This window comes from Phyllostomus hastatus, unplaced genomic scaffold (assembly GCF_019186645.2).
Source record: "Phyllostomus hastatus isolate PE091 unplaced genomic scaffold, TTU_PhHast_1.1 phas_scaffold_755, whole genome shotgun sequence".
NCBI classification, from domain to species: Eukaryota; Metazoa; Chordata; class Mammalia; order Chiroptera; family Phyllostomidae; genus Phyllostomus; species Phyllostomus hastatus.
In genome coordinates this window covers 13,345,639-13,591,254 of record NW_025334039.1, presented here as the reverse complement: position 1 = coordinate 13,591,254, position 245,616 = coordinate 13,345,639, and the positions used below count along the sequence as shown (strand labels likewise).

Here is a 245,616-nt window from a genome sequence, read left to right as displayed (position 1 = left end):
ACACAATATATAACTTATATATTGTAGCATCCAGCAAACGCGAGAACAAATATCGGAGACTTTCAGGGTATCAAAGATGTTACTTTATTGGCCAAGTTTAACCTGCGCAGGGGTGAACTCTCAAAGTATCCAGCGACACAGTGCCCACAAGGAGCTGCAAATCAGAGACGCGCCGAGCGCTTACAACTAAGTCCTTATATAGGGGTGGGCAAGCAAGCGTTATACAGAAGCAGACGTGGCAGTTAGCAATTCGCTTACAAAGACCGCACGTGGGAATTTCAAAGCAAGCATTCTTGTATAAGGCGGGAAGGTAGGATGTTTGTTCAGTAACCTAGTAATCTCCTGGCTCTAGTTAGCTAGGTTCCTATTTTCTCATGGTCTAAGTTTTTTCCCTACTCCTTACATTCCCCCGTTTTCTCTTGGGGTTTGTCAAACCCTTGACTCTTCATCATTAGGAATAATGGTATAGGGTTGAGATAAAACCATTAGCTTTACTACTTCTATTCTTTCATTAATAAAGGCTATGACTTTATTTAGAATACAAGGCCCTATAGTAACTAATAACAGAAGCAAAAGAAGGGGTCCTGCAAGTGCAGATAAAAGGGTGGTTAGCCATGGGGAAGTATTAAATATAGAGGCATACCAGTTGGGGTTTTCTTCTTCAGTCTCTCTCTTTGAGTCTTTTGGTTAAAGTCTTGATATTCTCCCTTATTACTCCTGAATGACTGGCGTAAAAACAGCATTTCTCTCCTAAGGCAGCACAAAGTCCTCCCTGCTTGAGGAATATGAGATCTAATCTTCGTCTGTTTTGGAGAGCTACTTCTGCTAGGGAGTTTACTTGACGCTCTAGATATATTACTTGATCTTGAAGGAGAGAGATGTCCTTGGTAAACATTTGGGATAATCTCCTTAGGCTTAGTTCTCCCTGTTTTATATTGGACACCATGTCATTTATTTGCTTTACTTTATGCTCTATAAGCTGTGAAGTATCATTTAGGTTAAAACAGCAAAGTCCTTTAAATTCCTCACATCCATGATTATGTCTGAAAAGAAGGTAGTCTGTAGCTGCATGATTTTCCAGTACTGCTTCTCTGACTTGTCCTAGTTCTTGACTAGTGGCACTAATAGCTTGAGAGGTGGCATTTAAGGCTTTCACCATAGTGCAGGCTAACCTGCTTATTTGTACATTAAATAAGTTACCGTGGTTGACATTATAAACACAATTAAGGACACATATTCAGCAGGCTAAAAGGTGCAAGTCACTGATACAATCAGGTGTAAGGGCGGACATCCCGTTGAACCCGGGTTAAGTGAGGCTTCTGAGGCATAAACACCGTTAGTCTTCCCAGAGAGCACGGTCCCCCAGAGCTGTTTGCTGAAACATAAGAATAAACTGTTATTTCACATATCAGAAACCATCCTATTGGCAGCTTAACATGGGCATAAGCATAAGATACATCAGTGGTGGTGGTGCAATTCATCTTCACACCTGCTGAGAGCACAAGACAGTTTTTAGTGCAGTTGACAAAAATTACATATTCCCTAGCTGGGGTTACATTAGCAACCTTCAATGAAAACATTTCCCTGTCTTTTATATTTACCACTGGTCCCCAATTATAAATGTCAGAGTAGGCCATTTTCTTTTCAATATGCTCAAACATAGTATAGTTTTTAAAGCTTTCCAAAGGGGCACAGACACCTATAAGACATGAAGTGAAAGTTTGTTTTACATAAGTTCTTCCTGCAAGGCAAAAGTCAGAAATATTCAGGACGTTTTTCTCCAAATATACCCAGATGTTTCATCTCATTTGAATGGAATAAGTTGTCCATAACAAGGGGTCAAACAGGAGGTAATGAAGAGAACATAAGTCACTGTTTTTCAAAGATGACTTTCAGATCTTCTTCCTGTGCTTTCTTTATTCTGGTGTGATGAATCTAAGGTTTTATTCCTGCTCACGCCCACTGCAGTTGGGGTAGTGAGGAGTATATCCCAAGGTCCAGTCCACTTTTCTTCTAGCTGATTTTCTGGGGATCCTGTCCTCCAAATCTTGAGCAGCACCTTATCTCCTGATTTGAACGAATGCAGTGGACCTATGGGAGAGAAGTCTCTAATACAGGCAAAGTTATTCATCACAGCTAAGGTCTGATTTAAATATTGCACATATTTTTTTTCTTACCTTCAGATTTTTATCTATATACATATCTTTCACCCTAATTGTGACCTGAAATGGTTTTCTGTACACAATTTTATAGGGACTCAACTGAATCCCACTTCGAGGAGCCACCTTTATCCTGAGCAGGGCAATAAGTAAAGCTTGATTCTAATGAAGATGAGTTTCTTGACACTTTGGCTATATTTTTCTTTAAGGTGTGGTTCATCTTTTCTACTTTCCCAGAAGCCTGGGGTCTCCATGCCGTGTGGAGTCTCCAATTAATTCCTAGGATTTTACTAACCTTCTGTGTGATTTCTTGAGTTGATACACACATTCACTCTCTTTCCATGAGACAATTCCAGCACCCTTGTCAATGCAGCCAGTTTAGCCTTCTGGGCAGAGGTTCCTGGCAGCAAGGCCTTGGCCTCCACTATTCCTTGAAGAGTCACAACGGCATATCCAGCTCCTCTGCTTCCTTTGTCCATATAACTGCTTCCATCTGTATAGAGAGTCCAGTCTGCTTCTTCTAAAGGGTGGTTCTTTAAATCAATTCTGCTAGAATACACTTCATCGGTTATTTCAGCACAGTCATGTATTAGTGCAGCCGAGTCAGGGTCTGGGAGAAAAAGGCAGGAATTACTTTACTTACAGTTTTGAGGGAGACATTGGGATTGTTGAGCAGAAAGGGCTTGGTACCTGCCCATTCTTTCAGCAGTCAGCCACATATTTCCCTTTTGCTCCAGCAGGCTCAACACTTGCTGCGACACATAACTGGCATAGGCTGCCTCAAGGCAAACTTTTTCAGTTTCCTCCAAGAGCCCGCAGGTGGTTGCCACTCTCAAGTAGGCTGGCCAACCCTGGACAGTGTGATTTAATATCCTTGACAATTATGCGATGGATTGCAAATGTCACTAAGCATTTGGGTGAGGAATCCTAGGGCAACACCCTGTTTTTCACACACACATCATTGAAAGGGCTCCAGTAGGCTTGAAAGCCCCAAGGCTGGTGCTGAAGCCAGGTGCACTTTCAGAGACTCAAAAGCCTGAGTGCGCTCCTTTGTCCACTCTAAAGGGCTATATTCTGGTCCCTTCAGAGCCTCACACAGTGGATTAGCAGTGAGCCCAAAGCTTGGAATTCAAATGCAGCAGTCACTTGCCATCCTCGGGAATCTCCTTAACTGTTTCTTAGTGTTGGGAGGCATCCTCTGTGGACTTTTGTTGCACGGCCTACACTCACTCAGACTTTCTGTTCAGGGATGCCCTTCCCATTCCCTCAAGGAGGCATTTTTTATAATGCTCTAAGAGAGAAAGGCCATCCCCTTAAGGGTCGCAGTTGGGCTCAGTTATAGGTATTGCCCTGGGAAGGCCCAGAGCCCCATCTGGATTTTCTTGGCTTAATCTCCGAGCCTTTTCATTTGCCTTATCCAACAACAGCCTCTGCTCATTCCCCTTACTGAAGCAAAGAATTCAATAAGGCTCCTATGTCTGCCCAATTGAGATGATAAGTGGCAAAAACTGACGCAATCAAATCAGTCATTTTAGCAGGGTTATGTCCATAAGAAGGGTTTGAGCTTTTCCAGTTTAACGGATCCAATGTACAAAACAGAGTACGTGTCAGATAACATCTAGCAGACTGGCCTTCTGGCCTTACTCTCACTAAAAAAAAGTCTCCAAAAAGGATATTGCCCTGCCCCGGTAGGGGCTTTTCCTCCACCGAATCTGGTTTCTTGACCGATTCAAGATAGTAATGCCAGTTCACTCACAGGAGTGGGTCCCCTGGGGCTGCAGGAACTCTGACCAGTCTGCAGCGATGGTCTTAGTACCTCAATCTTCCTGGCCCCTCTCCTCTGACCTTCTATCTTTCATATGTAAATTTTCTTTTCTCTGAGCTATTAACTGACTTTCCTCTTTTTTTTTTTTTTGCTTTTCAACTCTGCATGCATCTTTATCATGTAAACCGAAAAACTTCTAGGTAAGGCAATTTGTCCCACTTCCCTGATTTTGACAAAAGAACTTTAGTTACAGTATAATACAATAATTTAAAGACCCATTCAGTGACCAGCACTCTCCTGAGTCTAAATTAATTATACAGGACACAAACAGGACAGTACTACAACAAAACAGCATACACCTTCGATATACGATTATATGTCGAACAATTTACCAGAACCCACCCCAGTGGGCTGTTTTTCAGAACGGAGGGTTTCCCCCCCATATTACCAGACGGAACTCCACGGAGATCCAAACAGAATAGATGACTTAAGTCGTGACCCTGGATTTCAACCTGAACCAGAAAGCACAATGATTCAATCCAGTGTGATGCACGACGAGAGGTGCTGGGAGCAAGGGGTGAGAATCCCCAAGTGAAATCACTTGGCACCTGCTTGGGATTCTCTGACTCCAAGCCCCCAGGGCCCCTCAGTCCAGGCAGCCAATGGGACTCCCTGCCAAACACCCAAACTTACCAAAGAGTCCCAAAGTCTGTCCCGGCTCAGAGTCGCCAAAATATGTAACCGGGAAAGACACCAATGTTCAGGCTGCCTGTCACTACCAAATCCAATAAGCAATGACAGTGATTGAATCTTTTATGGGCACTTTATTCAGATGGCCGGCGATCCGAGAAGATGGCGGGTTCATACCCTAACAAACCATCTTGCTCTCTCCTTCCTTTCCAAGTACAGATTTTGCAGCCTCTCTTATAATACGGTCTCTCCTCTGATGTGAGGAGAGTCTGCAGAATCTGCTGACAATCATCCCAGGTCAGCTGGTGAGTCCTGAAAATAGTTTCTAGGAGGGAAATCAATCCCTGGGGTTTCTCAGAAAACGGGGGATTCTGGTGCTTCCAATTATACAAATCACTAGTGGAAAAGGGAACATAGATTAACCGTGGGGGTGCCCGCGGCGGGGCATCTGGTGCCGGGGGCGCTTCCCGGAGCGGCAAGATGGCGACGCCTCCCGCCAAAGGCATTGTGGCAGCGCCTCCCGCGCCCGTTCCATAGCGAGTTCCCCCTCGCGCATGTGGTGGGCTGGAAACTCCACCTATCTCCTGCAAGGAGGAATCAGGCTCCTCCTTCCAGGGATAAGGCGGGGGTGCATTCACAGGATCTAAATAGTCCTCCGGCGGCCCTGGTAAGACGGGGTACAGCCTCGACCATCCCGGGGGCCCGCCTGATGCAGTGACCGGGGTCTCAGTTCCCCTCCCCTTCGCCTTATTCCCCGCTGATGCTAGGCACACCGCCCGCCTCCCTCTCTGATTTCCACCCTGCCACTTCTTGATGTACCGAGGCCACTCGGTGGCAATGTCGACTCAGACATCTATATAGAGAAACTGATCTGGATGGGGAACCCTGTATACTGTGGCTCAAACAGCAAAGAGGGTGGGCAAGTCAAAAGTCCCCTCCGAGGGCCATCCAACATCAAAGGTGGGCCACTCGAGCTGGCTTAATGTTCTTAAAAATTCCGGATCCGGTGGGGGTCCTCCATACCCTCATGCTCGCCACTGGAAATCGGAAAAATTCCTTAATAGACAATCAAGTGGGGATCCTGGCACCAACTCCTGCTGGCCCATTCTAATAAGGTCCGGGATAAAGGAGAAGAAACAAACAACACAAACCAACAAGGCGACCGACAATGCAATATCCCTCACACACGAACTAGGCATATAATCCAGTAGCTGACATGTAATACAATACACAGACAAACAAGGGACAAAACACAGTCGCTCGACCGCCTGGCCTGCCTTCTCTCGAGGTGATGTCGATCTTGGCTAAGGTTGCCCGATCAGAGTCCGGGTTAGACTGCCAACCATTATGCCGTATGATCTGACACAGGATTCACAGGTTAGGGCCCTCTCATGCCCCGTAGGTCTCCCCATGGGGCTACAAACACATTCACTCACAAGCACATTCACTCACACAGTTACACACTCTAGTCACAGCGCCTATAAACTGAAACTAATTGCAGCGCAGCGCGGCACATAGGGAAGGGAACCTGACGTGACCGGTCACAACTTAATTTCCAAAACCAAATTCCAGGGGCGGCGTCCCGCCTCTGGAAGTCCCTGGGTAGGCTACCGGCAGTGTCCCGCCTACTACCTCAGGGTTATTTGCTCCAGAGCCCAGAAACTAGAAACCAGAAGAGGATCCTCAGTGAATACTTACTCAGCTTGAGCTGCCCGTCCAGTCTCCGAACCGAAACTCCACCAAGGGAGATCTCGCTGGGGCCTCCAAATGTAGCATCCAGCAAACTCGAGAACAAATATCGGAGACTTTCAGGGTATCAAAGATGTTACTTTATTGGCCAAGTTTAACCTGCGCAGGGGCGAACTCTCAAAGTGTCCAGCGACACAGTGCCCACAAGGAGCTGCAAATGAGAGACGCGCCAAGCGCTTACAACTAAGTCTTTACATAGGGGTGGGCAAGCAAGCGTTATACAGAAGCAGACGTGGCAGTTAGCAATTCGCTTACAAAGACCGCGCATGGGAATTTCAAAGCAAGCATTCTTGTATAAGGTGGGAATGCAGGATGTTTGTTCAGTAACCTAGTAATCTCCTGGCTCTAGCTAGCTAGTTTCCTATTTTCTCATGGTCTAAGTTTTTTCCCTACTCCTTACATATATCAAATAAGTCAAATAGGTTAGGAGTCATGGATGGAACGCTATCATGATTGTAGTGTGCTTTTAGAAAGATAAGGGAGAGGATGGCTTCCATACTTAGAATTAATTTCTAAACAGATGGGATCGCAGCATAATATACGGGCAATTTAAGCCTTCCTAACCTAGCAGCCTGAAGAATCCCTGATGAAAACAAGAAACAAAAGTAGCTATAGTCGCTTGTGGTGTGATCACTAAGTGTTCTGCTGAAGCTAAGCAGGGAGCTAGCTTTGCTTTGCACTGAATAAGCAACTGAGTTGAATTACCTCGTCAATCCTTCAACTCGCCTGCTTCCTTTCTGGTCTTCCTGAGAGACTAGGACTGGGAGACAGAGGACTACATTTCCCACAATCCCTTCAAAAGCAACTTGGGCTAAACTCCACCAAAATATGTTCTTCTATTCACAGATTTAGTTATGGAGAGGCCTTTGCACTTACCCTGAAAATTGGTAGCCTTGGTGCTACAGCATTGTGAACTTTAGGGGTGGTTTCCTGTGGTTTTTGAAACTTCATGATGAGGATTTTGTAAGATAAAATTTCCTGTAATAAATCATTTCCTGTTTTCAGTACCTAGAGGGCTTTCTGTTTGATATCTGATTTTAAAGCCTCCATCTCCTTAAATTCATTTAATCCTGGGTAGAATTGTAACAGGGTGCAGCCAAGAAGGGGGGACCCCAAATAGGGATTTGGAATGGGGTCCAGAATTCAGGGTGTTCAGGAAATATTAGGATGTCCTAACCTCCTTCCCCCACAGGTGTGGGCTGGGGGATGGAACACATGGAGCAGGGCCATTGAGGGCTGTTTTGCATAGCAACAGCTTTGCAGCTAACCTCTGGCATGGTCATTTAACATATCTATAACCTTTAACTGGTTGCATAGATATGTTAAATAGCTGTGGTCATGCTCTGAAACAGGGGAATGGAAGTAACTTCCACACCATGACATAACTGGGATGCAGGTCCCCACAGTTACAGTACCTGCATGGGAGCTTGGAGAAGATTGGCTCCATGACATGGGGCCACGCCTGCCCAGACTCATGATGGCAGCCCAGTAAAGCTGGAAGGAGCTGAGAGAGACTCAGCAGCCCTGCGGGAGAGGACCACGCAGCTTTAGCTGAGTGGGGACTCCCGCAGCCCTGTGAAAGGGAGAACCATGCGGCTTTGGCAGAGTGGAGACTCCCTCAGCCATTGTGCAGAGAGGACCATCAGGCTGGGGCAGTGGAGAGAGAACCTAGAGGCTTTGCCAGAGTAGGGACCCCCGCAGCTTTAAAAGGGAGAACCACCACACAGCTTTAGCAGAGATCCCAGGGGCCTACCAGCTGAGACAGATTACTGGGAAGAACTGGGGGTTGCCTGAGGCATGGACTTCTATTTCTTTTCCTGAGATACGGTACCCCAGTCTGGGCAAAGGGGGAAGGAAGGACTGTGTGTGTTAGTGGGTGTTTTAAGGGACTTTGGGATTTTGATGAAGACATTAGGTCACTACTTTAAGTCTGTAAAGCATTAAATAAACATTTCCTTTCCTTTTCACGAATCTCTGGCATTGAGAGAACTCTTTCCTCTGCCAGTGGACATAACAAACCTGGGGTGTTCCTTTCAGGTAATAGTATATTGCTCGGCCCCTTTGACCCCCCCTTTGGTCCCCTTGTTGTTTGGTAACAGAATGATATTTGGGGGAGTGGAACAATAAAACCATACGGTTGTATTTGTCTTCCAAAGTAATGAAACATGAAGAATAAAACATTTACAAGAAATTTCCTGGGCAAGTAGACAGAAAAAGTATTAGAAATTACATTCAGTCAGAAATAATCACAGACTTAGGAAACAAATAAGAAAGACATGCACAACCCCACAGATAAAGGAAACAAAAATTATTTAAAACTTTTAAAAACAACCAGGATATTAAAAAGAATTAATACAATTTAATGACATAAAAGAGAATAATGAAAATAAAATATAAAAGAAAAAAGAAGAAATGTGAACCCAAAAACAGCCAGAGAAAAGATACACAAACACACAGAGCGACACGCATCCCAAAGAAACAGATGCAGGCACAGAAAACCAATACCGCATGGCCAACTTGAGTATCATTTTAACAGACATCCTTACAGTTTTACAAAAATCAAGGTGAATTGGGATTTTAACAGGTTTTTTAAATTTTATTGTTCAATTCAGTTTACATTCAATATTATTTTATATTAGATTCAGGTGTGATGCGGACCCCAGCTCGTGGGACCCACGTCATTATGGGTGAAATGAGACATTCACACAGATTACCGAATCTGGTGGAGGAAAAGGGATGACAGGCTTTTCTCTCAAGGGGAGCAAAAGCCTCAGGCCTTACTCCAATGAGCTTGTATTGTCTTACTGGGCACATTACAAGAAGGTCCTCATTTACTATGCACAGGCTCACTTTAAGTGGTTACCTTTTATAGAAAACAAAGGAGCCAATGCTGCTAATCACATCACAGAAGAGGGATATTTGCAAATGAAAAGACAAAAGTAGTTGGACTGTTACACTCATCCTTGGAAGGTTTACCCTGGTTTTTAGGAAGTTGATTTGCAGTAAATGTCCTCAATTCAGGGTGAGAGAGTTTTAGCAAGAAGCAAGACTCATAGCGACCTAGGTACATTTCAGGCCTGATTCCCCATGGGAGAACCTATCCTTGGTCTATCCTGTGCATCTCCCAGTCCTGTGCATCTCCCAGTGGGAACTGGGCCCATGCCATGCAGAACAGTCTACTGCAAGGTGCACAGCATAGTGGTTAGACAATTATATACTTTACAAAGTGTTCCCCACACTATTTCCAGTACCCACCTGGCACCATACACAGTTATCACAATATTATTGACTATATTCCCTATGCTGTACTTTATAACCCCATGACTGTTTTGTAACTATCAATTTGTACTTCTTAATCTCTTTACCTTTTTCACTCAGTCCCCCAATGCCCCTCCCCTCAGGCAAGGATAAGTCTGTTCTCTATACCTATGAGTCTGTTTATGTTTTGTTTCCTTGTTTGTTTTGTCTTTTAAATTCCACATATAAGTGAAATCAAAGGGTATTTCTCTTTTGTGAGGGACTTATTTCACTTAGCATAATACCCATACATCCATCCATGCAGCCACAAATGGCAAAATTTCATTCCTTTCTATGACCAAATAATATTCCAATCTATATAGGTACCACGTCTTCTTTATTCACTCACCTTGTGATGGGCACTTGGGTTGCATCCATATCTTGGCTATTGTAAATATCTCTGCAATGTGCATATATTCTACCATATTAGTTTTTGGGTTTCTTTGAATAAACTCCACAAGAGGAATCATTAGTTCATAAGACAATTCCATTATTAAATTTTTGAGGACTTCCCATACTGTTTTTTATAGTGGCTGTGTGAACAATGCAGGAAAGGTCCCTTTTCTCCACATCCTCACCAACACTTGTAGTTTGTGGATTTATTCAGGATAGCCATTTTTACAACAGCAAGGTGATATCTGCTTGTGATTTTAATTTGCACTTCCTTGATAATTAGTGATGTTATCTTTTCATAGGCCTATTGGTGTTACAGAACAAACAAGGGGGGCCTGGGACGATATACTATTATTTAAAAGGCCCCCAGGTCTGTCATGTCTGCCGCCCGAGGAAAGACGTCTCTCAATGCCAGAGATTTGTGAAAAGGAAAGGAAATGTTTATTTAATGCTATACAAACTTAAAGTAGTGACCTAATGTCTTTATCAAAAATCCTAAAGTCCCTAGAAAACACCCACACACAGACACAGTCCTTCCTTCCTTCCTCCTTTGCCCAGTCCAGAGTACCATATCTCAGGAAAGGAAATAGAAGTCCATGGCTCAGGCAGTCCTCTGGTTCCTAGTTAGTACTCCATCTCGACTGGGAGACCTCCCTGGGTTCCCGGCACCCTCGGCTGAGTCGCCAGGATCTCTGCTAAAACCAGGTGGTGGTTCCCCTTCTAAAGCTGTGGGGGTCCCCGATCTGTCCAGGCCTCGTGGTTCTCCTTCTCAGGGCTGCAGGAGTCTCCACTCTGTCAAGACCGCGTGGTTCTCTCTCCTAAAGCAGCACGGTTCTCCTCCTCAAGGCTGTGCATGGCTCTCCTTCTCAGGGCTGCACATGGTTCTCCCTCTTAAAGCAGCATGGTTCTCATTCTTTCAGGGCTGCTCATGGCACTCCTCCCTAAAGCAGCATGGTTCTCCCTCCTCTCAATGGCCGAGGTCCTCCCCATTCTGCTAAAGCCGCATGGTTCTCTCCTCTCAGGGCTGCGCAGTTCTCCTGCCTAATGGCCGCCAAGTCTGGGTTTTAAATCCCTGCGGCCAATCTTCCTCTGCAGCCTCATTTCCGACTCCTCCCACACTCGGCTTCACATGCCAGAATTCATATCCTTCCAGCTTTACTGGGCTGCCATCATGAGTCTGGGCAGGTATGGCCCATGTCCTGGAGCCACTCTTCTCCGAGATCCCACGCAGGGGCTGTAGCTTGGGGGATCTGCCCCCAGTCACATCTTGGTAGGGAAGTTACTTCCATTCTCCTGGCAAGGCCACACCTATTTAACATATCTAAGCGACCAGCCAAAGGCTATAGATATATTAAATGACCACACCAGAGCTTAGTTGCAAGGCTGTTGCTATGCAAAACAGCTCTCAATGGCCCTGCTCCATTTGTCCCTTCCCACAACCCACACCCTGGGGCGGGGGTGGAGACATCTTAAAATCTCCTGGACACCTTAAGTTCTGGACCGCATTTCAAATGCCCATTTGGGGTCCCCCTTCTTGGCTGCCCCCTGTAACATTGGGAGAAATGTCTATTTGGGCCTTCTGACAAATTTTAAAGCAGATTGTCTTTTTGGTGTTAAGTGTTATGAGTTCCTTATAGATTTTGGATATTGACCCCTATTGGCTGTATCAATGGTGAATAACTTCTTCTATTATGTAGGATATCTTTTCATTTTTTGTTTTTTTATTTTTATTAAATTTATTTGAGTGACATTGGTTAATAAAATTATATATAGGCTTCAGGTGCACAATCCTATAGTACCATATATCATCTGCATATTGTATTGCTATTCACCACATCAAGCTTGTCTTTTCATTTTGTTGATGGTTTCCTTCACTGTGCAAACACTTTTTAGTTTCATGAAGTCCCATTTGCTTGTTTTTCCTTTTGTTTCCCCTGCTGGAGGAGACAGATTAGAAAAAAACATTGCTAAGAAAAATGTCTGACATTTATTGCCTATGTTTCCTTCTAGCAGTTTTACGGCTTCAAGTCTTACATTTTAAGTCCATTTTGTCAACACTTCTTTATCACAAATTACATTAGACAATGAAGGAACTTTTCCAGACTATTTCAATTTACTAATCAACACAGAAATCCCTGCTCTGATAGGCAGCACCAGACACTTTAACATTTCTATTCACAGGAGTTCGTTCCATCTCAAACCAACCTATTCTATGTCTGCAATCCAGATTATCTCTCCGTTCCTTTTCCTGCCCTTCACCTCTCCTCCCCTTTCCCTCCCCTCTACTCCTTCTATGTCTGAATCCTTCTCTTCCTCCTGCTTCCTTCCTACCACCCACCATCCTATCTCTCCAACTAGAGATATGCACTAGAGCAATCTAACATGTACAAAGTATATTCCTGCCAAGTAGAGATCAGTAAGGCCTCTGACGTTACCGTTAATCAGATATTACCAAAGATGCAGGATGTTTTTCTGTTCATCATTAGGCCCATTTGCAATTGTAACTGTTTTGATGTATAACAGGAAGTGAAATTTTGCTATATAAAAAATTAATAGTCACAACAGATGCATTTGCATTCAGGGAAAGGGAGTGGCTTGTGGGTAATAGTAGTAAAAGTTAATATTCTATGTGTGTATTTTATTATAGGAGGCCTGTCAGTGCCTAAAGATTGTAATTAAGCTTATACTCTTTACAGTAAGTCTACTATGTGTACAAGGTTCCTGTGAGTACCTACTAACTAGACTAATCTGTTTATATGCTGAAACTCTGTCATGTCCTTATACACCATTCAACTGTCCCTGCTAAACCAAAGCACCAAACTGCTAATAACAAAAATGAGCAAGTTCTGACTAGTGGAGTCAGCTTGTGCACAAAATTAACGCAAATACGAGAATCAGGTCACTGAAAGATGTCAAGGCAGTGACTGCTAGAAGAATCAACCTTTTCTCCGATTCCTGCCCATGAGTCAAGCATGCAGTCTCAAGTGAACAAATTTCTTCTACTTTGTTTTAGTTGCAGGAAGAATCTTTTACCGGCTTACTCTCCTCTTACTTTCCTATACCTGAAGCAAGAAGGTCAATTTCAGGGGACTTAAGGGAGGCATTTCAAAACTTGTGAAGAAGAGAAATGGAGAAAGGTCAGTGGAAAGAGGAAAGAGGGTGTACAATGTATGTGAATGTAATGGTGACAGCTGGGTTCAATTGGAAAGAGCAATTTCCTCAAGCAGAAAGGCAGGAGAGAACAGTAGTGGGATGTTAAAATTGGGCCACATTTGCTATTTACATCTAGTGCCAGGCTACATTCTTTCCTCATCCCCCTTTAACACTAAACTTCAGTAAATGATGACTACATAAAGTAAGCTTTTGATACCAATGTTTTGGAAGAGTAAGAAGCAGCAAAATGTCCACACATTAAATGGTAAAATAGGGCAAAAAGAAGAAACAATGAATAGAAAAAGGAAAGAAAAACAGAGGATTCAACACAAACACAATTTCAGGAAACAGTAGAAGTATAACAGCCCAAACACACTAAAGAACCATTAGAAATACTAGGGACAGTACCCAGAACTAATGACTCAAATCACTTTTTTTTATTATTATTCAAATAACGAAGAATTTGGACATGTTATATGTAGATGGTATATGTGTTCCCAGTAGATGTGTGAACTGCAATAATTTTCCCAGGAAGTTCTAAAGGTTAGCGAGTCTCACCATACTCTGCATAATATGTGATCCTATTCACCCTAACACAGCAGCTCAGAAATAAAGGACCTCGTTCCCTTCACCTTCCACTGATAGGCACACATTGGGATGGAATTTGGAGATAAATGTAGGTATTTTTGGCCTGTAAGGGTTTGTCCTTTGACTTTTCTGTACTCTTAGCTCAGATCTAGGGAGATACTTCATTTCTTCACCATAAGCAAACAACTCAGAGATAGTGGAATAGAGAGCAATTTTACAGAGAGAATATAACTGCTTATAAGAGAGCTATTTTCCAAGATGTTATGCACTGGTATCTTCTACGATGCAGGTTGAGAAGACTGTCCACATTCACCATGGCCATACTGAGGGAACAACATGGCCCCAGTCCTAAAGAGTGATCACTAACCCTGACCCTGATCCAGCCTCCAGCAGTCCTCTTACCCACCAAGAGACATGTTGTTTCTGATGCTTTTCTATAGCCAAAGGAAGTGAGAACAAGGAACCCAAAATTATTTTCCCAACTAAAACCTAACTATACTATGGGGTGACTTGAATTAATTTACATTTTACAAGATCACTGTACTTGAGGATATAAGACATTATCTTCATTTTAATTAACCATAAAGCACACACTAGGTGCTACACACAGTAACTCAACAATGATAAGATAGAATTGGGTTTGGAAGTAAGTTGAGGACTAAGAATCTTCACAGCCAAAGTTACAGAGTTAACAGAAAATCATTCTGTTACCAAGTGACTCTGTGTTTCCCTGTCCAATTATTCCTCTGAAAAGTGTTAAGATTTATTTTTATTAAGAAAATTCTGTCACATTTACATCTACTTCCATGAAATCAATTTCCAGAGTCTGTTGGAAAAGGAACTAAATTATATAAGAAAGCATGATGTAAGTAGGATAGAACATTCCTAGAATATTGAAGTGTTTTTAGTGTGAGGTCATCTTGGGAGCAGAGACACTTCAAATCCAGATCTGGACTCAGCATCTCCCTCAGTCTGACCACAAATCACTCACTTAGGGTTTCACCCAGGTGAGACAAATATATACTTGAGTTACAGTCGCTGGAGTGCCAATACTATAAAAGCAGCCATGTTAAGTCTCTATATAGTTGCAAAAATGTCTCAATAACACAAACTGGTCTTAAAGGACCAAAGTATCTATTATTGGACAATGTGCATGGAAATGGAACACAAGTCAGCATTATCTGATCAGGAACTAGACTGATATTTTCTGATCCTCCAGTACAGACCCAAAATGTGACAGGAGTTTCAACATAGGCATATCTGTTCAGAGGACATCCCACTGTCTCCAAGCTCAGCATCCTCACTTCCAACCTTGTCATCTTCTCTCAGGAGTTTCTCCTCTCCAAGATCTTCCTTCCTTAAGAAATGTGAAAACCAACTGTAATAGCAAATTCAGGGCCTGCTTATAACTGGGAGCCTAAAGAGAGCCCTTCAGAGGCATCAGAATCATGAGTTAGGTGGAAACCACATTCCTGAGGCCCCAGATGAGATCATATCTGTGCAACATAAAACATCAGGAGAAGCTTTTTTGATACAAACTGTTGTTTTCAGATCATTGCCTAGGAAATATTTATAATAGAGACCAAATACCTCTGTGAATAGCTATTTTTTCAGTCTGCACAAACAGCAGGGACATGAAATTGGAGGCAGAAATAATTGTGAACATCCTACCTTTCCCAATAAGATTGGGCTAAATCACAGGAATTGGTGACAGGAAGGTACAATTCCATTACCATCTCTTCCATGAGGACACTTAAGAAACAAATTCTGACTCCCAGATGTTCACAAGAATAAACCTAGGCTTTTCTGAAAGCCCTTAAATGGATATAGCAGCTTCAGACTCTATAATTTTTCTCTTCCTAAGGGACCCACCACCCTCACACAGGCTATGGCAGAAGTAGTTTTATTTGGCTTTCCAGCTCTGAAATTCTGTGGAGCAGGGCCAGCTCCATGGACATGCAACCTATGCAATAATGCAGGACCTTATGCTGTTGCCATCTCCCAAGTCTTAATAATTTTTGAACACAGAATCCCACATTTTCATTTTACATTGGGCCTTCAAAATTATGAAACTAATCCTGCCATGAGTCTTAAGGAAATATGAAGAAATTCTCGGAGACGGGAAGATGGTGGCTTTACTCTAGGCAGCGTTTTTCTCGGCTCCTGTGAAGAGGAGGAAACTCGCAGATCGGTGGAGAAACAGAGCAAGTGGGCTAGGTTACCGAATCACTTTTGAAAGCAGGACATCAAAAATTATTGTGATCACGGAAAAACCAGGTGGTAAGGAGATTTCTTCAGGACAAAAGGGGCCCAGGGATCAGCGCGGGGACTAGGGGCTGTCCCCAGGCCCAGTGCTCAGGGCTCCCGGGAGAGGGGAGTCACTGCTCCCACCCCCGAGTACGGGGGTGAACAACTCCAGGGGAGAACGTGTTGCTAGAAGGAACAGATTGGCCAGTTGGACTGGGAAAAAATCGCCCAGGGACTATGAACACCCGCCCAGAGACTTGGGAGAAGTGAAGACCTCTAGCCGACAGGACCAGGGGCAGCCTGGAAGAATGCCTGCACCCCTAGCCCGCACCCCTAGCCCAGAGGAAGTGCAGATCGGTGGAGAGCACAGAGTCCGAACGCGCTCGGTTCGCTCCCCATAGGGAGGCCTGAATCGTGCGCTCTGATCCCGGGAGGGACGTGGTGCTTGGTGCATTCCTAGAGTAGTGGCTCAGAAATTTCCAGCCAGCCCGACCAGGGGAGCCGGGAAAGGTGCCAACAGCTGGTCGGAGTGCGGTTCGGCGGTGACCACGGAGCTGGAAAGGGCTCGGCTTGCGCACCCTCGGGAAGACTGTCTCATGCTCGCTGTGAAACTGGAACGGGCGTGGCGAGGCGCTTAGGGCGATCCTAGACCCCAAATTTCAAAATTTGGGGGGAAGGGCGCGCCCTTTTACGATTCCCAGGGAGGGAGTGGTGAATCCCAAAAAGTCACGGGTGCCTCCTGAGATCATAGAGCTGGAATCCTGCAGGACCCCGGAGTCTGGAAGAACATGGAAGTGAGATCCAGAGAGCCAGTGTGCTCGGGAGAGCCCAGGGTACAGCAAGTCAGTATTCTGACAGACTTGCTGAGATTTGGGCTGGGAGAGAGAGAAGCATTTCGAAGGTCCCTCAGCCAGCTGAAGCCAGCAAGATCAGAAAAACTGGTCTGGCCAGTTGGAAACCAACAAGAGGTTTTTGTTTTGTTTTGTTTTGTTTTGTTTTGTTTGTTGTTGTTTTTTCTTTTCTTTTTTTCTTTTCTTTTTTTCTCTTTTTTTTTTTGTTTGGTTTTGTTTGGTCTTGTTTGGTTTGGTTTGGTTTTTGTGGCTGTTAGTTGATTGATTTTATCTTGTGTTTTATGTGACATTTTATTTTTCAATTCTTATTATTTTTATCTCACAATCCCTTATGTTTCTCTTCCATTCATCCTAATATTATTCTTTCCACTCCAAATTTATTTCTCCAGCACTACATCTTCTGCTTTTCTTTCCTTTTTCTTTTTTTTTATCTTGCAAGTTACTGAACATTTATTTGTATTATCTTTTTTCTCACTTTTCCAACATTTTTTATTTTAATATCATTTTGGTATTCTTTTTCTTTCTATATAATCTTCTTTGCTTGGCTAGTTATACTGTCATTTGATAGGTTCCCCCTGGTATCTCAGTCACAAGGTGTTGATAAGTTACTATCCTTCATCTGTGTTCCATTAATACACTTCTCAAGGTTCTATACTCTTTATTCTTGTTATCTAGACCTCATAAATTCTGCCACAAGACTGTCACTTTACTATCACTGTTAGTAAAACCTAGTCTGTACAATTGTAAATACTTCTCAATACCCCTACCTGATCTCAGCCCACTGTGCAATTTTCTGAACTATACTATTGTGGGGGTTGTCTCTATTCTTTTACACACTACTCCTATATACCAATCTTTCACTCAACCCTACCTTAGAATCTGACCTCCCACAGCCTTACAGCTTTCTAGATCCAACCAACAATCCTCTCGTCCCCAATAAAAGTCTTACCTTCTTTCCACCCTTTCTAAAACGTGGATAGTGGGGTGGAGGATCATGATTAACACTATAAGGAGCCAAAGGATAACCCATCTCTTCTCTACGGGCTGCTAATGTAAATATCATAGTGTACTGTCTTGCTGTCTTAAACCATTTTGACTTATTCCTCCAACTGATCACAAAAAAGAGTAGAGGGAAGCTGTGAACACCAAGATACACGAAGGAGATTGCACCACTGAATCTCACAAATATTCTACCTCAGAAGTTCACACCATAATTACAGGGAATCAGAACAGATCAAATTAACAAACAAGAAGAAAAAAGAAGAAACACACGAACAATGAGAAAACAAAGAAACAACCCCCAACTGAAGGGAAACGAGGAAGCCTCAGGAAAAAATGCTAAATGAAATAGAGGCAACTCAACTATCAGACAGTGAGTTCAAAACAATGATTACCAGGAAGTTCAATGAACTCACATTGACTTTTCAGAAATTAGAGGGAAACTACATCAATTTCACTGCAAACTATATAAACATGAAAAAGGAAATAGAAACTCTCAATAAAGGTCAAGAGGAAATGAAGAATACAATTTCTGAACTGAAGAACACAGTAGAAGGAATGAAAAGCAGGATCGATGAAGCAGAAGATCGGATTAGCGAGCTGGAGGACAAAAGTAGAAAACAACATCCAGATAGAGTAAGAAAAGGAAAAGAGGCTCAGAAAGAATGAAAAGGGATTAAGAGAAATGCAAGATAATATGAGACATAATAATATTCATATAATAGGGATACCAGAAGGAGAAGAAGAAGAACAAGGGATCAAAAACCTAGTTGAACAAGTAATGAAGGAGAACTTCCCTAATTTGATGAGAGAAAAAGTCATACAAATCCAGGAAACACAGAGAGTCCCAATCAAGAGGAACCCAAAGAGGCCCACCTCAAGACACATCATAATTAAAATGGCAACATTTCAAGACAAAGAGAGAATATTAAAGGCAGCAAGGGAAAAAAGAAAGTAACATACAAGGGAGCCCCAATAAGGCTAACAGCTGACTTCTCAATGGAAGCACTTCAAGCCAGAAGAGAATGGCAAGAAATACTCCAGGTAATGAGAACCAGAGGTCTGCAACCAAGGCTGCTATATCCAGCAAGGCTCTCAATCAAGATAGAAGGCCAAATGAGAAGCTTCCCAGACAAAAGAAGTCTAAAAGAATACGCCTCCACTAAACCAGCTCTGCAAGAGACCCTAAAGGGACTGCTTTAAGGAAAGGAAGGAAGAGAGAGAGAGAGAGAGAGAGAGAGAGAGAGAGAGAGAGAGAGAGAGAGGAACACACGTACATAAAAGAAAATGAATAAGTACCTATCAATAATAACCTTAAACGTAAATGGATTAAATGCTCCAATCAAAAGACACAGAATAGCTGAATGGATAAGATAAAATGACCCACATATCTGCTGTCTACAAGAGACCCACCTCAGGATAAAAGACCTACACAGGCTGAAAGTGAAGGGCTGGAAACAAATCTTCCAAGCAAATGGACAGGAAAGAAAAGCCGGGATAGCAATACTCATATCAGACAAAATAGACTTCCAAAAAAGGTCCATAAAGAGAGACCCAGAAGGTCACTTCATAATACTCAAGGGAAGAATCCATCAAGAAGATATAAATATTGTAAATATATATGTACCCAACATAGGAGCACCCAAATACATAAAGAAAATCTTAGAGGACTTCAAGAAGATATGGACAGCAACACAATTATAGTGGGAGATTTTAACACCCCACTATCAAAAATGGACAGATCTTCTAAACAAAATATCAACAAAGATATTGTGGCATTGAACAATACCCTTGATGAAATGGACTTTACTGATATATACAGAACCCTCCATCCAAAAGAAGCTACATATACATTCTTTTCAAATGTACACAGAATATTCTCAAAGATAGACCACATGATGGGACATAAAACAAGCCCCAAGAATTTCAAGAAAATTGAAATCATACCAAGAATTTTCTCAAACCACAAGGAACTGAAGCTAGAAACCAACCCTAAGGAAAAAACCCCAAAACACTCAAAATCATGGAGATTAAATAGCATGCTATTAAACAATGAATGGGTCAAGGGTGACATTAGGGAAGAAATCAAAAGGTTTCTGGAAACAAATGAAAACGAACTCACAACAACCCAAAACTTATGGGACACAGCCAAGGCAGTCCTGAGAGGGAAGTTCATAGCGATACAGGCCCACCTAAAAAGGTTAGAAACATTCCAAACAAACAACCTAACCCTACATCTACAAGAACTTGAGGAACAACAACAAAGGCAACCCAGAGCAAGCAGAAGGAAGGAAATAACCAAGATCAGAGCAGAATTAAATGACATAGAGACTAAAAGCACAATTCTAAGGATCAATGAATCTAAGAGCTGGTTCTTCAAAAAGATAAACAAAATCGACAAGCCCTTAAGCAGACTCATCAAGAAAAAAAAAGAGAGAAGACCCAAATAAACACAATCAGAAATGAAAGAGGAGAGATTACAACAGATACCACAGAAATACAAAGGATTGTAAGAAATTACTATGAAGAACTGTATGCCAAGAAATTTGAAAACCTAGATGAAATGGACAAATTTCTAGAAAAATATAATCTTCCAAAACTCAATGAAAAAAGAAGCAGAAAGCCTGAACAGACCAATAACAACAAAAGAAATTGAAACAGTAATCAAAAAACTCCCAACACACAAAAGCCCTGGACCAGATGGTTTCACAGGAGAATTCCACAAAGCATTTAAGGAAGAGCTAACCCCTATCCTTCACAGACTATTCCAAAAAATCCAAAAAGATGGGAGTCTCCCAAACTCTTTTTATGAGGCCAACATCATCCTAATTCCAAAACCAGATAAAGACACAACAAACAAAGAAAACTTCAGGCCAATATCACTGATGAACATTGACGCTAAAATGCTCAACAAAATACTGGCAAACGGCATCCAACAATACATTAAAAAGATCATACACCATGACCAAGTGGGATTCATTCCAGGGACGCAAGGATGGTTCAATATTCGCAAGTCAGTAAATGTAATACATCACATAAACAAAAGCAAAGACAAAAACCACATGATTATATCAATTGATGCAGAAAAAGCATTTGACAAGGTACACCACCCATTCATGATAAAAACACTTGGAAAAGTGGGAATAGAGGGAACATTCCTCAACATAATAAAGGCCATATATGAGAGACCTACAGCCAGCATCATACTCAATGGGCAAAATTAAAGTCTTTTCCACTAAGATCAGGAACAAGGCAAGGCTGTTCACTTTCACCACTTCTGTTCAATGTAGTGCTGGAAGTTTTAGCCACAGCAATCAGACAAGAAAAAGAAATAAAAGGCATCCAAATCGGAAAGGAGTAAACAAAACTGTCACTGTTTGCAGATGACATGATAGTATTCATGGAAAATCCTATAGACTCTACCAAAAAACTGCTTGACCTAATAAATGAATTTGGCAAAACAGCGGGATACAAAGTCAATATCCAGAAATCAAAGGCATTTCTGTACACCAACAATGAAACAGCAGAAGAAGAGATCAAGGAAAAAATTCCATTTGAAATAGCAAAAAGAAAAATAAAATATCTAGGAATAAACCTAACCAAAGAGGTAAAAGACCTGTATTCAGAAAACTATATAACACTCAGGAAAGAAATCAAGGAAGACACAGACAAATGGAAACATGTACCATGGTCATGGATTGGAAGAATTGATATCATCAAAATGTCCATACTACCCAAAGCAATTTACACATTCAATGCAATTCCTATTAAAGTACCAATGGTTTATTTCACAGACATAGAACAAACAGTTCAAAAATTTATATGGAATTATAAATGACCCCGAATAGCTGCTGCAATTTTGAGAAAGAAGAGTAAAGTAGGAGGGATCACAATACCCGACACTAAACTATACTACAACGCCACTGTAATCAAAACAGCCTGGTACTGGCATAAAAACAGGCACATGGACCAATGGAACAGAACAGAGAGCCCAGAAATAAGCCCAAGTCTCTATGGTCAATTAATATTTGACAAAGGAAGCAGCAACATAAAATGGAGTAAAAATAGCCTCTTCAACAAATGGTGTTGGGAGAACTGGACAGCCACGTGCAAAAAAATGAAACTTGAGCACCAACTTACACCATATACAAAAATAAATTCAAGGTGGATAAAAGACTTAAATATAAAACGTGACACCATTAAAGTCCTAGAGGAGAACATAGGTAGGAAAATCTCAGATATTTCATGAAGAAACTTTTTTATTGACTTGTCCCCTAGAACAAGGGACATAAAGCAAAGAATAAACAAATGGGACCTCATCAAAATTAAAAGCTTCTGCACAGCCAAAGAAAACAGTATCAAAATGAAAAGAGAACCAACTGTATGGGAAAACATATTTGCCAATGATACCTCAGACAAGGGTTTAATCTCCAAAAGATATAAAGAACTTACATGACTCCACTCTAAGAAGACAAGGAATCCAATTAAAAAGTGGCCAAAGGACTTGAACAGACACTTCTCCAAAGAGGACATACAGAAAATCCAAAGACACATGAAACGATGTTCAATATCGCTAGCTATCAGAGAGATGCAAATTAAAACCACAATGAGATACCACTTCACACCAGACAGAATGGCCATCATAAAATAGCATCAAAAATAGCCTCATCATCAAAGCAACAAACAACAAGTGTTGGAGAGGTTGTGGAGAAAAGGGATCCCTCGTGCACTGCTGGTGGGACTGCAGACTGGTACAACCACTATGGAAAGCAGTATGGAACTTCCTCAGAAAACTGAAAATGGATCTGCCTTTTGACCCTGCAATTCCACTGCTGGGACTCTATCCTAAGAATACTAAAACACCAATTCAAAAGAACCTTTGCACCCCGATGTTCATAGCAGCACAATTTACAATAGCTAGATGCTGGAAGCAACCTAGATGCCCATCAGTAAATGAATGGATCAAAAAACTGTGGTACATTTACACAATGGAATTCTATGCAGCAGAAAGAAAGAAGGAGCTCCTACCCTTTGCAACAGCATGGATGGAGCTGGAAAGCATTATGCTAAGCGAAACAAGCCAGGCAGTGAAAGACAAATACCATATGATCTCACCTTTAACGGGAATCTAAATAACAAAACAAAGAAACAGACAAAATGTAACCAAAGACACTGAAACAGAGGACAGGCTGACAGTGACCACAGGGGAGAGTAGAGGGAATTTAAGGGGACAGTGGGAAGGGTTTACAGGAACAAACTTAAAGGACACATGGTCATAAACTAAGGGGAGGGTGGTAATGGGAGGGAAGTGGGGAGGGGTGGGAGGGGGGGAATGGATTGGGAGTAAAAAGGAGAAAACTGTATTTGAACAATGATTAAAAATAAATAAATAAATAAATAAATAAATAAATAAAAAGAAATTCTCACCCTTTTACCATACCTGCCCCTGATGAAAACATATACTTATTTGTGTAATTTGGATATATTAGTAACCACAGGGTATCAAAATATAACCTAATAACAATGTTTTATAATTTTAACTATATTTCTCAATCTGCTACACCTTAAAATAACCCAAAAAATCTTTTGATAGTAAGTGATTGTTGTGATTGAAAAAAACAAGGTCTTAGCATCAAAAAATATGTGTGTGCTTGTAATATCATGAAGTCCAGTTATTCCCAATTTCCTTAAAGATAACTACTAACAACAGAAATGACTTGAGAAGGTAAGTGGTATAATTAAGAAATATGGGTCCACTCAAAAATTGTCTTTGTTGGAAGGATTGACAATAAAGGACTCAAAGATATCTCCCTAGGAAATAAGATATTGAACTTCATTTTTACTTGTCTCTGAGGGACTCTTCTCTGGGCTACACAATTTGTGGAGCTTGGTGCAAAATAAAACGGATGGGCAGGAGGGCTAGGATGGGAGTAAAGGGCAGAAAACTGTACTTGAACAACAATTAAAATAAAATTTTAAAAAAGAGTCTTTTCTTCAAAAACTATCAATAAGTTCAAGATGTGACAGGAGAGCAATAAAGCAAGTGTGAGGTCGGCTGCCCCTTAGTGTGGTGGCCTGTTGAAAAGGCATGGGTCTCATTCTCATGAAGGTGTCCCTGAGCATGTTCATCTCATCCATTTCACATAAATCAACCTCAGAAAGAATTTTGGGCACAGAAAACCCTTCATATTTGTACTTGCATTCTAGATCACCTGCCTCTGTCTTCTAATAGCAGTATCTTTCCCTGACAGAAAGCATGTAGGTAGAATGGACCTATCCCCCTAGAAATGAGGAAAAGATCACCCTGGATCTAACAGTGATTTTTGTGTGTGTGACCTTGAGAAAATCACATGTTATCTACTTTGTTACTTTACTTACGGAGTAGTGTTTGACTATCTAATTCTTATAATCCCTTCAAGTACCAAATTCCAGAGTCTATAATTAAAGGCACTCTGGATGATTGGTAGATACACCAGCCTCAAAATTTTATAATATTATCACCATAAAACACAAAAATGGTCACTATATCACAACATATTTCAGTAAGATGTTATCTCTCAGTTGTCACCAACCCTAAAGTTTTACAATTTTCAGAAGAAGGAATTAAGATAACAAATTACCAGGTATAAAGACAGTCATGGGGATGTAAAGTACATAGGGAATATAGTCAATAATATTATAATAAGTATGTATGGTGTCAGCTGGGTACTAGTGGTCTAAGGTTGCAATTTCCCAATGCTCTATTCCCTTCATTATCTTCTTCATGCCAGACTTGACCTCATGCCCATTCCCAAGACAGATTGGCCTGCATTGCTGGGACATGTCTATGTTCAAAACCAACTTTTTCTTTCCACTCATGGGCACACAGTAGCAGCTTGGCCACAGAATCATATGGTTAGGAAGAACCGTTCTAAAAATAGACACTAAAAGAGAAATCTGCACTTGAGAAAATTAGATAAGCCATCAGAACAGATTTGCAGACTTGAAATATTTGCTTTCTAAAGAGAAGATTCAGTGTTCCCTGGAGAATTAGAGAGATATGCTGATATCTGCAGAAAGCTATGATTCTGAGATGGGACACAGAATTTCATGTGCAGATGCTATGCCCACAGATTCTACAAATCACCCCAGATGATGGCTTATGGTCTACAGAATATGCAAGAGAGGGAGAGGGACATCCACCCATCTCCAGCTGTTTCTCCTCCTGTCTCGTGGTCATCATCAATGTCCTCACATGCAGCCTCATAGAGATATTTCCATGGAGGAAAATATTCTATGAATCAGAAACTCAATATCCATAGATACTTTTATATAGAACCACCTTTGAAGTCTCTGGAGGATGCTCTCAACTTATCAGACACTTATCCCTTCAAGAATATACCCAGAACTTCTGACCCAGTCCTGCCCCACACTAGGTGCTGAAGTTCCTGCTCTCCCACATGATACTGTCTTTTCTTGGTTCTCCTGATCCAAAGTCACTGAGGTTTAGAGTCCACAGAAGTAGAGGTATCATTTTCCAAAAATGTAATAAAGGCAAGATACAGATTCTGCATTCCTTATCACAATAGGCCACTTCTCATTCATTGCTCACAAGCTCTCCTCATCCTCATCTCCTTTTTAGAGAGTACTTTGACACTTTCTTTTCTTTCTGCACTGCTGAACTGACAGGCAAATGAGAAAGAGAAACAGGCAGGGTCCCAAGATAAATCTGAAGATAGCTGTCACAACTAAGATCCCAGCACCAGGAATTGAGCCTGAATGAGTCCATGAAGAAAACAAAGCCTCAGGATAGAAAAGGACGTAGGGGAATCATGTCCCTATCACCTGCTGGGTGCTCAGCATGGTGAAGTCACGACTTCAGGCAGAGTGGACAAGTTTGAGTGTCCACTGACAAATCCTGTCCCCTATCCTTTGTGGACCTCAGCCTCATCCTATAATACTCCCAAATTTACATAACAGAATTCTAAGTAGTATCAGGAAGTCTCACAACTGCCACAGACTGGAGGTTCAGAAGCATCATAACCAGCCCTCTTCCCAGGGACAGAGCTCATCCACATCAGAACAGGGAAAACGCTCAGAGGACTGCTGTTCAGGATGAGAATGTTCCCAAAGGGATCAGCACCCATATGCATGGCAACTTTTTCTCTTTCCCCAACTTTTCTGCCCCAACTCAACCTAGGAAAAGAAAAAAAAATCTGAGGAAGGACACTTTACCCTTTTCCAAAGGACCAAGGGTATCTCAGGGCACATCTAGTCCTGTCAGAAATGTGAGCACCACAAATAATCATGGACTATCAGTTCTGTCATATGGCACAGAAGGAAGGAAACACTGTACCTATTTAAAATGTAAGCAAATGTTCCCCATTGTCTGGACACCAAAGAAAAACAGAATTGTCAAACCATCACCAGGACATGGACACTGTCTGTATTCTTAGAAGGTCCTAGGTCTGCCTCCTCCAAAAGGGCCTGGAGAACTCCATCAATTCAGGCCATAGGCTCTCCTAGTGTAAGAACACTTATGGTTCATGGAAGCACTATTTTTAAAGTATATTTTATTGATTATGCTATTACAGTTTTCCTAATTTTCCCCCCTTATCTCCCCCCCACCTCAAATCTCCCAACCCTCCAGCATTTTCCCTTAGTTCATGCCTATGGGTTGTACATATAAGTTCTTTGAATTCTCTGTGTCCTATACCATTTTTGACCTCTGCCTGTCTATTTTATGCCTACCAATTATGCTTCTTATTCCCTGTACCTTTTCCCCCCTATTCCACCCATTTCTGCCCCACTGAAAACCTTCGATGTGATCTCCATTTCTATGATTCTGTTCCTGTTCTAGTTGTTTGCTTATTTTTTGTTTTACTTAGTGTTGTTTCTCTTTTTTTCTTTCCAGGTTCCTTTGTTGACAGTTGTGAGTTTGTTGTCATTTTACTATGCATAGTTTTTGATCTTCTTCAAATTTTTAGATAAATTTCTTTAACATTTCATATAATAATGACTTGGTGATGATGAACTCCTTTAACTTGACTCTTATCTGGGAAGCACTTTATCTGCCCTTCGATTCTAAAGGATAGCTTTGCTGGATAGAGTAAACTTGGATGTAGGTCCTTGACTTTCATGACTTCAAACACTTCTTTCCAGCCCCTTCTTGCCTGCAAGATTTCTTTTGAGAAATCAGCTGACAGTCTTATGGGAACTCCTTTGTAGGTAACTCTCTTTCCTTTCTTCTTGCTGCTTTTAAGATTCTCTCTTTATCTTTAATCTTTGGTAACTTAATGATGATGTGCCTTGCTGTGTTCCTCTTTGGGTCCAACTTCTTTGGGACTCTATGGGCTTTCCAGACTTCCTGGAAGTCTATTTCCTTTGCCAGATTGGAGAAGTTTTCCTTCATTATTTGTTCAAATAAGTTTTCAAATTCTTGCTCTTGTTCGCCTTCTGCCACCCCTATAATTCAGATATTGAAACCTTTCAAGTTGCCCCAGAGCTTCGCCAGGGCAGGGTAACCCTCCTTGCTGTGCTGCAACACTGTCTGTGGGGGAGGGGCCTGAGAGGGAACAATGCAACTCACCTGCTCGGCTCTAGCCCCACTTTCCAACTAACCTTCATGTGAGACTGGGAGTTTCTCCCACCATGGCAACCCTTGCTGTATAGTCCACAGTCAGCTCTGAATCTCAGTTTCCCATTCAGCCCACCCTGCCCATGCCGTCCACCACTTTACAGTGGGCTCTCTCCATCGGCCCATCTTATAGGTCTGGTTGGTCTGGTTAACCATTTCTTTAATTCCATGGTTGTCCAAGTTCCATAAATTTTGATTTTCTGGCACTTCTGGTTGTTTATTGATTTACATTGGTGGTTATCCTCCTTTTGGTTGTGCAAGGAAGCAAAAAGCTTCTACCTACACCTCCATCTTGGCCAGAACTCCATGGAAGCACTTTTTTAAAGAACATTTTTACATTCTTATGCTGTTTTCCATGGCTGCCATAAAAAATTGCCACAAACTGGGTGACACAAAACAGAAATTTATTCTCTCACAGCTCTGGAGGCTAGGAGTCCAAAATCAAGGTGTAGCAGAGCCATGGTCTCTCTGGAGGTTTTAGAGGAGAATCTTTCCTTGCCTCTTCCTACATTCTGGTGCTTGCTGGCGATCCTCAGTGTTCATTAGCTTAGAAACATGTCACTCTCATCTCTGCCTCCATCATCGCATGTCATTCTCCTTGGATATCTCATTTTCACATAGTATTCTTCTCTCTGTGTCTGTGTCTAAATGTCCCTTTTTCTATAAGAACAATAGATATTGGATTACTGACCACTCTAATCCAACAAGATCTCATCTTTATATCATTACATCTAAAAACACCTTTTTCCAAATAAGGTTACATTCTGAAGTTCTGAATGGACATAAATTTTGGAGGGGTACTAATCAACTCAGTAAATCCTACACCTTCAAAATTATCAAAACTGATTCTCCTTTACAGATTCCAATCCAAAGTTTCAGTCTGTCCACATACAAGAGCACCTCAGGCCAGCATTCTCTTTACCCCTGCAGTTTTCTCACACTGACTACAAGTGCTGATCTGTGGAAGGAGTCCCTGCCCCAACATGGCACCTCCACCAGTCAGGTGCTCTCACTCCCCAGACCAAACACAACTTCCCCAGGCAGCCAGGGCAGAGACATGCACATTGTGATAGAAAGTACAAAATACAGAAACCACACCTTCAGGTAGTCACAAATCTGTATGAGAACACCCTGGAAAGCATAATGAGATGTATAATTAAACAAATTGTGTTCCATCCTTTTTTGGATTCCCAATTGAACTAGTATGAGGTGTCTGTGATAACAATGACTCACACTTCCAGGTATCATATCACTCATTAGAGTTCTAGAAATGCAGAGTACTAAACCCTGAGCTGGACCCTCCAATGCTTCCTGTATCATGCCAAAATAAGGACCAAAAACAAACATTTTATATAGTCACTATTAGAGTGGTTTTCTATTTATCACACAACTGTTACGAGTTTAGTTTCTGACATAAAGATTTGAGAATAGAAAGATTATTGAGAAATACTCTCTTCAGGGACTAAAATAAGGCAGATTGGAGAGAGTGATAAGTTGAACTATGAAAGCAGTCTCATGATTTCAGGAATATCTGCTACTTCAAATGAAAAACCAGCAATGTGGAAAAAACTTCCAGTTAAGATGGGGGTGTAGGTAGAAATGCATTGCCTCCTCAGACAACCATAGAAAGAATTACAGCTAGATCTCAAAACAAAACACTCAGAACCATCTGGAAATCCAGCTATATGGAAGTTCAGCTACCAAGGATTTAAGAAGCCACATTCATCCAGATGGGTAGGAAGGGCAGAGTCATGAGGACAATAAGAGAGGTGGTGTGGCATGGAGAAGCAGTGGTAGCAGCAGAACATTGGGTCCCACATTCATGTATAGTGAATGAAAATTGGGAGAGATATCTGGGGAGTGAGGGATCCTAGTCCAGGCCAGACTGCAGAGACCAGGGTCCCAACACTGGGAAGATAAATCCCCATTACCTCTAGCTGTAAAACCCAGTTGAGTTTGGTGCAGTGAAAGTAAGCACTGGATTTTCACTGCTTAAAGGAAATGCACAGACTTAGAACAAATGCAAACCCACCCACTCTAAGTTTCATCACCAGAGGAGCCCCTGGAAGGGCACCAGTCACACATGGGAAATGGGTGAAGTAAGAGGGGGAAGGATGATTTTTGGGAAAAACTTCAGAAGCCAGGCAATGGCATTGTCCACTCTCTGAGTCCTCCCCTCTCACAGAGCCACAGCCATGAAGTGGGTTATTCTGCCTTGGCAATTACCTAAGGCTCTGCCCCACACATTTGCAGGTGCTTTATCTACATAGGCCATGCTACTAATACAGGGAGTAAAAGAAACTCTACCTAAAACACAGAAACAAATGCAAAGAGGTTGCAAAATTGAGGACACAAGGAAATATTGCCCAAATGAAAGAACAGAACAAAACCCCAGTAAAAGATCTAAGCAAAATGGAGATAGCCAACCTAACAGACGCAGAGTTGAAAACACTGGTGATCAGGATGCTCAGAGAATTCATTGAGTATGGCAAAAGCATAAAGGAAGAAATGGAGTTTATACTAGGTGCAATCAAGAAAAATCCACAGGGAACCAACAGTAAAAGAGAGAAGCTGGAACTTAAATCAACAATTTGGAACAGAAGTAAGAAATAAACATTCAACCAGAACAGAAAGAAGAAAACAGAATTCAAAAAAAAATGAGGGTAGGCTTAGGAACATCTGGGACATTCCTAAACATGCCAACATCCAAATCATAGGGTTGCTATGCTAGAAGGAGAAGAGGAAGAGCAAGAAATTGAAAGCTTATTTGAAAAAATAATGAAAGAAAACTTCCCTAATTTGGGGAAGGATATGGACATACAAGTCCAGGAAATACAGAGTACCAAACAAGTTGGGCTCAAACAGGACCACACCAAAAAACATCATAATTAAAATTCAAAATGTTAAAGATAAAGAGAGAATCATAAAAACAGCAAGAGAAAAGCAGATATTACTTACAAAAGAGTTCCCACAAAACTATCAGCTGATTTCTCAAAAGAAACCTTACAGACAAGAAAAAGCTGGCAGCAAGTATTCAAAGTGATGAAAAACAAGGACCTACAACCTAGATTATTCTATCCAACAAGCTATCATTTAGAATGGAAGGGCAGATAAAGTGCTTCCCAGACAAGGTAAAGCTAAAGGAGTTCATCATCACCAAACCATTATTACGTGAAATGTTAGAGGAACTTATTTAAGAAAAAGAAGATCAAAACCATGAACATTAAAAGGCTACCAATTCACAACTATCAACAACTGAGTGTAAAAAACAAAACAAACTAAGCAAACAACCAGATAGGAATGAATCATAGGTATGGAAATCATTTGGAGGGTTATCAACCAGGAGGGGGAAGGGGGAGAGTCGGGGATGTGATATAGAGATTAAGAAGCAATATTGGTAGGAACAAAATCAATAGGGAGATGTTAAGAATAAGATAGGGAATGGAGAAACCAAGGAACTTATATGAACAATTCATTGCTATGAACTAAGGAGACAATTGCTGGAGGGAAGAAGGGTACTGGGTAGAAGGTGGCAAAAGGAGAAAAATGAGACAACTGTAATAGTATAATCAAAATCATATACTTTGAAAAAGGCAAAGCTGATTTTTAAAAAGAAAAAGTAACAATGTAAAAGAAACAATAAACAAAAAAAATCAAGGACAGGTCATCAGCAAAAGATAACAAAAATTCTTCATTCCCAAACACAAAGTCCTGGAATTTTGCCATCTAGCTGATAAAGATTTTAATTGAAGAATTCAATAAATGAAATGAAAAATGAAATAGAGGGTATCTGCAACAGTGTCTGCAAATGAGCCAAAAAAGGTGACCTACAGGCCAGGAATTTTGAAAACCAAGTGAGTGAAGAACAAACATCAAAGAATTTATAAAATGATAAAAACGTATATGATGTATGAGATTCCATCAAAAGAACAAATATTGGTATAATTATGAATCCAGAAGGAGAAGAGAGAAAGCAGAAATTTTGCTTAAAAAATAATAGCTGAAAATTTCTCAAACCTGGGAAGATATTTAGACATCCAAGTTTACAAAGCTAATTGATGATCCTATTACCCCAGGGCAAAAAAAAAAAAACTTATTTAAAACATAGGATAATAAGATTGTCAAAACCAAAAACAAAGAGAATGCTGAAAGCACTAAGGAAGAAAATGGACTGTAACATAAAAAACCCTCTAAAGTCCAGGAAGAGTGGAATGACATGACAAAAGGTTGAAAGAAAAAAGTTTCCAGCCAAGATTACAGAAAAGTGACCCTCCACACATAAAGGAAAATAAAGTGTTTCTCAGGCAAACAAGCTGAGGGAGTTCATCAGCAGTAAATGAGGATGCCTTGAAAGAAATTCTGAGAGGAATTCTTCAAGTTGAAATGAAAAAAAAAAGAAACCAATCAGCAACATGAAAACATTTGACATTATATAACACACTGGTAAAGGTTAATGTACAGTTTAATTTAGAAAACTCTAGTTCTGTAATAGGATAGTTTTTAACCACTTAACTATAGTATACAGGTTAAAGAAAATTATTATTAAAAATAAGCATAGCTACTAATTTTTAACAAATACACAATTTAAAAAGAAGTAAATTGTGACATAAAAATTATAAAAAGAATATGAAAGGGTGCCACTCATAAAGGGAAAAATGGAGACAATTATACTTGAAAAACAATAAAGATGATAATAAAGAGCTCAGTTCATTAAGAAGATATAACAATCATAAATATATACACACCTAACATTAGAACAACTAAATGTATTAAGCAAATACTAACAGATCTGAAGGGGAAATAGACAGTAATACAATAATAATAGAAGAACTTAATTCTCCTTCAGCGATGGAAAGATTATCTAGACTGAATATCAACAAAAAAATATTGGACTTACACCATACATTAGGTCAGAGATTTTCAACCAATGTGTCACAAGAAGGTACAAGAATGAGTGTGCTGCAAGAGTTTTTAAAACATGGAATACCTGATTATTTAGCCATGGGCACTGACCTCTTTTCCCTTAGATTGTCAAAGTTAAAAATGACACCAGCCAACACAACAATAGCCATGTGCTGTTAATGAATCAAAATTATGCCTTTTTTATTTGTTTTTTATTTGTTGAACTGTTTCATTGTCATCATTAACATGGTAAATTTATAAATCCCAGAGGAAAAAAGAATCCTCCAAACCCTGAATTTTTAAACAACTATCATGAACCACATGGTGAACTAATAAGGAAGATCAAAACTCAGGAAACAAGAGGTAAACAAGATGACCATATAAGTTTTTTAAAGGCTTTTAAAATGGATTCATCATATTTATACTTTGCTTTAAATTATACATAAATAAATACACAGAGAGACATAAAGACTGATTCTCTCATATAACTGAATCATGTTGCTAGAGAAAGTTCATGTTAGTTGCTTACCACAAAGAGGAAAAATTTCTACAACCAAGACATGACATAGAACTTTGTGTATTTGTGTTCAAGTTTATTCACAATACTGATAAAATTTCATTACCCTTTTTGCCTTTTTATACCTATTTTGTTAGAGTCAAAAATATAATACATTTTTAGTGTACAGCAGAATGTTAATAATGAGTTTACATGTGCCATGAGATGAGAAAGGTTGAAAATTGTGACATTAGACCAAACACACCTGATAAACATTGTAGAACATTCTACCAAGAGCAGCAGAATGTTCATTCTTCTAAACTGTACACACAACATTCTCCAGAAAAGATCATATGATAGGACACAAAAAATTCTTGGCAAATTTTAAAAAATTGAAATCATACCATGAAGCTTTTTCAATCATAGTGATATAAAAGTAGAAGTCAACAAGAGTAAAGGTAGAAAATCTACAACTATGTAAAAATTAAACAACACACTCCTGAACAACAAATGGGTCAAAAAAATAAATCAAGAGGGAAATTTTGAACTCTCTAGAAACAAATGTAAATAAAAATACCACATACCAAAACCTATAGGATGCCATAAAAGCAGCTCTGACAGGAAAGTTTATAACAATAAATGTATGCATTAATGAAACAGAAAGATCTCAAACAACCTAACTTTAAATCTTAGTAACTAGGAAAAATAACAAAATATGCCCAAAGTTAGCAGAAGTAAGGAAATTTGAACAGAAATACATAACATAGAGACCAGGAAAACAATAGAATAGTCAAGAGACTATGAGCTGACTTTCCAAAAAGAAGAAACAAAATTAACAAAACTTTAGCTAGATTAACCAAGAAAAAAAAAGAAGACTTAAACAAAATCGTAAATGAAAAAGCAAACTTTATAACTGATATTACAAAAATATATGAGATCATAAGAGACCACTATGAAATATTATAAGCCAACAAATTGGAAAACATAAAAGAAATGAATTATTTTCTAGAAATACAACCTGAAAATATTGAATAAGGAAGAAATAAAAAATCTGAAGAGATTGAATTTGTAATGAAAATACTCATAGCCTTGAACAAGAGTGTGGTGATTGGTGGGGTGAGGAGGGTATAAGGGGACTAAATGGTAATCTAAAAATACAATAAAAATAAAATCAAAAAGATAAATAAAAATAAAAACAAAAAGCTAAATGAAAAAATAAGTAAAATAAAGAAATACAGGACAGGGAAAAAAAAAACCCTTTCAACACAGGACCATATAGTTTCACTGGCAAATTCTACTAAACATTTAAAGAAGAATAAATGCCAATCCTTCTCAAACTCTTCCAAAAAACTTGAAGAGGAAGGAACACTACCAAACTCATTTTATGAGCCCAGTGTTGCCCTAATACCAAAGCCAAATAAAGACACTGCATGAAAAATAAAAACAACAACTAAAGGCCAATATTTCTGGTGAATATAGATGCAAAACATCTCAACAAAACATTAGTAAACTGAATTTTAAAATACCTTTAAAATGGTTACGCATTCTAACATGGATGCAAGGATGGTTCAACATATGCATAAATAAATATGATATATCACATTAATAAAACAAAAGATAAAAATCATATGATCATCTCAACACATGCAGAAAACCATTTGACAAAACACAACAAATTTTCATGATTAAAACCCTCAACAAAATAGGTGTAGAATAACCTACTTCAACAAAATAAAGGTCATATACAAGAAACCCAGAGCTAACATTATACTCAATGGTAGAAAATGGAAAGCTTTTCCTGTATGATCAAGAACAAGACAAGTATGCTCATTCTCACCATTTCTATTCAACATAGTACTGAAAATCCTAACTAGAGCATTTAAGCAAAACATGAAATAAAAGACATCTAAATCAGAAAGAAAGCAGTAAAATTATAGTTACTTGCAGATGATATAATCTGATATACAGAAAACCCTAAAGAATCAAACAAAAAAAATATTGGAACTAATCAAAAAGTGCAGGATATAAAAGTCAACATAGAGATATTAATTGCATTTCTACATGCCAACATCTAAAAAAGAAATAAAACTATCAAATCAAAATAGCATAAAAAAGCAATCAAATAGGAATGAATTTACCAAGGAATTAAATATCTATACAATAAAAACTACAAGAATTTTGTAAAAAGAATTTCAAAACAACACAAGTGGAAAATATCTGATGTTCATGTATTAAAAGAATTAATATTATTAAAAAGTCTAGATCTGCTCCTGTACTGATATGCCAAAGATTTGGAGAAAACAGCCCAGGAGTTCCAGCCTCTATGGAGACATATGTAGAAATGCTTCACTTCCTCACACAACCAAAAGAAGGACAACAAGAAATTTAAAAACAAAAAATAACTAGAACTGCCAGATATTCAAACTTCACGGAAGTCTGACAACCAAGGAGTTAAAGAAATATTCATCCCAACTGATAGGAGGAGCAGAGACGGGCAGCCGAGGTGGAGAGGACTCATAGCTAGGGAGGTGGCTGGTGGACCAGTTGGTCTCACATTCATGGGCTGATAAGCTGGGAAGAACCATTGGGAAGCAAGACAGCTTGCAGAACCCAGGGTCTCAGCATGGGAAACTACAGGGTCAAAAGCTCTGGATGTAAAAATCTGCAGGAGTTGTGGCAGTGGGAGAAACTCTCAGGATCACAGGAGAGTCCTTGGGAGAGTCCCACAGGGTCCTAGAGTGTACACAAACCCACTCATGTGAGAATCAGCATCTGAAAGGCCACAATCCACTTCTGGGAAGTGAAGGAAGTGATTGAAAGTAGGGCTATAGCAAAGTCAGCAAGTGGCATTGTTCCCTCTCTGACCCCTTCCCCGTAGACAGTGCCACAATGGCAGCAAATAGGGTTGCCCCACCCTGGTCAATACCTAAGGATCTGCCCCTTACAACATAACAGGTGTGCCAAGACAAAGAAATATGGCCCAAATGAAAAAAAAACAGATCAAAACTCCAGAAAAAGAACTAAGTGACAAGGAAATAGCCAACATATCTGATGCAGAGTTCAAAACACTGGTAAGCAGGATGCTCACAGAAATGATTGAGCTCAGTTGCAAAGAGAAGGAGGAAATGGAGGTGAAATAAAGTGAAATAAAAGAAAATATACAGGAAAGCAAAAGTCAAGGTAAAGAAACTGGAACTCAAACCAAGGATTTAAAACAAAATGAAGAAATAAATATCCAACTGGAACAGAAAGAAGATATAAGAATAAAATAAATGAGAAGAGGCTGAGAAAGCTCTGGGACAACTTTAAACATTCCAACATCCAAATCATAGGGGTACCAGAAGGAGAACAGGAAGAGCAAGAAATTGAAAACTTTTTCAAACAAATAATGAAGGAAAACTTCTCCAATCTGGAAGAAGATGATAAAAAATATGAACAAGAAAATCACAGCAAACTGACAACTATCAACAACTGAACCTAAAAAACAAAAACAAAAACTAAGCGAACAATTAGAAGAGGAATAGAATCACAGAAATGGAGATCACATGAAGGATTATCAGTGGGGAGGGGGAGGGGAGGAATAGGGGGAAAAGGTATAGGAAGGTAAGAAGCATAATACATACACACAAAATAAACAGGGGAAGATTGAGAATAGTATAGGAAATGGAAAAGCCAAAGAACTTATATATATAACCAGTGGACATTAACTAAGTGATGGGGGAGTGCTGGAGAGTGGAGGCTGCAGGGAGGAGGGGGATGAAGGGAATAACCAAATTGGGACAACTATCCCAATAAATGGTAAAATCAACAAAATATACTGAAAAAAAAATGTCTATAGAACAGATGGTCCAAAGCCATCTGTAGAATCAACACAATCCCTATCAAAATCCCAATGGCATTTTTCCCATAAATAGAAAAAATCCCAAAATTCACATAGAACCATAAATGATGCAGAATAAACAAATCAATTATAAAAAAAGAACAAACCCAGATGCATTACACTTCCTGATTCCAAACTGTTATGTATTACAATGGTGTAGTAATTAAAACAGTAAGGTACTGACTAAAAATAGGCCCAGAGACCAATGGAACAGAATAGGCAGCCCAGAAATAAACCCTGACATATACACTCAACTAATATTTGACAAGGAAGCCAAGAACATTTAAAGAGGAAAGAATAGTCTCTTCCACAAATGTTGGCAATATTGGATAACCACAGGAAGAAAAATGAATTTGGACCCTTATTTTAAATAAACTCAAAATGAATTTAAAACTTTAACATAAGACCTCACACCATAAAACCCCTAGAAGAAAGTGTAGGGCAACCTCATTAACATTGGTCCTGGCAATAAATAATTTTTGGAGATAACACCAAAAGCACAGGCAACAAAAGCAAAATTCGACAAGTAGGATGACATTATGCTAAGTGGGCATTATGTTAAGTGAGATACATCAGACAGAGAAAGACAAATACTGTATAGTATCACTTATATGTGAAATACAAAACAAATTAAAAACAGAAAGTAGAATGGTAGTTACCAGGACCTAGATGAGTGAATTGGGGAGATATTTAAAGGTACAAACTTGCAAATAGTAGAAAAATAAATTTTGGAGGTCTAATACACAGCATAGTGATTATAGGTAACAATAATGTATTATAAACCTAAAGTTGCTAAGAAATTAGATCTTAATTTTACCACCACAAAAAAAGAAACAATAAGTACATGACATGATAGAGGTGTAAGCTAATGCAATGCTAGTAATTATTTTTGCAATACCTAAATGTATAAAATCAACACATTGTACACCTTAAATTTACATAATGTTAAATTTACATAATGTTCCTATTCATCTTAACAAAATATTATTTTTAAAATGATAACACTCATGCTTATGTTGTTGATAACAAGGGTGAGCTAAGAAATGTGTGTAAAATTTATTCCATTTTTAAGCATTGTCATGATAGACACCTTATTTGTTTATTCAAAGAGGTCTGAAAAGAATGTGAAAGTGGACTGGCTGGTTTATATGAAAATGAACAGAAGGGGATGCATAGGAACAGAGGTGTTGAAAAGAGGATCCAGGAGTACAAGGGCATGCACTTTCTAACTACTGAGACTGGATTTTCAGGTGCAAATAGCCACAATGTAAAATAGGGATTAACTTCGTAATCTATTTGTAATCTATATTACCACCTTGTCCAGGGAAACTAGAATTATTCCTAGGGGAAGTGTCTGCTCTGATTATGATAGTCATGGGGCAATAAATTCTCCATGATGTGAGAGAAGGAAAGACAGACTGTATACTTACTGCATCAAAAGCTCTGTATCTTTATGAGGCTTTTACTTAGAAACCAGAAATAAAATGAGAGGAAAGCCCATGATATGCAGCCAATAATCATGATGCCTTGATCTCTGTTTCACATTTTTTTCACTGACCTGAAAATTACTTAAATTAAATTTATAGGGGTGACATTGATTCGCAAAATCATACAGATTTCAAGTACAGAACTCAACGAGACATCATCTGCACACTGCATCATGCACCCATTGCCCTAAGAAAATCTCTTTCCATCCCCATTGCCCACCACCTTTGCCCACCTCCACCTATATCCAAAGAAACCTGAAACACCTGGGAATTTTTTATCTCTCTAATCCTAATTTTCTATGAACTTTACTTTTGGTTTTCACTGTTAGATGCTTCTTTTTTCTTTGCACCCACAACATGTGACATTGAGGATCTAGACCAAATTAAACAAAAATCATTTTTACTTGGTCCATGGGGTGGTAGAACTGTCCCAGAAACAGTGTGTCTTAACTGATCTCACCAGCTGTGCTGAAACATCCACTGTGCCAGACCTGTGGAGTGAAGAAAAGAAAGCCACACATATTTTTTAAGTATGATTTACTGTATCAGATTTGTGGGAGGGGGTGGGGTCAGAGTACCACCTGACATGAAAAAGCCTTGTATCTCATATAAGGAGATATGTAAGATTCAGCATCTCATTGGTATTTGAATTTCAGAAAGTTTCCTTTTATGTAGTCTCTAATGGCAGAGAAGATGTTAACTAGGGTTTCTATTGGCTGCTGGAAGATGGCGATGTCAAGCAATGGGACTATATAACCTCCTTCCTGCTTAAAGGACCCCTCATTAAGGATCAGGAGGGTTCCTTGTATGGTTTGAGAAAGTTAAGGCTATTACCTGTAGACATGAGGGTCAAAACACCCATGAATGGACACAGCTTTCTCCAAGGATTTGCTTTTTTCCTCTTCGGTGTCGTAGTGAGCGCTCAAGGTAAGCATAGCCTCACTTCCTAAAATCAGCAGTGATACTGGATTAGTTCTAACAGTCTGGGGGAGATGATCACTGGGATTATAAAGACAACACCTCCTTATTGATCATTTGGTTTTCACCAAATGTAATCTTTAGTGACAGTTGATATTGATTTTTCTCCTGTAGGGAAAGTTTTTCACGTTTAAATGGGAGATGTCTCAGAGATGTAAACTTTGTTCTCAGATTGACCTAAATCTGTGTTTCATACCTCTCCAGCACCTAAAGCTCAAATCACCTTCTGCAGTGGATTATGGCTGAGGGTCTATCCCAGGCTGGGTCTCTGATCTGTCCTTCCTCTATTCTATATTATGTCTCTCCCAACCAGTATTTTGGTATTTCTTCTCTTTCAGCCAATAGATTTTGTGTGTGAATATATGTACATGTTTGTTGGAGAGAGGGGGGGGCGGAGAGAGAGAGAAAGGGAGGGAGAGAGAGAGGGGGAGAGAAAGTGTGGAGGGAAGTTTGAAGAGCATGTGGAGGTTAAATATAAAAGCAAGAATATGTCTGCCCAGGGAAATCAACATTTTAGACAGGAGTTCATAGAACTCTCATTCTCTAAACCAGACTGTTGGACTTGGTGGTGGAAGTGGTAGTGGTGGCGATGATACATGTACATGTGTATATGATTAGGGCAGAGATGGAAACCTTCCTGCCTATAAAGAAAGCCCTTCCAATATGAACTATAATTACATCCCCTAGTAACCCTGCACCTGCATCTAAGCCTGACTTTGAGATTCTTTATCTTCCCCACAAATCCACAGCTCTGATGTTTTTCTGCTTTACTGTAGTTTTTCTCCAGCATTGGGTTCTTCGAAGAATTTTGTCTTGTCTGTGATGTTTTTCCTTCTTAACTTCTGGATCAATGGTCCTCAAACCCCCATGTTCAGCAGAGAAAAGTGATGCCAAATGTAGTTGTTCATGGGTGAATTAATATTAGCATTGAAGGCAGAAGGAATGGAGCCTCAGAGACTCCAGGATGTACCTCTCTTGGTCAATTTTGCCCTGCCCCACTGGGGTACATGAGCTTGTTCTGTGACATCCTAAAAGATCTGCTAACTGAGAAGAATCCTGTGCTTATCAACATCCTATGGTGAATTTTCTCTCTTGTAGTTCCCACAGATCCTACATGAAAACTGGCCCTCATTGGGCCCCTGACTCAAGATATCAGAGTGCAAACTCCTAAAAGAATAATCTAGCCACATACCAGGAGAGCCGGATCTTGTAGTTGTGGGTGTTGGTCTCTGGCTGCCTTTGCAATGCTCCTCACCTCTATCCCTCCCCTTAACCATGTTTCCTCTTTATTTCAAGCCCCTCCAGTCAGAAGTCTTTGTCTCTCCTCTTTGGGAAATTCTACTCCTCCCGACAGGAGCAGAAGTACTATTTCTCACTCCCTTGTTATATTTCTTGAAACTTCCAGTTCTTTGGGTTTTGGCTATATGCTAATAATGGTTAATTTTGATATTTTTATCTAAATTAAGGGCCCACCCCATTATAGTCATGAAAATTCTATCTTTAATTTAATTAGTGTGTCTTGCTTGAAGTCTACTTTTTTGTGATATTGATATAGCTATTTCACTTGACTAATGGTTAGCGATTACATAGTATATAAATATATATTCTCCATTATTTTACTTTCAACATTTTTCTTTTGCCCTCATATAAAAGATATCTTGCATATAGCATTCACCTGAATTTTGTTGTTTTAACTAGATTGGTTTTTGCTTGAGGTATCTAATCCATTTACATTAAATGCAATTAATGATATTATTTGGTTAGTGTGTGCCATTTGTTTTTAATTGACTCAACTGCTTTATATTCCTTTTTCTTTCCTTTTCCTTTTTTTTGCCTTCTTTATATTAACCACATTCGTTATTATTCCAGATTTTTCTCTTTTTCTTTGATTTTCAGCAACATTACTAGGCATGGGGCTTTTCATATCTTTCTTAGGGTTCTTTGAGCTTCTGGAATGTGTGTGTTATACTTTTCATCCACTTTTAAAATTCTCAACCCTTATCTCTCCAAGTATTACTGCTGTGGCACTCTTTGTCTCTGTCTCTCTGTCTGTGTCTCTCTATTCCTCATCTTCATCCTCCTTCTCTTCTCTCCTCTAAGTCACTAATTCTCTCTCAAGTTCTAGCTAAAATTCTTTTAACCTATCCATTTCATTCTTAATTCTAGACATTTTATTTCCAGTTGGTATTGTTACTTTGACTTATATATTTACAATTCTTTGTTTTATTTTTTCATCTTTTTTCCACTTTTTCCTTCTTCCCTCTTTTATCTTAAACACATAAATCATAAATTCCTTATCTGCTAACTTCAACATCTTTATCATGTGTGTTTCTGTCTCCTCTTTTTTCCACTATTAATTTGTCATATGATCTCCCTTCTTTACAGTCATGCAAGTACTGATTGAATGCTAAAAATTGTATATGAAAAAGATAAGTTATCCAGACATATTGTCTAACACCTGAAAGGATTCATCTTGTCTTCTACTAAGCAGGTGGAAGAGGGGTGCTGATCACCCAAATATCTAAGTACAACCTAGAACTGAGCTGAAACGAGTCTGGGTTACAGTTTCAGCAACATTCAGTCCACCTCTGATTTTTCCATATTTCTATGGCATGGGCTCCCAGGGATTTTAGTTGAGAGTTTGGATGTTTTGGTAGCTTAGCACTCAAGAGAATGAGGAAATATAAACTCTGCTTTCCAAAATTTTTGACGTAGTTCTTTGGCCTTCTGCCCTTCACAGCTTTTATACTGGGCAAATATTTGAGGAGAAACCCTGTTGCGTGCCCTGGCTGGCGTAGTTCAGTGGACTGAGCACGGGTTGCGAACCAAAGTGTCACAGGTTCGATTCCCAGTCAGGCCACATACCTGGGTTGCAGGCCACGGCCCCCAGCAACTGCACATTGATGTTTCTCTCTCTCTCTCTTTCTCCCTCCCTTCCCTCTCTAAAAATAAATAAATAAAATCTTAAAAAAAAGAAAACCTGTTGTGTGAGAGAGGCCTGCAAGTCTCCAATATTGTCACTCCAGCACCAGTTAACTCCCAAAGGTATGCTGGCTTCTTTGTCCCACAGGTGTCCTCTGTCTTACCTAAGTGCAGATTCTGTATTTTTAACCCATTCATTGAATTGAAGAATTCCCATAGGAAAAAAAATGTGGTAGACCCTTGGCTAACACTGAAATATTCTCCACTCTGGAATATCAGCATATATAGTCCATGTCACATCTACAAATATCTAATACGTTTTTTACATTTTTCAGTTTTTTTAGTTGTACCCAGTAGAACCCTTCTTTTTTCCCTTTATTTTATTTTTTTATTGTTGTTCTATTACATATGTCCCCATTTCCCCCCACCACACAAACCCTCACCTTCCATACTCAATCCCATCCCCCATTGTCTTTCTCCATGCATCTTTCATGCAGGTTCCTTGATGACCCTCCCTTTCTTTCCCCCATTACCCCTCATCTCCCCTCTGGTCTCTGTCAGTTTGTTATTTCAATGTCTGGGGTTATATTTTGCTTGCTTGTTTGTTTTGTTGGTTAGGTTTCATTTATAGTCAGGACCATTCTTATTTAAAATATATTTTATTGATTATGCTATTACAGCAGTCCCATTTTTTCTTTCCTTTATTCTCCTCTGCCCTGTACCTCCTTCCCACCATCATTCCCTCACCTTAGTTCATGTCCATGGGTCATACATATAAGTTCTTTGGCTTCTCCATTTCCCATACTATTTTTAACCTTCCCTTGTCTATTTGGTACCTACTATTTATGCTTCTTATTCTCTGTACATTTCCCCCCATTCTCCCCTCTCCACTTCTTCAGTGATAACCTTTCATGTGATCTCCATTTCTATGATTCTGATTCTGTTCTAGTTGTTCACTTAGTTTGTTTTTGTCTTTGTTTCTTTTAGGTTTGGTTGTTGATAGCTGTGAGTTTCTTGTCATTTTACTGTTTGTGTTTTTGATCTTCTTCTTCTTCATAGATAAGTCCCTTTAATGTTTCATGTAATAAGCACTTGGTGATGATGAACTCCTTTAACTTGACTTTATCTGGGAAGCCCTTTTTCTGCCCTTCCATTCTAAAGGATAGCTTTGCTGGGTAGAGTCATCTTGGATGTAGGCCCTTGCCTTTCATGACTTTGAATACTTCTTTCCAGCCCCTTCTTGCCTGCAAGGTTTCTTTTGAGAAATCAGCTGATAGTCTTATGGGCACTCCTTTGTAGGTAACTGTCTTCCTTCCTCTTGCTGCTTTTAAGATTCTCTCCTTCTCTTTAATCTTGGGGAATGTAATTATGATGTGTCTTGGTATGCACTTCCTTGGGTCCAACTTCCTTGGCTCTGAGCTTCCTGGACTTCCTGAAAGTCTATTTCCTTTGTCAGATTAAGGAAGTTCTCCTTCATCATGTTTTTGAATAAGTTTTCAATTTCCCGCTCTTTCTGTTCTCCTTCTGGCACCCCTATGATTCTGATGCTGGAACATTGAAAGTTGTCCTGGAGGTTCCTAAGTTTCTCCTCATTTTTTTGAATTCTTATTTCTTCATTCTGTTCTGGTTGAATGTTTCTTTCTTCCTTCTGCTCCAAGTCATTGATTTGAGTCCCGGTTTCCTTCCCAACACTGCTCGTTCCCTGTACATTTTCTCTTATTTCACTTTTCATAGCCATTACATTTTTCTGTATTTTGTGACCATACTCAACCATTTCTGTGAGGATTCCAATTACCAGTGTTTTGAACTCTGCATCTAATATGTTGTCTAACTCTTCATCCTTTAGTTGTATTTTTTCTGGAGCTTTTATCTGTTCTTTCATTTGGACCATAATTTTTTGTCTCCATGTATCTGTTACATAGTAACAGGTGGAGCTTTAGCTATTCTCCAGGGTGGGGCAACCCATGTTGTTGTGTTATGGGCCTGTATGTGGATGAGGGGTCCAAGAGGGAACAATGCCACTTGTTCAGCTTTTGGTTGGCTTTCAGTCACTTCTTTTGCTACCCATAAGCAAATTGGACACTTTTGATGCTGATTCCCAGGTAGGTGGGTTTATATACATCCTAGGACCCCGTAAGTCTCTCCAACAAGCTCTCCAGTGAATCTAGCAGTTTCTCCTGATGCTGTAGCACCCACCGGTTTTTTTCAGTCAGTGGTTTTGAGGCTTTATTTCCCCACATTGGAACCCTAGGTTATGCGGTCTGTCTCACTCCCCAGTTGTTCCTCCTGGTTTATCCACATGCAAATGTGGGGCCACCCAGTCCACCAGCCACTACCTTACCCGGTCCACCAGCTGCCACCTTGCCACAGGTCCTCTATACCCTAGCTGCCCATCTCCCCCACTCTTACTAGTCTGGATGAATATTTCTTCTTTAACTCCTTGGTTGTCAGACTTCCATACAGTTTGATTTTCTGGCAGTTCTAGTTATATCTTGTTTTTAAATTTGTTATGCTTTTTCTGGTTGTAGGAGGAGGCAAAACGTATCTATCTACACCTCCATCTTGGCCAGAAGTTGGTAGGACCATTCTTAATGGAAAAAAAATGTTCTAGGTTTTAGTGTCTACTCATCACTTACTTAAAGTAAATTGATAGACATTATTTAACTTCTCTTCACATCCCTTTTTCACATTTAAAAATTAGAGAATATAATAGAGTGGATCTGTCAAAATTGTCTGTTCAAGTACATTCAGAATAGGAATATAACCTGTTTCTGTTCTGTAGTCAAGTTAGAAATACATGATATGTTCCCCCAGACAGAGAACAAATAACTCCTGCTATTATTTTGAATAATAGCAACTCCTGACATGAAGATTAGATTTGTTTGAAGGAAAAGGCAACATTCTTTGATTGCCAGTGAAATGTCTGACCAATGTCAATATCATCTTATTATCTCTCAAGTAAGGTTGTCCAATCTAGCTAAAGAGAAGTACATACTTTTGAAACTAAGTATCCATATCTGGAGTCTGAAGCCTAGGAATCTTAAGTGAAGTATTCTAGGATAAACCATGGCCTGTGTACTGATCCATTTTTCAGCTCTGAATACTATATGCCAAGAAGGAAAACTCTGAATGGAATAGAATTAACGGCTGCTACCTGAGACATCTGATGAGCTTACCCCAGTTCCTCACTCCATTCTCTTTAATCTAATTCTTCTATTTTTCAGATTAATAGCACCCAAGTGTGCATGGTTTATAAAAGATGTATCTAGCTGATAGCCCATTAGAGTGAATTTGAACACATTTACCTCAGTGTAGAGATATTCTCATATTTCCTACATATCTTTCACAAGTGCTGTGCAGAATTCTACAAATCAGAAGGTTAACTCTCTTGGGATCCATGTAACACTTTTCTGAGACTACTCACCAGATTATTTTCTGCTTAATTTTTCTTGTTCTTTATGTGTGTGTTTATTTCTATTTTTCAACCCTATTACTCTCTGATCACTGCCGTAGGAAACCAGAGCCAGGTGTGACATACTGCAGCCCAGCTGCCCAGGTGAGGTTCTCCCACAGGACCAGAAAATCCTTCTTTTCCTGTGTAAATGTCCCTTTGGCCTCTCTCTCCTCAGACACAAGACAACTCCGTCTGGTGAATGGAGGCAGTAGCTGTGCTGGCAGAGTGGAGATCCTAGACCAAGGTTCCTGGAGCACCATCTGTTCTTACTTGTGGAACCTGGATAGTGCCCAGGTGGTGTGCAGACAGCTGGGCTGTGGTGAAGCCCTCGATGCCACAACCTCTTCTTACTTTGGGCCAGGATCAGGCAAGATCTGGAACATGGTTGTGGTCAGGTGCAATGGAGATGAGTCCCACCTGTGGAACTGCACTACCTTTAATGGGGCAGAGCATTTCTGCCAGCACAAGGACGACATAGGTGTCATCTGCTCAGGTCTGTACTGCACATTCTCCATTGGCTGGGGAGGAGATGGGGGCATTCAAGCATGGGATTCTGAGTCCTGGAGGGAGTGGGGGTGTTGCAGAAGGGGCAGAGGAAAAGGAAGCTTGTTTCCACAGTGCCTGTGCAGACAGCTTGGCTGTGGAGAACCCTTCAAGGCCACTTATCAGGGCAGGATTAGGATGGAACTGACTGGACAGTGTAAAGTGCACAGAAAAGGAGTCCCATGTATGCAAATGCCCTTGTCAGGGCTGGGGGCCATTTTACTGTAGTCATGGGGAGAATGCAGGAGCCACTTCCTCAGGTATGGTCAGTGCATTGTCCACCAGGTGAAAGAATGGCAAGTCCCAGAGAAACTGGTGTCTGATCACTGGGGCAATAGAGGATGATGGGCTACAGAATCTGAGACATCTACCTATAATCCCAAAGAGCACAAAACATCTCAGAACAATGGGCTTCATTTACTTTCCTCTTATTGTCTCAATTGCCAATCTTTCCTTCTTGAGTAACAAAATAGTTTATTCTAGTATTATCTCAATTGAAATTAATCTTCATGGTTTTTTTAAATGTTACCTTCATAAGAACAATTTTGGGAGGAATTTGAGCCAAGATGGAGGCATAGGTAGTGACACTGTGCTTCCTTGCACAATGAAAAGGAGGACAATAAATTTAAAAACAAAAAATAACTAGAACTGCCAGAAAATCTAACTCTATGGAAGTCTGACAACCAAGGAGTTAAAGAAGAAACATAAATCCAGGCCAGTAGGAAGGGTGGAGAGGACTCAAGGCAAGGCAGCAGCTGAAGGACCAGGTGAGGCTGCAGCTGGCAGACTGGGCAGGCCCACATTTCTGTGCAGATAAACCAGGAGTAACAACTGGTGAGTGAGACAGACTGCACAACCCATCATTCAAGAATGGGGTAATAAGTCTCAAAACCTCTGGCTGAAAAAAATCTGTGTGTGTTGCAGTGGCAGGAGAAACTCCCAGCCTCACAGGAAAGTTCATAGCAAAGACCCACGAGAACATAGAACATATACAAACCCACCCACCCAGGAATCAGCACCAAAAAGGCCCAATTTGTTTGTGGGTAATGGAGAAAGTGACTGAAAGCCAAGAACTGGGCAAACAGGCATTGTTCCCTCTGGGGCCAATCCCCCACATAACAGGCCACAACAAAGCAACAGTTTTCCTTGCCTTGGAGAATACCTAAGGCTTCTCCTGTTACTATACAACAGGTGCACCAACACAGACACACACAAAAAATATGGCCCAAACGAGAGGGCATATCAAAGCTCCAGAAAAAAATACAACTAAGCAATGAAGAGATTGTCAACCTCTCAGATGCATAGTTCAAAACACTGGTAATCAGAATGCTCACAGAAATGGTTGAGTATGGTAGCAAAATAGAAGAAAAATGAAAGCTACACAGAGTAAAATAAGAGCAAATGCACAGGGAACCAACACTGAAGGGAAGGAAGCCAGTACTCAAATCAATGACTTGGAGCAGAAGGAAGAAAGAAACATTCAACCAGAACAGAATGAAGAAATAAGAATTCAAAAAAATGAGGAGAAACTTAGGAACCTCCAGGACAACTTTCAATGTTCCAGCATCAGAATCATAGGGGGTGCCAGAAGGAGAACAGAAAGAGCGGGAAATTGAAAACTTATTCAAAAACATGATGAAGGAGAACTTCCTTAATCTGACAAAGGAAATAGACTTTCAGGAAGTCCAGGAAGCTCAGAGCCAAGGAAGTTGGACCCAAGGAAGTGCATACCAAGACACATCATAATTACATTCCCCAAGATTAAAGAGAAGGAGAGAATCTTAAAAGCAGCAAGAGGAAGGAAGACAGTTACCTACAAAGGAGTGCCCATAAGACTATCAGCTGATTTCTCAAAAGAAACCTTGCAGGCAAGAAGGGGCTGGAAAGAAGTATTCAAAGTCATGAAAGGCAAGGGCCTACATCCAAGATGACTCTACCCAGCAAAGCTATCCTTTAGAATGGAAGGGCAGAAAAAGGGCTTCCCAGATAAAGTCAAGTTAAAGGAGTTCATCATCACCAAGTGCTTATTACATGAAACATTAAAGGGACTTATCTATGAAGAAGAAGAAGATCAAAAACACAAACAGTAAAATGACAAGAAACTCACAGCTATCAACAACCAAACCTAAAAGAAACAAAGACAAAAACAAACTAAGTGAACAACTAGAACAGAATCAGAATCATAGAAATGGAGATCACATGAAAGGTTATCACTGAAGAAGTGGAGAGGGGAGAATGGGGGGAAATGTACAGAGAATAAGAAGCATAAATAGTAGGTACCAAATAGACAAGGGAAGGTTAAAAATAGTATGGGAAATGGAGAAGCCAAAGAACTTATATGTATGACCCATGGACATGAACTAAGTGAGGGGAATGCAGGTGGGAGTGGGGGTGCAGAGAAAAATGGGCTGCTGTAATAGCATAATCAATAAAGATATTTTTTAAAAGAACAATTTTGTAAGAGATTTTGTAAATCACTACACACATTCCCTTTGTATAGTGAGCTATCCTATTAGAGGGAAAGTCAAGAATAAGGATATACTTTGGTTGAATTATTTCTGTGTACATAATGTGAGACACTGTTTTGCACTAGATTACTAGTGGTCCAGAGGATATCATTTAACAAATCAGAAAGGAATTTATGGATTGTGCGAAATTGCAATTCTCCTCTGTAGTGTTTGTAGTCTTTGACCAGTAGAACCAAAGATATTTGGATGATACCCTTTGCGTCATAGGTTCTCCTTTCATTGTTACATGAAAGGATTCTTCATTTTTTCTTTCAAAACATCTGTATAAACTTAAACTTGGGAGGGACACTTGCAGTGGCAAGTCAAAGTATTAATTTGTGTCTTTTATGTAAGAATTATATAGTTTTTACCTGACAGCTCAGTCGTTTGGGAGTTTATTTGATAAGAATGGCAATAAGGGCACAAACAATTTTTGAAGGAGGTGGAAGAGGTTTACAGTAGCTGTGGGTGGTGAGGATGACAATGGTATCTTCCAAAGGACACATATGGGTTTCTCTGAACAGCACAAAGAGTCCAGGGGTGGTGTAGAGAAGGCTCTGTGTAACTTTATGTAAATTCTGTGTGGCTGGTTGTAGGGATTGAGAAGAATGAGGTGTAAGGTTGACTCAAGGGTGAGATAAGGAAAAGGTCAGGGTGATGGAAATGGGATCCCAGAGGTGAAATTTTAAGTGACTGGCCTAAGGACACAGGATATCTATATAGCAGGACACCAGACAATAAATCTGACCATAATTTTCATTCAGTTTTTGGGCAGGTTGATTAATACAAATATCCCTCTGAAGAGGCAGTTTCATTTTCTTTGTACTATCCCGGACTCTCATACACTTAGCAAAGGTCTTAATCCTGTTTACTCCTGTTTATCCTCCACTAGAATAAAAGCCCTGCAAACATAACATTCTCCTCCTATGAATACATTCTTTTGTTGTGATTTGCCTATCAAAGTTCCTGAAATGTGGCAAACCCTACAAAGATGTTTGTATTTTGAATAAAACAACATGAAATGGACTATCTTTTCAATATTGTTTTCAAATACCTTTTTCCTATCTAAACATCAGACCTGTGCAGGGAGTTTAGAGATGCCTCATTTGAAGCCTCTCTTCTCTCTCGCTTTTCATCATTTCCCAATCAGAGACTCCATTTTTTGCCTATTTCTGGGCCTCCAGTGTCCCAGAAATAGGCAACTCTCCTATTCTCCTTGCTCTTTGCTGCATCCTGATGGAAAATTTATGCCAACCACCTCTGGCTTTGTAGGGGAATACACAACCCAAGTTTGGTCTGAAGTAAGACACTTGGATCTTTGTGGGTCTCTGAGTGGCCAAATACCACAACCAATGGAGACACTTCCCACATCTCAGACAACAAGGTGCTCTGTTTCAGTCAGAATAGTAGGATCCTGGATTGAAGGATAAGGAGCTGGAAGGGTATAGGCATAGGTGAGACTGACCATCAAAAGACTTCAGAGTTGTTGGTGTGGATGCAGATGAGTCATAGCTACAGGCAGGACAGAGCAGACAGGATTGGTCAGAGGTGAAGTAATAAAAATGGGACCTAGGTGAAAGGCAAGATACTCAAACTTGCCATCCTTGCTCTCTTGCTTCTCTAGATAAAAAGAAAAACTAAAGCTATAACAATGAGAGGGAATGTTTCCTCTGGCCAAAGGAACCCTAAGCACAAGCTGAGGTATAGAAAATTGGGGATCTCCCAGACTCAGGCACAGGTGCAGAAAGAGTAGTTTCCTAAAGACGTGGCCACCTGAGATCCCTCCTGTAACTCAGGCTGACGTCTCTCCAGCAAATGAGCTAAATTTGGAAAATGGAGAGAAGAGTAGAGGTGAATCACCCAGGAAAATGTTCAATGATATATATGCTTAGCAGTGGGCCTGAAGGGAGATGAGATGTTGTACTAACCTGGGACGTGGAGCTGGCATTGAGAGCATAAGACAGGCACAGAAGAAGTGAAGTCTGGAGCCAACAGTATTCCCTAATTCTGCACCTTTGGGCAAGTCCCTCTTATGATAAAGCCTCCCCAGATTCTGTCTTCTCTGGCTAAAATAAGAACATAGTGCTTGAGGATCCCCAGTATTATTTGCAGCATTTAAAGCTTGTTGATCTTCAATCTTAGCCCTGAAGGAGTTCATATTTTGCTTGATATGGGACTGAGTGCCTCCCTCCTTTTTAATCAAAGTAAAGGTGTGTCCATATATCTTCATGTTTATGACTCAACATGTGAGCATAGTTCACTACAGTGCAAGACACAGATTTCAAATATTAGGGTTTTTTCTTACTTTCAACTTTTGTTATGTTGGTACTTTGGGGTTTCTGTAGTATTAGGTTTACCATATTAATTCTAAACTCAGTATCTCTTCATAAAAATTACTTGTCCCTTGTCATTTCTTCTGCTTAGGCAGGTTTTTGGATATATGTTCTGATATTTTTCAGGTCAGGTCAGGAAGACCAGTTTCCATTGAAAGGGTAAAGAGCTGGACAGGAGCTCTCAATGTAAGTCTAGCACCTACCCTGAAAATTTCACTTACTCTTTCTTCTCAGATAAGCAGTCAGAAGTTCAGTGAGAATCTCAGTGTCAGTCAGAGTCTTCCCTCATTCTCAGAAACTTAACTTACCATTCCATAAATATAGAAATAGCACATTAACAATTGGGGATTATCTGTGATGAGGCCCAACACTATTTTACTTCAGATAATGGCATCTATTGAAGTAATGAATTATTAAAACTTCACTTTTCACTAGCAATACTGGTCTTGCACAGATATTAAAATCTCCTTCCCAATCACAGACTAATGGGAGGATTTGTCACATCACAGAAGTGAACAACTTTAGTCAGTATGAAAATGTGGGTTCATGATAGGTGATATGCTGAAGAAATAAATGTATGTGAGTAGGGGAGTGCCCAAGTGAGTCTTTTTCACAATCAACTGTTTTTCAAAGGATATATATACATATCCTTTGATATATATAATATATATTATATATAAATGATATATAAATATTATATATATTTATGTTTTCTCTAAGTGCCTTATGGTTAGGTGGTAGATAGGAGGAGCACAGGAGGATAAAATGTATTAAAAACTTGGTCCACAAGTATTTTTCCCAAATATTTATATCTTTAAATTATTCTAAAGTTTTTGCAATTTGGAAGTCTCCAAATTATAGCTTGTTTGCTCTTTGCTTCCATCCTCTCCCTCTCCTTTTTCAGTGCATGCTGGCTTCTTACCTCAAGGATCCAAGTAGGAAGAGGGATATACAGTTAGCACATAGATAGGATTAACATACCTCAATTACTCTTGCTCTTTAGCATTTGCTAAGATTCCCATGTCTAGGAAGAAAAACCCAGTATGAAGTGATCAACAGACTTAGCTGTCTTACCTATTCCCCCTGAGAACTCACTCTCTCCCAGGTTCATTGGCAATCCTAGGGTTCAAGAAAGATGAGTAGGACCAGTTACTCCTTTTTACTCTATGACTCTTGGAGCTTTCTTAACATCCAAACTCATCTTTGGACAACTTCTTTCACACCAGGTCACCTAAGGAACTCAGAATTTTTGCCACCGAAACTTATGGAAGATATAAAGTGTGAAACCATAAAATTAAACTGGCTATATCTATAGCCAGTTTATACCCTTGAACTATAGTCTGTCTATGATTTGGCATGCACTTATGCCAACCCTCATCATTTACTCTATCCTCAGTCACTTCAAGATTGGCTTTTGGCTATGACTGGTGTGGCTCAATGGATTGGGCACCAGCCTCGTAGCCAAAGGGTGACTGATTCAATTCCTGGTCAGGTCACATGCCTGGGTTGCAGGCCAGGTCCCTAGTCAGGGACATGCTAGAGGCAACCACACTTAATGTTTCTCTCCCTCTTTTTCTCCCTCCCTTCCCCTCTGTCTAAAAATAAAATAAATAAAATCTTAAAAAAAAAGATTGGCTTTTGAGATAAAATTTCTCAGAATTCTAGCCCCAGAAATCTCAGGATATGATTCTAACCTTCTGCCTGATAGGCCTCTAACTGCGGAATCCCATGGACTTTTTTATACTATGGGTTAATTCAGTTATTCATACCTCTACACCCAAGTTTGAAACCCCACTACAGTGCAGTTTCCTTGGACTCTGTAATTGCTAAGCCACTAGGTAAGGAATTCTCATTTCTAACCAACTTCAAAGTGTTGGTTAGCATTTCTTCTGAGAAGCATTTCTTCTCAGAAACTTGTTTATAAAAATGCAATTCTGACAATGATTGTCACAATCCTTTCCCATGTCCCACCACCAGAAAAGTAAAACTTTCACACCATTGCCTATGACATGTTTCCAGTGCCAAGCCAAGATCATGGACACTTCATTTGGTTTGTTTTTTTTCTCTCAGGATTTGTGCATCTGGCTGGAGGGGATGGCCCCTGCTCAGGGCGAGTAGAAGTGTACTCTGGAAACAATAAGTTCGCAGTGTCTGATGTGAACTTTATGTGGCCCACTGCCCAGGTCATCTGTGCAGAGCTGGGGTGTGGCAAAGCAGTGTCTGTCCTGGTGGATGTGCCTTTCAGAGAGTCAGATGGACGGGTGTGGGCTGAAGAGTTCCAGTGTGAGGGGCAGGAGCCTGAGCTCAGGATCTGCCCCAGAGTGCCCTGTCCAGGAGGTGCTTGCCAGCACAGTGGGGCTGTTCAAGTTGTCTGTTCAGGTGAGATGCACAGCAGGACTTTAACCTCCCTGCATACTCTGTTGGGGTAAGAAAAACATGAGCTTTTGATAAAATCCTGTTTTCTCCTACCAGCATACACAGAAGTGCGGCTCATGAAAAATGGCACCTCTCAGTGTGAAGGACAAGTGGAGATGAATATTTCTGGAGAATGGAGAATGCTCTGTGCCTCTCACTGGAACATGGCCAATGCCAATGTTGTCTGTCGTCAACTCAGCTGTGGAGTTGCCATCTCTACCCCAAAAGGAGCCTACTTCATGGGAGGAGGTGGTCAGATCTGGAAAGCCCAATTTCACTGCTCAGGGACTGAGCCCTTCCTGTGGAATTGCCCTGTGACTGCCCTGGGCATTCCTGACTGTACCCCTGGGAACACAGCCTCTGTGATCTGTTCAGGTAAGAGAAAGAGAAGGGCTACCTGGTACTAAGAATGTTTCTTGAGTGAAATGTCCCTAAGAGCAGAAAGTGTGGAAAAGCTGCCTTCAAAGGTAACATATTTCAGAGAAATAAGAAATATGGATCTTCTAATTGTTCATTCATTTTTTTGGTCAAGGTAAGAAATGTTAAGAGGTGATATTTTTCAAATAAACATTTTATTTAAGTATGATCATAGAGAATGTATAAGTAATAAGTGTATCCCTCAGTCATGTACACCACCCCAGGTTAATGAAGAGAACATTAGAAGCACCCAGGAAGTCACCTTCCCCTCCCACCATTCACTTTGCCCTCTCTCCACTCCAAAAAGGAGCATATTCTAACTTCTAGTACCTTAAAATATTTTTGTCATTTTTTTGAACTTTATATAAAATCATGATATGTTTTTTGTGTGTCTAACTTCTTTGACTTCACATTATGTTTGGAGTTCATTTATATTATTGCTTAAGCAGCAGTTTATTCATTTTTGTTGCTATAAAGTATTCTATTGAATAATCACATGACCCTGTATTGATCAATTCAACTGATGGTAGATTTGACTTGTTTCTAATTCTTGACTATTACAAATATAATGTTATAAATTACCATAACACTGATTTTTGCTGCAGATATGTACATTTATTTTGTATGTTTGATCCTTGGACTTTTTTTTTTGGCTCTTAATGGCATGGTTCTTTGTTGAGCCAAGTTCTTTTAATGGGTATTACTTATCAACTTTTTCCTGTACATTTAGGGTTTCTTATATCCTTTTTAAGAGAATTTTGCCTACCTGAAGATCACAAAATATTCTTCTAGAGTATCTTATAGTAGCTTAGTAATTTTTCTTTTGCATATAATTGTACAATCCCCCGGGATGTCATATCTATGTATAGTGTGAGATAAGGGTCAAGTTTCATATTTTTTAATGGATATCCAATTGACTCAGAATCTTTTCCTGAAAAGACTCTTTTCCCTGCTGCAGTGGCACCTTTGTCATAGACTACATGTATGCCTGAGTCTTTCTCTAGACTCTGTTCTGCCCCACTGTATTATGTATCTATCCCTGCACTACTACCACATTTTCTTAGTTATTGTAACTCTATAGCAAGTCTAGCAAACTTTAAAGAAGTTACTTTATAATACCTCCTCTAACTTTGTGGCCTTTCTTATGTACTGTGTTAGTCATTCTCAGTCCTTTGCATACTCATACCCTATGAATTTTAAAATCAGCCTATCATTTTTTACCCTCCCAAAAAGTATGATGGCATTTTGATTGAGATTATATTTATTCTACATTCGAATTTGAAGACATTTAACCTTGAAAATATTGAGTCTCCAAACTTATTTACATGGTATATGTCTCCATTCATTTAGGCCTTTACTTTCTCTCAGAGGTTTTACACATCTTCCACTAGGTTTTCTCCTAGGCATTTTAGATTTCTGATGTTCTTAGTATTTCTTTTTTTAAATAGATTTTATTGATTATGCTATTACACTTGTCCCATTTTTTTCTCCCTTTTATTCCCCTCCACCATGTATCCCCACTACCACCATCATTCCCCCACCTTCGCTCAGGTCCATGGGTCATACATACAAGTTCTTTGGCTTCTCCATTTCCCATAATATCCTTAACCTCCCTGTATCTATTTTGTACCTACCATTTATGCTTCTTACTCCCTGGACCTTTTCTCCCATTCTCCCCTCTCCACCCTGATAACTCTGCATGTGATCTCCATTTCTATGATTCTGTTCCTCTTCTAGTTATTTGCTTAGTTTGTTTTTTAGGTTCATTTGTTGATAGTTGGGAGTTTGTTGTCATTTTACTGTTCAGTTTTTGATCTTCTTTTCCTTGGATAAGCCCCTTTAACATTGCATATAATAAGCACTTGGTGATGATGAACTCCTTTAACTTGACCTTATCTGGGAAGCACTTTATCTGCCCTTCCATTCTAAATGATAGCTTTGCTGGATAGAGTCATCTTGGATGTAGGTCCTTGCCTTTCATGACTTTGAATACTTCTTTCCAGCCCCTTCTTGCCTGCAAGGTCTCTTTTGAGAAATCAGCGGACAGTCTATAGGAACTCCTTTGTAGGTACCTTCTCTTTTAATCTTGCTGCTTTTAAGATTCTTTCCTCATCTTTAATCTTGAGGAGTATAATTATGATGTGTCTTGGTGTGCGCTTTCTTGGGCCAACTTCTTTGGGACTCGCTGAGCTTCCTGGACTTCCTGGAAGTCTATTTCCTCTATCGGATTAGGGAAGTTCTTCATTATGTTTCCAAATAAGCTTTGAATTTTTTGGTCTTCCTCTTCTCCTTCTGGAACCTTAATTATCCGGATGTTGAAATGTTTAAAGATGTCCCAGAGATTCCTAAGCCTCATTTTTTTGAATTCTTGTTTCTTCATTCTGTTGTGATTGAATGTTTCTTTCTTCCTTTTGCTCCAAACTGTTGATGAGTTCCAGTTTCCTTCTCTTCACTGTTGGTTCCCTGTACATTTTCATTTATTTCTTTTTTCATAGCCTTCTTTTTTTCCTCTATTTTGCAACCATACTCAAACATTTCTGTGAGCATCCTGAATACCAGTGTTTTGAACTCTGCATCTGATAGGTTTGCTATCTCTTCATTCGTTAGTTGTATTTTTTCTAGAGATTTGATCTATTCTTTCATTTGGGCCATATGTTTTTGTCTCAGCATGCCTGTTATGTAATAAGGGGCTGAGCCTTAGGTATTCACCAGGGCAGGGCAACCCACGTAGTTGTGTTGTGGTGCTATATGAGGGTGCATTGTGTATGTTCTAGGACGCTATGGTTCTCTCCAATGAACTCTCCTATGAGTCTGGGAGTTTCTCCTGCTGGCTCAGCCCCCACAGGTGTTTTCAATCAGACTTTTTGAGGCTTTATTTCCCCACAATGGGACCTTGGGTTGCAGGACCTGTCTCGCTCCCCATTTGTTCCTCCCAGTTTATCCACATGCAAATGCGGGACCAGCCACTCTGCCAGTTGCTGCTTCACCAGGCCATGTCCTTGAACTGCCACCTTGTCTCAAGTCCTCTCCAGCTAGGCTGTTGGTCTCCACCCCTCCTACTAGTCTGGATGAATGTTTCTTCTTTCACTTCTTGGTTCTTGGACTTCCATACAGTTCAATTTTCTGGCAGTTCTGGTTATTTTTTGTTTTTAAATTTGTTGCTGTCCTTCTTTTGGTTGTGCAAGAAGGCAAAGTGCATCTACCTATGCCTCCATCTTGGCCAGAAGTCACCTGCTGTTCTATTTCTTTTAGTGAAAGTGTCTTAGGAATGGATTCTGTCTGAATTTTTTTCACCTGCTATATTTCTATATTTTTGTTTTTGTCACTGACAGAAAAGTTGCAAAACTAATAATTCCCAGATAACTTTTACCCACATTCCACCAATGTTAGTATCTTACCATAGTTTTTCTCTCCCTCTCTTTTGCTTCCTGTCTCTCTCCTGTCCTATTCCCCCTAAATATGTAAAATCATTCTGAATTAGTAAATAAAATTGGTAGGTTACAGATATGTTATCCCTTCACCCTTAAAATAAGTTAAAGAATTCTCTTACATAACCACAGTACAATGATCAAATTTGAGAAATTAACATTGTTCTAATACTATCATCAAATCCATATGCTTTATTCAAATTTTGCTGACTGATCCAAAGTGTTGTTCACAGCTAACAGAAGATTTAAGTAATGTGCTGCATTCAGTTCTCATGTCCATTTAGTCTCCTTTAGTGTGGAGCACTTTATGAATCTTTCTATTTCATGACACTGGTCTTCTTAAAGAATACAGGCCAATTGTTATGCAGAACATATCTCAATTACAGCTGGAACAATACACAGGAGAATTAAATAAAGTAGAAGCACAGTAAATTAATATTATAGTTCATCTCACATAAATTGACTTTGACTTCTTTTCCTAAGTAAAAAATTGAAAAGACAACATCTGCGAAATCAATCACAAAATACCAATCTTCCCTAACTTGCAGTACAGCCAGAGCTGTTAATCTACTGATACTGCTGATGCTATAGTAATACTATAAGATTATGTTTAAGATATCTGTAATCCACAGTTAGTCTGCAGGATCCATCAGTTTTTCTCCTAGATCATATTAGACAGATCCTTAAATAAGGCCTAAATTCTTTTATTTTTATTTTTTTCAGTTACAGTTCTCCTGACTTTTTCCCAATTTCTAACCCATGCCCTGTCCCACTCCACTCCCACAGTCTATCCTCTGCCATTGCCCATGCCCATAAGTCCTCTATTCCTGTTCTTTTGCTTGCCCCTTCTCCTTCTTTCCCCTGTTTTCCCCCTCGCCACCCACTTTGGTCTCTATCAGTCTGTTATTTCCATGTCTCTGTTTCTCTTTGGCTCATTTGTTTGTTTCGTTGATTAGATTCCACATATATACATCACGTCATATGGTATTGGTCTTTCACCAACTTGCTTATTTCACTTAGCATAATGCTCTCCAGTTTCTTCCATGCTGTCACAAAGGGTAGGAAATCCGTCTTTGTTTCTGCTGTGTAGTATTCCATTGTGTAAATGTACAACAGTTTTTTGACCCACTCATTTACTAATGGTCATTTAGGCTGTTTCCAGCACTTGTCTATTGTAAATTGTGCTGCTATGAATATTGTGGTACAGAGGTTCTTTTGAATTGGTGATTCAGGATTTTTAGGGTAAAGTCCAAACAGTGGGATGGCTGGATCAAAAGCTACTTCCACCTTTAGGGTTTGTTTTGTTTTGTTTTGTTTTGAGGAAATTCCGTACTGTTTTTCACAGTGGCTGCAGCAGTCTGCATTCCCACCAATAGATGCCTTTTCATTCCCCCTAAGGCTGCCTTTTCTCCACAGCTTTGCCAGCACTTGTTGTTTGTTGACTTATTAATGATGGCCATTCAGACTGGTGTGAAGTGGTATCTCATTGTGCTTTTAATTTGCATCTCTCTAATGACTAGTGATGTTGAGTATGTTTTCACATGTCTGTGGGCCATTTGAATGTCCTCCTTAGAGAATCATCTATTCAGGTCCTTTGCCCATTTTTAAAATTATTTTATTGATGTTCAAGTACAGTCGCCTGCATTTACCCCCCACCACTCCCCGCCATCCCAGCCATGCCCACCTCCCTTGCCTGCTTCCATCTCCTACCCTTGGTTTTCTCCATGTGTCCTTTATAGTTATTCCTAAAAACCCTCTCCACCTCCGCCCCCTATTATTCCCTCCCACCTCCCCTCTGGTTAGTTTGTTCTTAATGTCAATGTCTCTGGTTATATTTTGCTTGTTAGTTTGTTTTGTTGATTAGAGTCCACTTAAAGGCAAGATCAAATGGTATTCGTCCCTCACTGCCTGCTTATTTCACTAAGCATAATTCCCTCCAATTCTATCTATGTTGTCGCAAAGGGTAGGAGCTCCTTCTTTCTTTCTGTTGCATAGTATTCCTTTGTGTAAATGCAGCATAGTTTTTTGATACATTCATTTACTGATGGGCACTTAGGTTGCTTCTAGCACTAGGCTATTGTAAATTGTGCTGCTATGAACATTGGGATGCATAGGTTCTTTTGGATTGGTGTTTCAGGGTTCTTAGGATATAATTCCAGAAGTGGAATTGCCAGGTCAAAAGGCAGTTCCACTTTTAGTTTTCTGAGGAAATTGCATACTGTTTTCCACAGTGGCTGCACCAGTCTGCATTCCCACCAACAGTGCACTAGGGTTCCCTTTTCTCCACATCCTCTCCAACACTTGTTGTTTGTTGATTTGTTTATGATGGTCATTCTGATCAGTGTGAAGTGGTATCTCATTGTGGTTTTAATTTGTATCTCTCTAATGACTAGTGTTGCTGAGCATCCTTTCATATGTCTCTGGGCCCTCAGTATGTTCTCCCTGGAAAAATGTCTGTTCAAGTCTTTGCCCATTTTTTAATTTTTTTTTGTCTTCTTGGAGTGGAGTCTTGTGAGTTCTTTATATATTTTGGAGATCAAACCCTTGTCCAAGGTATCATTGGCAAATATGTTTTCCCATATAGTTGGTTCTCTTTTCATTTTAATGCTGTTTTCTTTAGTAGTGCAGAAGCTTTTTAATTTGATGAGGCCCCATTTGTTTATTCTTTCCTTTGTGTCCCTTGTTCTAGCGGACATATCAGTGAAAATATTGCTGCGTGGAATGTCTGAGATTTTCCTGCCTATGTTTTCCTCTTGGAGTTTTATAGTGTCATGACTTCTATTTAAATATTTTATCCATCTTGAGTTTATTTTTGAGTATGGTGTAAGTTGGTGGTCAAGCATTTTTTTTTTTGCATATACTTGTCCAGATCTCCCAACACCATTTGTTGAAGAGGCTATTTTTACTCCATTTTATGCTTCTTCCCCCTTCATTGAATATTAATTGACCATAGACGCATGGGTTTATATCTATGCTTTTTATTCTGTTCCACTGTTCTTATGCCAGTACCAGATTATTTTGATTACAGTGGCCTTGTAATATAGTTTGATACCAGGTGTTGTGATCTCTCCTACTTTGTTTTTCTTTCTCAAACTCACTGCAGCTATTTGGAGTCATTTATGGTTCCATATAAATTTTTGAAACGTTTGTTCTATATCTGTGAAATATTCCATTGGTATTTTGTCAGGGATCGCATTGAATCTTTAGATTGCTTTGGGTAATATAGACATTTAAATTATGTTAATTCTTCCAACCCATGAATCATATATGGATTGGAAGAATTAACTGGTGCTATACTTCTGGTGCTATACTATTGATTGGTGCTATACTTCTCCAATGCTTTTTCCAAATCTATTGATATGATCATGTGATTTTTCTCTTTCCTCTTGTTTATGTGATGTATTACATTTATTGATTTGCAAATATTGTACCATCCTTGCATCCCTGGGATGAATCCCACTTGATCATGATTATAATCTTTTTAATGTATTGCTGGATGTGGTTTGCCAATATTTTGTCAAGGACTTTAAGGTTTATGTTCATCAGCAATGTTGGCCTGTAGTTTTCTTTGTTTGTTGTGTTTTTATCTGGTTTTCATATTAGGATGATGCTGGCTTCACAAAAAGAGTTTGGGAGTCTTCCATCTTCTTGGATTTTTTGGAATAGTCTGAGAAAGATAGGGGTTAGCTCTTCCTGATACATTTTGTAAAATTCTCTTGTGAAACCATCCAGTCCAGGGCTTTTGTGTGCCAGGAGTTTTTTTATTACTGTTTCAATTTCACCAGCTGTTATTGGTCTATTCAACCTTTCTCCTTCTTCTTCATTGAGTTTTGGGAGATTATTTTCTCTATAAATTTGTCTATATCACCCTGATTTTGAAATTTCTTGGGTCATTCTTAGTAATTTTTTATAATTTTTTGTATTTCTGTGGTATCAGTTGTAATTTCACCTCTTTCATTTCTGATTTTAGGATCCTGTCTCTTTTTTCTTGATGAATCTGGATAAAAGCTTGTCAATTTTGTTTCTCCTTTCAAAGAACCAGCTCCTGGATTTACCGATCCTTTGGATTGTTCTTTTAGTCTCTACGTCATTTAATTCTGCTCTTATTTTGGTTGTTTCCTTCTTTCTGCTTTCTCTGGGCTTTGTTTGTTATTGTTCCTCAAGTTCTTGTAGATACAGGATTAAGTGTTTTATTTTAATGTTTCTATCTTTTTTAGGTAGACCTGTATCACTGTGAACTTCTATCTCAGGACAGCCTTCACTGTGTCCCATAGATTTTGGACTGTTGTGAGTTTATTTTATTTGTTTCCAGAAACTTTTTGATTTCTCCCTTGATCTCATTCTTAACACATTCGTTGTTTAATAGTATGCTATTCAACCTCTTTGGTACTAGGACGATGCTGGCTTCATAAAAAGAGTTTGGGAGTCTTCTGTCTTCTTGGATTTTTTTTTGAATAGTCTAAGAAGGATAGGGGTTAGCTCTCCCTTATATGGATGTTTTTGTGAAATTCTCCTGTGAAACCATCCAGTTCAGGGCTTTTGTGTGCCAAGAGTTTTGGCATTCAAATTCATATAGATGAATTTGATTGTTTTTGAGTTTTTTCCTTGAGGTTGGTTTCTAGTTTCAGTTACTTGTGGTCAGAGAAAATGCTTTATATGATTTCAATTTTCTTCAATTAGTTGAGACTTGTTTTGTTTCCTGTTGTGTGGCCTATCTTTGAAAATGTTCCATGTGCATTTGAAAAGAATGTGTATTTTTGCTTCTTTGGGATGAAATGTTCTGTATATATATATCAGATAAGTCCATTTGATCTAGGGCATTGTTCAATGCCACAATACACTTGTTGATATTTTGTGCAATGCTTTCAAAGAGTACTAATATATTCTAGTTTTTTCTAAATTCATTTTCATGCATTGTTTGGCTTAAAAAAAGAAATTTTGTCATAGTCATAAGCAGAACACTCCACTAAAGAAAGTGAACTCTAATATTATAACATTACTCTGAACTCACAGCTTTCATCTCAGAATCCTATCCCTAGGTTATTAAGAAATTTAGAACTTCCAGCCAAAATGGAGGCATAGGTAGATACATTGTGCCTCCTTGCACAACTAAAAGAAGGGCAACAACTAATTTAAGAACAAAAAAATAACCAGAAATGCCAGAAAATTGAACTGCATGGAAGTCCAACATCCAAGAAGTTAAAGAAGAAACATTCATCCAGACCAGGAGGAGAGATGAAGATGGGCAGCTGGGGTGGAAAGGACTCATGGCAAGGCTGCAGCTGGCAGAGTGGGTTGGTGGCAATTGGCAGAGTGGGCAGTCCCACATTTGCTTGCTGAAAAACCTGGAGGAATAACTGCGGTGTGAGACAGACCACACAACCCAGCATTCCAGTGTGGGGAAATAAAACCTCAAAACCTCTGACTAAAAAACCTGTGGGGGTTGAGGCAGCAGGAGAAACTCCCAGACTCATAGGAGAGTTCACTGGAGAGACCAAGAGGGTCCTAGAACATACACAATACCAGCTACCTGAAATAAACACCAGAAGGGCCCAATTTGCTTGTGACTAGTGGAGGAAGTGACTGAAAGTCTGCTGAGAGCTAAGTAAGTGGCACTGTTCCCTCTGGAACCACTTCTCCACATATAGCACCACAACCCAGGGACCTGAGTTGCTCTGCCCCAGAAAATACCTAAGGCTCCACCCCTAACTACATAAGAGGTGCACTGAGACAAAAATATATATATAGTCCAAATGAAAGAACAGACAAAAGCTAGAAAAAAAATACAGCTAAGTGATGAAGAGATAGCCAACTTATCAGATGCAGAGTTCAAAACCCTGGTAATCAGGATACTCACAGAAATGGTTGAGTATGGTAGCAAAATAGAGGATGTAGTGAAGGTTATGAAAAGTGAACTAAAGGAAAATGTACAGGGAACCAACAGTGTTGGAAAGGAAAACAGAACTCAAATCAACAGTTTGGAGCAGACGGAAGAAAGAAACATTCAACCAGAACACAATGAAGAAATAAGAATTCAAAAAAATGAGGAGAGGCTTAGGAACCTCCAGGACAACTTTAAATGTTCCAACATCAGAATAATTGGGGTTCCAGAAGGAGAAGAGGAAGACCAAGAAGTTGAAAACTAATTTGAAAACATAATGAAGGAGAACTTCCTTAATCTGACAAAGGAAATAGACTTTCAGAAAGCCCAGGAAGCTCAGAGCCAAGGAAGTTGGACCCAAGGAAATGTATACCAAGGCACGTCATAATTACATTCCCCAAGATTAAAGAGAAGGAGAGAATCTTAAAAGCAGCAAGAGGAAGGAAGACAGTTACCTATAAAGGAGTGCCCATAAGACTATCAGCTGATTTCTCAAAAGAAACCTTGCAGGCAAGAAGGGCCTGGAAAGAAGTATTCAAAGTCATGAAAGGCAAGGACCTACATCCAAGATGACTCTACCCAGCAAAGCTATCGTTTAGAATGGAAGGGCAGATAAAGTGCTTCCCAGATAAGGTCAAGTTGAAGGAGTTCATCATCACCAAGGGCTTATTATATGAAATGTTAAAGGGACTTATCTAAGAAAAGGAAGAAGATAAAAATAAGAACAGTAAAATGACAGAAACTCACAACTATCAACAACCAAACCTAAAAAAAAAAAAAAAAAACCTAAGCAAGCAGCCTGAAAAAAAAACCTTTGCAACCTAAGCAAAACAACCTAAGTAAGGTGTTTAAGGAACAAGTAGAACAGGAACAGAATCACAGAAATAGAGATGAGGTGGAAGTTTACCAGCAGAGAGGGGGCAAAGGGATAATAGGGGGAAAGGTACAGGGAATAAGAAGTATAAATGGTAAGCACAAAATAGACAGGGAAGGTTAAGAATAGTATAGGAAATGGAGAAGCCAAAGAACTTACATGTATGTCTGATGGACATGAATTAAGGTGGGGGAATGATGGTAGCAGTGGGGATAGAGAGTGGAGGGGAATAAAAGGCAGAAAAAAATTGGACAACTGTAATAGAATAATCAATAAAATATATTTTTTAAAGAAAATAAATTTCCTGCTCTTCAACCATACTCTCTATCTAGGTAACAAGACCCAGGTGCTACCCCAGTGCAACTCTACATCTGAACCAGCAGGTTCTGCACCCTCAGAGGACTGCTCTAACTGCTCAGGTAAGAGCTCCCATAGGACCAGAAAACCCTTCTCTTTCCCTGAGTAATGTCCCATTGACCTGATTCTCTCTCTTCAGATAGCAGACAGCTCCGCCTGGTGGACGGGGGCAGTCGCTGTGCTGGAAGGGTGGAGATCCTACACCAGGGCTCCTGGGGCACCATCTGTGATGACAGCTGGGACCTGAATGATGCTCAGGTGGTGTGCAGACAGCTGGGCTGTGGGGAAGCCCTTGATGCCATGGTTTCTGCTCACTTTGGGGCAGGATCAGGCCAGATCTGGCTGGATGATGTGAACTGCACAGGAAAAGAGTCCCAACTATGGAAGTGCCCTTCCCGGGTCTTAGGACAGCATGACTGCTGGCACAAGGAGGACGCTGGGGTCATCTGCTCAGGTCAGTGCTACACATTGTCCATGGGCTGGGGAGGAAGTGGAGGCCCTTGAGAATGGGAGTCAAAGCCCTGATGGGTGTTGCTAAAAGGTCTAGGGGAGAAGGAATCATCCTTCCACAGGGCCTCTCTGTGTAGCAGGTAAGGGGATTGGTGCTTTCCTTTAGTCTTGCAGCAGTTGGGACCCTATCCTTCCTTCTCAGCAGTATCTCCTGACAAAGCCATTTTTTACAGAATTTCCATTGAAAGCAGGACTTACTCTTCAGTTGCTTATGGTAGTAAAATATTGAGATTTTTACTTCATTTATTGAAGCCATAATGAACTACCATATGATTTAAAACAACACAAATTTATTATTTTACAATTCTCTACATTAAAAGTCTAGCAAGGGTCTCACTGGGCTGACACCAAGGTGTCCACAGGGCTGCATTCCTTCTGGAGGCTCCAGGGAAGACTTCCTCTCCCTGTCTTTTCTACCTTACAAAGCTGGAGTGCATTCATTCCCAGACTCCATGTTCCCTTTTTTTTCTTCAAATAATGTTGCCTCTCTCTGACCGTTCTTCTTTAGCCACATTTCTCTCTGAACTGAAGTAGAGAAAGTTTATTTGTTTTTCAGGACAATGGATCTAAGAATGTGATTAGACTGAACTCACCTGTGTAACGTGGTATATCTCAGGTCAATCTCATCATCTCAAGGTTCTTATCTTAATAGTAACCACAGAGTCCATTTCCCATAAAAGGTAAAATTTCACAAGTTCCATGGGGCAGGATGTAGAAATCTTTGTAGGTCCATTGTTACACCTACTACACACTATACACACTCCCTTCCACATACTCTGACAGAAGTTTCGTCAGTGAGCAGGATTCGGCTTTCCCTGCAGAGGGCCCAGGCTGGTGTTCCTTTCTGTTCATGTTCCACTACATCTTTGTGGTATAGACAGACACAAAAGGACAAAGTGAAGGAAAAGGGACACAAATTTCAGTCTTGCCACTTAGTGGCAGTCTCCTCAGCAGAGTCACTGATGAGTGTTCACATCCTCTGGGAGAAAGAAGGCAGAGCTTTGAGTGGACTACTCACTGTGCCATGTTTCCACCTTTCACTTTTAGAGTTCCTGGCCCTGAGGATGGTGAGCAAGGACCAGGAGTGCGCCGGGTGGCTGGAAGTCTTCTACAATGGGACCTGGGGCAGTGTCTGCCGCAGCCCCATGGAAGCCATGACCTTGTCCACAATCTGCAGACACCTTGGCTGTGGGGACAGTGGGACCCTTGATGCTTCTGTTTATTATAGGGAAGGTTCTAGACCCCGGTGGGTGGATGGAATCCAGTGTCGGAACACTGATATGTCTCTCTGGCAGTGCCCTTCTGACCCTTGGAAATACAGTTCATGCAGTCCAAAGGAGGAAGCTTACATCACATGTGCAGGTATTTACTGTCTGTTTCTATGTGTCCGTCCCACACAGGTAGGATGCTGTTAGTGATATTGACATTTTCAAACCTAAGGGATGATTTTAAGATGAGTGTAGAAGATGAAGATGATTTAATCCACACGTTGCAATCTGGTTTCAAAGAAAAAAATGAGAAAACCTGTGCTCATATTTATGTGGAAAATATGTGGAAAATATCAAAGCAATTTATGTGGAAAATGTCAAAGAGATTGGCAAAAACATGTGGGGGCACCATTAATACTCTGATAACCTTTCTTAGGAATTGCTAACTAATCAGGGGTAATTAATAGATATGCCCGGCACCTTAAGGTAAGGGGCAGAGCAGAGAATCAATCCTGATTGCTTCACCCCTTAAACTCATGATATTTTACTCTGAAATGCATCCATACCACTTAGACTACTTCTCAAGTTAGTCTATTGGTTGATAGTAATTGAGTGCCTGTAGGTACAAATTTATACTTAAGAGGACAGAAAAAAGAAAAATTATAGTCATGGATCTCATAGAGCTTACAATCCAGTGCTGTCTCATGAGGCAGAAGTTTCAAGTGTCATGAAAAATGAGAAAGTGCTTGGATGTGTGTACTAGGAGCAAAAGAAGGAATCATATTTGGATGGACACCTACAGGATGAGTATAAGTTTCTCAAAGAAAGAAAGTGGACAGATTATTTTCATCATTGTAAATACTGAGATGGGAAAGGACATGGAATATCTGAGGTACTGAGAACATTTTATCATGGCCAGAGCAGAAACAGGGTGGAGGAGAGTGATACAGGATTCACAAAGGAAGAACCTGGAAAGACAAGCAAACCAAAGACCTCTCTTAGGTAGGACCCATGAAATAATCCTATCAAGAAAGTTTTTGTTTGTTTGTTTGTTTGTTTTGTTATTTACCTCTTGGCTGCCACATCATGGAGAACTGCTAGAAGGTCAGTGGCCTCATTGTCCATATTTTCTGCTTGAATTTGTCTCTTCTAAGAGGTCCTCAGTATATTGGTCTTTTTGGTTGAAACTTCATCTTCTGGGCCTGTCTTCTTTATTATTGTGTACTCTGTGCTCCCTGATTCCAATCTCCCAAAATCTTCTCCAGAGTTTTTTGGAATGTGGAGCCCATCATCTGCAAATTCTCTTATTCCCCCAATTCTCCCTTCACTTCTATGTTCAGCTCAAACCTGACTCTTCCTGGAAAACATTGATTTTCCTATCAATTAGAGACGGTGTGCTTCTCTTTCAACACACTTTTCTCTGCACTGAGACTTGGATTAGGTATGCTGCTTGCTCTTGGTTGCCATTTTCAACAATTCCTCTTCTGTGTTCCTTCTCAACATCACATTACATTGAAACTAACACCAGGAGGCAATACCACCTAACTACTTCTGTCTGTTGCTGTCATCATCCAACTTTCTGCTCAATGCTCCCCCACCTTCCTTGTCCACTAAAAACTGCAGCACCAGACTCATGAGTTTCTTCCTCTATGTCTTCTTACTCCTGGGACCATTAGTAGTTACTACAACATACTTAAATGCAACTAAGGCAACAATCCTGGCCTCTCAATTTGTTGAATTCCTAATTTCTAAGCACCTTTCCTTCCATCCAGACTCTCTAGTTATGCATATACTACCAACCATCAGTAACTGTACACCTTGAAACCTAAATTTCTTTATTCCATTCTCTTTCTTTGCTACTTATCCTATGGCTCATAAACTTTAATGATCCTCTTCCAATAATTTTCATCTTCATGGAGACACCCAATATTTCCACTACTGATTTTTCTTACTCTTCTTCTCTCCTCATATCTTTAAACTTTTCCTAGCCAGATTACATAATAAGATCCAACATTATAATAATTTTATTTTAATTGTACTAAACTCCCTTGCCTCCTCTTTGTCACTCTTAATTGACACACACACAAGGATCGTTGAAATCAACTACCTAACTACTCTTTGCCTGTACTAGGCTAATAAGGCAAGAAAAGAACATGCAGCATATTGCTAGTCTATTTTTTAATTCATGGACACAATCTCTAATGAGCATTCCACACTGCCCTGAAGTTCTACTGTACTCCTCCAATATGTGTGCTTGTTCTATCTTTAAAATTATGTCTTACATATGATGTGTTCTCCTCCCACTCTCAAAACCTGATTCCTACTACCCATTCTCAAAATCAGGATCTTGTATCTTACCTCACTGAGAAATTAGAACACAAACAACTCCTCATCTTCATTTCAACACATCTACCAACTTGTGGCCTGTGCACAGGCTCTCTTCTTGGCTCAAACATCAGTGGCCTTAGTCCTTATCTTAGGCCAGTTCTTATTCTCCAGCCATAGATTCTAATCACACTCATCTTGTCAAAGTCTTCAGATCTTCAATTATGCCTTCTTCATCAACACCATCAACTTCTCCCTGTTTCTTCATATGGCCTCAAGTGTCTCACATCATTAAAAATACCTGAATAAACAACATTCATCCTCTACCAGGATTCTCTCCCTAGCTACTACCTAAGCCCTTCTTTTTTTCTGCACCACAGCCATGTTTCCAAAGTATGGTCATTAATCACTCACTGTATCCACACTTTTGTGTCTCACACAATTCTTAACTATCCATTTAAGTTTTAGGCTCCACCATTCTTCAGAATCAGTAAGAAAATAAAATATAACAAACCTGATTGTCTTCATTATTCTTGACCTTTCAGCAGCTTTCAACAGGTTGACTTCTCTTTCCTTCTCAATTTTTTTTTCTTTTTGCCTTGTGATGATCCCTCTATCTCACTGATTGTTCTCTTTATTCTACCTCATTGATTGTTGATCTTATTCGTACAGAGTTGCACCTCCTGTGCTCAACCTCTATATTTTAGATTTTCTTAGGGCTCCATATCACACTCTTTCCTCTTCCTTAACTATACTCCCTTCCTAAGGTCCATGGCCTAAATGACTTCTATATACTGACAGCAAATGCCATAGCTGTTCTTTGCCATTAACTCCAAACTCATATTTTCCATTAGCTACCTGACATCTCCACTTGAATATTAATGGGCCACTCAAATTTATTCCAAAGTAGGATGGCTTTTGTCTTTCATTTAGTCTTTGTTGTATTTTTTCATTATTATTTAGTCCCTTATACTCCCAGTCCCCCATCATCACCACACTGTTGTCCATGTCCATGAGTCCTTTTTCCTGTGTGCTCAGTCCTCCACCCCTACCTCCCCCAACATAACCGTCAAAAAGCAGGATGTTTTATTCCACCTGCTCAATCCCTGTACCTAAATATTTCCTGCCTACTGTATTTCTCATTTCAGTTAATGTCACTACCATTACTTAAGCTCAATAGATAGGAGGGAATCTTCATTTCTTTCACTTCTTTTCCCCTTTACTCCAATGGAACAGCAAGTTCTGTTGGCTCTCTCTTCAAATATATACTTAATCCTTTTACTCTTTCTATTTTCATTATCATCTTCATCCAGAAAAAAAAGAAAATACCTCTTGCCTGGATGAACCAACATTTGCTAGTGGTCATCTAGGTTCACTCCTTCTCTTCCATAATATATTTTTTTCTCTGTCAGCCAGAGACAAGTTTTAAAATTTATTTTGCATATTTTTTATTTTCTTCTTTTCATTTCACTTCTTTTTTTTAAGCCACCACTTGCTTTCTATTGAGGTTAAGATGAAGCTCAGATTTCTTACACTGGTTGACAAAACTATACATGTTCTTTTCCCTACCCACCACTCAGTCCTCTCTTATCACTCAACCACTCAGTGGGGATGGATATTGACTCTTTTTGTATTCATGAAATAGGCAGCAAGAGGAAAGTACAGGAAGACAGGCTGGCTATCCTTTAATTGGCATTCTTGTACCAGATGATGTTGTTATTAATCTTATGACCTTGCACCAGCTGTTCTATCTGCCTTACTTGCCTGTCAACTTCTTATCATTCAGTTCTCACTTTAAATATTATTTCATTGGTGAGGCCCTCACATCAATTTCAATGATATTACCTCTCCCAAAATTCTTTAGGATATACTCCTGACATTCAGTGTGTATCCCTGAACACACTGATTACTTTTTTCAATATCTCTCCTGTATGATTTGAACTCCTCTGCCCAACCAACTTTACATTTCACAGCATAATTTATGGTTCTCATAGTAGTTTTTACTATATGAAGTCATCATTTATTCATTTTTCTGTTTATTATACATCTATCATATTAATTTGATAATTCCATGGAATCAAGGACTTTGACTGGCTTTTGTATTCATCAGAGTGTATCTAGTGCTGAACAATACCTGACATACAACAATCACTCAAAAAGAGTTTTTGAATAAGTTAATAACCTGCTTCTGTAGTCAACATTACAAAATTTTTAAGTATATTTTATTACTTAGGCCATTACAGTTGTCCCAATTATTTTATCCCCTTTATCCCCCTCTTCCCTGTACCCCCCACCCTCCAGCATTACCCCCCATTAGTTCATGTCCATGGGCTGTATACGTAAGTTCTTTGGCTTCTCTGTTTCCTGTACTATTCTTAACTCCCCCTGTCTATTTTATGTCTACCTATTATACTTCTTATCCCCTGTAACTTTTCCACCCATTCTCCCCCTCCCCCTCTTCATTGATAACCCTCCATGTGATCTCCATTTCTGTGATTCTGTTCCTGCTCCAGTTGTTTGCTTAGTTTTTGTTTTGATTTGTTTTGTTTTGTTTTGTTTTGACCAGATGATTAGGTTCAGTTGTTGATAGTTGTGAGTTTGTTGTCAATTTACAGTTCAGAGTTTTTTATCTTCTTCTATTTCTTTGATAAGTCCCTTTAACTGTTAATATAGTAAGGGCTTGGTAATTAAGAACTTCTTTAACTTTTTTTATTTTATTTTATTTTAATCATTGTTCAAGTACAGTTATCTCCCTTTTACTCCCATTCCACCCCACCCACCCAACCCTCCCCACTTCCCTCCCATTACCACCCTCCCCCTAGTTTTTGTCCATGTGTCCTTTAAATTTGTTCCTGTAAACCCTTCCCATTCTCCCCTGAAATTCCCTCTTCTCTCCCCTCTGGTCACTGTCAGTCTGTCCTGTATTTCAGTGTCTTTGGTTATATTTTGCTTGTTTCTTTTCTTTTGTTGTTTAGGTTCCTGTTAAAGGTGATACCATGTAATATTTGTCTTTCACTGCCTGGATTGTTTCGCTTAGCATAATGCTTTCCAGCTCCATCCATGCTGTTGCAAAGGGTAGGAGCTCCTTCTTTCTTTCTGCTGCATTGAATTCCATTGTGTAAATGTACCATAGTTTTTTGATCCATTCATTTACTGAAGGGCATCTAGGTTGCTTCCAGCACCTAGCTATTGTAAACTGTGCTGCTATGAACATCGGGGTGCAAAGGTTCTTTTGTGCTGGTGTTTTAGTGTTCTTAGGATATAGTCCCAGCAGTGGAATTGCAGGGTCAAAGGCAGATCCATTTTTAGTTTTCTGAGGAAGTTCCATACTGCTTTCCATAGTGGTTGTACCAGTCTGCAGCCCCACCAATAGTGCACTAGGGTCCCCTTTTCTCCACGATCTCTCCAACACTTGTTGTTTGTTGCTGTGTTTATGATAGCCATTCTGACTGGTGTGAAGTGGTATCTCATTGTGGTTTTAATTTGCATCTCTCTGATAGCTAGCCATATTGAACATTGTTTCATGTGTCTTTGGATGTTCTATATGTCCTCCTTGGAGAAGTATCTGTTCAAGTCCTTTGCCCATTTTTTAATTGAGTTGTTTCTCTTATTAGAGTGGAGTCATGTAAGTTCTTTATATATTTTGGAGATTAAACACTTGTCTGAGGTATCATTGGCAAATATGTTTTCCCATACAGTTGGTTCTCTTTTTATTTTGATACTGTTTTCTTTACCTGTGCAGAAGCTTTCTATTTTGATGAGGCCCCATTTGTTTATTCTTTCCTTTATGTCCCTTGCTCTAGGAGACATGTCAGTAAAAAAGTTTCTGCGTGAAATATCTGAGATTTTCTTACCTACATTCTCTTTTAGGACTCCAATGGTGTCACAGTTTATATTTAAGTCTTTTATACACCTTAAATTTATTTTTGTATAAGGTGTAAGTTGTTGCTTGAGTTTCATTTTTTGCATGTAGCTGTCCAGTTCTCCCAACACCATTTGTTGAAGAGGCTATTTTTATTCCATTTTATGTTGCTGCTTCCTTTGTCAAATATTAATTGACCAGAGACTTGGGTTTATTTCTGGGCTCTCTGTTCTGTTCCATTGGTCCATGTGCCTGTTTTTATGCCAGTACCAGGCCGTTTTGATTACAGTGGCCTTGTAGTATAGTTTAGTGTCAGGTATTGTGATCCCTCCTACTTTACTCTTCTTTCTCAAAATTGCAGCAGCTATTCAGGGTCATTTACGGTTCCATATAAATTTTTGAACTGTTTGTTCTATGTCTGTGAAATAAACCATTGGTACTTTAATAGGTATTGCATTGAATGTGTAAATTGCTTTGGGTAGTATGGAAATTTTGATGATATTAATTCTTCCAATCCATGAACACGGGTATATGTTTCCATTTGTTTGTGTCTTCTTTGATTTCTTTCCTCAGTGTTACGTAGTTTTCTAAATACAGGTCTTTTACCTCTTTGGTTAGGTTTATTCCTAGGTATTTTATTTTTCTTTTTGCTATTTCAAATGGAATTTTTTCCTTGATCTCTTCTTCTGCTGTTTCATTGTTGGTGTACAGAAACGCCTTTGATTTCTGTATATTGATTTGTATCCTGCTGTTTTGCCAAATTCATTTATTAGGTCAAGCAGTTTTTTGGTGGAGTCTATAGGATTTTCTATGTACACTATCACATCATCTGCAAACAGTGACAGTTTTGTTTATTCCTTTCCGATTTGGATGCCTTTTATTTCTTTTTCTTGTCTGATCGCTGTGGCTAAAACTTCCAGTACTATATTGAATAGAAGTGGTGAAAGTGGACAGCCTTGTCTTGTTCCTGATGTTAGTGGAAAAGACTTTAATTTTTGCCCATTGAGTATGATGTTGGCTGTAGGTCTCTCATATATGGCCTTTATTATGTTGAGAAATGCTCCCTCTATTCCCACTTTGCTGAGTATTTTTATCATAAATGGGTGCTGTACCTTATCAAATGCTTTTTCTGCATCTACTGATATGATTATGTGGTTTTTGTCTTTGCTTTTGTTTATGTGATGTATTACATTTATTGATTTGCAAATATTCTACCATCCTTGCATCCCTGGAATGAATCCCACTTGGTCATGGTGTATGATCTTTTTAATGTATTGTTGGATGCCGTTTGCCAGTATTTTGTTGAGCATTTTAGCGTCAATGTTCATCAGTGATATTGGCCTGAAGTTTTCTTTGTTTGTTGTGTCTTTATCTGGTTTTGGAATTAGGATGATGTTGGCCTCATAAAAAGAGTTTGGGAGACTCCCATCTTTTTTGGATTTTTTTGGGAATAGTCTGTGAAGGATAGGGGTTAGCTCTTCCTTAAATGCTTTGTGGAATTCTCCTGTGAAACCATCTGGTCCAGGGCTTTTGTGTGTTGGGAGTTTTTTGATTACTGCTTCAATTTCTTTTGTTGTTATTGGTTTGTTCAGGCTTTCTGCTTCTTTTCCATTGGGTTTTGGAAGATTATATTTTTCTAGAAATTTGTCCATTTCATCTAGGTTTTCAAATTTCTTGGCATACAGTTCTTCATAGTAATTTCCTACAATCCTTTGTATTTCTGTGGTATCTGTTGTAATCTCTCCCCTTTCATTTCTGATCATGTTTATTTGGGTCTTCTCTCTTTTTTTCTTGATGAGTCTGCTTAAAGGCTTGTCGATTTTGTTTATCTTTGCAAAAAACCAGCTCTTGGATTCATTGATCCTTAGAATTGTGCTTTTAGTCTCTATGTCATTTAATCCTGCTCTGATCTTGGTTATTTCCTTCCTTCTGCTTGCTCTGGGCTGTCTTTGTTGTTGTTCCTCAAGTTCTTGTAGACGTAGGGTTAGGTTGTTTGTTTGGAATGTTTCTAACCTTTTTAGGTTGGCCTGTATTGCTATGAACTTCCCTCTCAGGACTGCCTTAGCTGTGTCCCATAAGTTTTGGGTTGTTGTGAGTTCGTTTTCATTTGTTTCCAGAAACCTTTTGATTTCTTCCCTAATGTCATCCTTGACCCATTCATTGTTTAATAGCATGCTATTTAATCTCCATGATTTTGAGTGTTTGGGGGTTTTTTCCTTCAGGTTGGTTTCTAGTTTCAGTCCCTTGTGGTCTGAGAAAATGCTTGGTATGATTTCAATTTTCTTGAAATTCTTGAGGCTTGTTTTGTGTCCTATCATGTGGTCAATCTTTGAAAATGTTCCATGTACACTTGAAAAGAATGTATATGTAGCTTTTTTTGGATGGAGGGCTCTGTATATATCAGTAAAGTCCATTTCATAAGAGTATTGTTCAATGACACAATATCTTTGTTGATATTTTGTTTGGAAGATCTGTTTATTTTTGATAGTGTGGTGTTAATATCCCCCACTATAATTGTGTTGCTGTCCATATCTTTCTTGAAGTCCTCTAAGATTTTCTTTATGTATTTGGGTGCTCCTATGTTGGGTGCATATATATTTACAATATTTATGTCTTCTTGGTGGCTTCTTCCCTTGAGTATTATGAAGTGACCTTCTGGGTCTCTCTTTATGGACCTTTTTTGGAAGTCCATTTTGTCTGATATAAGCATTGCTACCCCAGCTTTTTTTTCTTGTCCATTTGCCTGGAAGATTTGTTTCCAGCCCTTCACTTTCAGCCTGTGCAAGTTTTTTATCCTGAGGTGGGTCTCTTGTAGGCAGCAGATATGTGGGACATTTATTCTTATCCATTCAGGTATTCTATGTCTTTTGATTGGAGCATTTAATCCTTTTACGTTTAAGGTTATTATTGATAGGTACTTATTCATTGTCTTTTATGTACGTGTGTTCCTCTCTCTCTCTCTCTTTTCCTTTCTTTCCTTAAAGCAGTCCCTTTAGCATCTCTTGCAGAGCTGGTTTAGTGGAGGTGTATTCTTTTAGACTTCTTTTGTCTGAGAAGCTTCTTATTTGGCCTTCTATCTTGATTGAGAGCCTTGCTGGGTAAAGTAGCCTTGGTTACAGACCTCTGGTTCTCATTACTTGGAATATTTCTTGCCATTCTCTTCTGGCTTGGAGTATTTCCATTGAGAAGCCAGCTGTTAGCCTTATTGGGGCTCCCTTGTATGTTACTTCCTGTTTTTCCCTTGCTGCCTTTAATATTCTCTCTTTGTCTTGAAATGTTGCCATTTTAATTATGATGTGTCTTGAGGTGGGCCTCTTTGGGTTTCTCTTGATTGGGACTCTCTGTGTTTCCTGGATGTGTGTGACTTTTTCTCTCATCAAATTAGGGAAGTTTTCCATCATTACTTTTTCAAATAGGTGTTCTATCCCTTGCTCTTCTTCTTCTCCTCCTCCTCTGGTATCCCTATTATACGGATATTACTACGTTTCATATTGTCTTGCATTTCTCTTAATCCCTCTTCATTCTTTCTGAGCCTCTTTTTCTTTTCTTGCTCTTTCTGGGTGTTTTCTTCTACTTTGTCCTCTAGCTCGCTGATCCAATCTTCTGCTTCATCGATCCTGCTTTTCATTCCTTTGACTGTGTTCTTCAGTTCAGAAATTGTATTCTTCATTTCCTCTTGGCCCTGTTGAGAGTTTCTATTCCTTTTTCATGTTGATGTAGTTTTCAGTGAGTTCATTGTAGCTTCCCTGTAGTTTCTGGTAGCTCATTGTGAGCTCATTGAGCTTCCTGACGATCATTGCTTTGAACTCAATATCTGATAGTTGAATTGCCTCTATTTCATTTAGCATTCTTTCTGAGTCTTCCTCCTTTCCTTTCATTTGGAGATTGTTTCTTTGTCTTCCCATTGTTTGTGAGACTCTTCTTGTTAGCCTCAGCTTCTTAAATTAATCTGTTCTGGCTCCCTGGGTTTGTGGTGTGAACTTCTTTAGTAGAAAAGCAGTGAGTTTCAGTGGTGCAGTTTCCTTGATCTCCCAAGCTCACTGGTCTTGGGCTGTCATTTAAGTTGGCTTTGTGTTTGCCTTTGGGTTTTGATTGTTGTTGAGTCTTTCTTTGGTGGTTCCTTCCCACCAGCTGGTTAAATGAGGGTCACTCTGTACACCACCTCCTGTATTTTGTTGTGCTTGTGAGAGCAGGTTGTGTTGAAGCTGGTCTTCAGTGTGTATAAGGTTTAAAGAATTCTCTCTTGCTCTCGTTCAGTTGTTTGTACTGGGTAGTTTCTCCACTATTTAGTTGTATATCCAGATAGGTCCTGGATTGAGGTTTGTGTGGTTACCACTGCCTCCTTCACCTTCTTCTGTTGTTATCTGTTAGTGGTTCCTTTGTTGTTGGGTTTCCTCTTCCAGTGGGTATCCTGGTGTTCACCGCTTCCACCTATTCTTTTTTGTCATCGGTTGGAGGGGAAAGGCAAAATGGTTTAAGACAGCAACAGAGAATTCTATGATATTTACAGTAGCACCAAGTAGGGAAGAGATAGGGGATCCTTTGACTATGTATAATGTTAACTGTGATCTTCCACCCAGCTAGCTGATTTTTAGAAAGGATGGAAAAAAGATAAGACTCAAGTTAGGGGAAAAAAGGATTGTGAGTTGGGTCTACAAAGCAGGGAGGTTGTGGGAGCTCAGATTCTGAGGTAAGGTGAGAGTAAAGGATAGTAAATAGGTGTAGTGTGTGAGAGAATAGAGTTAACCACTACAGTAATAGAGTTCAGGAAACTTTGAAATGGGCTAAGATCTGGGGGGGGGGGGGTTGTGAAGTAATACAATTGCATGGAACAGCAGTTATTCACAATAATATTATGGCAACAATCATATGACAGAATCTATGAGATCTAGGTAACAAGAATAGGGAGTACAGAACCTCAAGTAGTGTGCTAATGGGACACAGGTGAGTCAAAGGACAGTAGATTAGCAATACAGTATGGAAAAAGATATCAGGGGAAAGCTGTCAGGTCATACAATATATCCAGCCTAGCAAAGCAGACTATACAAAAATAAGAGGAATACAAAAAATACGATTTAAAAAGATGTAGGAATACTGGAAGAAGAAGAAGAATACAAATATGCAATAACTTGCAGGTTCTCTGTAATAGCAGAGTGAAATTTGTCTCACTGTCCCAGCTGTTGTGTTGCCCCTTCTTTGGGTTCAACTTTGGTCTTTTCACAGATCCAGGATTTTGTCTCATTTGTAGGTATTTAGAAAAAAATTTGAAAAGTAAAAATAGAAAAGGCAGACGAAGGAAGGAAGAAGAGATAAAATTGGAGGAAAGGAAGGAGGAAGGAATAAAACAAGAAATCAGGAAAGAGGAAAAAGAAATCGAGAATAAAAACAATAAAAATTTAAAAATTAAAAATTATTTTAAAAAATAGAACCAAATTAAAAAGTCTCTTGGTTTCAAAGTGGCCAAACCGGTTTTTCTGTTCTTGCTGGCTGCGGCAGGCTGAGGGATGATTGGTATGGCTTTTCTTCCTCGGTCAGTGGAGCTCGCATTGGCTCTCACTGTCTGGGAAGCTAAGGTGGCTCCTCAGCTTTGCGCCCTGGGTGTAGGAATCAGGTCTTTCCCCAGGGTTACTGCTGTGGACTGGGGTGCGGGGATGGTCTCCCTACACGAGCGCCCGCTCGCGCCCACGGCTGGGTGGCAGGGAGGCTGGACCAACTGATCACTTTAGGAGAATTCCCCAAACAGTGTCTGTCTATTCATTCCTTCCTCTTGAGAAATTCCTCCTGTTCAAGCCTGCCTCTCCGCACAATGGCCTGGCTTCTCCCGCAGCCAAACTTTCCAGCCAGACCCGTGACTGTGGGGGTCAGGGCCTGCTGAGCAACCCAGCCTCTCTAGTCTCCACAGCCTCCAAAGGTGCTCACAGCCCTTGTGTGTTTGCTAGCACCTGGATTCCTCCCAGTGCCACTCAGACCTTGTTTGGCTGGAGAGGGGGCAGTTGTCCTGGCTCTCTCCCAAGGTCTCTGTGGCAAACGCAGCAGTGGGCCCTGGGCCTGGGACTGCAGCCCCCGGACCACACACTGGTCCCTAGGACCCTACTTTGTTGCAGCACTCTTCTTAGGGTCCGGTTTTTGGGTTCCACCACAATCCTTGGTCCCCTATTTTCACTTATGCTGAAGTATGTTGGTTGCTTGCTTCTCTACTCCATAGATCGGTCAGAATTTTCTCCCCTGAGCAGTGGGAAGCCAAATCTGCTACTTTCTACTCCGACGTCATCTTAGCCCCCAAAAATCAAGAACTTCTTTAACTTGACCTTATATGGGAAGCACTTCATCTGCCCTTCCATTCTAAATGATAGCTTTGCTGAATAGAGCAATCTTGGATGTAGTTCCTTGCTGTTCATGACTTCAAATATTTCTTTCCAGCACCTTCTTGCCTGTAAGATTTCTTTTGAGAAATCAGCTGATAGTCTTATGGGAACTCCTTTGTAGGTAACTCTCCTTTCCTCTTGGGGCTTTTGAGATTCTCTCCTTATCTTTCTCTTGGGTAACTTAATTATGTTGTGTCTTGATATATTTTTCCTTGGGTCTACTTTCTTTGGGACTCTCTGAGCTTCCTGGACTTCCTAAAAGTCCATTTCCTTTGCCAGATTGAGAAAATTTTCCCACATTATTTGTTAAAATAAGTTTTCAATATCTTGCTCTTCCTCTTCTCCTTCTGGCACCCCTATGATTCAGATGTTGGAACACTTAAAGTTGTCCCAGAGGTTCCTAAGCCTCTCCTCATTTTTTTGCATTCTTGTTTCTTCATTCTGTTCCCATTGAATGCTTATTTCTTCCTTTTGTTCCAAGTCATTGATTTGAGTCCTGGTGCCCTTCCCTTCACTTTTGGTTCCCTGTATATTTTCCTTCATTTCACTTTGTTATAGACTCCATTTCTTCCTTCACTTTTCAAATGAGTTCAATCAATTCTGTGAGCATCCTGATTGCCAGTGTTTTGAACTCTGCATCCGATAGCTTCTCTGTCTCTTCATTGCTTAGCTCTTTTTGTATAATTTTGACCTGTTCATTCATTTAGGCCATATGTCTTTGTCTCAGTGTACCTGCTGTGTTGTAATGGGGGGTGTCTTAAGTATTCACCAGGGTGGGGCAACCCTCTTTGCTGCATTGTGGCACTGTTTGTAGGAGATGGGTCAGAGAGGGAACAATGCCACTTGCTCACTTGCTCATCTCTAGCCCCATTTCCAACCAACTTTCTTGTGAGACTAGGAGTTTCTCCCACCTTCACAACCCCCACAGGATTCTACAAACAGAGGTTTTGAGTCTTTAGTTTTCCAGCCAGCCAGCTCCCACCTTGCCTGTATGGTCCGCTGCCTTGCAACAGGTTCTCTCTGCCCATCTGCCCATCTCCACCCCTCCTTCTGTTATGGATGAATGTTTCTTCAAATTCTTGGTTTATGGAGTTCCACCCCCAGTCAAGGCACATCTGAGAATCAACAAATGAATGCATAAATAAGTGGAACAACAAACTGATATTTCTCTCTCTTTCTCTCATCAATAAATATAAATAAATAAATAAATAAATAATAGAAAGCATTCTTTCAGTACAAGATAAACAGAGGATTATTGTATGGGAATATCTATGCATAATGGTGACTTAAAATAGCTTGTGGGAGTCAAAGCTGACTGCTAGAAATATGGCAGTGCCTTTTCTTAATATGGGAAACACAGAACTTTGTGGGAAAAAACCTACAGATTTTGAGTATGTTAAATTCAAAGTGAATAAGTCCACTCAGGTGGAGATAGATGTCATTAGGCAATTTGAGTTTACAAAGAAAATTTGGGTGGGAGATACAAAGTTGTCATAGAGATGCCTACATCAGAGTGGATGAAATCATAGGAAAATAAACATTCCTAGAACAGAATCCAAAGAACATTAATACTTCAAAAATGGGCAGAGAATTCTATGAACTGGAGCTGACAGAGAAATAGATCTGAGAAAATATTGCATTTGGAAGCCAGATTAAAAAAAAATGTTTCAAGGGAAAGGGAATACTCGTATGTGTTAAATACTACAGTGACACTAAGTAAATGAGAACTGAGCTGTACCCATTAAAGTCCTTGTATGTCATTGATTGTCTTAACTAGACCTTTTTTGAGCGTGGAGTGTTGGGAAGAGGGTAGAAACAAGGAATAAAAATATCAAAAGCGTAAGGTGATGGTGCAAATACATGCAATACTCTTGAGAAACTGTGAAGGGCAGAAAGTTGGAAGTAAGGTGCTGGAATATTGTATCCAATGCTGGAAATAAATTTATTTTAATTACCAAAGTGATTAATGTATTGATCCATAGTAGGATGAACTGCCTTTAGAAGTGATGCTAGCACATTTCACTGTCTAGGTGCACATGTGCCATTTGTAAAAACAGCTGGAAATGTCACGGAGATTCTGTAATTAGGTTAATTAGCAGAAATTCCAGAGTGGATGTAGCCTGGTTATTGGCCTCACACTCTGGAGGACTTCCCATGGAAGAGGTAGGGGACACACCATGAGCTGCTACAGGGGGTGGGGCCCTGACAAGATGGATGGAGGTTATCAGGAGGCAGGTTTTGGTTTATTCCAAGCACAAGTATCATAAGAGACTCTTGCCACTCTGATGGTCCCCCAGGGAATGAACACTGTTATACATAAAAGAACACTGGAGGCAAGCAGATTGGCCTGCCAGCCTTTCCTTATATCCCCTTTTGCTTGTCTCTGTCCCTTCACTGAATCAGCTGCACTTGCTTCTATTGGGCTTGTACCAGGCTTGGCACAAGGGAATTTGTGTACTTTCCACTAGTTTGTTTTAAGATTAGAAAAAGGCCAACTCCTTTCTCTTTCACTTAAATCACAAAAACATTGCTTATTTACTGTAAGCAGGGAAGACATATAAAATGTAAAAGGAGAAATGAATCATATCCTATGACTACTTGTTCATTTATATTGTCTGGATATAAACAGTATTAATGAACTAATAAGTACCATTTTCTAAATTCATCCATTTTCACTAAAGCATTTCCATGCTCGTACCCATAAAAGGATTTTTGTGGATGGTATCTTATTATTGGTTTTTACAAAACTGAGATTCAGTCATACATGTTATTATTAAATTGGTTTTTTAATAATGTATTTTATAGTATTTTTCTATTACCATTTATTCCCATTATACCTTCTTCTTCATCCACCCCCCTCCTCTCCACTGCAATCACCACACTGTCCTCCAGGTGGATATAACTCATTTAAATAATGGCAAATATTTCATTCACAAAAGTTGGTATTACAGTTTATATAACCACTTGCTTATTTATTGGTAGTCCACTTATCTTCAATTTTCTCCTATACAAGTAATTTTTTGATAAATATTTTCATCATGTATCTCTACATACTAGTGAGTTTATTACTATAAGATTACTCCCAATGTTTATATTATTAGATCAGGAGGAAAGCAGCAGCACATACACACAAATATTAGGATATGGTCAAATTATTTTCTCAGGTTAATCATTTTCAATTTTCTTCTTCATATCTGGATAGAAGATGCTGACATTTTTCCAGAACCTGACTCTTAAGCCAAATCACATAGACTTTCCAAAATTAATACGCTTACAAAGCCCACAAGTCTCATTCTACTTGAAGTCTGAATAAGGGTAACAGATGCTTTGCTTTGCTTTCTTTTTCCTCCTTCTCCCTATTTCCCTCCCTCTCTTCTTTCCATCTCTTCCTCCCTTCTTTTACATTTTCACAGTGTTTTCTCTCCCCTAAACATTATTTCCTGACCCTTCGTTTGCTCCCCTCCACCACACTACACCTCATTCAGGTATACTTTGGACAATATGATGGGAGTTGCCAGAAATCCACAGCAGGGAGAAATAGATATTTTATAGGCAGAGACTCACTCCCTTCCTTGCCTCTCTTTCTTCATCTTTATGATCTTACTCTTCTGAAAGACTGAAGAAATATTAAACTATAAGTCCTTATACCAATAATAATTTTCTACAATCAAACCCAACAACTGAGGGTTAGTGATGTTTTGAATCCTGAAGTACCACCCAAGAGAGGTCCTGCCATCATTTTCAGAGATGTTTTCTGCATAGGGCAGGAGGTTTGATAGGATGAGATGGAAAGGTAAGACCAAACTGACATTTTATGGCAAGAACTGTATATACTTCTGTTTACTTGTGTTGTTTTGAATTGTGTCCATTTATTTTGTTTCAATTTTTCCATGTATTTTTGCTCTGTGTCTGCTTAATAAAGTTCTTCTTAGTATATTTATTTGAGTTTCATAGACACATTTTTGTCTCCCTGACTAGCTAGTAAACTATCTTTCTCTAAATTCTAATTGTTCTAGTCCTTTTAAAAAGTGTGTCCTGTCCCTGTAGTCTCTTTTTTGCTTGTCCATTTTTCACACTGAAAAAATTAAAAGGAAAGTTAAAAGTGTGTTGCATAATTTTCCTTTTAAAAGTGTAAGTGCAATATTGGATACAAATTATTTCTGTAATCTAGGACTTACTTGTTTTTAACATTCACTATTTATTACCACATGTTGTTAATATTAATTTATATTTCCTTTATTATTGTACTGATTAGCAAGATTTAAGAGATTTATATTTCACTGGATCTTATGCAGTGATTCATTCAATAACTGTTGATCAAGCTCCTAACATAGCATTTATAGAAGATTCTCAATGTTTACTTGTTGAATGAATGTGTACAATGTGCCAGGCAGTGTCCTAATAGCAGAAACACAGATGTGAATAAGAAATGCAAGGTTTTTCCTCTAGGGGAACTTTCATTGGGGTGGGGGTGTGGGGTATGTTTGTATTTGGATTTGTAGTGGAATGTGGAGAGTGATAAACAAGTAAACAGATAAAGTAATTTCAGCTAGTGATAGAGGCTAGGGTCCAATGAATGACTCAGTAACTCAGGCCAATAGATTATCTATAAGTCCTGTGCTTTCTCAATTTTCATTGAACTGAGCCTAGGGCACCAAATAATCTTGTTGTGGGGCAAGACCATGTCCACCTTTCCCTGATCCAGTGCTTCCCCATTGTCTGCTTCTGCAGGAATGAAACCCAAGAGCTGTCCTTCTGCTGGGCCCTGCACAGGTACATGAGTCAATAACAACTCCCCTGTGGGCTTCTTCCTTTCCACCAGGGGAGGTAACATTAGGTCCTGCTGCCTTGTCAGACAGGGACAAGCTCCGACTCAGGAATGGAGACACTGAGTGCTCAGGACGAGTGGAGGTTTGGCACAATGGCTCCTGGGGCACAGTGTGTGATGACTCCTGGAGCCTGGCAGAGGCCGAGGTGGTGTGTCAGCAGCTGGGCTGTGGCTCTGCCCTGGAAGCCCTACAGGAGGCAGCTTTTGGCCCAGGAAAAGGGCACATCTGGCTGGATGAGGTGCACTGCAGGGGCAAGGAGTCCTCCCTGTGGGCCTGTGCTGCACAGCCCTGGGGGCAGAGTGACTGCAAGCACAAGGAGGACGCTGGAGTAAAGTGCTCTGGTAAGTGGTGGAGAGTGGATTGGATTCCAGTTTAGCTGGAGCAGGGGCACAGCAATGAGCTGGGCTGAGATGAGATGGGAAATTGGTATTCAGAAAGAACCTAGGGGCTGAAGCCCTGGATTAGGAAAGGGGGAACTGGGAGGACACAATATTGATATTATGCTAACCAAAGGGAGATTGAAGGGCTTATGTGAGAAAAGTGAATTACCGTGCATTCTGGCCAATTCCTGTGCTCCAAACTCCTGTTTTTCTCTCTAGGTAAAAGAACAACATTGCCAACCACTACAGCAGGTACAGTGCCACCATCCATGGGTGTGAGACCATGGTCAAATTCTTGGGACATATTCTATAGAACCTCTGACAGAATTAGCCAACTCAGAAAAGAAACATCCCAAGGAGTAACTAGGTACTGGGGAGTTATCAGGTATTTTCCTTGGACAAACTTCCCCTTCCTTGGTTCACTGTGCCAGAAGTTTCTCATGACTTCAGGCCATAGGAGGCTGGTTCTAAGGATTTCTTCACCTGCCCATGATTGTAGCTCCTCAGCAGCCGACACCTATGCCAAGATGGTTTGGTGTTTTAGTCTGGTGAAGGCCAAGAGAAGGGGCTGAAGCTGTGCCCTGGCCCTCAAAGATTCTTGTACTTCCAGTGCTCCCTGATAACCCCCAGCATTCCCATGGATGATGCTGGAGTGGAGTTGAATTTATCTTAGGACATGGGCTGAGAGAGTGCCCACCAGGGTGGCAGTCAATCCCATTATGTTGGAAGCTGGTACTTCACTGTCCTGAGCTCTCTGGAAATGTTGGTGTAAGTGAGACTAACTGTACATATGCCCTGCTCCAAATCCTCTTGGCTTTGTTCTTTTAGGGACCAGATCTGTCCCAAGGCCTGTCCCTGGTGTCTTTTCCCTGCCTTGGATCCTTTGCCTCATCCTGGGGGCCCTTCTCTTCCTGGTCCTCATCATCCTAGTGATTCAGCTGCACAGATGGAGAATGGAGCACAGAGGTGAGCTGCATGGGGTACTGTGTAACATGGAAAGTGTATTCAGGCAGGAAATGGGGCAGGGGTGCCAAGGGGAAACTGGGAAAGGTATCTGTTCTTACTCTATTAGTTTGCAAAATCCTTCTGCCCCTCATTACCCACTAAGGACTGAATATACAGACAATCTAGAGAGTGGGGTATGAGCACTCCGAAGTCATGGCTTTTTATATGAGGCCGGTAAGAGTAGGAGCTGACCTTTGGATACAGGATTAGACAAAGGAAAAAAGTGCAGGCATGGTGCTTGGGCATAAGACTACACAGGAGCCCTGAAAACCGTGAGGGTTTTTCCAGTGTGAGTGGAAATACAATGAAGGATCATCCTGTTGGTTCAGCACTGTCAGGGGGCAATCTCTGACCTGCTGGTGGTTTGCTCAGCCTTATCCAGCTTTGAAGACGCTTTTGACCAGGCTGTGTATGAGGAGATTGACTATCTTGTAACACCAAAGAAAGAGGATCTACTGAGCAGCTCAGGTGAGTGTCCCTGCCTTGTCCTCCTGGAACCTCTACTTCTCAGCCATCCACTGGCTTGGAGCCTGGTTTTCTCAACATATGCAGACCCCACATATACCCCAGGCTCACAGAGGCATGAGGAGTCTGTCCACAGTCCCTGGAGCTTCAAGCCTTCCCTTGACACCACAAAACCATTCTAACCCATCATTTCTTCTGGCCTTACTGTGCAACCTCTGGACACAGAAAGGATTGTTCTGTTTGTTTTCATGATGTTTTTCTCCACTTTAGAGTTCCTGTCAGATGACTCAGTAACAAAACTGCCATATTATACCAGGGATGGTGAGTAAAATAGTGACTATAAATCTGTTCTAGGTAGGAGAGGTAGATCTGTCCTGGCTGGGCACTGGGGGCAAGGGAACTTCCCCCACAGATGACAGCCAGGGGGAATAGTCTCCCTTTGACTGAGATGAGAGGGTTCCTTTGTCTTACTGGGCTCCAGTCTCCCTCTTCTCTGGCAGCTCTGCAATGCCCCATTATGGGGTTAGGCTCTCAGTGTCCACAACCACCCTCATTCAGTCACAAGAGCACAAATTATTTTTAAAAATAACATCTGGAAAGTATAACCTGATATAATATTTTAGTAACAGTCTCCAGTTTCAGAGTTCCTTTGATAAATTTTTACTTTTAATCAAGAAATACTGACATATTTGGATCATTTTCTGGTTTCCTGGCACACAGAAATGAATTAAATGGTCTTGGAAAGACCCGTTAAAGCATGGTGTGAATGGTGCCTCTGTTTAGAAACCATCAGAATCTCTGGGTCAGAAAGGACTGTAGGTATTGTCTAAACCAACCCATTTACTGTGGTTTTACCTGATCCCTTTGCCCATAGAAGCCTCAGCTGAGAGGACTGATGCCTTTGCTGAGGGTTACGATGATGCAGAAGAGCTACCAGTGCCCAAGGCTCCTTCTGCCTCTCAGATGGGTGAGCAGGAAGCACTCCCAGAGGAGAATGGAGTGAGAGCTTTTCAGACAGGTGAGTGGAATTAATTCATCTCTGTCGTATTTTGTCTCTGACCTAGACAGGATGAATTTGAACTTCTCAATGCCCATTCTTCTTGTAGGTTCAAAATTTGGATGACCTCATATGTTTGATAGTATCACTTAGACCATGTGCCTTTCTCTAACTTTCATGTTCCTTGGGAGGGAGGAAGCACTGTGTAATCTTGGTAGCTGTTTTTCCATAACATCATCTCTTTTTTTTTTTCTTTCATTTTTTTATTGTTTTCCAGGTACAGTTGTCTCCATTTTCCCCACACCACTCTCCACCTTACGGAACCTGAACTCCCACCCTCAAACCTAACCCCCTTTGGCTTTGTCCATGGGTCCTTTATATATGTTCCTTAATGACCCTTCCTCTTCTTTACCCCGTTACCCTCCTCTCCTCTTCCCTCTGGTTGTTTTCAGCTTGTTCTTTATTTTAATGTTTCTGGTTATATTTTCCTTGTTTGTCTGTTATGTTGATTAGGTTTCAGGTGTAGGTGACATCATATGGCATTTGTCTCTCACCCCTTGCCTTATATCACTTAGCATAATGATCTCCAATTTCATCCATGCTGTCGTGAAGGGAATGATGGCCATCATAAGCAGTACAACAAACAACAAGTGCAGGTGAGGATGTAGAGAAAAAGGGAACCCTAGTACACACTTTTGTGGGAAGGCAGACTGGTGCAACCATTGTGGCAAACAGTATGGAATTTCCTCAAAAAACTAAAAATGGAACTGCTTTTGACCTGGCAATTCCACTGATAGGATTATACCCTAAGAATCCTGAAACACTAATTCAAAAGAACCTATGCACCCCAATGTTGATAACAGCACAGTTTACAATAGCCAAGTGCTAGAAGCAACCTAAGTGCCCATTAGTAAATGAGTGGATCAAAACACTGGTACACTTACACAATGGAATACTACACAGCAGAAAGAAGGAGCTCCTACCCTCTGTTATTTTAAATATTTTATTGTTTATGCTGTTACAATTGTCCTAATTTTCCCTCTTTACCCTTCCCCACCCAGTCCACCCTCATCCCCACAGTCAATTCCCACCCCATTGTCCATGTCCATGGTTTATTCTTATATGTTCATTGACTAATTCCTTCACCTCCTTTCAACCAGTCCCCTTTTCCTTCCTCCTCTCTCACAGGTGTTGGTCTGTTGCATGATTTCTATGCCTCTGTCTCTATTTTTCTCACCAGTTTCTGTTTTTCATTAGATTCCACTTATAAGTAAGATCTTATGGTATTTGTCTTTCATTGACTAGCTTATTTCACTTCTGGAGCATAATAGTCTCCAGATCCATCCATGCAAAAGATAAGAATTTATTCTCTTTTACTGCTGCATAGTATTCCATTATTTAAATGTACCTCTTGCACAAGCTCAAACTAGAGCCTGAACCCGCACCCCAGGAATCTAACTCATGACCTTTTGGTTTGCACTATGCTGCCCAACCAACTGAGCCTCAATGGCCAAGAAAGTTATCAAATCCTTTTAAATTCAGACTTCCCTCTCCATCACTTCCTCTTAATTTTTCAGGAAATCCTCATTTCTTGTCCAACTATTTATAAAGCCTTCTAAGCAAATTACATCAACTCATCTCTCTTTATTGGAAATTGATGGAGGACAAATTAGCACTCTCCCACAAACCTGCATCTAAGTGGGCAAGAAAGCAAGGAAGATGAGACTTAGAGGAGGTCCAGAAAGAATATACACAGAAGAACCTGGAACTTTTAGTTATATGAGTTTTACAGATTTAAAGATATAGTATAGTCATCAATACCTATGTGAGGTGTAATACATATGACTGCAGTAGCACCAGGCATGGGAGTAATAGAAACACACTGTTGCAAAGTTCTTACATTTTACCTGACTTAGTACAGTTTTTCCTCTAATCAGAATGTGATAAGATAATGCTACATGTTCTATTTTCTAGAGGAACCACTAAAAATTGATGTAAAGTTATATAGCTAAAAAGCCGGTAGAGGAATTAAACCAGAATATTACATATGTTCATTTAACTAAAAAGAAAGTAGGAAAGAAGAACAAAAGAGAGAGTAAATAGAAAATAGAGCCCTGGCTGGTGTAGCTCAGTGGATTGAGTGTGGGCTGCGAACCAAAGCATCACAGGTTTGATTCCCAGTCAGGGCACAGGCCTGGGTTGCAGGCCATGGCCCCCAGCAACCACACATTGATGTTTCTCTCTCTTTCTCTCTTTCTCCCTCCCTTCCCTCTCTAAAAATAAATAAATAAAATCTTTAAAAAAATACAGATCAAAATGGTGTTGCTACACCCACCCAGAAGCACTTGTACCCAGCATTGTACCCAGAAGCACTTCTTGAATTAATACGCTATTCTGTGCTCTGGTTCCAGGGAGGACTATTGCCTGATCTCCTGTGATACAAGAGGAATCCATATTTTTAGGGGCCTGCTCTATGGAATTTACATATTTCTGGCAAAATTAATCATGTCATATAGGAAAGACCCAGTGATCAGGAATTTATAATCCTACAAACTTGTGGCAGCTGTAATTCTCCAAAGCCTTACCAGCTACCATTGTATAAAAATCCCTTAAAACCAGGTTCAGTTTGGGTTGACAATGCTTAGGGCAAAACCTGGGTTGATCACACCTTGAGGTTCAGGCAGATCCACTGTATCTGAAAGGTGATTTCATGGTCTTGAGGACTCAGGAGATAACAAGAATAAAGGTGTGTTCTCCTGGATTGATCAACCTCTCTAAAACTGCATGCACAACCTACTTCTCTTCCCTGGCACCAAATCAGATCAGCTCATCTCTGGTATCTCCTCCTTACTGAGATCCTCTGTAGCATACTGGGGCTCTTCTTTTTCTGGCCCTTACCATCCTGGGGATTCAGCTACACAGAGAGCAGAGCCCCATAATGGGCTGTAGGGAGGTTAAGTGATCTGGAAAGTAGTGGGAAGGGTACTGAACTGGTGAGTTGTGATATCAAGAAAAGTGCATAAATATTGATCTTCATCTTATTATCTGCCAAAACTCTACCTTCTCTTCAACAAACTTCAGAATTTGAAAGAATTGAATCCTTTGTCCTGGAATGAATGTAAAACTGCTCAATAATTTAGGTTTCCTTTTAAAAATTTATAACCTCCTATGTGAATAGTGCCTGTGGAATTCAGCATAGGATTAAAATCAGGGTTGGGAAACCTAGCTCTGTCCCAAAGGGGCACAGGGCTAAGAAGGGGCCCTAGTAGCCCACAAGGGATTTGCCAAGAATGAGCATTTCAGAGTGCTAGAAGCTTTGTCTCTTGGTAAAAGGAACATCTGCAGGGCAGTCTCTACACTAATGCCACATTCCCCAGCCTTATCTGCTGTTGAAGATGCTCCCAATGAGGTCGTGTACCAGGAGATTGATTACGCCATAAAACTAGAGAAGGAGGACTTGTCAGACAGCTCAGGTGGGTTCCATGCCTTCCTCTCTGTTCACGAGCTGGCCATGGGTTATCTGCAGCAAGCACAGACCCAACCACCAACTCAACTTCACACAATCAACCTCCTCCTAATCCAGGAGCTGAAAGCCCTCTCTCTACAAGCCTGAAGTCTCAAGGTTTTTTCTAAACAATGACACTGGGTCTCCTAAGGAAAAAGTTTTTCCATTTGTCTGTATGTTTTTCTCCCTATCAAGAAACCTGTCTGATGACTCAGTGACTAAGCTGCTGTATTATACAGGGGACAAGGAGGGGAATGGAGACTCTGACTCTACTCCAGATAGTAGGTCTTCCCTCAGATGATAAGGATGAAGAGGAAGAATCTTTCTGAGGAGAATTCCATCATCTCTTACGATTAGTATGGAAAGGATCCCTTCTTTCCAATTCACAATTTTTCCTCCATCTGTCTACTCTGTGACCACAGAAAGAAAAGATCAGACTGAGTTCTCTGTATTCACAGCTACTCCTACTCAGTTACAAACACACACCTAGTGAATTATGGATTCAAAGGCCATTTATTAAAACACCTAAAACTGATCACCTTAAAAATTCTGTATCAGCCCTGGCTGGCCTAGCTCAGTGGATTGAGCATGGGCTGCGAACCAGGCATCGCAGGTTCAATTCTCAGTCAGGGCACATGCCTGGGTTGCAAGCCACAGCCCCCAGCAACCACACAGTGATGTTTCTCTCTCTCTCTCACTCTCGCTCTTTCTCTCTCTCTCCTCTCTAAAAATAAACAAAAATAAAATCTTTAAAAAATATATAAACAGAAATCTTTAAAAAAAAATTCTGTATCAAGAGTGAGTACTGGGAAGTATGGTTGGATCCTGAGATAGTATAATGTTTAGATCATTTAGTGGATTATGTGTATACTGAGATAAAAACTGATTTCAATAAACCCTGAAATACTTTGGAGTGCTTAGTACCTATACTTAACAAGTGCCACAAGCTCTTATTTATAAGAGACATAAGAGAGAAGTGTTCTCCTGGATATTTTCCAGATAATAATGTTGAGCAGCTCTTGGGATGAAGCATGCCCAGGAGACTTCCTGGGGATTAAATCCTGAAGTCAACTGAACTCTAGAGGGGATTAAAATACAAACCTCCTATGACTGGGACAGGAAGGATCTCCTATCTCTGAGTGACCTGTATCCAGGCTTCCCTCTCCCTGCCAGTTCTGTGTCTCCCACAGCTTCAGAAGACACGTGGACAGCTTGGGTTCTCTTGGTCCAAATTCATTCTCCATTATTCACTGATATGTGCATATTACATGTTACAACTCTGTACCATATGCTTGAAAATAGTACCTGAGATTCATAGCAAAATAACTTTTGTTTATGTTTTGTTGTATCAGTGACCATGTTAGAAAAATATTATTGACCTTGATATTTTGGGATATTTAAAAGATTTAAATTATGTCAGAGAATATTGAGATCAAATATATACCTTTGAGACAACCATGGAATATGGTATCTATATTTATTAGCTATTAGAATCCTGCATTAGAAGGGACTTAGGGCATCACCTTGTCCAACCATATTTTGATATTTCACCTACATCCTTATCTGTTTTCAGAGCCTCCAGGACAACATGTCAATGCCATAGGAAATGGTTATGATGATGTTGAGAAATTACCTATTTCTGAAATTCCTTCTTCCCCTGGCATGAGGGACAATTGTTTTTTCCCAAAAGAGCGAGGTGATGTCTGGTATTCCCAAAGAGGTGAGTGGACAGCTTGGTCTCCAGTAGCCTCACTTCCTTGTGATGGACAAGTTGAGTCTGGACCTATCGACAGTCAGTTTTTCTTTATTTGGATACTTAGATAAGATCAGCTCTTCTTTATCTCAGTATATTGTAGCCATTTCATCTCTTCTGAGAGGAGAAACAAAGTGTGTGCATGTCTGCCATCAATTAATGTAAACATCTCTACAAGTAGCAGAGGCTTTGCTCCCATTTTATATCTCCAGCTGAAATATATGTTCTGACAATAATTATAGGTGCTCCTTCAGATTGTGAGAAGGAATCTGGAAAGTTTTTTAATATCAATGTAAATTAAATTTCTGAACTATAAAAATTTGTTTTGGGAGAACCATGTAACCAAATGTTTTAAGTTGGCATTGCCCACTATTAACGCAAAATATGCAGAGCCCTAAATTAGACTCATAACATCTCCTCCCTGAAAGGAAACTAAGATACAATTTTCTCTCAATGTTTCAATTGACAAAAACCTTCATTCCCTAGGACTACGCTTTCTGTTATGTGAGCATGTGACCCTGGGCACAGGGGGATCTGACTGAGCTGCTCCGTTTCAGCATCTGACAGAGGACCCAGACTGTTCTCATGAAACTTTTAGGCAGGTTTGGTCTGTTATTGAAGTGTTGAGGCAAGGTCATCTGAGGTGCTCTTGAGAGGTCATCTCCTGCCTTCACTTCTTAAGAAATCAGGTCACTGATGTGGAAGAGAGCATTCATGTCTTTTTCCTCTCCTTGTCATTATTCATTCACCTCCTTCCAAACTGTGGAGATCAAGACAATACTACACAGAGAAGCAGAATCAGTCTAAAGGAGCTCTATCTAGCCTTTCACACAAATTTGGTAGCCACTTTGTACTGGTCTCCTTCCTCCAGAGGACTCTGTCTTGTATTTTTGTCACCACTGAAATCTGAATTTTCCTTATTGTTTCAGGCATCTCTCTACAGTCTCCTGGTGAAGCTGTCAATATTTCACTGGAAGAGAAAGGGTCCACTTTGGTCCTGAGACAAGAAGACCCTGGATATGATGATGTTGAGCTTAGCACCATGTAGCACCATTCTGGGAGCAAGTAATTCTTCAAAGAATCCTCTGTAACATTGTTTTTCAATAAATGAGAGCCCTATCTCCTTCCTTACTGCAGAGCTTTTACCTGTACCTATGCTGAAAGGAAATTATTCATAATAAATACTCTGAGCTTCATAGACAAATGCTATTCTTTAATTATTTAGGTATTTTCACCCATCTCATCATGGAAAATTCAGTCTACAAACATTCTTCTTTCCTCAAGTGAAATTTTGTTGAACAGTCAGTGTTGTCACCTCTCCTCAGACTATGGACTCACCTTCCTTTAGGATCAGAGAGGGTCACACCTTCCTTGACCAGCATAAAACTCCGAAAACTGGCCCTGAACTGGGTGTTTACTCTTAGGAAGATAAACTCAGAAACATGTAACTGAATATTCCAAAACATTTCACCTCTCTCTGAAATCCTAAAGGGAGGTTCAAAGTGAAGGTTGCTAGGTAGAAGGGAAATGGTGGAAATTCTTCTAATTTAGCTCAAATTTTTATAGAATATTAATGACAAACATCTACTACTACACAGCAATATCTTTTACTCTAACTGCCTTTTTTATTGTCTAGTTATATCCCAACATCCTAAAGCTACACCACCTCCAACAAACTGTGTCTTTTCACAAGATACAGTCTGTGTTCATAAACCTATCATTTTCTCTCCTTTTTTAACTCTATCTCTTTTTCATTCTCTTCTCTCACTGTATTTGTGCAGACACCAAACAATTCTAACCTCCCTGATTACAAGAGCTTTTTAAGTGGCTCCATTTACTTTCAACTCTTTGTATCCCAAATGATTGTTATATATTACTTGAGCTTCATCAAAAGAAAGAGAGGAGAGTAGAAGGACAGGCAAGCCAAAAAGATGTAATTTTCTTGCCTAAAAAGCACTACTGCAGCCCTGGCTGGCGTATCTCAGTGGATTGAGATACTGTGCTTCTCATTCACATGCTGTGAACCAAAGCATCACAGGTTTGATTCCCAGTCAGGGCACATGCCTGGATTGCAGGACACGGCCCCCAGCAACAGCACATTGATGTTTCTCTCTCTCTCTCTCTTTCTCCCTCCCTCACCTCTATAAAAATAAATAAATAAAATCTTTTAAAAAAAACCCACATTAAGTTTAAAAAAAAAGCACTACTGCTTTATAATCAGCTATACCAAGTTTCCAAAATTAAGTTATTTGCATGCCAGCATAATGAATATTCCCATACCTACATTTTAACTCTATTACTATATAACCAAGATCTTCTTTACATTTACTATCTTGAGATAAATATTTTGTTCAATAGTAGAATATATATTATTACCAAAAATATCTATGAAATAATAGAAATTTTTCTGAACTTCACAAACTATATGTACATTTACTTTTCAAAAACTTCCCATGTGCTACCTTAAATCGAAATCTGGGAAACAGCACACTGCATTAGAAAACTCAAAACCCATAGCCCATGAAGCTCTCCACATTTGGAACTCTCTCTCTCTCTTTAGCATCATTAGCTCATTCCTTACAGTTGTTTTAGGAACAAGCAATACTGAACTGCTCAGCATTCCCTAAACCATCGGGTTCTGTTGAAACTCTGTGTTTTACTTGTGTTTCTTCTTCCTAAATTGACCTTTTTCACACTACTTTCTTTGTCTTTTTCTCTTTCATCTGTCCCCATTTTAAATAAGTTGTCATTTTTTACTCATTTCAGTTCAATAAGTGGAACTGGGTTAGTGTAATCATCAAATACTTAATGAGATAAAGTCCTACTGGAGAATATTTACATATTCTGAATGAATTTTGCATTTCAGAGAATATATTTCTTTGTTATCACTACCACTTTTACTAGGTTCATGTCTTTAATGAATGTTATCTGACTCTTGTTACCACAATTCCTTTTTCCAGAAATGGTAAATCTAGGGTTGATTCTGTCTCTGTGCCACATTATTCAAACACGAGGGACAAACAGAAGCAACATTCACTCTAGCTAACCAACAATAAGCTTTTATAATTTCTGGCTGCATTCAATCATCAAATGAGCACTATGACAAATTTGATAACTGATGATCCCAGTTTTTTTCCACATCACTTTCACCTTTTTGTATATCCTGCTAGAAAAGTTTGACTGGGTCTCTCTAAGTGGTAATAATTGCTTGGACACAATCTGAGTTTTAATCCCTCAGTAATTGTTTCAACTAAACTATATTAAATAAATTTCTCAGTTAAAGAAGACTCAGCTCCCATTGAGAGGAAATAAGATTGAAAGAGAAGTAAGGCCTTTCTACTAAGTAAGAATCAGACTGATTAGCAGCATAAAGCAAAGAGAAACCATGTCTTTGAGATGCTAAAGATCCTCTTGCTCTAAAGAGAGTCTGGGAGAAAGACTTTGCATCAACCTTTGTGTGAGGACAACTGTCCTGTCACTATCTCCTCTGATCTAGTGCATATCAACCCTCTAGTCCCAGTGTCAGCTCTGGGCCAGAGTCAGGTAGATGGATCTGAAACAGTTGGGGAACATATTTTTTCTACTTAAATATAAACCCAAGAATACAATTTACAAATCCAAATTAGAGTAAAAGAAATAAAGTGAAGATCTGCAGGGTAACATTCTTGCACTTCCACCCTCTAGCCATCAAGAAAAGAACCACACAGAGATAAATGCTTAGCACATTTCACAACAGGCTGTGAAGATTATGGGATGTGACCAGAGTAAGAAGAGCAGAGGGACTGCAGAGAATTAAGCCTGTTAAGTGGAGAGTTAATTTTGGTTTCTGAATCATTACAAAGGTGGTAGTTATTTGTGGGTGTTCAAAAGTTAAGATAAAAAGCTCATATCCATTGAAAAATGTAAAAGATTGTGTAAATCACATAGGAAAGCTACTCATCACTATGGAAGTAGTGAATGTGGAAGAAACAAGCACAGAAGTGAAAAAATGATTATGTACATCCATAGGTATAAACAACACAGAAGTTCAGTATTATACTTTACTACAAAGCAATCTCCTCTATTATTAAGGACAAAGTATGAGTTTATGCTTACATGGAAGTAGTAAAAATTAAACTTGAAAAATTATATAAAATAGTATAAAAGCCTAACATGACCAAAATCAAGATGTAGAACTAGTCAATCACCATGAAAGAACTCCTTTATGCTGCTTCTTTGTATTCACATTCACCTCCCACCCCACCTCAGTCCTCTACCTACCACCATCTCTACAGTTTTGTCATTTTCTAACGCTATATAAATAAAATTGTTACAGAACACAACAAGGGGAGCCTGAGACAATATACTACTATTGAAAGAAGGCCCCAGGTCCGTTTTGTCCGCCGCCATAGGAAAGATGTCTCTCAATGCCAGAGATTTGTGAAAAGGAAAGGAAATGTTTATTTAATGCTATACAAACTTAAAGTAATGACCTAATGTCTTTATCAAAAATCCTAAAGTCCCTTAAAGCACCCACAAGCAGACACAGTCCTTCCTTCCTTCCCCCTTTGCCCAGTACAGAGTACCGTATCTCAGGAAAGGAAAACGAAGTCCATGGCTCAGACAGTCCTCTGGTTCTTCGTTAGTCCTCCATCTCGACTGGGAGACCTCCCTGGGTTCCCGGCACCCTCGGCTGAGTCGCCAGGATCTCTGCTAAAACCAGGTGGTGGTTCCCCTTCTAAAGCTGTGGGGGTCCCCACTCTGTCCAGGCCTCGTGGTTCTCCCTCTCAGGGCTGCGGGAAGGGGAGAGTCCCCACTCTGTCCGGGCCGCGTGGTTCTCTCTCCTAAAGCAGCACGGTTCTTCCTCCTCTCAATGGCCGTGATCCTCTCTGCACCTCCACAGCCACATGGTTCTCCTTCTCAAAGCAGCATGGTTCTCCTCCTCAGGGCTGCGGGAAGGGGAGAGTCCCCACTCTGCCAAAGCCGCGGGGTTCTCTCTCCTAATGGCCGCCAAGTCTGGGTTTTAAATCCCCGCGGCCAATCTTCCTCTGCAGCCTCATTTCCGATTCCTCCCACACTCGGCTTCACTTGCCAGAATAGTATCCTTCCAGGTTTACTGAGCTGCCATCATGAGTCTGGGCAGGTGTGACCCCATGTCCTGGAGCCAATCTTCTCCGAGCTCCCACGCAGGTGCTGTAGCTTGAGGGATCTGCCCCCAGTCACGTCTTGGTGGGGAAGTTACTTCCATTCCCCTGGCTCAGAGATGATCACAGCTATTTAACATATCTAAGCGACCAGCCAAAGGCTATAGATATGTTAAATGACCACGCCAGAGGGTAGCTGCAAGGCTGTTGCTATGCAAAACAGCTCTCAATGGTCCTGCTCCATTTGTCCCTTCCCCCAACCCACACCCTGGGTGGGGGCGGGGGGTGGAGACATCTTAAAATCTCCTGGACGCCTTAAGTTTTGGACCCCATTTCAAATGCCCATTTGGGGTCACCCCTCTTGGCTGTACCCTGTAACAAAATCATGTTAAGTTTTGACTGTAATGTCCTGCAACTTTTTTCACTAAGCAAAATACTGTTTAAACCTATTTGATTGTTGCATGTATAAGTAATTCATTCTTTTTTATTGGAGAAAAGTATCCCATTGTCCAGATGTATCATACCTTGTTCAATCACTGACCTACTGAAGACATTTGGGCTATTTCCAATATTTTGTTATTACCAATAAAACTGATAAGAACATTCATTTACAGGTTGTTTGTGAAAATACATTTTTATTTATCTGGGATGAGTGTCCAAGAATGCAATGGCTGCATCAGATGGTAAGTTCATGTTAGGTTGAAGACACTGCCAAAGTGACACTGGACCCTACAGGACACCTACTACATCAGGCCACACTACCAAGACATTGAGTCAAAGCAGCTCTACCTAATACATAGAAACAAACACAGGGAGGGGAGACTAAAAAAATGAGGAGACAAAGAAATATGGCCCAAATGAAAGAGCAGAAAAGAACTCCAGAAAAAGACTGAACACAATGGAGTTAAACAATCTATCAGATGCAGTATTCAAAACACTGCTTATAAGGATGCTTAAGGAACTCATTGGGTACTTCAACACCATAAAAAAGATCCCAACAGAAATGAAGGATATGCTAATTGAGATAAAGAACAATTTACATGGAATCAACAGTGTAAATGTGGCTATCACTTCCAATACTATGTTGACTAGAAGTGGTGAAAGTGGACATCCTTGTCTTATTCCTGATTTTAGTGAGAAAGCTTTTAGTTTATCCCCATTGAGTATGATGTTGGCTTAGTTTTCTCATATATGGCCTTTATTGTGTCCTTGAAGTATGCTCCCTCTACTCCCACTTGGCTGAGTGTTTTTATCATAAGTGTGTTCTGTATCTTATTAAGTGCTTTTTCTGCATCTATTGATGTGATCATGTGATTTTTGTCTGTCCTTTTGTTTATGACATGTATTATGTTTATTGATTTGTGAATGTTGTACCATCCTTGCATCCCTGAGATGAATCCCACTTGATCATGGTTTTTAGTGTATTGCTGGATTCAGTTTGCCAATATTTCATTGAGGATTTTAGTATCTGTGTTCATCAGTGATATTGGCCTGTAGTTTTCTTTCTTTGTTGTGTCCTTATCTGGTTTTGGGATTAGGATGATGCTGGCTTTATAAAAAGAGTTGGTTGTCTTCCCTCTTCTTGGGTTTTTTGGAATAGTCTGAGAAGGATAAGAGTTAGCTTTTCCTGAGATGTCTTTCATTCCTTCTGTGAAACTGTCCAGTCCAGGGCTTTTGGGTCCTGTGAGTTTTTTGGTTACTGCTTCAATTTCACCAGCTGTTTTCAGTCCACTCAAACATTCTGCTTCTTCTTGATTCAATTTTGGAAGACTATGTGTTTCTAGAAGTTTGTCCATTTCATACAGGTTTTCAAATTTCTTGGTATACAGTTGTTCTTAGTAATTTCTTATAATCCTTTCTATTTAGTGTTATCAGTTGTAATATCTCCTTTCATTTCTGATTTTATTTATTTGGGCCCTCTTTTTTTCTTGATGAGTCTCCTTAAATAAAGACTTATCAATTCTGTTTATCTTTTCAAAGAACCAGCTCCTGGATTTATTGATCCTTTGGATTGCTCTTTTAGTCTCTGTGTCATTTAATCCTGCTCTGATCTTGATTATTTCCTTCCTTCTACACTCTCTGGGCTTTGTTTGTTGTTGTTCCTCCAGTTCTTGCAGCTGTAAAGTTAGATTGTTTACTTGAAATGTTTATCTTTTTCAGGTAGGCCTTTATCACTATCGACTTCCCTCTCAGGACTGCCTTTGCTGTGTCCCAGAGGTTTTGAACTATTGTGTGTTTGTTTTCATTTGTTTCTAGAAAATTTTTTATTTCCTCCTTGATCTCATTATTAACCCATTCATTGTTTAATAGCATGCTATTACCTTGTTTTGAATGCCTCCCCTGCTTTGCCTCCTGAGTACCACTACATGGGCCACTCACCACGGCTGGGATTTCTCAGCTGCCAAAGCCATGCATTGCTCTGGGAAGTGGGAGAGGATGGCCTCGCTCTCCTTTTCATATAAATCTCTTAGAGGAATACTAAGGGGTTATTACATTGCATCACCAATGCCTTACAAGGTTCTTCATGAAAATAGTTCTTTCCACTTTTATTCATAGACCTCCCCCTCCCTAAGACCCAGATATTGCTAATTGTCCCTTTAGTATCCAATCTTCAGATACTAAAGCTTTCACACTGAGCCAGGCTTGTCTACTTGACATGTCCCAGAGCACCTCTTAACAAGCTTTGCCAGCAGACTCCCTGAAAACCCCCTTCATACACAAATCCCAGTGGTAGGCATGCTGGGTTCAAGGTGGAGGAGGGCTGGTGGTAGGAATGCTCAGAACTGCACTGTAGCTTTTCAGAAGCTGAGCTAGGATTCTGCCTCCAAAACCTTTGCTCTTTCCACTCTACTATTTGGCATCTGGTTAAAAAACATCACTTTTCTTTAATGATTTAAATAGAAACACAGATTCCTCATAATAAATTTATCTTGTTATAGTCAATGTATTTTTTGCATTGGATTCTTATTTTAGATATTATCCTATTATGAAATATAAAGAGGAAATTAGAAAGGACAGAATATAAACTTTCTGTGTTTTATATACTATAAAATATCTTCCAGAATATGTCTGAATATCAAGCATAACACTAGGTATATGATACAGTCCGTAAGCTATAGTTATTGTTATCGGCATGGTCTGCTCATTTGCTATTTAGAACATGAAAATTCTGCTTATAAATCCAGACACTAAGGTCAAACAGTTTTACCAGGACCACATAAACAGATTTTGGGTTCCAAATTGTGTGATTACAAAGCCCACATTTGTCCAACTTAAACTCGGCTTTGTTATTGCTCCCTCTGTTCCACCCACAAAATTCTGTTCTCAGAGGTTCTGAAATCTCCCTTTCATTATCCCGCCTCCTCACTCATCTCCCCACCAGCACGAGACACACTTCAGTTTCCATGGTATTGTTTTCCCATTGCAATTATAAAATACACTTTGGAATTATTTACTAGACCCTGGTGCCAAATATGACACAATGAGTGCTTGTATATAAGTCAGTAACTATTAATTACTTTAAACAATGCTTTTCTGCTTGATGTAACAATTTCAAACCCACAAATTCAACATTTGTCAGGAGACAGAAAAGACTCAGCTCATGCCTGTGGGTGAAAAGTACCATAAGTGAAATCAAAAGAGCTGTGCAGTTTTGGTCTGTGAATGTGAAGCTAAAACACAGATGAAAGAATTTGGTGAAAGTGTCTCAATGTAATTACTTGTATACTTCTCTAGCATTACCCACTAATTATTCATTGCACAGGAAGAAAAGAATGCTTATTTTTTTTAATGTTGTGGACACAGTTATAAATGAACAGATATGCCATCTACATTGTACAATGACTGCATGCTTATAAAACAAGTCACATTGTAAAACATTATGCATAGTGAAACATAGTGGGAAAATCCATAAAGTGATGTAAACTTTAGAGTTCAAATGTTTGTATTTTCACCAGGAAGGCAATTAATTTCTAAGGTCACTTCTTGAGAACATTAGTTTAGAAAATACCCAGGAGACTCAAGTCTGTCTTAAAGTGTTGTCTCCAGTCAACTAACCCAAAATGCCAAGAAGCTCTGTTCTTTTTCATGTATTTAATGGATCTTGTTCAGCTATAATTTATTAGAGTTTAATATGTACCAGGCTTTGTGGTAAGGCTTGTATTCATTATCTCATTTATTCTTCCCCACAATGTTAAAAGATAAATATTATTATCACCATTATGCAAATAAAAAAAAAACTTGACAATGGATTCATGTAAATATTAATAATGGATATGTTTCTTTTAAAGTTACATCTTCAGGGCCTATTTATATCATTCACATAGTTCTTAAGCCAGACTTCTCAAGGTCCTAAGACTTAGAGTTATTCCATTGTTTGTACCTACAGTAACATTTTGAGGACACTTCATCCATTTCTCTATAACATAGGAGATAGATTCATCTCCTTAAAGTGTTGTTCAAGGAAAATGGACAAAAGCTTAGAAAGTTCAAAACCACTACTAGAGAGAAAGGAAAAGAAGTTCACTCTAAAGTCCTGGAAAGGTAAAATCCGGGAGGAGAGTCGTTCAGAGAGTCCACGCTGGGCACCTGCTATGGATAAAAAAGATGAATTACAGTGACAGGGATTTGAGTTTTCTTAAAGATTTTACTTATTTATCGTTAGAGAGAGAGGAAGGGAGAAAGAAAGAGAGAGAAATATCAATGTGTGGTTGCCTCTCATGTGCCCCCTACTGGGTGCCTGGCCCACAACCCAAGCATGTACCCTGACTGGGAGTCAAACTGGTGACTCTTTGGTCCACAGTCCTGCACTCAACCCACTGAGCTTCACCAGCCAGGGCAAGGCTTATAATTCTCTATGTGTTTATCAACCTCACTAAAGAAGGGGTTGAATGAGAAGGCAATGAAAAAGGTGGTCATTGCAAGAAGAATGTACAGCCAGAAGCCCATATTTAGGAGCTAATAGGTGTCTGACTCAAACTCACACATGAAGATGAAAATAGGGATAAAAGAATTCTCTGTTCAAGCTCTGTCACCTCCTAAGTGATCAGGTTGATAAAGTCACAGTTTCAGAAACAGTAGAAGTGATGAATGTCTCAGTGCGGGATTAACCAAGCCCCTTCCTACATGTACCATACAGGACACACTGAGTAAACTCAGATAACTTCATCATAAGCCTCAATGACCTTAATTCCCAGCATATTTGAACTTGACCAGGAAGAAGAAAGACTCATACTCAAATACTCAGAGTAAGTGTTCCTGCACTGGAATCACACCTGCATACAAAGGAAACAGCCTGTTTCCTCAGACTCCTTAGCTTTAAAGCCAGCTTTATTTAGAGAAAAAGACACCTAAGTTGAAGGATAAAGAAAGGTCAAATGTTCCTGAGGAGGAAGCCCAGATCATTCCCTAGAAGGTCCAGAATTTTTTGTCTTGGTGTGTTTTTTCATATCAGGCACATATGTATCCCATTGACTGTGTGTCCCACTTTCATGTGTCAGAGGAGGGAATGGTTTATTTTCTGAGATAAAAGTGATGCTCTCTTCTGAACTAAACAATAGCAGGCACTGGGATTGCTCCTACTATCACCAGAATGTGCTCTCTTGGTCCTCAGCAGCAGCTTTGGAAACCCTGGGGAAACAGCCAAGGGATCAGGTCCTAGCATATTCAGTACCAGAACGCAGCCTTGTTCACGAATGGAATTCTCTCTGAAGCAACATCTCTGCATTCCTAACCTACCACACAAACCCATCTGACATGTTGCCAAGGAGCACCTCACAGCAGAAGTTGTCTAATGCTTCAAGTCAGATTCCCCAGGGACGCCCAGCCCACTGCCACAGGGAATACTCTGTCCTACCACCACTCCCCAGTGCACACAATGATCCTAGTTCCTGGTCTGAACTCAGCCTTCTCTAAGGTGACCAATGCAGACCCAATGGCAAGATGCTAATGTGTATTCATGGCCTTTGCCAGCTCCCAAGACTTGTTGTATGCCATCTCCAGAGGCCTTCATGACTAATCTCTCTCTGCTGTAAAAAAGTGTTTCCCCCAGGGCCCACAAGCTCCCCATTTCTCACCTAAAACCAGGGAGTAATCACTGATACCATGGCACGACCGAAGACAAAAATCGTGCCCAGTGCAGGACTGCACAGGAAACATGCAGCCTAAACACTGTCCTATGCGAGTTTCTCATCCAACTGAAGAAATAAAATCCCAGATAGAAAAGACAAGCATGACTATGGGCTGGAATAATTGAGGAACTGTTTATGGAACATTAAAGAGAAATAAGAGCAATTAAACAAATGAAAAGGAAATGATCGGATGAAAGTCGTGGTTACTTTCTGGTTTCAGGGGATGAAAACAGGAACCAACGTCCTCATGTGTATTTATGGGCTTCATGTTGCGCACACTCTCAGAAACTGAAAATTTCTCAACATAATTTTAAAACTAATGATTGAGATAAAAATCCATGTTTCGAAACTGAAATGCAAAATGATCATTGATATTTTCCTTATTGTCACTAATAATCACGAGAAGAACAGTATCTGCTCTGTGTTACTTTGAATTCTTTCCACAGAAAGACCTTGATTGCTTATGGCAAGTGGGTGGGGCCCAAAGACACTCAGTGACTCCTGCACATCTTTTTCATCCAGAAAAGCCCTTTCCTGCTCATGAAGAACTTTGTTCAATACTTTTATTATTTTTCATATAAGGCCTGTTTGTGTCTTCAGAACACATAAATATCAGGGGATGAAATGCCATTTTCATAATCAGGAGTGAGATACTTTAAAAACAATGTGAATATTTGCCTTTCCATTTAAAACCAAGGTTTGACTCAGGATGGTGATCATGCAATACACAGATGATGTATTATAGAATTGTACACCAAAGACCTACATAATTGTGTTAATCATTGTCACCCTAATAAAATCAATAAAAAACAAATAAAAAAGCAATGTTTGAAACATAAGATTAATTTAATGATCCAAATGATTAATATAAATTTAAAGGGGGAAAATGTGAAGGGCTATTGACATAAAAATGTTATATGAAGATTATATGGAAAGATACTAATAGTTCAATGGAACCATTATTTATTTGATATTTAGCATTATTTTATCAAGGAGTGGCAATTGAAGGGTTTGTGGAAGTTTTTTCCCATGGCATCATTAGCATAAGAGATAACTGATTTTGAGTTCAGAAATTAACCATGACAAATTGTTTATACAAATATAAGGGAAGTAACCACCCATCATCCATGAAGAAAACTGTTAGGTCATAGGGATTGGTTAACAGTGGAAATTTTTTTAAAAAATTATGTTTCACCACCTGGCTTATTTCACTTAATATAATGCTCTCCAAATCTATCCATGCTGTTGCAAAGGATAAGAGCTCCTTCTTTCTTTCTGCTGTGTAGTATTCCATTGTGTAAATGTACCACAGTTTTTTCATCCACTCACTTACTGGAGGGCATTTAGGTTGCTTCCAACACTTGGCTGTTATAGATTGTGCTACTATGAACATTGGGGTGCATAGGTTCTTTTGAATTGGTGTTTCAGGATTCTTAGGGCATAATTCCAGCAGCCAAAGAGGGTAGGTTCAAGGGTGGGAGGCAGGGATGGATGGGGGCACTGGTGTGGTGAAAAAGGAGACAACTATATTTGAACAACAGCTAATTAATTAATTCTTCAGGCATATCAGTAGCCAGGAAGCATCTTTCAAGAGCAATGGTTTCCTGGGAAGGAAATTAAGACAAGAATGTCACTGCCCTACACACAATATATAACTTACATATCAAATAAGTCAAATAAGCTAGGGGTCATGGATGGAAAGTTATCATTATTGTAGTGTGCTTTTAGAAAGATAAGGGAGAGGATGGCTTCCATACTTAGAATTAATTTCTAAACATATGGGATCCCTGCATAATATATGGGCTATTTAAGCCTTCCTAACCTAGCAGCCTGAAGAATCCCTGATCAAACTATAAACAAAAGTAGCTATGTAACTGGAAAAGACACCGGCATTCGGGCTACCTGTCACTACCAAACCCAATAAGCAATAACAGCAATTGAATCTTTTATAGGCACTTTATTCAGATGGCTGGCAATCCGAGAAGATGGTGGGTTCATGCCCTAACAAACTATTTTCCCCTTTCTTTCCTGGCTAGATCTTTTATAAGGGGGGTTGGGGAAGACAAAAAAGAAGTCAGTGAGAGAGTGTCCTTGAAGTTCCCAGCTGTATATCCTGGCAATTAGCTGTCTCCAAGTGGGAGGCTAGTCGCCTGCTTCTTCTGGATACAGATGTCTCCAAGTGGTAATGTCTAGTCAGCAACCCAGGAGGTCAGCCACTTTTTCTCAGGCGCCAGATGGGCCTTATCTGTAGTTTCTGAAACAAAGAGCTTAACATACGCATTACTTGCTAGATTTATGGCTATTTACCTTAAGCTAAAACTTTCTAAGCCTTAAGCCCCCTATCAGCTAGAGTCGCTTGTGGTGTGATCACTAAGTGTTCTGCTGAAGCTGAGCAGAGAGCTAGCTTTGCTTTGCACTGAATAAGCAACTCAGTTGAATTACCTCTTCAATTCTTCAACTCTCTTGCCTCCTTTCTGATCTTCCTGAGAGAGTAGGACTGGGAGACCGAGGACTACATTTCCCACAATCCCTTCAAAAGCAACCTGGGCTAAACTCCACCAAAATAGGTTCTTTATTCATAGATTTCATTTTGGAAGGGTCTTTGCACTTACTCTGAAAATTGCTAGCCTTGGTGTTGCAGCATTGTGAACTTTAGCAGTGGTTTCCTGTGGTTTTTGAAACTTCATGAGGAGGATTTTGTAAGATAAAATTTCCTGTAATAAATCATTTCCTGTTTTCAGTACCCAGAGGGCTTTCTGTTTGATATCTGATTTTAAAGCCTCCATCTCCTTAAATTCATTTAATCCTGGGTAGAATTGTAACAGGGTGCAGCCAAGAGGGGGGACCCCAAATAGGGATTTGGAATGGGGTCCAGAACTCAGGGTGTTCAGGAAATATTAGGATGTCCTAACCCCCACCCCACCCCACAGGTGTGGGTTGGGGGAATGGACAAACAGAGAAGGGCCATTGAGAACTGTTTTGCATAGCAACAGCTTTGCAGCTAACCTCTGGCATGGTCATTTAACATATCTATAACCTTTAACTTGTTGCATAGATATGTTAAATAGCTGTGGCCCTGCTCTGAGCCAGGGGAATGGAAGTAACTTCCCCACCAAGATGTAACTGGGAAGCAGGTCCCCCGAGTTACAGCACCTGTGTGGGAGCTTGGAGAATATTGGCTCCATGACATGGGGCCACACCTGCCCAGACTCATGATGGCAGCCCAGTGAAGCTGGAAGAAGATGAGAGAAACTCAGCAGCACTGGGAGAGAGGACCACGCAGCTTTAGCTGAGTGAGGACTCCTGCAGCCCTGTGAAATGGAAAACCATGTGGCTTTGGCAGAGTGGAGACTCCCGTAGTCATTATGCAGAGAGGACCATGGGGCTGGGGCAGTGGAGAGAGAAACTCAAGGCTTTGCCAGAGTGGGGACCCCCACAGCTTTAGAAGGGGGAACCACCACCCAGCTTTAGCAGAGATCCCAGTGACATAGCTGATGGTGCCGGGAACCGAGGGAGGCCTATCAGCCAAGACAGATTACTGGGAAGAACTGGGGGCTGCTTGAGCCACAGGCTTCTATTTCTTTTCCTGAGATAGGGTATCCCAGACTGGGCAAAGGGGGAAGGAAAGACTGTGTGTGTTTGTGGGTGTTTTAAGGGACTTTGGGATTTTGATGAAGACGTTAGTTCACTACTTTAAGTCTGTACAGCATTAAATAAACATTTCCTTTCCTTTTCACGAATCTATGGCATTGAGAGACCTCTTTCCTCTGGCGGTGGACATAACGAACCTGGGGGGTTCCTTTCGATTAATAGTGTTACAGAACACAACAAGCGGGACCTGGGACAATACACTATTATTTAAAAGGCCCCCAGGTCCGTCATGTCCGCCACCCGAGGAAAGATGTCTCTCAATGCCAGAGATTCGTGAAAAGGAAAGGAAATGTTTATTTAATGCTATACAGACTTCAAGTAGTGACCTAATGTGTTCATCAAAAATCCTAAAGTCCCTTAAAACACCCACAAACAGACACAGTCCTTCCTTCCTTCCCCCTTTGCCCAGTCCAGAGTACCGGAGTCCTCAGGAAAGGAAACAGAAGTCCATGGCTCAGGCAGTCCTCTGGTTCTTAGTTAGTCCTCCATCTCGACTGGGAGACCTCCCTGGGTTCCCGGCACCCTCGGCTGAGTCGCCGGGATCTCTGCTAAAACCAGGTGGTGGTTCCCCTTCTAAAGCTGGGGGGGGTCCCCACTCTGTCCAGGCCTTGTGGTTCTCTCTCCTAATGGCCATGATCCTCTCTGCACCTCCACAGCCACATGGTTCTCTCCCCGCAGGGCTGCGCATGGTTCACCTCCTCAGGGCTGCGCATGGCTCTCCTTCTCAAAGCAGCATGGTTCTCTTCTTCCAATGGCTGAGGTTCTCCCCATTCTGCTAAAGCCACATGGTTCTCTCTTCAATGGCCACCACATCTGGGTTTTAAATCCCCGCGGCCAATCTTCCTCTGCAGCCTCATTTCCGACTCCTCCCACACTCAGCTTCACATGCCAGAATTCATATCCTTCCAGCTTTACTGGGCTGCCATCTTGAGTCTGGGCAGGTGTGGCCCCATGTCCTGGAGCCAATCTTCTCTGAGCTCCCACGCAGGTGCTGTAGCTTGGGGGATCTGGCCCCCAGGCACGTCTTGGTGGGGGAAGTTACTTCCATTCCCCTGGCTCAGAGATGATCACAGCTATTTAACATATCTAAGCGACCATCCTAAGGCTATAGATATGTTAAATGACCACGCCAGAGGGTAGCTGCAAGGCTGTTGCTATGCAAAACAGATCTCAATGGCCTTGCTCCATTTGTCCCTTCCCCCAACCCACACCCTGGGTGGGGGGATAGAGACATCTTAAAATCTCCTGGACACCTTAAGTTCTGGACCCAATTTCAAATGCCAATTTGGGGTCCCCCCTCTTGGCTGCACCCTGTAACAATAGTATATTGCCTCGGCCCCTTTGGCCCCCTCTTTGGTCCCCTTGTTGTTCGGTAACAGAATGATATTTGGGGGAGTGGCACAATAAAACCATACAGTTGTATTTGTCTTCCAAAGCAGTGAAACATGAAGAATAAAACATTTACAAGAAATTTTCTGGGCAAGTAAACAGAAAAAGGAGAAAAAGTATTAGAAATTACATTCAGTCAGAAATAATCACAGACTTAGGAAACAAATAAGAAAGATATGCACAACCCCACAGATAAAGGAAACAAAAATTATTTAAAACTTTTTAAAACAATAAAGATGTTAAAAAGAATTAATACAATTTAATGACATATAAAAGAGAATAATCAAAATAAAATATAAAATAAAAAAGAAGAAATGTGCACCCAAAAACAGCCAGAGAAAAGATATACAAACATACAGAGTGACACGCATCCCAAAGAAACAGATGCAAGCACAGAAGACCAATATCACATGGCCAACTTGAGTATCATTTTAACAGACATCCTTACAGTTTTATAAAAATCAAGGTGAATTTGGATTTTAACAGATTTTTTAAACTTTATTGTTCAATTCACAATTTACATTCAATATTATTTTATATTAGTTTCAGGTATGATGCAAAACACAGCTCGGGGACCCACGTCATTATGGGTGAAATGAGACATGCACACAGATTACCGAATCTGGTGGAGGAAAAGGGATGGTAGGCTTTTCTCTCAAAGGGAGCAAAAGCCTCAGCCCTTGCTCCAATGAGCTTGTATTGTCTTACTGGGCACATTACAAGAAGGTCCTCATTAACTATGCACAGGCTCACTTTAAGTGGTTACCTTTTATAGAAAACAAAGGAGCCAAGGCTGCTAATCACATCACAGAAGAGGGATATTTGCATATGAAAAGGCAAAAGTAGCTGGACTGTTACACTCATCCTTGGAAGGTTTACCCTGGTTTTTAGGAAGTTGCTTTGCAGTAAATGTCCTCAATTCAGGGTGAGGGAGTTTTAGCAAGAAGCAAGACTCATAGTGGCCTAGGTACATTGCAGGCCTGATTCCCCATGAGAGAACCCATCCGTGGGCGTGGGTCTTGTGCATCTCCCAGTGGGAGCTGGGCCCATGCCACGCAGAACAGTCTACTGCAAGGTGCACAGCATAGTGGTTAGACAATTATATACTTTACAAAGTGTTCTCCCCACTATTTCCAGTACCCACCTGGATACATAGTTATCACAATATTATTGACTATATTCCCTATGTTGTACTTTATAACCCCGTGACTGTTTTGTAACTATCAATTTGTACTTCTTAATCTCTTTACCTTTTTCACCCAGTCCCCCAATCCCCCTCCCCTCAGGCAAGGATAAGTCTGTTCTCTATACCTCTGAGTCTGTTTATGTTTTGTTTCCTTGTTTGTTTTGTCTTTTAAATTCCACATATAAGTGAAATCAAAGGGTATTTCTCTTTTCTGAGGGATTTATTTCACTTAGCATAATACCCATACATCTATCCATGCTGCCACAAATGGTAAAATTTCATTCCTTTCTATGACTGAATAATATTCAAATCTATATAGGTACCACGTCTTCTTTATTCACTCACCTCTTCATGGGCACTTGGGTTGCATCCTTATCTTGGCTATTGTAAATATCTCTGCAATGCGCATATATTCTACCATATTAGAGTTTTGGGTTTCTTTGAATAAATCCCCACAAGAGGAATCACTAGGTCATAAGGCAATTCCATTATTAAATTTTTGAGAACTTTCCATACTGTTTTTTATAGTGGATGTGTGAACAATGCAGGAAAGTTCCCTTTTCTCCACATCCTCACCAACACTTGTAGTTTGTGGATTTATTCATGATAGCCATTTTTACAAGAGCAAGGTGATATCTGATTGTGCACTTCCTTGATGATTAGTGATGTTATCTTTTCATAGGCCTATTGGCCATCTATATGGCCTCTTGGGAGAAATGTCTATTTGGGCCTTCTGCCCAATTTTATCAGATTGTCTTTTTGGTGTTAAGTGTTATAAGTTCCTTATAAATTTTGGATCTTGACCCCTTATTGGCTGTATCGATGGTGAATAACTTCTTCTATTATGTAGGATATTTTTTCATTTTTGTGTTTTTTTTATTTTTATTAAATTTATTTGGGTGACATTGGTTAATAAAATTATATATAGGCTTCAGGTGCACAATCCTATAGTACAATATATCATCTGCATATTGTATTGTTGTTCACCACATCAAGCTTGTCTTTTCATTTTGTTGATGGATTCCTTCACTGTGCAAACACTTTTTAGTCTGATGTAGTCCCATTTGCTTGTTTTTCCTTTTGTTTCCCTTGCTGGAGGAGATAGATCAGAAAAAAACATTGCTAAGAAAAATGTCTGACATTTATTGCCTATGTTTCCTTCTAGCAGTTTTATGGCTTCAAGTCTTATATTTTAAGTCCATTTTGTCAACAGTTCTTTATCACAAATTACATTAGACAATGAAGGAACTTTTCCAGACTATTTCAATTTACCATTCAACACAGAAATCCCTGCTCTGATAGGGAGCACCAGACACTTTAACATTTCTATTCACAGGAGTTCCTTCCATCTCAAACCAACCTATTCTATGTCTCCAATCCAGATTATCCTTCCATTCCTTTTCCTGCCCTTCACCTCTCCTTCCCTTTCCTTTCTCTCTACTCCTTCTCTGTCTGAACCCTTCTCCTCCTCCTTCTTTCTTCCTTCCACCCATCATCCTATCTCTCCAACTAGGGGTATCCATTTGGATGCATTATGACCCAATATGACTAAGACATTGCACTTTGTTAAGAGAGGCAAACACCAAGAAAAAACAAGTAAACAGGTATACCTTGTAGGTAAAGATGAGGGAGAATTATGTGCAGGAACTTAAATGAAAAAAAAACCTGATGTGGGAGAGAAGAGATAAAAAATTACTTTCACTTGATAGTAAAGAAGCACTATTGACAAGGGGCCACAAGCTTTGGGTGAAAAAGAGAATCGATGGTGATTCCTTCCACATGCATCTATCTCCATGAAACCATATTCCACCCTAAAATAAGAGAGGAGCATGGCACTTCTATCAGAAAACATTGCAGAAGTTAGGGAGTGGAGGGACTGAGCAAAAAAGAAAAAGGACTCATGGACGTGGACAACTGTGCCGATCACAGGGGGAAAAGGAGTATAAAGGGGCTACATGGTAATGGGGAAAATGCCATGAAAAATTTTTTAAAAGGAAAGGAAAACAATGCCAACCAGACAGAAGCTTTTAGAATGTTCAGATGACTTTGCTGTGTGAACACCTTGGGTGGAGACAGGAAAGGCTCACCTGTGCTCCTGGGTTAAGTCATTTTTCAGACACATAGAGACCATGAGCTTTTTGCCTCCCTTGTAAGGAAATCATTCCTTAAATTATATACATGTCTAGCCACTGTGCTATATATTTGAAAATAATATGAAATTATATTAAATGTCAACTGTAATTGAAAAATAAGTGAATGTGATTGTGTGTAAGAAGCTATAAGTTACACAAAAAATGTCTGGTAATAAAACTTTTCTGAGAGTCAAAATGTTTATCATCTTTATTTTCAGTATAAACATGGATAACCAGGGTCTCAAAGCCCTTTCCTATCTGGGTTATGATGTCACAGGTGATTGTTTACAGCCTCAGCCACTCTCAAACTGATGGCCCAGGGGTACAGGTCTCAGAATCCCTGGGCTCCCCTGCTACCCTCACAAAGAGTGAGGCATCTTTTCCTATTCCCTCTCCCTTTCCTTCCAAAACTTCTCTCTCTGGTGACTCAAGGGGACAGCCTGAAATAAGAAGAAAATTGTTTGATTATACCTGTGACACAGCAGAATGACAATATCCATTTTAGACAGCAGAAACAATGGAAAAGAGACAAATAGTAACAATTTCTGTACATCATTAAACACTCAGACAATTGCATCAGAGCAGGACTATATGACTCTTGACTTACAGTCTTGGAAATACTTGTCATAAGAGATTACTATTTCTTAACATGAATATGCAAGAAATGTTTTAAGCTCCAAAATAGTCATTTTTCAGTGACAGATCAATCTTTTATTTGTGAATTTGTCTTAATTCCCAAAGTATCTATGCAAGAAAAAGGACTCATGGACATGGACAAAAGTGTGGTTATCACAGGGGGAAGAAGGGTATAAGGGGGTTAAATGGTAATTGAAAAATGCAATGAAAATTTTTAAAAATGAAAAGTCACCTGGAAAGAAGGTTTTAGAATGTTCAAATGATTTTGCTGTGTGGACAACTTGGTTGGAGATAGGAAAGGCTCACCTGTGGTCCTGGGTTAAGCCATTTTTTAGACACATGGGGACCATGAGCTTTTTTCCTCCCTTGTAAAAGTGACTACACATGTTGCTTTAGTAGAGTGAGATCTCATAACTCCTTCCCCTAGGATTTCACCTGGAAGTAAGACACTTGAGGTCTGAATTGACTAAAAGTAACTGAGTTTACAGTAATATTATAATAACTGTGTATGGTACCAGGTGGATGCTTAATTTATCAGGTGAATCACTCCTTAAGTTACATGGATATCCAGCTACTGTGTTGTATACTTCAGGTTCTAAGGGCAAACAGGGATCTTAAGAGCAGTAGCAGAGGTGAAGTGTAGCATGAATTGGGGAAGTGGAGACACATTTACAAATGACTGAGAGTTACAGTGACTTTGTTTGAAATTCAGGGCAATTCACTTAACTCTTCCAACCACAATAATAGATTATTCTCATTTTAAATTACATATTCTTATTTCTATAATGGCACTGCTGAGCTACACATTCTGGTTGTTTGCAATAGAACCATATAACACTTTATTTCATCTGCTTCAAAGCAATATAATAACCACCTTTTGGAGACCTGGCATTTCTCTTTTATGTGAGGGGAACCTGGTCAGACCATCTATACCATATATTCACAAAGAGGTGAGGATGTTGTGGGCACAGAGAACCCAAGCATCCAGCATGTCCTGTCCTTATAATGTTAAAATGGAGCCATGGTATAACACAAAGGAGGGAGGAGCAACCTTAACTAGAGAGCAAGTCCCCTCACATACACAGTCTTCAGGAATTATGGTCAACACATGGTCAGAATATTTCCCAGAAACATGGACTGTCATTCTCCCCAGGTTGTTTGTATGATGATCTCATCTCTACTAAGTCCTTCTGCCCTTATCCTTCTCACAAAGGAAACATTTTAGCAAATACCTGGAGAAGAGTCACCTTATTTGTCATTGTCTAGCATGAAAAACTGGTAGTTTATTCACTGAGTCACTTGAGAGGGAACCTTGATTGGAAGAGAACCATCACAGGCATAGATGAAGAAAGAGAAACTTTTCTAGCAAAGGAGACCCTAGATTATAACCTTGTTTATCATGGAGTTAATGAGGAATCCACAAACTTCTGCATGAAAAATGTTCTCCTTGGATGACTCAGCAATCTTAGGCCAAACAGAACAGGAGGAGGCTGTCTCACTGAGACCAGATTTGAGTATGAGGCTCTTAACTATTTTGCACATGGACCATGGGAGTAAATAAAGCTGCCAGCTTATGGCCATATGAGCCAGGGGTGAAGGGGAAAGAATAAGCACCTGGCCTTCCCAGATGGTCCATTTGTACCTCATTTTCTTTATTCTTATGCACAGCATTACACAGAAAATACCTGCTTCTGATCAAGACTAACACAAAGCATACTGAGTCAAAGACAGTCATCTGGAAATTCCTTCATATATTTCCAGATTCTACTGGGTTCACTTTATCATTATACCTGGGCATCATGTCAGCTCAGGCAGGGCCTCAGATACTTCCTCATGCTCCACAGCTAAACCAGAAATGAGCTTCTTAATCCAGTTCTGACCTGTGCTCCTGGGTACTTCTTTCATATATAAGATTTTGGTTTCCAAGACTACTTAACCCTCAATCAATTCATTAGAAATCAGAAAAGAGAGACATTGTTCTCATGTTCTCCACATTATAATGTACACTACTATCTCCTCCCTCCACATACCCGTTCTCTCATTCTGGGATCACTGTGCCCTAAGGCCCATTAATGGTACTTAAATTTCCTTATATGTTGGTCTATCTTAAGTAGAAAGTGAGAGACCATGACAAAAAGAAAAAATACACAGGGCATAGCAAAGAGGGCAGAGGGTCAAGGCACACCATTTGGGAATAAAATGAACCCTGATTCAATCTCTGCCATAGAGACCTAAGACAGGATGTGGAATTCTCTGCCCCAACTCTTGTATCACCTAGGTGAGCAGAGTGATGATGTCACAGCTTCAGGCACAATAGGAGTGATGATTCTCTGGGCAGGGATTCACCAAACCTCATTGCATGTATGTTATACAGGAGCAAATAAACTCAGGGAGCTTCACGTCTACCACAGCTCTATGGAACCCAAAATACTAACCCAGCAGGCCAGACCAGTAAGAGGGCAGATTACCACACAGATGTTTAGAATGTGCGTCTCACTGCATCATGATTACATCGATTCACAAAATAGTAGAACTATTTCCCTAGTGTTCCCAGCTCGAGAGCCAGTCTTATTAAACAAGATATCTAAGTTGAAGGACCAGAAAAGGACAGATTTTCATGAAGAAAGATTTCAGATCCTTTCCTGGAAAATCTTTAAAACCTTGTCTTTGAAGTGCTTATTCATGTCAGGAATGTATATCAAGGATCATGGAATATCTTCCCTGTCACAGGTGTCAATGGGAAGGGAACAGCTTCTTCTTTAAGGCGGGGGTTATGTTGTTTTCTGAGCTAAACAGAACTTTAGGCAGTGAAGTTGCTTTGGATAACACTACTGTCTGAATAACACCTTATACTACACAAACCCATCTAAAATTTTTCAAAGAATCTAGATCAATAGATTCTCCCCCATTCACAACACCACCTGACAGCAGAAGTTGTCTAATGCTCCAAGTCACTTTCCCTAGAGATTCCCAGCCCACTGCCACAGCAAACACTCTGTCCCTCCACCAAATCCTGGTCTAACTCAACCTTCTCTTAGGTGACTAGAGCAGACCCTATGACAAGATGTTAATGCACAACCATAACCTTTGTCAGTTCCCAGTATTTGTTGCACATCATCTCCAGAGTACACTTTACTCTTCTGTCCTCCATGGAGAAGTTGTCTCATTCCATATTTGGGTTCCCAGCATGGGGGAGAGGTGACAGCAGAAATGTGAAAATGCCTTTCCTGTCCTCTTCACTATGTCTTTTCCTATTTCTGGGCTCCAGTCACGTGCTGTAACCCCTCACCTGCAATCCTTTGCTATTTTGAACCTATTTTCATCTGCAGATCATTGTTCAAATTAATATTACTGGCAGGGGACAAACACTAGAAATTTCTGTACTGTCATCTTTCTCAGAAGCATAAACCACACATTTTTCATGTAGAAAATTCTTACATTTTCTTGAATAGGAATTCAGTTCCCAAAATAGGGCTGCAAAATTTATGTGTTTCAGTATATATTATATATCTAGTATATCATTACATAGAAACTGTCTTTTTTGAATATTTTTTATTTTGGAAATATTATAGCTTTACAGCAAGTCACACAGATGATATGTTTGGTTGTTTACAGTTTTTGGCTATTACAAATAAAACTGATATGAGCAACCATATACAGATTTCTGTGTAGACATAAGTTTTTATTTCTCAACCATAAATGGCCAGGGGTAGTTGGGCAATATGGTAAATGTACATTTAATTTTTTTTAATCACAAAACAAGCCTCAGTCATTTCAGATGACTGAATTATTTCAGATATATTATCTAACTAAAGTGGAAAAATTATAATGAGAATTATAAAATCTTTTGAAATGAACAAAAATAATGTAAATATACAAAATTTGTGGGAAGACTAAATAAGTAAACTGTGGAAGGAAATGTATATACATAATTACATTGTCTTACCTCACAACAAATTGGACCTAAAGAAAGTAAAAAGTGAAAAGACTAATGGAGACAAAATTAGTAAAGTTAAAACAGAAAATGTACCTACAATAGAGTAAATCATTAAAGCCACCTAGTTCTTGGTAAAGATTAAGGAAACTGCAAAGCCTCCAGCAAGACTGCTGCAGGATATAAGAAAACAAAAATTGCTAATATCAGGAATGAAAGAAGTTACATGACTACGAGTTTTGCAGATGTTAAAATGATGAAGATATAATAAACATTATATCAGTTTAAATGAAGTGGGTAATTCCTTTAAAAAAATTACAAAAATTATCACAGGAAGAATTAGATGAGCTGAATTGTTTTATATGTACTTTAAAAACATCCCCATGAAGTAAACTCCAGGCTCACATGGCTTCAGCTACTATGTATCCCAAGTACTTGAATAAGGAATAAAAGTACTTTTAAACAAACATTTGCATGGCATAGACCATGTTTCATGAAGCCAGCATTACCCTAATACAAAGACTGAGAAAATTTTTATGAGAAAAGCAAACCCTCTCATGAGCATGATGTAAAAGGTCAAGCAAAATATTCTCTCACTGAGTCCAGTTGCCCAGTAGTATTCATGGGTGTAATATATCATGACCAAGTACACTTTTATTCCAGGAATGCAAGGGTGACTTAACATTTGAAAATTCAATCAATGTCTCATACTCTCACTCAGTTTGACTGTGAACCTAAAACTGCTCTACAAAATGAAGTCTATTAAAAAAAATTCTTCAAAAAAATGAGCAAATTGAGATTCCAATGCTATATGAAACAGCTTTCTCAAATGTTTGGTTTCTGCATCACTTTACATGCTTAAAAATTATGGAGAAAAGCCCAAAAGCTTTATTAGTGTAGTTTATATCTGTCAATATTTACAGTAAAAATGTTAAATTAAATGTTTAGACTTAACTAAAGTAAACTTTTAAACATGTATTTATTAATTCATTTAGAAATAATAGTAGTCCCAATTACATGTTGACATAAATGGCACATTTTAACTTTAAAAACAACTATACTTTTCAACACAAAACTTATGAATGATATTGGTTTACATTTTGACAAATTTCTGTATTGTCAGGTCTAATAAAAGACAGCTAAATTCTCATATCTTCCTCTCCATTCGGTCTGATATGATCTCACACATCATTTATCCTCCCAAAAACTCCTTTGGACACTTGCATTGTAAAAGAATGTATCTCTAGTAGAATGAACATAAAAGGCCCAAAAATTGCATGCCAGTAGGTGTAGAAATTTATAAACCACTTTAAAAGTGGCTTGTTGAGGCCCACAAAATATGTACATACTACAGTTATAGCCCATAACCCAGCACTTCCTCTTCTGAGTGTATTCCTAAGAAAAGTTTTCATCAATTTTTTGGGTAATATTTGGCTGACATGAATATCTTTATATGTGTTCTGGTAGAGAGAATCACTGTTTTGCTTCCCTATTCTTTCTAACATCAGCTCTACTCATAATAGCCAAAAACTAGAACCAATTCAATGTGTAATACAAATAGAACAAATAAATGAATTGCTATAGTCTTGCATTAGGGTATTAGATAACAATTTAAAAGAAATACTGACATGTAGCAACATACTGGAATCTGGCAGACATAATATATTGTAAAAGAAGCCAGGTGAGGAAGGATTCTCACTGTCTAAACCACTCAAAAATAGGCAGAACTAATGTAGGATAATAAGAGGCCAATGTAGGGATAGGGGAGGCAGGCATGAGAGAGCCTTCAGTGCAGAAAATATTTTTTATCTACTATCTATGTAACACTGCTTGAGTTACACACTTAATACTGTGAAATGTACTCTATGTAAGTTTATAACTGTATAAAAAGATAAAATTAGAATTGTACTAACCTTTTTAAGTGAGCCAAGACTTTTCCCTCCTATTATCTGAGGCTTCTATTTTATTTTTTGTATAAAATAGGAATTATTGCTTAAGAGTTTGATGAAACTTACCAATGAAACCATCTTGGCCTTTGTTTTAATGAGAAGACTGATCTTTGATAACACTTAAATTCCATTATACTCTTTCTTGAATTCAATTTCACTGTTTCTTCTTATGTTAACAGCAGTATTATATTTTTTTTAAAAATTGTGGCTTACATAACATATTTCTCTCTCACTTTAGAATGATATTTTGCTCTACATACAATTCCATATACAATGTTCATGTTTCTTTTAAGATAGTACACTGTCTTCTTATAAGAAATGAACACACAATGCACTATACAAATGATGTATTATAGACTTGTACACTTGAAACCTGTATGATGTTATTAACCCATGTCACCCCAATAAATTTAATTTAAAAAAGAAAGATTACTAACGGGAAGTCTAGAGTGAATCTGGTTCTTTCTCAGCAGAGGATATGCTCTTTTTACTGGATACTTGGTATTTTTGTTTATTTGTCTATAGTTTGTCTCGTATGAATGTTTTATCCTATCTTACTTAAGTGGCAAGTCTTCTAAAACAAGATCTAACACACTCTTTTGTAAATTCTGTGGAATTTCTATCTACTGATTCTTTAGCTCTTTCTTTCTCTCAAGTTTTATGTTTCTTATTTCAGGGACCCCGGCTAACTGCAGGCTGGTGCTTTGTTTCTGTCTTCTGTATCTCTTAGCATTGTACATTTTCTACATCTCTCTCCTTTCTCTTGTCTTCTTGGAAAATTATTCAAACTGATATTCCATCTCACCAATTTGTTCTTCATCTACATTTATACTCTTTGATTCTTAATTGTTTTCTTAGCTTTGTAGCACTTGTGAACTTGCCTCATATTAATCACAGACAGAGTGAATAGCTTAGATTGCTACTACAGATTTCTGTGGCTATAAAACATGTAATACAATAAACTGGAGGAAATGCAAGAGCAGAACGTTCCCCCATTATCATTTTCTCCCCTTTCAGCTCTCTTCCCAGGGGACTGCCCTTCACCAACCTCTGCCCAGCCCAGCACACTCCACGTATCAGTTACATCTCAGTTTCAGTCTACTCAGGGAAGGGTCTCACTCAGACATGGTTCATTCTTTGGATACTTCTTTCCCTTTTATCTCTATTATATCTCCAAGTTTGGTTTTCGCAATGGCAGCCCCTGTTGGTTCCCCATTTTGGCAAAAATATTTTGTCATAACATATAAAATAAAGTATCCATTGAAGAAGAAATATTTTGAAAAGATAATATAAATGTTTATCATGTTTAAACCAAACTACAAAAATATTATCAATTTGTACACCAAATTCAAATTTCTAAAATTAATTAACCCTTTACCTATAGGATTTATCAATGTTTAGACTGCTGGGGTTTTTTTTTTAATTCTAAAGATAACTGTAGATCTTTTAGAGCAATCTAAGATGTACAAAGTATGCAACAAATTCCTACCAAGTAGAGATCAGCAAGGCCTCTGACGTTACTGCTAATCAGAAATTACCAAAGATGCAGGATGTTTTTCTGTTCATCATTAGGCCCATTTGCAATTATAACCATTATGATATATAACAAGAAGGAAAATTTTTCTATATTAAAAAAATAATAACAACAGATTCATTTGCATTCAGGGAAAGGGAGTGGCTTGTGGGTAATAGTAGTAAAAGTTAATATTCTATGTGTGTGTTTTATTTTAGCAGACCTGCCAGTGCCCAAAGATTATAATTAGACTTATATTATTTACAGTAAGCTTACCATGTGGACAAGGTTTCTGTGAGTACCTACTAACTAGACTAATCTGTTTATATGCTGAAACTCTGCCATGTCCTTATACACCATTCAACTGTCCCTGCTAAACCAAAGCACAAAGATGAACCAAATTGCAAATAGGAAAAATGAGGAAGTTCTGACTAGTGGGGTCAGCTTGTGCACAAAATTACCTCAAATACGAGAATCAGGTCACTGAAAGATGTCAAGGCAGTGACTGCTAGAAGAATCAACCTTTTCTCTGATTCCTGCCCATGAGTCAAGCATGCAGTCTCAAGTGAACAAAATTCTTCTACTTTGTTTTAGTTGCAGGAAGAATCTTTTATTGGCTTACTCTCCCCTTACTTCCCTATACCTGAGGCAAGAAGGTCGATTTCAAGAGACCTATGGGAGGCATTTCAAAACTTGTGAAGAAGAGAAATTGGGAAAGGTCAGTAGAAAGAGGAAAGAGTGTGTACAAAGTAATGGTGACAGCTGGGTTCAAATGGAAAGAGCAATTCCCTGGAGCAGAAGGGTGGGAGGGAACAGTAGTGGGATATTAAAATTGAGTCACATTTGCTATTTACATCTTGTGCCAGGCTACATTCCTTCCTCATCCCCCTCTAACACTAAACTTCATTTAAAAAGCATTTTATAGCAATGTTTTTGAGGAGTAAGAAGCAGCAAAATGTCCACACATTAAATGGTAATATGGGGCAGAAAGAAGATACATTGGATAGAAAAAAAGGAAGAAAAACAGACAGAGGATTCAACACAAACACAATTTCAGAAAATAGTAGAAGAATGATAACCCAAACACACTCAAGAACCATTAAAAATACTAGGGACAGTACCCAGAACTAATGATTCAAATCATTTTTATTTTATTATTCTTCAAAGAACTGAGAACTTGGACATATTATATGTAGATAATATGTTTGTTCCCAGTAGATGTGTGAACTCGAATGATTTTCCCAGGAAGTGCTAAAGCTTAGTGAGTCTGACCATACTCTGTATAATATGTGATCCTATTCACCCTAACACAGCAGCTCAGAAATAAAGGACCTCCTTCCCTTCACCTTCCACTGATAGGCACACATTAGGATGGAACTTGGAGATAAATGTAGGTATTTTCGGCTTGTAAAAGTTTGTCCTTTGACTTTTCTGTACTTTCAGCTCAGATCTAGGGAGATACTTCATTTCTTCACCATAACCAAACAACTCAGAGATAGTGGAATAGAGAGCAATTTTACAGAGAGAATATAACTGCTTATAAGAGAGCTACTTTCCAGGATGTCATGCACGGGTATTTTCTACAATACAGTTTGAGAAGACTGTCCACATTCACCATGGCCATACTGAGGGAACAACATGGCCCCACTCCTAAAGAGTGATCACTAACCCTGACCCTGATCCAGCCTCCAGCAGTCCTCTTACCCACCAAGAAACATGTTGTTTCTGATGTTTTTCCATAGCCAAAGGAAGTGAGAACAAGGAACCAAAAATTATTTTCCCAACTAAAACCTAACCATACTATGGGGTAACTTGAATTGATTTACATTTTAAAAAATCACTGTACTTGAGGATATAAGACACTATCTTCATTTTAATTAACCATAAAGCACATATTATGTGCTACACACAGTAACTCAACAATGATAAGATAGAACTGGGTTTGGAAGAAAGTTGAAGACTAAGAATCTTCACAGCCAAAGTTACAGAGTTAACAGAAAATCATTCTGCTACCAAATGACTCTGTATTTCCCTGTTCAATTATGCCTCTGAAAAGTGTTAAGATATATTTTTATTTAGAAATTCTGTCACATTTACATATACCTCCATGAAATCAATTTCCAGAGTCTATAGGAGAAGGAACTAAATTATGTAAGAAAGCATGATATAAGTAGGATAGAACATTCCTAGAACAGTCAAGTGTTTTTAGTGTGAGGTCATCTTGGGAGCAGAGACACCTGAAATCCTGATCTGGACTCAGCATCTCCCTCAGTCTGACCACAGATCACTCACCTAGGATTTCACCCAGGTGAGACAAATACATACTTGAGTTACAGTGGCTGGGGTACCAATACTATAAAAGCAGTATATACCAATACTATAGTATAGTACCAATACTATATAAAAGACTGTTAAGTCTTTATATAGTTGCAAAGATGTCTCATTAACACCAACTGGTCTTAAAGAACCAAAGTATCTATTATTGGACAATGTGTATGGAAATGGAACACAGGTCAGCATTATCTGATCAGGAAGTAGACTGATATTTTCTGATCCTTCGGTATGGACCCAAAATGTAACAGGAATTTCAACACAGGCATATCCGTTCAGAGGACATTCCACTGTCTCCAAGCTCAGCATTCTCACTTCCAGCTTTGTTATCTTCTTTCAGGAGTTTCTCCTCTCCAAGATCTTCCTTCCTTAAGAAATGTGAAAATCAACTGTAATAGCAAATTCAGGGTCTGGTTATAACTGGGAGCCTAAAGAGAGCCCTTCAGAAGTATCAGAATCATGAATTAGGTGAAAACAACATTCCTGAGGCCCCAGATGAGATCATATCTGCACAGCATAAAACATCAAGAGAAGCATTTTTGATACAAACTGTTGTTTTCAGATCATTGCCTAGGAAATATTTATAATAGAGACCAAATACCTCTGTGAATAGCTATTTTTCAGTCTGCACAAACAGCAGGGACATGAAATTGGAGGCAGAAATAATTGTGAACATCCTACCTTTCCCAATAAGATTGAGCTAAATCACAGGAATTGGTGACAGGAAGGTACAATTCTATTACCATCTATTCCACAAGGACACTTAAGAAACAAATTCTGACTCCCAGATGTTCACAAGGATAAACCTAGCCTTTTCTGAAAGCCTTTAAATGGATATAGCAGCTTTAGACTCTATAGATTTTTTCCTCCTAAGGGACCCACCACCCTCACACAGGCTATGGCAAAAGTAGTTTTATTTGGCTTTCCAGCTCTGCAACTCTGTGGAGCAGGGCCACCTTCATGGACATGCAAGCTATGCAGTAGTGCAGGACTTTATGCTGTCACCATCTCCCAAGTCAATAATTTTTGAACACAGAATCCCACATTTTCATTTTACATTGGGCCTTCAAAATTATGAAACTAATCCTGCCATGGGTCTTAAGGAAATATGAAGTAATTCTCACCCTTCACGCCATACTTGCCCCCGACGAAAACATATGCTTATCAGAGTAATTTGGATATATTAGTAACCACAGGGTATCAAAATATAACCTAATATCAATGTTTTGTAATTTTAACTATATTTCTCAATCTGTCACACTTTAAAATAACCCAAAAAATCATTTGGTAATAAGCGATTGTCGTGACTGGAAAAAACAAGGTCTTAGCATCAAAAAATATGTGTGTGGTTGTAACTATCATGAAGTCCAGTTATTCCCAATTTCCCTAAAGATAACTATTAATAACAGAAATGACTCGGAAGGTAACTGGTATAATTAAGAAATATGGGCCCACTCCAAAATTGGCTTTGCAGGAAGGATTGACAATTAAGGATGATGCGTGGGTCACCAGCCAGCAGTGATCACGGAATGCTGCAGATGGCTCGACAGTAACACGCGAGAAAAAAACAGGCACAGAGACAGACTAGTTTCTGTGGAGAAGTAGGGACGGAATGGCCACCCCCTCTAGTGGGGAGCGCCGATTTACCGTCCATACCTGCTTTAATTAGGCTCATTTTGCATAATAATTCAAGTAAAGTACAGTACTCATTAGGGGGAAGTAAGGAACCATAGAAAACAAGGAAATCTGAGGGTCTATTCTGAGTCAGGGTAAAAGAGCTGCAAGACTTCCTCCTAGGACCCTTCTCATTCAACTGAGAGCACTCTAAACAAAGGAGGTTTCATGGTAATTTACATATTCTTTCTTAAGCCTGATTACCCTGGGGAATCCGCCGTTTTCAGCACAGAGCTGCACCACCCTGTCATTGTTTCAGGCCTAGGTGGAGCACAGGAACTGAGGCAACCAAGAGATAAGATTTTCTCCCAGACGATGAAAACTCAGGCTATGTCAAAGCCGAGGAGCGGGGGTCCATCACCCCCTTTTGCTGCAGCCCCCCAAGTCCTTCTTTTGGGGGACCTCCCAAAGTGATCGTGCCTGTCTTAGGTCGTTCCCCCTTTGGGGAATCTTACCCATCTTTGGCTAACCGACCAAGCTTTTTGGGGTTCAGTTATGAATAAAGCAGCAGAAGCAGCATTCCTGCCAGGGAGGCAAGCTTTTGTCTCCTTGTTGGCTTACGGTTCCAAGGGTGTTCCCTTAGCCTTAGCCTAGGCAGGGGTTACAGATTCTGATACCAGGCAGGGCAGTTCCCAACATAAGGACTCAAAGATATCTCCCCAGGAGATAAGATATTGAACTTCACTTTTTACTTGTCTCTGAGGGACTCTTCTTTGAGCTACACAATTTCTAGAACTTGGTACAAAATACAATGGATGGGTGGATGGGCTGAGATGGGAGTAAAGGACAGAACACTGTACTTGAACAATGATTAAAATAAAATTTTTAAAAAATGCAGAGTCTTTTCTTCAAAAACTATCAATAAGTTCAACATGTGACAGGAGAGCAATAAAGCAAGTCGGGTCTGGTACCCCTTAGTGTGGTGGCCTATTGAAAAGGCACGGGTCTCATTCTCATGAAGGTAGCCTTTAGCATGTTCTTCTCATCAATCTCACATAAATCAACTTCAGGAAGAATTTCAAGCACAAAAAAACTTTAATATTTGTACTTGCATTCTAGATCACCTCTCTCTGTCCTCTAATAGCAATATCTTTATCTGACAGAAAGCATGTAGGTAGAGTGGACCTGCCCCCCTAGAAATGAGGAAAAGATCATCCTGGGTCTAACAGTGACTTTTTTGTGAGTGACCTTGAGCAATCACATGTTATCTACTTTGTTACTTTACTTATGGAGTAGTGTTTGACTACATAATTCTTATGATCCCTTCAAGTACCAAATTCCAGAGTCTATAATTAAAGGCATTCTGGATGATTGGTAGATACATCAGCTTCAAAATTTTATAATATTATCACCATAAAATACAAAAATGTTCACCATAGCACAACATATTTCAGTAAGATGATATTTCTCAGTTGTCACCCACCCTAAAGTTTTACAATTTTCAGAGGAAGGAATTAGTATAACAAATTGCCAAGTATAAAAACAGTCATGGGGATATAAAGTACATAGGGAATATAGTTAATAATATAATAAGTATGCATGGTGTCAGATGGGTACTAGTGGTCTGAGGTTGCAATTTCCCAAAGCTCTATTCCCTTCATTATCTTCTCCATGAAAGACTTTACCCCATGCCCACTCCCAAGACAGACTGGCCTGCCTTGCTGGGACATGTCTATGTTCAAAACCAACTTTGTCTTTACACTCACTGGCACACTTGGCAGCTTGGCCACAGATGAGGAAGAAACATTCTAAAAATAGACACTAAAAGAAATATGCAGTTGAGAAACGTAGATAAGCCATCAAAACAGAATTGCAGACTTGAAATATTTGCTTTCTAGAGAGAAGACTCAGTGTTCCCTGGAGAATTAGAAAGATATGCTGATATCTGCAGAAAGCTATGATTCTGAGATGGGACACAGGATGTCATGTGCAGCTTCTATGCCCACAGATACTACAAATCAACCCACATGATGGCTTACAGTCTACAGAACATGAAAGAGTGGGTGAAGGACATCCACCCATCTCCAGCTGTTTCACCTCCTGTCTCATGGTCATCATTGATGTCCTCACATGCAGCCTCACAGAGATATTTTCATGGAGGCAATACAGATACAAATGTTCTGAATAGAAACTCAATATACAGATATACCTTTATATAGAACCACCTTTGAAGTCTCTGGGGAATGCTCTCAACTTATCAGAACACTTATCCCTTGAAGAATATACCCAGAACTTCTGACCCAGTCCTGCCCCACACCTGGTGCTGAAGTTAGTGCTCTCTTACATGATACTCTTTCCTTGGCCCTCCTGATCCAAAGTCACTGAGGCTTAGAGTCCACAGAAGTAGAGGTATCATTTTCCAGAAATGTAATAAAGGCAAGATACAGATTCTGCATTCCATATCACAACAGTCCACTTCTCATCCACTTCCCACAAGCTCTCTTCATCCTGATCTCCTTTTTAGAGAGCACTTTGACACTTTCTTTTCTTTCTACACTGCTGAACTGACAGGCAAATGGGAAAGAGAAACAAGCAGGGTCCCAAGATAAATCTGAAGATAGCTGTCACAACTAAGATCCCAGCACCAGAAATTGAGCCTGAATGGGTCCATGAAGAAAACATAGCCTCAGGATAGGAAAGGACATAGGGGAATCATGTCCCTATCACCTGTTGGGTGCTCAGCATGGTGAGTCACAACTTCAGGCAGAGTGGACAATTTTGAGTGTCCACTGACAAATCCTGTCCCCTGTCCTTTGTGGACCTCAGCCCCATCCTTTAATAACCCCAAATTTACATAACAGAATTCTAAGTAGTATCAGGATGTTTCACAATTGCCACAGACTGGAGGTTCAGAAACATCATAACCAGCCCCCTTCTGAGGGACAGAGCTCATCCACATCAGAACAAGGAAAAAGCTCAGAGGACTGCTCTTCAGGATGAAAATATTCCCCAAGGGATCAGCACCCATGTGCATGGCAACTTTTTCTCTTTCCCCAACTTTTCTGCCCCAACTCAACCTAGGAAAAGAAAAAAAGTCCAAGGAAGAACACTTTACCCTTTTCCAAAGGACCAAGGGTGCCCCAGGGCACATCCAGTCCTGCCTGAAATGTGAGTACCACAAAGAATCATAGACTATCACTTCTGCCATATGGCGCAGAAGGAAGAGAACTTTATATCTATGTAAAATGTAAGCAAATGTTCCCTATTGTCTGGACAGCCAAGAAAAACAGAATTGTCAAACCATCACCAGGACATGGACACTGTCTGTATTCTTAGAAGGCCCTAGGTCTGCCTCTTCCAAAAGAGCCTGGAGAACTCCATCAATTCAGGCCATAGGCTCTACTAGTGTAAGAACACTTATGGTTCATGGAAGCACTATTTTTAAAGTGTATTTTATTGATTATGCTATTACAGTTTTCCTAATTTTCCCCCTTTATCTCCCCTCCTCCCCAAACCTCCCAACCCTCCAGCATCCTCCCTTAGTTCATGTCTATGGGTTGTACATATAAGTTCTTTGAATTCTCTGTGTCCTATACCATTTTTTACCTCTCCCTGTCTATTTTATGCCTACCAATTATGCTTCTTATTCCCTGTACCTTTTCCCCCTTATTCCACCCCTCCCCGTCCCACTGAAAACCCTCTATGTGATCTCCATTTCTATAATTCTGTTCCTGTTCTAGTTATTTGCTTAGTTTTTGTTTTACTTACTGTTGGTTTTATTTCTTTTTTTCTTTAAGTTCCCTCTGCTGACAGTTGTGAGTTTGTTGTCATTTTACTATTCATAGTTTTTGATCTTCTTCAAATTTTTAGATAAATTTCTTTAACATTTCATATAATAAGGGCTTGGTGATGATGAACTCCTTTAACTTGACTCTTATCTGGGAAGCACTTTATCTGCCCTTCCATTCTAAATGAAAGCTTTGCTGGATAGAGTAATCTCAGATGTAGGTCCTTGACTTTCATTATTTCAAATACTTCTTTCCAGCCCCTTCTTGCCTGCAAGGTCTCTTTTGAGAAATCAGCTGACAGTCTGATGGGAACTCCTTTGTAGGTAACTCTTTCCTTTCCTCTTGCTGCTTTTAACATTCTCTCTTTATCTTTAACCTTTGGTAACTTAATGATGATGTGCCTTGGTGTGTTCCACTTTGGGTACAACTTCTTTGGGACTCTCTGGGCTTCCTGGGCTTCCTGGAAGTCTATTTCCTTTGCCAGATTGGGGAAGTTTTCCTTCATTATATGTTCAAATAGGTTTTCAAATTCTTGCTCTTGTTCGCCTTCTGCCACCCCTATAATTCAGATATTGAAACCTTTCAAGTTGCCCCAGAGGTTCCTAAGTCTCTCTTCATTTTTTTTTTTGAATTCTTATTTCTTCATTCTGCTCTGATTGGATGTTTATTTCTTCCTTTAGTTCCAAATCGTTGATTTAAGTATTGGTTTCCTTCCTGTCACTGTTGGTTCCCTAAATATTTTGCTTTATTTCACTTTGAGTATCTTTCATTTGTTCTTTCATTTTTTGACCAAGCTCGATCAGTTCTGTGAGCATTTTGATTACCAGGGCTTTGAACTCTTCGTCATAGGTTGCCCATCTCTTGATTGCTTAGCTCTCTTTCTCGAGTTTTACTCTGTTCTTTCATTAGGGCCATATTTCTTTGTCTCAGTGCACCTGTTAACTTCTAAGGTGGCGGGGCCTTAGGTATTCACCAGGGCAGGGTAACCCTCCTTGCTGCGCTGCAACACTGTGGGGGAGGGGCCTGAGAGGGAACAATGCCACTCACCTGCTGGGCTCTAGCCCCACTTTCCAACTAACCTTCATATGAGATTAGGAGTTTCTCCCACCATGGCAACCCTTGCTGTATAGTCCACAGTCAGCTCTGAGTCTCAGTTTCCCATTCAGCCCACCCTGCCCATGCCGTCCACCACTTTGCAGTAGGTTCTCTCCATCAGCCCATCTTACAGGTCTGGTCAGTCTGGTTAACCATTTCTTTAATTCCATGGTTGTCCAAGTTCCATACATTTTGATTTTCTGGCACTTCCAGTTGTTTATTGATTTACATTGGTGGTTATCCTCCTTTTGGTTGTGCAAGAAAGCAAAGGGTCTCTACCTACACCTCCATCTTGGCCAGAACTCCATGGAAGCACTTTTTTAAAGAACATTTTTACATTCTTATGTTGTTTCCCATGGCTACCATAAAAAATTGCCACAAACTGGGTGACACAAAACAGAAATTTATTCTCTCACAACTTTGGAGGCAAGAAGTCCAAAATCAAGGTGTCAATGGAGCCATGCTTTCTCTGGAGGTTTTAGGGGAGAATCTTCCCTTGCCTCTTCCTACCTTCTGGTGTTTGCTGGCAATCCTCAGTATTCATTAACTTAGAAACATGTCACTCTAATCTCTGCCTCCATCATCACATGTCATTCTCCTTGGGTGTCTTATTTTCACATGGTACTCTTCTCTCTGTGTCTCTGTCTAACTGTCCCTTTTCCTACAAAAACAGTAGATATTGGATTAGTGACCACTCTAATCCAGCAAGATCTCATCTTTACATCTTTACATCTAAAAAGAACTTTTTTCTGAGTAAGGTCACAATCTGAAGTTCTGGATGGACATCAATTTTGGAGGGGTACTATTCAACTCAGTACATACTGCACCTTCAAAATTGTCAAAACTGATTCTCCTTTGCAGAGTTTCAATTCAAAACCTCAGTCTGTCCATATGTAAGAACACCTCAGGCCAGCATCCTCTTCACCCCTGCAGTTTTCTCACACTGACTACAAGTGCTGATCTGTGGAAGGACTCCCTGCCCCAACATAGAACCTCCACCAGCCAGATGCTCTCACCTCAGACCAAACACCACTTCTCCAGGCAGCCAGGGGAGAGACATACACATTGTGATGGAAAGTACAAAATACAGAAACCACACCTTCAGGTAGTCACAAATCTGTATCAGAACACCCTGGAAAGCATAATGAGATGTATAATCAAACAAACTGTGTTCCCTCCTTTTTTGGATTCCAAATTGAACTGGTATGAGGTGTCTGTGATAACAATGACCCACACTTCCAGGCACCATATCACTCATTAGAGTTATAAAAATGCAGAGTATTAAACCCTGAGCTGGACCCTCCAATGCTTCCTGTATGGTGCCAAAACAAGGACCAAGAACAAACATTTTAAGTAGTCACTCTTAGAGTGATTGGCTATTTATCACAAACTGTTACAAGTTTAGTTTCTGACATAAAGATTTGATAATAGAAAGATTATTGAGATATACTCTCTTCAAGGACTAAAAAAAGGCAGATTAGAGAGAGTGATAAGTTAAACTGTGAAAGCAGTCTCATGATTTCAGGAATATCTGCTACTTCAAATGAAAAACCAGCAATGTGGAAAAAACTTCCAGTTAAGATGGGGGTGTAGGTAGAAATGCATTGCCTCTTCAAACACCATAGAAAGAATTACAGCTAGATCTCAAAACAAAACACTCAGAACCATCATAAAATTTAGCTGTATGGAAGTCCAACTACCAAGGATTTAAGAAGCCACATTTATCCAGATGGGTGGGAGGGGCAGAGTCATGGAGACAGGAAGAGAAGTGGTGTGACATGAAGAAGCAGTGGTGGCAGTGGAACAGCTGGTCCCACATTCATGTATAGTGGATAAAAATTGGGAGGGATATCTGGGGAGTGAGGGATCCCAGCCCAGGCCAGACTGCAGAGCCCAGAGTTCCAGCACTGGAAAGATAAATCCGCATTACCTCTAGCTGTAAAAACTAGTTGAGTTTAGGGCAGTGAAAGTAAGCATTGAATTTTCACTGCTTAAAGGGCCTGCACACACTTAGAATGAATGCAAACCCACCCACTCTGGGTTTCCTCAGCAGAGCAGCCCCTGGAAGGGTACCAGTCACACATCGGAAATGGGTGAAGTAAGGGGGGAAAGGGTGATTGTTGGGAAAACCTTCAGAAGCCAGGTAGTGGCATTGTCCCCTCTCTCAACCCTCCCCACTCACAGAGCCACAGCCATGAAGTGGGTTACTCTGCCTTGGCAATTACCTATGGCTCTGCCCCACACAATTTACAGGTGTCTTATCTACATGGGCCATGCTATTAAGACAGGGAGTAAAAGAAACTCTACCTAACACACAGAAACAAATGCGAAGAGGCTGCAAAATTGAACACACAAAGAAATATGGCCCAAATGAAAGAACAGAACAAAACCCCAGTAAAATATCTAAGCAAAATGGAGATAGCCAACCTAACAGATACAGAGTTCAAAACACTGGTGATACTCAGAGAACTCACTGAGTACAGCAAAAACATAAAAGAAATGGAGGTTGTACTAGGTGAAAGAAAGAAAAATCCACAGGGAACCAACAGTAATGGGGAGAAACTGGAACTCAAATCAACAATTTGGAACAGAAGTAAGAAATAAACATTGAACCAGAACAGAAAGAAGAAAACAGAATTCAAAAAAAAAAAAAAAGAAGGTAGGCTTAGGAACATCTGGGACATTTCCAAACATGCCAACATCCAAATCATAGGGATGCTAGAAGGAGAAGAGGAAGAGCAAGAAATTGAAAACTTACTTGAAAAAATAATGAAAGAAAACTTCCCTGATTTGGAGGAGGATATAGACATACAAGTTCAGGAAATACAGAGTACCAAACAAGCTGGACCCAAATAGGGCCACACCAAAAAACATCATAATTAAAATTCAAAACATTAAAGATAAAGAGAGAATCATAAAAACAGCAAGAGAAAAGCAGATAATTACTTACAAAGGAGTTCCCATAAGACTATCAGCTGATTTCTCAAAAGAAACCTTGCAGACAAGAAGAGACTGGCAGGAAGTATTCAAAGTGATGAAAAGCAAGGTCCTACAATCTAGATTACTCTATGCAACAAACTATCATTTAGAATGGAAGGGCAGATAAAGTGCTTTCCAGACAAGGTAAAGCTAAAGGAGTTCATCATCACGAAGCCATTATTACATGAAATGTTAGAGGAACTTATTTAAGAAAAAGAAGATCAAAACCATGAACATGAAAAGGCCACCAATTCACAACTATCAACAACAACAACAACAAAACAAACTAAGCAAACAACCAGATAGGAACAGAATCATAGGTATGGAGATCATTTGGAGGATTATCAACCAGGAGGGGGAAGGGGGACAGTGGAGGATGTGATGCAGAGATTAAGAAGCATAACTGGTAGGAACAAAATCAATAGGGGGATGTTAAGAATAAGATAGGGAATGGAGAAGCCAAGGAACTTACATGAACAATCCATTGCCATGAACTAAAGAGGCTATTGCTGGAGGGACGAAGGGTACTGGGTGGAGGGTGGCAAAAGGAGAAAATTGGGACAACTGTAACAGCATAATCAAAACCATATACTTTGAAAAAGGCAAAGCTAATTTTAAAAAAGCAAAAGTAACAATCTAAAAAAACAATAAACATAAAAAATCAAGGAAACGTCATCAAGGAAAGATAACAAAAATTCGTCATTCCCAAACACAAAGTCTTGGAATTTTGCCATATAGTTAATAAAAATTTAAATCAAGAATTCAATAAATGGAATGAAAAATGAAATAGAGAGTATCTTCAACAGTGCTCTGCAAATGAGCCAAAAAAGGTGACCTACAGACCAGGAATTTTGAAAACCAAGTGAGTGAAGAACAAACATTAAAGAATTTATAAAATGACAAAAGCTTATATGATGTATGAGATTCCATTCAAAAGAACAAATATTAGTATAACTGTGAATCCAGAAGGAGAAGAGAGAAAGAGCAGAAATTTTGCTTAAAAAATAATAGCTGAAAATTTCTCAAACCTGGGAAGATATTTGGACATCCAAGTTCACAAAGTTAATTGATCATCCTGTTACCCCAGACCAAAAAAAAAGAACTTATTTAAAATATAGGAAAATAAGATTGTCAAAACCAAAAATAAAGAGAATGCTGAAAGCACTAAGGAAGAAAATGGATTGTAACATAAAAAACCCTCTAAAGGCCAGAAAGAGTGGAATGACATAACAAAAGGTTGAAAGAAAAATGTTTCCAAACAAGATTACAGAAAAGTGACCCTCCACACATAAAAGAAAATAAAGTGTTTCTCAGGCAAACAAGCTGAGAGAGTTCATCAGCACTAAATATGCCTTGAAAGAAATTCTGAAAGGAATTCTTCAAGTTGAAATTTTAAAAAAAAAGCTAATCAGCAACATGAAAACATATGACAATATATAACACACTGGTAAAGGTTAATATACAGTTTAATTTAGAAAACTCTAATTCTGTAATAGGATGGTTTTTTAACCACTTAACTATAGTATACAGGTTAAAGAAAATTATTATTAAAAATAGGTGTAGCTACTAATTTTTAACAAATACACAATTTAAAAAAGGTAAATTGTGACATAAAAATTATAAAAAGAATATGAAAGGGTACAGCTTATAAAGGGAAAAATGGAGATGATTATACTTGAAAACAATAAAGATAATAATAAAGATCTCAGTTCCTCATGGACAAAAACTAGGGGGAGGGTAGTGGGGAGGGTTGGTTGGGTGGGTCGGCTGAAATGGGAATAAAAGAGAGAAAACTGTACTTGAATAATGATTAAAATTTAAAAATTTTTTTTAAATATCTCAGTTCCTTAAGAATATATAACAATCATAAACATATACACACCTCACATTAGAGCAACTAAGTATATTAAGCAAATACTAACAGATCTGAAGGGGAAATAGACAGTAATACAACAATAGTAGGAGAACTTAATTCTCTTTCAGCAATGGAAAGCTTACCTAGACTGAATATCAACAAGAAAATGTTGTACTTAAACCATACATTAGACCAGAGATTGTCAACAAGAGGCACACGGGGGTGCTGCAAGAATTTTTAAAATATGGAATACCTGACCATTTAGCTGAGGTCATGGACCTCTTTTCCCTTAGATTGTCAGAGTTAAAAATGACACCAGCCAACACAACAATAGGGGAATGAATCAAAATTAAGGCTTTTTTATGTTTTTTATTTGTTGAGCTGTTTTATTGTCATCATTAACATGGTAAATTTATGAATCCCAGAGGAAAGAGTCCACCAAAACTTGAATTTTAAAATAAGTACCATGAACCACATGGTGAACTAATAAGAAAGATCAAAACTCAGGAAACAAGAGGTAAACAAGATGACCACATAAATTTTTTAAAAGATTTTAAAAACAGATTCATCATATTTACACTTTGCTTTAAATTACACATAAATAAATATACAGAGAGACATAAAAACTGGTTCTGTCTTGTAACTGAATCATGTTGCCAGAGAAAGTTCAAGTTAGTTGCTTACCACAAAGAGGAAAAATATCTACAACTGAGACATGACATAGAACTTTCTGTATTCGTGTTCAAGTTTATTCACAATACTAATAAAATTTCATCATCTTAGCCCTGGCTGGCGTAGCTCAGTGGATTGAGCGTGGGCTGGGAACCAAAGTGTCCCAGGCTCGATTCCCAGCCAGGGTACATGCCTGGGTTGCAGGCCATAACATAACCCCCAGCAACTGCACATTGATGTTTCTCTCTCTCTATCTCCCTCCCCTCTCTAAAAATAAATAAATAAAATCTTTAAAAAAATTTCATCATCTTTTTTGTCTTTTTATACTTACTTTGTTAGATTGTCAAAAATATATTTTCAGCGTGCAGCAGAATTTTAGTACTGAGTTTACGTATGCCATGAAATGAAAAAGGTTGAAAATTGTGGCATTAGACCAAACACACCTGATAGACATTATAGAACATTCTACCAATAGCAGCAGAATGTTCATTCTTCTAAACTGTACACACAACATTCTCCAGAAAAGATCATATGATAGGACACAAAAAATTCTTGGCAAAGTTTAAAAAATTGAAATCATACCATGAAGCTTTTTCAGTCATAGGGGTATAAAATTGGAAGTCAACAACAAGAGTATAGGTGGAAAATCTACAACTATGTAGAAATTAAACAACACACTCCTGAACAACAAATGGGTCAAAAAAATAAATCAAGAGGGAAATTTTAAACTGTCTTGAAACAAATGTAAATACAAATACCACATACCAAAACCTATAGGATGCTATAAAAGCAGCTCTGATAGGAAAGTTTATAGCAATAAATGTATGCATTGATGAAACAGAAAAATCTCAAATAAACAACCTAGCTTTAAATCTTAATAACTAGAAAAAATAAAAAAATATGCTCAAGGTTAGCAGAAGTAAGGAAATTAAAAAAAAATCAGAGCACAAATAAACATAGAGACCAGGAAAACAATAGATAACTCAAGAGACTAGGAGCTGACTTTTCAAAAAGAAGAAACAAAATTAACAAAACTTTAGCTAGATTAAACCAAGAAAAAAACAGAAGACTTAAACAAAATCATACATGAAAGAACAAACCTTATAACTGATACTACAGAAACATATAGGATCATAAGAGATCACTATGAAAAATTATAAGCCAACAAATTGGAAAACATACAAGAAATGGATAATGGATTGTATGTTTTCTAGAAACATACAATCTGCAAATATTGAATAGGGAAGAAATAAAAAATCTGAAGAGATTGAATCTGTAATCAAAAAACTCATGCCCATGAACAACAGTGTGGTGATTGCTGGGGTGAGGGGGGTATAAGAGGACTAAGTGGTAATCTAAAAATACAACTAAAAATACAATTTAAAAAAGATAAATAAATAAAATAAAAACACAAATCTAAATGAAAAAAAATAAGTACAATAAAGAAATACAGGACAGGAAAAAAAAAAAACCTCCAATACAGGACCAGAGAGATTCACTGACAAACTCTACTAAACATTTAAAGAAGAATAAATGCCAATCTTTCTCAAACTCTTCCAAAAAACTTGAAGAGGAAGGAACACTACCAAACTCATTTTATGAGCTCAGTATTGCCGTAATACCAAAGCCAGATAAACACACTGCATGAAAAATAAAAACAACTATGGACCAATATCCCTAGTGAATATACATGCAAAACTTCTCAACAAAACATTACTAAACTGAATTTTTAAATACCTTTAAAGTGGTTATGAACTCTAACCTGGATGCAAGGATGGTTCAACATACTGCATAAATAAATATGATACATCACATTAATAAAACAAAAGATAAAAATCATATGATCATCTCAACACATGAAGAAACACCATTTGACAAAACAAAAAAATTTCAGGATTAAAACCCTCAACAAAATAGGTGTAGAATAACACACTTCAACACAATAAAGGTCATATACAAGAAATCCACAGCTAACATTATACTCAGTGATGGAAAATGGAAAGCTTTTTCTCTATGATGAAAAACAAGACAAGTATGCTCATTCTCACCACTTCTATTCCACACAGTACTGGAAATCCTAACTAGAGTATTTAGGCAAGACATGAAATAAAAGCCATCTGAATCAGGAAGGAAGAAGTAAACTTGTAATTACTTGCAGATGATATGATCTTATATACAGAAAAACCTAAAGAATCAACCAGAAAAAACTATTGGAACTAATCAACAAGTGCAGGATATAAAAATCAACATACAGATATCAATTGCACTTCTATACACCAACATCTAAAAAAGAAATAAAACTGTCACATTCAAAATAGCATTAAGAAGCAATCAAATAGGAATAAATTTACCAAGGAATTAAATATCTATACAATAAAACTACAAGAATTTTGTGAAAAGAATTTTATAAAAAGAATTTCACAAAAACACAAGTGGGAAAATATCTGATGTTCATATATTAAAAGAATTAATATTGTTAAAATGTCCATACTACCCAAAGCCATCTATAGAATCAACACAATCCCTATCAAAATCCCAATGACATTTTTCCCACAAATAGAAAAAAATCCCAAAATTCATATAGAACTATAAATGATGCAGAATAAACTAAGCAATTATTAAAAAAGAACAAAGCCAGATGCATTACACTTCCTGATTCCAAACTGTTATATATTACAATGGTATAGTAATTAAAACAGTATGGTACTGACTAAAAATAGGCCCAGAGACCAATGGAACAGAAAAGGGAGCCCAGAAATAAACCCTGACATATACACTCAACTAGTATTTGACAAGGAGGCCAAGAACATTTAAAGGGGAAAGGATAGTCTCTTCCACAAATGTTGGCAATATCGGATAACCACAGGCAGAAAAATGAATTTGAACCCTTATTTTAAATAAACTCAAAATGAATTTAAAACTTTAACATAAGACCTCAAACCATAAAACCCCTAGAAGAAAGTGTAGGGCAACCTCATTAACATTGGTCTAGGCAATAAATAATTTTTGGAGATAATGTCAAGAGCACAAGCAAAAAAAAGCAAAAATCAACGAGTAGGATGACATTATGCTAAGTGGGCATTGAGTTAAGTGAGATACCTCAGACAGAGAAAGACAAATACTGTATGGTATCACTTATATGTGAAATACAAAACAGATTAAAAACAGAAAGTAGAATGGTAGTTACCAGGAGCTAGGTGAGTGAATTGGGGAGATGTTTAAAGGTACAAATTTGCAACCAGTAGAAAAATTAATTCTGGAGATCTAATGCACAGCATAGTGACTGTAGATGAAAATAATGCATTATAAACCCAAAGTTGCTAAGAAACTAGATCTTTATTTTTCCACCACAAAAAAAGAAACAATAAGTAGTGATAGAGGTGTAAGCTAACACTATGCTGGTAATTATTTTTGTAATACATTAATGTATAAAATCAACACATTGTACACCTTAACGTTACATATTAAATGTCAATTGTATCTTAATAAAATATTGTTTTTAAAATGATAACATTAGTACTTATGTTGTTGATAACGAGATAAGAAATGTGTGTAAAATTTATTCCATTTTTAAGCATTGTCATGTAAGCCATCTTATTTGTTTATTCAGAGAGGCCTAAAAGAATGTAGAAGTGGACTGACTGGTTTATATGAAAATGAACAGAAGAAAAGGCATAAGAATAGAGATGTTGAAAAGAGGACCCAGGGGTAGAAGGGCATGCAATTTCTAACTACTGAGACTGAATTGTCAGGTGCAAATTGCCACAGTATAAAATGGGGATTAATTTTGTAACATATTCCTAATCTGTAGCACCACCTTGTCCAAGGAAACTAGAATTATTCCTAGGGGAAGTGTCTGTTCTGATTATGATAGTCATGGGACAATAAATTCTCTATGATGTGAGAGAAAGAAAGGAAAGACAGATTGTATGCTTTTGCCATCAAAAGCTCTGTATCTTTATGAGGCTTTTACTTAGCAACCAGAAATAAAATGAGAGGAAAACCCATGGTATGCAGCCAATAATCATGACACCTTGATCTCTGTTTCACATATTTTTCACTGACCCGGAAATTACTTAAAGTTATCGGGGTGACATTGGTTCACAAAATCATACAGATTTCTAGTACAGAACTCAATGAGACATCATCTGCAACTGCATCATGCACCCATTGCCCTAAGAAAATCTCTTCCCATCCCCGTTGCCCACCATCTTTGCCCACTTCCACCTATATCCAAAGAAACCTGAAATACCTGAGAATATTTTATCTCTCAAATCCTAATTTTCTGTTAACTTTACTTTCATTTCTTACTGTTAGATGCTTCTTCTTTCTTTGCACCCACAATATGTGACAATGAAGATCTAGATCAAATTAAACAAAAATCACTTTTGCTTGGTCCATGGGGTGGTAGAACTGTCCCAGAAACAGCTCATCTGACTGATCTCACCAGCTGCACTGAGCCAGCCATTGAGCCAGACCTGTGCGGTGGAGAAAAGCCACACATATTTTTTAAGTATAGTTTACTGTATCAGCTTTGTGGGATGGGGGTGGGGTGAGAGTACCACCTGACATGAGAAAGCCTTGTATCTCATATAAGGAGATAAATAAGATTCAGCACCTAATTGGTGTTTGAAATCCAGAAAGTTTCCTTTTACATAGTCTCTGATGGTAAGGAAGATGTTAAGCAAGTTTTCTATTGGCTGCTGGAAGATGGCGATGTCAGGCAATGGGACTATATAACCTCCTTCCTGCTGTAGGAGCCCCCATTAAGGATCAAGAGGGTTCCTTGTAAGGTTTGAGAAAGATGAGACTGTTACCTGTTGACATGAGGGTCAAAATGACCAGGAACGGACACTGCTTTCTCCAAGGACTTGCTTTTTTCCTCTTCAGTGTCCTAGCGAGTGCTCAAGGTAAGCATAGCCTCACTTCTTAAAATCAGCAGTGATAATGGATTAGCTCTAACAGTCTGGGGAGATGATCCTTGAAATTTTAAAGACAATGCCTCCCTGCAGACCATTTAGTTTTCACGAAATGTAATCTTTAGTGACAGTCAACACTGATATTTTTTCCTGTGGGGACTCTGCTTTTCAAATTTAGATGTGAGATGTTGCAGAGATGTAAACCTTGTTCTCAGATTGACCCAAATCTGTGTTTCATGCCTCTCCAACACCTAAAGCTCAAATCACCTTCTGCAATGGATTATGGCTGAGGGTCTACCCTAGGCTGGGTCTCTAATCTGTGTCCTTCCTCTGTTCTACATTATGTCTCTCTCAACCAGTATTTTGGTATTTCTTCTCTTTCAGCTAATAGATTGTGTGTATGTGTATATATGTGTACATGTGTTTGTTGGAAAGAGAGAGAAATGGGTGGGGAGAAGTTTGAAAAGTGTGTGAAGGTTAAGTATGAAAGCAAGAATGTGACTGCCCAGAGAAACCAATATTTCAGATAGGAATCCATAGGACTCACGCACTCTATGCCAGACTGTTGGACTTGGTGGAGGAAATGGTAGTGGTAGCGATGGTACATGTGCATGTGCACATGATGAGGGCAGAGATGGAAACTTTCCTGCCTATCAAGAAAGACCTCCCAACATGAACTATAATTACATTCCCTGATAACCTTATACCTGCAATCTAAGCCCAATTTCAAGTTTCTTTATCTTCCCCACAAACCCACAGCTCTGATGTTTTTCTGTTTTACTGTAGTTTTTCCATAGTATTGGCATCCTTCCTGTCTGAGATGTTTTCCTTTCCTAATTCTTGGATTGATGGTCCTCAAACCCCATTGTGCAACACAGAAAAGTGATGCCAAGTGTAGGTGATCGTGGGTGAATTAATATTAGCATTGAAGGAAGAAGGGGAATGGAGCCTCAGAGACTTCAGGATGTTCCTCTCTTGGTCAACTTTGCCCTGCCCCACTGGGGTACATGAGCTTGTTCTGTGACATCCTAAAAGATCTGCTAATTAAGAAGAATCCTATCCTTGTCAACACCCTATGTTAAACTTTCTCTCTTATAGTTCCTCCAGATTTTACGTGAAAACTGGCCCTCATTAGGCTCCTGATTCAAAATATCATGTGCAAGCTCCTAAAATGTGAATAATCTAGGCATGTGCCTGGAGAGCCAGCTCTTGTAGGTGTGGGCCTTGGTCTCTAGCTGCTTTTGCAATGGGCCTCACCTCTCTATCCCTCCCTTTAATTCATGTTTCCCCTTTATCTCAAGCCCCTCCAGTCAGAAGTCTTTGTCTCTCTTCTTTGGGAAATTCTACTCCTCCCAACAAAAGCAAGAAGTTCTGTTTCTCACTCTCTTGTTATATTTCTTGAAACTTCCAGTTCCTTGGGTTTTGGCCATATGCTAATAATGGTTAATTTTGATGTTTTATGTGTATTAAGGGCTTATCCCATTATAGTCATGAAAATTCTCTCTTTAACTCAATTAGTGTGTCTTGCTTTAAAGTCTACTTTTTTGTGATATTGATATAGCTCCTCCACTTGACTTATGGTTAGTGTTTACATAGTATATAAATATATTTTTCCATTATTTTACTTTTAATGTTTTACTTTTACCCTCATGTATATGGTATCTTGCATATAACATTTACCTAAATTTTGTTGTTTTATCTAGATTGGCTTTTGTTTGAAGTATCTAATCCATTTACATGCAATTACTAATACTGTTGGGTTAGTGTTTACCATTTGCTTTTAATTGACCCATCTGCTTTATATTCCTTTTGCTCTCCTTTTTTGGCCTTCTTTATATTAGACATATTTGTTATTATTCCAGATTTTTCGCTTTTTCTTCAATTCTCAGCAGCTTTACTAGGTGTGGGGCATTTCATATTCTTCTTAGGGTTCATTAAGCTTCTGGAATATGTGTTATATTTTCATCCAATTTTTTTTAATTCTCAGCCATTATTCTTCAAATATTACTGGGGCTCTCTTTGTCTCTGTCTCCCCCTGTGTATGTCTCCATTAGTCATTCTTGTTTTTCTTTTCTTCTTTCCTCTAAGTCACTAATTCTATATTGAGTACTATCTACAATTCTTTTAACCTATTCATTTAATTCTTTATTCTAGACATTTTACTTCCAGTTGGCATTGTTACCTTGAATTTTTATATATATACAATTTTATGTTTTTTACATCTTTTTGCATCTTTTTTCCTTCTTCCCTCTTTTTTCTTAAATCATAATTAAAATCCTAATCTGCTAACTTCAACACTTTTATTAATGTGTGTATCTGTCTTCTCTTTTTTTCCATTTTGTTAATTTGTCATACAATCTCCTCTTTATATGCCATGTAATTTATTGAATACTAAAAATTGTATATGAAAAGATAAGATACTCCAGATATATTGTCTAACACATGAAAGGATTCATCTTGTCTTCTGCTAAGCAGGTGGGGGAGGGGTGCTGATCACCTAAATATCTAAATACAACCTAGAACTGAACTGGAACAAGTCTGGGTTACAGTTTGGTAACACTCTACCTCTGATTTTTCCATTTCTATGTCATGGGCTTGCAGGGATTTTATTTGGGTGCCTGGATGTTTTGGTAGCTTAGCACCCAAGAGAATGAGGGAATATCCACTCTGCTTTCCAAAATTTTTGGTGTAGTTCTTTCACCTTCTGCCCTTCACAGCCTTGATAGCAGGCAAATATTTGAGGAGAAAATTTGTTGTGTTAGAAAGGCCTGCAAGCTTCCAATTTTGTCACTCCAGCACCAGGTAACCCCCAAAGTTATGCTGGCTTCATTGTCCCAGCAGGAGTCCTCTGCCTTGCCTAAGGCTATTAACCCATGCACTGAATTGAAAATTCCCATAGGAAATGGGAATTCCCATAGGAAAAAATGTTGTACATCCTTGGCTAACACTGAAATATTCCCCACTCTTCAGAATTCTAGCATATATAGTCCATGTGGTAACCACAAATATCTAATACCTTTAACTTTTTTTTACATTTTTCAGCTTTTTTAATTGTACCCAGTAGGACCATTCCTTATATTTTATTTTTTTAGTGTTGTTCAACCACAGATGTCCTCATTTTCGTCCCACCACTCTGCCCCACTGCACCCACCCCCACCTTCCATACTCAGTCCTACATCCCCATTGTCTTTGTACATGGGTACTTTATACATGATCCTTGACAATCCTTCCCCTTCTTCTTTCCATTAATCCCCTTCTCTCTCCCCTCTCTGGTCACTGACAGTTTGTTCTTTATTTCAATATCTCTGGTTATATTTTGCTTGCTTGTTTTGTTGATTAGGTTCCACTTATAGGTAGGACCACTCTTTTTTTTAATATATATTTTATTGATTATGCTATTACAGTTGTCTCATTTCCCCCTTCACTCCCCTCCACCCTGTACTCCCTCTCCCACCCACATTCTCCCCCTTTTAGTTCATGTCCATGTGTCATAAGTTCTTTAGCTTCTACATTTCCCATACTATTCTTACCCTCCCCCTATCTATTTTCAACCTACAATCTATGCTACTTATTCTCTGTACCTTTTCCCCCTCTCTCCTCCTCCCACTCCCCTGTTGCTAACCCTCCATGTGATCTCCATTTCTATGGTTCTGTTCCTGTTCTAGTTGTTTGCTTAGTTTCTTTTGGTTTTAAGTGTGGTTGTTAATAATTGTGAGTTTGCTGTCCTTTTACTATACATATTTTTTCTTTATCTTCTTTTCTTAGATAAGTCCCTTTAACATTTCATAAAATAAGGGCTTGGTGATAATGAACTCCTTTAACTTGACCTTATCTGAGAAGCACTTTATCTGCCCTTCCATTCTAAATGAAAGCTTTGCTGGATAGAGTAATCTGAGATATAGGTCCTTGTCTTTCATGACTTGGAATACTTCTTGCTAGCCCCTTCTTGTCTATAAGGTCTCTTTTGAGAAATCAGCTGACAGTCTGATGGGAACGCCTTTGTAGGTGACTGTCCCCTTATCTCTTGCTGCTTCTAGGATTCTCTCCTTCATTTTTACCTTGGCTAATGTAATTATGAGGTGCCTTGGTGTGTTTCTTCTTGGGTCCAACTTCTTTGGGACTCTCTGAGCTTCCTGGATTTCCTGGAAGGCTATTTCCTTTGCCAGAATGGGGAATTTCTCCTTCATTATTTGTTCAAATATGTGTTCAATCTGTTACTTTTCCTCTTCCCCTTCTGGTACCCCTATAATTCGGATGTTGGAATGTTTAAAAATGTCCTGGAGGTTCCTAAGCTTCTCCTCATTTTTTTAAATTCATGCTTCTTTGTTCTTTTCTGATTGGATGTTTCTTTCTTTCTTCTGGTCCACTCTATTGATTTGAGTCCCAGTTTTTTTCCCATCACTATTGGTTCTCCGTGCATTTTCCTTCATCTCTTTTATGGTAACCTGCATTTTTTCATGTAATTTGCGCCCAAAATCAACCAATTCTGTGAGCTTCCTGATCACCAGTGTTTTGAACTGTGCATTTGATAGATTGGCTATCTCTCAGTTGCTTAAAATGATGAGTCCTGGGGCATTGATCTGTTCTTCTGTTTGAGACATGTCTCTGTCTCTCTCTCTCTCTCTCTCTCTCTTTTTTTTTTTTTTTTGGTCTGGTCACTCCTGTTAGAGTGAGGGGCGGAGCCTTAGGTGTTCACCAGGGCTGGGCACCCCAGTTGCTAGATTGTGACATTGTATGTGGGAGCGGGGCAGGAGGGAACAATGGCCGTAGCTCCATTCTCCTGGGACCTCAGTCCCTTCTCTGGGATCCTGGTTTGCGCGCTCTGCCCTGGTCCACAATCGCCGCCTCACTGGGTCTGCCAGCTGCCGCCTGCATACTCAGGGTTTACCCACTGAGATCTTCCACGCCCCAGATGCCTTACACGCTTCCGGTTGCCTTAAGCGCCCAATTCTCCCTGTTCTCCATGCACCACGACTCGCACCCAGCTGCTCCTCTCCGCCCCTCCTACTGGTCTGGGTGAATGGGTCTCCTTCAACTTCTTGGCTGTCTGACTTCCATTCAGATAAATTGTCTATCAGTTCTGGGTATTATTCTGCCTCTAAATTGTTGTTGTTCTAATCTTGGTTGTGTGTGGAGATACGGTATGTCCACCTATGCCTCCATCTTGGCCAGAAGTCGCCAGGACCACTCTTAATAGAAACAAAACTTCTAGGTTTTTGTGTCTACTCATCACTTACTTAAAGTAAATTGATAGACATTAACTTCTCCTTACACCCCTTTTTCATGTACAAAAAGTAGAGAATAATAATGCAGTGGATCTGTCAAAATTGTCTGTTCAAGTACATTCACAGCAGGAATATAACCTGTTTCTGTTCTTTGATCAAGTTAGAAATACATCATATGTTTCCCCAGACAGAGAACAAATAATTCTATATTTTCAATAATCGCAACTTCTGACATGAAGATTAGATTCATTTGGGAGAAGAAGCAACATTCTATGATTCCCAGTGGAATGCCTGGCCAACGCCAATCAATATCATCTGACATCATCTCTCATGTAAGGTTGCCCAAGCTACTCAAAGAGAAGTACATTTTTTTGAAACTAAGTATCCAGATCTGGAGTATGAAGCCTAGAATAGTAAGTGAAGTATTCTGGATTAACCATGTCCTGTGTTGTGGTCCATTTTTCTGCTCTTGAATACTATATACCAAGAACAATTCTGAATGGGATAGAGTTGATGGCTGCTACCTGGGACTTCTGATGAGCTCACCCCAGTTCCTCACTCCATTCTCTTTGATCTAATTCTTCTAGTGCTCATGTCAATAGCATCAAAATATGTATGGTTTATAAAAGATGGAACCCACTGGTAGCCCATTACAGTGACTCTGAACACATTTACCTAGTATAGAGATATCCTCACATTTCTTATATATCTTTCACATGTACTATACAGAACTCTACAAATCAGAAGGGTAATACTGATAGGACCCACGTAACACTTTTCTGAGACTACTCACTAGATTATTTTCTGCTTAATTTTTCCTGTTTTTTTTTCTATTTTTCTACCTTATTACTCTCTGATTACTGCCATAAGAAACCAGACCCAGGGGTGATCCTAGTGCACCCCAGCTGCCCAAGTGAGGTTGTCCCACAGCACTAAAAAATGCTTCTTTCCCTCTGTAAATGCCCCATTGACCTCTCTCTCCTCAGACAGTGAAGAGCTTCGCCTGGTGGACGGGGGCAGTCGCTGTGCCGGCAGAGTGGAGATTCTTTATGAGGACTTCTGGGGCACCATCTGTAGTTACGGATGGGACATGGAGGATGCCCAGGTGGTGTGCAGACAGCTGGGCTGTGGAGAAGCCCTCAATGCCCCACGCTCTGCTTACTTTGGACCAGGATCAGGCCGGGTTTGGCTGACTGGCGTGAGATGCAATGGAAAGGAGTCCCACCTGAAGAAGTGCCCTTATTTGGGAAAGGGAGAGCAGATCTGCCAACACAGCTACGACGCAGGGGTCATCTGCTCAGGTCTGTGCTGCTCATTGTCCATTACCTGTGGAGGAAATGGGGGCATTCGAGGATGGGAGTCTGAACCCTGGGGGTCAGGGGTGGAGGGGTTGTGTTGAGGAAAGTACCAGAGGAGAAGGAAGCTTCCTTCCACAGTGCCTATGCAGACAGCTTGACTGTGGAGAAGTCTTCAAGGCCACTTACTTCAGGGCAAGATTAGGATGAATCTGGCTGGGCAATATGAACTGCACAGAAAAGGAGTCCCATGTATGGAAGTGCCCTTCCCTGGTCTGGGGCCCTTTTTACTGCAATTATGGGTAGCATGCAAGAGCCATTTGCTCAGATATAGTCAGTGCATTGTCTACCAGGTGAGAGAATGGCAAGTTCCAAGGAAGCTGGTGTCTGATCAATGGGGCAATAGAAGATAGATGGGCTACAGACTCTGAGATATATATCCATAATTTGCAAGTGCACAAAACACCTGTGAATGATGGGCTTTATTTATTTTCTTCTTATTGTCTCAATTTCTATTCTTTCCACCTTCATTTACAAAATAGATTATTTCTAGTATTATCTCAATTAAAATCAGTCTTCATGATTTTTTAAAATTTTACTTTTGTAAGAATGATTTTGTAAGTGATTTTGCAAATCATTACACACATTCCCTTTGTATAGTGAGACAACTTGTCAGAGGGAAGGTTGAGAATAAGAATGTACTTTGGTTGAATTGTTTCTCTGCATATAATGCGAGACACTGTTTTGCACTAGATTAGTAGGAATACAGGCACAGGGAATATCACTGAACAAATCAGAGAGGAATTTAGGTATTTGTGCCAAATTGCAATTCTTCTTTGAAAATGCAAGCCTAAGTATTTATAGTCTTTGGCCAATAGAACCAGAGATCTTTCGATGAAATACTTTGAATCATAGGTTCTCAATTCATTGTTACATGAAAAGATTCTTCATTTTTTATTTAAAACATCTGTATAAACTCAAACTTTATAGGGACACTAACACTGGTAAGTCAATGGTAAAGGTAATAAAGTATTAATTTGTGTCTTTTATGTAAGAATTATATAGTTTTTACGTGAGAGTTCAGTGCATTTGGGGGCTTATTTGATAAGAATGGTTCTAAGGGGACAAACAATTTTTGAAGAGGGTAGAAAAGTTTATGGTAGCTGTGGTGGTGAGAATGACAATGGGATCTTCCAAAGGACACATATGGGGTTCTCTGAGCAGCATGAAGAGTCCAGGGGTGGTGTAGAGAAGGCTCTGAGTAACTTTATGTGAATTCTGTGTGGCTGGTTGTAGGGATTGAGAAGAATGAATTGTAAGGTGGACTCAAGAGTGAGATAGGGAAAAGGTCAGAGTGATAGAAACAGGACCCCAGAGGTAAAATTTTAAGTAACTTGCCTAAGGACACAGGATATCTATACAGCAGGACACCAGACAGGGATCTATCTGACCATAATTTTCATTTAGCTTTGGGTGAGGTCGATAAAAACAAATATCCCTCTGAAGAGTCAGTTTCATTTTCTTTGTGCTATCCAGAACTCTCATACATTTAGCAGAGGTCTTAAACCTGTGTACTTATGTTTATCCTCCACTAGGAATAAAGCCCTAAAAAGATAAGAACATTCTTTTATTGTGATTTACATTCTTTTGTTGTGATTTACCTATCAAAGTTCCTGCAAACTCTACAAAGATGTTTGTATTTTGAATAAAACAACATGAAATGGACACTTTTCAATATTGTTTTCAAATACTTTTTTCCTATCTAAATATCAAACCTGTGCAGAGAGTTTAGAGATGCCTCATTTGAAGCATCTCTTCTGTCTCCTTTTTCATCATTTGCCAACCAGAGACTCCATTTTTGCCTATGTCCAGGCCTCCAGTGTCCCACTATCCTTGCTATTTGCTGCATCCTGATGGAAAGTTCATGCTGACCACTTCTGGCTTTATAGGAGAACACACAGCCCAAGGACAAGTTTGGTCTTAACTTGGATCCTTGTGGATCTCTGAGTGGCCAAATACAACACCAATGGAGACATTTCCCACCTCTCAGACAACAAGGTTCTCTGTTTCAATCAGAATAATAGGATCCTGGATTGAAGGATAAAGAGCTGGAAGGGTACGGGCATAGGTGAGGCTGACCATCAAAGGACTTAAGAGTTGTTGGTTTGGAGGCAAATGAGTCACAGCTATAGGCAGGATAGACAAGACAGGGCTGGTCAGAAGTAAAGTAATAAAAATGGGACCTAGATGAAAGGTGATGATACCCAACCTGGTCGTCCTTGCTTTCTTGCTTCTTTGTATAAAAATCAAGACAAAGTAAGATAAAATAATGAGAGAGAGTTTTTCCTCTGGCCAAAGGAACCATAAGCACAAGCTGAGGTATAGAAAATTGGGGATCTCCCAGACTCAGGCACAGGTGCAGAAAGAGTAGTTGCCTAAAGACCTAGCCCCCTGAGATCCCTCTTGTAACTCAAGTTGATGTCGCTCTAGCAAATAAGCTAAACTTGGGACATAGAGAAAAGAGTGAAAGTGAATCACCCAGGAGGGTGGGCCATGATATGAATGCTTAGCAGTGGGTCTCAAGGGAGATGAGATGTACTAACCTGGGATGTGGCTGGCATTGAGAGTATAAAACAGGCACAGAAGAAGTAAGTCTGGAGCCAACAGTATTCCCTAATTCTGCAACTTTGAACAAGTCCCTCTCATGGTAAAGCCTGCCCAGATTCTGTCTTCTCTGGCTTAAAATGAGAACATAGTGCTTGAGGATCCCCAGTATTATTTGAAGCTTTTAAAGCTTGTTAATCTTCAATCTTATCCCTGAAAGAGTCCATATTTTGCTTGGTATGGGCTTGGGTGCCTCCCTCCTTTTTAATTCAAGTAAAGGCATGTCCTTATCTCTTCATATTTGACTCAATATGCGAGCATAGTTCACTACAGTGCAATATATAGATTTCAGATTTTAGGGGTTTTTGTTACTTTCAACTTTTGTTATGTTGGTACTTTGGGATTTCTACAGTATTAGTTTAAACATATTAATTCTAAATTAAGCATTTCTTGATAAAACTACTTGTCCTCTGCCATTTCTTCTGCTTAGGCAGGTTTTGGGAAATGTGTCCTGATATTTTTAAGGTTAAATCAGGTAGACAAATTTCCAATAAAAAGGTGAAGAACTGGACAGGAGCTCTCAGTGTAAGCCTAGTGCCTACCCTGAAAATCTCACTCACTCTCTCTTCTCAGATAAGCCAGTCAGAATTCAGTGAGAATCTCCATGTCAGTCAGATCCTTCCTTCATCCTCATTTGTACAGAAACTTCACTTACCTTCCCATAAACATAGAAATAGCACAAAACAAGTGGGTATTATCTGTGGTGAGCCCAAATACTGTTTTACTTCAATGATAATGTCCATGGAAGTGATAAATTATTAAAACTTCACTTCTCACTAGCAATACCAGTCTCACACAAATATTAAAATCTCCTTCCCAATCACAGACAAATGGGAAGACTTGTCACATCACAGAAGTGAACAACTTTAGTCAATATGAAAATGTGGGGTCATGTTAGGTGACATGCTGAAGAAATGTATGTCAGTAGGGGAGCCCCAGAATGAGTCTTTGTTACAAACAAATCTTTTTCAGAGATTTGTGTGTGTATATAAAAAATTTTTTCACTCAGTGCTTTATGGTTAGGTGTTAAATGGGAGGAGCAAAGGATAATAAAATGTGTTAAAGACTTGTCCCACAAGTATTTATCCCAAATATTTATATCTTTCATCTATACTATAGTTTTTGCATTTTGGAAGTCTCCAAATCATAGCTTGTTTGTTCTCTGCTTCCTTCATCTCCATCTCCTTTTTTTCAGCATGCTAGCCTCTTATCTCAAAAATCAAAGTAGTGGAGGAATACAGTTAGCATAGAGATAAGATTGAAATACCTCAATTACTCTTACTTCTTAGCATTTGCTAAGACTCCCTTGTCTGGGAAGAAAACATATTATGAAGTTACAAATGAACTTATCTATCTTACATATGCCCCCTGAGAACTCACTCTCTCCCAGGTTCACTGGCAAATCCTAGGGTTCAAGAAAGATGACTAGGACCAGTCACTCCTTTTCCTATGACTCTAGGAGCTTTCTTAACATCCAGACTCATCTTTGGACAGCTGCTTTCACAACCTGGTCACCTAAGAAATTCTTGGAATTTTTGCCATCAAAAATTATGGGAAAAATATAATGTGAAATTATAAAAGTGGACTGGTTATATCTATATTTCCTCCCTTGACCTATATAGGTCTGCCTACAGTTTAGCATGCACTCATGGGTCCAACCCTCATGATTTTCCCTATCCTCAGTCGCTTGAAGGTCTGCTACTGAGATAAAGCTGCTCAGAATTCTAGCCCCAGAAATCTCAAAATAGCCTTCTAACCTTCTCTGCCTGATAGGCCTCTAACCTCTTTGAATCCCATGAACTTTTTTATACTATGGGTTAATTCAGTTATTCATACCTCTACACCCAAGTTTAAAAGCCCACTAGAGTGCAATTTCCTTAGTCTCTGTAATTGCTAGTTCACTAGGTAAGGATTCACATTTCTAACCAACTTCAAAGTGTACATTTATCTTCAGAAACTTGTTTATGAAAATGCAATTCTGACAATAATTGTCACAATCCTTTTCTATGCCCCACCACCAGAGAACTAAAACTTTCACACCATTGCCTACGGCATGTTTCCAGTTGCCAAGCCAGGATCATGGACACTTCACTGGGTTTGTTTTTGTTTGTTTGTTTGTTTCTCTCAGGATTTGTGCGTCTGGCTGGAGGGGATGGACTCTGCTCAGGACAAGTAGAAGTGAACCCTGGAGGAGGCTGGATTCCAGTGTCTGATGGGAAACATACATTCCCTATGGCCCAGGTCATCTGTGCAGAACTGGGGTGTGGCAAAGCAGCATCTGTCCTGGTGGATGTGCCTTCCAGAGAATCAGGTAGACAGGCATGGGCTGAAGAGTTCCAGTGTGAGGGGCAGGAGCCTGAGCTCAGGATCTGCCCCAGAGTGCCCTGTCCAGGAGGTGCTTGCCAGCACAGTGGGGCTGTTCAAGTTGTCTGTTCAGGTGAGATGCACAGCAGGACTTTAACCTCCCTGCATACTCTGTTGGGTAAGAAAAACATGAGGTTTTGATAAAATCCTGTTTTCTCCTACCAGCATACACAGAAGTGCGGCTCATGAAAAATGGCACCTCTCAGTGTGAGGGACAAGTGGAGATAAATATTTCTGGAGAATGGAGAATGCTCTGTGCCTCTCACTGGAACATGGCCAATGCCAATGTTGTCTGTCATCAACTCAGCTGTGGAGTTGCCATCTCTACCCCAAAAGGAGCCTACTTCATGGGAGGAGGTGATCAGATCTGGAAAGCCCAATTTCACTGCTCAGGGACTGAGTCCTTCCTATGGAATTGCCCAATGACTGCCCTGGGCATTCCTGACTGTACCCCTGGGAACACAGCCTCTGTGATCTGTTCAGGTAAGAGAAAGAGAAGGGCTACTTGGTACTAAGGATGTTTTTTGAGTGAATGTCCCTAAGAACAGACAGTGTGGAAAAGCTGCCTTCAAAGGTAACATATTTCAGAGAAATAAGAAATATGGGTCTTCTAATTGTTCATTCATGTTTTTGGTCAAGGTAAGAAGTGTTAAGAGGAATAATGGTTTTCAAATAAACATTCTATTTAAGTATGATCACAGAGAATATATAAGTAATAAGTGTACACTTCAGTCATGCACACCACCCCAGGTTAATAAAGAGAACATTAGAAGCACACAGGAAGTCAACTTCCCCTCCCACCATTCACTCCAGCCTCCCTCCTCTCCAAACAAGACCACTTCTGTAACTTCTACTACATAGATTATTGTCATTTTTTGAACTTTTTATAAAATCATGAAATGTTTTCTTTTGTGTCTAACTTCTTTGACTCCATATTGTGTTTGAAATTCATTCATGTTATTGTTTAAGCAGCAGTTTATTCATTTTTATTGCTATAGAGTAGTCCATTGAATCATCACATGACCATGTATTGATCAATGCAAATGATGGTAGATTTGAGTTGTTTCCAGTCCCTGAGTATTACAAATATAATGTTAGGAATTACCATAACAATGATTTTTGGTGCAGGTATGTATATTTATTTTGTATGTTTGATCCTTGGCCTTTTATTTTTACTCTCTTAATGGTATGATGTTCTTTGTTGAGCCAAGTTCTTAATTTTAGTGAAGTATAACTTATCAACTATTCCCTGTACATTTAGAGTTTCTTATATTCTTTTTAAGAGAACTCTGCTACCTGAGGATCACAAAATATTCTCCAAGAGTATCCTATGGAAGCTTAATTATTTTTCTTTTGCATATGATTGTACAATCCTTCTAGGGGATTAATTTCTATGTATGCTGTGAGATAAGGGTCAAGTTTCATATTTTTAATGGATATCCAATTGACTCAGAATCTTTTCCTGAAAAGACTCTTTTCCCCACTACCGTGTCACCTTTATCATAGACTGTATGTACTTCTATGTCTTCCTCTAATTACTCTTCTGCTCCACAGTATCATTTGTCTGTCCCTACCACACTTTCTTAGTTATTGTAACTTTACAGTAAGTCTAGAAAACTTTAAAGAAGTTACTTTACAACAACTTCTCTAACTTTGTTGCTTTTCTTGCCTGTTAGTCATTCTCAACCTTTTGCATTAACATTTAAATTTTAGAATCAGCATGTCATTTTTCACCGATAAAATGTACAATGGTATTTTGATTGAGATTAGATTTATTCTACACATGAATTTGAAGATAATTAACCTTGAAAATATTGAGTCTCCTAACTCATTTACATGATATATCTCTCCATTCATATAGGTCTTTAATTTCTCTCAGAAGTTTTACACATCTTTCAGTAGGTTTTCTCCTAGGCATTTTATGTTATGTTTTTAGTATTTCTTTTAGTGAAGGTATCCTAGGACTGGATTCTCTCTGAATTGTTTTCACCTCTATATTTCTGTATCTTTATCTTGACTAATTTGAGACTTAAGTTTAAAAGTTGCAAGAATAAAAGTTTTCAGGTAACCCTTATCCATATTCCACCAATGTTAGTATCTTGTTATAATTCTCCCCATGTCTTGTCCCATCCCTCCCTGAATATGTAAATTCTTTCTGAATTAGTAGTTAAAATTGGTAGGTTGCAGACATGCTATCCCTTTACCCTTAAAATACTTCAAAGAATTCCCTTACATATCCACAGCACAGTGATCAAATTCCAGAAATGAACATTGTTATAAAGCTATTATCTAGTCTATTGTTTTATTCAGATTTTACTGACTGATCCAAGGATGTTGTTCACAGCTAAAAGGAGATTTGAGTAATGTGCTGCATTCAGGTCTCATGTCCATTTAGTCTCCTTTAAAATGGAACACTTTCTAAATCTTTATGTTTCATGATACTGATCTTTTTAAAGAAGACAGGACAATTGTTATGCAGAATGTTCCTCAATTTCAGCTGGAACAACACACAGGAGAATTAAATACAGTAGGAGCACAGTAAACTGATATTGGAGTCCAACCCACATAAATGTAAGCTGACTTTTTTTCCTAAGTAGAAATAGAAAAGAAAGCATTAGCCAACTGTACTTGAACAACAGTTAAAATTAAAAAAAAAAGAAAAAGAAAGAAAACATTAGCCAAATCAATCACAAAACACCAATCTTCCCTAATTCTTTGTACCGCTTGAACTGTTAATATACAGATACAATGACACTATAGTGAATACTCTCTTAAGATTTCTGTAATCCATAGCCTGCAGGTTCCATCAGTTGTTCTCACATGTCATACTAGACATGTATGGCCTTTAATAAGGCCTGAATTGTTGATGATCCCCAGGTATGCTATTTTAAATTAGTCGCTTGAGTGGGTTTAGGTAATTCTAGATTCCCACATAGCAAGCTAATTAAAACAAAATAGAGAACAGATTTGCACATCACTTTCCCCAAATGTTTGAATAAGGGAAGATTCCTCCACTGAGACATCACAGACATTCCTACAACACATTCTGGTAGGGGTGAGGCAAAAACATACACTATGTTTGTTCATAATTCCTACTTTCAGCCATTGTTTCACCTGCAAGTCTTCTAAAATTATATCATCATGTCCTCCAAATTCAATTATATTCTTCTCTCACTTATCATTTCCAGATATAGCTATGACAGTACATTGAGCACCAATAATCCCAAAATTATTCCTTACCACTTCCAAGCCATTTTGCCCATACTAATTCAAATAATGTTTTGCCTTCTGTTGGCAGCTGTGCCTGAGCCCACTTGTCACAGGGGCTATAATCCTTTCCTTACCTTGCACAATTTTAATTGGATCTGACTCATAGACCTATAGAGTCCTCTTCTTCATAAGCAGTGATTATTTTAAATTCATTGACCTAGGAGAAATCAAATGAATATATCATAGTCTTTTTACAGTTTGGGGAGTTGTTGGGACAACAAGACCACCCAATCTCTAATGTTGATTCATTAAAACTTTAATAGCTACTCCACCTTTTTGTCCTACTTTGTTCAATTTTTAATCAACCATTTGAACCTTTCCATCCAGTTTAATTATTCTAAGGTGATTTTATAACTTTATTATTTTCTTTCCTCCTAAGAATTCTAATTATTTTTCCATCATTCAGCACCATTTACAGTAGTTGAGCAAGATCCACAACAGTTACCCTGATATTATCTTGTCTCCCAATAACAGGGAAATAGGGAGCCCAAGCAGCTAAAGCCACTCTTATCACAGCAGTAACCATCACCTGGGTCAAAGGCACAGAATTAGAAAAACTTTAGTATCGTCCTATAACCAATGTAAATAAAGATGCTTGCATTCTCAAATTTTCAGCACCCTCAGAGGGAGGGTTCCATTTCAGGGTGGAGCTGGACAATTCTCTCATTTAGGGCATGAGTTATTCATGCTTGCCTTTATATAACTCACTCTATTAAGAGTTTGTCTCAGATAAATGGTAATGAAAAATACAATTAAAAGAAAGAAAATTTGGACAACTGTAATAGAATAACAATAAAAATTATTTTAAAAATAAGCAGGGATGACTGGGGTGGGGGGAGTGTTGGGGGAAAATGGAGACAACTGTACTTGAACAACAATAAAAAATGTGGAAAAATAATAATCAAATAAAATTTGCCCACATAAAAAGAATATAAAAGAAAAAAATTAAAAAGAGTTTGTTTCTCTGTCCACATTTTAGCATAAGCTCCAGCAAATGAAGGGGGTCCTGAATAAGACTGAGCATGCCCCTCCATTCAGCAAAATCTAGTACAAAAGAAATACTTTTTCATCCCCCATGCATAAAATATCAAAAAGGGTTTGGGAAGAGGGGAAATGATTACTGCTCCACATAGTGGCTTAACTCTTTGATTTAATATCACCATGTTTTAAGAGCTCTTGACTATTTTCCCCTACACCATGTAAGAGCATTTTAGTGATCATCAGTGGGACAGGGACCCTATTCTGATCCCAGAAGATCTCCACCCAACTTCTTTATGGTGTTATGGCCTTCCCTTCTACAAAATAAATTATCAGCTATAACTCTGAGGCTCTGGCAGTTTCAGACTGCTTCTCTTATTTTTTTCTTCACTAATACAGACAAAAGTAGCCAAGGTACCATATTTACTCATTTGAATAAGGTAAATGTCTTTGCAGAAATTTATAAGCCAATTCTAAAATCTATGTGGAATTTAAAGGGCAAAGCAATTTTGAAAAAGAAGAACAAATCTGGAAGTTCCTGATTTCAAGACTTACTATAAAGCTGCAATAACCAAGGCAATATTGTCTCAGAGTAAGAATACATATATAGAAATCAGCAGAACAGAAAACAGAGTTCAGAAATGGACACAAACATATGTATAAATTGATTATATACAAAGATGCTATTATGGATTAAATTGTGCCCCAACACACAAAATTCATATGTTGACATCCAACCCCCAATATCTCAGAATATGACTGTTTTTGAAGTAGGGCTTCTAAAGAATTAAGGTAAATAAGGTCATATGGATCAGCCCTAATCCAATATGGCTGGTAACCTCATAAGAAGAGGAGATTAAGATGTAGACACACATGGAGGAAAAATCATATGAAGACACAGGGAGAAGACCAGCGTCTTCTTAGGCTATCTACAAGCTAAAGAGAAAGGCCAGCCTGGAACAGATGCTTCCCTAATGGCCCTCATAAGAAATCAACCTTGTCAACACCTTGATCTTGGACTTCTAGCTTCCAGAATTGCAAGGAAATACATTTTTGTTGTTTAAGCCACAGAGTTAGTGGTAGTTTGTTATGGCAGCCCTAGCAAACTAAGACAGATGCCAAAATATTGGAGGAAGTATATATTTTCAAAAATTATGTTGGAATAAAATATATCTGTACCAGTAAAAAGAGAACCACAATTCTTACTTCAGACCACACCAAAAAAAAATTGAGCTCAAAATGATTACCAAACAACTTATATACAAAATGTTTAACTATTAAATTTCTAAAAAAAACATAAGAGAAAATCTGGGGGGTCTTGGAGCAGGCAAACATTTCTTAGGGCATTAAGCATTTAAAAAATGAGAATTAGACTTCATCATTAATGATTAAGTAATTCAAATTAAAGTATGAGGTGACATATCACTTTACTAACTGAAATTACTCAAGTTAAAAGATTTACAATTCCAGTTTTGGCAAGGATGTGGGGCAACTAGAGATCCATACATTGCTGGTGGTAATGTAAGAGAATATAAACACTTTAACAAAAATTTAAAAAATTTAATTTATTGTTGTTCGGTTACAGTTGTCCCACTTTCCCCCCTTGCTCATCCCAACTCCATCCTCCCAACTCCCACAGTCCATCCCCTGCATTGTCCATGCCTATGAGTCCTCTATTCATGTTCCTTTCCTTGTCCCTTCCCCTTCACTCTCCCATTATCCCTCTCCCCCCACCACCCCTCTGGTCACTATCAGTTTGTTCTTTATTTCCAAATCTCTGGTTCCATTTTGCTCATTTTTTTATTTTGTTGATTAGGTTCCACTTATAAGTGAGATTACATGGTATTTTTCTTTCACCACCTGGTTTATTTCACTTAGCATAATCCTCTCCAGTTCCATCCATGCTGTTGTGAAGGATAGGAGTCCCTTCTTTCTTTCTGCAGCATAGTATTCCATTGTGTAAATGTACCCAGATTTAGTTAAACATGCATTTAAACATTACCCAGAAGTTCTACTATTAGGCATTTCCTTGAAAGAAATAAAAATCTAGATTCAGAAAAAGATTTCACCATTAATGTTCATAGTGTCTTTATTAACAATAATAAAAAACTGTAAATAACCTAAATTTTATTAACAGAAGAATGAATAAACAAATTATAGTATATTCAGATGATGGGAGACTTTTCAACCATAAAAAGGACAAACAACTGATAAATGTGACTACACAGGTAAATCTCAAAAACATGCTGAGAAAAATAAGCCATACAAAAAGGAATACATATTATATGATTCCACTACATTGTACAAGATGTAAGCTTAACTATGTGACAGAGGGGAGATAAATGTTTGCCTAGAAACTGGGTTGTGGGGTGGGGGAATTATTGCCTGCAAAGATATATGGAAACTTTGGGGGCTCCTAGTCCTGCTGTACTAAGGTGTTTGATTATATAGGTACATGCATTTGTCAAAACATCAAAATATACTCTTTTCTTTCATCTTTCTTTTTATTGTTGTTCAAGAACAGTTGTCTCTGTTTTCCCCGCCAATGCACCTCCCCATCCAGCCCCAAGTCTGGTCCCTTTGGCTTTGTCCATGTGTCCTTTATGTGTTCCTTGATGACCCTTCTCACTTTTACCCCTGTTATCCCCTCCCCACTACCCTCTGGTTACTGTCAATTTGTTCTTTATTTCAATGTCTCTGATTATATTTTGCTTGCTTGTTTGTTTTGTTGATTAGGTTCCACTTGCAGGTGAGATCATATGTATTTGTCTTTCATTGCCTGGCTTATTTCATTTAGCAATATGCTCTCCATATCCATCTATGCTGCTTTCAAAGGGTAGGAGCTCCTTCTTTCTTTCTGTTGCATAGTATTCCATTGTGTAAATGTACTATTGCTTTTTTGATCCACTCATTTACTGATAGGCACTTAAGTTGCTTCCAACACTTGGCTATTGTGAATTGTGCTGAATGAACATTGGGGTGCATAGTATCTTTTGAATTGGTGTTTCAGGATTCTTAGGGTATAATCCAAGCAATGGAATGGCTGGGTCAAAAAGCAGTTCCATTTTTAGTTTTCTGAGGAAACTCCATACCGTTTTCCATAGTGGTTGTACCAGTCTGCAATCCCACCAAGGGTTCCCTTTTCCCAAGGGAACCAAGTGAACTAGGGTTCCCTTTTCTCCACAACCTCTCCAACATTTGTTGTTTGTTGCTTTGTTTATGATGGCCATTCTGACTGGTGTGAAGTGCTATCTCATTGTGGTTTTAATTTGCATCTCTCTGATGGCTAATGATGCTGAGCATTCTTTCATATGTGTCTGGGCCTTCTATATGTCCTCCTTGGAGAAGTGTCTGTTCAAGTCGTTTGCCAATTATTTAATTGGGTTGTTCATCTTCCTGGAGTGGAGTCATGTGAGTTCTTCATATATTTTGGAAATGAAACCCTTGTTTGAGGTATACAGTTCTTTCCCTATTCATTTTGCTGATGTTTTCTTTAGCTGTGCAGAAGATTTTTATAATGATGAGCTCCAATTTGCTTATTCTTTATGTCCCTTGCTCTAGGGAACATATCGGTGAAGATATTGCTGCATGGAATATACAGCAATATCTTCCTCCCTATGAGATTTTCCTCCCTATGTTCTTCTCTAGGACTTTTATGGCATCATGACTTATATGTAAGTCTTTTATCCATCTTGACTTTATTTTGGGATATGGTGTAAGTTAGTGGTCGAGTTTCATTTTTTTGCATGTAGCTGTCCAGATCTCCCAACACCATTTGTTGAAGAGGCTATTTTTACTAAATTTTATGCTACTGCCCCTTTTGTTGAATGTTAATTGACTGTAGGGACTTGGGTTTATTTCTGGGCTCTCTATTCTGTTCCATTGATCTATGTGTCTGTTCTTATGCAAGTACCAGGCTGTTTTGATTACCATGGCCTTGTAATATAGTTTGATATCAGGTATTGTGACCCCTCCTACTTTATTCTTCTTTCTCAAGATTTCTGAGGCTATTCTGGGTCATTTATGGTTCCATACAAATTTTTGAAGTGTTTGTTCTACATCTGTGAAATATGTCATTGGTATTATAATGGGGATTGTGTTGAATCTATAAATTGCTTTGGGTAGTATGGACATTTTTGATGATGTTAATTCTTCCAATCCATGAACACAGTATATGCTTCCATTTATTTGTGTCTTCCTTAATTTCTTTCTTCAGTATTGTGTAGTTTTCTGAGTACAGGTGTTTTACCTTCTTGGTTAGGTGTCTTCCTAGGTACTTTATTTTCATGTTGCTACAGTAAATACGATTTTATTCCTGATTTCTGTTTCTGATGTTTCATTGTTGGTATACAAAAATGCCTTTGATTTCTGAATATTGACTTTGTATCCTGCTGTTTTGCTAAATTCACTTATTAGGTCAAGTAGTTTTTTGGTGGAGTCTATGGGATTTTCTACATCCACTATCATGTCATCTTCAAACAATGACAGTTTGATTCCTCCTTTCCAATTTGGATGCCTTTTATTTCTTTTTCTTGTATGACTGTTGTGGCTAGGGCTTCCAATACTATGTTGAATAGAAGTGGTGAAACTGGACATCCTTATCTTCTTCCTGTTCTTAGTGGGAAAGCTTTTAGTTTTTGCCCATTAGGTATGATGTTGGCTGCAAAGCTCTCATATATGACTTTTATTATGTTGAGTAATGCTTCCTCTATTCCCACTTTGCTGAGTGTTTTTATCATAAATTGGTGCTGTACCTTATGGCAGACTCTAGCCAGTAGAATCCACCTGTTGTAACTGAAGATGAGAATAAATGCACAGGAGAAAAAGGGGATGGCACAGCCACTCTTTCAAGAGAAGAGCACCCCAACCCTTGCCTAGACAGGCCTTTATTATTTTTCTTGGGTCTTACATCAGAGAAGGATGTATTATCTATTACACAGAATATTATTGTCTACATTTTAGATACAATCAAGGAAATGAAAATAACACATGCAGAAGGGAAAGGTGGCAAGCTGATTACCTCCATCCTTGGGAAAATTCACACAGGCTTTGTAAATTACCTTGAAGATAGACAATATACATTTACTGTTTCAGACCAGGGTGAGGAATTTTTAGCAAGAGTGAGCCAAAACAGTCTGTATGCATTTTCAAGGCCTGATTCCCATGGGAAAATTTGGTTTGAAGGTCTGGCTCCTGCCCACCACCTTGCTTCTGTAGGTTTTCCATACAGAGCTGAGTCACATTTGCCAGATCAAAACAAACCAGTCCCTACAGTACCTTATCAAATGTTTTTTCCAAATCTATTGATATGATCATGTGAATTTGTCTTTGGGTTTTTTTATGTACTGTATTATGTTTATTGATTTGCAAATATTGTATCATCCTTGCATCCGTGGGATGAATCCCACTTGATCATGGTGTATGATCTTTTTTATGTATTTCTGGATGTAGTTTGCCAATATTTTGTTGAGGATTTTAGCATCTATGTTCATCAGTGATATTGGTCTTTAGTTTTCTTTCTTTGTTGTATCTTTATCTGTTTTTACAATTAGGATGATGCTGGCTTCATTAAAAGAGTTTCAGTCTTCCCTCTTCTTGTATTTTTTTGAAATATCCTGAGAAGGATAGGGGTTAGTAAGCTCTTCCTTAAATGTTTTTAAAAAATCCTCTTGTGAAATTGTACTGTCCAGGACTTTTTGTGTGTTAAGAATTTTTTTTAAGATTTTATTTATTTATTTATTTTTAGAGAGGGAAGGGAGTGAAATAGAGAGAGAGAGAAACATCAATGTGCAGTTGCTGAGGGTCATGGCCTGCAACCCAGGCATGTACCCTGACTGGGAATTGAACCTGCGACACTTTGGTTTGCAGCCCGCGCTCAATGCACTGAACTATGCAAGCCAGGGTGCTAAGAGTTTTTGATTACTCTTTTGATTTTGCTGTTATCAATCTGTATAGGCTTTCTGCTTCTACTTCATTGAGTTTTGGAAGATTATATTTTTCTAGAAATTTGCCCATTTCCCCTAGGTTTTCAAATTTCTTGGCATATTGTTCTTCATACTAATTTCTTACAATCCTTTGTATTTCTGTGGTGTCACTTGTAATCTCTCCTCTTTCATTTCTGATTGTGTTTATTTGGGTCCTCTCTCTTTTTTTCCTTCATGAGTCTGCTTAAAGGCTTGTCAATTTTGTTTATACTTTCAAAGAACCAGCTCCTGGATTTATTGATCCTTGGAATTGTTCCTTTAGTCTCTGTGTCCTTTAATTCTGCTCTGATCTTGGTTATTTCCTTCCTTCTACTTGCTCTGAGTTGTCTTTGTTGTTGTTCCTCCAGTTCTTGTAGATGTAGGGTTAGATTGTGTATTTGAAATGTTTCTATCTTTTTTAAGTAGGCCTTTATCACTGTGATCTTCCCTGTCAGGGCTGCCTATGCTGTGTTCCACAAGTTTTGGATTGTTGTGAGTTCATTTTATTTGTTTCCAGAAACTTTTTTATTTCTTACTTAATCTCATTCTTGACTCATTCATTGTTTAATAGTATGCTATTCAATCTCCATGAATTTGAGTGTTTTTTTAATTTTTTTTTAGCTTGGTTTCTGGTTTCAGGCCCTTGTGATTGGAGAAAATGCTTGATATGGTTTCAATTTTCTTGAATTTGTTGAGGCTTGTTTTGTGTCTTATCATGTGGTCTGTCTTTGAAAATATTCCATGTGCATTTGAAAAGAAAGTGTATTTTGCTTTTTGGAATTAAAGGTTATATATATATAAATATTTATATATTTATATATATATTTATATATTTATATATATATTTTTATATATATAAAGTCTATTTGATCTAGGGCATTGTTCAATGTTGCAATATCCTTGCTGATATTTTGTTTGAAAGATCTATCCATTTTTGACAGTGGGGTGTCAAAACCCCCTAGTATAAGTATGTTGCTGTCTCTATCTTTCTTGAGGTCCTCCAAGATTTTCCTTATGTATTTGGGTGCTCCTATGTTGGGTGCATATGTGTTTAAAATGTTTATGTCTTTTTGATGGATTCTTCCCTTGAGTATTATCAAGTTTCCTTTTCTGTCTCCTTCTATTGCCTTTGCTTTGAAGTCTATTTTGTCTGATATAAATATTGCTGCTCTGGCTGTGTTTTTTTTTTTCCTGCCTATTTTCTTGGAATTTTTTTCCCAACTTTTCGCTTTCAGTCTGTGTAGTTCTTTTGTTCTGAGGTAGGTTTCTTGTAGGCAGAATATTTTCAGGTCATGTTTTCTTATCCATTCCGCTACCCTATGTCTTTTGATTGGAGCATTTAATCCATTTACATTTAAGGTTATTATTGATAGGTACTTATTCACTGACATTTTCCCCCTTTGTATCTGTATTCCTCTCTCTCTCACTCTTTTTCTTCCTTTTCTTAAAACAGTCCCTTTAGCATATTTTGCAGTGCTAGTTTGGAGGAAGTGTATTCTGTCAGCCTTCTTTTGTCTGGGAAACTCCTCATTGTGCCTTCCATTTGAATTGAGAGCCTTCCTGGGTAGAGTAGTTTTGGTTGTATGCATTTGCTTTTCATTACTTGGAATATTTCTTGCCATTCCTTGTGGCTTGTAGTGTTTCCATTGAGAAGTCAGCTGCTAGCCTTATTGGGGCTCCTTTGAATGTCACTTACAGTTTCTCCTTTGCTGCCTTTAAGATTCTTTCTTTGTCTTTTAATTTTGCCATTTTAATTATGATGTGTCTTGGAGTGGGCCTCTTTGAGTTCCTCTTGATTGGAACCCTCTCTTCTTCCTGGATTTGTGTGAATTTTTCTCTCATTTAATTAGGGAAGTTTTCCATCATTTTTTTTTCAAACAGGTTTTCTATTCCTTGCTCCTCAGTTTCTCCTTCTGTTATCCCTATTATATGGATATTATTACCTATCATGTTGTTTTGCAGTTTTTTTACCACCTCTTCATTCTTTCTTCATCTCTTTTCCTTCCTTGCTCTTTCTGGGAGTTTTTCTCTACCTTTTCATCCAGCTCATTGATTCTATCTTCTGCTTAATCTAGCCTGGTTTTGATTCCTTCAATTCAGAAATTGTATTCTTATTTCTTCTTGGCTCTTGTTGATAGTTTCTATGTCCTTTTTCATGCTGGTGTAATTCACACTAAGTTTATTTTAGCTTCCCTGTAGCTTTTGGTAATTCTCACTGACCTCATTGAGCTTCCTTATAAGCATTGTTTTGAACTGAGTATCTGATAGTTGACTTGCTTCTATCTCATTTAGCACTCTTTCTGAGGATTCCTTCTTTCCTTTCATTTGTGGATTGTTTCTTTGTCTTCCCATTATTTGAAGACTCTTTTTGTTTGCTTGCACTTCTTAAATTGATCCGTTTTCACTCTCTGAGTTTGTAGTGTGAACTTCTATGGTAGGAAACCTGTGAGATTCAATGGTGCAGTCTCCTCGGTCTCCTGAACTTGATGCTCTTGGAATGCCCTTTATGTCATTTAGGTTTGCTCTCTGGATGTATTTGGGTTTTGATTGTTGTTGGGTCATTCTTTGTTGGGTCCTCCCCTCCAGCTGGTTGACTGGAGTCACTCCACTCAGTACATCTTGTATGCTGTTGTACAGATGCTGCCAGAACAAAACCAGAAAGCTCAGGGAACATACCTTAATCTACAAAAATATCCACCCCTCAATCCCACTGTCAAAAGCAAATGAACCAATATTAGTAAAGGTATAAAGAGATTAAGATCATTATATAAAAGGAGAGAAATAAACTATAGTTTAAATCTATTACAAACTTGATGGACAAGAAATGAATGTTTAAAAACTATGCAGGAACTAAAATATCACTAATCATGGAGAAAACCACAGTGGATATTGTCTCAGTGGCCTCTAAGATTTACCATGTTTTTTTCTTTCTGGATCTGCCTCTGGTGATGTCAGATGTTGGCTCTGTCTGACCTTAGGCAGGCTGCTCTGAGACTACTAAGGATCTACTGTCTGTGGCTGTCTTCTTCATTTGTTAATCTAGTCACTCTGCACTCAGCATTCAGGCATAAGCACCACAAAGCTGGGGCAGAGTATTTCCTGGGGTTGGGGTTGTTGTTTCCCCTAAGCTGCTACTGCTTGTAGGGCAGTGGTCTGCCTGAGCAGGATGGCTTCTGCCACATGGGGATGACTTAGCAATGGGATGCCAGCATCTACTCTCTCAGCTCTCTCCCCAAAGCTTCCATCCCCAGTATCTCCCAAGCATCTCTAGCCCACTCTGCCCCACCTTTGCTAGAACCCCAGGTAAGTGGCTACAAATGAAAATTTGTGCTTTGACCTTTTACACAGCTCTTTGCATCTCCAATCATCCATCTCTGGCAGAGGGCAACCCTGCCACTTTTCACCACTGGTTGTTATCTGTGTACTTTTTGGGCTCTGGTGCTCTAGGCTGGGAGTCCCAGGTTAGAGTTTAGACCCCACACTTCTCAGAGAGATCAAACCAGTTGCTTAATTATCTCTCTAGAGCTGCCACCTGTGGGCACCCAGCCAGCCTTCTCAAGTCTCCACCACAATCCTTACCAGTCAGTTTGTGCTGAAGATGATTCTTCTGTCTGTCTGAAATTATAAGACTTCTCTCTTGCTATTGCTCTGTTCTTTGTTCCCGGTGATTTCTCCACAATTTTCCTGTAATTCCAGATTGGTTCTAGGAGGATGTCAGTGTGGCTTCCATTCACTCCTCCACCATCTTGCCTCTCTACAAAATGTACACTTTTAAAAAAGTATAATTTATTGATTATGCTATTAGTTTTCCCAAGTTTTTACCCTTTAACCCTCCTCCACTCTGCACCCCCAACCTTCCAGCTTCCCCCTCCCCCTTAGTTCATGTCCACAGGTTGTAGATATAAGTTCTTTGGTTTCTCTGTTTCCTATACCATTTTATACCTCTCCCCATCTATTTAATGTCTACCAATTATGCTTCTTCTTCCCTGTACCTTTCCCCCCATTCCCCCTCCCCACTGAAAACCCTCCATGTGATGTCCATTTCTCTGATTCTGTTCCTGTTCTAGTTGTTTGCTTCATTTTTGTTTTTGTTGTTTTTCTTTCTTTTATTTTTTAGGTTCATTTGTTGACAAAGTGTGAGTTTGTTGCCATTTTACTATTCATAGTTTTTAATCTTCCTTTTCTTAGATAAGTCCTTTTAACATTTCATATAGTAATGAACTATATTACTTGGTGGTGATGAAATCCTTTAACTTGACCTTATCTGGGAAGCACTTTATCTGCCCTTCCATTCTAAACGATAGCTTTGCTGAATAGAATTTACTTGGATGTAGGTCCTTGCCTTTCATGACTTGGTATACTTCTTCCCAGCCCCCTCTTGCTGTCAAGGTTTCTTTTGAGAAATCAGCTGATAGTCCTATAAGAACTCCTTTGTAGGTAACTCTCTCCCTTTTGCTGCTTTTGGGATTCTCTCCTTCTCTTTTCAATTTTGGGTAATGTAATTATGATGTGCCTTGGTGTGTGCTTCCTTGGGTCCAACCTCTTTGGGACTCCCTGAGCTTCCTGGAAGTCTATTTCCTTTGACAGAATAGGGAAGTTATCCTTCATTATTTGTTCATATAAGTTTTCAATTTCTTGCTTTTCCTCTTCTCCTTCTGGCAGCCCTATGATTCAGATGTTGGGATGTTTAAAGTTGTCTTGAGGGTACCTATGCCTCCTTTTTTAATTCTTTTTTCTTCATTCTGTTTTGGTTGAATGTCTGTTTCTTCCTTTTGTTCCAAACCATTGATCTAAGACCTAGTTTCCTTCCCTCCACTATTACTTCCCTATGCATTTTCCTTTATTTCACTTTTCATAGACTTCACTTTTTCCTCTATTTTGTAACCATACTCAATCTTTTCTGTGAGCATCCTGATTACCAGTGTTTTGACCTCTGCATCTGATAGGTTAACTATCTTTTTATCACTTAGTTGTATTTTTTCTGGAGCTTTTATTTGTTCTTTCATTTGGACCATATTTGTTGGTCTTGGTGCACCTGTAACATAGTAAAAGGCAGAGCCTTATGTATTTGCTAGTGCAGGCCAACCCGCATTGCTGAGCTGTAGTACTGTATGTGGGGGAGGGGTGTGTGAGTAAACAATGCAGCTTGCTTGGTTCTCAGTGGGCTTTCAGTCACTTGCCCCGCTACCCACAAGCAAATTGGGCCCTTCTGGTGCTGATTCCCAGGTGGGTGGGTTTGTGTACATTCTAGGACCCTGTGGGTTGCTCCAACAAATTCTCCTATGCAGCTGGGAGTTTCTCTTGTCACATCAACCCCTACATGTTTTTTTCAGTCAGAGGTTTTGAGGCTTAAGTTTCCCTCATTGGAGCCTGGGCTACTCAGTCTGTCTTGCCCTCCAGTTGTTCCTCCCAGTTTATCTACATGCAAATGTGTGACCTACTGGTCTGCCAGCCACCACCTTGCCTGGAGCTCTCCCCGCCCTGGCTGCCCATCTCCCCCGCTCTTACTGATCTGGATGAATGTTTCTCCTTTTACTCCTTGGGTGTCAGACTTCCATACAGCTTGATTTTCTGGCCGTTCTGGTTATATTTTGTTTTTAAATTTGTTGGTGTCCTTCTTTTGCTTGTGCGAGGAAGCAAAGTGTATCTATCTATGCCTCAATCTTGGCCAGAAGTCTCCTCTTGCTGTTTTTCAGATTCTCTTCTTGTCTTTAATGTTGGTTAACTTAATTATGATGTGCCTTGGTGTGTTCCTCCTTGGATCCAATTTCTTTAGGACTCTCTGAACTTCCTGGACTTCCTGGAAGTCTATTTCCTTCACCAGATTGGGGTAGTACTCCTTCATTATTTGTTCAAATAAGTTTTCAATTTCTTGCTTTTCCTCTTCTTCTTCTGGTAGTCCTATGATTCAGCTGTTGGAGTACTTAAAGTTGTCCCAGGGGTTCCTAAGCTTCCCCTCATTTTTTTTTTTGAATTCTTATTTCTTCATTCTGTTCTGGTCAGATGTTTATTTCTTTTTTGTTCCAAATCATTGATTTGAGTTCTGGTTTCCTTCTCTTCACTATTGGTTCCCTGAATATTTTCTTTTATTTCACTTTGTATAGCCTTCATTTCTTCCTTCATTTTGCTACAGAGCTCAATCAATTCTGTGAGCATCCTGATTACTCTGCATCAGACAGGTTGTCAATCTCCTTGTCACTTAGTTCTTTTCTGGAACTTTGATCTGTTATTTCATTTGGGCTATATTTCTTTTTCTCTGCACACCTGTTTTCTTGTAAGGGGCAGAGCCTTGGGTATTTGCCATGGTAGAGCAACCCTCTTTGCTACATTATGGCTCTGTCTGTGTGACAAGGGTCACAGAGAAAACAAAAATCTTTCCCCACTTTCTATAACTTCCCTCACTTCCCACAAGCAAATTGTGCCTTTTCAGGTGCTGATTCCCAGGTAGGTGGGTTTGTGTATGTTCTAGGACCCTGTGGGTCTCTCCAATTAACTCTTCTGTGAGAGTTGGAGTTTATCCTACCTACACAACTCCTACAGGATTTTACTTCTGGGGGTTTGGAGTCTACTTTCCCAGTCAGCCAGCTCCTGCCTCACTCATGCAGTCTGCTGCCTTGCCAAGAGTCCTCTCTGCCAGGATGCCCATCTCCACTCCTCCTACCAATCTGGATAAATGTTCTTTAATTTCTTGGTTGTTGGAGTTCTATTCAGTGTGATTTTCTGGCAGTTCTGATTTTTTATTGTTTTTAAGTTAGTTTTCAATCTTCTTTTGGTTGTGCAAGGAAGCAATGCATTTCTACCTACTTCTCCATCCTGGCCAGAACCCCTTTTTTCTCCTTCTATGACCATTTTAATCATGGTTATTTAAACTCTTTGTCAGGTAATTTCAAGCTAGATGCCTTGTGTAAATATTTGTAATGTAACCTTTTTCCTTAGTTTTCTATGAAATCTCTTTTATATGGGAATTTTTTTAATGTCAGACATTGTTGATAAAAATTGTAGAAATCCTTCAGAAAGCATTTTATTTTGCTTCCTACAAGGACCTGATTTAAGGGTGAATTGCCTTATTAAAAGAAAGTGCAGTGATTAGAACCTGAGCATCCATTCCTGTGAAGGATATTCTTAGTTTACTTCTCCTTCTATGGCACAAGGATTCTGGTTAACAGGCATGGTCCTCCGTGGCTCAACCTGAATTAAACTTTGTGTTCCCCAAACACTGTGAGTCTGGCAAAATCTCTGCTGAGCTGTTCAGAGTCTCAGTTATAACCTTTGAATTGACAAAGTCCTCAAGGGGTAAGTGGCTCACTTCTGCCCTTGACTACTTCCACACAGCTTGGATCCTAAAGTTCTCACTGCCTTGGTAGCTCTATAACACTTTCAAAGATTGGTGACATTTCAGTTTTTTCTAAACTCATTTTCATGAAATGCTTGGCTTAAAAAAAGAAATTTTACATTGTCAGAAGCAGAACACCCCATAAAGAAGGAGAACTCTAATATTATGATAACATTACTCTTACAGCTTTCATCTCAGATCCCATCATTAAGTTATTATTTTCTTTAATTCCATTTCCTATTCTCCAACCCTACTAACCCTCTGACTACTGCCATTTCTATAGGAAACCAGACCCAAGTGCTATCCCAGTGCAACTCTGTGTCTGAACCAGCAGACTCTGCACCCTCAAAAGACAGCGCTGCCAACTGCTCAGGTGAGAGCTCCCACAGGACCAGAAAACCTTTCTCTCTTTCCCTGTGTAAAAGCCCCTTTGGCCTTTCTCTCCTCAGACAGAGGACAGCTTCGCCTGGTGGACGTGGGCAATCGCTGTGCTGGCAGGGTGGAGATCCTTCACCAGGGCTCCTGGGGCACCATCTGTGATGACAGCTGGGACCTGAACGATGCCCAGGTGGTGTGCAGACAGCTGGGCTGCGGGGAAGCCCTCAATGCCACAGTGTCTGCTCACTTCGGCGCAGGATCAGGCCAGATCTGGCTGGATGACGTGAACTGCACAGGAAGGGAGTCCCACCTGTGGAAGTGCCCTTCCCAGGGCTGGGGACAGCACAACTGCCGGCACAAGGAGGATGCGGGGGTCATCTGTTCAGGTCTTCATTCACATTGTCCATTGGCTGGGGAGGAGGTGGGGGCCCTGGAGGATGGGAGTCTGAGCCCTGAGGAGGTATTGGTGAAAGGGCAGAAGGAGCAAGAACCTTCCTTCCACAAGGCCTATCTGTCTAGCAGGTATGGCAATTTGGTGTTTTCCTTTCTGCCTGCAGCAGCTGGGGCTCTGGTCCTCCCTTCTCAGAAATATCTGCTGACAAACCCATTTTTTACAGAGTTTCTACTGAAAACAGGGCTCACTCTTCAATTGCTTATGGTAGTAAAATCTTAATATCCTGCTGATGTTCTAACAAATTACCATATGGTTTAAATCAACACAAATTTATTATTTTATAGTTCTGTACATCAGAAATCTGACAAGGGTCTCACTAGGCTGACACCAAAGTATCAACAGGGCTGCATTCCTTATGGGGGCTCTAAGGAAATTTTCTCTCCCTCAGTTTTCAACGTACCAAAGCTGATATGCATTCATTCCAAGGCTCCATGCTCCTTTTTTTTCCAAACAGACAACATTGCCTCCCTCTGACCATTCTTCCTTAGCCACATTTCCCTCTGAACTGAAATGGGAAAGTTTATTTGTTTTTAAGGGCAGTGGGTCTAAAGATGTGATTAGACTGAATTTGCCTGGTTAATGCATGATACCTCAGGTTAATCTCACCATCCCAAGGTTCTTATCTTAATACTAACTATAGAGTCCCTTGCCATAAACAGGAACATTTCACATGGAGCAGGATGTATTAATCTTTAGGAGTCCACTACTCCACCCACCACCCACTATCCACTCTCCCTTCCACATACTCTGTCAGAAGTTTTGTCGGAAGCAGGATTGAGCTCTTCTCCCTGCAGAGGGCCCAGACTTTTGTTCCTCTCTGCTCATGTTCCACTACATCTTTGTGGTAGAGATAGACAGATACAAATGGACAAAGGAGAAAGGGACACAAGTTTCAGTCTTGCCACTTAGTGGGTGTCTCCTCAGCAGAGTCACTGATGAGTGTTCACATCCTCTGGGAGAGAGAAAGAATACAGAGCTTTGAATGGACCACTCACTGTGCCCTGCTTCTGTTTTTCACTTTTAGAGTTCCTGGCCCTGAGGATGTTGAGTGAGGACCAGGAGTGCGCTGGGTGGCTGGAAGTTTTCTACAATGGGACCTGGGGCAGTGTCTGCCGCAGCCCCATGGAAGCCATGACCTTGTCCACAATCTGCAGACACCTTGGCTGTGGAGACAGGGGGACCCTTGACTCTTCTGTTGGTTATAGGGAAGGTTCTAGGCCCCAGTGGGTGGATGGAATCCAGTGTCGGAACACTGATATGTCTCTCTGGCAGTGCCCTTCTGACCCCTGGAAATATAGTTCATGCTCGCCAAAGGAGGAAGCTTACATCACATGTGCAGGTATTTATTCTCTGTTTGTATGTGTCTGCTCCACCCATGTGGGATGCTGTTAGTGATATTTATATTTTCAAATCTAAGGGATGACTTTAAGATGAGTGTACAAAATGAAGATGATTTAATCCAATGTTGAAATTTTGTTTCAAGGGAAATAATGAAAAAACCTGTGCTCATAGCAATTAATGCAAAAATATCAGAGAGATTGGAATAAAGCATGTGGGAACACCATTAATACTCTGATAAACCTTCTAAGGAATTGATAACTAATTAGGAGTAGTTAAAAGATATGCTCATCACCTTAAAGTAAGGAAGAGACAGAGCAGAGACTCAATCCTGATTGGTCCATGTCTTAAATTCATGATATTGTACTCTGAAATGCATCTATACCACTTAGACTACTTCTCAAGTCAGTCTATTGGTTGAGTGTAATTGAGGGCCTGTAGGTACAAATTGATACTTAATGTAAGAAGACAGAGGAAAGAAAAATTATAGTCATGACTCTTTATGACTGAAGTGAGTCTTCTTCATGAAAGAAGAAGGATGGAAAAAGCAATCCAAGTAAATAGACAAGAAAAAAATTCATCATAATAATACTTACACCAGACAAAATAGACTTCAAAACAAAGGTCATAAAAAAAGAAAAGCACACTTCATAATACTCAAGGGTAGAATCAATCAAGAAGACATAAATATTGTAAACATATATGCACCCAACATAGTAGCACACAGATATATAAGGAAATTCTTGGAGGACTTCAAGATATAGACAGCAACACATTTATACCAGGGTATTTTAACATCCCACTGTCAACAACAGACAGACCTTTCAAACAAAGAATCAACAAGGACATTGTGGCACTGAAAAACACCCTAAATCAGATGGATTTAAGTGATATATATAGAATCTTTCACCCAAAGAATAAGATATACATTCTTTCCGAATGCATGTGCAACATACTTAAAGATAGACCACATAATAGGACAAAAAACAAGCTTCAACAAATTCAAGAAAATTGAAATCACATCAAGCATTTTCTCAGATGACAATGACTTGAAACTAGAAACCAATCTCAAGGAAAAAACTCAAAAACAGTCAAATTCATGGGGACTAAATAACATGTTATTAAGCAATCAATGGGGTAACAACGAGGTCAAGGAAGAATCAAAAAGGTTCTGGAAACAAATGAAAATGAACACCCAACAGCCAAAAATCTATCAAACACAGTGAAGCTAGTCCTGAGAGGGAAGTTCATAACAATACAGACCTACCTAAAAACACAGAAACATTTCAAATAGACAACCTTACCCTACATCTATAAGAACTGGAAGAACAACATACAAAGCTCAGAGAGAGTAGAAGGAAGGAAATATACAAGATCAGAGCAGAATTAAATGACATAGAGACTAAAAAATAATTCACAGGATCAATAAATCCAGGAGCTGGTTCTTTGAAAAAACTGAACAAAATAACAAGATTTTAACCAAACTCATCAAAATAAAAAGAGAGAGGGTCTAAACAAATAAAATCAGAAATGAAGAGAAAAAGTTTCCAGCCAAGATGGAGGCATAGACAGAAACACTTTGCTTCCTCAAGCAACCAAAATAAGGATAAAAACCAATTTAAAAACAATAAACAACCAAAACTGCCAGGAAATTGAGTTGTTTTAAATTTTAAAGTTTTAAATTTTAGTTCATATATTTTTTCTTTTCTTTTTCTTTCTTTTTGCTTATAAGCCACCAATGTCTTTCTATTGAACTTAAGATGAAACTCAGATTTCTTACACTGGTTGAAAAAGGCATGCATATTCCTCCCCCTACCCAACACTCAGGTCTTTTTTCCTATCACTCTTCAACTAGCAGGTATGTATATTGACTCTCTTTGTATTCATGAAATAGATAGCATGGGGGAAGTAAGGGAAAGCAGGCTAGCCATCCTTTAATGTTTTAGTATTATTTAACCAGACTGATGGTATTACATATCTTGTGACCTTGCACTAGCTGTTCTATCTGCTCTGCCTGCCTGTCAACTTCTTATCATTCAGTTCTCACTTTAGATATTATTTCCTCAGTGAGGCCCCTCACATCAACTTAAATGATATTACCTCAGTCAAAATTATTTAAGATATACTGACATTTGGTGCTTATCCCTAAACATGCTGATTGCTTTACTCAATATCTCTCCTGCAAGGTTCCAATTCTTCTGCCCAGCCAATTTTATTTTTTATAGCATAATTTTATGGTTCTCATAGTACTCTTTATTATGTGAAACCATAATTTATTGATTTTTATGTTTATTATACACCTATTAATTTGATAATTCCATGGGATCAAGAACTTTGACTGGCTTTCATATTCACCACTGTATGTCCAGTGTGATAACAGTACTTGGCATACAATAGACACTCAAAAAGAGTTTTTAAATAGATTAATAACCTGTTTGATTGTGTAGTCAAAATTAAAGATATTTTCATGAAGATATAATCAAAACTAATTGAAAGGTTTTTAAGCTTCAAAGTAAATTAATCAGTTTTGCATTAAGAAAACATCCTTTGGCCCTAGCTGGATAGTTCAGTTGGTTAGAATATGATCCTGATACACCAAGGTTGTGGGTTTAATCCCTGGTTGGGAGACATCTGAGAATCAACTAATAAATGCATAAATAAGTGGAACAACAAATTGATGTTCCTCTCTCTCTCCAATACATAAAAATAAGTAAATAAAAAGAAAACATCCTTTGAATACAAGATAAAAAAAGGATTTTTGCAGGGGAAATGTACACCCATAATGGCAACTTAAAATATCTTGGAAGAGTCAAGACTACATACTGCTAGAGATATGGCAGTATCTTTCATTAATATGGGAAACACAGAAGTTTATGGAAGGAAATCCATGAGCTTAGGCTTGGATACAATACATTAAGTTTAAAGTGATAAGAACACTCAGGTGAAGACATCATTAGGAAGTTTGAGTTTAGGAAGAAAATCTGAGAGAGTAGATACAAATTTGGACATTGTCATAGAGATGCTTAGATTGGAATGGATGAGATCATTAGGAATGTAAACATTCCTAGGACAGAATCTAAGGAACGTTAACATTTAAAAACTGTATAGAGCATTCTATGAACTGACATAAAGTCTGATGTGGAGCTGACAGAGAATATTGTGTTTGGAAGTCAGGTTTAAAAAAGTTTCAAGGAAAGGGTGATGGTCATATATGTTAAATACTGCTAAGACATTAAGTAAATGAGAACTGCAATGTGCCCATTAAAGTCATTGTATATCATTGATTGTCCTAACTAGACCTCTTTTGAGGGTCAAGTGTTAGGTAGAAGGTGGAAACCAGAAATAGAAATATCAAAGAATAAGACGATGGTGAAAATGCACACAACATTTTGGAGAAACTGTGAAGGACAGAGAGTTGGAAGTAAAGGGCTGCAATGTTATATCCACTGCTGGAAATAAATTTCTTTTCATTACCAAGGTGATTAATTCGTTAACACATAGTAGAAGGAACTGCCTTTAGAAGTGATGCTAGCACATATCACTGTCTAGGCACGTGTTCCATTTGCAAAAACAGCTGTAAACCATGTCACAGGAAGTCTGTAATTAGGCTAATTAGCAGAAATGCCAGAATAGATGTAGCCTGGTTGTTGGCCTCAGACTCTAAAGGACTTCCCATGAAAGAGGGAGGGGACTCACCATGAGCTGCTTCAGGGGGCAGAGCCCTGACAAGATGGATAGAGGTTACCAAGAGGCAGGTTTGGTTTTATTCTAAGTACAAGTATCATAAGGGACTCTTTCCACTCTGATGGTCCCCCAGGGAATGAACACTGTTATACATAAAAGAACACTGGAAGCAAGTAGGATGGCCTGCCAGCCTTTCCTTATATCCCCTTTTGCTTGTCTCTGTCTCTTCACTGAATCAGCTGCACTTGCTTCTGCTGTGTTTGTACCAGGCTTGGCACAAGGGAATTTGTGTTCTTTCCACTAGTTTGTTTTAAGATTAGAAAAAGGCCAATTCCTTTCTCTTTCATTTCAATTACAAAAACATTGCTTACTTACTGTAAGCAGGGAAGACATATAAAATGTAAAAGGAGAAATGAATCATATCCTATGACTCCTTGTTCATCCATATCCTCCTGACATAAACAGGATTAATGGACTAGTAAGTACCATTTTTAAATCCATCCATTTTCACTAAAGGATATCCACATTCATACCTATGAAAAAATTTGATGTGAATGGTGTTCTATTATCAGTTTTTACATAATTGAGATTCAATCATACATGTTATTATTAAATTGAGTTTTTAATAATATATATTTATGGTATTTTTCCATTACCATTTATCCCCATTATACCCTCTTCCTTCTCCACCCACCCTCCTCTTCCCAGAAATCACCACGCTGTCCTCCAGGTGGATATAACTCATTTAAATAATGGCAAATATTTCATTCATGAGAAGTTGGTACTACAGTTCATATAACCATTTGTTTATTTATTAGCATTCCAATTGTTTTCAATTTTCCCTATATAAATAACTTTGTGATAAATATTATCATCATGTATCTCTACATACTAGTGAGTTTACTGATATAAAATTATTCCCAATATTTATATTATTAGATCAAAGCATAAGCAGGTATGTACACAACAAATCTTAAATATGGTCAAATTATTTTTCTCAGCTTAATTATTTTCAGTTTTCTTCTTCATATCTAGATAGAAGATACTGAGATTTTTCTAGAACTTGACTCAAACTAAAGAGTCAAGTCACAAGTCAAATCACATAGATGCTCCAAAATCAATAAGCTTACAAAGCCCACAAGTCTCACTCTATTTAAAGTCTGAATATGGGTTAACAGTTGCTTTGCTTTGCTTTCTTCTTCTTTCTTCCCTTCTCCCTCTTCCCTTCCCTCTCTTCTTTCCCTCCCTTCCTCCTTTTGCATTTGCACAGTGTTTTCTCTTCCCACAACATTTTTTCTGCTTCTTGATTTGTTTCCCTCCTCCATGCTACACCCCATTCAGGTATGCATTGGACAATGTGGTGGGAGTTGCCTGTAATCCACAGCAGTGAGAAATAGATATTTTGGTTTTTTGTTTGTTTGTTTGTTTAAATATATTTTATTGATTATGCTATTACAGTTGTCCCATTTCCCTCCCTTCATTCCCCTCCACCCTGCAAACCCCCTCCCACCCACATTCCCCCCTTTAGTTCATGTCCATGTGTCATAAGTTCTTTAGCTTCTATATTTTCCATACTATTTGTGCCCTCCCTCTGTCTATTTTTGTCCATACCATCTATGCTACTTATTCTCTGTACCTTTTCCCCCCCTCTCTCCTCCTCCCATTCCCCTGTTGCTAACCCTCCATGTGTTCTCCATTTCTGTGGTTCTGTTCCTGTTCTATTTGTTTACTTCTGTTTTAGGTGTGGTTGTTAATAACTGTGAGTTTGCTGTCTTTTTACTGTTCATATTTTTTATCTTCTTTTTCTTAGATAAGTCACTTTAACATTTCATATAATAAGGGCTTGATGGTGATGAACTCCTTTAACTTGACCTTATCTGAGAAGCACTTTATCTACCCTTCCATTCTAAATGAAAGCTTTGCTGGATAGAGCAATCTTGGATATAGGTCCTTGCCTTTCATGACTTGGAATACTTCTTTCCAGCCCCTTCTTGCCTGCAAAGTCTCTTTTGAGAAGTCAGCTACAATCTGATGAGAACTCCTTTGTAAAAGACTGTCCCCTTATCTCTTGCTGCTTCTAGAATTCTCCCCTTAATTTTAATCTTGGGTAATGTAATTATGATGTGCCTTGGTGTATTCCTCCTTGGGTCCAAATTCTTTGGGACTCTCCAAGCTTCCTGGACTTCCTGGAAGTCTATTTCCTTTGCCAAATTGGGGAAGTTCTTTATTATTTGTTCAAATAAGTTTTCCACTTGTTGCTCTTTCTCTTCTCCTTCTGGTATCCCTATAATTTGGATGTTGGAATGTTTAAAAATGTCCTGGAGGTTCCTAAGCCTCTCCTCATGTTTTTGAATTCTTATTTCTCCATTCTTTTTCTGATTGTATTTTTTTCCCTTCTGGTCCCCTCCATTGATGTGAGACCCAGTTTTCTTTCCATCACTATGGTCCCCTGTGCATTTTTCTTCATTTCATTTATTGTAGCCTCCATTTTTTCATGTAATTTGGGACCAATTTTCTGAGCATCCTGATCACCAGTGCTTTGAACTGTGCATCTGATAGGTTGGCTATCTCTGAGTCGCTTAAAAGTATTGACTCTGGGGCTTTCATTTGTCCTTTCATTTGAGGCATCTCTTTTTTTTTTGGGGGGGGGGGGCATCTGGTCCCTTCTGTTATGTATGAGGGGCAGAGCCTTAGGTCTTCACCAGGGTGGGGCACCCCAGTCACTGGGTTGTGATGTTGTATGTGGGGGTGGGGTCCAAGAGGAAACAATGGCACTTGCTCTGCTCTCTGTCGGATTTCAGTCCCCTCTGCTGCTTCCCACAAGCAAATTGGGCCCTTCTGGTGCTGGCTCCTGGGTGGGTGGGCTTGTATACGTTCTAGGACCTCCATTTTTTCATGTAATGGAGAGTTCATTGGGTCTCTCCAATGAACTCTCCTGAGAAGCTGGGAGTCTCTCCTAGCACCTCAACCACCACAAGTGTTTTCAATTGGTGCTTTTAGATTTTATTTCCCTGAACTAGGGCCCTGGGTAACACGGTCTGTCTTGCTCCCCGTTTTCACCTGGTTCCTCTGCACACAAATGTGTGACTGTGGACAGCCAGCTGCCTTGCATTCCTCACTGGATCTGCTTATTCCTTTCCCACACCTGGGGTCTGCCAGCCACCGCTTTTTCCTGCCTCGATCCCTCTCTGCAGGCCTCCAACTCCGCCCCTCTTACCAGTCTGGATGAATGGTTGTCGGACTTCCATACAGTTCAATTTTCTGTCCTGGTTGTTTTTTTGTTTCTAAATTTTTGTTGTCCTTAATTTTGGTTGTGCGAGGAGGCACAGTGTGTCCACCTACACCTCCATCTTGGCTGGAAGTCCAGAAATAGATATTTTACAGGCAGAGGCTCACTCCCTTCCTTGCCTTTCTTTCTTCGTCTTTATTTTTTTACTCTTGTGAAAGACTGAAGAAATGTTAAACTATAAGACCTTATATTGATGATAATTTTCTATACTCAAATGCACTAATTGAGGAGTAGTGAGGTATGCAATCCTGAAGTAACAACTACACAAGAGAGGTCCTGCCACCATTTTCAGATATGTTCTCTGCATAGGGCAGGAGGTTTGATAGGATGAGACAGAAAGATAAGACCAATTCTGACATTTAATGGCAAGTACTGTGTATACTTCTGTTTTCTAGTGATGTTTTGAATTTATGTCTATTTTCTTTGGTTTCAGTTCTCACATGGTATTTGATCCTCTGTGTCTTCTTAATGTAGTTTTTCTTAGTATATTTATTTAAGTCTCATACAGACATTTCTGTCTCACTAACTAGCTGGTAATCTATCTTTCTCTATATTCCACTTGTTCTAGTACTTTAAAAAGAGTGTCCTACTCTATAGTAATCCTTTTTGTTTCCCCATATCTCACACTGAAAAAATATAAAGAAAGTTTATAATCTGTTGGGTACTTTCCCTTTAAAAAGTGTAAATTCAATATTGAATACAAATTACTTCTGTGATTCTGCACTTTTTGTCCTTAATTTTGGTTGTTTGAGGATTTCTTTTTAACATCATAGTTATTACCACATAGCAATATTATTAATTTGTATTTCTTTTATTATATTATTGATTATCAGGATTTAAAAGAATTCTATTTCACTAAGTTTTATTAATTGATTCATTCATTCCATAAATGTTGATCAAGTTCCTATATACAATATTTATAGAAGGTTCTCATTGCCTACTTATTGAATGAATGCATACAATATGCAGGCACTGTCTTAAGCAGAAACACAAAGATGAATAAGATATGCAAGTTCTTCCTCTAGGGAGCTTTCATTCAGGGATGTGTGTGTGTGTGTGTTTTGTATTTGTATTTGTAGTGAAATGTAGAGAGTGATAAACAAGTAAACATATAAAGTAATGTCAGCTGATGATGCAGACTAAGATCCAGTGTATCTCTCACTAACCCAGGCCATTAAATTAATTATGAGGCCTGTATTTTCACTTGCCATTGGTCTGAAACAGAGACCCTAAATAATCTTGTTGTGAGGCAAAACCACACCCAGCTGTCCCTGATCCAGTGCTTCCCCACTGTTTGCTTCTGCAGGAATGAGACCCAAAAGCTGTCCCACTGCTGCCCCCTGCACAGGTACATCAGCCCCTCCCAGCTTCCCTGTGGGCTCCCAGGGCTCCTTCTCTCCCACCAAGGATGGTAACAGGATGTGCTGCTATCTGGTCAGACAAACACAGGCTCCGACTCACGGATGGAGACACTGAGTGCTCAGGACGAGTGGAGGTTTGGCACAATGGCTCCTGGGGCACAGTGTGTGATGACTCCTGGAGCCTGGCAGAGGCCGAGGTGGTGTGTCAGCAGCTGGGCTGTGGCTCTGCCCTGGAAGCCCTGCAGGAGGCGGCATTTGGCCCAGGAAGTGGGTACATCTGGCTGGATGAGGTGCAGTGCAAAGGCAGGGAGTCCTCCCTGTGGGCCTGTGCTGCACAGCCCTGGGGGCAGAGTGACTGCAAGCATGAGGAGGACGCTGGAGTGAGGTGCTCTGGTGAGTGGTGGAGAGTGGGTTGACCTCTGCTTGAGCTGGAGCTGGGGTGGGGCAATGGGCTGGGCTGGGATGAGATGGGCAGTTGGTATTCACAAAGCATCTAGGGGCTGCAGCCCTGGATTAGGAAAGGGGGAGCTGGAAGGACACAATATTGTTTATATGCTAACCTAAAGGAGATTGCAGGGTTCAAGTAAGAAAAGTGGGTTACCCTGCATTCTGGCCAATTCCTATGCTCCCAACTCCTGTTTTTCTCTCTAGGTAAAAGAACAACATTGCCGACGACCACAGCAGGTGCAGTGCCACCATCCATGGGTATGAGACCATGGTCAAATTCTTGGGACATGTTCTATAGAACCTCTGACAGAATTAGCCAACTCAGAAAGGAAAGATCCCAAGGAGCAACTGGGTGCTGGGGAGTTATCAGGGTGTTTTCCTTGGACAAACTTTGCCTTCCTTGGTTCACTGTGCCAGAAGTTTCTCATGCCTTCAGGCTATGGTAGGCTGGCTCTAAGGATTTCTTCACCTCCCCATGATTGTAGCTCCTCAGCAGCTGACACCTATGCCAAGATTGTTTGGTGTTCTAGTCTGGTGAAGCACAAGAGAAGGGGCTGAAGCTATGCCCTGGCCCACAGAGATTCTTGTACTTCCAGCGCTCCCTGATAACCCCCAGCACTCCCATGGACCATCCTGGAGTGGAGTTGAATTTATCCTAGGACATGGCCTGGGGCAGTGCCCACCAGGGTGGCAGTCAATCCCATTATGTTCAAGCTGGTATATCACTGTCCTGAGCTCTCTGGAAATGTCGGTGTAAGTGAGACTAACTGTACATGTGCCCTTCTCCAAATCCTCTTGGCTTTGTTCTTTTTAGGGACCAGATCTGTCCCAAGGCCTGTCCCTGGTGTCTTCTCCCTGCCTGGGATCCTTTGCCTCATCCTGGGGGCCCTTCTCTTCCTGGTCCTCATCATCCTGGTGATTCAGCTGCATAGATGGAGAGTGGAGCACAGAGGTGGGCTGCAGGGAGTACTGGGTAACATGTAACATGTATGGAAGCAGGAAATGGGGCAGGGATGCCAAGAGGAAACTAGGCAAGGTATCTGTTCTTACTCTATTAGTTTGAAAAAATCCATCTGCCCCTCATTAGCCACTAAGGGGTGAATATACAGATGTTCTAGAGAGTGGGGTATAAATACTCATAAGTCATGGTTTTATATGTGAATAGGAAAGAGTAGGAGCTGAGCTTTGGATACAGGGTCAGACATAGGTAGAATGTTCAAACATGGTGTGTTGGTATAAGTCTATAAGGGGGTCCTGGAAACCAAGATGATTTTTCTTGGTTGTGAGCATTGGGAACAATGAAGGATCAGCTTGTTGGTTCAGCACTGTGTCAGGGGATAATCTCTGACCTGCTGGTGGTTTGCTCAGCCTCATCTAGCTTTGAAGATGCTCTTGACCAGGACGTGTATGAGGAGATCAATTATCTTGTAACACCGAAGAAAGAGGACCTACTGAGCAACCCAGGTGAGCATCCCTGCCTTGCCCTCCTGGGACCTCTACTTCTCAGCCATCCACTGTCTGTGAGCCAAGTCTTCTCAGCATCTGCAGATCCCACATAAAACCCAGGTTCACAGAGGCAGGAGGAGCCTCTCCAGAGCCCCTGTGAGCTTAAATCCTTCTCTTGACACCACGAGAGCCATGCTACCCCAGCATTTCTTCTCAGCCTTACTGTGGAGCCTCTGGGTGTGAAAAGTGTTCTCTTTGCTTTTGTGATGTTTTCCTCCACATTAGGGTCCCTGTCAGATGACTCAGTGACAGGACTGCTGTATTATACCAGGGATGGTGAGGAGAATAGTGACCATAAATCTGTTCTAGGTTGTAGAGGTGGATCTGTCCTGGCTGGGTATTGGGGGCAAGGGAATGTCCCCCAGAGATGAGAGCCAGGGGGAATAGTCTCCCTTTGACTGTGATAAGAGGGTTCCTTTGTCTTACTGAACTCAGTCTCTCTCCTCTCAATGCCCTATGTTGGGGCCACGTTCTCAGTGTCCTGAACCACCCTCATTCAGTTACAACAGCAAAACTGTTTTCAAAAATAACACCTGAAAAGTATAACTCAATTAAATATTTTAGTAATGGTCCTTGGTATAAGATATGCTTTGAAAAAATATTTAATTTTAATCAAGAAATACTGAGACATTTGGATAATTTTTTGGTTCATTGGCACATAGAAATGAAGTACATGGCCTTAGAAAGACCCATTAAAGCATGGGGTGAATAGTGGCCCTGTCTAGCAGCCATCAGAATCTCTGGGTCATAAAGGACTGAGTTATTACCTAAACCAACCCATTTACTGTGGTTTCACCTGATCCCCTTGTCTACCTGTAGAAGCCCCAGATCAGAGGACTGATGCCTTCAGTGAGGGTTACGATGATGCAGAAGAGGTACCAGTGCCCAAGGCTCCTTCTGCCTCTCAGATGGGTGAGCAGGAAGTACCCACACAGGAGAATGGGGTGAGAGCTTTTCAGACAGGTAAGTGGGATTAGTTGATCTCTGTCATGTTTTGTCTGTGGCCTGGACAAGATGATCTTGAACTTCTTAATGCTCATGCTTCTTGTAGATTCAAATTTGGATGCCCTCATATGTTCAACAGCATCACTTAGACCATATGCCTTTCTATAATGCTCTCAGATTCCTGCAGACCAAGGAAGCACACCATAGTCTTGGTAGTTGTTTTTCCATAACTTCATCCTTTTTTTCTTTTAATATTTTTTGCTTTTGTTATTACAGTTGTTCCAATTTCCCCCCATTTTCCTTCTCCACCCAGCCCACCCCTCATTCTCATAGTCAATCCCTACCCTGTTGTCCATGTCCATGGGTCATTCATATATGTTCCTTGACTAATCCCTTCACCTTCTCTCAACCAGTCACCTTCTCCTCCCTCCCCTCTTACAGCTGTCAGTCTTTTGCATGTTTTCTATGTCTCTGCCTCTGTTTTGCTCATTAGTTTATGTTTTTCATTAGATTCCACTTATCAGTGAGATCACGATATTTTTCTTTCATTAACTGACTTATTTCACTTAGCATAATAATCTCCAGGTCCACTCATGCTGTTGTAAAAGGTAAGAACTTTTTTTACTGCTACATAATATTTCATGATGTAAATGAAATACTTGCATGAGCCCCAACCACGGTGTGAACCCACTACCCAGGCATATGCCCTGGCTAGGAATTGAACCCATGAGCTTTTGGTTTGCAGGATGATGCCCGACCAACTGAGCCTAACTGGCCAGGGCAGTTATCAAATCCTTTTAAATTCAGACTTTCCTCTCCATCGCTTTCTCTTAATTCTTCAGGACATTGTCATTTCTTGTGTGTGTAATTATAAATCCTTCTAAGCAAAATATATTAACTCATCTCTTTTAACTGCAAGTTGATGGTGGAGAAATTGGCACTCACCCTAAGTGGACAAGAAAGAAAGAAATAGATGTAAAAAGAGGAGATCCAGAAGGAATATAGACAGAAGAATCAGGAATTTTGTCTATATGAGTTTTACAGATTGCATGAAGGGGTCTGACATGAATAAATTAATAGAAAAAGAATTTCAGATAAGGGGGTTTCTTCTCTGAAAATATGTTGCTTCAAGATTGTTTTGATCTGGTTACTATTTATTTTTAAAGTATATTTTATTGATTTAACTATTACAGTTTTCCCAATTTTTCCCCCTTTGTCCCTGCTCCACCCTGCACCCCCCAAACCCTCCAACATTCCCCCCCTTAGTTCATGTCCATAGGTTGTACTTATAAGGTCTTTGAATTCTCTGTTTCCTATGCCATTTTTTACCTCTCTTCATCTGTTTTATGCCTACCAATTATGCTTCTCCACTATACCTTTTCCCCTCTATTCCTCCCTTTCCCCTCCACACTGAAAGCCCTACATGTGATGTCCATTTCTGATTCTGCTCCTGTTCTAGTTGTTTGCTTAGTTTTTGTTGTTTTTGTTTTTCTTTTTTCCAGGTTCATTTGTTGATAGTTGTGAGTTTGTCATCATTTTACTCTTCATAGTTCTGGCACCCCTATAATTTGGATATTGGAATGTTTGAAGTTGTCCCAGAGGTTCCTAAGCCTCTCTTCATTTTTCGAATTCTTGTTTCTTCATTCTGCTCTAATTGGATGTTTATTTCTTCCTTCTGTTCCAAATCATTGATTTGAGTCCTGGTTTCCTTCCTGTCACTGTTGGTTCCCTGAATATTTCACTTTATTTCATTTTGGGTATCTTTCATTTGTTCTTTCATTTTTCAACCAAGCCCAATCAGTTCTGTGAACGTTTTGATTACCAGGGCTTTAAATTCTGCATCAGATAGGTTGGCTATCTCTGCCTCACTTAGCTCTCTTTCTGGAATTTTGCTGTTTTTTCATTTGGGTCCTATTTCTTTGTCTCAGCGCACCTGTTAAATTGTAAGGGGCAGGGCCTTAGGTATTCACCAGGGCAGGGCAACCCTCCTTGCTGCACTGAGGCACTGCCTTTGGGGGAGGGTCCAGAGAGGGAACAATGTAGCTCACCTGCTCAGCTCTAGCCCTACTTTCCAACAAACTCTGATATGAGACCAGGAGTTTCTCCCACTGCAGCAACCCTCGCCATAGTCCACAGTCAGCTCTGAGTCTGTTTCCTGTCCAGTGAGCCCCGCCCGCATGGCCCACCACCTCGCAGCAGGTTCTCTCATCTGCCCATCTTACTGGTCTGGTTGGTCTGGTTGACTATTTCTTTAATTCCTTGGTTGTCAGAGTTCCATGCAATTTGATTTTCTGGCACTTCTGGTTGTGTATTGACTTTAGATTGGTTGTTATCCTCCTTTTGGTTGTGCAAGGAAGTGAAGGGTTTCTACCTAGACCTCCATCATGGCCAGAACATCAGCATACTACTCTGATCTGGTTACTATTTAAAATACAGCTGTGATTTTGCTGTGATTCTTCAGAGTAGAAAGATACTGTGTAGCAGTGACCAAATAAAGATTTCATCTCCAAATGCTTCGCTACATAGTAAATGTGTGTAGGGGCTGCTGAACTAATCAAGAACTGAGGGTGCTGGCCTGGTTATGAGCTGAGCCCAACCTATTACTTAACTGATGACTCTGAATGCTGTCAGGGGGACCTAAAGTATACTCATTCTTGTCAATCTCATAATTTTTGGCAGGGCATGGATATTGGTACATGCCCAGGGCTTCTCCCAGTATAATAATATACATGGTCATTGGTCATAGGAAAGTGATAAAAGTAATAAGAAGTGAAGTATACTCACAAAAAAATATTAGATTTTTACTTCTGATGCATGGTGTTAATGAAGTCACAAAAGAGAGCTGACTACTATAATTTTTGGAGACAAAAATCAGAGAAATTTAAGGAAGAGAGAGTTAGGACAAGCTTCACCACCCAGATTTGGGAGAGTTCCAGGACAAGACTTTCTACAGACTGGGTGCCCAAGAAGCAGCTGGGAGCTGGTGAACAGACTTTTAGAGTGTTTAGACTTACACAGAATAGCAGCAGTCATTTCAAATGATCTATGTTGCTTATGAATGAGCCTTTTGTGAGGGGATGATTTTGGAGGATATACCATTCCAGGGTTTACAAGAGTAGGAAACTTCTCTGCTTATTAGTCATTATGACAAAGCAGCCAGACTCTCATGATCAATGAAAACTGAGAAGACTCATTGTTAACAGACTTTTACTGCAAAGATGCTAAAGGAAATTTTTCAGGCTAGAAGTAAATGATAGTAGATGAAAACAGTTCTACAGGAAGTAATAATTAGAACTGTAAATGGCAAACATATGAGAAACTATGAAAGATCTCATTTTCTTGTTAATTCCTACAAAACATATATGATGATTTGAGGCAACACTCATAAAGATACAGTATAGTCATCAAAATACGTGCAAGGTATGATAAGTGTGACAGCAGTAGCACTAAGCATGGGAGTAAATAGAAACATGTTGTTGCAAAGTTCTTATACTTTACCTGATGTAGTATAGTATGACCTCTAAACAGACTATGATAAGATAGTGGTGCACGTTCTAATGTCTAGAGGAACCACTAAAATTTGATGTGTAGTTACATAGCTAAAAAGTTAGGAGAGAAATTAAACCAGAACATTACATATATTCAATTAACTAAAAGGAAGACAGGAAAAGATGAACAAAAGAGAGTAAAACAAATAGAAAATAAAGAGCAAAATGGTAGTGTTAAACCCAATCATATTATAATTATATTAGATGTAAATGGACCAAATAATCCAATTAAAAGGCATAGGTTGACTACTGCACATCGATCAGAGTAGCTAAAATGAGCCATAGCGATCATACCAAATGCTGATGAAAATGCAGAGAAACTGGTTCTCATACAATTGCTGGTGGGAATAATAGCTACTTTGACACTGTCTTCAAACTAAATATGCACTTACCATATGATGCAGCCATTACATTTTTGGACATTTATCCCAGAGAATAAAAATTTATATTCACTCAAAACCTGTAAACAAATGTTTTACAGTTTCATTTGTAGTACAAAATACTGCAAACAATCCAAATGTCTTCAATGGGTCAATGGTTGAACAAACTCTGATACATCCTTACAATGGAATGCATTTCTGCACTAAAAAGGAATGGACTACTGATACATAAAACAACCAGAACAAGCTTAAAGAATAAATGCTTATAAGAATAGTTGCAGAACATTGCATCCAAAGGTGATATGATTCCATTTATATGACATTAACAAAATGACAAAACTATACAGGTGGAGAACAGATTAGCAGTTGCCAAGTGATAGGGAGATGGATGAGGTGGGGTGGGAGGTGAATGTGACTACAAAGAGGTAGCGTGAAAGAGTTCTTTTGTGGTGATTGACTGGTTATATATCTTGATTTTGATCCTTTTAGGCTTTCTTTGTATTTTGAATAATTGTTCAAGTTTAATTTTTACTACTTCCATGTAAGCATAAACTCATATTTTGCCCTTAATAATAGTGGAGATAGCTGGTTAGTAAAGTGTAATACTAAACTTCCATGTTGTTTATATCTACAAATGTACATAATCCTTTTGTTTTTACATCTTTTCTTGTTTCTTCTACCATTTACTGATTCCAGGGTGGTGAGTAGGTTTCCTATTTTAATCACATTTTTTCAATGGATATGAGCTTTATATCTTAACTTTTGGACACCCACAAATAACCACCTCCTTTGTAGTCATTCAGAAACCAAAATTAACTCTCCATTTAACGTGCTTAATTACTCTGTAGTCCCTCTGCTCTTCTTACTCTGGTCACATCACATAACTTTCACAGCCTCTTGTGAAAGGTGCTAGATGTTCATCTCTATATGGTTTTTGTCTTGCTTGATAGAGGGTGGAAGTGCAAGAGTGTTATCTTGCAGATCTTCAGTTTATTTACTTTGCACTGATTTGGATATTGATTTGGATATTGATTTGGATATTTGATTTGTACATTATATTTCTGGGTTTGTATCTAAACAGAAAAAAATATCTTCCCCAACTGTTCCAGATCCATCAACCTGACTCTGGCACAGAGCTAATGCTGGGATTAATGGGTTGATATACACCTAGATCAGAGGAGATAGTGACAGGAAAATAGTCCCCACCCAAATGTTGGGGCAAAGTCATTGTCTCAAACTCTCTTAAGAGCAAGAGAATCTTCAGGATCTGAATCACATGGCTTCTCTTTGCTTTATGCTGTTATTCAGAGCCTGATTCTGACTTAGTAAAGAGGCCTTACTTCTCTTTCAATCTTATTTCCTTTCAATGGGAGCTGAGTCTTCTTGGAAAATGTATTCAATGTTGTGTTGAATAAATTAGGATAATTTTCAAATGATTAAAATCCAGATTGTATTCAGGCAATTATTACCACTTAGAGAGATCCAGTCAAACTTCTTTAGCAAGATATACAAAAAGGTGAAAACTGGTGTGCAAAAAGACTGGGATCATCAATTAATGAATTTGTCATAGTGCTCATTTGATTGTTGAATGAAGTCAGAAATTCTAAAAGCTTATTTTTGATTAGCTAAAGTGAATGTTGCTCTGTTTGTCCCTTGTGTTTAAAATATGTGCCACACAGGGACAGAATCAACTCTAGTTTTACCTTTTCCAGAAAAAGAAATTGTGATAACAAGAGTCAGATAACATTCATTCAAGACATGCATCTATTAAAACTGGTAGTAAAAACAAAAAAAAAACATATTCTCTAAAATGAGAAATTTACTCACTTTTTAAATAAGTTATTTTAGGAGTACAAAACAAATAATATATAAATATTCTCCAACAGGACTCTGTGTCATTAAGTATTCAATGGTTACACTTACCCAGTTTAACTTATTGAACTGACATGAGTAAAAATTACAACTTATTTAAAATTAGTAAGATGAGGAAAAAAGTTAAGGACTGGTGAATAAAAAAGGCCATTTCAGATAGTAGAAGTATGTATAAATTACAGAATTTCAAAAAAAACCTGATGGTTTAGGAAATGCTGAGCAGTTCAGTATTGCCTGTTCCTAAAACAACTGTAAGGAACGAGCTAATGATGCTAAAGCGAGTTTCAAATGTGGAGAGCTTCATTGGATATAGGCTTTGAGTTTTATAATGTAGTGTACTGTTTCCCAAATATTGATTTTAGGGAGTACATAGAAGTTTTTGAAAAAATAAATGTACATATAGTTTGTGACTTTAGGCAAATTTCTATTATTTTATAGATATTTTGGTAGTATTGTATAAGGTCTATACAGTAAGTATCTGGGATTATAATAAGAGAAAGAGACAGTTATTGAAGAAGATACAAAAAACATTGTACATTGGACAATGATTCCTCAGTCCCCTTCAAAGTAGGCACCTTGGGACCTCACACAGTTCTTCCAGTGCCATCAGCAGCCCCATCATATTTTCCTGAATCTCAGCACCCATCTGAAATTCCTTTCTTTCAAAGGTGATTTTAGCTTTGGGAAAAGTCAGAAGCCTTACTGTGCTAAATATGGGCAGTAGGGGGTCTGAGGCACTTGGGTGATTTGATGTTTCACCAAAAAACTCTGCACGAGACGTGATGCATGAGTGGGCACATTGACTTGATGAAGCTGCCAATCAACAGTCACCCATAGCTGCGGCCTTCTGAATCATCTGAATAGTTTCTTTGGAGGAAAATTTGATACAGATTCATTGCTCTACTCTCTCGGTCATTTTGAATGGGACAAGCACTCAGTACACACTTTCACTCAATGGCATCTGCCACCCCCACAGACTAGTATAGTGAAGTTGCCATTATGCACTCCAGTCTACTCTCCTTGGCTGCCAGGTTACACTGATGTCACACAAACCATTTTCCTTATATTAACAATGGTTGGACTTTTTCCAGATAGACTTCATATATTCTACTTTTGAACAAAATGTTTAACTATCTTGTAAAAATAGTAAATGTAAAGAAAATCTTGGTTATATAGTTATACAGTTAGAATGCTGGTATAGAAACATTCATCATGCTGATATTCAAATAACTAAATATTAGAAACTTTTGTATAGCTAATAATAAATCAGTAGAGTTTTTAGGCACATGAATTACATTGTTTAGTGTGTCTAACCCTCTTCTCCCATGATGCAGACACTGGGCAGCAGTGTCCATGGGATCATGGATGAGATGAGACAAATTTGCACAGATCACCAAAGTCCTGTGGAAGAAAAGGGATGGCATGGCCACTCTCTCAAGTGAAGAGCGCCTCAGAGTGCCTCGGCCACTCTCTCAAAAGGAGAGTTCCTCAGAGCACCTTGACCACTCTCTCAAGAGGAGAGCGCCCCAACCCTTGCCTTGACAAGCTTTTATTGGCTTTATAATAGCATACATCAAAGGAGGTTTCATTCATTATACTTAGGTTTGCTTTAGGTAATTACTTTTTACAGATAGCAACAGAAAGGATGTTATGGATTACTTCCTACAGATTAACAAGGAAAAAATGTTGCAAATGCAAGGGAATGATAAGGGTAATTGGTCTGGTTACACTTCAGTCCTTGGGAGAATTAGCACAGACTTCAGGAAGTTACTTTAAAGATATGCAGTAAGCATTTTCTGCCTCAACTCAGGGTGAGGAAGTTTTAGCAAGAGCAAGTCTCAATGCAGCCTAGGAATAATGCAAGTCTGATTTCCCATGGGAAAGCCGATCCACGTGTTTGGCATCCTGCGTGCCACCACGCGCCTATGGGCTTTCCCATAGGGCTGAGCTACATTTGCCACTCCATGCAGATACGTTCCTTACACTCCCAGTTTTCTCTTTCTTTTGATACCTCTCCAGTAAAGATGTAAGGATGGATTGGGATGGGAAGAGTTCAATGTAAATACCCATAAGTGTGTTTATTTAGTGGTATACTGATTTTTGTTTTCACAATATTAAAATTATATCATATACATTATTCTTATGTTGGCTTTTACCGCTTAATATATCATGGATATCCCTCCAGGTAAATATAACTCATTTGTAAATTAATAGTAAATATTTCATTCATAACAGGCTATTACTAAAATTTGTTCAACTATTTTCCTATTTGTTGATAGTACAACCGATTTCAATTTTTCCAATCTACAAACAATTTTATAATAAAATATTTGCACATAATCTCTATGTACTCATGAGTATATTATACCTCCTTTCAATCTCTCTCTCTCCCTCTCTCACACATGCACACAAATATACACACCCCATTCAGGTAGACCTTGAACAATGCACTGGGAGTTGCCTGACATTCACTGCTGGAGAGAATATGACAATAGATATTTCGTAAGCAGGGCTTGTTCCTTTCCTTGCCTCTCTTTCCTCATCTCTGTTTTTCCCTGTTGAAAGTCAAAGATACAAGGTGGGCAAAAGTAGGTTTATAGTTGTAATACAAATAAGTGCTATAATACTTAATAAATAAAAGAAGAATAAAGTTGCATACTCACAATTGGAAACCTACTTTTGCTTACCTTGTGAGAGCTTACATTGATTATATTTTTTCCTACATTAAACACCGTGAATTGAGAGGTAGTGACGTCTCTGACCCTGAAAGTGAATAACCAGCCCACAGAGAGTTCCTGCCATCATTCTCTGAGACATTCTCTACACAGGGTAGAGGTTGGATAGAATGATGTGGAAAGGACATACAAATTTTGATATTTTATAAGTATCAGGTACACTTCTGTTTTCTTCTGCTGTTTTGTGTTTGTGTATATTTCTTTGTTTCAATTCCTTTATGTATTTTTCATCTTTTATTTGTTATCTCTGTGTCCCCTTAATATAATTTTTGTTAGTAAATTTATTTGGGTTTCATGCAGACATTTCTATTAATAGCTCAATATTGTTCACCTATCTTTCTCTGAATTCTACTTGTTCTATTCTGCATATTATTTTTTAAGAGTTTCCTCTTACTATTGTAATTTTTGCTTGTCCACATGTCATACTGAATAACAGATGAGTAGTTTAAAATCTAGCTTATAATTTTCCACTAAGAATTATGTAGGTATAATATTGAATATAAATTAATTCTGTGCTTATGGACTAATTATTTTTCATTTGCTCTTTTATTACCATAAACCACTATCACTTATTTATATTTCCTTTATTATATTACTGATTAGCAAGAGTTTAAAAGAATTGTAAATCACTGGATTTTATTCATCTATTCATTTATTCAATAAATATATGTCAAGCCCCTATATATAGTATTTATAGAAGGTTCTCAATGTATACTTGTTGAATGAATGTGTACAATGTGCCGGGCACTGTCCTAATAGCAGAAACACAAAGATGAATAAGATATGCAAGGTCCTTCTCTAGGGAGCTTTTCTTCAGGGCTGTGTGTGTATATTTTATATTTGTATTTGTAGTGGAATGTAGAGAGTGATAAACAAGTAAACATATAAAGTAATGTCAGCTGATGATGCAGACTAAGATCCAGTGTATCTCTCACTACTCAGGACATTAAATTAATTATGAGGCCTGTATTTTCACTTGCCATTGGTCTGAAACAGGGACCCTAAATAATCTTGTTGTGAGGCAAGACCACACCCAGCTGTCCCTGATCCAGTGATCCCCACTGTCTGCTTCTGCAGGAATGAGACCCAAAAGCTGTCCCACTGCTGCCCCCTGCACAGGTACATCAGCCCCTCCCAGCTTCCCTGTGGGCTCCCAGGGCTCCTTCTCTCCCACCAAGGATGGTAACAGGATGTGCTGCTATCTGGTCAGACAAACACAGGCTCCGACTCACGGATGGAGGCACTGAGTGCTCAGGACGAGTGGAGGTTTGGCACAATGGCTCCTGGGGCACAGTGTGTGATGACTCCTGGAGCCTGGCAGAGGCCAAGGTGGTATGTCAGCAGCTGTACTGTGGCTCTGCCCTGGAAGCCCTGAAAGAGGTGGTGTTTGGCCCAGGAAGTGGGTAAATCTGGCTGGATGAGGTGCAGTGCAAAGGCAGGGAGTCCTCCCTGTGGGCTTGTGCTGCAGAGCCCTGAGGGCAGATAGACTGCAAGCACGAGGAGGATGCTGGAGTGAGGTGCTCTGCTGAGTGAGAGGTCCCAGGAGTTGTGTACTGATTAAAGGAGGTATGACTTTGTACTCAGATGTACTTCCTCAATTAACCTGCTATTCTGTGCTCTGGCTCCAGGACAGACTATTGACTGATCTCCTGTGATAGAAGAGACACTCATATTTTTAGGGGCCTGCTCCATGGAATTTACATATTTCTGGCAAAATTAATCATGTCAGTATAGGAAAGACCTAGTGATTGGGTACTTATAATCCTATAAAGTTGTAGCAACTGTAATGGTCCAAAGCTTTACCAGCTACCATTTTATAAAAATCCCTTAAAACCAGGTTTAGTTTGGGTTGACAAAGCTCAGGGCAGGACCTAGGTTGATCGCATCTTAGAGTTCAGGCACACACTGTATCTGAATGGGATTTCATCGTCTTAAGGACTCTGGAGATGATCAGGATAAAGATGGGTTCTCCTGGGCTTATCGCCCTCTCTAAAACTATATGCATAACCTTCTTCTCTGCTCCTGCAGTAATTCAGGCACAGCTCCTGCCTCTGGCATCTCCTTCTGACTAAGATCCTCTGTAATCTACCAGGGGCTCTTCTCTTTCTGGTCCTTATCATCCTAGGAATTCAGCCTGTGTGAGCAGAGAGCAGAGCCCCACAGTGGACTGTAGGAAGGCTAAGTGATCTGGAAAGCAGTGGGAAGTATATTGTGCTAGTCAGTTTTAATATCAAGATAAGTGCACAAGTATTGATCCTCATCCCATTATCTGGCAAAACTCCACCTTCTCTTCAACAGACTTCAAGATTTGAAAGAAAAGAATCCTTTGAATGGAGTTGCATGTAAAACCGCTCAATAATTTTAACTTCCTTTTAAAAAATTATGACTTCCTTTGTAAATAGTGCCTGTGGAATTCAGTATAGGATAAAGATCAGGGTCAGGCAATGAGGTCTGTCCCAAACAGGCACAGGGCTAAGAACGGGCCCTGGTAGCCCACAGAGGTTTTCTAAGTGTGAGCATTGGAGAGCACTGGACGTTTTGGTTCTTATAAAGGGAACATCTGCAGGTTAGTCTCTACACTCAGTTCACATTCCTCAGTTTTATCTGCTGTCAGAGATGCTCCTAATGAGCTTGTGTACCAGGAGATTGATTACCCTGTAAAAGCAGAAAAGGAGGACTTGTCGGACAGCAGGGGTGGGTTCCATACTTTCCCCTCTGTTCATGAGCTAGCCTTGGGTTATCTTCAGCAAACACAAACCCAACCACCAACTCAGCCTCACACAATCTGCCTCCTCCTAACCCAGGAGCTGAAAGCCCTCTCTCTACAAGTCTGAGGTCTCAAGTTTGTTTCTGAACAATGACACTGGGTCTCCTACTATTGAAAAAGTTTTTCTGAATTTCTGTAATGTTTTTCTCCCTATCAGGTTACCTGTCTGATGACTCAGTGACTAAGCTGCTGTATTTTAGAGGGGACAAGGAGGGGAATAGAGACTCTGACTCTGTTCCAGATAGTAGGTCTTCCCTGGAATGGTGGGGATGAAGAGGAAGAATTTCATCTGAGGAAATTCCTCCTATGATTAGGATGGAAAGGACCCTTCTGGCCAGTTCACAATTTTCCCTCCATCTTTCCACTCTGTGACCACAGAAAAAATATCAGACTGAGTTTCTGTATCCACAGCTACTTCTACTCAGTTACAAACACACATCCAGTGTATTATTATGGATTCAACGGCCATTTTTTTAAACACCTGGCACTGATCATCTCAAAAGTTATTTATCAAGAAATAATATTAGGTAGTATGGTTGAATCCTGAGATAGTATGATATTTGGATAATTCAGTGGATTATGTATATATTGAGATAAAAAATTATTTAAATAAACCCTGAAATATATTGGCATGCTTAGTGCTTATACTTATCAACTACCAGAAGCTCTTATTTATAAGGGACCTAAGAGAGAAGAGTGTTCTCCTGGATCTTCTCCAGATAATAACAATGAACAGCTTTTGGGAGGAAGCATGGCCAGAAGAGTTCCTGGAAAATAAATTCTGAAGTCAACTGAGTTCGAGAGGGGATTAAAATCCAGACCTCCTGTGACTGGGACTAGTGGGATCTCTCTGAGTGACCTGTATCCAGGCTTCCCTCTCCCTTCCAATTCTGTGTCTTTCACAGCTTCAGAAGGCACATGGACAGCCTGGGTTCTCTTGCTCCAAATGCATCCTCCCTCAGTCACCGATATGTATATGTTTTATGTTACAACTTTGTACCATATGCTTGAAAATAGTACCTGAAACTCATCCTTGTCTGTACTTACATCCTCGTCTGTTTTCAGGGCCTTCAGGACAATATGTCAATGCCACAAGAAATGGTTATGATGATGTTGAAGAGTTACCTGTTCCTGAAACTCCTTCTTCCCTTGGAATGAGGGAGAATTATTTTTTCCCAAAAGAGGGAGGTGATGTCTGGTATTACCAAAGAGGTGAGTGGGCAGTGTGGTCTCCAGTAGCCTCACTTCCTTGTGATGGACAAGATGAGTATGGGCCTATCAATAGTCAGTTTTTCTTTACTTGGTTACTTAGATAAGATCAGCTCTTCTATATCCCAGTATATTGTAGCCATTTCATCTCTTCTGAGAAGAGAAACATACTGTGTGCATGTCCACCATCAATTGCTGTACACATCTCTATGAGTTGCAGACGCTTTGTTCCCTGGAGGCTCTGAAAACAGACAAGGACGTAGGTGAAATACCAAAATATGGCTGGACAAGATGATGCCCTAAGTCCCCTCTAATGCAGAGATTCTAACAGCTAATAAATATAAATGCCATATTCCATGATTGTCTCAAAAGTATATATTTGATCTCAATATTCTCAGACATTATTTAAGTGTTCTAAATATTCAAGTATATCAAAATCAATAATATTCTTCTAACATGGTTACTCACTTATACCATAAATCACTAACAAAAGTTATTTTGCTATAAGTTTCAAGCACTATTTTCAAGCATATGGTACAGAGTTGTAACATAAAATATATACATATCAGTGACTGAGGGAGGGTGCATTTGGAACAAGAGAACCCAGGCTGTCCACGTGCCTTCTGAAGCTGTGGCAGACACAGAACTGGCAGAGAGAGAGAAGCCTGGACACAGGTCACTCAGAGACAGATCCCACTAGTCCCAGTCACAGGAGGTCTGGATTTTAATCCCCTCTAGAGCTCAGTTGCCCTCAGAATTTAATTTATTTTATACCTCAAGAAAAAATATATGTTCTGACAATGATTATGGGGGCTCCTTCAGATTGTGAGAAGGAATCTGGAAAGTTTTTAATATCAATGTAAATTAAACTTATAAGCTATTAAAAAAATTTTGGAAGAACCATGTAACCAAATATTTTAAGTTGCATGGCCCACTATTAATGCAGAATATGCAATGGCCTAATTCAGAGTCATAACAACTCAACACTAAAAGGAAACTAAGATAAAATTTTCTCTCAATATTTCAATTGACAAAAACCTTCATTCCCTAGGACTAGACTTTCTGTTTATATGTGAGCATGTGGCCCTGGGCAGCAGGGGGATCTGACTGAGCTGCCTCCTTTCAGCATCTGACAGAGGACCCAGGCTGTTCTCATGAACACTTTGAGGCAGGTTTGGTCTGTTATTGAGGTGTTGAGGCAAGGTCATCTGAGGTGCTCTAGAGAGGTCATTTCCTGCCTCCACTTCTTAAGAAATCAGATCACTGGTATGAAAGAAAGCATCCATGTCTTTTTTTCTCTCCTTGTCATTATTCATCTACCGCCTTCCAAACTGTGGAGATCAAGACAATACTACACAGAGAAGCAGAATCAGTCTAAAGTAGTTCTGTCTAGCCTTTCACACAAACTCTGGGCCCTCACAGATATTTGGTAGCCACTTTATACTAGTCTCCTTCCTCCAGAGGACTCTGTCTTGTCTTTTTGTCACCACTGAAATCTGAATTCTCCTTACTGTTTCAGGCATCTCTCTCCAGTCTCCTAGCGAAGCTGTCAACATTTCGCTGGAAGAGAAAGGGTCCGCTTTGGTCCTGAGACAAGAAGACCCTGGGTATGATGATGTTGAGCTTAGCACCATGTAGCACCATTCTGGGAGCAAGTAACTCTTCAAAGAATCCTCTGTAACATTGTTTTTCAAATAAATGAGAGCCCTGTCTTTTTCCTTACTGCAGAGTTTTTACCTGTACCTATGATGAAAGGAAATTACTCATAATAAATACTGAGCTTCACAGATGAATGGTATTCATTAAGTATCTAGGTATTCTCACCCTGCAAAATTTTAGTCTGCAAACATTCTTCTTTCCTCAAGTGAAATCTGTTGAACAGTCAGTGCTGTCACCTCCCCTCAGACTATGCTCTCACCTTCCTTTAGGATCAGAGAGGCTCACACCTTCCTTAACCAACATAAAACTCAGAAAGCTGGCCCTGAACTGGGTGCTTACTCTTAGGAAGATAAACTCAGAAACACATAACTGAATATTCCAAAATATTTCTCCTCTCTCTAAAACCTAAAAGAGAGGTTCAAAGTGAAGGTTGGTAGGTAGAAGGGAAATGGTGGAGCTCTTCTCATTTAGCTCAAATTTTTATGGATCATTAATAACAAATATCTACATCATAACAATATCTTTTATTCTAACTGACTTTTCTCTTTTCTAGTTATTCCTCAACATCCTAAGTCACTCCATTCTCCATCAAATTGTATATTTTATGATTCATAAAACCTATCATTTTCTATTCTTTTTTAACAGTATCTCTTTTCCATTCTCTTCTCACTGTATTTGTGCAGACACCAAACAATTGTAACCTTCCAATTGCAAGAGCTTTTAAGTGGCCATATTTACTTTCAACTCTTCCTGTCCCAAACGATTGTTACATATTTACTGGAGCTGAATCAAAAGAAAGAGAGAGGAGAGAAGAGAGACAGGCACACCAAACAATGTAGTTCTCCTGCATAAAACACACTACTGATTTGTATCAGCTATACCAAAGTCTCCAAAATTCAGTTATTTGCATGCCAGCATAATGCATATTCCCCTACCTGCATTTTAACTGTATACCTACATAACCAAGATTTTCTTTACATTTACTATGTTAAAAAGATAGGTAAACATTTTGTTCAATAGTAGAATATATATTACTACCAAAAACATCTATAATACAATAGAAATTTTTCTGAACTTCACAAACTATATGTACATTTACTTTTCAAAAACTTCCCATCTGCTACCTTAAATCAAAATTTGGGAAACAGTACACTACATTATAACCCATGAAGCTCTCCACATTTGAAACTCTCTCTCTCTCTTTAGCATCATTAGCTTGTTCCTTACAGTTGTTTTAGGAACAAGCAATATTGAACTGCTCAGCATTTCCTAAACTATCAGATTCTTTTGAAATTCTGTGTTATATATATGTTTCTTCTCACTAAAATGACCTTTTTCACACTACAGTCTCTACCTTTTTCTCCCTCATTTCTCCCGATTTTGAATAAGTTGTCATTTTTCCTCATGTCAGTTCCATAAGTTAAACTGGGTTAGTGTAACCATTGAATACTTAATGAGACAGAGTCCTGCTAGAGAATATTTATATATTATTTGTTTTGTACTCCTAAAATAACTTATTTAAAAAGTGAACATATTTCTCATTTTAGAGAGTATATTTTTTGTTTTTACTACCACTTTTAATAGGTGCATGTCTTGAATTAATGTTATCTGACTCTTGCTATCACAATTCCGAGTTGATTCTGTCCCTGTGTGCCACATATTTCAAACACAAGAGACAAACAGAGCAACATTCACTCTAGCTAACCAACAATAAGCTTTTAGAATCTATGACTTCATTCATTCATCAAATGAGCACTATGACAAATTCACTAATTGATGATCCAAGTTTCTTTTGCATATCACTCTTCACCTCTTTGTATATCTTGTTAGGAATGTTTGACTGGATCTCCCTAAGTGCTAATAATTCCCTGGATACAATCTGAGACTTAATCCCTCAATAATTGTCCTAACTACACAAAATTGAACAAACTTCCCCTTTAAAGAGACTCAGCTCCCACTGAGAGAAAATAAGATTGAAAGAGAAGTAAGAGCAATCTGAGGGTAACCAAAGAGGACGTGGGAGGGGATAATGGCGGGGGGGAGTGGGGAAGGGTTTTCAGGAACAACTGAAAAGGACTCAGGGCCAAAACCAAGGTGGGGTGGAATCAGGGGAGGGAGGTGGGGATGGCTGGGGTTGGGGAGAGTGGTGAGGGGTAAATGCAGACAACTGTACTTGAACAACAATAAAACAACTTAAAAAAGAAAAAATAAAATAAAGAAAGAGAAGTAAGGCCTCTTTACTAACTCAGAATCAGGCTCTGAATAGCAGCATAAAGCAAAGAAAAGCCATGTCATTGAGATCCTGAAGATCCTCTTGCTCTAAAGAGAGTTTGACAGGATGACTTTGCACCAACCTTTGTGTGAGGATGACTTTCCTGTTACCATCTCCTCTGATCTCGGTGCATATCAACCCATTTATGCCAGTGTCAGCTCTGGGCCAGACTCAGGTAGATGGATCTGGAACATCTGGGGAAGATATTTTTTGAGTTTAGGTCTAAATCCAGAAATATAATTTACATATAAAATCAATATCCAAATTAGAGCAAAGGATATAAAGTGAAGGTCTGCAGGATAATGTTCTTGTACTTCCACCCTCTATCCATCAAGAAAAGAACCATACAGAGATAAATGCTTAGCACCTTTCACAACAGTCTGTGAAGATTATGGGATGTGACTAGAGTAAGAAGAGCAGAGGGACTGCAGAGAATTAAGCATGTTAAGTAGAGAGTTAATTTTGGTTTCTGAATTACTACAAAGGTGGTAGTTATTTGTGGGTGTTCCAAAGTTAAGATATTAAGCTCATATCCATTGAAAAATGTTAAAGTACATGTAAATAAAATAGGAAACCTACTCACCACCCTGGAATCAGTAAGTAGTGGAAGAAACAAGAAAAGATATAAAAACAAAATGATTATGTACATTTGTAGATATAAACAACAGGGAAGTTTAGTATTACACTTTACTACCCAGCAATCTCCTCTATTATTAAGGACAAAGTACAAAAATACTATAAAAGGCTAACATAACCAAAATCAAGATATAATACTAGTCAATTACCACAAAAGAACACCTTTATGCTACCTCTTTGTATTCACATTCACTTCCCACCCCACTACACCCCTCTCCCTACCACCTGGCAATTGCTAATCTGTTCACCTAAAGTTTTGTCACTTTGGTAATGTTACATAAATAAAATCACATCACCTTTGGATGGGCCACAACTTTTCTTACTAAGTATAATATTCTCTAGCCCATTTGGGCTGCTGTGTATATCAGTGGTCCATCCCTTTTTATTGATGAAAAGTATTCCATTGTGCATGTTACTTTGAAGACACTGCCACAATGGGCAATATTCCCACCAGCAATGCATGAGAAAACTAGTTTCTCTGCATCTTTATCAGCATTTGATATGATCACTATGACTCATTTTAGCTACTCTGATCGATGTGCAGTAATCAAGCTGTGCTTTTTAATTGGACTATTGGTCCATGTATGTCTAATATAATTATGATACGGTTGGGTTTAGCACTACCATTTTGCTATTTTCTATTCCCTCTCTCTCTCTCTCTCTCTCTCTCTCTCTCTCTCCCTTTTGTTCATCTTTTCCTGCCTTCTTTCTAGTTAATTGAATATATATAATATCTTGGCTTAATTCTTCTACTGGCTTTTTAGCTATATATCTTTACATCAATTTTTTGTGGTTGTTCTAGACATTAGAACATACACCACTATCTTATCACAGTCTCCTCAGAGGTCATACTGTACTACATCAGGTAAAGTATAAGAACTTTGCAACAACATGTTTCTATTTACTCCCATGCTTAGTGCTACTGCTGTCACACTTATCATACCTTGCACATATTTTGATGACTATACTGTATCTTTATGAGTGTTGCCTCAAATCATCATATATGTTTTGTAGGAATTAACAAGAAAATGAGATCTTTCATAGTTTCTCATATGTTTGCCATTTACAGTTCTAATTATTACTTCATGTAGAACTGTTTTCATCCACTATCATTTACTTCTAGCCTGAAAAATTTCCTCTAGCATTTTTGTAGTAAAAGTCTGTTAACAATGAGTCTTCTCAGTTTTCATTGATCATGAGAGTCTGGCTGCTTTGTCATAATGACTAATAAGCAGAGAAGTTTCCTACTCTTGTTGTAAACCCTGGAATGGTATATCCTCCAAAATCATCCCCTCACAAAAGGCTCATTCATAAGCAACATAGATCATTTGAAATGACTGCTGCTATTCTGAGTAAGTCTAAAAACTCTGAAAGTCTGTTCACCAGCTCCCAGCTGCTTCTTGGGCACCCAGTCTGTAGAAAGTCTTGTCCTGGAACTCTCCCAAATCTGGGTGGTGAAGCTTGTCCTAACTCTCTCTTCCTTAAATTTTTCTGATTTTTATCTCCAAAAATTATAGTAGTCAGCTCTCTTTTGTGACTTCATTTAACACCATGCATCAGAAGTAAAAATCTAATATTTTTTGTGAGTATACTTCACTTCTTATTACTTTTATCACTTTCCTTTGGCCAATGACCATGGATATTATACTGGGAGAAGCCCTTGGCATCTACCAATATCCATGCTCTGCCAAAACGTATGAAGATGACAAGAATGAGTATAGTTTAGGCCCCAGACAGCATCCAGAATCATCAGTTAAGTAATAAGTTGGGCTCAGCTCATAACCAGGCCAGCACCCTCAGTTCTTGTATTAGTTCAGCAGCCCCTACACACATTTACTATGTGGCGAAGCATTTGAAGATGAAATCTTTTTTGGTCACTTACATGATAAGAACCACAGTAAAACCACATCTGTGTTTTATTTTTTATGGCTTAATTTTACATTTGTATTTTAAATAGTAACCACATCAAAGCAAACTTTTTTTATTTAAATTATTTTATTGTCATTCAATTACAGTTTTCTGCATTTTCCCCCCATTGCTCCCCCACATCCCAGCCAAACCCACCTCCTTCCCTTGCTTCTACCTTCCCCCTTGGTTTTGTCCTTGTGTCCTTCATAGTAGTTCCTGAAAACCCTTCTCCCCACTGGCCCTTCCCCTCTCCCCTTATACAATAGTTAGATTATTCTTAATTTCAATGACTCTGGTTATATTTTGTTTGCTTTTTTCTTTTGTTGATTATGTTCCAGTTAAAGATGAGATAATATGGTATTTGTCCCTCACCATTTGGCTTATTTCACTTAGCATAATGCTCTCCAGTTCCATCCATGCTCTTGCAAAGGGTATAAGCTCCTTCTTTCTCTCTCTGCTGCATAGAATTCCATTGTGTAAATATACCATAGTTTTTTGATCCACTCATTTGCTGATGGGCACTTAGGTTGCTTCCGGCACTTAGCTGTTGTAAATTGTGTTGCTATGAACATTGGGGTGCATAGATTCTTTTGGATTGGTGTTTCAGGGCTCTTAGGGTATAATCTCAGCAGCAGAATTGCTAGGTCAAAAGGCAATTCCATTTTTAGTTTTCTGAGGAAATTCCATACTGTTTTCCACAGTGGCTGCACCACAATCTTGAAGCAATATATTTTCAGAGGAGAAGCCCACTCGTCTGAAATTCTTTTTCTGTTAGTTTAATGTCATGCCCCTTCATCCAATCTGTAAGACTCATATAGTCAAAATTCTTGATTCGACTGCCTATATTCCTTCTGAATCTCCTCTAAGTATCCTCTTCCTGGCTTTCTTGCCCACTTAGATGCAAGGTCTGTAGGTGAATGCCCATTTTTCCTTCATCAACTTCCAGTACAGAGATGAGTTGATAGAATTTGCTTAGAAGGCTTTATAATTAGACACACAAGAAATGACAATTTCCTGAAGAAATAAGAGGAAGTAATGCAAGGAAAGCCTGAAGTTAAAAAGATTTGATAACTGCCCTGGCCAGTCAGGCTCAGTGGTTTGGCATTATCCTGCAAACCAAAAGGTTATGGGTTTGATTCCTAGTAAGGAACATGCTTGGGTTGGGGTTTGGACCCCAGTCGGGGCTCATGCAAGAGGCAAATGATCAATGTTTCTCTCTTACATTGATGATTCTCTCCCCCTCTTTCTCCTCATCTTCCCCTCTCTCTAGAATCAATTTTAAAAAATAAATTTTTGATAAAAATTAAAAAGAAAAGGATTTGGTAACCTACTCAACATGAGAAAAGAATGATGAGTCTGTATGAGTTTCATTAATGAATTTAAAAAGTAGCCTAGGAAATTAGAGATGACAAAGGAAGATACAGTTATATAGAATTACCTTTTTAACTATTTCACAAAAAATTGAGCAGAATAAGAAAAACTACATTTCATTCTCTCTTACTAGCTAACCTCTGTCCTTCAACTTTTAAACACACACCCAGGTCTGGTATCTAGAAATTATTTTAAAACAGATGATGAAAGGGCACAGATTCAATTCCCAGTCAGGGCACATGCTTGGGTTGAGGACCAGGTCCCCAGTAGGGCGCATGAGAGACAACCACATATTGATGTTTCTCTCCCTTTCTTTCTCCCTTCCTCCCCCTTCTCTAGAAATAAATAAATAAAATCTTTATTAAAAAACAGCTGATGATACATCCTAAGAAAAAGTACACATGAATGTTTAGGTTTCTGTTTTTCATGCATTCGTCTTTGTAGGAATGAGATTGTGAGTATAGGCCAAGTTTTGAGTCCCCTGGCTAAGCAAGAATGACCTATAACATCCATGAGCCTAGGCAAAGCAATGACTTGAATAGCTTGTGGGGGAGATGAGAAAACAGGTCAATTCACTCACTTTGGATTTCCTCTTAGACAAATTGATTGAGGGCCAATCATCAAAGAGCAATTGGAGCAAATTGGCTAAATTATACACAAAGCAAAAAATATTTTATTCTGAATATTTACTTTTGAGCAATTTCCATATACAATGGAAGTCAATTATAGGTCAGCACTACTCTATTGGAATATAGGCAACTAGAATATCTGAGGCCTCATCTCACTTTTAATGCAACAGCTTTAGAAACCACTGTAGATGTTGCAGGGGCACTTAGTTCCACATCACCATACTCAAAGTCTCCCATTCCCCCCTTGGGGCAGCCAGGGCCTATTTTCTTTCCCAGAATGAGCTGCCCCTCTAGGAAAATGCTGAGAGGAACCTGCAACAGTAAAGAGAAGTTTAATTAGAACCATGACAGAAGGACTAGACAATGCCCTATGGTAGAAGCAAGTCTAGAATACGGTGATGAAATAGCATCTCTGGGGACTCATAAATGCTCAGGTAGGCTCAGACTATTTAGTATTAGTTACAGCAAGTGTGTATCAGAGTTATCCTAGCAGGATCCAATTCACCTGGGTCTCTGGGGCCATGGCTTATCTAGGAAATACTGGATCACAGGAGATCTGCGACCAACACCAATGCTCTCTGAGCACCTTTTTCCTGGGTTACACAATCAGCAGAGAAATAACCCAAGAATGGTAAGAATCATATGACAGGATGTGAAAATTTCACCTTTCACAGTTGTCAGGTCTACGTTCACAAGGAGAAGGGAACAGGAGACCACATCTGCAGAAATTCAGTTCCTCACTGACAATCTACCTCTGTTTTTGGTGGCTTTGACTTGTGTTCCCAGAGGCCAACAAAAACAATCACAAGATTCTTGCACAGTTGTCCTTCCCCATGGAATCACTTGATCCCTCAGATGGACAAACACTCTTCTCTGGAGAATGAGTGTCTTATTTGGCTGTCCAGATGTCTAGAGCAGATTGGATCTTAGCTGCCTACAAATTCTGAGTCTGTAATGCACCACTGTGACTTTAATTTTTAGGCCACCATAATCATAGACCTTGTACATACTAGTGTTAATGTATGATCTCAGAACATCTTAAATTGTCAAAATGTCTCACAAATTCCAATACTGAAATATTTTTTAAGCCTCTAACTGCTTTTTATGTAAGAGACTACAAAAAAAATGTTACTGGAACAGTTGATCCATTTTTGGATGATAAGAATGCTCAATTAATCTGCAAGTCTTAATGCAGGCACATCAAGGATGCAGTTATAGAAACACAGCTTCCAAGACTACAGAGTTCTTCTTCCCTTCCAAGAAATGTGAAAGGATTAAAAAAAATCATATGGTGTAAGTATGTTCTTGAACACATGAGGTCATCCAAATTTTAAATCTACAAGAAGAATGAGCATTGAGAAGTTCAAATTCACCCTGTCCAGGCCAGAGACAAAATATGACAGGGATCAACTAATCCCACTCACCTGTATGAAAAGCTCTCATCACCCCCTTCTCCTCTGTGGTCACTTCCCACTCACCCATCTGAGAGGAAGAAGGAGCCTTGGGCACTGGTACCTCTTCTGCATCATCATAACCCTCGCTAAAGGATCAGTCCTCTTGGTTGAGGTTTCTCCAGGTAGATAAGGGGATCAGCAAATGGGTTGATTTAAGTAATACTTACAGCCTGTTCTGACCCAGAGATTCTACTTTGGCCCTGCTATTTTCATGACTTCCCATAGACCAATGCTTTGGTGCACAAATGGGAGTAAAGATTCAAGAAGTTCCAGCCAGTAGGAGCCTCAAAAAAGGAATAAAGTACATGAAACTCTTGGGTTCAAACAGAAACTACTACACAGGACAAAAACAGCTATAGAATCTGTACAATCTGAACAATCTGACCAGAAAAAAAAATAGATAATCAGTGGAAGCCTATCTGATGGAAGAAAAATTGCAAACACTACCTCTCTACAACTGGCAAGACTAAAAGTAGAATGAACTCAATCAGGATGATTCACCAATGCCTTCAATTGTCAATAGGTGCACTATTAGGAGAAGCCATCCTTTCATCCTCTCGGCAGCCATCAAAGAAAGGAAAGGAAGCTCTCTGTCAAGAAAATTCCAAATTAACTGCTTCTCTTCTCTTCAGAGTTATTTGGTGCTATTTCAAAACCACACAGAATCTTTGTACTCCAGCCAACAGGTTGACAACACAACCTTCTTACTCCGGCTCACCCTCCATAGATTGTTTTGTCCTTATTTTTACCCACAGAGTATGCAGGAGAACTTGACAGTGTATCTACTCTGTTCAAAGAGTCTCCTTAACATTCAGTCCCAAATTTCATCAGCTCAGTACCCCCTACACAAACAGCTATAAACTTTGGACCCCATTCATGGTTCTCTCATGCTGCAATATCTGAACATAAATGCAGAGACCCAGGCTACATCCTCCTGAATTAGAGTTACTTCCTGCACCACAGACCTGCAGTTCCACTCCAGCTTCAAGCATAGGTCAAAAGGCAAAAAGACCCCATGGGTAGTCAGGCAGCAATTTTAGCCTTTCTCTTCCTCTGGCTCACAGAATTACAGGGCAGACTCTAATGTCTTTACTTCCATCAGGTGGAAAACATTACAATTACTCACTTTCACACTGCAACCATTTTTTCTTAGCAGCCGTTTTCTCTCTATCCAATCAGAAGTGAGAAATGAAGCTATCACATCAGGTTTAGTTGAAAAAGAAAGAAAGAAAGAAAGAAAGAAAGAAAGAAAGAAAGAAAGAAAGAAAGAAAGAAAGAAAGAAAGAAAGAAAGAAAGAAAGAAAGAAAGAAAGAAAGAAAGAAAGAAAGAGAGAGAGAGAGAGAGAGAGAGAGAAAGAAAGAAAGAAAGAAAGAAAGAAAGAAAGAAAGAGAGAGAGAGAGAGAGAGAGAGAGAGAGAGAGAGAGAGAGAGAGAGAGAGAGGGAGAGAGAGAGAGAGAGAGGGAGAGAGAGAGAGAGAGAGAGAGAGGGAGGGAGGGAGGGAGGGAGGGAGGGAGAGAGAGAGAGAGAGAGAGAGAGAGAGAAAATTCTAGGAATTTGTAAATATTCCTGTTCAGAGTCAATTCCTTTTCAATTCACAGCTTTGATGGGATAGATAGGGTTCACACAGGCCTGAAAACATTCTGCTTCTTATCTTTATTTTTGTGGAGTATGGTACTGGGTTAGGCCCATTTTCTCATGTGGTTCCTCAAATGATTGGGATCTAGAATGGGAGTGAAGAAACAGGCCTTGAGCTAGAAGAAAACAACTCTTGGCTCTGAGGAATGAGAGGAGTGAATATGTACCAGTGCTCTTGCAATAACTTTTGTAGTGAAAGGAGATAATTTATTAAATCATTGATAATTTCACTTCTCAGTGAAATAGAAGTAAAGCTACTAGAAGGAAGTTAATTATGAATAAAGGGTTTGAAAAGAAAAGCAAAAGTTTGTAATTGCCCCTGATTTGAATGAGAGAAGAAATCATATTGCATTGTTCCATTTATCAGTTAGAATTTTGAGACTCCAGAGTTAGAAACCCCCAAATCCACCTGTAAACAGTGAAATACAAAATTTCTTGGAAAGGGCAAGAGCAACTCATTGAACCATTAAACCAAAGGAAGAGCTTCTTTCTGGAAGCTAGGACCAGCCACTGCCAGGAGTCTCTGCATTAGTCCCTCCACCTGTCCCTGTTCTTGACCAGCTCCACTTTTTTCTACTGCAGACCAACTCCATCCCCTTCTCTTTTTGTTTAATGATGAGAGAGAGAGAAAAAGTCATTGGTTGATTCTTGTAGGCATGTGCCCAGACCAAGGATCAAACCCACAACCTTGGTGTATCAGGACAACTGAGCTACATAGCCAGTGCCCACCTCTAGCCCCTTTTCATCCCAGGAGGCAAAGAGGGTCTCTCCTATCTGCAGCTTAACAAATCCGGAAGAGGGCACTGTCTGGCCTGGTTTGAGTCTTGCGCCCATCCCTAGACCAGGAACTATGCTCAAAATATAAGTGACTCTGTCTGGCTCAACCTGCATCAGGTGCTAATGGTTTGGAATGTATTGCTGAAAGTTAAGAGTAGTAATGAATGACAAGGGATGAACACGAGCATTTCATGCACAATAAAATTGTTACTCTTTTGGGTCCCTGGACACACTTCCAATGTGTGGTGAGTGGGAGTCTTTCTACTCAACATCAAGCAATCTTTGACACCAGCAGGATATCTAAGAATTTCACTCAATTCTGACCCTATCTACCGGGAGATAGCATCAGATTGCACAGGTTAAGGGTTCGTTCCTACGAGACCGCCCATCCACACACTTTAGGTGCTGGTCTTAAGCCCACTTGTTACCTGTGCTTTTACTTGTAGCTACTTGCTACCAACTAGCTACAAATTGAAGATTACCTTTTCCTTGGGTTTGATTAATATACTACAGAGGCTCAGAGAAAGATTTTATGTACTAGATTACTAAAAGAATATAACTCAGGAACAGCCAGATGGAAGAGATACTATAAGGCAAGGCATGAGGAAAGAGTGCAGAGCTTCTCTGCCCCCTTCCAACAGGCCACCCTCCCAGAAACTCCACATGTTCACCAACCCAGAAGCTTTGTGAACCCAGTCCTTTTGAGGTTTTATAGAGGCTTCATTACATAGGCATGATAAATCATTGGCCATTGGCAACTGATTCAACCTCTAGCCCCTTTCTCCTGCTCAGAGGTGGGGGGAGGGAGAGAATGCTGAAAATTCCAACCTTCTAATCAAATGGTTGGCTCCACTGGCAACCAGTCCCCATCTTTAGGTGCTTTCCCAAAGTCACCTCATTAACATAATAAGACATTTTTATTACTCTCAACACTTAGGAAATCCCAAGGGTTTGGGGAACTGTGAGCCAGGAACCATGGACAAAGACCAAATACAGGTGCTCCTGCATTTATGATGAGGTTGCATCCAGATAAACCAGTGTAAGTTGAAAATATCTTCTAAACACATCCTTCCCAGAGTGGACAGAGTAACCCTGGTCCTGAGGGGTGACCAAGGGCCTGCTGTTTGCTGTGGAAGTGGGGATACAGTTTAGACGAGGGTTTCTCAAAGTATGGAACATCCACAGACAGCATCATCTGGGAGCTTGTTAGAAATGAAAATGCTCAGACCATAGACCTCCTAAATCTAAATCAGTATTGTCATAACTTTCCCAGGTTATTCTATGCACATCCAAGTTTGAGAAGTGCTGGTTTATATGGAGCAGGGACATACAGGCTGGGTCACAACACGGGCTCACAGGCCAGGCCTCTTGCTGTGTGGGAGGTGTGGAGAGGGGAATGGTAAGAGGGCAGGCCTCAGGCTGCCTCTCCCCAGTAAGGCCACATTCGAAACCTACCCATCACCTGAGTTTTCTCTGAGTGGATAGAGGGTTAGAGTACTTTTGGGGCAGAGGTTGCCTGCCTTGAACTGGGTAACATGAGTGTAAATCTCTGGCTTCTGCATTCAAGCACAAAAGATACCCAAGTCCTCCTTTACAAAAATTCTCCTCTCTTGACATGATTGAAGCTGGAAAAGTTGGCAATCATGCTGCCTGCCACTACCAGGACCCATAAGTAGAGACAAGGATTGAATCTTTATGGATGCTTTATTCAGATGTCAGCAATCTGAGAAAATGTATGTTAAAATCCATCTTAATATTTCATCTCAGGCCAAACTTTTTGTAAGAAGTAAGTAAGAGGTTTGGGAAAGGTTAATCAGTTAAGAGTTGCAATCAGGCAGTGATTTTCCTAGTACTTCTTTGTCTGCTGATCAATAATTTTTTATCTGCACCACAGACATTCCCTCCCTGGAACCCAATGGCTCAGACACCATCTTGATTGCTTACAGACACCCTGGCACACAAAGGTTGAATTGTTTGTCACCTCTTGGAGTCACAAATATCACGTATTCCAGTTCCTGGAAAAACAGCTTTCCACATGCATTAATCCCTTAAGCATATCAACTAAAACTAAAGTTTAATCTTTAACTCTTGGGTTCCTCTATCATTATGATCCTTTTAATATACATAATCTGCTTAAAGGTGCCAAGTGCTAAGGAACCAAGACTAATATATTTCCTTTGCAAATTCTGTATAGTAGTATGGCTTCAGAACTTCAAATCTATTACATTTTGATGACTTGGTGGAAATTTCAGTTTTAACATTCTACTCCAGAAGCATAAAAGAGTTATCAAAGGCAAACAGTGAAATTGCCCATGCAACTATTGTTTAAGCCAGAGCATTGTTTGGCCCTTTCTAGCCAAAATGATGGTCTGGAATCCTGAAAGGCTTAAAATAGTGTCTCTTTGGAATAGAAGATACATCCGTCTTCTAAAGATGGGCTTGTCAGCTTACAGAGCTCGAGGCCATTAAAACTTCCAACTAAATATCCACTTCCCCTGTTTATTAAGTAGGTTTTCAGTCATTTCATTCCAACCCCTCCTCCATGCACCCTTGTGGGTTATGATTAGAAGATATGGTCATATTCAAGTAATGTCCAGCCCATCTGACAGTGGCATTGCCCAGTGTAAATTAATTAAAATGGTATTCTGTTTTAAATTTTAAATTGTTTTCTTTAGCTGTGCAGAAGCTTTTTATTTTGATGAAGTCCCATTTGTTTATTCTTTCCTTTATATCCCTTGTTCTAGGGGACAGACATATTGGTGAAAATATTGCTGCATAAAATATCTGATTTTTTCCTGCCTATGTTCTCCTTGCTGACTTTTATGGTGTCATAACTTATATTTAAGTCTCTTATCCACCTTGAGTTTATTTTTGTATATGGTGTAAGCTGGTGGTCAAGTTTCATTTTTTTGCATGTAGCTGTCCAGATCTCCCAACAAAATTTGTTGAAGAGGTTATTTTTACTCCACTTTATGCTTCTGCCCCTTTGTCAAATATTAATTTATCATAGAGACTTGGGTTTATTTCTAGGCTTTCTATTCTGTTCCATCAATCTATGTGTCTGTTCTTGTGTACCAGGCTGTTTTGATTACTGTGACCTTGTACTATAGTTTGATATCAGGTATGGTGATCCCTCCTACTTTATGCTTCTTTCTCAAAATTGCTACCACTTCACACCATTCAGAATGGCCATCATAACCAAATCAATAAGCAACAAGTGCTAGTGAGGTTGTGGAGAAAAGGAAACCCTAGTGCACTGTTCATGGGAATATAGACTGGTGTAGCCACTGTGGAAAACAGTATGGAATTTCCTCAAAAAACTAAAAATGGAACTGTCTTTTGACCCAGCAATTCCACTGCTGGGGTTATACCCTGAGAATCCTGAAACACCAATTTCAAAGAACCTATGCACCCCAATGTTCATAGCAGCACAATTTACAATAGGCAAGTGCTGGAAGCAAACTAAGTGCCCATCAGTAAATGAATGGACCAAAAAACTATGGTACATTTACACAATGGAATACTACACAGCAGAAAGAAAGAAGGAGCTCCTACTCTTCATGACAGCATGGATGGATCTGGAGAGCACTATGCTAAGTGAAATAAGCCAGGCGATAAGGGACAAATACCATATGATCTCACCTATATATGGAACCTAGTCAACAAAACAAACAAGCAAGAAAAATATAACCAGAGACACTGAAATAAAGAACTGACAGTGACCAGAGGGGAGGGGGTAAAGGGATTAGGAGGGGAAAAGGGGGAAGGGTCATCAAAGAACATGTTTAAAGGATACATGGACAAAGCCAAAGGGAGGTAGGATCAAGGGTGGGAGATGGGGATGGTTGAGGTAGGAGGACATGGTGGGGGGAAAAATGGAGACAACTGTACTTGAATATCAATCAATCTATCAATCAATTTAAAATTATTTTCTGAAAATCTGCAGTTAGTAGATACTGCATACCCTTTTGAAAGCAAAAACATTTTAACAGTTATTTTCCTTAATGGTAATAATTTATTGATAATTATTATGGACAAAAAAGAAGAATGAAGATAAAGAGAAACATGGAAAGGAAAATTCCATATCTTCATTTTCATATAATTAATGTTAACATAAAAATATTTTCACATAAATTTTTTTGTCTTCAGTGCAGATCATTTATTTGTGCTAGCTATCCAGAGAGGAAATTATTATTAAATATGCAGAAAAGGAACTTCTTAGTAGCCAAATGGTAAAAATACTGTTTTTACTATATTGCCATGCAGTACCTGGAAATCTATCTATTCTCCTCTGAATTACTCAATTTCTTGAAGAAGGAACAAAAAAATAAATAAGTAAACCTATCTTCTCCAACCCACTCCAGGTCTAGGTGACTGTCTCTTCCAGGAGTTTCTGGAGTGGGGAGTGTTTATGGCAAAAGAGACTCTTGTGTTGATTTCTCCTAACTTCTCCCTTTACATGGTCTTTGATGGGTTCTAGATTTCTGAATTACAGATACTTAAATGGGTAATTTTTACAAAGAAAGTTTAAGATCAAACTGTAATCTATTCACTTAATCAGTGGACTTGCCTAAGGTGTGAAGGAATCAAGCTTGTACATGAGTGCATCCTGTCTGAGATCAGAGGTTCCAGGTTGCAAGTGTGCAGTTTGTAGGATCATCACAAGATGACAGAACTTGGAATAACAAATTCCTGGAAGCTAAAGGAGCCAAGTAAAATTTAATTGCTTTTTAAATTACAGTTAAGATCTATTTCATATTAAATATCCTAGAATGGTCTATTGAATAATATATCAGAATTTCATTGTTTTAACTATGAAAGTAATTAATAAATAAATATAAACACTAAAGAAACAGAAAGATGAGATTTTAAGTTGATGATGGTGGTGATGGTGATAGGTAGATAGACAGATAGATATGGATAGATAGAAAAACAGATGGATGAAAAGACAAAGCCAGCACCATTTTCTATCATGACAGCATTTGCCAAGGAGACCTATGACCTTGTTAAACATGACTGACATTTTACTCTTCTAAGCTTATGTCCCCAGGGCTGAAAAATTACTGGAAAAGCAAGAACAGAACATGACTAAACACTCCCCACAGCCACGGGCAAAAGATAACATTGGAGAAAACTGCAGCTTATGCAAAACTAACTGAAACCTCCTGTGTTACAACACTTCTAACAGTTCAGTGGTCACACAACAGCAATGCCTCTGCCCTTTATGATACAATAAAAGAACACAGTCCCAGCCTTTAGGTGCTGATGCATTTCTCTGTACCCAGCCCCTTTCCTCCCTTAGAAAATGAATAAAACTTTGCTTTGTGCATTTTCTTCTCTTTGTGAATTCTTTCACAGCCTGCATCAGCAACCACCTTAACAATGAAGACAATAGCTGTATAATGGACTTTTTAAATATACTAAATCTTTTTTTCTTTATTAAATTTTGTTTTATGTGAACTACCCTTTTCATCCATTCACCAAATGGTGCTTTAGAGGAGATAGAGATTGTTATTACAAGAAATAAAGAAAAAGAAGTCAACATTCAACTCTGGCTTTTTGAAATAGGCTTTTTGTGTTCCAAGAATAACATAGTTTGAAAGACTAAGGTTTTCTGAATTTCTAATTGTTCCCCTTTATATATTAAGAATTTGGTTTGATAGGACTCAAAGCAATTATATGATAAAGCATAGATAAAGAAGATGCAAAAATATTGCCCTGGCTGGTATGACACACTGGATTAGCCTGCGAATTGAAATGTTGCTGGTTCAATTCCTACTCAGGGCACATGCCTGGGCTGCAGGCCAGGTACCCAGTTTGGGGCATATGAGAGGCAACAGATCGATGTATCTCTCACATATTGATATTTCTCTCTCTCTCTCTCTCTCTCTCTCTCTCTCTCTTTCCCTCCCTTCCCCTCTCTCTGAAAGTAAATAAATAAAATCTTTTTTAAAAAAAGATGATGCAGAATATAATTTTAGGGAACCACCAAAACAGAAAAGGGAAGGAGAAAGTCTTTTGTTATAGCGTGGCAAAGGAGAGGCATGTGAAACAGAAAAGGGGGCAGATGCTACCTGAAACCCTCAGTGACAACGCCTTCTTAGATCTGAGGCCATGAGGAAAGGTATGGCAGGAACAAAAACTCAGGTGGGTTGAGGGGAAAGCCGAATGTGGAAGAGCATATGCCCAATTTAGTCACTAATGCCTTATTCCGGTATCCATTGATCAAAGAAGTTCCCAGATGCTCTCCAGAAAGTAGCCTTGGGATAAGGTATAGAGAGTAAGAAAGGAAGTAAGGGTATGCAAAATAGGGCCCTACCTCAAAATCTGAGGTTGTTAACACATGCTACCACCCAATGTCTGTGCCTCCTCAATCTCAGTGTTTCCATAATGCACCCCTGCAGTGCACACAAACCAACCCTGTGGTCCCCTCATCTTGGCCCTTAACCTTTAAGCACACCAATGTGGGAAGGAAACATTCTATGACATCCCTATCCCTAAAGTGCCCACCAGAGCTCAGAGACAACTTCATGCCCTGCCAAACCCCACACCTGAAGTTCTCAGTGGGACTAACACTGAGGGCAGCTGCGAGAGAGTCCACAGCTTTGTCACATTCCCCACTAAAAATACCAGTGTCAGTAGGTACAAGTTTTTAGTTCCTGCTGTGCCCCTTCTTTCTTCTTGAGACTTAGGTAAATTAAAAGGAAGGGGGAAAAACAGTTGAGCACATGCATCTAATACTTCCTATTAATTTTCTAAGAATCACTTACTCCTGCCTAAGACTCATAGCAATATATGTCTTCTTCTATATCTGTAATGTAACCTATTAATGATAATAACTGATAAATATGAGAACCAGAGTTTAAACTGAGATGCTAGAGCTAGGATCAGGATCTGCTGTCATTTAGAGGTGATGCTATCCTCCCTTTGGGTTCCAGACTTATTATTTCTTACCCAGTTTTGGACTCTACGCAATCACTAGAAACCATTTAACCAGACCCTATAACATGGGATATGCTTGCTGGAGTCCAGCCACCCCTTCCCGAAGAATGGCAAAGGCATGCATTTAGTGTAACCAGTCACATAAGGTCTCACTTAGCTCAGGATTAAGATCTCATACATAAGGCACTGTTATGGGTTCCAGATCCTGTTCTACAGAATGATGGGCTGGAAAGAAGGGGCTCAACTCAGGGCTGGCGTGCTCTCTCCAAGCAGCACCTTATAGCCAGTAAATAGCCAGAGCTTGGGTTGTAGGGTCAGCATGGGCCAACTCACCCTCCAATAAAGTCAAGATCTTCTTTGATACATAAGGAGATATCAGTGTACAATCTCATAAAAGATGAAAGGGAGTAAGGTTTTAGAGAGGACACTGCCCAGGTAGCTCCCACAACAAACTTGAGAGACTGCAATGTAGTGGTCAAGAGAACAGACTCAGGAAGGAGCCAGAACTCCTGGTCTTGACTCACAGCTCTGCACATACTGTATGTGTGACTTTAAACTCCCTGTGCTTTGGTTGCTTCATCTATAAAATGAGGGTAACAATCATGCCTAGATAACACAGTTTTGATGAGGAGTACTAAGTGATACTATAAATACTAGATATTAGTAGTAGAAAAGTGGTATTAGGGCATCTTCCTCCATCCTGTCTCAGGAATCATAGGACTCTAGAATATGAAATTAAATTCTGTTACCTCTAGCCTTGACTGGAGCCTGTCAAAAATCTTTCATGAAACTCTTGTGGTGCCTTGGTAGCATAGTGATAATTATGCCACTCAGAGTTGGGAGCCTTCTACAACTGGCCCCCCTCTCTTTTGTGTTCCCATTCTGCTGATTGTGAAATTCTACCTTGGCATCTGCAACCCATTCATGTACTCATTTGTTTACTTGCCAATTTTACTTTATAAGCTCTAATGTTCTTAGTAGAAGTTCTATGTCTAACTTACCTTTATACTCTCAATGTTTGGCTGTTTAAAAATTCCAAATATTTCTATTTAGCAAATGAATGACACTCTGCTAAGTGTTATATACACAAGTCATTTCAATTAAAAAGAACTGTTTTTTATAACACTGCTCAACTTGATGTTGTGAAGACCTAATATGCAATGGAAGTTATATCATTTGATATAGTGATAATAGCATTAAAGGCTATTACATTAATGTGTTTAATACAGTGCCATTGCATGGAATGAGCTATGGTTCAAAGCAACACAACATTTCTGCGGTGAATACAGTAAATTCCAATTTCCAAAAACAAATGCAACACTATTGCTAGGGCAGTGCTGAGACGGCCAATTCTAAAAAACATATACGTAACTGCTATGGGTTTTGCTGTGTATTCAAAGAAACAGAAAACAAACCACAACATACTGACAGGTGAAGACCATGAAGCTTCTCGCTCTGTCGGATACAGCTAAGTGGGCAGGATGTTTATATATTTATCATTTGGCACATTTTCAATTAAAACCACATGTGACTACAACAGGAAGAAAATTCTGTTATAAAAAATTTTAGTTCAACAGCTTCTATATTGAATAAAAAAATGCAGAAGTAAAGAGCAGAAAGAATTATGTTCCTTTACTTAACTGGTAAATTGGCCTTATGGATTATAAAACAATACAATATATTACAATAATATTGTAACATAGCATTATCATTCTCAATTTACCCATAAGAAAGTGGAAGTTTAAGAAGTTAAGTAATCTCTTTTCTGAGGAAGTTAGTAATTAAACACTATTGCTTGAGGAACCGTTCTTCAAGTCCTACCAGAAACAGTGATTAAATGCAAAATATTTCTTAGAAATTAAAAAGATCTATAAAACATTAAAAAGAAATTATTAATTTGGCTGTTTCACAAAAACATTGAAGATTTACCTCACCAATGTGTGTTCCTTGTGGATGGTACAGAGTTAGTAAAGGTTCTTCTGCCAAAGCCCACTTCATCACAAGGGCATGAAAAAGCAAGGTCATGAGATGGCTCAGGTCCAGCCCAACATCCTTGTTCAGCCCTTTGCAGACTTAGACCAATGACTGCTAGCAAAAAATCTTGGCACTGAATGGGCTTCATTCATTTCTCCACAAGTCCAGTGCATTATGCCCAGAGACCAGACCAGATCAAACCTGCCAAATCAAAGACAACAGATACTAAGTGGAGAGCATACAGACCAATGACGCCTTCCCCAATGCCATTAGGGTTAGTAAAAAGCCCCTTCATCTCAGACAACATCTTCGGTAGGAAAAACAGAGGCAATGCTTCCAGAAAAAGAGAAAAAGCAGCAGGGAGTTCGAATCTAGAATTGACAAGGTATTATGACAAACCAGAGCTAAGCTGAAGAAAACATTTTAAATGGAAGTCTGAGTTAACTTTATTGAAACTTTTAATCCACGCAAACACCCCCCTTGCTAGTGAAAAAGATGAAATCTGTTATGAAAATAGAGAATACTACATGTATGTATATTCAAATTTTAGAGGACATGTTTTCAAAGTCACTCCAGATAAATCATTCCCAAATCTTCCTTTGTTTATAAAGGCACACAACTGTCAGCTCTATGAAGCTCTTTCTGATCCTCCCTGCTCAGAATTACTGCTGTCTATCTAATCTGTACAAACTTGCTTACTGTCTCTGAAGTGAGAGCTTCTTGAGAGCAAGGAATGTATGTTATTTTTCAATGTCTCTTTAGAGCCAAGAAAAGGTACATAATATAAGTTTAATAAATATTGGATAAACACATAAATGAATTAGTAAACGAAGGATGAAATAACCCTGCAGTTAGTGACTACATGGGGAACATGGGAGGTAGAGAATATGGGAGACACAAATCTGAGCAATCACAATTGGCATATACTGAAGTGGAGGTCAGGAGTTAGAGACCCCACCCATCAAAGGAATCAAATATCAATATAAAACACCTTCAGGTCCCTCTGGAGAGATTCAGATCATGTTTAATTTCTCCACAAAGCTGTACCTCAGAAGTTTCTCTAAGGCAAGAAAAAAACTGACAGCATTGCTATTAAGAGTCTGATTGAAGGATGTGGCACAGATAATAATACTCATCAAATATTTATTTTCCTAATCCCCAATTAGTAGTTCTGGCCAATGAAATGTCAGTAAAATTCACACATGTCACTTCTGAGAGGAGGCAGTGAAAAACCCAAGTATGATTCTCTAGTTTGTCATTCCTGCCTCAGAAACTGCAAGAGCCAGAAGGAACATCTACTAGACAGTGGATCCTGAGTCAGCCTAGATCCCTGCATTACTATGTGGAGCAGAGACCTCCACTGACCACAATAGATTTGATAAATAAATCTGTGTGTGAGAGCTACTGAGATTTGGGGGTTAACCTGTTCTAGCAGCATAACACAGCCTATTCTGACTGACATAAAGGATAAAGAAGACTTGAAAAGGAGATGGAACTTATCACTTGAAGAAAGTGCTTCTCAATAGTTTCCTGGAGAAAATAGTTCCCTAGGTTTCCTTCTGTGTATTCATTCCCAGCTGCTCTATCAGATCTCATCTTCCTTCCTGTGCTGGACTTTGTTGGTTCACAGTCACCATTTCCAGTTCACTGACAATGAGATCTAAAGCCCTTTTCAAGAGCACCTGGAGCTAAGTGCATCTCCTTTATATTTTATGTTAGTCTGTGCTGGCAGTCATGCTCCCATTATTTATCTCACCTTTGTCTCTTAGTATGTTGACCTTAATCTTTAATCATCTCTTTCCTCCAGCTTAGTCAATCCATCATCTTTGATTTTATTTTTATTGTTCCACCATTCCTGTGCAAAATGTAGCACACGTTTTTAAACCTCTTCAGCTTCCTCTTGATTTTTTTGAGTCAATCTGATTCCTACATTTAGTGTTCAGTCCTATTAATTACCTTCTTCACCAGTGGGTAAGAAATAATTTCATTGAATTGCTTCTTTCTCTCAATCCAAGAAAATGGCACATTGAAAACATATGCACCTGTGAGCGCTGTGCTAGGGCCCCTACCAAGGCCTTGGAAGGGGCTGGTGCAATGAGAGGACATGATGCTGAAGCTTCATTAGCTTCTTGACTAATCCACCCCCATCAGAGGTTATGTAGTTAACAACTCCAGAGGAATCTGACTTCTTATAGGTGGTGATCCTTTATCCAGTTAAATCCAAGGTTAGAGTCAACACAGTTTGCTCTCTAGCCTGAACAGCAATTCAAATCAAAATAAAAGAGGAGAAGAATTTGGCCTGCTGTTCAACATTGCCTATCTACAGCTGGCACCCAACTTTGGAAGCTAGACAATCCCACACTGGTGTTTTGTTGCATATGGAGCTTTTGTGCAATTTAGTCCTGCCTGCAAACCTGCTTTAAAACACTGAAAATACAGCAAAAAAATTAGTTCTTCCTTTTAACACCTAAAAAGTCTGTGAACAGATTCTTTCTTCCTTATCATTGAATCCTTCCCCATTCAGACATGCTAACTAAGGTGCCTGCAGGCTGAGGTATCCTCTAAGGCCGTATAAGGAACTAAGATGGGTGTAAAGTCTATACCTAAGTACTTCATTTATGCCCCCATTTTACCTCCAGGTACTGCAACCTTAATGCCCAAAATGTTTAACTCATTTATTTACATACCACTTAATCTCCTAAACTAGATTTTGGGGGAATGACTCTGTATTTCCAATGTCTATAACTTAATAGATGTTCAACTAATATTTATTGAATGACAGGATGGGTACTAGATATTTAAGAGAAATTATCTTAAGTAAGAATGATTTTTTAAAATATTATTTAGGTAACTGATATTTTAGTGACAAAGGATTTCAGCAATTTTGATTTTCAAAACAGAAGCAGCTTATCGCCAACAAACATATAACGAATGCTGCAAATCTCTGTGTGTCTCCCAAGATACCCAAGTCAAACCACAGCAGGCTAACAGGTGGGGACCATGTGGCCTCTTATTAAGTCTTAATCAGACCTGACAGAGGAGATAAAATATTTATATATGAACATATCGTTTGGCTGCTGTTCAACTAAAACCACACAAGAATACAACAGGAAGAAATGTTTGCTATTAAAAAGTACTGCAACACTGTCTATATGACATAAGGATGAAGAAGAGGTGCAGAGAGGGTTGTTTTGCCTAAGAACACAGTTTAAGTAGTCTTTCACACTGTGAAAGAGCCTCCTGAGCTAACCTTGAATGATGCTGTAGAGACCAAGACAATTAAATTGTTTGCACAACACAGTAAACTCCCAGTGAGGGTACCAACAGACAGACAGAGGGGAGCCAGGAGGTCATGTTGCAGGGGCAGGCTGTGTTGGTGCCTAGCCGATTTCTGAGAGGATTTTCCCAGGAAGAAGTCGGCTCCTCTCTGATCTACTGTCCCAAAGTCACAAAAATTAGTCACTTCAAAAATGAAATTAAATGGTCACCCACAACCCTGTGACTACATTAACTCAAGCAATGTAATATATGTAGCCTTAACAGTGAGAGGGGAAGGAAAAAAATTAGAAGTATGGAAGAGGACCGAGAAAGAGACTTCTGGGCATTCATCCAAGTTAAGGCTCTGCAGAGGAAAAGGCAACCTTCTAGAAAAGTTAATCATTGGTTTCCTCCATCCTCTGGAGCAATGCTCATTCACAGATGCTCAAGATCAACTATAAGAAGTTTGGATACTTTTCAACAATTCTCACATGGCTTTCCAAATGTTAGAAGGCATAATGGCAGGTGAGGCTTTTTCACTTCTGCTTTTCCAAGACTGATAACCTGTAACATACTAACAGGAAACCAGCTTAGTCTGGTCAAATAGAAAATAGCAAAGAATACCCCCACCAGGCCACCCAAACTGTTAGGAGAATGTTGCTGGAGGCTGAGACTGGGGGAGGGGAGTGTCTGGAAGATTTAGCACAAGCCATTGTGATGCTAAAACTGACTTATCAGACAAAAGAAATCACATGGGCAAACAAAGGATCAAAGAAAGATACCGGGATTCAGAAGAGTATGGTTTCTAGAATCCAACTAGAAATTCAGAGCCATTCTTTATTTTAAGAATTTACCACAGTGATTCCTGCAGGAATTTTCCCTGTGAGAGATAGTGGAGGAGGACACCCAGGGTAGTACTCGCATCACACAACATATGTTTTAAAGAAAGTTCTATTTCTCAAGGAGCTTGTATTCCTTCTCTTCATCCTGCAAAGCTAAACTGAGTGCTGATAACATTTTGTTTTTCTGAGGACGGTGATAAATAAATGCTCAAGTTTATTGTTTCTCCCAGGCCTGCAGTGTTAGGCCAGTTTTCTGCACCTATTCACAAGCTGCCTGCAAAGCCTCAGGGTTCCAGCCTCAGGGCAGGGAGATGTGGATGAGGCATGCAGAATGCTGGGGGTGCCAGCTGTGGAGATTTGCACATGAGGCATCACCTGCAGCTTGTGAGCAGGCTTTCCGATAGAGTGCACAAGGCAGTTAGTCGAATCCGTGCCCCTATGAGGCCCTCTAAAGCACTACCTGTTGCTCTCCCCCAGGGACTCCTCAACCCCCAGCTGGACAGCTCTCGACTCAGTCCTCTGGATGGCGTGAGAAAGAAGTGGGTCTCCTGGACCGTGACCCACACACCTGGGGAAGTTAGGCACTCCCCCTCAGGCTCTCACCTTCCCCCACAGAATAAATCGCAGACCAGGAAGGTCTTTCTTGACACTGAGCTGGGCCGCCTTGGAGGAGTGGTGACATGGGTGAAGTGAAACTGCCCCTCCTATCCTCTTCAATGCATCTGATTTCAGATTTTTTGCTCCTGTGGTGTGTGGGAACTTCTCCACTGGACTTATGGACTTCCACAAAGGCCCTCTCCTCTGTGGATGATTCTCTCAATTGGTGTTCCGAGAATGGAAGATAGTGAAAAACTCATTCCATCATGATGGTGCTATCACTCCCCAAAGTCACGGTTCCTTCTTCCTCACCCAACACCTCAGCTGAGATTCAGTATTCGGTAGGGAGATTCAAACCTTTGTTTCTGAAGGCCCTGAGTCCTGAGAGGTCTCATCTTTATTGTGTCGTTGTAGTCTTTTCTTAACCTCTACAAAGAGGAAAACCAAGTTAAACAACTCATCCCAGGTCACCCAGCTAGCAAATGTGGTGTTGTGTAACCTGCTAGTCCCGAGTCTGCGCTCTTCATCCACCACTCCTGAGCAACCTTGGGGAAATGCAGTGGGAAACTGAATAAGGGAGCTGGCAGCAAACTGTTGTAGCTATTAAGGTTCTTTGGCGCCATCTGCTGTTGACCAAGGGTTGGCAGTAGCAAATTGCTTGGATTTCCTAAATTTGTTTGAGCATATAATGGTTTCTTCTGTTGGATCATTTATCAAAACAAAGATATCAAGATTAATCGGTTCTCACTTAAACTAAAAGAAACAAGTGCCTTAAACTGAGGAGTGAAAGGCAGAGGACGATGACTCCCAAGTTCACCTCTCTGAGCTTTGGAGCCTGACTCACTTATGCTTGCTTTTAATACAACCTTGGCTTTGAGAACCATTAGAAAGTAAGACAACATCAAATACACAACAGTAGTTGTAGCAGTTTTTGCTTCAACAACGCTCCAGATGTTAGTGGAGTCAGCACATGAATGTTTTGAACTGATAAAGCCTATCTAGTCAAACTTAAGAGGAAGAGCTGTTTAAGCTGTCTCCTCAGAATTTTTCAGAATTATTTTGAAGTCTTACAGAGTTAGATAGATATTAACCCAACTTGAGAGAGTTTCTTTTTCTGTGACATTTCAGACTAAGCCATTTGGCAGGGATCAGAGGATGGAGTTCCCAGGTTGCTGGGAAACTTTGACTATTGTAGAGCTTAGAGGAGAAACGGGGTCATGGCCCTCGGGGGCAGCCCTTCCTCAGAACAAGACCCACTGCAGTGTGCAGTTTGCTAGAAATCCTAGGGCAAGCTGTGTGAGTGTTTTGTCCTGAAATTGTGAGTGTTTTATCCTGAAATTATGTGTGGGTGCAGCCAACAGGGGGCCCCCAAATAGGGATTTGGAATGGGGTCCAGAACCCAAGGTGTCCAGGAAATATTAGGATGTCCTCACCCCCTTCCCCCACAGGTGTGAGCTGGGGAAAGGGACACATGGAACAGGGCCATTGAGAGCTGTTTTGCATAGCAACAGCTTTGCAGCTAACTTCTGGTGTGGTCATTTAAAATATCTATAACTTTTAACTGGTTAAATACATATGTTAAATAGCTGTGGCCATGCTCTGAGCCAGGGGAATGGGAGTAACTTCCTCACCAATACATAACTGGGGGCAGGTCCCCCGAGTTACAGCACCTTCATGGGAGCTTGGAGAAGATTGGCTCCATGACATGGGGCCATGCCTGCCCAGACTCACGATGGTAGCCCAGTAAAGCTGGAAGGATATGAGAGTGCTGGCAAGTGTAGCCAATTGTGGGAGGAGTCGGAAATGGGGCTGCAGAGGAAGATTGGCATGGGGATTTAAACCCAGATTCAGCAGCCATTGGGGGGAGAACTGCAGCTTTGCCAGAGTAAGGACTCCCGTGGCCATTGTGCAGAGAGGACCACAACCAGTGCAGGAGGAGAGAACTACAGCCCTGTGAGAGAGAACCACGCAGCTTTGGCAGAGTGGGGACTCCCACAGCCATTGTGCAGAGAGGACCATGCGGCTGTGGCAATAGAAAGGAGACCACCACAGCTTTAGAAGGGGGAACCACCACCCAGCTTTAGCAGAGATCCCGGCAACACAGCTGATGGTGCCAGGAACCGAGAGGCCTACCAGCTGAGAGATTATTGGGAAGAACCGGGGGCTGCCTGAGCCACGGACTTCTATTTCTTTTCCTGAGATACGGTACCCCAGAATGGGCAACGGGGGAAGGAAGGACTGTGTGTGTTTGTGGGTGTTTTAAGGGACTTTGGGATTTTGATGGCATTCGGTCACTACTTTAAGTTTGTATAACATTAAATAAACATTTCCTTTTCATGAATCTCTGGCATTGAGAGATGTCTTTCCTATAAGGCACTGGACATAACCAACCTGGGGGGTTCCTTTCAGAGAATAGTATATTGCCTTTGCCCCCCACTTTGTTCTGTAATATGGGTTCTATTCTTCTTTAAAATACAAGGCTGCAATGTACATTTGTTAGAGAGCAACAAGAGGGGGGCCTCGAAGGGCAATATACTTTCCCCCGAAGGAACCGCCAGGTTCATTATGTCTGCTGACAAAGGAAATATATCTCTCAATGCCTGAGATTCAGTGAAAAGGAATTTATTATTCATTTGAAATAACAAAAACTAAGTTCCCCACAAATGCACACAGTCCTCCCAGCACTCTCCATGTGGCAAAAGGGAACACTTCCAAAGCCTCGTGGTCCTGACTCTCACCCAAGCTGAATGGTCCCAAAAAGAGAGACATGGTTCCAAAGAGAGACCCCAAATGGCTGCCTCACTGGGTTTAAATCCCAGCGCCAATCTTCTGCAGCCCCATTTCCGGCTCCTCCCACAATTGGCTACAGCTGCCAGCATTCTAGGCAGGTGCGCCCTGTGGTGTGGAGCCAATTATCTCCAAGCTCTTCTGGATCTATTACAAATCCCTATTTGGGGTCCCCCTCTTGGCTGCACCCTGTTACACATTTACATAATGGAATACTATGCAGCAGAAAGAAGTAACTCCTACCCTTCACATCAGCAGGGATGGAACTGGAGAGTATTATGCTAAGTGAAATAAGCCAGGTTGTGAGAGACAAATACCATATGATCTCACCTATAAGTGGAGCCTAATCAACAAAACAAACAAGCAAGCAAAACAGAACCAGAGACTTGAAAATAAAGAATAAACTGACAAGAACCAGAGGGGAGGGAGAGGGAGATAATGGGGAAAAAATAGGGGAACGGTGGTCAAGGAACATGTATGAAAGACACGTGGACAAAGCAAAGGGGGTAGCATCAAGGGTGGGAGGCAGGGATGGGTGAGGCAGGGGGGAAATGGAGACAACTGTACTTGAACAACAATAAAAAACTATATAAACTTTAGAAATAAAATACAAGGCTGAAGTGTAATGTCTAGTGTGACCAAACTTTAATGATTTTTGTCTATTTTTTGAACAAGTGAGGATTTGTTTTCCTATATGAAAGCCTAAGAACATTGAAACATGGTGAGTAGAGAACCCGAGATGATTTCCAGACCCCAAGGGAACGCCAACCTTTTTAATCAGAAGCAGTGTTTGTAGAGGCTGTATATTTCTGAAGAAACAGGTAGATTGAATAAAACCCAGTTTCCTAGAGGAAACTTTGATCCAGATTAGTTTTGCCCATCTATAGAATATTCTTCAATTGGAAGGCCAGTGTTTCAATTGCAATAGATTCATATTTTAGTTGATGGAAGAAAAACTACGAGGCATTTTACATAAATCCTGGGAGGACTCTTAAAGGATACTGTGGTAGATCACCTTACTAACGGTCATCAGATAAATCATACTTCCTGCGTCCACATCTGTTCTATCTTCTATTCACATTGAGAGATGAAGTCTATTTCTTCACTCCTTATTGTGTTGGACTTACAAGTTTGTAAAATAAATAATTTGCCTTGACCAATAAAAGGTGGCAAAAGTTAGATTGGATGATTCCAGAAATTTGGTCTTATGAGGCCTTGTAATTTCTGCTGTTCTTACCCTTTTGACATTCTGATGTCACCATGCTGTGAAGAAGCCCCGTCTAGTCTACTAGAGCCTAGGGACCACCTGAAGGAGAAATGAGGGGGCCTAGCCAATAGCCTGACACGCTATTGAGACCATCTTGGAACACTGCAGCCCCCTGGGCCAGCTGGTGACCGCGGGCAGCCTTATTAGTGATCCCAGGTGAGTACAGCAGAGGAACCAGTCAGCTTGCCAACCCGTGGAATCAGGGAAAACAATTAAGCATTGTTTTTTTTTTAAGCCACTAAGCTTTGAGATGGTTTTTTTTTAATGTGTTTTGTTTTGTTTTGCTTTGTTTTATTTAGCAAGAGATAACTAATGCATCTCCCTGCCAAAAAAATTTAAATAGCAAACCAACCTCTGAATTCTTTAAGTACACTAACTTTTAGAAAAACATTTCTCATTGGGAAATAAAAGTACAATCTTCACTGTCACCATTCTAATTTGTCCAAATATATTAAATATATTAATAGCCCCCATGACCTAATAATAGCTCATAGGACAATGTTACAATAATGATTTTCTACTTGGAAAAGGGTTTTCCAAATGAAACACTGAATTGCTCTGAATTATAAATCTCTTGGTTAAAAGTAAATACTACTTTGACAAGAATTATTAAGTACATATGATAAAGTCTGCTTAAAATAATAAAAATTTAAAATTCTTATTTTCTAATAAAAAATAATTGAAGTTTTAACCCTGGCTGGTATGGCCCAGTGGATTGAGCACTGGACTGTGAACCAAAGGGTCACTGGTTTGATTCCCAGTCAGGGCACAAGCCTGGCTTGTGGGCCAGGTCCCCAGCATGGGGCATACAAGAAGCAACCACACATTGATGTTTCTCTCCCTCTCTTTCTCCTTTCCTCCCCCTCTCTGTAAAAATAAACTCTTTTAAAAAATAAATATAAGTTCTTTAAAAGGTTTTTTTTTATTACTTTGGTTTAATGACCTCAGGGTCCCTGCTGGCTACCAGGAAAAGAAAAAAAAAAAACAAGCAGACAATAAGCTAGTGATTTGTAAGCATGAAAAGACTGAAGAGAAAATAAAAATACAAAGGATTCCAAGTTTAAATTTCTTTTGAATATATTGTTACAAATTCAAAGACATTTTAAAACATTTTTGTTCTAAGATCTTAAAACCAAAAAATAGAAGTTATGATGGCAAAAATAAATGAGAATTAAATTTTAATCCAACTTCACTTGGATCAAAGAAAATTGATATGTGAAATCTAGACATACAAGATTTCTACAGCCCTGGCTGGTGCAGCTCAGTGGACTGAGTGCCGGCCTGTGAACCAAAGTCCGGCCACATGCCTCGGCTGCAGGCCAGGTCCGCAGTTGGGGGCATGTGAGAGGCAACCACACAATGTTTCTCTCCCTTTCTCTCTCCTTCTCTAAAAATAAATAAAATCTTACCAAAAAAAATCTAACGTGGCCATGAACATTTGTCTCAAAATATAAATGTCTGTTTATATTTTTAAAATTTTCCCCAGGGTAGTGACCCATGTTGGTATGTCTCTTGATAGTCTTGAGAAAACCACAAATGAAAACCTTTAAAAGCTCTAAGCATGGAAAAACTACAAAAACTGATGTAATTCACAGTAAAACAATACTGAACAATGACATAGCACCCTAGTATTTTTTATAGACACACACAAGTGTAAAACACGCATATGACTGTTAAACACCTTTTCCTGCTAAACCAGGGTGTCCAACCTTCTGGCATCTCTGGGCCACACTGGAAGAAGAGTTGTCTTGGGCTACACATTAAATACATTGCAGCATATAATCACAAAAAAAATTTCAGCATGTTTTAAGTAAATTTATGATTTTTGGTTGGCCCACATTCACAGCCATCCTGGGCTGCATGCAGCCCGCAGGCCGCAGGCCAGACACCTCTGTCAGCTAAACCACAGGCTCCATGAACTCAGAGATCCCGCCCATTGTATTCACAGAGACCAGCATGTGTCAGGTGCTGAATAATCACTCGGCAGATGTATAATCAGTGCACCAATGCGAACTTGAAAGATAAAGGGAAAAGAGGAAACTGTTGAATGCCATCCTCCAAACCACCCACCTCCCACCAACCTCAACTTCACGCCTGGCCACAGAACTCAGAACCATGTCAGCTCCATTTATTCTTTATACAAATATCTTACAGTTTTATTTTAAAATCATTTACACATGTTCATACAAAGAAAAATAAATTTCAGGATGGAACCTTGGGACCATGGTAGTTTAAAAAAAATCTCTGATCATTAGCTACTGAAGACACGGCAGGATGCTCAGCGGCCGTTTCTGGGGGTTGGTGCAGCTCCCCACACAGGGCACAGGTGAGAAGAATCCAAGCTCCGCATCCCCCGGGTACGATGGCCAAGCCGCTGCCTCAGCTTCCCTCAATCTTCACCTTGCGGAGGTACTATAGGGGAAGGGAATTTTTTGACACTCTCCCCTAGAAACATTTCAAGAAGTACAGCAAACACCTAAGGTAACACAGAATCCCCTTGGCTAGAAATTTGGCAAGATGGCAATTTCTAAAACCAACCAACTTTCTAGAAGAGCTACTAGCTCAACTCCCACTCACCTGTCTAAGAGGAGAAACTGCTGCACTCACCACACCCCTCATCCCACTGCTCTGTCCTCCCACCAAAGGACCCAGAACAGAGCCCTTGATCTGATTCCATCTGGACCGTTGTAGGCTAATTCCACAAATGAGTCTTCCTCCTAGCCAATGCCCAAACGCTCTGTGTAGCAACTGACCCCAGCAGCTCATGAGGACCCCTAAGTAACGATGCCAGCCTTACTGCATGCAGCGTCATACCCAGGGAATCCAGAGCGACAGCCAGGAAGGGTCCAAGAATGACAGAGCTATGAGCACCCCAACCAAAACTCGTCTCTGCTGAGACAAATCAGCCTTTAAATCAAACAGGCCAACTTCTGACACCCCATCATACACACAGTCATCACAGCAGGGCACGGCAGAAGATCCTCCTACACACAACTGCCCAAGGAAACTGTACCATTATCACTTCCCAGTTAAACTGGGGGAAAGAACAGACATTACAAATGTGGCAGACCTTATGAGAAATGGCAGCTGATGAGAACAGTTACCCAATATCTCTGGGTCCTACCCAAAAAGCAGCACCAAGAAAGGGCATGATGAGCAGCAAGAGCTGTAGCTGGACGTGTGGCCCTTGAATTACCAAGGGCCTCAGAGATATCACAGCTCATTCTCCTACAATTACGTAGGAACTAGAGCAAAGACTACCCACTCCTACAGTGAGGCCACTCCTGAGAGGCCAAACCGCTTATGATCATCAGCCCACCCCCTTGGTAGGCCCATTTGGGGAGAGGGAGTCACATCCAGAGCGGGGACCCCTCCAAGCAGACACTCACAGGGCAGCCCATCCCACTGTCACTGGGACAGGCCAAACATAGTTAAGAGGGTGGACAGATCCCGGGCATCAGCCGCCCCATAAGCATCGCTCTGGCCTAACATAGACAATGCCAAACGCAGGGTGCTCCAGATGTTCTCTGACATGGCGCCCCCTTCGCCCCGAGGGCCCCGGCTTTTCCTCTGCATGTTCAAGGCCTCCAGAAAGTGTTCCACAGCCTCCCTGTAGAAATAGGAAAGACAGCGGGTGAGCAGAAAGCCAAAGAAGGAAGTCGGTCAGCTGATACGGGGAGAAAGAAAGCTGGAGTCAGTTAGTCAAATAACAGAAGCAGAGAATGAGGAGCTAGGGCCAAAGGCAGGGAGAAAGTTCATTCATTCATTCACTCCTCAGCAGATACTCACCGGTGAGCCCCAAGGTTGATGCAGCTGATGCCCAGGTTATAGCGGGACCGGATATAGCCAGGCTGTAGCTCGAGGGCCCGACGGTACGCAGCTACTGCTTCTTCACTCTGGTTTCCATTGGCCAGGGTGGCCCCTAGCTTATTCCACAGCAAATAGTCCTGAGATAGGGATGGAGAAGGGTTAGGAACATGAACCATGCTCAGATCAAATTCTGCCCATTCCTCTCTGGCTCCCCAGTCTGTCTAGCTAATATGTGTTACAATCCTGTTCCTCTCTCAACAGTTCTCTGTGTGCCTCAATGCAACCACTCTCACCGTACGGACCCCCTTAGGTTCAGGGGACCCTATATCCCCCCCCCTTCGCCCAGTCCTCCCACGGTAATCAGGACATGGAACACTGGAATGAAATGTCCCCTGACGCCAAAGACCCCAACAAATGATTCTTCCACAGGGTACAGAGTCATCTCTTTTCACTCCTCCCCGAGGCTCACATTGGGACGAACGCTGAGGGCAGCTGTGAAACAGTCCACCGCCTTGTCATACTCCCCACTCAGGTTGAAAAGGACCCCCAACCCACACTGCACATCAGGGTCAATGGATGTAGGGTCCAGGCGCACGGCTGCCAGGAAGAGCTCTTTCACTTCAAGAAACAGGGAGCTGGAAAAGGAAGGAAAAAATGCAAAAAAAGTAGGTGGATGGTTACATCTATATCACTACACCTCCAGAATAATTCCTTAATTAGTCAATCATATCCCAGAGACTCATCAATCTATCAGCCATCCCTCCTACTCTACTCTCAAATTCTAATTTAGAAACCTGTTCTTCTGTCTCTTCCCAGCAGATCTCCTTCAAGTAGTCTCTGGGTCATCCATCCCACTCTTAGCGCCTTGAGTCTCAATCTACCCAAACTTTCAAAACCAAGGTCCTCCTCCTCACCAGGTTACCATTCTCATCCCAGACCCCCTCACTCACTCAGACAACAGAGATCCCAGGATGCGCTTGCTGGGGCCCAGCCCCGCGCCACTGGCCCCTTCTTCCCCAGGCACCACCAGGTGGGCATAGGCTGGTGTGTAGCGCAGCCAGTCTCGCAGGGTTTCACAGGCTTGTCGCTGCAGGGACTCGTTGGTGAAGCTGACAGCCAGTGCCATCAGTGCTGTCCGATTATCTGGCTTTAGCTCCAGACACCTGCTCGCACAGAGATGGAAGAGCTGGTACTGCAGTGACACTGCCCACCCATTAGCACCCCGGATCCCAGCCAAGCTGTGGGATGTAGTCACGATGGCCTGACCCATCAACTCCCTCAGATTAAGATGAAGAGGAATCCTCTACATCTAAGTTATTAGTAAAGCTATAGATCTGAGAAAGGGAACATTTCAGCAGCCAAAGAACCAGGTACAGTGCCACAAATAAAACCAAAAGCTGTCGAAGGAATGGAACCAGTTGTCTCCACTTCACTCGAAACCTCAGGGCTTCAGTCATGAGAAACACTCTTGTTAGTGACCAGAAAGGAGACCAGGATCTGGATCTGGGCTTTTATCACCGGAAAGGCTACCTGGAGCCCTGGAGTCACCTCACCCCTCCTTTCAGTGTACTCACTTCCGCAGCGCGCTGATGGCTAACAGTTCTTGCTCATTCTCTGCTTGCGTGGTACCCAGATACTGCCAAGCCTGGAGAGAAGGTGACAGATCCCATCACCCCTGTAATCACCTTTCCACCCTCCCTTCCCCTGGCTCCCCCGTCCACTCACCACCTCCCTCTCACCCCCCACCCCAGGCCACCACCCAGGCCCGAATTCATCTGTACTGCTCTTTGGGCCTCCCTCAAAACTGGAGGACGCAGTCCCCAACGTGAAGCCCGAAGGAGGAGCCACTCACTTCCATGTGCTTAGGATCCTGCTGCACAGCTGCCTCAAAAAGCAGCACGGCGTTTGGCAAGTCTCCCTCCTGAAGTCGCCGCAGCCCTTCCTCGAAGGGCTGGGGGTGGTCGCGCAGGGGGTTCTCCTCCTCAAACTGGTACCCCTACAAGGAAGAAAAGACAAGTAAGAACCCACTTGAGAAGGAGCCATCACAAAGTAGCAGGCATAGGAGATGACAACCAAGACAGAGGTGGAGGAGAAGGTGAAGGCTTCCAAAAAGATACCTGAATAAACGTGGGCGAATTTTCCATATTGATGAGGAGATCACCTGTGACTACAGTAAATCATTCAGTCTTGTGCTGACACTGCTATCCCTGTTCACAGTAACTGCAAAGTTGGCTAGTCTACAAACTCTGACCCATACTGGGAACAAGCTTGTTTTAGGAACGCATTTAAAGGAAAGGCAATTTGGAGCCAGAGACCCTGCCATTCAAATGCAGCTCTGACCCAGCTCCTGGAGCCGTGGTGGGCAATAATGGAACAGCATGTGTTGAAGCACTTTGAAAATTGTAATTTATCCCCCAATTTCATTCCTAAAAGTTATCAATATTAATCTATACCTGAATAGTAAATGGAAGGTAGACTCCAAAATCCCGAGAGCAGAAAATGCTTCAGAAAGACACTGTTCCCATCTAGCTGAGGATTTCTCACCCGAGGGAAGTTACAATCTCCGTGCAAAGTTCTGTGCACTGGTCTTTCATGTTAGGTAGAGCGGTGATAAGGTAAAATCGTAGTCACTAATAAACCATATGACTTGGGACAAGCAAATTAAATGTTCCTTTTTAGAAAGTAAATGGTTACTATCACAAAACAATACACCAGAATGGCAACAAGATCTAAAATACCAGGTAGGGCCCTTCTAAATGTAGTTAAGGACAAGTTAGGATGAAATGTGCATAGTAAACACTATTATTGTGAAACTGCCGAAGAACCAGAAACATTTAAATCTTACTAGAAAGTTTTAAACCATTAAAAGCCATCAGATGCAAATTATTTGTGACAAATAAAAATTAAATAATTACGATGGAGGTTTAAGAAACAAGACATATACAACAGGGATTTGAGGTAAACGTATAAAAAGCACATTCATGTCAAAAATAGGTAACGCTCCTGGGACGTCTCTGAGCAACACACAAACTCAGAAGGTAGAAAACGGCCTGACGCCAGGCATCAGCAAGCCTTTTCTGTAAAGGGCCAGGTAACATTCCATCACAGCTACTCAACTCCACCACTGTACTGAGAAAGCAGCCACAGATACTATTTTAATACTTAAGCATGGCTTATATAATTTTCATGTTGCAAAATATTACTTTTCATTTTTTTCAACCATTAAACATTTTTATTCTTTTTTTATTTTATTTTAATCATTGTTCAAGTACAGTTTTCTGCCCTTTATTCCCATTCCAGCCCACCCACCCATCCCTCCCCACCTCCCTCCCATTTCCACCCCCTCAACCATTAAACATTTAACATTAAAAATATTGAAACCATTATCAGCTCACAGGCCATACAAAACAGGCAGCAGGCCAGATTTACCCATGGGCCAGAGTGTGCTGACACCCACCTTAGAATATAAAAGTTCAACAAAATAAACCCTTCTGTATTCATCCTCAACTACTGTCCATCATCAGTCCAGGTATCAAGCCACCCTGAAGGAAACAGTGACCACTGTCACTGTAATACAATTTCCTAATAAAGGTTATTCCTGACTCTCAGAGCTACTGAAAGCATCAAATGAGCATATTCACCAAAGCCTTGTCAAAAAGCTTAAAACACTATTCGTGAATAGGTATTATCCTCAGCAGACAGTGCAAAAAGCAATGCCATCATATTGTAACCACAGGTTCTCTAAGTATTCTCTTGTTCACGCTCTCTATCTATCCTATTTGAGATTTTATCAAATGCTAATCACACAGAAATTTTTCAAAATTAGAATATTTGCATAAATTTTAAAAAAAGAGTACTCTGGAGGTATCTTCAACACTATTACATCCTAAAGAGTCTAATCCGAGTCGATCATTAGGTCTGATCATTGTGTGGTCTATTAAAAAATCTCATGGGATCACAATGCAAAAACAGGATGACTACTAAAGAATGTATCCCATCACAGAAACCTCTCCTTTATGCTAACAGTATACAATGTCTGCTTGAGCTTGAGCTCTCAGTGTTAAGTTGCCTTGAAAATTTAAAAAACCATTAATAAAAAAAATAGTACATTCAGAGACCCACGAATTTATCTGATAATCAGAGTTAGATCCACATTTGGAAAAGAGAAGTACTAGTGTGCAGAGCCCGATAAAACAGGAACTGTTCATTGTTAGTGAGTAATAAAGTAAAGCATATTTGTGTGGAACATTAATGCAAGTATTTCTAATCCCAATTTTGAAATATCCCAAGGTACCAATGACACTAAATGGGGTTCAAGAATCTAAAAACATAATTATGTTTTTAAGTTTTAAATTTAAAAATTTCTTCCACCTAGCATATCATTAATATGTGAGTAAAAAATGCTAACAGAAAATGCTGCTCATCTGAAACTAGTGCTATGTCTATATTTATCAAAAGCATGGAAGTTTTTATCTAAAATTTTATAACTTCCTATTTATAAGTCAACGGGGCTATGCAACTCATCAAATTATTAATACAAATTAATAAAAGTAGTATCTCCAGGTACTTCCTAACGTTCTTCCTCATCAGAAGGCTATAGAAGAAACTCCTATTGTGGTTAAAACATAGGACAGGGTCCCAGAAAGTCACCTCTCTTTTCTATTTCATTACTGGGGAACTCTGAGGAAATCAGATGGGGTTAACAAACAAAATCATATTTATTTTAGTATTAAGTTTTTTCTTGCCTTTTTAAAGTTATCCTGAACTTGGTCTCTATCTCTGTAGAGCTCCTTTATGTCCAGATCTACCTCCAGCATCCTGCCTTGTGTCTCAGTCCCTGGTTCTGGCTCCGGGATCCCTCCCCTAACAGATCTGAGCTGAGAAAAGACATCACTGCTCACCTCCCAACTTCCTGTTTTGCCTTTTACAAAACCAACCAATTCTCACTCTTCCGAATCATTCAGCCGCTCAATTATGAACCACAGTCCCAAATGCCCTACAACCCGCAAGAAGTATTTTTTCACAGTGATACCCCCTGAAATAACATATATGTGTAAGTCAAGAGTATACACTATATGCAAAATTCAATCATCTTTCACCACCGCACTGACTGCTGGGAAATTTTCCTAACATTTATGTAATATAATTCTTTGAAAACTCCCTAAATTGGGGCATGTGGTTCTAATCTCAAGAAAGAGATTAATATTTAAAATAAACTTGTGAGTTAAAAAAGTACACAGATATTAACATGTGGAGGAACAGCGAAAGCCTACCAACTACCTCTCCGCACCAAAGGAGTTATCAATCTTCTCAAAATGTCCTCAACCTCCAAAGCAGAGCTCCCTTGTTTGGGCTCTTACTGCATCATGTGCAAACCTGGATCACAGGTATCATGTCTTCGTACCATTGTTACTCAACAACAGCGGTCTAGTGTGATGAACCTTTACACCCCAACCATAAAGCACACTCTCAATGACTACAGGACAGCAGGGGCAAGGGAATGTTTCTGCTTCTTTTCGTGGAAAGGGGCGTAAGAGAAGAATTACTTAGAAGTGAGCACCCCGATCCGGGACTAAAAGGAAACCCTGCTGTCTGAAGAACCAGTTCTTACTTTATCGTAGGAAGCAGTCGTGAGGTCGTCGTAGTCAGAAAGCCAGGGGTGAGCCTCAGCATCCCGTTTCGCCATCTCCTCCAACTCTGCCTGCAACTTGTCCCAGAAATCGACATCAGACTGTAAGGAAGGGAAGGCAGATAGAAAAAGGGGACACATCATGACCACCCCACCCCACCCCACCGTCGGCTCCACTGGCATGGTTCCCTACGGCAGTGGTTCTTAAATTTCAATGTGTTTAAGTGCATCTAGAGAGCTTTTATAAAATGCAGATTCCAAGGTCCTTGCCCCAGACGGGCATTTCTGAGGTGCCCGCCCCACCCCAAGCAGTTAAGACACAAGCGATCCAGGAATACTATGTTTGTTCATCATCTTTGATGCTGACACACCCAGTCTCCAATGGACTCTTTTCTCTTGGGGTGTCAGCTCCTGCACTACCTGCTCTCACCTCTATAGCTGACTTGGCTCGTTCAAACTCCATATCGAGGGCAGATGTGTTTCCTTGTCTTGTGAACTGGTCCACCCAGGCCTCTGATGTACCCTGTGACAAAGAGGGATGGTCACACCACCACCGCCAACTTTCTACCCCATAACCACTGACTAAATACCCAGTGAACACCACCAACCTGGACACTTCTAAGAAAAATATTCTCACAATCTCTTTCCCACCCACTCCAACCTGGGTGCTACCAAGACAATACAATCCCTTCCCCACCTGGGACTGCTGAGCACTGAACAGAAGGCCAGGGCACCAGATGGCTCTGAAGTGGGACTGGGAGGTGACAACGTCCTACCTGCTGCTGTATAAACTCTGCTGCCCACTGTTCTGCCTGAGCTCGGCCCGACCCTGCACCGGACTCCAGGGACACCTGCCCCTCGCCAATCTGCCGCACGAATTTCAGGAACTGGGGCACAGAGACACACATAGGCCACTCGGGAAAGAACTTCCAGGTGTGCACTCTCAACCATGCCCAAGAGGAGCCTGCACTTACCCCTCCCCCCTGACCCTTCTGGCTGCAGACAAGATATGCTAAAGACCCTAAAAAACATAGAGAGCAAAAAAGAAAGGGATTTCTGGCTCTAACGATTTGAGATGGCACAGAACAGAGAAAGGGTTAGTAGGCAAGGAAACAAGAGAAAGAATGTTGGTAGGAAAAGGCAGGATCTGAAGTCCACTCTCCAGACTGGAAGGAATGGACCTAGGATCTCAACTCCTCTTCACACTGAGCTGGGGTAAGAGAAGCAAGACTCTTGACTTTCAAGACCAGGTCTGCCAGGCAAAGGAGCAGAGAGGTGCGGCTCACCTCAGAGTTAGCCAGTTTGGGGTCATCCACTTTGGCCACAAAGTCACTGGCAGTATGTTGCAGATCCTCCTCTGGATGATAATCATCATACCTGGAACAGGTAAGGGCGAACTAATTTTACACATTAGTTAGCTATTACCTTCCCCATGCTATCCCCACCACCAGCCCATGGCAATCACAGCTCCTATGGAAGGAAAGAGGATGACTGTACTCCACTATCTAGGTGAGGACTACAAATTCCAGATTTATATTAAAGATGAACAGGGGGGCAGGAGTGCACTAGCTACATCCTTTTACCTCTCCCTTTCCCAAACACACCTTTGCAGAGAGAAGGAACAGGCAGACTCCAAATTAAAAAGGCAACAGGGTGCACAAGGTAAAGTTGCAAACGTTTGGTTAGGACAGATAGGATTCTTAGGGATCCCAGTGGAAACCTTAGGGTACAAAATGAGGGGGCTGCAAGTGGGTTTGGGAATGTGGATGGAGGAGCCTGGAGGAGGCCGGGAAAACTGTCCAATCCTCCTTCCACAGGGATCCATCCAGAAAGAAGGAGCTGCACTCACCAGCGATCAGCGGCAGCTGTTCCCTCTTGCTCTCCCAGCCACAGCTTCTCTTCCGACTGTTCCAGGTACTCCTCAGCCCAGCGGGCAGGGGACACAGACAAAGGGTCTACAAGGAACAGAGAGTTGGGGAAATCACGCAGGATTCAGTGAGCCAGCAGGAAAAAAGGGTACTAATTTGACCAAGCCAAAGCAGATGAAGTCCTATTTAATTCCTTAGAGATCCCGGGTCAAAAGAAAATATTACTAAATTTTCAAGATCCAAACCATTCCCCCACGGGGCCTGGGATGGAAATCTACTGTTTGAAAGAGGCAACCAAATAAAAAAGCTCAGGAAAGGAGTACGAACCAAACCCTTTTGCATAAAGTGCAGAAACCTCATTAAGAAACAGCAGACACTAGGGCCTCCCCCTCCAGAAAGGCACTGCTGGGAAGGAGCAAGGATCTAAGGGCAAACAGAAGAGCTCTGCTCCTTAACCAAGTCTCTGGTCTGTTCTCCACCTGCAGAAGTCACACCCTCCCAACGAAAGGTGCCTCATATTTCATCTTATGATACCTCCCAAGAGAATCTGAGAAGGAGAAAGCTGAGCTAGAATCAGAGATACACGGCCACTCTTCCCACTGGATGTTTGGGGTTTTGTTTTGTTTTTTTCATTTTCTTAACTGAGATGTAAAATACAAACACTGAAGTACATACAGTGTACCAAACTTAAGCAGACTGCTTCACTAATTTCTGCATGTGAATACACTCAAATCCCCACCACCCGGATCAAGATATAGAGTATTTACAGTTCCCTCAAAGGTTCCCTCATGCCCCCATCCCCCAAAAGTTGACTGTTCCAACTTCAGTCACTTTTGATTAATTTTGAGAGCTATCTTTTTAAGTTTGATTCTAGAAATTGTCTTAGCTCCAGTGACAAAGGGCACTACTGCAATTCTGAATAAACATACAAGGCAACAGATCAAATGAGAACACCGAACTATTTGTTTCTCAATCTCCAGGACTTTGCCCTTTGCTACTCTGGGGCCAGGAGAAGAAAAAAGGCAAAGAAAAATTATTCAAAGGGGCCCTAAAGAAGGAGTAAACACAGAGAAAACATGAGCCCGTAGTGTCCATTCCTTCTGCTCTACATCCATATCTTTACAAACCAGATACTAAGATGGACATCCCGTCTTTGTCTGCAGTTTGAAGATCTGTCATTGCTTTTAATACCAAGAAGGAGATGTATCCCCTTAGTATTAATGTTTAGCAGAATTTTATACTCCATTTAACTGCAACTTTGCCTGAATAATTTTAACAAAGTAATCTGAATACCTGAGAAAGAAATGTCAAACCTAACAAAACAAAGGATAAAGACTCTCAGAATATACCTAATCATAAATAATATATTACTAATATAATCAAAGACACTGCTGGCAATTTTTTTGATCATGCACTCTGTCTCTTAACTTCACAGGCTCTCAACATTCATATTCTGACTTCCCTCACTAGCTCTTAAAAGCAACATTTATTTCTCCTTGGCCCCAATCAGACTCTTGGCTCGAGAGCAGAGACCTAATAAGGAGATGCTGAAAGACTCGGACTTTATAATACCTCCCAGCTTCCCATTCGACTGAAAAATAACCAGTCCCTCCTCCTTGTTCTCCAGTCACTCCTTACTCTCAGCTAGAGCCTTCTGCAAAAGCATACTCCGGCCACAAGTGCCCCTCTCAAAGACAAGAAGGAACAGAAAAAAATACAAAGCACCAGGACTTTAAAACGGACATGAGACAGATTAAAAGAAAATCCCCAAGATGAGACAAGACATCCTCAAATATCTGTAATTTGATATTTGGCCAAATCAGCCACAAGACTTAGAATTTTCTGGCATTGAGAACAAAGGGGTCAAACTAAAATTACCAAAAGAATACCACTTGACCGTTAGAATATTTTTTGAGAAACTCTTACAGAAAATCAGATCCATCTGGATACCCCTGAGACTGAAGCAACTATGGCCTAGGGAGGTGAAGGGACCATCCTGGGTCACATAGGTTAGCCGAGCAAAAACCAACAACCTACATACCAAATACCCAATTCAGAATGTTCACCTCATAAGAGTTCCGCATGGTGTGTTCATTCCATCTAGATGCATCTACCCCAAGGCAAAAACTCAGAACTTCCAAACTCTTATCCATCAAAGTTTCCGTGTGTGCTGAATAGCACAGTGGTAAAGAATGCAGGTTCTAGAGTCAGCCTAACTGCACTCAAATCCCAACTCCACAATTTATTCACAATGCACCTTCAGACAAATTACTTAACCCTCCAAGTTTCCATTTCCTTACCTATAAAACAGATATTAACAGCTACCTCAGAAATTGTCATGAAGACCAAATGAGATGATTCGCATATATAAAACACAAAGTAACAAAGATCAGCTATTGCCTTCACAGCTGTCCACTCACGGTAAAACCCACATCAAAAGCGAAAACATCCCAGTGAAATTGTTATTCCTTTTACTCCATCGCCTCTTCCTCTGCCACCCGGGGGCCATCTGCAGCAATCACCTTCTGATACTGCTGCCCACTGCTCCTCCTGTGAGGGCGCAGGTTTGTCGCTCACGACTACCGTCGAGCCTCACAAGCCATGTAGCTGAGGCAGTCTAAACTCAAAAGTCCCTCAAGAAGTGTTTCATTCCTAGAGCTGAGCAATCACGAGATGAAAAGAGTTATCTGGCCCAGAAAATTAGGGGTGAGGAGTGGCAGATCCCATCAAGAAATACGGCAGACTAAAAAATGAGCTCCGTGTGGTGACAGGATAATTCTCTATCTTGACTGTGGTGGTGGTGGTGGTTACAGAAACCTACACATGATAAAACTGTGCAGAACTATAAACACCCAAATAAGGGCATATAAAACTGATGAAATCTAATCAGCTTCGTGGATTGCACCAAAGGCAATTGCCTGCTTTTGATATTGTGCATAACTAACAGGCAAATGCTCTCACTAGGGAAAACAGAGTAAAAGATACACAGAACCTTTCTGTACATTTTTTTTTGCAACTTCCAGTAAAACTATAATTACTTCCAAATAGAACATTAAAACAAAAAAAAAAACTGAACTTCAAGGTTCCTTTTAAGCTTAATTCTAAAATCATAATAATGAAAATTAGAAAATAATAAGGATTTAAAGAATATATCCTTCTCTCATCTCGACTTATCCATAAAGTAATAGGTAATGTATATCATCAATATAAACATATCACCTATAAATGCTACAAGAAAAATAAAATTTAATTACTAGAAAATCAATTTTCTTTAGCTCTTTCTCCCAGATCTCACTTCATTCATTCACTAAATACTGAAGATCCTCTACGTACAAAGCAATTACTACTGCAACAGGACAATTTTATGAGGGCAAACTCCAAATAGCTCAACTTCTCTCTCCAGCTTCCCATGTACCTGACTCTGTGAAGCAGGCACAGTTACAAAAGAATATATAAAAAAGAAGAGAGCTATCTCCCAAAGAGAATTTAATAGGTAAGACAGGTCCAACGTGTTTTTCTGAAGTTGGTCTTCATTTACAGGTTAAAGATGATTTCAATGGCTGCAAGCAATCCAGGTAATTGTAACAAAAATCTCATCAGTCTCAATGCTTATAAGTAGCATTGATTTTTGTTTGTCTGCTTGTTTGTTTGAGGTAAGAAAAATGACTAATGCTTGCACATTACAAGAGAAGTCTCTCTGTAGTAAGAGATAGCACTTAAGTCTAACATTTGTATTAAACACTGAGTTTCAGTCTGGTGGAGGGTCTCTGTTAGAGCTTGGATTTCTCATCAATAGCATAATGGCTCTGCGTATAGAGCCTAGAGTCAAACAGACATGAGTTCGAATACCATCTCTGTTGCTGAATGATTTTGGACACAGTATTCAACATTTCCACATCTCAGTTTCCTTATCCATAAAAGGGGGAAGGAGTATCTACCTTGTAACTGTTACCATAAAGATCAAATTGGTTTAACAATACAGCGTGATTGGCACTATTAATGAAACCAAGGAGCACCTATTATTTACCTTTAACTTAAGGGTGGAAAAGAGAGTCATTATTAAAGAAACCTTCATTAAAAGTGAGGGTTAGCTGTTAGATTTGGGAGTTTTTCTCTTGTGGGTGGAGGAAGCACTATCTTTAGGAGAATAAAATTGATGGATGGGTGCAAACACCAGTTAGGTCTCGTTAATCATTTCAGGAACATTCAGTAACTATGATGATGTGAGCACCCTAAGAGTCTAGAATCTGTAACTTTCTCCATTCCAATCTCTTGCTATTCTTGACTTCTTAAACTGGAAAAAGTTAACGATGCTGCTCTCTGAGAGCAAGCAGGAAAAGTTGAAGAGAATGCCCTTCTTCCATGCCCCTCATCAGACAGGTTAGGGCGGGGGGGGGGGGGGAATCAATCTCAAAGGATGCGGCAAGCATGGACACTCTCAAAGAGGGAAAATTTGACTCAGACCCTGAAGAGCTGAAGCTGCAGGCCAGGCAGCACTGCATAAGGATTACACCTGGGGTCTGGAACCATTCAAACCCAGAGTCAAATCCCAACCCACCATTCACAAAGCTGTGTCACCTTGGGCAAAGATTTCTTATCTATAAATCTATAAACCAGGAATAGAAACAGTAACTATCTCAAGGATTCTCACGGGGATAATGCATTTAAAGCACTTAACATAAAGCCTTAAACATAGTAAAGATTAGCTATTATTATTTTTATCATCATCAGGGTATGTCTTTGCCCTCCAAGATCTTATACTTCAGGGCCATGAATTCAACAAACCCACTCTCCAAAGCCCAATCCTGTTCAAGATGACTTAATGCCAGAATCCCACGGTCTGTGTTAAATATCTTCCTGGGCCAAAAGCAATCCATCCAATCTCTCCACAAAACTACAGTACTAAAGTTCCAGGTGACAAAGAAGTAAACGTAACTCATGTTATCTTTTCCTTTCTGTGTCTGTCTGTCTCTCCCTCTCCCTCTAATCTCTTACCCAGTTCAAGCCCAGTCCTCTGATTAATATGTTTCAATTCACTATTAATATCACCTAAGGGAAATCAGGCTCAGTGCCCCATAGAAATGAGCCAAGAATCCAGAAACGTCACAAGCAGCTATCACTCTATATCCTAAGATGATCAGAGCACAGGTGGCAAACACAAGGCCCACAGGCTGAATCCAGCCCTCCACCTTGTTTTATCCGGCCCAGCACCTTATTTCTACCCGGTGGCAGCACCAAACTCTCACTTCCAACACTTAAGGAGTAGTTACAGTTATACAGCCCAAAAATTACATTCGGCCCTTTGAAGGCAACAGTGAGGCTGATGTAGCCCCTGGTGAAAATGAGTTTGACATGCCTGGCTTAGAGTAACAGTGTCAGAGGTGTCCAACCTGCAGTGCACAGGCTGCAATCAGCTCAGGATAGCCGTGAACGCAGCCCAAAAGAAAATTACAAATTTACTTAAAACGTTATGGGATTTTTTTGTGATTACATGTCACAATGTATTTAATATATGGCCCAAAACAACTATTCTTCTTCCAGTGTGGCCCAGAGACACAAGAAAATTGGACACCCCGGGAATACTGACTGCTCCATAGGAACCGTTTAAGATTTTCCCATGACGAGCCTCACCTGTAACTTCAGAGATGAATTCCTGGGACCAATCAGTCTCATTATAATCCTGAGTTACATCCACAGCATCTCCAGCTGCAAGAAACTCTTGGGCCCAGTTCTCAGACAAGGCCAAGTCTGCCACACCAGGGGCTTAAGGGAAAGAAAGAGAGAACTAAGAAACAAAAGAAATACACATCATTCTATCACGCCTAAAGAACCCTGAATGCACATGAAAACACTCTGTTCTTTTTGCCTCCTTTGGCATCTCAGTTTCCCAGTCCCAGCAGCATCCAAATAGGGAACTCGCTCAGCTCTCTCTGCACAGAAAATGGTGATCTCCCCTCCCACCAGATTCTGGACCCACCTCTCTGGGGTGCCTGGCGGAAGCTTGACTGTTCGATCTCCTGCATCTCCGCCAGGAGGTCATCCATCTTGAAGGTCTGAGGGGCACGGGATACGAGCGGTGCATTCTGGTCCTGGAGGAATTCAGCCACCAACTGCCAGAAGAGAGATGGCAAGATGAACCCGGCAAGAGACAGGCCCAATGAACAGGGGCTACTAATGCCAAATACAAAGAAAGGGAAACACGTAAACTCCAGATTTGGAAATACTCAAAGAATACATTTTTAGAAACAAGCAGACAAAGTTCATTTGGTTGGGAAAACCAAATGGATAAGCCAAATTTAAAGTAAAAACACAATAGGCAAAAGAAAAATGCAATGGAAGAGACTGGTATATCTACCTCATCATCAGAGGCTACTCCCAAAGGTTTAGAGACCTAAAACAGAAGGAAAACAATAGGATACCATGGTGAAAACCAGACATACAACTAACTTAAACACGGGTGAAAATTCCAGCTCTGCCATTTATGTGACCTCCGCCAAATCACAAAACCTCCCTGAGTCACCATTTCTTCTTCTATGAAATGGCTGCCTTCATCAATGTAAACACATACAAGCGCTTCGTACATTCTTTAGCAAACACTTGTGAAGTGGTAACTATTGTTTGCAACACAATAGAGCAGTGATTTTCAACCTTCTTCATCTCAGGGCACACATTAACTAATTACTAAAATTCTGCAGCACACCAAAAAATATGTATTTTTGCTGATCTGACAAAGAAATAGGTATAATTTTGATTAATTCACACCCAATGGCAATTGTTGTGCTGGCTGTTGTCATTTTTTTATTTGACAATCAAAGGGAAAAGAGGTCAGTGACCTAGACTAAACAGTCAGGTACTGCACGTTTTAAAAATTCTTGCAGCACACTAGTTGAAAATCGCTGCAACAGGGAAAGCAGTCAAGTGTACATACGGACCCTCCATCCCAAGCCACTTGGGATGCAGGGTCCACCACTTGGGCTTTCCACCTCAAGAATACTCACCGCCTCGGAGGGTGGGGCTCCTGGTGGCCAGGGACCAGGCCTTAACCCCTCCTGCCGAAGGGCTTTGTCCTGGGTGAAGTGACCCGCCAGCTTCATGAGCGGGTTGGCACCCCCGCATTCGGCCTCCACCAGCTCCCGCATTGCCATGGTGACCGCCAGTTCTCTGATGGGCAGAGGTTAGGAACTGAGGTCCCATAGTCGAACCCGACACACAACCAACCCATCCTGTATCTCAGGAAGCAGACAGACCTCCATCCCAGGTTAGCCACTGGCCACTCCCACCCCTGTGCCATTTGCTGTGGCCCCCACCTCTGCCAAGAGTCCGGGAGGGGACGGCTGCCCTCCTGCCGTCCCGCCTAAAAAGGCCACCGCTTTCAGCCTGGGCCTTGCCACCAGCCTCCACGACAGGCAGCGGGATTGGTAGTCAGCCGTCCCCCCAGAGGGGCCTGGACCCCAGAAGACTACGGGGGAACAATTCCGCAACAAGGCTGTATCGGGGAATCGGCAGGGAAGAGTAGGAACGCCGCCAGACCATAGCGCCAGTCCCCCACACTCCCCGTTGTGCGGTAAGCATCGCAGGGTGACCATCCCCTCCCCTAAGTCACCTGAACCCCTCCCCCAGCTCCGCCAGGCCAGGCCCACCCTCCGGAGCTCCGGGCCACCCCATCTCCCCCGCCCCGGGCGCAGCTCCAGCCCCACCCCCGGGACCCGCGAGGACAGGGCTGTGACAAAGAAAGCTCGGGAAAGTGTCCTCTGGCCCCCTTGGCCCTCCGCTCACCGTCGCGCGCCGCGCCGCACGACCCGCCGGGACACCAGGTGCTGGCTGGAGGAGGAGAGGAGATGGGGCGGGGAATCAGGGGCGGGCCTCACGCTTAAAGGAGCCGTGAAAGCAGCGCCGCTGTCACTGCCTCGCGGAAGCTGTTTTAAGGGGCGGGACCTTAAGACTGCGCCGCAGCGTGACGGGAGGAGCCGTAAGACTTAAAGGGGAAGAAACTTTAAAGGGGAAGTCTAGGGCTGCTCAGGGGGCTTTTACAAGGATCACGGACTCCAGGACTTGTTTGAAGGGAAGCTCAAAGAAGAATGAAGCTAAGAAGGGCTTCATGAGTTTTGGTGAAAGCCGAGGGCGCGGGATCCTGGGCTCAGTTCATTCTGGCTCTCCCCTGAAGGCACATTTTGTAACGCTGGAGTTGCGAGGGTCCAGTTTGGGGCCTTCCTCAGCCTTCTAGACCTGTCCCCTTTCAAGTTGCCCCTAGCGGAACATGTCACAGTCTCCATGGAGACAGAGGCCCTCCCCCAATCCATCTGCAATCTTCACGTAGAGGGGAAAATAGCACTGGATGATGACAAACTCCGGAGACTAAAATAGGGTCCAACGCATCCTGAGACCTCAAGCTGGTAACCTACAGGAAAGGTGCAGTGAGTGATTCCTCTTCGCTCCTTCCTCCCTCACTACTGGTCAAGGTCACCATGGTGGCCTTATTCCCACTGCTCCAAACTGGGAAAGCACAGACATGATGCAAGAAATGAGTTTTAATCACGGATTAAGCCTCAGGCCCCACCATCTGCCGCAGGATTGGCTCTGGTGTCAAACTTCAAGGCCACTGGGAAACCCTGAAATCTCACCTGACTCCAAGACTGGCGAAGTCCTGATGTCTTGAAGAAGAGCAGAAGGTTCTCAGAGCAGCTGGTAGAGGAGCAGGGATGGGTTAGTGCCAAAAGGACAAAAGTCCCAGTCCAGCCTAGGGTGCAGGAGAGGAGACAGATAGACAGCAGGTGGCGCTCTGGGCCAGGCTTGTTATCAGGCTATCCTGCAGATTTCAACGGTGGAGGCAAGAGGAGACCTGAGGGGCATACCTCCATAAACTTAACTTCTGGAAAGGTAGAGAAACTGCTCTGATACATCTGGGGAACAGGATGACAGGGCAGACCTGAAGACTATGCAAAATTTCTGCTTTTTCTTACCTTTTTACCTTCTTTCAGAGGTCCTAACTCAATACCCTTTTTCTCCTGGTACAAAAAAAAATCCTTGCATGTTCACTGTTCTGAAGCAAGCATTGTGAAGCAAATACCTAGTACCTGACAACCTAAACCATGCCAAGGAAGAAGGGATGCCCTCTGGGAAGTACATGCTTTAAAAAAGAGGATCCCTGGGGCAAGCAATGTTTAACCGAAAGCATGTGATACAGTAGAATTTTAAAATCAAGGCAGCTAGAGAGGACTTTTCATTACCACTGAAACCACACACACACACACAAAAACTTCTGCTCTGCTAGGAGATTAGTAACTGATTAGCAATAACTCACTTTGTGCCAGCTCTTTGGGGGGATGATAATAATAACTGATGTTTACTAAACTTCAGGCATTGCAGTGAACAATTTGTTTGCATTAGTGCTCATAATCTTCCTAATACCCCCCTGAAACTCGTATTACTAACCCTACTTTACAGATAAGACATCAAAAAATCACACAGCTGAAGTCAAAATTTAATGCAGACATAACTCCAAATACCTATCGATTATACACTACTGCCTTCCAGTGTTAGAGAAGCCTTCCTTATAAACTGTGGAGAACTTTAGTCTCTTAGCCGTAGAATTCTTCACATAAACCTGGCCCACAAGTCCAAGATGGACTCTGGTACTAAGAAAAGAAATTGAGTTACTCAGGTATTTAATATTTAGTTTATTGAAGTTCTATATTTAAAATCCTAGATTTTGTTAATCCAGGTTCAACTTTAAATTCTATTCATAAAAGTAATAATTTTTATTAAATGAAAACAATCATTTTTCCTTATTCTTTGTGGATTTCAGATCTGCAGGTAAGAGTTGTGTGACTGTGTAGCCAAAGCCCATAGTGGAGACTTAGAAGTAACTAGAGAAAAAAGAGTAATAGAGGACACATTGGTTTCAGCGTCTGGCTATGCCTGTGTCTATGAAATTAAACTCCTTTGAGAGGATGGGTTCGCCAATCAAAAGGTTTGATGTGGTATAACCCTCACGTTCCATTGGCTAATGTTGTCATGTGGCTGTCTTAATAGCAGAGGAGGCTGGAAAATGTAATTTAGCTTTAGACCCATGATGAACTGGACCAAGGTTTGGTGAGAAGCTGGTGATCTCTGCAACAGTCCACCCCACAGTCACCAGTGTCAGACTCTGCCAGTGACTTTGAAATTAAACTCCATTGAAAGGATTTTCTGTCAAGAGGTTTGTGTAGCTGTTTCTGTCTTCCAATCTTGAATCATCAATTGTTCTATCATGGCCTCTACTGTAGTTTGAGGGGCCACCTCTCAGTTGTGTCCTGGACCAGAGTTCCCTTATAGTGTCTCCTTTCTTCCCTGGGCCATGTCTCCTCCCTCTCAGACTTCTTTAGAACTCACCACTCCTTCTGATCCAACAACTGGTACAAGCTCCACAAACACCCATCACTGTGAATGTTTTCCATTGTGTGGAAAAGACTATTTCCAGTTACCTGGGTTTAAAATTAGTGTTTAATTTACTAGTAGAAAATCTGGTTTTGCTTTTGCTTTAAATTCAACTTACAAATCCTGCAATTCTATTTAAAAATGTACTATTTTTAAAAAATTACTTGCACTTGTTTTTTGATTGATGTTCATTTCAACTCAGATTTAAATTTTCTTAACAATTAGTCTCATCTACAGACTTAATACAATTTCCATAACTGTTTTGTATCATATTTGTATGCTTAATATATTTGATGTTTTTTCCTCATGCACTTCAATTGCCTGACAAGGTAAACTTAAAATCCTCACATGCAAAATCTTTCTTATAATATAAGCAACTCTTGTAAATCCAATTACTTAA

General features: G+C 39.9%; 2 protein-coding genes across 8 annotated transcripts; one reads left to right on the top strand and one right to left on the bottom strand.

Moving 5' to 3' along the window:
• The first annotated feature begins 39,072 nt into the window (after positions 1 to 39,072).
• Positions 39,073 to 195,258, top strand: LOC123810582 (antigen WC1.1-like). The gene is made up of 30 exons (XM_045826364.1): positions 39,073 to 39,199; positions 45,802 to 46,119; positions 53,080 to 53,388; positions 53,482 to 53,799; positions 64,014 to 64,118; positions 64,357 to 64,443; positions 64,521 to 64,835; positions 65,939 to 66,253; positions 83,383 to 83,424; positions 83,507 to 83,821; positions 84,080 to 84,112; positions 84,689 to 84,826; positions 85,238 to 85,333; positions 85,601 to 85,651; positions 86,205 to 86,348; positions 91,406 to 91,552; positions 144,691 to 145,005; positions 149,792 to 150,100; positions 150,193 to 150,510; positions 167,855 to 167,944; positions 168,021 to 168,335; positions 169,428 to 169,742; positions 178,021 to 178,062; positions 178,154 to 178,468; positions 178,727 to 178,780; positions 179,337 to 179,474; positions 179,891 to 179,986; positions 180,848 to 180,991; positions 193,341 to 193,487; positions 195,004 to 195,258. The coding sequence occupies exons 1-30, from the start codon at positions 39,115 to 39,117 to the stop codon at positions 195,120 to 195,122; spliced, it is 5,535 nt and encodes a 1,844-aa protein (XP_045682320.1). The 5' UTR covers positions 39,073 to 39,114; the 3' UTR covers positions 195,123 to 195,258.
• A 30,342-nt stretch (positions 195,259 to 225,600) lies between these two features.
• Positions 225,601 to 243,539, bottom strand: PEX5 (peroxisomal biogenesis factor 5). 7 transcript variants are annotated; one of them, XM_045826397.1, is made up of 18 exons: positions 243,422 to 243,539; positions 242,577 to 242,621; positions 241,799 to 241,961; positions 241,156 to 241,191; positions 240,778 to 240,910; positions 240,432 to 240,563; positions 234,782 to 234,887; positions 234,219 to 234,309; positions 233,709 to 233,819; positions 233,363 to 233,455; positions 232,915 to 233,034; positions 229,156 to 229,299; positions 228,878 to 228,948; positions 228,254 to 228,466; positions 227,773 to 227,938; positions 227,283 to 227,440; positions 226,883 to 227,103; positions 225,601 to 225,905 (listed from the first exon to the last, which is right to left on the bottom strand). In XM_045826397.1, exons 3-17 carry the CDS (start codon positions 241,943 to 241,945, stop codon positions 226,902 to 226,904), a joined length of 1,923 nt encoding a protein of 640 aa, XP_045682353.1. In that variant the 5' UTR covers positions 241,946 to 241,961; positions 242,577 to 242,621; positions 243,422 to 243,539; the 3' UTR covers positions 225,601 to 225,905; positions 226,883 to 226,901. The 7 variants fall into 7 exon arrangements, with proteins under 7 accessions (XP_045682353.1, XP_045682354.1, XP_045682350.1 ...); XM_045826398.1 differs by having other exon boundaries at positions 225,601 to 227,103; positions 232,915 to 233,010; XM_045826394.1 differs by having other exon boundaries at positions 225,601 to 227,103; positions 243,422 to 243,536.
• Between the last annotated feature and the right edge of the window lie 2,077 nt (positions 243,540 to 245,616).

Coding starts and splice junctions, on each gene's coding strand:
- LOC123810582 (XM_045826364.1), top strand. CDS start 39,115: ATGAGGGTCAAAACACCCATGAATGGACACAGCTTTCTCCAAGGATTT. Junction 86,349..91,405: donor AGTGAGAGCTTTTCAGACAG/GTGAGTGGAATT, acceptor ATCTGTTTTCAG/AGCCTCCAGGACAACATGTC. Junction 179,987..180,847: donor GGACCTACTGAGCAACCCAG/GTGAGCATCCCT, acceptor GTCTACCTGTAG/AAGCCCCAGATCAGAGGACT.
- PEX5 (XM_045826397.1), bottom strand. CDS start 241,945: ATGGCAATGCGGGAGCTGGTGGAGGCCGAATGCGGGGGTGCCAACCCG. Junction 234,310..234,781: donor ACAGCTGCCGCTGATCGCTG/GTGAGTGCAGCT, acceptor TACCTGTTCCAG/GTATGATGATTATCATCCAG. Junction 233,035..233,362: donor GAGCCAAGTCAGCTATAGAG/GTGAGAGCAGGT, acceptor CCTTCCTTACAG/TCTGATGTCGATTTCTGGGA.